We start from the raw sequence: 288,358 nt of genomic DNA, 5'->3' as shown, positions 1-288,358 counted from the left end.
AATCCATGTGATGTTGTCCAAAGTCTATTTTATTATATTGTACTCTCTGTATGCCACCTCGGAACTTGAATATAATACCTTGAATGGTAGGTATGATGGATGAAAGTAGACTCTAAGGGTGTCCATGTCTAAATATTTTAGAGTTCAGAAATGTATGAAGTGCCATGATTCATAACTTTGAAGTCCTCAATGTAAGACTTTTATTGTAAGGCATAATGGTTAAGAATACAAACTTGAGCCTTGACTCAGGCTGCCTTGGTTTGAATCCCACTCTGGTTCTAACCAGCTGTGTAACTAGGGCAAATTCCTTAATCCCTCTGTGCCTCAGTTTCTTTCTCTGTAAAATGGGGAAAATGCCATATTTCATCAAATTTATTGTATAATGCATCGTTAGGTTATTTCCACTTGAATAAAACCCCCCCGCAGCCAATTAAACAACGATGCCATTGATTATAAGTATCCAATTGGGCAGCTTAAAATTGAGGAAATACGTAAGTAGCGCATAACTCCTAGGGTTCTTTTGACGATTAGATAAGTTAATATAAATAATACATTAATTAATAATATAAATGAATAGTTAAAAATCATTGCAGAATCACTACATTCTGTTTTATTTTGGCTACTAAATATTCCAGTATTGTTTACAAAGTTAGCTAAAGTCTTTAATGCATTTATACTTAAAATTACAAGTCAATTGTCAGTTACTAAATTATACATTTTAAATTGGAATCACAAGGCTAATCAGACAAATACCCTAAGTTGTTAAATTTTCAAACATTACGAGTATTTAAATACCAATCAGATACAGATTATTTCAATGATCACAAAATTTATTCCTGAATGAGTTGAGTTTGGATCCAAATTCTTCAAGGTCAGATTCCAACTCTAATACTAACTAGATGTTTCTTCATCTATGAAATATGGATAGTAACACTCTTTCATCAAAATTCAAAGCAACACCTATTTTAAGATAAACCATTACTTTATGTACTATGAAAAAAGAAAAAAAAAGATACTGCTTATTAAGTGACATGTCATCAATAACAAGATTTATCCAGACTTAAGAAATGATAATATGTGAATAAAGCACAAAATTATTAACCTGGCTTATTTAATTATTTCTACACACAATCCTAAATATTTCTATAATTTCAAAATATCATGAGTGAACTGAGATTATTTTTTGAAGTTACATTAACATCTAGGTGCAATAAGGTTGCTTATCACCAGAGATTTTTAACGTGGATGTGAAACCTATTCACTAAATGGGCAAGTTTTAGAATTCGAGTCCCCTCCTTAGGGGATCTAGGGGATCTGCATACAGATCTCTGACTTGAATTTCCAGTCCTCTTTCCCAGGTCATATCACCACTTAATTATAATCAACTAATTTATTTACTGCTTAAAATGATCTGAATTTTTTCTGATTCTTTCTACTTTGTCTGAAGTCCATAGAGTTTTAAGTGACATTTGATTAAGTTCTGCATGTCTCTCATAGGTTTTGTTGTGTAAAAAAAAAAAAAAAGAAATTCCTGCTTTGGTTTTGTGAGCTTTCTTCTTAGATGATTTTTCATTTTTTTCAAGCAGTGAGAAATTAGGGCCACAGTAAGGCTACTTGTAGTGAGCCTTCAGTTAAAGGTGACTTCTATTATTGTACAAATAAAATTAAAAGACTTAAGAAAATCAGAAAAGTGGGGGCCCTGGGTGGCTCAGTTGGCTAAGCCTCTGCCTTCAGGTCTGGTCATGGTCCCAGGGTCCTGGGAAGAGTCCCACATCCGGCTCCCAGTTCAATGTGGAGTCTGCTTCTCCCACTGCCCCTCCCCCTGCTCGTGCGCTCTCTCTCTCTCTCTCAAATAAATAAAATCTATTTTAAAAAATAAAGGAAATTGATATCCAATTATAATCTTCCTATTTCATTTTAATTTTTCTACTTCTCTCTTCATCAGTCTAAATAAACTTATAATGTTTATCTAATTATATCCATGTCAGAAATTGATTTTGAAATCCGACATTTTCATATAATATTATTAGCTCATTTCTTTTACCTTCAGAACTTTATTTTTGATGACCGTGGTGGACTAGATGCATTTTATTTAACCATTCACCTTCATTCACTCCACAGTGTTAGTATATATCCCACTGTAATGAATATCCTTGTGTTTGATATTGTCCTCCATTTGAATTGTATCTTTGGGTAAGTTAAACTGCTTGGTCAAAGGGTCTGGATATTTTTATAATTCCTTATAACAATTAATAATAAATTTGCAACAGTTTTCTTGGTGAGGGATATCTTTGTATGCTAATGTAATTAATTTGTCTTATTGAATAAATGGTCTATCTAATGAGTACCCACTGTGAAAAATGTGTCTCTAGTCACTGTAAAGGAGTGTGTGAGGTAGAAACTATAGTCCCTGATTTCACTTGGTTTAGGGAAAAGCAGCAAAAATATGAGGATAATCAAGTGAAGAGATAGGTAAGTCCCAATGATAGTAAAACTAAAGATAATCAACATTTTCAGAGCGTAGGCCATGTGAGGAGCCCTGTCTTAAATGCTTTATTTGTTTAGCAATCTTTTGTTTTATCCTCCCAGCAATGCTGAGCGCATGTTATTATCCCCATCTTAGATATAAATTGAGATACAGGTAAAATAAAATAACTTACCTAAAGTCACGCAGCTAAAAGTAATTGGTGCTATAAATAGATAAACCCAGGCAATCTGATTTCACAGTTATGTGCTCTTAACCTCACAAAGAGATGGGTACAAATGGGGACTGAATTTAGGGGCCAAATAAAAATTTACAGGAAGTTCAAAAGTTGTGGGTAAATAAAAAATTCTTTAACGGATCAAACAGTGGGACAGTTTACTGAAGGAATATGTAGTGACTCCATTAAAAAAAAGAAAAAAAAGAAAAGAAAAAATCAATCCCCATAAGGCGTTCGAAAAGTTTTTATATAAGTTTCTATTTTACAAGTCAAGTCTATGGTGAAAGCAGGAATATCCATTATTTATATTTTAAGACAAATTGCAATCCTGCTTATCTTTCAGAGAATTAATTCTGAGGTACTTAGAAGGTATTAAAAAGTTAGCCTATTACTCTGTGGGAACAATGTTTAGATTTATTTTCCACAGAAGTTGTTCCTGGACTCTCACCTCCTTTATGAATGTTTAAGCTTTGAATAAGCAACTCATTTATCTGTACCACTGGAGAATAGAACAAAATAAAACCATATATAATCACAGATAAAGTCATCTGTACTTGCTTCTGATATCTGGCAGAAGCAAACATCTACCCTAGCACATTTATTGATGTTCTCAGCATTCCCAGATCTTTTTAAGGCTGTGCTATGGGCCTAAGAAGGCCACCTGAGGAGCTATATTATATACTCAAAAAAGACTCATGAATTTAATAGTGAAAAAGCAGACTTAAGAAGTTGTTTCAAGATATGAGCAACACCTCACTGACATGATTAATGTGTTTTCTTTTACCTACTGTTTTAACTCTTATCATGTCTCTCATCCAAATTGGAATGTTGAATATCTTAAATTATATTCCCATTAATCAGAGTTAGCCTGTTTTTAGCTTCATTCCTCACTTACATGCTCCTTTCTTCTGTCATATTTTTACTAGAAAAAATGTTGTGTGTCAGGGGACTCTAGAACTTTCAAAAATTTTATGCTGACTCTTTGTAAAAATATTTCCAAACTGCTATAGGCTTGGACTTTCCTATTTGCCATTTTCCTCAATGTTTTGATTTTAAATTATTTTGATCACTACCTAAGTATCAGAGAATCCTTTTGATACTTGTCATTTTACTTTAAATTTCCAGATTTAAATCCCAATTTTAAAAAGTGTCAAATATGTTTTTGGCCAAATTCAGTTTCCCTCATTCCCTTAGCTAATATTCTTAGACCCCTAAATGAGTCTTTTTAATCCTGTGGTCTACTCCATTTGAAGTCTCTGCTTTCCCCCAAATATATTTATTGATATTGCATGTACAGAATAAGTCTGTGTTATAACGTTTTGTATTATAGTAGTTTACAAGTTAAGATTTGCATATATAGCTATTTTTTTCATTAAAGAGCTAAAGATACAATTTTCATCTTAATGGAAGAATGTGTGCAGCTGTTAAGATGACAAATGTGGAGATATCATTGCTCTGTGGTTTCTTTATTAGCTTTAGTATGTTATATAAGAATATAAACTTAGGAGGAATTAATCGATATTTTTTTCTTACAGAGTACTTACATGATAAACTAGAAGAATATATAAAACAATTTTCTATAGTAAAAATAGTCAGACAAAGAGAGAGAAAAGGTCTGATCACTGCAAGGTTGCTCGGAGCAACAGTTGCAACAGCTGAAACGCTCACATTTTTAGATGCTCACTGTAAGTATACATGTATAGACATAGTTGTAACATTTTCCCTCTGCTTCCCTCTAATTTAAAAAGTGAAGAAACCTTTTCTTTAAATGACTAATTGTATTTTCTTTAACATCATTTTCAACTGGTGATTATAGCAATGACAGCCGAAGCAGATTACAGCTTTGGGTAGGAACTTCCTTTAACTTATATGGAGTTCTTACCTTCTCTGTGTTTTAGGCTCCTCAGCTCCAGTATCCTTCAGTGACCAACTTCCCCAGCAAGTTATCCTTGCCTGGGCTTTTTTTCAGATGCTCTTTCTGTCAAAAAAAAAAAAGTGTTTTTCCTTATTATTGTTGATTCTTACAGTTTAAAATGAGTCAAAGCTTTAAGTGCAATCAATTCTATCTTTAAACTTTGTCCTGGTCCTGATACTTTCAATTTTTGTATTTGAGTTCTTTTTTCAAAGATTTGCACACTGTTCTTGTGGTACCCCCTTCCAATTTTTTCTGGCATTTTTTTCTATGAATATTGTCAATTTTTGTTTGTTTTATTGCTACTTTTTTCCCCCTTTCATTTGTAATGGTTTTGTTCTCCAGTGTCAATGATTTTAAATAAAGTGTGTAGCATAGAACATTTAGCATTTTTAGAGTCCGTGTTTAAAGGGCATGTTAAGGATTACTAAAATGTCGCTTAGTCCGTCAGCTGTAAATTTGGTGGGTTATACTCTTTGTATGAGTATTTAGTTTTGAATTGAATTGGCTGGCCCTTAGATTATGCTTAACCTGGCAAATGGTTTTGGTTATACACGTGTTGTTACAGAGGGCTTTTGGATTTGCTTGAGTCTCTTTAGAGCTATCATATCTAGTGCTCTCTTTATACCTGGCTCTTAAATGAAGAGAGGTCTGAAGGTAATCCAAGAGAGGTGTTTTAAACAGGAAATGGTTCATTCTCCAATATTTCCTCTCCTGGTCCAAAATTACAATTATGTAAGAATGGGCATTCTTCCTCTCAGGCGAATATATCCGATGGATCTCCTTGATGCCAAGTGGTCCTCCTAATAACTGCCAAACTCTGCCTGATGGGGAGACCTGGGTAGGACTGAATCTCCCGAATTCTGTGTGTTAGGTGAGCCTGGCCAGGCCCAGACTTTTTTATCGCATTCCTTTGCCCCCACTTTCCAGTAGGGCTGGGGCAGTTGTTCTCCAACTGCTGAAATCAAAATATTCTGATTCCTTGACTTACTTTCTTCTAAGACGCAGTCAGAGAAATGAGGATTTTGATTACTACACCTTATTCAGGGAGACAAGTTTAAGGAAATCAGAACACTTCTGGGGTTAGGTGTCATGGATCAGCAAAAAGTTACCTTTGGGGGGTGCCTGGGTGGCTCAGTCTGTCGAGCGTCTGCCTTCGGCTCGGGTCATGATCCCAGAGTCCTGGGATCGAGTCCTGCATCGGGCTCCCTGCTCAGCAGGGAGTCTGCTTCTCCCTCTGCCCCTCACCCTGCTCATGTTCTCTCTCTCTCTCACTCTCTCTGCCTTTCTCTCAAATAAATAAATTTTAAAAAAAAGTTACCTTTGACTCATAGCCTGTTTCAGAGGGAAACATATCATCTGAAAGTTAAATACTCCAGTGTCATTTTACTTCCTCACTAAGGTTAAAAAAAAAATCATCTTCTGTCAATAAACTTTCCTAACTATGCTGAATCTTGCCTTACCCTTCACTCTACCCTCATCTCCCCATAAGAAACCTTGAAGAAATCTCCTCAATGTTAAATATTCAAAACACAGTTGACTCTTACTCATTTCTCTAAACTGTCTCCAAAAAACAAAAGAGAAAGCCCTCAGTGTTTTCATTGGATTGATTAGAATTATGTTCCTTCTAGGTGAGTGTTTCTATGGCTGGTTAGAGCCTTTGTTGGCCAGAATAGCTGAGAACTACACGGCCGTGGTGAGTCCGGATATTGCATCCATAGATCTAAACACGTTTGAATTCAACAAACCTTCTCCTTATGGAAGTAATCACAACCGTGGAAACTTTGACTGGAGTCTTTCATTCGGCTGGGAATCACTGCCTGATCATGAGAGGCAAAGAAGGAAAGATGAAACCTACCCAATTAAGTAAGATGATTGCTCTCAAAGTCTTACATACAGTTCAGTTATTTAAATACATACACACTCTTTGCTTTTTACAGTTTTTGCCTCCAAGGTAATTCTCACTCATGAAATAAAGAACACACACATTCTCTGTAGGGAAAGGAAAGCCATTTATGTATATACTTACTTACGCATGATAGTACCGAGTCGGAGGTAGAAGTGAGGTTTTTTTGTCTTCCTCGTAATCATTACTTCAGAGTCTTCAGGCTTGGTTAGAAGACACTTCATAATTTCGTTCTGCTGGGACAGGGTATTTAAACTACTTCCCTTTGCCCCTGCGAAACTTGACTCTGAAGGTAACATTCTTAGTTTTTATTAATCTATGTAAAACCTTTGAAATTGTGATCTCCTTTAATTTGTTTGGGGATTTGATTCAGTTGCTCTTTAAATAAGTTCTTTTTTCTTATTTAATTTTTATAACAAAGTTTGACGATGGATTATTTTTCAGAACACCCACTTTTGCAGGAGGCCTTTTTTCCATATCAAAAGAATATTTTGAATATATTGGAACTTATGATGAAGAGATGGAAATCTGGGGAGGTGAAAATATAGAAATGTCTTTCAGAGTAAGTTTATAAATATAGTACATATTAAACAGTAAAATACACATTTTATTCTAATTGATACAGGTTATCATAGATGTATGCAGTCTTTACTTTTTGTGCTTTCTAAAATTTAATTGCTAGAAATTTTAGAATAAAGGTATTTCTTTTAAAATGTAACTTAATATATTTACTCTTGCTGCCAATGTAACAAGAGGAACTAGTTAAACGTTTGCCTGTGTCCCGCCAATAGCACCAATTAATGCACTTGTAGCTACTGAATTCCAGCCAAGATAAATATAATTCAATCTAGTGCTTCAGGAAATGAGTTGATTATCAAGGGAGTCAGAATGGAAAAACATTTATGTATAATTTTAAAAAGACATTAACTCTTTGCATTAAATGAGCTTTTTTTTCTTATGCGTATTAGAAGTTAATATGAGAAACAAAGCAAAAACTTTGGATGATCTCCACATATACTTATTTGATTTCATGAGTTCATTTTCTGCAATGACTCTGTCATTCACTTTTCATCTTTTAGACTGGAATGTAGTGGGAAAAGAACTGAACGAGGAGTTAGAAGATTTAAGTTTTAGCTCTGGCTCCATCACATAATGGCAGTGATGATCTTAGCCAAATTTGAACTGCTCAAGGGAGGGGTCTTTTTTTATTCATTGAAGTATTCCCAACCCCGAACACATGTTAGATATCAGGCACAATCTGTTGAATTAAAAATACCACTGAGTTTTCTCATTTGTTTAAAAAAAAAGAGAGACTATGACCTCTTGCCCTAATACTAGCACAGACTATTACACATGTCTTCATTTTAGATTTTTTGCTTAGTGACTATTTATGGCAGAACTGATTGCCAAGATGTTTAAGTGAGTAGGTATTGATTTAATAATTTTCCATTTTATTTAGAGTTAATGCAAATTAGTTTTTTGACCCTCTATCTCTAAATAGGTATGAGGTTTTTTTTTATAGTGACCAACTACTTCACGAGATTATACTTGGGTATTATCTGGAATTGTTTTCTTAATTACAAAATTGAATATACAGGGGGTAAATAGAGTCTGTCTTACTCCAAGACTGCTAGTTCCTGCCATAGAAGAGAGAATCTTTGGTTCAAGTGAAGTGGCCATGTAACTTGTATGGGAAGATAGAAGTCAAATGCGAAGGAGCCTTTGGTCTTTGGTGTATATTAGAGAGCTTGCATAATTGTTTGCAAAAAAAAGAAATGTGGGGCTTTGTTTTTATGAAAGATCTGAAATCACTATTTTATTAAATTACTTTCTGAAAATATGCCTTTGTTCTTTAGTTTTTATAGTATTCCATTAAATTGTTTTTTATATTTAAGAATTTAAGTTGAACTGACAGGGGACAGAGACTATTTGTGGTTATAATAAATTTCTTTTCTATATTTTGTTTTTATTAGTATCTTAAAGATGAACTTAAAAGCAACACTTTGATTTTTTAAATATACTGTAAATTAAACAAATATCATTAATTATCAGGTATGGCAATGTGGTGGGCAGTTGGAGATTATGCCTTGCTCTGTTGTTGGACATGTTTTTCGCAGCAAAAGCCCTCATACCTTTCCAAAAGGCACTCAGGTGATTGCTCGCAACCAAGTTCGCCTTGCAGAAGTCTGGATGGATGAATACAAGGAAATATTTTATAGGAGAAACACAGATGCAGCAAAAATTGTTAAACAAGTAAGTTAGAGCTAAATAGTTAAATTACGATAAGAATCCACACCAAATTCGCATATTCTTTTACTTATTTGAGTCAGTTCAAGGACAAAAAATTGTAAAAAATAATTTTTGAAGTTGGTTTTTTTAACTCAAAATATATAATTTATTGATGCCAGTTTTTCCTCTTTTTAAGGAAAAATCAAATCTAGTTTTTTAAAAAAATTAGGCATTCCACTTGATGTTACTCTTTAAATACGGAAGATGTTTAGTTTTTGTAACTGCCTTGGTTCAGGATTTTCCTCAAAGTAAGATTAAGTGGAACCATTTTTAACTGGTTTTGGGTGATACAATTAACACCTAAAGAGAGGTGCTAAGTGGCATTTTGAACTGGGGATGGAGACAGTGTCAGAATGTGGCAGGAAAATAAACCAGGAATATCAAGTCTTTTTTTTTTTAATTTTTTAAAAAATATTTTATTTATTTATTTGAGAGACAGAGAAAGAGCATGAGCAAAGGGGAGAGGCAGAGGGAGAAGCAGACTCCCCGCTGAGCAGGGAGCCTGATGCAGGGCTTGCATCCGGATCCCTGAGATCATGACCTGAGCCAAAGGCAGACACTTAACCATCTGAGCCACCCAGGCGCCCCAAGGCTTTTTTTTATCTCAGGTTCTGGTTCCATTCCTTGCTGGACGGGTTACCTTGGCAAAGCCCCTTTGAGACTGTAGAATGGGATGACACTTCATAGGGTAGTTGAGAGGTTGGCCCAATGTGGGGTGTGTGTTCAGCCAACCTTCTCCCTGCTTCCTGGGCTTGAGAGGTGAAATACTTGCCTATCTCCCAGAGTAGTTATGAAATAAAGAAGTACGGGGGCTCCTGGATGGCTCAGTCGTTAAGCGTTTGCCTTTGGCTCAGGTCATGATCCCAGGGTCCTGGGATCAAGCCCTGCATCAGGCTCCCTGCTAGGCAGGAACCCTGCTTCTCCCTCTCCCTCTGCTCCTGCTTGTGTTCCCTCCCTCGTTTGCTGTCTTTCTCTCTGTCAAATAAATAAATAAAAATCTTAAAAAAAAAAAAAAGTACGTGTTCACAAATGTATGGCACTGTTGTTACTGACCTGTCACAGATAAAAGCTCTTTCGAATTGTGACACTTAATACATTGGCCATGAGGTCCAACAGGTTCAATATTGTTTGTGCTGAATGAACTAGATATTCTAGGAGTAGGCTTCAGTGAATGGCACCTAACTCTTTGTAAGAAACAGTGCTGATTTGCAGGGGGTATATATTGAGATTAAAGGGCATCAACGTTCTGACTGTTAAAACAAAAGGTCTGGTTACCTCTTTCCAGCATTTCTTTGGTCTCCAGTGTCTCCCTGTAACATGTTAGTAAGATGCAAAGTCAGAGCGGTACTGGATTCGATCGCTCTCTTTTTATCTTAGGTCACCAGGACAAATTGGGCAGACTGTGTCCTGCACATGGGGACTTGGCTAAGCAGGCAGGGGGCTGCTAACTGCAGCTTCTGCTCCCTTGTCACCCACAAAGGGGCAAGCGAGCCAGTAAACCCTTCTTTTTACCACAGGGCCAACAGATCTTAGGATAAAATGCATAAGTTAGCCAGAAGTCCTTTAGAGCTTTTCACTTTTTGCTAAAACCCCTGGATTCAAGACAGTGATGTTGGCAGAGAAAATATTTACCTTAATTGAAATGGTAAGCTTGGGGCGCCTGGGTGACACAGCGGTTAAGCGTCTGCCTTCGGCTCAGGGCGTGATCCCGGCGTTATGGGATCGAGCCCCAACATCAGGCTCCTCCGCTATGAGCCTGCTTCTTCCTCTCCCACTCCCCCTGCTTGTGTTCCCTCTCTCGCTGGCTGTCGCTATCTCTGTCAAATAAATAAATAAATAAAATCTTTAAAAAAAAAAATGAAATGGTAAGCTTGAGTGTTTAAACTTTTTATTTATCTAGGTACCAAATATAATTTTTCTTTAAAATTTTGCCTATAGACCAAATACCTTTTCAGTTTAATAGTGTTCTTCAAAAAAGTTTTTCTTTGTCTTTTTAAAATAAAGGGAAATAAAATGCAATTGATTAAAAACTTGCCTTTTCCTACTAATACATTGTTTTTGTTAAGGAGTAAGTAACACCCTTAAAACTAGAAAAAAAAAAATACGCCTGATTGTGTTGTCTTTTGTAGTCTTGACTAGAGAAGAGATATAAATTACATTGTATTAGCAACTCTTTATTTTCTTTCTTTCTTTCTTTAATTTTTTTGAAAAAGAGAGAGAGTGCGGGGGGGGGAGCGAGAGGGAGAGGGAGAATATATATAAAATATATAGAAAGTTTAAATACTTATGCTTATCATTTCAGTTAAGGTAAATATTTTCTCTGCCAGCTTCAATCAGTGCAGAGCCCAAGGTGGAGCTTGATCCCGCGACCCTGAGATAACGTGAGCTAAAATCAAGAGTCATGCTTAACTGTCTGAGCCACCCAGGTGCCCCGGCAACTGTTTATACCTGCTTCCTCACACCTCACTTCACAGATCATTTTTGGGTGTAAAATTAGGATCAATTTTGGATTCTCCCACTACCGTTTCTCTAGAGATCTTTGCCCCAGTAAGGGAGGTTTGGTAGCACAAAGAAAGAATAAAATAGCAATATGTCCGCATCCACAGTGGTAACTTGATTCTCTTTCAAGGCAGAAACAAGCAGGGGGGCGTACTTGTTGCCAGAATAAAAGGTGAATGCAGTTAAATTGCATCTTGCGTTTTGGCCCAGAATTCTTTTTAAGACCCAAATATAAATACAAATCATAGCATTTGAATTCCTTTATCAGTGCTGTTTTGATTAAGCATTCTTTCTACTTCTCATCTTTCTCCAGAAATCATTTGGTGATCTTTCAAAAAGATTCGAAATAAAGCACCGCCTTCAATGTAAAAATTTTACATGGTATCTGAACACTATTTATCCAGAAGCATATGTGCCAGACCTTAATCCTGTTATATCTGGATATGTGAGTATTTTTCTGTTCCTTTTTACTTGGTATATGTCTCGCCACAAACATTTACGTGGTTCGGGGAAAATTGCTGGAATACTTTCTGGTTTATGGCTTTTGAGATTTTACATTACTACTTATTAATACTGCTTCCTGTAGTTAATTGAAAAAAAATATCAACCACATAGATTAAATTTTTTTTTTATAACTTGACAATTTTCCTTTAGATTAAAAGCGTTGGTCAGCCTCTGTGTCTGGATGTTGGAGAAAATAATCAAGGAGGCAAACCGTTAATTTTGTACACGTGTCATGGACTCGGGGGAAACCAGGTGAGCCCTGCATTAAAAGTCCTCTCTTCTGGACTGACACAAACACAAGTAGGTTGTCAGAAGTCCCAGACCAGCTTTGTATTCAAGTAAAACGGCTGTTTAAAATGTTTTAGGTTAAGTTTGGCAATTAATATTAAAGTTGCTGAGTACTTGATATTGACTCTCATTCTGGCTCTGAAGACCCTTTGAAGTGGCTCACCCACTCAATAGAAAGGCAAATGAGAAAATAATAGAATAAAGCCGTTTGAAATTAAAAAACGGGACCTTCTATGTGGATCTTTGATGGTGGAGGACTACTGGCAAGGTGATTTTGCAAAATTATACATAAAGGCTGTACTTACTTAACTGCATTCAATAGCAAATTATATTAAGTGTTAATACCAAAAGAGCAGTATTAGGAGTTATCTTTGCGGGTCACAGTATTTTTTCAATATGTTGTTCTTGATTATCCTTCACTGATGATGTATCTGCTTGTTACCACTCTTTGACTGTTTCAAACAATCAAGACTCAAATGTTAATGTCACTATTTGGCCTACTATGGGTACAGAGCTTATGAAAATATCATTTCTAGTATTTAGCTTCCTTGCCTTGCCTTTTACAAGTTAAGAACTCCTGGGAAGGTTGGACTCTCTCATTTGTTCGTTCAACAAATTTACTGAGTGACCCCTGCATGCCAGATGGATTTTCTGCTGGGTTCAAGCAATTTAGATCCCAACTCCTTCAGGAAATCTACATTTCAAAGCCAGTGGTTACAGTCAGCAAGACGGGGTCTGGGATAAAGCATTCAAAGTGCCTCAAGATAGGGTCTGGGATAAAGCATTCAGAGTGCTTCAAGAGTATGAAGGAGGGCATCTGCATGAATTAGACTGAGTGCCCATACATTTTCCTTGGAAAGAGGTCATTTGAAAACATTTTCTGGAAAGTGCACAGGAGTCAAGTGAGGTGGCTGGTGGGAATGAGAACAGGATGAGAAGAGTATGAAGAGGGGGGTACAAAGGAGAAGAGCCGATATGTCTACTTTCTGTGAATTGCAGGTATTTTAATAGAGAATCCAAGGTGTATGTGGAGGATTTTTGCACTATTAAATGTGATGTTCCTATTTTAACAGGATGGAACTTTGGTGATGTCAGTTTTAAGAAGAAAGAGTCTCCTCTTTCTATCTCCTGGTCTGTCCTCTTCCATGTTTCTTCCTAGTCATTAGCCTCAGCTTAATCTAGTTCCAATCCCTGCTCATCCAAATGAACCCATCTACTGAGGATAGGTGACGCAGATACCCAGAAGCCATAGCTAGTGAACAGGGTCCCTCACTGGAGGATTAAGGTATAATTCTGAAATGGGATGGAGACACACACACACACAGGTATATACACATGCATATATGGCTATATACCTAGATACATATATATCTACATATATGCATGTGTGTGTGTGTATACACAGACATACATATTTTAAAATTTCCTTCCTTCTATATATTAGAAAAAAATAATTATATAAATAATCACATTCTTTTGGAAATAACACTGGACTATGCTAGTTAAAATTAAGTTTTTGGGCAATGAGAAATTTTTTGTCACTTGTTAAAATCTTATCCCTAAATATAAATATTTACAGATTTTTCTCAGGCTTCCACTAGCATGACATTTATTTTATCATAACAGTTGAAAATATCTTATATGTCGTTTCATATGTTTTTCTCTAGTCATTGCCATAAAGATGTTTTTATAGTCTTGTCTCTAAAATAATTTGTAAATTATAAATACACTATAGCTGTCTTTTAAAATTCCCTTGGGAATGAAGAAGTAGTTCACATTCTTTCAATAAATATTTGTTTGGAGCCTATAATGTCGCTTGCACTGTGACAGTAGTGAAAAAGGCAAAATCTCTACCTTGTGGAGCTTGTGTTCTTGAAGGAGAAGGAAAAAAAATATGTAATTTTGGGCATAAAGAAAAATGAAGCAGGGTAGGTGGATAATATGAACATGGAGAGCGGGAGAGAGGTTTGTGTTCGGAGGTTCAGGAAGACCTCTTTGAGAAGGCGACCTTGGAGCAGAGGCCTAAAGGAGTTGGAGAGGAATGGTGTTCCAGGAGAGGAGCATCCTGGCAGAGGGGTGCAAGGATAGAGGCCAGTGGCAGGTCAGTGGAGCAGTCAGAAAGCCAGTGTGGCTGCAGCAGAGTGCTCTAGGAAGACAAGGCGGGAGACAAGATCAGAGACATCGGTAAGAGGCCAGGTCATAGAAGGCTTTGCAGGCCTCCCCTAGGAACTTGGATTTAATTCTCAGTGTGATAGACACCATCTGAGGGTTTTGAGCAGGAGAATAGTATTTCCTAGTTTATATTTTAAGAAAATGACTCTGATTTCTAGCACTGTAATACAGCCATCGATTTAGTTTTGGTTTATTTCCTTTAAATTTTTTTCAGTCAAGCACTGCATTTAAATTGCTTTGCAAATTTTAGTTCCTTGAGTACTAAACGTTTTTGAGATATCATACAACTTGACCATTTCTTTATTGCTCCCTTGTACTGTTTTGACCAGATAATATTTGTGCAACATAAAACTCCATTGTAACAGTATTTGTATATGCCAAGTAAAAGTAATGTTTTGATAATGTGATTATATTGACCGATATACTGGTGCAGTGCAGTGTGAGTCATTATGGCTTTGCAACACTTAATGCTTTGCTTCTCTGCCTTCCTATTCCAGAGTATTTGTCCTGGTTCTAGGTTACGTCTCTCTGTTGTTCCCAGCTAGCTAATTATATATTCTTTTTGGTTGCCTAAGTATCTTCAACTATTTCATATTCCTTATAACTTGCCTTTTAATGATTTTTTTAAAAAAAATAATGTGGGTGAAGTAAAATACTGGACAGACTTTCCTACAAAATGCTGTTTTCATGATCTACGCTCATTTTCATTCAATGTCTCCATCTGAAGAACTATGAGTGATATAAATGATGGATATATTTGTGGAAGGAGCTAAATTAAGCATGAGGCCAAGACCAGGGAAACTCAAGATTAATTCAGCCAATGTTTGTGGAGTGCCTACTCTAATACACACAAAGGGTTTAGAACAGCCCCTGCTTAGCACATAATAAGGGCTCAATAAATATTAGTGCTAAGACTAATTATTTCATTATTGAAAATCCATTATGTTCACTTATTTTATCTTTGGAATGTCAACATTATGGAATATTTGATTTGTAATGGATGTTATTACTAGATACGCTGCCTGACTTTGGTCTATGGGGAAGCCAGCTAGCTACACACACAATTCCAATAGAGTGCTATAAAAGTTATTTCTGATGTACTATAGGAACCCTGAAAAGGTGTAATTTTGTTCAGTAGGACAAGCTCAGGGAAACTAAAGAAGCAAAGTAACATTTGAATTGGCTTTTCAAGGATAAAAAGGAATTAGCTAGGTGGAGAAGGATCCAGAAGGATATTTCAGGCAGAGCACAGTAAAGGAGTCTTAGACTTGTGGATGCATGTATTCTACATTGGTTAAATTGTGTGGAAAGAGCATGGTGTACAGTTCAGGCAGGGGGCGATGTAAGATTGAAAAAGGAAGAGTTCATGTACTAGTTAAGGGGTGTGAGTGTCCTAGTAATAACACCTAAGATGAATTAACAGCTTATCATGTACCAGTTATTGTTCTGAGTCTTTTATATCTATTAGCCCTTTTATCCTCATAACCCTCTGGGGTAAGAAAACGATTAAATTACCCATTTTACAGGCAGGGAAACTGAGACATGGAGATTACCTCATTTACGATTCCTAGTGTGAACAAAAATGCCACGAATCGAGATAAATAAGAGAGAAGGAACACTTGTGGAGAGGAAGAGGCAGTTACTGTGCCTCTTGCTAGAAGTTTCCAGGTCCTTTTCTGTGGCGTACATGTCCTAGCTAACTTCCATTCCACCTGATAACTTTCCATTTCTGAATGGGAGGAAGACAGTACCTTCTTACATAACTACCTGCTGCTGACAGGCTGGAAGAGAGTTACAGCATCTTCTGTCATAAAAGCTCAGCTTATATTTCTAATACCTATTTTTATTGTATTATTTTGTTGAGTGACTTCATTATTCAGTGAATTGCTGATTTTTAAAATTATAATTATTGGACCATTATTTTGCAGCTGAGGATACAGGGTGAGGATACAGGTCAGTAATAGCATTCTTCTTTTCACAGTATTTTGAATACTCGGCTCAACATGAAATTCGGCATAACATCCAGAGGGAATTATGTCTTCATGCTGCTCAAGGTCTTGTTCAGCTGAGAGCGTGTGCCTACAAAGGTCACAGGACAGTGGCCAGTGGAGAACAGATATGGGAGATCCAGAAGGTACCTCAGTGCAATTAATTCACCCCTTTCTGTAATTATTTTGATTAGCTCTAATTGCTTATCTGGGAGAATGCATGAAACATAGCATCTTATTGTTATCCATCAGAATTTCTCTGTCTTTGCTAACTTTGTTCTTGTGTACATCTACCGATTTGATGAGATAATGTATCTATGAATTAAATACTCTTAGAAACTAGTTGCTTAATGAAAGCCTGATTTATATAGATCAACACTTTTGTGAATTATTAATAATAGTTGCTCATATTTGTCTTTTTAGAGTTTCTTACAGTGCTTCTGGCAAGAGTCACATTTTTTTTTTATCATGGTAGGGAGAAAAAAAATCATTACCTTTTTCTCACCTACAGTGATTCATTTCTCCTGTTTTAGTACTTTTTTTAAATGAATTTAGGATTGAGAGAATACATAAAAGACCTTTTCTGTTTTTAAATATACGTGTTAAGGCTTCGCTGGAACATAGCAATTCTTACCTAAAAAATGTTTTGTGCCCTACTGGAACAGTAGAGGACTGATTTTTATTACTTATACTTTTTTAAAGAGTTTGTCACTTATGAATATACCAATGGAATGGTTCTTATTTGAAAACTTGATTCAGACCTTACTCTTTATACATCTCTTTATTTATATAATACCTCCGTGAATTAAACAGTAGTGGCATAAATGGTATTGTTTACACCAGAAACCAACAAGATTTTATCAGACAAGTTTGATCTGAGAAAGACTGAAAGATAAGAACTGTGTACATTTGGTGTGTGAGTCCCCTTTAGCTTTGATGAGACCATAATGTAGTTTTCCCGATATCAGTTAACCATGAGCCTTGAAATTTAATTTCTGTTGTGTTTCCTTTTATTCTAGGATCAACTTCTATATAATCCATTCTTAAAAATGTGCCTTTCAGCAAATGGAGAGCATCCAAGCTTGGTGTCATGCAATCCATCAGATCCACTCCAAAAATGGATTTTTAGCCAAAATGATTAAGTGTTCCTTAAAATTAAGGAGTTGAAAAAGGAGATATTCTTTCTCATAAAACTGTGACTAGGCATACACTGTAGTTTTTGAAAATTATGCAAAAGCAGCTAATTGTAACTTATTCCAAGTGCATTTTTCTTATTTATATCTTGAAATATCTATGTAGCCCTGCTACAGAAATCTTTTAAGTTTCCGTTTCAAAGCACAAAAACTAATAATACCAAAGACTATTTGAAATGTCCAGATGTAGGGGAAGAGATGTTTACAGTATGATGAAAATAATTTTCTAAGTAAAGTGATATTTGTGTGTTTTGTACACTTAAAGATATGCATAGCTACATTCACACACTCACAATTTAAAATATTTCTTCTAGTTTTTTGGGGGGAGGGAGAAAGATTTGATACCATATTTTTTAAATTACATAGAAATGGATCAATGAAGGTCAAGCATTGGCCTTTGTGTACAAACCAGGAAATTTTTATAGATCTAGAATTTATTATATAAAAATACAAGTAAACTTTTTTGCCTTTTATTTACTTATCTGTCATACATTTCCTTAAACATGAAATTAAATGAATAAGAATATTTTTAACACTTCAATATCTTGGCAAATTTTAAAGTATTTTTTAGTCTGAAGCCCACTTGACTTAAAGCACTTAAATCTTGCTTAAAAGATAGTTCTTAAGTAACTATACTGTGTGTTTTCCCAAAGCAATTAAAAAAACAAACTATAAAGTACTGTCTGTTGAAAAGGTGTTTTTTTCCTTTCTGCTAGTCCTTTCTTCTTACCAAAATTCACTAATCTTGAATGTTTGAGAAATTGAATTTCAAACGCAGAATACATGACTCACTTAAAAGCTAGATTTTATTTGTTACTGATTCAATTTAGATTGTCTTTGTAAAGAATTTTTTTCATCAAAAAAACCTATGTGGAAAACACAATAAAATGAATCCTTATCACTGTTGTAATTATTTGATTTAAATTTCTCTCCTCTTTTGGATAAAATATATAATTCATATTGGATGTGGGGAGCATGAATCTGTATACTTGGCTTAAGTACCTATTGTAGAGCCATCAGATACTTAAGGAATACTCAAGTATTTCGTGGTAATGGCATAAAAGATGGGGAATGGAGAAGATTCTATGTTAGATATTTTGAAAATTTTGTACTAATTTCTGATATTCTTTGAGCATCTGATAGAGTAATTTTTTAAAAATGTGATGCCTACATAGATTTAACACTTTTTGGTCCATTTTATATAGAGATCTCTTGTATTCTTATTTAAGAATTGAAGTATGATTGGCTTCATATTTTAAATGTTGCTGAGCCTCAGTTGTACAAAGGAAAATATTTTTAAATTATTGGTCCCATCACCTCATTGTTTGTAACTTTGAATTTGCATTAAAAGACCCGCATTCTTGGGGACTTGGGGCGCCTGGGTGGCTTAGTCTGTTACGCGACTGACTCGGTTTCTGCTCGGGTCCTGCTCTTGGGGTTGTGATCTCCGGTTGTGAGGTTGAGCCCAGCGTTGAGCTCCAGTGTCAGGCTCTGCACTCAGTGCAGAGTCTGCTGCAGATTCTTTCCCCTCCTTCTCTCTTCCCCTCCGCTCCTCCCCAGCTCACATGCATGCCCTCTTTCTCTCAAATGAATAAATGAAAATCTTAAAAAAAAAAAAGACCTGCATTCTTTAATTTATTACAATGCCAACATTTATTTCAATTCAACTAACATTTATTGTATGTCTAACTTGTGCCCAAAGTTATGGCAAGCAGAATGAGTTTTATATTGCCTTTGAGCTTAGATCTTATGGAGCAGAAAGACAAATAATTTTGAAATAATAGGGGCGCCTGAGTGGCTCAGTCAGCTAAGCATCTGCCTTTGGCTCAGGTCATGATCCCAAGGGACTGGGAACCAGCCCCAGGTCGGGCTCCCTGCTAAATGGGGAGTCTACTTCTTCCTCTCCCTCTGTCCCTCCCCCACACTTGTGCTCTCTCTTTCTCGCAAATAAATCTCTAAAAAACATTTTTTTGAAATAGCATAGTAATATTATGATTTCTATGTCATGATATGACAGCTTATTATTCATATTTGATATTTCTTTAATAAGTAAAGATATTTTTATTACTATAGCTAAATATTAATATGTACTGTGAAATATACACTGATTCCCACTCACATGCACAATTTCTGTTTCTCCCGCTGTTACTGTAGAGTAAACATCCAGGAGCAAATACTTCTCTTAGAGTTCATTATATCTCACAACAAATCCTCAAAGATGTTTTGTAAATGAAAATGTATAAAGCATATTTAAAAAAAAAATTCAAGTGCCCTCTGTGTATTAGGCATGTGTTCTCATGTCAAGACTCAACCAAAATCTATAGAGATGAGTTGGTTTTCTTATGGCTGTATTAAATGTATTAATTGCAAAGGTAGAGTCCTTCTTACCTGATTTGGGAGCCTCAGGCTGTTGTTCAAGTGTCATACAACTCATTTCATTAGGGATTTACCCTTCCAGATAGAGGCAGTATCTTTTAAGTCTGAGTTTTGAAACAATGCTAACAGGAATCTATCTATGGAGTCTGGTTGCCATCTACATGAGAGATTTGAATACACATAAGTGTGAAATTGTGGATCTCTTGCCCAATTTCAAGTGACCATGGCAAATGGTCTAATTGCTTCACAAGACCTGGCATGTTGCCTTCATTGCAGAGGACTAAGCCCTGAGAACTCTAGATTGGTAAGCTACACTGCCAAACCTGCTAGGGTTGACCTGATGGGTGGGTTCACGTAGAACCAGATGTGACTAGCCACAAGAGAAAATACACAATATACTACAATTACAACCAGTAATGACAAACTTTTAAGTCCCTATATTGCCAGGTAAGTGGCCTCATCATTAGACAACTTAATTAAATACTGTGTAAGCCATCAAAATATAATGTAGAGGGAGCTGTTATTTTTGAGAAAACAAAGTTGAATGCCTTGGGATAACAAAAAAAGTCATTTTTCTAAAAATGCTAAGTTATATGTGGATGAGAACTATACAAGAAAAAACATAGAAGATTCTGCACTCGAATTGCTTCCAATTTACTTTTAAAACAAAGGATCTTCAGACAATGCATTTTTAGTGTGGTTTGTGCAGGAAAGATGTTGCGTAATTCTCATAAACCAATTCATACTCAAAAGGCCTTGGCCTTTCAATGGAATGTTTGTGAAGAAATTAATATACATACAAGTGTAGGAATGAATGTGTGTGTTTTAAAAGTATTGGGAACATATCTTCCTTTTATGGCTTTCTATTTTAACTACATTTTTCAAATTAGCCACTTATCAGTCCAGCTGCATTGGAGAAGAGCTTTTTCTGCACACACGTGTAGTCACTATTGCTCTTCAATATTCAACAATATTTGGGAAATGTCGTTTGTGTTTTTGTGATTGTAGTAGGCATCAGGGACTAATGATACACAAAGTCCTTCAAGGAATTTACGGTCTAGTAATGATTGACAATGATACTTTGGAAAGAAATAGTGCATGATGAGTCAACACGTCCAGCCTGCATGAGTCCATAGCCAGGAACGAGAAGAGAAAAAACAGTGCCTTGTGTTTTAGAGGTAAATAGCTGGAGCAATACTTCTTAAACTTTATTGTGAACACTGGCTCTTATTAAAATGCAGATTCGGATTCATTACATCTGGATAGAGCCTAGGATTTTGTATTTTTTTTTTAATTCTGTATTTCTAATAAGCTCTTAGATGAGGCCAAGGCTGCTGGTCCTGAAACTATACTTTGAGTGGAAAGGCTACTCATGGAACCAATGCCTAGGATTCTTTGAGATTATCACAGTGACTTCCATTATGCTTTACATCCCTGATTACTTCAGGCATCACCATAAAACAGTGCCCTCTGTGATCCTCTGTTGCCATTGTTCTCTGGCAATCCCCACATCTTGGCAATTCCCTAGCTCCGTCAATTCTCCCACCTTGTCCATCGCCTTCTACTCTGCCACTTCCACTCCCATTGTTTGATCAAAAAACTCCCTTGTGTCAACAACCTGATCTCTGAAAGTTCTTTTGTCTGTCTTGCCTTAACTTAAGCTGGACATCTATGGATACTTCTTATTCCTATCTAAGCATTGTTGTTTTTTGTTTTCTAACATTCTTGTGCTTCAAACTGAGGATTTGAAGTAGGTGTGTCCTTTCTACAAAAATGCCCCATGAAGACCATGCCATGTGGATATATTATCCTCCACCTTTTCTAGCTGTCGTCAGCTACACATCTATAGGTCATTCTCTTGATTCATTCCCTCCACTCATTAAATACTTCAGTTCTTGTTTAACTTTCCTTCCCCCTACTTCTTTCATGCTCATGGGTAACTTCAATGTCCATGCAAATGACTCCAGCATCTGTGCTCTAATTCCTTGATTGCCATATTTCCTTTCCTCAGCCACACCCTCTCTTGGCATCACTAGTAACCATTTCTTCACTGACAGATTGATCATTCATAAACTCTCTGACACCTCCTGTCCTAGCTCATTCATACAAGTTCTTCCTTTTAAAAAACTTTTCCCTACCTCCAAACCATTGATCTTGTTTTTCACTATCAACTACTCTAGTCCACACCTAGCTGCTGCTGCAGAATGGTTTCAGTTTTTCATCATCATAATAATTCTCTACCACTCTCAATTCACATGTTCTGTCTCCATCATTATTACTTGAAAAATTCCCGATCCTGGATAAATCCAAGTATTTACAAAATATTTGCATCCTCTACCCCTGTATCCTAACAGTTGGCATCCTGGGATGACACCTTCACCATCATCATTCTGGAAATAGTCCCCCCCCCACTTCTCTCTCTCTCTCATGTTAGTCTCCAGTCTCTGGATTCTATGCCATGTGGTAACTTTCTGGGGAAGGGTTCAGGATGCATACTTTTTTTTGAGAACTTTATATCTGAAAATACCCTTATTCTACCCTCACATTTAATAGGTTGCCTGAGTATAGATTTCTTGGTTGGAAATCATTTCTTTAATTGATATTTTGAAGGTATTGCTCCATTTTCTTCTAAATTCCCACATTGAAAAATCAATGAATTTTTTATTTTTGATCCTTTGTTAGTGATCTTATTTTTTTCTCTCTGAAAACTTACAAGTCTTCTATTTGCCCTAATGTTCTGGAACTTCATATTGAGAGTTAACATTGCTTTACATTTTCTCCTTAAATACTCATGCCTTTCAATTCTGAGAAATTTTCTAAATATTTCTTAATTTTATCTTTTTTTTTCTTAGTTTCTTTCTGGAAATCTTATTATATCAGACCTCTAATATATTGATCTTCTAATATATTTGGAAGGGAATTTTGCTCACTTTATCCCATGTCTTTGCCTATTCTATTTCCTAGGAGGTATTCTTTTTTTTTTTTTTAAAGATTTTATTTATTTATCTGACAGAGAGAGAGATAGCCAGCGAGAGAGGGAACACAAGCAAGGGGANTCTAGGAGGTATTCTTTTTTTTTTTTTAAAGATTTTATTTATTTATCTGACACAGAGAGAGATAGCCAGCGAGAGAGGGAACACAAGCAAGGGGAGTGGGAGAGGAAGAAGCAGGCTCCCAGTGCGGAGCATGGAGCCTGATGTGGGGCTTGATCCCAGGACCCTGAGATCACGCCCTGAGACGAAGGCAGACGCTTAACAATTGAGACACCCAGGCGCCCCACTCTAAGAGGTATTCTTGATGTATTATTCTAAGCCGCCTATTAAGTTTTTAAATTTCTATAATTTGTAATTCCCACGAGCACATTCTTATTCTCTGAATGCTTCTTGCATAAGATTTCGTTATACTATATGAATGCAATTTTTTNGGAGCATGGAGCCTGATGTGGGGCTTGATCCCAGGACCCTGAGATCACGCCCTGAGACGAAGGCAGACGCTTAACAATTGAGACACCCAGGCGCCCCACTCTAAGAGGTATTCTTGATGTATTATTCTAAGCCTTCTATTAAGTTTTTAAATTTCTATAATTTGTAATTCCCACGAGCACATTCTTATTCTCTGAATGCTTCTTGCATAAGATTTCGTTATACTATATGAATGCAATTTTTTCCTTATCTTTGTAGGAATATTAATGATAGATTTTTTTTTATTTTAAAGTTTTCATCTATTGGCATGGACTGTTTCCTTTGACCTGCAGTATTTTTCCTATTTGTTTTACTCTCTGCATTTCATAATAGATACTTTCCTCAAATGTCTGGTGATTCTTGCGTGTTTATCTTTAGCAGAGGAGTTTTGAATGCTTATTGGAAATTTCTGTAGCGTGGGGAGGACTTGTTGACTGTGGTCTGTCTTGTAGGGTGACTTGATGGGGCCCTTTTACTGGGAAACAAAATGACTAGTCAGATTCACAGAGAAGACTCTTCCAATCACTTTTCTGGAGGATGTAAACCTAACTGCCACTGGGAGAAGAAGGCTTTCAATATAAGACTCCTGTCCTCAACTGCGCTTGATGTTGCCTGTCTAGAGGCCCTCTTGTTGTTCACTCTCCAGTGAGTGACTCTCTAGGTTTCTTCTTGGGTATCAGAGAGGATCTAGGGATCAGACTGGTGAAGTTGTGCTAGTTCTCCTCTCCCAACTCCATTTTCTCCCTCACTTCCACAGGCACCTGGTACCACCAGGTCTTGGTCCTTTTAGTGGTCTCGCAGTACAAAATGGATGCGTTACTGCCTTGCTTGCTTCACTACTAGCTTTGGATGAACCTTTCTTCATTCTCTTGGCATTCACTACTAACTGATTTGTTTTCAAATTCCAAAATTTTTTCTTTGAACCTCCCCTGCTCTTTCTTCCTATGGATTTGTGAATTTTTGTTTCATCTCTATTGTCATTTTCATGGAATTTTGGAAGGGAACAGAAGAAAATGAGGGTCGAATCTGGCATTCTGAATAAAAAACAAAAACAAAATCAAAACCCTCCATTTATTCTTCAATGACCTCCAATGTATCTTCTGTCACTAACAACTTCCAAGTTGCCAAATCCAATATTTCTTTTTCTGTCCTCGAATAGCTAAGCTCTGCAGCATCTGAAATGATTGACTACAGCCTCATTTCTGGAATTTTGGAAACTGTCTCCTCTCTGGGCTTCTGTGGCACCACAAGCTTCCATCTCCTGTCCTATTGCTTCAAACCGTCATATCTCACATGGACCAACATGGTCTTTTAACTAATTTCCCTGCTTTTTTCTCATTCCATTAGCTGATTTTTTTTTCCACAGCGACTAAAGTTTGCTCATTAAATAAAAAACACATTGCCCTCTTGCCATTGTAATCTTCCAAGGGCTTCTAGTTTTCTTAGACTAAAAATCGTGCTCCTGGCTTCAGCCTACAAGACCCTAGATGACGCACTTCTTGCCTATTTCTCCTGCCTCGTCTATGACCGCTTTTCTCTGGCTCATTGTGCTCCAGACACAGCAGTTGTCTCTTCTATTTGTCTTATACGTCAAGTTTGTTCTTGCTTCAGAGCCTATGTCTTCTTTGTTTGGATGCTCTTCATCACAGCACTTTAATGTTTCAGGTTTCAGCTCAATGACATTCTTAGAAGAGCCCACCCTTTATAAGTAACTCAGTCACTACAGCACTACCCTGTGTTTTTCCTTGATTAAATTTACCAATACCTGAAATTATTGTCTTATTTTATGTGTGAACTTGTCTTTTGTCTCCACTAAAATGGAATCTTCGTGAAGGCAAGGTAAGGAACAATGAGATTCATGTCATATTAAAATTTAGGTAATTCGGTATACTTGTACATGAAACAACTCTGTATTTTTCAAGAATACTCATATTAAATTCAGAATGTGTAGCAATGGGAAAAGCTATGAGCATAGGAATGAAAGATGAACAGTAAAAATGGGGAAAAAAGAGAACAACATAAAAAAGGGATTTTGCTTGGACTGATGAAGATAGATCCAAGTTAAAAAACATTAATGGAAAAAATTCTCTGAGTTTATGTATTATTTCTTCCAAGGGTGTTTTACAGAGTCATAGATTTATTTATAAAATCCTGTAGTGTAAGAATAATGGAACCAGAACATAAAAATACTAATTCATGTAGCAAAAAGTAAATCCACAAAACTCTTTACCTAAAGAGTTTATGTAGCTGGAAATTTTGAGTAGATATAAAGTAGACTTAGTAAATTCATGGCTGATAAATTCACGATTGATAAGGAAAGGTAGGATGCTTAGCATGTCTCGAAGCTCTTAGTGAGACACAGAAGAAAACAGCATCTTCCTAAACATATCTCTTGAGTGCTTCTGCACAGACAGAAAACTCCCTTGAATGTTAGCCAAGTGAGTATTTGTTTCTACTTCACAATTTTTTTTAACTTTAAGGTTTTCCTTTAGAATCTCAGTCATCCACTGTGTAAATTATTATGGGAGAAGTCTAATTTTTTGCCAGTGGATATTTTGAAAGTGTCTCCTCTTTTAAAACATAACATTAATTGTGAAAAATACTTTGGAAGTATGAATTGAACTCAGGATGTTGAATTATTGAAAGTAATTTTAAAAATTGTTTTAAAAGACCAAGTAATTTCTACTTATTTGTAAAATCTCTGGTAACTGGAAGGAGCATCATTCCTGCTGTTATTCTGTATTAGAGTGTTTCTATTATTTTATTTTTCCAACAGGGTCCTATTGCCGGCAATAAAAATTAACTGGATGATTTCGGTGAAAAAGGAATTTTTTGAAAGGGTATTGAGTGGCTTATAGAATCATTTGGAACACTGGAGAAAAGGCTAGAAAAATGGGCAGGAGGAAGCAGAGCACATAGCTTTAAAGTGAATATTAAGCGGTAGAACTCATCTGGTGAGGACCCTGCTCCCGCTGTCACCAAACACCAGATGAATGGTTTCCACCTTATTTCCCCTGGCGGTGGCATTGCCCACCACTGACACTGGCTAATGGATGCCCCCCTGCTGCCGGAGCTGTGACTGTGTCCTCGAAGCTGCTGCCGCTGCTGCTGCCAGAATGAATCCCCGCAGCCGGCTGCTTTGCTCAGCAGCTCCCACATCAACTCCAGCTGGATGCAGATGGACCGTGCCTGTGTCTGGCTTTGGGGCATCTGCAGAGAGGGAAGACATTTCACAGATGTAGGAAAGGAGTTCAGATGCCAGGAGGCTAAAAAAAACGCAAATTACTTTAGTACAAATCCTAGGATTTGTAAACTATAACATGATTTGCATTCTTTCCTTACTATCTTTTCCTTTAAAGTGTAAAGCAAATGCCTTTAAATGGCTCTGCATATAGTATATATGAAGGTGCTTCCACTTAAACCATCATTTTGTGAATGTTCTCACTGGTTTTTGCTTCTCAGGTCAAAATGTTTTTAATTTCTGTACTACACAGAGTTAGATACCATATTCATGTTTTCTTACAGCAACAAGTTTTAGTTTACGCTAGAAAATTAACTGTTTATCAAGATGTAATTTATATACAATAAATTGCACAAATCTTAAGGGCTTGGTTTGATGAGTTTTGACTTACAGATATCCTTGTAATCACCACTCAAAACTAGATATGGAATCTTTCCATCACACCAGAAAGTGCCCTTGTGTTTCCTTCCACTCAAACTTTCAACCCAGGAAATGACCACTTTCTGATTTCCATCTGCATGAATTCATTTTGATTTTTTTCCACTTTATATAAATAGGATCATACCTTGTATATCCTTTTGTATCTGTTTCTTGTTCATCATAGTATTTTTGAGATCCATCCATGAAGTTTTGTGTGTCTGTTCATTGCTGAGTAATATTCCATGTATGGATACACCACAATTTGTTTAGTCATTGTTTACTGATGGAGATTTGAGTTCCAAATTTTGGGCTCCTTTGAATGTGAGTGCTATAAACACTCAAGAATAAGGCTTTCTGTAAAGGTATGGTTTTACTTCTCTTAAATAGACACCTAGGAATGGATTTATAGAATTGATGAGTGTTTAAAAGATACTGCCCGATGAGTTTTTTTTTTTAATCGTTGTAGTATTTTATATTTCCCCCAGCAGCACATGAGAGTTCCCAATGGCCCTGCATCCTCACCAACATTTGGGGTTTTCAGTCTCAGATTTTAGGCATTCTAGTGTGTGTTGAACGGTATCTTATGGTGGTTTTTATTCCTATTTCTCTGATGAGTAATGAACATCTTTTCATGTCCATATTGGACAGTCATACATCTTTTTTGTAAAGGGTTTTAACTTTCTGTGCATTTTATTGGGTAAATTATTACTGATTTGTAAAAGATCTTTACATATTATGAATACAAGCCCTTTGTTAGACATGTACAACTATTTTCTTACAGTCTGAAGTTTATTTTCTTAATGATGCGTTTTAAGGTATAGAACTCTTTATTTTTGATGAAGTGTAATTTATCACATTTTATTTTATGTTTAATGCTTTTTACGTACTGAGAAATCTTTGCCTGTTCAAAGGATGTGAAGCTATATTTCTATATTTCTCCTAAACACTTCACTCTTCTAGATTTTGTTTTGGGTGAATCTTGAAATAATTCTTATCTTGATATTATTTTTGGAGTGACATGGAGGTCAAGGTTTATTTAATTTTCCATAAAGACATCTAGTTGTTCCAATGCCATTTGTGATCTTTCTTTCCTAAAAGAATTGCACCGGTGTCCTTGTTGAAAATGAATGGATGCTGTGTATGTGTCTCTTTCTAGACTCTATTTTATTTGTCCACATGTCTTTTTTGGCAATACAACACAGTCTTGATTATTGTAGTTCTACAGCAGGTTTTGAAATCCTGTGGAATAAGTTGTTCAACTTTATTATTCTTTTTCAAGATTGTTTGACTATTCTAGATTCTTTGCATTTGATCTTGTATCCTGTATTTGCATTTGCATTTCCCTTATATCCTGCACACTTGCTGGACTTGTTTATTAGTTCTATTTTGAAAGACTTAGCTAGCCAATATTGTGTTAGGGATTTTGTATCTGTGTTCAGGGAAGATATTGGTTTGGAATTTTCTTATAATGGCTTTGTCAGGTTTCATTTTCTGGAAGTTGTTTCGTGCTAGTCTCATGAAACTGGGAAGTTGTTTTCTCCTTCTTTATTTTCTGAAAGACATATTAAGGACCCAACCCAGGATCATCCATTGCATTTAGTTCTCATATTTCTTTAGTTTCCTTTAGATTGAAGCACTTCCCCGGTCTTTCCCTGGCTTTCATGTAGTTCACAGTTTTAGAGTATAAAGAATGTCAATCAACCTAAGGCCTTGTGATATTTCCAAATGGCCAGACTCAGGCCATTCATTCTTATCAGGAAAAGCACAGAGATGATGTTGTTCTTACAGTATTCATCAAGAGTTCTCCAGTGTTGATCCGTCCTACCACTGGAGATGTTAACCTTGATAACCCATTGAAGTTAGTAACTGCCAGATGCCTAAACCATAAGGTCATCATTTTCCCCTTTGTGGGTGGGCTTTGTTGAGAGATGCTCCAAGACTATGCAAACATATAATTCTTCATGAAGCTACTACTCACTGGCTTTAGCACCCACTGATGACTCCACTGTGACATGTGTCAGCATTCCTTCTCTGTGCGTTTGTTGGCATTATACTAAAAGTAAAAGCTTCCCTTTCTTATTCCTTCATTCTGGTCTGATGGATTTTTGCTTCATTCAATAAGTTATAATCTGATTACTATCATTATTCTGATGCTCTGATTGTCCCGAATTTGGCCACTGAAGCCCCTTCAAGCTAACTCCTGTGATGTTTTTTTTAACATGTTCCCATCATTCTTTGAGCACTTCTGTGCTTTCTGACTCATTTTGTGCTTTCTCTGTCCCAGCCTTGGAGTCGGCCATTTCTCTGTGGAACTTGGTTCCTTTTTGTGGAGGCATGTAGAAATCAGTATCTGGGCGCTCAGTGTGCTCATTACTGGTAGGGTATTATCACTTCTTACCCTTTTGGCAGACAGAGGTATGTTTACATATCTATGTTATTTAATTATATATCTGTACACACATCTTTGTCTATTACCGTATATCTATCTCTCAACTGCTGTCCAATACCTTAGCCTTCTCTATTTCCATTTTTATAAATCCCTCTACAACCGTGAGAAACCTGGCTCCCGTTACCTTCAATGTACGTACTTATTAGCTCAATCTCCCTGCAGGTGAGCAGCCTCCTGACGATGCCATCATGCTTCTCGGCCGCCGTTCCCACCATCATCTCCTCAGCCCCTAGCAATGCCCTTTCCTCCTTGTCCTTCTAACCTCCTCAGCCCCCAGCCACCTCCATGAGAAGGGAAAGGAAAAGAGAGGAGGAAAACAAGAGGAAACAATTTTGCTTTTTATAAACACTTCTCAAAACCGAAAAAAATACATATTTGAAGCCAAACTAGACCACTTGTGTTTTTGATCAAATTTTCTGTTTCACTGTAGTTGAGAATAGAAGAAATATAGTGAATACATTTTTAAAAGCACAGTTTGATAGCTTTGTAAAGATTCTGTATATAAAAAATTGGGAAAACATTTGCAACGTGGGTATCCGTTTCCTATTGCTGCTGTAACAGATTATCACACACCTGGTGGTTTAAAGCAACACAGATTCATTACCTTCAAGAGATCAGAAATCTGAAATGGGTCTCACCGGGCCAAAGTCAAACTGTTGGCAGGGCTATGTTCCTTCTGGAGGCTCTGGGAAAGAATCTATTTACTTGCCTTTTTCAGCCTCTAGAGGCCACCCACATTCTTTGGTTCCAGCTCCATTCCATCATCAAAAGCAGCAATGCAGCATCTTCAAATCTCTCTCTTGCTCTGGTCCTGCCTTTGTCTCCTTTTTCCACTTTTACAGCCTCTTATGATTACATTATGAGGCCACTGGATAATCCGGGATGATCTCCCTGTTTTAAGGGCAGTTGATTAGCAGACTTAGTTCCACCCACAACCTTAATTCCTTTTTTGACATATAACACAACATATTCAGAGGTTCTAGGCTAGTAGGAGGTGAACATTTTGGGGAGGCTATTATTCTTCCTACCACAATATAAGATGCACAAAAGGTTGACATCTTTATATAAGTAACTTTTAGAAATCAGTAAGAATAATGATGTTATACCGGAAAAATTAGCAAAAAATATTCACAGGAAATTAAGAAAGGAAAAAGTAGAAATGACTCAAAACTTATCAAATGTTTGGTTATACTAGTAATTAAAGAAATTCAAATTAGAGAAAATATAGAAGACAAGTTTTCACTAATCAAACTGGTAGAGATTTTGTTTTTTTCGTAATTATGGTCAGCGTCGGTGAGGACAGAGAGAAGGACACTCCCGCATTGCTGGCGAGGATTCAAATTAGCAAAACCTTTCTGGATGGCAGTTCAGCAATATGTATGAATGACCTTCAAATTATGCAAACCATTTGACTCAGCAATTTTATTTCTAGAAATTTGTTCTAGGGGATAACTATAAAGGTATTTGTAATATGTTTTAGGGCAAGAATATTTATCAGTTTTGTTTAGTAAAAGATTGGAAAAATATAAATACTTACTGGAAGGAGTTTGCTTCAATTAATTTTGATGTATCTCTATTATAAAATAGTCTGCTTGTGTATAAGTTTTATAAATAATATATATGGAAAAAATAATGAAAAATATTTATATCTTTAAAATCATGGCTAGAATCTTCTCAAATCTAATCCCCTTTCAATAAAAACACCCCCTTTTCTGAATTTTGTATTTATTTTCCCTTGTCTTTAATTACGATTTTATTACACATGTATAGATTCATACACAGACATTAAACATTACTGCTTTAGAAGTGCATTTATTGAGATGGAAAGAAGCCCATGGTATACTGAATTTAAAAAATCAGGTTGAAGAAATAGGATATTCAGGATGATATAAGTTTTTTTGTGAAAAAAAGATACATTAAACCTGGAAGGATAGATAGCAATGTAACATGGTTAATTCTGGGTGATAGGCAATACTTGATAATCTGGAGAAATTCTTTTTCCTAATTTTTATAGCTTAGTTAATACAGTAAAAGTGCTTATCATCATAGAAAACTATAGTTAGAAAAGATTATTTAAAAGGTAGTAGCATTCTTAATATTTTGTTCATCTACTGTTCACCTCTTAATTATGAAGTAAAACAACTTCCAGCTGTGCTATAAAAAGTAGAAGGAGTTGAGAAAATCATATTTTAATTTATTTAGTACTCAGTTACATATGTGTTTGGTTTTAAGGATAACTGAAGGTGAAAAATATTTTTTACCATCTTATTTCACATGCATCACTGTGGAACGGTCTCGTTACCTGTGCAAATGATGCAGTCACTGAAGTATCTGCCTGAGAGAGGGGACACGCCCAAAGCCAGGAGAAGGCAACTAGAATTCACAGTGGGGACTCAGGGAAGCTATAGTGGAAGACATGATTGTGAGCTGCACTTGAAAGGACAACTTAGACATGGCCGGGTTGACTGCCCTACAGCTTCCCACGGGTAATCTGGAGTTTATTCCTTGGATGCGGTAAAAGAGGGGGATTTTTCACCTCCTCTCAAGAGCAGGGAGTGGGTCACAGTGAACAGAGCAGCAGAGAAAATGGAGCTGCCCTCTGTCCGGGCCTATCACCCACAGACCTCCAACTCCAGGCTCACCCCCCAGATGCCCTAACTTTGGCAGTCCCACTTTTCTGGTCTATTTCTGTCTGCTTCCCTATTAGTGACTCTTGTAAACTCCCAGGGAAGCCGAAGCCATGCTAGGATGGAGGGCCCTTTGTCAGCTTATTTATTTCCAGGAGAGGTCTTCTATCAGTGACAATATTGATTTTTTTTTCTTAGGCATATGGGCTTGTGATTGCCGCTGAGTGTTTTAAAACTAAATGATATATTGTTAGAGAGAAAAAATAGCAAAAGTCCGGATTAATGTACAAGTCGGTGATTAACACAAAAGTTCGGATAGTGGTTACCTTGGAATGTGGAAGGACAGGGGGGTGGTTGGGAAGGGACGCATGAGTAATGTCTAAGGCACATCCCGTTTCTCAAGGAGGGTGCACAGGTGTTCATCTTATTATTATTATTATTTTTTAAAGATTTTATTTTTATTTATGTGACAGAGAGACAGCCANTGACAGAGAGACAGCCAGCGAGAGAGGGGACACAAGCAGGGGGAGTGGGAGAGGAAGAAGCAGGCTCCCAGCAGAGAAGCCTGATGTGGGACTCGATCCCGGAACACTGGGATCACGNGAACACAGCAGGGGAGTGGGAGAGGAAGAAGCAGGCTCATAGCGGAGGAGCCTGATGTGGGACTCGATCCCGCAACGCTGGGACGCTGGGATCACACCCTGAGCCGAAGGCAGACGCTTAACGACTGTGCTACCCAGGCGCCCCCATCTTATTATTATTCTTGAAAATGAAGATTTGTATTTTATATGGTCTTAGGTGTATATGAAGCATTTCATAATTAAAAGAAAAAATGATGAAAAAAGCAGGGGCTTGAAGATGGTGAAGAGGTAAGGGGGCTGTGGAAGGAGGCNCTCAAGGAGGGTGCACAGGTGTTCATCTTATTATTATTATTATTTTTTAAAGATTTTATTTTTATTTATGTGACAGAGAGACAGCCAGTGAGAGAGGGAACACAGCAGGGGAGTGGGAGAGGAAGAAGCAGGCTCATAGCGGAGGAGCCTGATGTGGGACTCGATCCCGCAACGCTGGGACGCTGGGATCACACCCTGAGCCGAAGGCAGACGCTTAACGACTGTGCTACCCAGGCGCCCCCATCTTATTATTATTCTTGAAAATGAAGATTTGTATTTTATATGGTCTTAGGTGTATATGAAGCATTTCATAATTAAAAGAAAAAATGATGAAAAAAGCAGGGGCTTGAAGATGGTGAAGAGGTAAGGGGGGTGTGGAAGGAGGCAAACACATCACTCACAGGGATGGTTTGCTTTGCTGACCATTATTTTATCCTTATTTTCTCTAAAAGGGCCTTGTCTCTTATTTTCTCTAAAAGGGCCTCGTCTCACCGAGCATGAATTATAAATACTTGTGTATTATAAATATTTGTGTAGCAGAGGTTTTCCTAAGTAAAATGCTTTATGAATTAGATGTGGCACTTGGAATATTTTAGAAACACGACGGCTGAAAAGCCAAAGCAACGAGCACTGAACAAATGCAGCATAAAAGGATTTGCATCGTGGTGCAAGCAGAGAGCAAACGCGCTTACTGAGGTTACAAGCGAGCCACGGGAATTGTGTGTTTATAGAGTTCAAAGGGAGTGGTCGCCGGGTCAGTGAGGACAGGGTTTGGCGGAGGGGGCAGGATGGCGGGAGCCATCTGATAGAAGCAGGAGAGCTTGAACTGGAGAGAGGAAAATGTTTCGGGCTTTGAATTATTTGTGGTCCTGTTGCTATTCGGACTCTTACGGAGCCGGAGCCGTCGGCGTGCTGTCGCCCCCGGCCTGCGGTGCCCGGTCCCGCAATGCCCCGCGTGGCCGCCACCTCCTCGCTGGCTGTCCTTTCCCCAAACCACAAAACCCAAATGAATGTGTGTTTCTTCTAAACGGGCATGGCTTTGACTATGAAACCACAATTTCTGGTTTGAGAAGAGTCAACGTTTCGATGGCATTTATATTTCTGGTCTGTATTTTTCAAGCCTGGCAGCGAAGCCAAACTGCCCTCCATCTCTGCTGACATCTTTTTATAGTTCGCTGAAAAGTGGACACCGCAGCGCGCACCATGTTTGTCACCCATTCGTGTCTGCCTGTTGCTTATTTTTAGATCTGTGTCTCTCAACAATGGACACCTGCCTGGCCCTGGCATTCCAATTCACCTGGATAGGAGGAGAGAAGAAGGTAGGGAAGGCCTCATGAGTCAAGGTCCGGGAAAATGACGTCAGCATCGTCTCCCCCGCTCTGTCTTCTGCTTCCTCGTCTAGGCTCTTGTCTCCTTTCATTGTCCTTCCTCCCCCAGGGCCCAGGCTCCTCGTGTTCTTCCTCCCTCACTCTAGCAAAAGGTTCCACATTTGGAAAGACTCTGATAAGTTCCTCACTCCCACCCTGTTACTTATTACAGAACCATTTTGCCTGCACCATCCACAAGGTTGAAGGACGTAATTATAAAGAGAAGTTTAAACCATTGTTTAAAATTGGCCACAAGAAAGGAGTCAACTTATTTATTTATTAAAGCTTTAGTTTATTTAATTTGTCAGAGAGCGCGCACAAGCAGGGGGAGCCGCAGGCAGAGGGAGAAGCCCACTCCAGCCTGATGCAGGACTGGATTCCAGGACCCCGGGATCATGACCTGAGCGGAAGGCCGACTCTTAACCAACTGAGCCACTCAGGCATCCCTCAATTCATTTATTTTTTATAGGTACTTTATCCAATCATGGTAAAGGTAAGAGGGAATTATTATTTTTTTAAACATTTTGTTTATTTATTTATTTATTTATTTGAGAGAGAGAGAGAGACAGTATGGGTCGGGGGGAAGGAGCAAAGCGGGGGAGGGCCAGAGGGAAGGGTAAAGAATCTTAAGCAGTCTCCCCACCGAGTGCGGAGCCCAGCGCAGGGCTCCACCTCCCAACCCTGAGATCATGACCTGAGCCCAAACTAAGAGTCAGCCACCCGGGCACACCAAGAGGGAATTATTTTTATATTCTCCGTGTAGAAAATGGCATTACAAAGTCATAGGAAGAGAGCATGCAGCCAAAAAATGCAGGAAGAGAATTACAAAGGCGAGTTCATGAACAAATCTAGTAGCTATTTTTATTGACTTTGTGATATTTATGCTACTTGTCAGCTCCTCAAAATTTACTTATTTGTTGAGGTTTAAATTCTCTTTATAGATATATTTACCTTGGGACTCTAGGCTCAAAATTCTGAATTTATTTTCATAACAAGGAACCCCTAAATCGTAAAAGCGTCAGCACCCACAACACGTAGATCTGAGCCTGGCGCTCAGGAAGAAGAGCAATTGCGAGCGTGAAAGACCAGCAGCAAGTGAAAAGACGATGTCCGTGTCAGCACAGGAAGACGTGCAGCTTCTGATGTTTCCGGTTCTGCTTTACTAAGTATCTTTTTCTATTTCCTGCCATTGTGTAGAGCCATTTTTTCCAATAGTCAAGTGCATGTTACACTTACTCTTCTCGGAGCATCAGCCACTCTCCTAATTCAGAACTGTGCTTTTTGATTTACTGGAAACCTGCCCAGTGGGCATTGCCCTTGTGTACCCATTTGATATAGTGCTTCCACGGACCGATGTTCAGTAAATATTTAATAGGGTGTGTTCAGCTGAATTAGGTCAGCAGCTAAGGTGGGAAGGGAACAGTGTTTTTTTAAAATACTGGTGCAGCTTCGGATGTCAAAAAGCTTTAGAAAGCAGGGGCCCTGGCAGGAAAGACAATAGTTACTGCCCTCTTTTTCTCAAGAGACTCCAGAAGCCGCTCCAAATTTCCTGAGGAGATGTTCCAGTCAGTAGAAGCTTGGATCTAATGGTGTCTGAAAGTCTTGGGAGAGAATGTTGATCTGAAAGTCTTAGAAGAGAGGCATTATAACCCCCCAGCTGTGTGCCTCTGAGGGTTGGGAGACTGGCCCAGCAAGCAGAGCGGGTCCAAATCACTATAAAACATTGAAGGATTTAGTGGTGAAGGGACATCATTTCTGCAATTTACAGTCAAACTTTTGGGGAGCACGGGGTATGGAATGTCTGAGATATATAGCAAAGACAGTAAAATTTAACATTTGGGGGATCTGAATAAAAGGAATATGGAAATTTTTTGTAACACTCTTGAAACTTTTCTATACATGAGAAATTATGTAACAATTTAAAGTTCAAAGAAAACTATTACAACGTCCTAAAAAGAGAACACAATGAAAAAATAACAGTGAATGTCCATTTTGACTCTACTTTTCTTCTTAGCATGATGAAAACATTGTGACACAAAGAATTTAAGCAAAAGATTATCTCCATGTCTCTCTACCCGGTGTATTATGGAAAGCTGGCTGGGGTGCCTGGGTGGCGCAGTTGGTTAAGGGATAAGCATCTGACTCTTGGTTTCTGCTCAGGTCTGTGATCTCTGGGTTGTGATCTTGGGGTCCTGGGATGGAGCCCCACATGGGCTCCGTGCTCAAGGGGAGTCTGCTTGAGATTCTCTCCCTCTGCCTTTCCCCTTCTCGCTCATGTTCTCTCTCAAATAAATAAATAATATATATATTTATATATATAAAGAAAAGCTGAGTGTTACTGAGGTTTTGGTAACTTAAATTATTTTAAGTGTTGTCTGTTTAAGAGAATTGGGACTATCTGTGAAGGAAAGAAATTTGAGTCTTTTAAGACTCCATAGACAATTTCAGATTTCCAACAGCATAAATACCACAAGGCAGTGGTATCCCTCAAGTTTTTTTGAAAACTGGGTTAAAACTAGAGGCCTTTGCATTCCTGCCGGTAGCCTAACTTCATTGTTATTATTATTGTTCCTTACTGTTTTGTGTTGCCTAATATTCCATAAGTTGTATGTATTATATATATATCTTGGACGACAGCCTCCAGCAAACACTGTAGGTTCCATGGAGATGGTAAAAGGATTACGTATGAGATCAAGATTGGATTCCTGCTGAACTGAGCAGGGACTTTTGCACATACTGGAGGAACTGGGCGTGTGTTTGCTAAGTAGAGGAGAACCTTGACGGGGTTAGGGTTGGCCTTCCTGTGGTATAACTCTGAGGGCACTGCAGACCAGTGGAGGGGGCGGTGCAAAAACGTCAATGAATGAGGAAAAAACATTGTCCTTATGGTAAACTCCACATTCAGACAAGAAGAGGAAACACACTTTCCCTTTGTTTCCCCTTCTCTCACCACTTTGTGTTTGCTGCATTCTCTCCATGGCCCTCTATTTCCAGACCTTAAGATAGGTCTATTTGAACTGGTCTTCTGCTATGTTATTTCAAATAGATACTTAATATGCCGCAAAAATCTAAAAGTATATTAACCATTTGCACCAATTACTATAGCTCTTAAAAGATATTTATGTGGTTCTAAGCAACTGATTTAGAGCTAACTTTGGGAACAAAGACTGTAAACTAAGAAATGTGTTATGCATTTTTACTTTTGAATTAAAACAACTTTCATTTTTGCACATACTCAATTAGGTGCAGCTACAGAAGAGGAAAACTGATCTTGGCTGGGAATTGGGAGTTTTGAGTCTCATGTATCCTTGGCAACAGCATTTGACTGAGTGTGTTCCCAGCAAGTCTTTGCCTTCCCTGTGCTTGATACGATAGGTCTAAGCAGCCTGTTCTTCCAGTCCTGACAAAGGCTCCTATTAAATTATTAGGCATCATTTCTATCCCAGTAGTTAAACCTACTTCATTCCGGCTATCTTTAATGTTCAACTTTGAGCTTTATTAGTTTTTCTGGGAAAGAAATAAAAGGTATAGCATCGATTTTCTATTTTTTTAAAGATTTAGTTATTATTTGAGAGAGAGAGAGAGAGGGCACATGCATGAGGTGGGGGCAGAGGGAGAAGGAGAGAATCTAAAGCAGACTCCTCACTGAGCGTGGAGCCCAAGTCGGGGCTGGGGACCCTCAGGTCATGACCTGGGCTGAAACCAAGAGTTGGATGCTTAACCAACTGTGCCACTCAGGTGCCCCCAATTTTCTATCTTAGCCAATCATGAGGATCCTTAAGAAGCTTGTTAAGACACAGCTCAGCGGCTTCCTACCTGAAGGTCTGGAGTGGACTTTCATTAGCTGGTATCCAAATATGTGATGAGCCTTAATTTGTTTTCCCTAATGTCTTTTCTTTTGGTAATCTTTTACCTAAGTTCTCTCCCTCCCACCCACCATAACAAAGTTGTAAATGAAACAAACATTAGAGGAAAGCAGCTAATATTTACTGATCACCTATTGTAACAAAAGCAATACTAGATACAATATTGTTTTCAATCCTCAAAACTCTTCTATAAGATTGTATGATTATCCCCATTTTCCCAAAAATGGGAGAGGGACTCAAGTAAGTTCATCATTTTGCTAGAGTTCTACTGATGGTGAGTGGCAGAGCTAGGATTTGAATTTAGATGCATGTGACTACTTATAAGTGTTGCTAAAATGCCATTTTCTGGGGAGCAATGTACATTCAGACCGTCTTTTCTCTCTGTGGTAGCAACAAAATAAACACATAAGACAAGCTTGAAATTATGCAAGAACTGAGCATAAAATATTCACTATGCTTTATTTACCAGGGCAGGAAGAACGAAGACATCAAACTTTTTTTTTTTTCCTGATTAACCTTAAACTGGTTTACCACATTCATTGAGTTAAATTAGTTTCTAGAGTGTGGAATTACTTCTGATAATTACAATTGAATTTGAGTACACTTATGGCTTGCCAGATTTTCTTAAAAACAGAAAAAAGAATAAAGAGGCTATCCAGGGGCTCTGATACTGGATGACCTAAGAATCCCCCTAGTAGTTCTTTTCATATTTTACAAAATATATGAAACAAAGTAATGTAACTAGAAAGTGAGTGCCATGGATTGGGTGGTCAAAGACTCTCAGAGATCTGAGTGGCAAGAAAGAAGAAGCCATTCAACCACCCCTCCAAACTTCTTTGGAGCTGGGAAGGTGGTTTCTCCACTTATTTCTTGGTCCTAAGTTCGATTGCTGTGAGGGAGGGGCTGCTGTAATGGGACTGGTGACCTGAAATACACAAATGATTCTATAAAAAGGAGAAAGGTGCTGTCCAATACCTTGGAGGTGTACTCCAAATTCTGAACTCTTACATGAATCTAAGAGACTGTGATTTCTATGATAAAAAAGACAAATAACCCAACTAAAAATAGGCAAAAATTTGAATAGACATTTCTTTAAAGATATACAAATGGTCAATAAAACACAAGAGCTCAGCATCATTATCTATTAGGGAAATGTAAATCTAAACCACAATGAGATACCACTGCATACCCACTAGAGGCTATAATTAAAATAAAAAAGGAAAATAACAAGTGTTGGCAAAGATGTGGAGAAATTGGAATCCTTACATATTGCTGGTGGGAATGTAAAATGGCATAGTCACCAAAACAATGGGAAAAAGTTTGATAATACCTCAGAAAGTTACATATAGGTTTTCATATGCTGTAACAATTCTACTCCTTGGCATATACCAAATAGAATTGAAGACATATTTTCACACACCAAAAAAAACCCCCCCAAAACTGGTACACAAACGTTTATAGCAACATTATTCATATTACCTAATAAGTGGAAACTATCCAAATATCTGTCAACTGATGAATGGATTAAAAAATGTGGTATATCCATACAGGAGTATATTATTCAATCATAACAAGAAATGAGATTCTGATATATTTATGGATGAACCTTAAAGACATTAAGCTTAGTAAAACAAGCCAGCCACAAAGACCTCTTATTGAATGATTTAATTTACATGGAACAGACAAGTCCATAGAGAGATAAAATTGATTAGTGGTTGTCAGGGGCTGGGGCAGGGCTAGAAGCAGGGAGAAGAGGGAGGGTCTATTAACGGTTCAAGGATTTTTTGGGGGGGGGTAGTGAAAATGTCCTGGAATTAGTGGTGATGGTTGTACAACTATATAAATGTATTAAAAATAACTTTAAAATGGTGAATTTTATGGTTTGTGAATTATGTCTCAATAAGGAATATGTTTTAAAAAGTCTGTGTTACTCAGCTGAGATGTAAATATCGAGGTTGCCACCTATAAATCAAGTAACTGAGATTTTTTGTTTTTTGTATTTTTTGCCCAGGGGAGTTTATTGTTGTTGTTGTTTTTGTTTTGAGAGAGGAAGAGAGAGTGTGGAGGGGCAGAGGGAGAAGAAGAAAGAGAATCCCAAGCAGGCTCTGTGCAGAGCCCGACCTGGGGCTTGATCTCATATCTGAGATCACGGCCGGAGCTGAAACCAAGACTCAGATGCTTAACCAACTGAGCCCCCCAGGGACCCCCAGAATGTAATTGTTGAACAAGGAAGGTATCTATTTACACTAGCAACACGAGTAATTCAAATTTATTATTTGAAAGTTGTTAAAATAAGTTAAAGATAATTCATAAAGATATAGAACTTAAAAATCAAGGCATTTGACTTGGATTAAAGTTCCTCAGTCATCCATTCCTGCCTCACTGTTACTTTAGGGAATATCGGCAAGCTCAGAACTAATCAGATCATCACACTGAGGAATAAATAGATCCACTGGGGAGTCTTCATCCTGATCTCTAAAGAGCAGTTGTACCAACACCAAAGAGGTCAGAGGTCAGTGCTCCTCTGAAGCTGGCTGGCTCAGGGAGAGGCAGGACTGACCCTGAATGAACCTCATCATTCAAGAATACAAGGACTTGAGGAGGGAAGTATATATACCAAGGTGGTGAAATGCAATTTATGTGGCTTATTGGGGGGGGGGTTGTCTCCTAGCTTGGTTTGTCCGTGGGAGTAAGGATAGAGGAAGAAGAGGAACATGGGGGAGAGGCTGCGCTAGAGAGAGAAGGACTCCTTGAATGCCAGGATGGAGTGGAAACGAACTAAGAGAATGCCACTTTTATCCTGGACTTTCCCCCAGTCTGGGTGGAGTGGGATAATTTACATCACTCTTTCTGTTCTAGGTTCCTGTTCTTTATAGCAAAAAAGGCATTGAAGTTGATTTCTATACCAAGTGTCTTATTTGGTTTGTATTTCACGGATCACTGTACTGGTTCCCTATTACTGCTGTAACAAATGACCACAAATTCAGTGGCTTAAGGCAATATGAATTTATTATTTTACAGTTCTAGAGATCAGAAGTCTAAAATCAAGAGGCTTGATTTCTAGAGGCTTCAGGAGACAATCTGAGAATCTGTTTCCTTGCCTTTTTCAGCTTCTGGAGACTGTACATATTCTTTGGCTCATGGCTCCTTTCTCCATCGTCAAAGCATGTCCCTGCAACCACTGGTCCCGATGTGACATCACCCTTTTTTGACTTTGACTCTCCTGCCCCCCTCTGATTAGGGCCCTTGGGATGACACCGGGCCCACAGAGATCACAGAGGTAATCTTCCCATCTCGAGATCCTTAACCTCATCACATCTGCGAAGATTCTTTTGTCATTTAAGGCAATTTATTCACAGGCTCTGAAGGTTACAATTGGAACATCACTAGAGGACCATTATTAAGCCTACCACAAGCACCTGTCAGTTTGTGGGAATCCCTAAAACACAGATTTCGAATGAGTCCCTTTCTAGACCTCCAGGAGTGGGGTCCAGGAATATGCATTTTAAACAAGACTCTCCAAGCTTGTGAATTGCTGCTGTTGAGAAAGGCTTGTCACTTAAGACTTTTGAGGTTGAGTAGAGGAGTGAAATGAGTAAAACAGTATTTTAACGTAAACGTTGAGCTCTTTAAAATCATGTGAGTTACGTTGTGTTGAGGGCTACTGAATGTTGGTGTACAATTGCTTTTTTTTTTTTTTTTTTTTTTTTTTTTTTTGGTAACAGAAAATTCTGCTTAGAACTTGGATCCAATTAAAACAAAAGGCAGTTAGTTGGATTAAGTGTGAGAGCGTGGGCAAGCCTTCTTTTCTAGTCTATGAACCACCTTAGTTACTAAACTCTTTTGCTCTTTGGAAGAATCCTGCTTCAGATCACTCGCATTCCTGGCGTTGCTTGCCGGCCGGGGAGCCTTTAAACCCCGTAGGGAGCTGAACGTAGACGCGCATCGCGGCAGCTCCCACACACATGGCACCGAATCAGAACCAAGCCGGCATGCTCTTCCTTCCCGTCAGATCATTACTCTTTTTGCACTACTTTCCTTCCAGTTTCTCATGTGACAGAGGCTTTGGAGCCTTGAGGCTTCGAGTGAAAAATTCCCCATTTCATGGTTAGACAGTGGACGGAAGGAGTTTGCTTGTGCGAGATGGCTTTCCTGTCTTAACTCGATAGCTTCCTCCAGCATGAGTCCACGGGATGAAACATACTGACCAAGATACCTGGGGGCAGATCCACGAAGCCCTAGCAGGTGGCTCGGGAGAGCCGGGTTTCTGCCCCTCCGCATCCCATACATCAGTTCTCAGCCCCGCCCGTACATTGGAATCACTTGAGGGTCTTTATTATTATTATTATTATTATTATTTAAAGATCTTATTTATTTATTTATTTATTTATTTATTTATTTATTTATTTATTTATTTCATCGAGAGTGCAAGCACGGCGGGGGGGGGGCGTGGGTGGTGGCAGAGGCAGGGGGAGAAGCAGACTCCCTGCTGAGCAGCGAGCCCGATGTGGGGCTTGATTCCAGGACCCTGGGGTCATGCATGATCCGAACCTAAGGCAGATGCTTAACCGACTGAGCCGCCCAGGCGCCCCTCACCTGAGGGTCTTAAAACAAATTATTCTTGGGACCTATTCCTCCTGGAGATTCTGATTTTATTGGTTTGAGAAAGATTCTTGGTGGTAGTATTTTTAAAAACTCTCCAAATAATTCTAACGTGAAGCCAGGGTTCAAAACCACCAAATTAGGGCACCGTACATGGGTCCAGGTGAGGAAGTCGCTAATAGGTAGAGTCATTATTGTGTTTTTAAAAATGGAGTACAGTCAAGAATTCTACATTTAGTTGTATGCAAAGTTCATTCACTATGTTAAGTACATGGCACTCACGTGAGTTCAGTGATAAGAACTACGAGTACCACCGGTAGACCTATTCTGAGGAGATTCCTAGGCAGAGCCTGGGCTTTGGAGACAGACTCAAGGTTGAATGACTTTTGGTTCTTCCAATTACTACTAGGAAGTGTTGACCCCTTACCCTCCTAAGTGTCAATTTCCTCCTCTGTGGAATGTACATAATAATCCCTACATTACGAATTTGTTAAAAGGAATAAATAAGACTTAAATAAAGCCTCTGTCATATTAGTAAACACATGGTGAATATTATCGTCTCCCTTTTCATATGGAAAAGGATTTTGGGGCCAAAAAACCCCTCTGCTGTGTGTTTTTTCTAAGTAACACAGTTAACTAGCATGCAATCTGGGACTAGAACTGATGACTTCTAGTTAGGATCTGGTTCTTTTGCAGAATCACTGTAATGTGGCTAATATATTATGTAGAAACAGTTACATCTTTCCCCTTAAGAGTTGCTTCTAGATGATTATTACCTGTAATGGCCCAAATCATCACGTCTCCTTCCCCTCCTCTTTCTTTAGCTGCATAATTAAATTTACAAGAGGTGGCTAGTGCAGGCCAAAGCACACCTTATGTGGCAATAACAATAGTATGCTTTAGAGCAGATAATAAATACGGTACTTCAAAGAGAGGACGCTGCTGAGGGTCGTTCCTCCCTGACCAGCCATAGGCGGCACAACTCACCGGGCTTAAATATGATTCCAGAACTGTGCTGTTCAGTACAGTAGTCCTAGTCTAATGAACATGTAGCTATTTCAATTAAAATTAAAAGGAGTTAAATTAAAGAAATTTAAAAATTTACTCAGTTGTACTGTCTACGCTTTAAGTGCTCAGTAGCCGTATGTGACCAGTGGCAGCTGCATTGAAGGGTACAGATTTGGAACATTTCCATCGTCACAGAAAGTTCTGTCGGTGCTGTGTGAGAGGCCCTACTCATTTCTTTGGATTTGCCATTGTATTTAAATTTGTGAATTGCTCTATTAATAACTGTTACTTACATAACAATAACATGAGAGAAAAAGATGGGTGTGATACGAAAGTAAGCTGAGAGGAAGAGGACAGGAAGAGAAAATAGTTTGTCTTTCTAAATTGACATCTGGCAAGTGACAGTTCAAGCAAGAATAAACTGTCCCCTAGGCTTGTAAGCAGAAACACCCTGGCTAAAGAGTTCATTATGCTGATTCAGAAAGGCTGGGGATAGTTCAGGGTTGGATATAAAGGTCTGGCCGCCAGTGTGCCTACTGGGCTCCCAGTGGGTTCCCGCTGCAACTGTCACCATGGCAACACTCAAGCTAAAGGTGGGAGCCCTGACCGCAGCTGCTCTCACGCGGTTGCCCCGCGCCTCCCAGCCATCCTGAGTGGCCCTACCCGCAGTCTCATTAATCACTGTGAAATCCCCAGAGAGCTCTATTTAAGCGCGACTTATTGCAGAAAAAAGTAGGACTCGGAAAGAAATTCAGATGTTAAAACTAATCGGCAAATACAATGTTAGGCCTCTTGCTGTTAACAAAAAAGAAAATCAAAGTATAAATTTTAAATTTTACTCTATCATGTTGCTGTATTTGATTGTCAGCTAGGAAGTACTGTCCCCTCTTTCTGTGTTGAGATCAAGTTCCTCAGTTGTGAATGCTATCGGTAGTTAGTGGGGCCGGTCACCAGTTTCCGTTCTTCCAAGCACGTAGTAGGAGGCATCACCCATCCCTTCCCCTTTCTTAATCATTAAAGTACCTTTGTTGGGATCAGGTAAGACGATAGAAAGTAAAATGCAATCCCCTTCTCGTCTGTATGATTTATTTTGACCAGTGCAATGGCAGGGGAAGTGGGATGTGTTACTTCCAGCTAGAAACCTTAGAGAAGCAGCGCGTGACTAGCCACACTCCCTCCCGGAGGCCGCTGGTGCAGAGCGCGGAGACTTCCCCAGTCTCAGTACCCAGGGATGGCAGCCTAGCGCGGAGCGCCTCACCCAGTTCACATGGACCTGACGTGAGACCAGGAGACCATAGAGACCATAGAGATTTAGAGGCTTGTTTGCCTCTAAACATAGCATACTTTCGAGAGTCTTTTAACTAATACAGTGGATATGCTAAAATAAAAGTAAATAAAAATAAAACGGAAAGAGTGGGAATGTGTTAATTTCAAGAATATCCTGTCTATTGTAGGATCAGCTTAAATAAAATAATCAGTTTAAGGGTTTGGGTTCCCCCCCCATGCCAGTATTTTTTTGTCTTGCAAGCAAGCTTTGTTAGTCTTGGCTTAGATCAAAGCAAAAAATTAGCCCTGTACTAGTGACTGAATTAGTCTTCTTAGACTTCTTCTTCTTTTCTTTTTTTTTTCTTTTTTAAGATTTTACCTATTTATTTGTCAGAGAGAGAGACAGAGAGCACACAAGCAGGGGGAGCAACAGGCAGAGGGAGAAGCAAGCTCCCTGCTGAACAAGGAGCTCCATCCCAGGATGCTGGGTTAGGCTGATGCCTAACCAACTGAGCCACCCAGGTGTCCCAGTCTTCTTAGACTTCTTGATGACAAAATGCACATAAAAACATCTGATGATACCTATATATAAAATTGTTTTTAAAAATTTTAATAAATATACCAGTTCTTATATTCAAATAAATAGCCACATACAAATATACCAGTTCTTATATTCAAATAAATAGCCACATACAAAAACTATGGGAAAGGTAGCTGATAGATACTTAGTACCATTATCTGACATTTTTAATATCATTTTGGGGGGAATCCTGGGGAACAATTTGGAAGACATACATTTTATTCTTATTATTTTATTTTATTTAAGTAGGTTTCACACCCAGCATGGAGCCTATTGCGGGGCTTGATCTCCAACCCTGAGATCAAGATATGAGCTGAAATCAAGAGTCAGATGCTTAACCGGCTGAGCCACCCAGGACCCCTATTTTAATTATTCTAGATAAATGGTTTAACTCTACTAGTTCATCAGAGTTTCAACTTAATTGTTTCTGAATGATGTGGATTTAAAAAAACGCCAAATAGATTTCTAAAGTATTAAGATTTGTCACAATTAAAGCTGTATTCCAATTTTTTAAAATGAAATTCAAGATAGCTTTGAACAATGGCAGCCTCCCTACCGTGTCTCCTCAAAAGAGGCAGCTTATTTAGAAATATCAATCCTGACGTGTGTCTGCGTGTGTGTTCACTGTGTATCTCATCTATTTCCTCAAATAGATGTGATATAAAAGTTAAAAAAATTAAAAGGTTGAAAGCAGTCATATTATTTTATAATCACAAATCCTAACACCGAACCCTTTAAACATCCACTAAAGACAAATAACGAGAAAAATCAGAAAATAATTCTGCTGGATTTTATAAATTCCGTGGCTGAGATTTTCCTTCGTTTACCTGATACTCAGAAAAGAAAGTCTGCTTTAGCAACTTTTTTTTTCTTTTTTAAGCGCAGGCAACTTAGAAGTTAAGTAGGATGCCTCCGTGGTATGCCTTCCCACTCGCTCAGGATCTAAGACGTTCTGCCAGTCGGCCAGTAAGGGGAGCCATCACAAAGTAATTACAGACACATGCCAACCTTTTCTCCTAGAATTCAAGTTTGTGAGGGGTTTTCTAATGTGTATCTTGTTCTTCAGTGAATTTTCTAGGTCATCGCTGACCGTGCTGTTGAAACGGCAGGCCACCAGATAGTAAAGGCTGCAGAAAAGCTCAGATGCTGTGCTGTTTCTTTGGAATCTCTCTTTCCCCATGTCCCATGCTGTTAGAAAAAGCTTCTATTACATAGGAGCTGGGCCAAAGGCTGTGATCTGAGTCCTGCTGCTGCTCTAATGTCTGCCCCTCCTCAGGTCTCTTTATTAACTCCTCTTGCCCCTCCAATAATAAATGGAAATTACATGTTTCTTTCAAGTCCACCTACCCACGCCTTTCAGGAAAAGCCATTTGTTCCCATGCACCTGCAGCTAATTCTCACTTCCTGCATCTTATCCACTGAGCCCACCTCCTGCCCGCCGCCTCCTCCCAGACTCCCCCTAGATGCCATTTTACCGCTTCTGGAGGTCTGAGCTGGTGTGCTTCGGGGCTTGCCCAAGATGAAAGACTTCAAGCTTTGAGTTTTTCCAGGTATGGTGGTTACTGTGTATTGTTTCACGAGGGCAAGCATTTGAGCGTGGCACCTAGCCAAGCATAGTTGTTTCAAGAAAAGTCAATAATGCATATTACAAACATGTTTTGGTGACCAAACACAGCCTCCCAGCTATAGGTCTCCCCTAGAAAAGTGAGGCAATTATCTCAATCAGTCAAGTGAAAAGGTCTATTTATGCTTCAATTCTCTGGCTAATTCAGGCAAAAGTAAAATTTTCATCTGAATGATCTCAGTAATTGGCTTGCTGCTTTGCTTTACCAGTGAAAACTTGACAAAGAAGCAAAGGCTGTTCCATACTGACAGCGCGGTGGTAATCATATAGGGAGCTGGCGCGTGGAAAACATTGATGAGAAAGTACCTTAGTGGAGACGTTGTTGAGAGATTCCAACAAAGAGAGCTCCTAACCATGGTACTGGTAAATATACGTGTTCACTTTTTTCGATCTAAGTTCACAACTTTATGTTGATCTCTTAACTGTTACATGACTTCACTTCTTCTTTTGATGTGACGGATATGGAGATGTACCACCCAAATTTGTAGCAGGGCAACCTCGTCTCTAGTCCAGGAATGGCCTCAGCCGCAGAGACATATCTTGCTCAAAAGCATGACCTACCTGGGCTATTCACACCCAATGACTGCGCATGGTGGAGACATAAAGACCTGACATTTTCAGCTTTCTAGGGGACGGCTCCAGCGGGCCATATCGGCTCTGGAGCTCCCTGTGAGTTGGCCTGAGGCCTTGTCAGACTTGCAGCACAGTTCAACTTATCCCTCTGTCCAATTGCTTTTTCTCCTTGCTTCCACAGATGTTGACACCTAAATAAATATCCTACATGTCCATCTCCATTTTAGTGTCGGCGTCTAGAAAACCCAGTCTGATGTTTGGTACTGGGAATGGTCCAAACAATCAGTTAGTAAGAAGTTTTGGAGCTGCACTTACCACTTGGCTAGTAATGTGGATTCTCTTACTGATGGCATATGGAGCATGGACCTTTCCTGACCTAAAGTAGTAGGCCAATGGTGATGGTAGAACTCTAAAACAATAGAGGACAGGCGATGACACATGAGTACTAAAACAAGGAGAATGCAAATATAATAAGCAGCAAAGTTAGAGTGGCAGCCAAAGGGATCCTGACCCACGGTGAGTTATGGAAACAGCTAGTAGAGAATGATATAACTAGAGACAAAGTCAATGGACAGCCAACATGGGTACTTCTCAGTTTATACCAAGGCATACTTTCTTCATGGGGCGAAAGCAGTAGTAGACCCATTTAACATGATCTGCTGGGGAAATCTGTGCTTCCTACCCCACTACTCTGAAGGATCCACCAGATTAAATGTCCTAGTTCTCAGGACACACTTCTATTGGGGGCTAAAGATTCCAATAGAACTTAAGCGCCTGCTGCTGCCTGGGAAATGTGGGCAGGGAGGAGTCAGTATCCTGGCAGAGGCAATTGACCTCGATCATCAGTAAGAGATGGGGCTGATGTTACACGCTGGGAGCAGGAAGAACAACCACTTAGATGCCTCCTGGGTCTGGGTCATACCACCGGTCATACCACCAAGACAGATGTGGTTGCTGAAGCAGAAGAGAATGTAGAATTTATAGTGAAAGAGGGCGATGATGGGTATCAGTTGTGGTTCATGACCGGTAGAGGGCCAGGGGCTGGAGTTTACTCAGCAAACCCTTCCAAGTTTTCCAGAATTCTAAAAGGCCTGCTCCCTGAAATTTAAGTGAAGCAGTGGATCTGAGGGATGGAATGGGACACACAGAGCTATGCCACCTTCAAGGGTTTTTCTTCAAGGAAGGATTCTCCCAGCTTCCGAGAGGGCTCCTCTACTCTGGAGTGCCATGTTTCCCCAGAGCACCCCCTTCCCGGGGTGGACTACACACGAAGACTGGTCGTGGCTGGCTATAAAGGCCCAGCTGTCTCCAGCCCACCAAGGTCAGAGGAGCCATTTTTACTCCGGAGCACCCCCGGGGTGGGGGGGGCGCTGGTTGGGGCTCTGTGAGGTCTGCATCAGAGCTTGATTTCTCCCTCTTCCTGATCTGCTTCCTCCCGTTGGCTTCCATGGGTATTGAGCCCAAATAAAAAACTAGCTAAGCTGCATCTCAGCCTCCTCTGCTGGAGAACAGCCCGCACCACCGGCCTCTCAAATGCTCAGTCCCCTCCATTCTACTCCTCATTTTCTCCTCAAATAACTGATCTTTTCTTTGCCAGAATCACCCAGACTCCTATCCTCACTGGTCTGGAGGGACCCTGCCTGTCTTGTGCATCACTGCGCCCTCATTCTCTAGCACCGAGCTCTGAACAGAGCAAGCCCTCAGCAATTATTATTATTATTATTATTTGAAAGAATAGCGACTGCAACGGCTACAGAGAAGATTTTTACTCTGGCATTCTCATCTTCCCAAACCGTCTCTGTACTGCAACTACTCTGATTCGTGATGTCTTGGGGATCTCCCTCTTTCCCTAAGGATACAAGACAGATTCTTTGGACTAGCTCTCAGAGCTTTGCAGCATCTGAATTGATTCTCATCTGATTGCTCATTTGTTCCGAGGGTAAATCATCTGCTCTTAGCAACGTCCCTCTGCTCTGCATGACTTGGTCCTGCCTCAGGCTCTCCTCGAGTTGATCCATAAAGTGGAATATGGAATGTCCCCTACCAGCTGAAACTCTCCCTCCCCTTGAATCTGAATTCTCCTTCCTTTCAGGCAGCCATCTGTCCCTCATCTGACTTCCTGTAAGTGCACCCTTCGTTATCTCACTGCAAATGTATCAGCAAGCATCTTATGAGTCTACTATGTTCTAGGCTCTAAGCTGGATGCTGAGGCTGTGGAGAGTAGAGACACATTTTCTGTTCTCAGGGAGTCCTGTAGAGGGAGTAGGTACATAAACAAGTGAGTGCAGCAGAAAGTAAAGGGAAATGTCCTCCCTGGCTATGAAATAGCGGGTAATCCAGTTTCAGGAGAATCAGAAAGGCAACATAAAGGAAGAGACATTTTTCTCTTGAAAAACAAGCAGATGGTTATTAGAATTGTGCTGTCAGGACAGGGTTGTGGGGTGTGTGTTCTGGACAAGAGGGGCCTGCTGAACAGAGGCAGTGAAAAACGGAGCAGTGGACAAGGTCTAAGCAGTCTGTCTCGTGGGCAAAGGAGGAGGTGCGAAGCAAAGAGAGAGCTTGATGAGTGAAAAGGATGGAAATGTTTGTTGTGCCCAGATCTTGGGTGATCTCGTGGGACACCCCAAAGAGTTTGGATTTTATCTTGTTGGCAGTGAGGAAGGACTATCAGAGAAGGTATTTTAAGTGAGTGAGCAACATGACCGAATTTGAGTTATAGGTTGTTCACACAATCACGTATTATGATTGCACTTTCCAAAATATAAATCTAGTGTCCAAGAGTAAGAAAACCCATTGTTTGAGGACAGTGACTTGCATATAATAGGAGATGAGGAAGGATCCATTTTCTCTTTGCCAACAAAAGGTCACTTAATTCAGCATTACCAAACAGGTAAGCATTTATATGCACTATGTGTACACAAATATTCTAAACACCAAATCACACAGAGTCTGCTCTAAGCAAAGCAAAACAAAAATACTACCAATCAGGTGTTTTACAGGATACTACTAACAAGAGATTGGATTTGTCTTTATCAAAATATCTTCCCAAATTTCATTTGCATAGGGAATTCCTCTCTGGCCCTCACATTTGTTCACACGTCATTGCTTGATGAAGGAGTTGAATAGTTGAAGAAAAATGTTAGCAGCGTCTCCACTTAGGGATCAATCATAACAAAGTTAACACCTCTTTGAGATGATAATGTAATAAGGCATTCACAGGAACTGGTTTCACACAACGTTTCAAAACTCTGTCTGTCACACAGAGGGAGGTATTCCTGTGTGTTTTGGTGTTTTGCGACAGCTCAGTATGTAAGAACAAAGGATTTACACAAAACGCGAAAGAATGCAACAGTAGATACAACTTAGAAACCGGTTTTACTCTGCTGCAAACAAATGGACAAGATATTGTACAATATATAATAAAAAGTACAGCATAATACAAGTGCCACTAATAAAAGAAACTTAAGGATAAGACTTAAAAATGCTTATTTGTGATTTATATATATACACACTGCAATAAAAAGCCACAATAAATACACGAATTTCCATGTCATTCATAATAAATACTGAAAATATAAATACAGAAGACTACATCTAATATGAATAAATTATTACAACATAAGATCCAGGTTAAGTTCTGTTGACTATTATTGTAGCTTATTTTATATACCCTTTGGCATCTTTGATGTTATAACTTATACACAAGAGAAATCAATCTAGAAACTGTGTGACACACGATATGATGTTTTAGTGTAAAGCGACTGTATGTATGAACTGTTGTTTGACTTTCTTCCCTTTCAACCTTTCTGAGCGATTAAATTGAACATAAAAGTAAGAAAATGTCTACTGAAATACTGTTGAAATTGAGTAAAAGTAATAGCAGAAATCAACTAAGAGATAAAACCGATCACAATGTCAAAAAACGTGACAGTGAGTTTATCTCACTGAGTTTTTAAATTACTTTTTTTGTCAGCAAAAAACAAACAAAAAACCCAAACCAAACCAAAACAAAAAAAACACTCTCAAAAGACTTCCCTTGTGTAAAGACCATTCCCAATGTCCGAATGGTTCAACATAGACTGAAGGATAACACTCAAGTCCTTTGGATTCTTTGATCTACCATTACATTCAGCTCACTCGATTTCACCAGAATTTGCAAATGTTCCGAATTCTATGGCAGCTGGAAAGTGGAGACACAGTTGACATCTAAGACTATGATCAAGATAAAGATACTGCAAAAGGTGCCATTTGTCTATGCAACCAATTATACATCTATATTCTAAATGGGGAAAATGCATTTTTGACCAATGTCAAATGACCTTTTCCTATCAAATTGATATACCCTGTGACATTGAGGGAAACACATTGAAATAACAAAGTGCCATTTTCTGCATTAACAGGCATTAACCAATACATATGTATTAATAGTTCTATCTTAAGAGGCTATTACAGCAGAAATGCAATAAACTAAAATGAAAGCAGATCAACTTTACTAAGACACAATAAAGGCTGAGGTTCTTAGGAACAGACTTGTAATCTACAGGTTTTTCGTTTTTTAAACTATGTCTGTACTGTAAATGTCTAGCATTTATTTTACATCAAACACTTTTGAAACATGTTTCACAAACTACGCCTCAGACTTATTTCCATAGAGGTGTCTAGAGTCAATTAAAACATGGGCCAAATTATTCAACATTCTTTACATAAACATTCTATACCTTTCTTTTTTTTTTTTTAAAGCAAAAAGGGTTATTTCCCCTAGTGTTATTTGTGGGGAACAACCACACCGATGTGGCTGTCATTTCACAAGAGCATCCGAGTTGGGGAGATAAGCAGCTGTATCTAGATTGGGAAAAAATCCCATGGAGAAAGGAAATCTTGATTTCAGGAGTGCTCCTCATCTTCTGGTTGGTTCTGACTCTGAGTTGGAAGCAACTCTGAGCAAACAGAAAATGCTCTGAAAGCTGCAGGGGGTGCTTGGGTCAAGTGATGTAATCAGGAAAAAAAAAAAATCACCATCCTCCCAGACTCCTCCCTTTGATTTCAGGCCTTGTCAAGATGACAAATTTTTAAATCATTCTGCTGATCCCTGAGAAGGCAGGCAGCCATTGTTTAAATAACACGGGGACAAAGGCTGGGATCAAATGGTGGCTGAGTAATTCTCCGGAGTCATTTAATTCCACAGCAGACTCTCCAAAACTAGTCACATCTTCCCCCAGAAGGAGTGGAAAAGCTTGAGATTCTCATTTGTCATTTTAGGGTAAAGAAAGATTCACGAGAAAGTACTTATTTAGAAGCAAGAAGGTAGAAAATGCTCACTTGATGTCATTGCAACTTCTCAGAAAATTGAGCAAGTCGTCACTTGATCCTAACTCTGATGTCTGTCACTGGGGATCTGAAACAGTCACCTTTCTTGACATTACCTCCTGACATTACAGCATTGGTGAACACAAATGAAAAAGAAAAAAAAACAAAACTACTGTCATATTTGTTGAAAGCAGGTTATGTTATTGAACGTGGTCTCAATACTCACATCTTTATTTTTTAAAAATCTGATTTCTTAGGAGACGTATGGAGTCATCAAATACAATAATCATCAAAGTAAGGGGAAACCCAATGTCCTTCGAGTCTGTCAGGACAATGGCCCAAATCACCACAACTGTTGCCAGGTGCCTAGCCCACAAAGACTGGCCAAGATATTTTCTTATTGTGAGAAAAACCTAACAGAACTGGATTGTGTTGCCAAGGAAACAGCTTTCCCTAGAGATGTTAAGAATAGATGGGTATCTATCCTGTTGGGCATGCCTGAATGACAGTCTTCCCCGGAGAGAGATGGATGAGGCGGATGACCTCTGGAGATCTCTAGTCTCGGGACTATAAAATTTGAAGAATACACAAGAATCTCAAACTTTTCATTATTCACACACAGTTGGCCATTGTGAGTATCCGTGAAAAGATTAAACTAGTCTAAGATACTCGTTTGGCATGACTAGCGCCTAATGAATCACGATTCAGAGCGTAACCTTTGGCAGGGGACCCTATTTAATTATGGTACAAAGGAAATGACTGTGCCAACTACTAAAATTTAAAGTCTATCAAGTTCAGATATTATTTGGGTATCATTAAAGCATCCAAGGATCAACACTTAATTAAAAAAACAATAACCTCTGGCAATTTATTTCTTAGGCTTAGATATTTAGGTTTTTCCACCTTAGGGGAATTCAGATTTTGATTTTATTTACTTCCTTCCTTTCTTTTATATTTAAATAAAATTTCAAAAAATAAATAAGTAAAATTTCAAATTCCTTTGAATTTGTTTTAGAGATGGGGGGCTTTCTTTATGGCTAAGGGGAAAAGCTTGCTGACCAACATAAAAAGGAGAAGCAAAATAAAACTGGATAAATTATGTTACAAAGTTTAAAATTCTTATGTAATTTTTAATAGGTTTCTTATGTAGAGAAAACAGCAAAACCATATTTGGAAGACACATCCCTGATGAGGGGGTTTCTGGTCTTACATAGCGTGGCCATAAGACTTGATAAAGATCTCTGGTGATAGAAGTGCCTAGATACTTTTTAAAGAGATATTTTCTAAGTCAATGTCCTTCCAAATATTCATCGATAAATAACTTTTAAGATACCCCCAAGCCAGATAAAAATATTAGAAGAAAGCAAAAGTAGAAAGAAAGGCATATCTAACAAAACAGTTATTCCAAAATTACCACTGAAACCATTCAATCAGGCCACATAAATTCACGTAGACAAAGGCAAGGCTAATTTCTACCATAAATTTCTTTTTCTAAATCCGTCGAATCAACATACATTATCTTAAAATATTGAAATGGCCTCATACATGTCACTAAAATGAGAGTTACTGAACTGATTTGATTATCACCATGGTAATGAGTAATGTGAAGAAAGGAATGTCATCATCAGCACATTAAATGCAAATATTGTCCAAAATAAATTCTATCATATTTCTTGAAACTTGAGCTCTGCCGGAAACTTACGAGATGAAATAAAATGACACACTTGAATTGACTTTTCTTGAATTATAAGCAAGTGTAAAGTAGCAACTAAGAAGCAATTACCCTGTATAGTGATATATTTATCACAAGTGAAAGAAAGTAGTCAACAATATGACTTAAACCTTTGAAATTACTTCATTTTCCATGAATGTAACACATACCTGTATTTACTAAAATTCCAGGCTGTGTATTAATTAGATTACAATAATTGCATATAGAGAATGAACTGGTGTAGGCTTTGAATTTGGTTGTATTCACCTTCCTGCTTCCAATAATTCTGTCTGAATTACTACTGTCAGACAGCAAAACCCAAGGTATTCCATTTACTCTCCAGACAGCCCAAAGTTAGACTAAACACAGGACCACTCACCAGGTACAACCCAGGTCATATCAAGCTTTGAGTTTGAATTTCTAAGAAAGAAAATAAACAAAAAACCCCACCTGCATTGATTGGTTGGAAGTGGGTCGCATGGTCAAGTTTGAAAGCTGAGAGGAGTTGAAGTAAAACTTAGAAGTGACTATATTAAAAAGTCACATTAAATATGCAGATTTGACAGGTAAAATATTAAAGAGCTCTTTTATTTCTGTATTCATCACTTTTGACAATAGTCTGTCAGTCACTTTAATATAAAATATGTCTAAATCTTAAAAATAGTTTCTTTAGCATGTTGGAGCTCCGTGTTTTTTTATTTTTTAAAGCCAAGCATCAGATGATTTTTAGAGAGGAAGACATAATCGATGTGCATGGTGGGCAGCAGATGTGAACACCAACTGGGCTCCAAGTTTCGACATTGTCACTGCCCCTTCTAGGTTTCGGGCTGCCATTTGTGAATCTAGTTTTTCCGGTGAAAATTCTAGTTGTTCAGCTCTGCTGAAACGTTACGGTTCCCAGGAGACACTACCACTTATTACGCTTAGATTCCGTCCTCACCCCACCCTGTCACCTCCATAATTTTAGTGGGCTTTTTCAATTGCTGATATTCAGTTAAATTAAGTCAATTAAATTCTTTAATGCGACAGAAAACATCTGTTGGACTGTGCTATTTGTGTGAAGCTGTGGCATGTGGCTTAGGCATTTAAGTTACTTGAGCACAAGTTAGCAGATCTCAGAATAATATAATCAGAAGTTGCAAATTTGTATTAGAACGGAGAGCGATTAAGGCTTTAAACTTCCCGTGTTGGTTGTGGTAAGGATATACAGATAGTTCTGGTTTACACTCCAATCTTGCCTTTGAAAGAAAGTACTTCCCGCTTAAATTTGGTATTTTGTACACTGGCTACAGTAATAACACTCCAAACTTTCTGCGAGGGATTAAGGAGCAGATGCCATTTTTAAAGAGGAAGGTGAAGTCGTATTTGGAGAAGTGGAAGGCTTTGTGGCACCTTTTACAAAAGCAGTCTCTATCTGACTTCTGAGAATGTCCATTTTCCACTTGCTCGTTTGATGGTTTTATAACCCCAGCGAAAAGTGAGGTGGCCCGAATGACTTCTGTTTTCTACAGGCTACAAGGCAATGCCTTTGGAACTTGGAACTATGGTTTTGCTAAATTTCTAGGCTGTTTGTTTATAAATAGATGTAAGAGTGATTATGTTCCACATCATTGTTTCAAAGTTTTCCTGAAATGTTTCCTGGTTTATATGAGTCAACCAGCTTTGGAAACTATCTGGTAGGAGTTTGCTAGTATAAATTTAGCATCACTTGTATAGATCTAACACTGAAGAAGCAATTAGCCAAAAATCTTTTTCATTCGATTCAGTTCCCCTAGCTGAGTCTAGATTTAATTCAGAAATTTTGGATAGGGGGTAGAGGAAAAAAAGAGCATCCAGTGAATTCCGTTAATTTAGGGAAAAGAAGTATCCTTTGAGTTACAGTTTGCATGTAATGAGACAAGAATTGATGTCGCTTTTTCTAAAATCATAATATAAAATCACCAGTTAAAAGAATTAACAGTGAGTCTTGATTATTTCATGCTGCTCCTCCCTTAGAATCCCTTATAATTCCTTAGAGAGTGTAGTGTTTTATGTCCTCTTTTTACCACTTAGAAAACCTCCTCTAACAGAGTAGGTGCTCTATAAATATTTGTTGATAGAGCTGATACTTAGTAAATTCTAAATATCAAGACCAAAGAATTATAAACTTGTACAATATCAGAAGTTTAGTCAGAGGGGCGCCTGGGTGGCACAGCGGTTAAGCGTCTGCCTTCGGCTCAGGGCGTGATCCCGGCGCTATGGGATCGAGCCCCACATCAGGCTCCTCCGCTAGGAGCCTGCTTCTTCCTCTCCCACTCCCCCTGCTTGTGTTCCCTCTCTCGCTGGCTGTCTCTATCTCTGTCAAATAAATAAAAATAAAAAAAATCTTAAAAAAATAAGTTTAGTCAGAGAACCAATGATCTATCAATTTATAGGAAATAAATCATGATCTATTTCCCTGTTTAATGATATACCAAACCAGAATTTTGCCGAAACGTCATCTGTTTGAGTGTAAAAATATAAAGGACATAATCACTTATAATCTCTTTGCTTCTTGATTATTTTGTGGCCAGTGTTTCTATAATTCATAGTGGTTTGTTTTTGTTTTTGTTTTGCGGGGGCTGGGGGTTACTGCTGGACTATAGATGATTATGATTTTATGACTCGAATAATATTAATTTCACATTTTATATGTGGCTGGTACACTGGGAAAATATAGTTTCATCACAAAGATTGACTTTTAAAAAGTAACTATATTATTCAGCTAACAAAAGACATGAGTCGAACAAGTTTTACCTATGTCTTAATAATCAATGATTAAACAATGGGGGGGATAACTTAAGTAAATCTCTTTCGTTGACTTCTTTCTCCCAAAGGAAACCTAGAATGACAAAGGAAGGGCAAGCTGCTCCAGCCACTTGACTTGCAAATCAATCTGGTCTGGATTATAACTGGGAATTAAGTCCCAATAAAAAGTATAGGGCCGGTGCTAAAACAACAGGGACCAAAGCACGAAGCTTTGCCATTGGCAGTGAATGACTAAAAAGCCCTGTGTCAGAAAAAGACAATAATTTGGTTAGATAAACTATGGGGGCAATACAACAGCTGCAGGTCCGGCGTCACTCTGTCTCAATATAAAGATCTTAAGTATCCCAACTGGCTGCATCTCGCTTGATCCCCATTTTAAAAAGCTTAGAAAAACTGTAGCTCTCTCCTGGCATGTGGGCAGTTTTTGTTGAATAGAAGGGCTATTAACGGAAAAAAAGTCAGATGGAACACTGTGCTCTCTCAGTGTTTTTGGGAAAAGAAATAACAATGAAATGAATCCATCATTAATATTATTTGCAACTTTGACCCAACATTTTCAAACTATAGCTTTACACATTAACCCCTTTTCTAGACTTTCTTTTTTGATCATAAAACCCCATCAAATCCTAGGGTGGGGAAAAATACAGTATTTTTTATTGGCCATTGCCTAAAATCTGTCATTCTCCAGGGTGTGGTATACAGTGTGTGTGTGTGTGTGTGTGTGTGTGTGTGTGATGGGAGTGTTTTAATAGGTAAGTTGTGTATGTAGTTTATGGGAGACGTTTAGGAGTTAGGTTATATACATGAAAATTTGGAATGGAATTTATGCTTGGAAGGTTAATCCTTCTGTGCACAGTGACTTTCAACCCCAATTGGACAGATAGGGGAAAAGGCTCTGATTTTTTTGTTTGCCTGTTTCTAGGCTAAGCATCCTTTTGGAAATGAAGCTACAAAACAGAGACCTAGCTGAACAAACAAGTAGGCTTCAACCTTCTTATGAATATAAAGCTGGACCAAATTAAATATCTATCCTTTCAGAAACTGGACTGACATTCTACCCTTCAACTTTGCCCCAGCCAGAGTCGCTTCTGCCCCCCTCTGCCACAGTCTGGCTTCCAAGAATTATGCTGACTGCTTCACGAGTAAATACTTCAAGGGCTTGTAGTGGTCCAGCAAATAGGGCACATGTGATTTTTTTCACATGTCTAAATGAAGGAACAGTAGCCTCTTGTCATTTTTCTTTGGGCCTGTGCTCTTTCGATTGTATTGGTAAGGGAAACAATTTTGAAAATCAAGCACTAGAAAGTGTAGCTTTGTAGACAACGGGAGATATACTACAGAGATTTGAGCAAAACCCCTATCTGATTAACCCAAAGGGCTTATCCTTCAAGAGTCACATCCCTGCCCTCATCACTGCTACTTCCATAAGGACAAACCCAAAGCTCCTTTAATATTAACATTAATGGTTATAAATTTGGCCCCCTGGAGGGGTAGAGATAGGGCAGGAACCAACTGCCAAGTAAACATGTGTTCCCCAAATCAAGTTTGAGTAGAGACTTTTCCACTGGAGGACTTTCTCGAGATCAAACATTTTTAAGTTCACTGAAATAAAATAGTATATTTTTTTTAAGGAACTGAGATCTACAATATATTTATATCCATATTTCTAAACACCTAAGTCTAAAAGACATAAAAATTAGCGATGCAGTCACTGAATAGCAAGGCATGTCCACATTTCAAAGAGGCATAAAATGTGAAATGATAGAACAACGGAAGGTCAAAAATATGAAACAGACTTAGCATAGTCATATTGCATTGGGGGAAAAAAGGTGGAACACACTAGTTAGGTACCTAAATTAATGTACAGGAAAACGGGATCTTAGAAGTCCTCCGACGAACCAAGTGCAGATAACCTAAAGGTGGGGAGTGCATGTTTTAATTTCTATCTGTCCCCTTTAATAAGAGAACGTGAGGTAATTAGAAAGTATTCAATGCATTCTGGACTGTTCTGCTAATTGTCCCAGGCAAGAGAAATCAAAACGCTTCAGAAAAGTAAGGCCTAGTTGAGTATTTGGGTAGAGGCCCCCCCTTCAATCAGCTAGTCACTAAAAGGAAATCTCCTTATATACTCATTTTGTCGAGATGGATTGATCACGCTGTAGAAAAGGCTGGTTGCTGAGGATGTGTTTCTTCCGGTTTCCTCTGCCTCCTCTGCTTTTACCGAGTTAGGTCTTCAGAGTGGCGAAGGAAAATAGGTCATTTTTCCTTCATAAAGTATCATTGGATGATTCCTCTATATTAATTATATGAACCTTATAATAGTTGCAGATTAAAAAAAATTTTTTTTTTAAATTTTTCATCTCAGAGAGTTCTCAGTGCCCACCCCTCACAAGGTACCATGAAGGGGCACTAAAGTGCATTTGGATGTAGGGGAGTAGAGTTTAAAGGTGCTGTCCAAGCTAAGAACCAAGATGATGCTGTTTAAAAAAGAAAGGCAATTCCTTCTACCTCCATCTCTGGAGTCAACTGAGGGAGGGCAATGACTAGACCCTCACCAGAGGATTGTCCTAACTCTTAACTTTAGAGAAAACTGTGTAAGGACCTGCACATATAGACTCATTTATTTGTCCAAAATAGCAAAAATAGGCCTATTTCACCCTTAAGAAAGTATTTGCAAATCTGATCAGTCATGATCATAAAAACGTGAGTGGATTCCAGATGCGATCCGTGTGGGCATGCTCGGTGGTGCTAACTATGCATCTTCAGCTTAAAGGAACATGCTGCTGTTCGTTTTCATCAAAACATGACTTCTAACTACCATAAATAAAATACACATGGAGCGATTAAATCTTTTCTTACAATAATTACTTTTACATTAAAAAGTCACCATCATCTTCAGATTTATTGAAAATTAGGACTCTAAATCTTATTATTTCCCAGTCTTAGCTAACAATCTTGCACAGGCCCGATAATCCAAAACTTGGAGCTCTGATCTACACAGCTTGGCAGGTTTCACACAGTTTGACAGGTAGGCAACTGTGAGATAGGCTTTTTTTAAAATTAGCATTTTTCTATCAAAACAGTCTGAAATCTTTTAAAATCCTCATAGAGACTGTATTTGTGCAATGCCACAGTCACGTAGCTAGAAAGGAGAAAACAAAATACAGTCTGGAAGATTCACCACAGTCTGGGGTTGCTTGGTCCTCAGTTTAAACCACCATGGGCCCAGGAAATCCAATTAAAGACAGTGCTTTAAATACGAGAACAGTTGGTCCTAGAAGAACTTCAGCTACTAAACGGGGACGGTCTCAACCACGGGTGATTTGATGCACTCTTCGTGCAATCTGCTCTTTTCTGCCAGACTCAAAGAATCTTCCGCCGGGTGCTCTGAAATGTGACTGTCACCATTCAACGTGGAGACAAACCCTTCCTGGGAGGGGCCTTTCAAGTATGAGTGGAATTCCACTTGGGGATGATTGGACCTGTGTTCGGAGTATAAGCTGTTGCAGGGCACACCGCTGTCATTTTCCGCAGAGGAGCAGCAGACGATGACAGAGGGGTTGGCAGCTGGGTAGTGGGAGGCGCCGTAGGCCTCTTCGGCTTGGCGGGCATAGTCAACGAACTGCTCCGGGGTCATGGTGTAAGGCACCAGCGAGAGGGTACCGTTCTTCACAGGATCTCGTTCGGAATAGCTCTCAGAGATCTGGGTAGGCGTTCCTGGAATGTGGCTGTCGATTTGGTAATACAGAGTTGAAGAGTTGGCGTAAAAAGAAGCGTTTTTCGCGTGGCTCTCGTGGACGGCCGAGCCGTCGGAGTAACAGAGGACGGAAGGGAGAGGGACGACTTCTGCATGGGTCCCCAACCCTTCCACGAAGCTGTCCCCTTTCTCGTCCTCGTCGTCGTCGTCCTCCTCCTCCTCTTCCTCCTCCTCCTCCTCTTCCTCCTCCTCATCTGACTCACTAGGCGCCAGGCTCTGCGTGCTGGAATCCGTGACTCCACTGCAGAAGCTGCTGCCGTCCTCCTCCTCCTCCTCCTCGTCTCCTTGGCAGTCTAGTTCCTCGGCCGACTGCAGGTGCAGCACGGCGGCCTGCGGCTCGGTCTCAATCTCGAAATTGTCTGCGATGGAATACTCCACGGAGTGCGCCACGGGGCCCATGGAGCTACTGTGAGCGCTTATCTCCCCGTGGCAGCCGTTCAGCGTGGGGATTTGCTGCTCTCGGTTTTTCTCCAGTTCAAGTTTCATTATTGTGTGCAAAAAGTGAGTCCGAACACGGATCGGATTAAATTCGATTCTACCTGCTGTGTTACTACAGCCTTCTTTAGTGCAGCCACATGGGAAAGACATTCGATCCACCTTGGAAGGAAGAACACAGATTAGCCCCGTGGAACTCTTACAGACCAAAGAAAAATCCAGCACCTCTCCGCAACCCCTTTGAATCTGGGATCACTTCATCCCACTTTCGCCAGAACAAATGACAAGCACACTGCGAAGAAATGAAGAGGGGGAAGTGAAGACTTCAAACGTTAAGAGTCAAACCTGGGTTTAAAACCTGTATTCAAAATAAAAATGAGTCACAGCTGTAAGTGTGGCATTTTAGTTCATTGACCCCTCCCCATGCTTTCTTCTTTCTCCATTCTCCCTTCCCTGCCCCCCTCTCTCTGGCCTATTACTTTCGCACCCATCTTTTCAAAGCCGCTCCTTTCCCCAGGCTCCCTGCACTTCCACTGCAAGCAAGCTCACATGCCCAATTTTAAATGACACAAACTTACTGCTGCTATCCTTACCTGCTATTTTTAATCTGAATTAGATGACATTTTCCATACTAGCCATCCCCCTCTTCTTGGCTTATTATAAAATGAACTTTTCTGTCTGACATGGCCAGATTGACAGCATTTAGTCTCATGCAGCCTGATAGTTCGTTCTTGTTGGTTTTTCTTCTCATTTGTTTGGGTCCCTGGTCTATGGTGCATGTATGTGTCCTGCAGGGCTGGGACAGTTGTGAGCATTTATGACTCTGGGTGGGGGACCCATGCATTTAGATCCTGGCTCTCCCCTGCCCCTCCTCACTCCAGGAGACTATAAGCTTCTTGAGGGAAAGGGACGTTCATGTCATCAATACCCCAGAATTAGAGCGATTGGGCTCTAGGGTGTTTGGGTTCATCAAGCGTCATGGGACTCACCTCGTCACTCAGGTGATAATAGGAGGAATTCTCGGCAATCCAAGGGCACTCCTAAGACATTTGCTAATTGCTACCAATTAACCTGTATGCAGAGCAGAGCACGGGCACCAGGAAAGAACTTACCCTGCTTGCCACCTTATCCAGGTGCAGGGCGTTTTCTCTGCCACAGAGGAGAAGCAGACTCCAGCAGTCATCCTGCTTTCAGTAAAACGCAGTGGCAGAGGGCAGAGCCAGATCTATCACTCTTTTCTTACTCATGGATCCCTTCTCTATTAATCCACTTAAGCAACTGTTTAGCAGATGAGAACTATCTTCTTTTGGCCTGCCTGAGTGGCTGTCCTTATTAAAAAAGGCAAGTTTTCTCATAAAATAATAACACCCTACTAATCATGGAGCATAAATCATACAGATGTATGGGGACTTGAGGATCATCTAGCCCCGAGGTTGGTAAACTCTTCCTTTCTTTCCTTTTCCTTTCTTTTTTTTTTTTTTTTTGGTAAAGGGCCAAAGAAGAAATATTTTAGGCTCTGTGGGCCCTACGGCGTTTCTGGCAAATACTCATTGCTGCTGTAAAAGCATGACAGCAGTCATAGACGACACGAAAACAGACAAACAGAGAGACGCAGAATGTCTGGGCTTTGCTAAAATGTTATTTACAGAAACAGGTGGCAGGCCAGATTTGTCCCTCGAACCACAGTTTGCCAACTGCCGATCCAGTCCAGCCCTTTCATTTTTGAGATAAGGAAACTGAGCCCAGAAAGCTTACCTGACTTGCCAATTTCACACAGCTGGCAGAAAGCAGAGCCAGGAGTAGAACTCCATTTTCTTAAGTTCCAGTCTTGTCATTTTCCCACCAGTGTGTGCCACCTCTAGCCTATCATCATTTTGTAACCCGTAGATGGATCAGAAAACACAAACTCCTATGTCAGAGATGTCACGATCTCTCTGAGTGCTTGTAAAAACCCACAATAAGCTGGTACAATAAATGGATCCAAGAGGAAATAATTCTGATGGACTAAGCTACAGCTAGGGTTGCCTCTCACATAATATTTTATATGTAACAGCCTATTAGGTATACCCAGACATGTCCTGGACTTCATATTTCTCTTTTCTTGAACCATAGGTCTTGCCTTACTGTAAAGTTTCTTCCTGTGTGGGAGAAACTTCTTTCTCTGTCACATGTGGGGTGATATATGAGGTCTCCTCTTTGGAGTCCTTGAAATCCAGGTCCTTACCTGACACTTAATGCCTGCCAGGCTGCAGGTACACGTTTCTGGATCACAGAACACTCGGCAGTCGCAGCCACAGTCCTCTCTCGACAGGCGGATGGCGCGGAGCTCGTGCTTTTCTTCCACATCAATCTTTTTCACCCCGGACGCCCGCAGCAGTGCTCTTCTTTTTTTTGTCGGCAGGGGTTGTAGAAAGAAGTACTCGTCTACCTCTGTGTTGTCTAAATCAATATCATCATCGGAAATGTCATCCACGGTGAGAGTGCTAGCTTCCTCAGATTCTACTGTGCCATTCTTCGTCATCTAGAAACACAAAGCAGCAAACAGACTTAGCATTGGCAGGGTCTCCAATCCCTACTTTTACACTTGGTAGAATAAAACTATTACAAAAACATCATGTCCCCATAATCCAGAGTGTTTGTGGGTCATATTGTTTCCTTTCATTCTTCTCTTTAGAGAAGTCACAGGAAAGAAAAAGGAAGGCATCCAAATGATAGGCTTTCAAATGTACTGGTAACAGAAGACTTAATTGGAACTCTTAACCTCCTAATGTAAGGAGTTAGAGTTTTTAGCTCGTGTGATGTGAAAAAGGCCAAAGGTTACAGATGCCCATCAGTGAAAGCTATCTTTAGACTCAGTTCGTGATGGGCAGCTCTGATGGTGGAATAACTGTGTCCTTGTTCAGAGGTGATAGCATCTTAGTGGAAACCACTGCCACCTAAATCAGCAAACATGTCCTTGAAATCACCACTCTGTCTTTTGTGGCGCTAGCAAAACCATGAACTAGGAAATAACATCGTGCTGCACTGTGCTATTGGGATTACAAACATGGTTACCCTACGGAACATTCCAAGAATGAGGGCTGGATATGAAGTAATCAGTCAGGTCAGTGTGCTCTCAGGAAGACAAGGAGCGGAGGGCAGTGCCGGCAGGCTCTGGCCAACAGACAACCGGAACAATAAACTCAGCCCTCGAAGGACTTCACGCGAACCCATGCCCAAAGCAATAGCTGCTGCGTCATAGCTCATGTGGACAGCGATGTCTCATCCACTCATAACCATTCTGCTTCTATTTATATTTCTGTTCTAAATTAATTTCATCCATCAGTAAACCCTGAATCAGTATTTCACTTCTTACTGTTATACCAGCGCGTAGTATGTTTCCTTCATAAAAAAGCACTTAGAGACATTTTCTCTGACTATGAGTGAGAAACGTATCCTGAGAAGCAGGACAGGAATAAATGTAGAAACTCCATAAGGGCTTACACTAAATATAGAAGCTATTTTGATTCTTTAATTTTTAAATTTGTGACTTCATAAACTTCATTAATTGTAATTATTATCATGCTATTTTAAAAATTTATTTATTTGAAAGAGAGAGTGGAAGCGGGAGGAGGCAGAGGCAGAGGGAGAAGCAGACTCCCCACCGAGCAGGGAGCCCCCACATGGGGCTCGATCCCAGGACCATGAGATTATGACCTGAGATGAAGGCAGACGCTTAACCGACTGAGCCACCCGGGTGCCCCCATGCTATTTTTTATCTGTTTTTTTTTTTTTTTAAGATTTATTTATTTGACAGAGAGAGAGCCAGCGAGAGAGGGAGCACAAGCAGGGGGAGGGAGAAGCAGGCTTCCTGCTGAGCAGGGAGACAGATGCGGGGCTCTATCCCAGAATGCTGGGATCATGACCTGAGCCGAAGGCAGACGCTTAAGACTGAGCCACCCAGGCGCTGCTGTTTTTTTATCTTAACAACAGTTCAGTTATTCCACAGCTAAAATACTCAGACATCAGACATCATTGTTTGATCTTTGTAGGAGAAAGTCCAACATTTAGACAAAAATATTTATTATTGACCAAAAACTGCAAACTGGAAAACTCTGAATACATCAGATAACAAATGGAAGACTGGTTGTCTTTACCCTCAAGAAGAGGAAACAATACAGTAGCAAGTGTATATTAAAATACATTACAGAAAGCCTCTGAACTGCATTTTCAAAAGCCACTAAATTATATTTTTTGAATATTTCAGAGCTTAAATCTGTGTTCTTGCAACAATGGGCCTCCCCCATGATGGGGTTTTGCTTCTCAGTGGGATCTGCACTGCATTTCCTTTGTTGGAATTTCTTTATGCCATATTGGCTAAGCTGTTTCCACATTTTTGTGATGTCCACAACTAGGATGGTACTTTGATTGATTGCTTTTATCATTTTTGTTAATTCTTATTTGCTAATAGAAGCATAAGCATCTTTCTATCTGTGAAGATCTGATTTCCTAGGAAATTCAAGTGTGTAATAGTCTGCACATACTCAATCCTCTGTGACCAGTAAAGCTGCATTAACAAATAGGAAGCATTACCCTTCCCATCTTGTCACCTCTGTGGCATTTAGATTTGTCCTTAATTCTTGGCCTGTCTGTGTGAGCTGTGTGAAGGTCTGACTCCACAGCTCACGCAGAACACCCAGGACTTGGTGAGCACGATTCATTTTACTATTTCTTTCCTACTTAATCTCTGTGTTCTATATTTATCCCTCGTGCAACTGGTAACATCACAAAACAATGAAAAACCCTCCATTTTATATCAACAGGGCCTGATTTTTAAAAAATAAGAATTGTTAGGGGAATATGAATTACCAGTTGGCATCTAAAAAATTTTTAAAAAGTTATCTCAAATAAAGTAGAGATGATGCTTATTCCAAATATAAGTGCTCTTAGAAATACATTCTGTGACTCTTACTCGCATATATTTAAATTACAATAAACAATTTCATTTCAAGATAAAAGTTCAGTTAAGAATCTAAAAACTCTTCACACAGAGCTACATACTGTTTTCACTCTTGTTTAGGACCCCGCAGGGGCCCTAATCTAGATTTCAAAATCTCACGTTAACATTGAGGTGATCTGTCAAGGTTTTCTCCTCACCTTCCCACTATCATCTTTGCCATTTCCTTTTTTTTTTAAGCTTTATTTATTTATTTTATTTCAGAGAGAGAGAGAGAGGGAGAGCACAAGCAGGGGGAGGGGCAGAGGGAGAGAGAGAATCCCAAACAGATGCCCTGCTGAGCGCAGTGCCCCATGTGGGGCTGGATCTCAGGACGCTGAGATCATGACTTGAGCCAAAATCAAGAGTAAGATGCTTAACTGACCAAGCTACCTAGGCACCCCTCATCTCTGCCATTTCTAATGAAGATTGGAAATATCAGAGTTCATCCTAGTCAGTTGCCTTTTCTCCCCTTCCTCACAGTTTCTGGTGTGGTAGCCATTGAGAGATACTCTCTACCTTCCCAGCCCCTCCTGCAGTCTGTGCCCATTGGCTCCTTTAAAACCCAGGCCAAACCTACTATGTTTAAATGCTCTTTAAAATCGGTGTTATCCATAGATTATTTTCAAGAGCATCTTCTCATATTACAGCAATAGGGAAAAAAGTCGGTGAGCTCCCTGTTTTGGGGCATAACTCAAGTCCATCATGCTCTCAAGATCTGGTGCAAAGAAACCAGACAGTCTTCAAGATTGCCTCACCTATTTTCCCTGACTTCTTTACTACCCATCTTCACAAGAATATTCATTTTGTACATTTCTTTCTCTTCCACCCCCCTCGTTTTATTGAAACACAATTGACATATGAGATTGTGTAAGCTTCAAGTGCACTTATATATTGCACAGTGATTACCACCGTAGCATTAGCTGATATTGCCATCACATCGCATAATTACCACGGCTTTTTTGTGATGGGACCATTTCAGATGTACTCTCTGGGCAACTCTCAACTGTGTACCACAGCTTGTGAGCCACAATCACCATGCTGTACCTGAGATCTCCAGAACATATTCGTCTTACAACTGGAAGTTTATAGCCCTTGACCAACATCTCCCTATTTCCCTTACTTTCCAGCTCCTGGCAACAACTATTCTACTCTCTATTTCTATGAGTTCTGCTTTTTTAGGTTCCACATATAAGTGCTATTATACCGCATTTGTCTTTCTCTGTCTGAGTTACTCCACTTAGCACAATGACCTCAAGGTCCATCCATTTATTGCAAATGGCAGGATTTCTCATGGCTGGGTAAGATTCCATTGCATATATATAGCATTTCTTTCTGTCAACAAGAGTGCTAACTTTAAATGTCTTTACTCTATCTCAAAATAGATTCATTGAATTTTCAGGCTTTAGTTCATCAGACGCAGCCTCCTTATTTTATGCAGTAATGAGGCCCAGATTAATTGTGATCTCTCCAAAACATGCGTATAGTACCTAATTCCCTGACCCCCTATTTAATAAGCTTTCCCCTGTACCTCAAGGTTCCAGGTCTCTGATGGTAGACAATGCAGTGCTGGAATTCTTACATGGAATTAAACACAATACATCTAAAAACCTATTCTGTTTATTAAAACAATGTATACAGAGAAATGAGCACACTCAAAGGAATGCTCCTTTTTGACACAGATACCTTAGAAGACAGTCTGGGATGTGGACCATCTAGTTCAGTGCTCTTTCCCCAAAGTAACGCTGCCTTCCCAAGAGGTGAAAAAAAACCTTTCCAACATGTGGTTTAATTACACTGTGGTTAACTACCAAATAATGCTGGCCCTCAAGCCTGCTTTGTTTCTGTGTACAAGCATGTGCAAAAAGAGACAGAGAGTGGGAAGGTGAAGATGAAAGGGAGGTGGGAGAGAGATGAGATGAGATTAACAATATTAATAAGAGCAGTTATGGACTCTGCATGCCTGGCGCTGCTCTAAGCACTTCACCTGCATTTAGTGCCAAAAAAATCTCATTAGGTAGATATATCATTATACCCATTTAATTGATGAGGAAACTGAGGCATGGTGGGGTGCTAAATAACTTGTCCAAGATCACAAGCAGTAAGGGTGGGCACCAAGTCACCATCTTAGATATCTGACTCCACAGCTGTGCTCTTAATTGCCATGATATTACATATACACACTATTTTTATGTATTAAGGTATATTGAATAGTCTTTGTGCTTACTTTGTATTTAAGCATTAGGTATGTCAGCGCACAAGATACAGGTATTGATCTCAATGGATTGGAGTAAAGAGATGAGGAATCTAGTAATTTTAATCCAGCTCATAGGGATTTTCTAGCTGAGAGTGAACACAGGCCACCCAGAGGGGGCTGGTCGTGGGGTGAGGAGGGAAGACTTCTACATCTAAGCTTAACTCTGAAGACGGAGTAGCAGTGAGATGAACCCGTGGGGGCAGAAGGTGTTCCGCACTCAGCAACAATATAGTTTCAAAGGTCTGTGAAGGAACAGAGTGTGGTGGTTTTATTGGCCTACAAATTATTCAGATGACTGGACTTGCACAAATCACTTCCTGTCTTGGTCCATAGGCAAAGAACAAAGAGTAAATAAATTGCAGGCCTCTAGAGAGTAGCTCCAATGTTCTTCTGCCTTAGTCACCTTAGAGGTGACAAGTAATGACCTAACTCATGATTTGATTAAATGATCTTTATCTTTAGATTTATCCCACGTGCGTGTGCATTTATTTATATAATATTGGAAGGATATCAAGATCAAAAACTCGTGTGTGTGTGTGTGTGTGTGTGTGTGTGTGTGTGTGTATACGTTTGCTTGCTTTGTTCCAGGAATGATAATTAAGATGAGACTTAGTTTTTGAGTCACTGTGTAAACTTGTCCAGACACATTCTACAATTGAAAGGACTATACCTTTCTTTAAATAGAATTCAAACATCTTAATTTTGCAAATCTGTCTGATTTGTACAGATAACTATGAAGAAATAGTTCACAAGCCCAACAGAGTAAAACCTTTGCCCATTTAAAATACACTTGAAGGATGGGATATATTACTGTCAGGATCAGTGGAATGATTCTCAAACTGCTTCAGGTCAAGTACAGGGCAAGAAGGGCTCAAATAAAAGTCAGCATTCAATCCCCTGCCTTTTCTTTCTTTCTTTTTTTTTTAAACCATGTCATGTGAGGATGAACTCCAACATAAATTCCAATGAGATGAAATTTTGGATGAATTAAGTACCTGAAAGAACTATTACAATACAAAGTGGTAATGTGAAGGAAACACTACTGAGAATGTGGATTGACTAAAATGCTAAAAGCAAGAACAAAACCCACAAAAAACACTCCCTTTCAGCAGTTAAAAGGTATTCTTAGTAATAAGGTCTCTTGGTTATTACAAAGCTATTAACACATGTAAAAATGATAGTGGAAAAAAATGAGAATGTGAAAATAATTCAATTCCACAAACACTGATTACTGTCTATTATAATGATGATAATGCTGTTGAGAATGACCCAAGCTGCCATATATTGAAAACCAGTCACTGGGCTCCATACTTTATATAAATTATCTCATCCAATTTGTACAACAATCTTATGAAATATTTTTTTAATAGTTGAGAAAATTAAAATTGAGCCTTGAGAAGATAATTTGCCAAAGTCTAGCTAGTGACTGTACTGAGAATCAAACTCAGGTCTATTTGACCTCAAAACTAAAGCCAGGCTCTTGAGATCAGTTTAGAGTAAGAATTCTTAGGGGAATAATAGAACCCTATACAGAAGGGGGAAAAAGGACATAGTTGCAGCTACAATCCAAGAGCTGATCCCAGTGCTACGGGGTAGCAGACAAAAGAGCAGTACAAGCTTCCTTAGACTTAGCTCATTCAGATATGAGAAATTTGATTCCGACACAGAGAAGTAGAGCTCAGAAGAAAACAGGAAGTAAGCTGAAGATAAATGACATTTCTTTGGGCACCTATTTTGTGAGCATGTGGTGGCGGACTTTCTAATGGATATGGCAGCAGAAGAAACTGGTCCAAGTGATGGCTACCACTGCTGAACTTTCTCAGCCGACTTCTAACTCATTTACCCTGGCCTGCATTTAAGTAGCACAGTACACTGCCTAGTTTTGTAATAATATATTATTTTTGGTAATTAGCTTTATGTATATCTCCCCCAACATAATGTGCACACATTGAGAACAGAGACGAAGTCTTTCTTGTTCACTACTGTACCTCCAGCACTTTGTTAATTGCAGTCTGATAGTCATTGATTAATAAATATTTTTGAATAAATGAATGAGTGAGTGAATGAATGAATGAATGAATGCTTAATCCCTATGCTCTACCGCCAGACATTGTACTAGGTGTCAGGATTTACAGATGTATGACAGTTCTGCCATCTAAAGAACTTCCGGCCCAGTGGAGAGATGACCATGCAATAAATATGATATAGAGCAATAAGGGCAACAAATTATATGTACAAGTTATAGAAGCAGCAGGGAGGAGGAAATGATAGACAAGTGAAATGAAAGTGTAGAGACAAGGACGCAAAGAAGAATTATTTAGTTCCTATTCCTATTGGTCTCTATCGAGGAGAAAAACCCTCAAACCAGAAAGGGAAGAACAGATATGTTAGTAAGGATTTACATATAAAAAAGAGGTGGGGAGACAGTGAGAGAGTACTCAGCTGTTTTATGTAAGAATCCCCAGGTCCAGGCCATTCACTCTCTTGAGCAATGAAAAAGCTTGAAGCTATGGTTGCTCAGTCTAATATGTGTGAAGGTCTATGGAGAAAGGAATCAAAAGATGATCAAAATGGGAGTGAATTGTTCAAAAAAACCCCAGCTAATTCTAGGTAATATTCTAGAAAGGGTTATTTAAATGGATGGTCTCTGTACATTTGAAGAAAGAGAGCAGTGACTACTGGAGTTAACGCTGAGTTCACTAAAAGAGAGAATGTCCATTTGTCAAATTAAACTCCATGCAGAACGGGCCGCCTGGGTGGTGCAGTCATTAAGCGTCTGCCTTCGGCTCAGGGCGTGATCCCGGTGCTCTGGGATCGAGCCCCACATCAGGCTCCTCCAGCTAGGGGCCTGCTTCTTCCTCTCCCACTCCCCCTGCTTGTGTTCCCTCTCTCGCTGGCTGTCTCTCTCTGTCAAATAAATAAATAAAATCTTAAAAAAAAAAAAAAAGAAAACTCCGTGCAGAACGTCAAGCTGTAAAATAGATAAAAGCGGGAGTAAGGTACAGAGGCCCAACCTCAGGAAATACAACTAGAAAACCACTGATCTAGTCAGGAGATTCTCAGACAAAATTTTTTATATTCTTCACATAGAAGGGCAAAATGCAAACTCATTAATAAGAGTATGATTGGATACATGAATTTTTAGTTATTTGAACAGTTGAGAATGTCTCTAACAACAGTGACGCTCAGCTCTTTCGCATCAGTGGTGAGGCTGGGAAGCGGTGTGGCACATACACCAACAAGTCTCAGTGGAGGTCAGGGTGGGACCGTGAAAGGGAAAGTCCTCCTTTCCCCTTGAGGATCACTACTCTGAGAGGATATCCTGAACTTGACCCTGTCTTGTTAAATATAATTTTTAAATCATATCTTGGATGAAGACTAAGGGGTGGGCTCATCACATTTGAGGATGACAAGATCAGTTTTATTCAAATTAAAGAACAAACTTTATTTATCACTTTCTGTATGTCATGTCCGGCACTAAGGAGGATTCTTGCCTGGAGATGGATAAAGTTTTAATTTATATGATGATGCTGACCTGATGTACCCGGGCTTTGTTTTGTTTGCTTGTTTTTGTTGTTGCTCTTTTTTTTTTTTTTAAAGATTTTATTTATTTATTCGACAGAGATAGAGACAGCCAGCAAGAGAGGGAACACAAGCAGGGGGAGTGGGAGAGGAAGAAGCAGGCTCCTAGCAGAGGAGCCTGATGTGGGGCTCGATCCCACAATGCCAAGATCACGCCCTGAGCCGAAGGCAGATGCTTAACCGCTGTGCCACCCAGGTGTCCCTCTTGTTGCTCTTTTACTTACTTACTTAATATGAACAAACAAATCGATCGAGGTCCAAAAAACTACTGTACCTTTAGTGTATATTCAGGGATACAGAATCCACCACTTGGGAGGGAAAAATGTAACACATTCCTATATACTGGAAAGATCCCATCTGGAGTACAATGTCCAGACCAAACATCATATTTTGAGGTAGACATTAAGAAACAGCATTATATCCAGGGGAATCTAACCAGAGTGAAAAGTGCCTTAGGAGGGTTAATTGGAAGAACTAAGGATGTGTAATCCTACAGAAAGAAACACATGGAGACCGTTTAACCCACTTGTCAAATATTGGCATATCCATCACCATTGCTTTCAAACACTTGGGAGTTTGGAGAACAGAGGCAGGATTTATTCTGTGTGCCTAGAGCACAGAATTAGGGTCAAAAGATAGAATTAAATGGCAGCATTCTGGTCAACGTAAAGAACTTTCTAACAATTACAGCTGCATAAATAGCATTGGCTCTCTCCAAAAGCAATGTGCTCTGGGTCATCAAAGATGTGCAGCAAGGTTTTGTACTGGACATGATTTTGTGCTATGAGTTGGGTAGACAATCCAGTCACAAATTCTCTCGCAAACAAAAGAAAAATATTCATATCCTTTTGATATGCAGTCAAATCTTATAGTCTAACTCTTCTGTTCATTAGTTGTTAATTGCAGGTGGCAAATTGGAACCAATTTAATTATACCCTCAAAGAACCAGGAAGATTTGCTTGTTTTGTCAGCCTTTAAGAATTTCAACAACCTGAATTTATAATATATCTGTTGCTTCTGTACCACCACCAAAATCACCAGAAAGGATGATAATATCAACATATAAGAAGTATAAACTTCCATATGTTCTGTTATCCTCCCTCTGATTTAGACCAACATTGCTTCTTTTAATGGTGGCTATTAAGCCAAATGAATCCAACAGCATGCTGATAAATACTTAACAATGGTGTCTCTGAAAAAAAAAAAAAGAAGTTCTAATATGTTGTGTTTCTCAAGTTCCACGGTGTGAATAATCTCATCATGGCTGATTTCAAGCTACCATTGGGAAGATGGCCCAATACATTTTAATGAGCAACCTTTGTGAGCTGGCTCTAGCATAGCACTGGCTGCACTCCATAGTTAATCAGGAAAATCAGTTCGATTGACTTCTCTTGAACCAGAGGATCAATGTATATTATACAGGAGGAATGTAAATATTTAATTACATATGTTTAATTGTTCCACTAAAATTAAAATACCAGCAATATTTTGAAAGAACATATATTTCAATGCATTGCCTTTGCCCAGGGCTAAAGCCCGGTCTCTCAGTCTCCATCACTATGGTTAGGTGTATTTTTTCTGTACTTGTCAAAATAGGTTGTGCAGATGACATGACAGGTATTTGGCAAATATCAAAGCTTTTCATTTGGTGTTGGAGCCGACCTCCATTTAGGGATACATTCTGGAAGCTCTGGCATTAACTATGCTCTTGAGCAATCTCTCCAGAGTCCAACAGAGAAGTTCTGCAGGGATAAATGGAGTGAAAAAATGCCATGACCAGCAGTCTCTGACCCATCTAATAAAGAACTATACAGTATGATGAAATAGTTAAAGACAAATCCAAAAATTTGGAAACTATAGATTTGAGATAATAACTTTTGTCAACCATCTCTCACAAACCCCCAATCCTTTATATCTTCTTGAGCATTTGGGATATTTACCTAGAGGTTAGTAAATCACAAGACTGTTGAAGGGATATAAGGAACAGGGCTGGAGGGGAAGGTGGAGAATTATGTCGCATGAGTGAGTTTAAGTGAATAAAGCACGACCATGAACATAAAATTTCAAGTGAAGAAAAATTAAACAGAGATTTTTAAAACANCACAAGACTGTTGAAGGGATATAAGGAACAGGGCTGGAGGGGAAGGTGGAGAATTATGTCGCATGAGTGAGTCATTAAGTGAATAAAGCACGACCATGAACATAAAATTTCAAGTGAAGAAAAATTAAACAGAGATTTTTAAAACGTTGATCATTAAAGGAAGAGTTACCACCTGACAACTCTTGTTTTATGAAGAAAGAGAGCAAACAAGCAACCATCACTCAAGGAATACATACATGACTGAAAAACTGGGAAAACTATATAACTCTGGGAAGTAATTTGAAATGGTACAAGAGTGGAGACAGACTCTTGATTTCAGAAAGGAGAAAAAGAACAATCAAGGTTGAAAAAACATTGAGAAAGAGAGCCAGTCAAAGCTGTGAAGGCTAAATTAAATTTCCTAGAACAAGGTAGTAGAATCCAGTAAGATATGACCCAGAAGCAATTGGAATGCCAAGGCTCTTTGGAACATAAATGGCTGCCTAATGCATTTTACAGATACATGTGAAATGGGAATAAAGGCTAATGTAATTGTTCAACAATGTGGTGCTGATGATGAAATCTAAGCACTTAATTTGGAAAAGAGTATAGTATTAAGACGACTGCCTTGATTACTGTGAAGAGTATGACATGTTTGAACGGGCTTGACAGGGAAAACGGACTATTCTCTGTAATTCAGAAATCTAAAGCTAGTTATTTCTTCTAGGAACAAGCATTTATTCATTCAGCTTTCTCTGCTGATTGTTTTTTGACAACGTTTGGAACACCAGCACCACTAACAAAAAAGACACTTGAATCCCCAAATGGAATTGGATTTGTTCTACACATCTAATTGCATATATTATTTCCCAATGTGTCTAACTCATAATTTGATTAAGAGATGGATTACTCAATAAGAAGCCATTTTACAATGAGAAACTCAATTCCTATCCTTATTTTGTTTCCAAAATATTTATTATAAGGGAACATCAAGAAGTGGGTAGTGTATGTTTCTGTTTATAAGCTTTCACTAGGAAGGCCCCATCAGAAGGGATGCCATTGCATAAGTGGGTTCTCTATTTGGAACCTAGAGAAACACCCTTCAAAGACTTGGAGGCACAGTGGAAAGAGAAACTTCTCCTTATTGTTCTAGGCTGTTGGTTCTCAAATAAGTAAAAGGAAACCACTCAGTTCCGTGTCCAGTGAGTTTTCTGTAGTGTTGTATCTGGTCTCCGTGGGGAGGGCTTTGGAAGGTGTTTGTCTTGTCAGATGTTGCCTTCTCTCTCCTTACTCAATAGATAGTTCACTGCCACTCACAGAGGACCACCTCCAGTCAAAGCCAAAGTGGAGAAGTTTGTAACACTCCTTGCTTTCCTCTTTTGACCCCTCTCTCTGCCAGAGACACTCCTGCTGCCCCAGTCAAAATAATGGAATCAATTTAGCTATGTTTATTTTATTCCTTATTCTAGAGGTATTAATATTTCAAGACAAATGTTACATTAAAAGTGAAATTTCAATTATCCAAGTGATTATTTTTGGATAGCTAATGTTTTTGGATAGCTAAGTTTAGATTTTGGATAGCTAAACCTTAGACAAGTATAGTCAATGATATTTTAAAAATCATAAAAGTTAATATAGTAGAGGAATTGTAATTAAAATATACAACTCTTTCTTCATTCGGCCTTCTTGGATTTTTTTTTTTTAGCAAACTGGTCCACATTGCTGTGATCTTTTATTAAGTTTGTGTGATATCTTTCTAAGTTTCTAAATATTTTCAGTACAGCGAGGCTAAGATCAGATCGCCTTAGAATCCCATTCTTTTTGCTTGGTATTCATTTGAAAGGAGCAATGATATCCAAATGTCTTCTGTTTATATCTTCACCAAAAGGGAAAGTTGCATGTTTTCACTTATCAGTGACAAACCAAGCCATGACACCCACTCGAATGACTGCCTTTCCAACTTCCAACACTAAGCACAATAAAAAAAAAAAAAAGATGAATCAATAGGAGAATGCTTTTTTGGGCTCTTTTTCTCTTCTTCAGCTTATTAAAGAAAAAGCAAAAGAAGCTGAATACAAATTATAGTATCGTAATATATTACTGCCTGATATGGAGAGTTCCTATAGGTGTGTGGCTCTTCCTAACATTCATCACATGTATAATGTGCCTCAAAGTTCACCACAATAAATCTTTTGGTTCTCAGATAGAATTAGTTTCCCAGCTGTTAAAAACCACTGCACACAGTACCAAACCCCAAAAGGTATGACTCCCTATAGGTACAGAGATTGTCTTTCCCAATGCCTAGGGGGGATAATCAATTAATTTTAGAATAGGAAGTAACAGGATAATATAACCAGTTTTCTGTTGAGTGAGTCAGTGTTTAACATCATTGTGCTTCTTTTTCTTCAGCACACATGGTCTCATAATTTACCTATCCCACTGGGTCTTTGTTAAGATTAAATTGAATAAAGTTTACAGAACGCCTGGCAAATAAAAAATCACTTAATGAATGGCAGCCATTCCTATTGTTCTGCCAATATTTGAATTTGGAGAATGACTTTATTCTTTGAGTAGGGCGCAGAGCTGGTTTGAGTGGGTTAGAAAGGCAGAGGGTATATGTCGGAAGCAAATCTAAGAATAATTATTAAGTTAAGCTATATGCAAAGCAATCATGAAAAACAACAATAAGAGTGGATTGCTACCAAAAAAATTTTAAGAGACTTCCAATGACATTTGTCAAAAATACACCAAAAGAAATAGAAGACATGCTCTAGGCTAGGTTGTGCCTAGCTTAATTTAAGCAACTGCCTTCTTATATGGTCGGGAACAAGGCAGATACATAAATTGCAAGATACATAAAAACAAGGATTTTTAAACACACAGCACACCTCTGCTGCCTGACTTTATACTGGGAACTAAATTTACAGGTAACATGGGTGTGTTTACTGGGGCTTTAGCTATTTAGTAAGAGGCTCTTTATGTTAAGTATCCTGAATTACCTAAAAAACATTTCCTTTTTCAGTAGATAATGATGGGAGAGCATTTCCTATATATTAAGAGGCTGATGGATCAGTACAGATTTAAAGACTGTCTTTGGATGACGAAAAACGTTTTCTGAGCTGTGTTTCTCTCCACTTCATCTCTCATGTGGCCTGGACACCTCCTTGACATCTCTATAGTAACTCAAAAGGCTCTCCAAAATCAGTTATGTTCAAAAATAATCTCATTGTCTATCCCTTCCCTTCCAATCCCAGCCCTAACCTGCTCCTTTTCCTGAATTCCTTGCCATAGCCTCCTCAGAGATAAAGGTACCATTACCCACAACCTGTTCAGGGTTATAAGCCAGAAGTTTAGGAGTCATTGTTGGCCATACCTCTCCTTTCCTTTCAAATCCAGCCTGTCATCAGGAACTGTTGATTTTACTTCCTGAACTTGTCCCTCTGTCCATTTCTCTTCATCCCTCCCCACCATCATCTATCTAACTTCCCATCACCTCTCTCCTGGATTACTGTGGTAGCTTCTTAACTGGTCTAACACTGTATGCTCCCCTACCAGCATGGCGGCTCTTACCCCCAAATTATTCTCACATCATAGCATGAACCCGATTATATTATTCCACCCCATGCTCAAACTCCGGGATGACTTTTGAGGTTCTTAGGAGGAAGAGAAAAAAAATGCCTTAACATGATCTACAAACCCCATCCTGCCTTCTTCACATATAATCTACTTCATGAATCACCTATTCTTTTTGTCTCTGCTCCAGCCACACTAGCCCTTGTGTGCTCACTGTGCTTCCCCTAGCGCAAGGCAGTTCTGGCTCTTCCCACTACCTGAACCACTCCTGCCAACCCTTTGGCTTAGTTATCTGTTCAAATTTCAGTTCAGTCGTCATTTCCTTGAGGAAACCTTCCTTGACCTCTGGACCATACCAGTTCTCTGTTTCATACTTTCGTAGACCTTTGCAACTCTCCTTTATAGCACTTAATGAAGATATGATTTGATTTTGTCTACATGACTGATATTTTTCTTTCCTATTACTAAGAAAGTTCCAGGAGACAAGGGACCACATCTATTTTTGATACCAGTTGGCCCAACGCAAGCATAGGGTCTATGACGTGGAAGTACTCAATAACAAATATTTACTGAATGAATAAATAAATGATGTCAGGTAAGTTTTTCACATTGCTTTCAGTGAAGACAGTTTACTGTTCTTGCTTAAAAGAAAAAAAAAAGCCTTAGCAGGCAGTCCGTTGTGTAAAATGTACAGTTTGGTCAAATGTGAAAATGGTTAATTCAACCAAATCAAAGTAAGGATATGAAGTTTTGCAAAAAGTAAGTTCCTAATGCTTTTTTTACCTTTAGCTTTAAAGAGTTCAGCTTTTCCTCCCTGAGGTGTTCTCTCAACATCTCCCGGTGGAGCCGCTCTTGTTCTCTTGCAAATTCACCAAGAGTGTACTGGCGCACGCTGTTATGGCGGCTGGACATGCCCAAGGTGCTGCCCCCTTGACTGGGCACGCTCGTGAAGCCTTGCCTCCTGGTGAAGTAGTACACGGTGACACAACTGAAATGCACATTCTTTGTCCTTAGCCGCTTCTCTCTTTTGAGGATGGAGGAAGCTGAGAGAGAAAGGAACAATTCAGTGAACACCCAGGGCAGCAGTTTTCAGATGAGGTGAAGAATTAGAAAGTGCCATTTGATGATATTGAATCTACGGTCAACCCTTTTTGGCTAGGAGACACAAAAAATGTTATATCTGAGAGCTGGCGCAGATTTCTATTTCCTTTCTTAAATTTTCTTCTAGCTGTAGTGGAGTAGACTTTTAAGTCCTCTATAATTGCAGTCTAAGCAAACATATAGGAAAGTTGCCAATAGTCTATGAGTCAGTGGCAGGGTTTAATTTTATTTCCCCTAACGTCTTAAGTTTTGGCTTTATGCTTTTCACATGAGTTGCATCATACTCTAATCAGAAAAGACACACTACAGACTCTTATATTCTGGATCTTATTTTGATATCGAGGGCATTTGGCATAGAAAAATGTCTATTTACAAATTTTAGAAATTTTCAAAAAGCAATAAAAACTCACAAAAAAGGCTCAGTGGCACTGTTTAGATATTTTTACAACCTAAATATAACAAAGCTTTCATCTGATAAGAACCACACTTAAATAGCGTTACAGACAGTGGGATTTTAATATAAGGACACACTGAGACAATTGAAGATGGTCATGAAATACGTCAGAACCTTTATTATTAGTTACAGGGACACCAAGATGCATTGAACATCCTGGAGGTTTGAAATACACACTATAGTTGAGGAAAAGAGAGCCACACATTATAAACATGAAATTTTTGGAGTTGGAAGACATGCTAGACATCATCTAACCCAGTTCTTCTATTTTATAAAGTAGTCCAGACTTGCAGGATTTGAGTGGTTTTTTTCAATGCAGGTAGCTAGTGGCAAAGCTAAACTTAAACCTAAGAGCCCCCAGTCTGATGCCGTATTATAGGACGCTTCTCCATTAGGGAAGGTAAAGTACCCCGAATTGAGGAGAAAAATATAGAGTCATGCTCTTATGGGTCATTTTTCCCACAACTGCCACCAGTATGTTGAAGTTCGAACCCTCAATACCCCAGGATGTAACCTTATTAGGGAACAAGGTCTTTATACAAATGATTAGTTGAGATGAGGTTGTTAGGGTGGGTCCTAATCCAGTACAACTGGTGTCCATATAAAAAGGGAAAATTTAAACACACGTGCATAGAAGGATGATGTAAAGAGACAAAGGGAGAAGTCCATGTGAAGACAGAAACAGATTGGGAGTGTGCTGCAGAAAGCTATGAGATGCCTAGGGCTACCAGAACCTGGAAATGCAAGGAAACTACAGCTTTCCAAGAGAGCACGGTTCTGCTAACGTGTTGATTACAATCTAGTCTCCAGAACTGTGGGATAAGAAATTTCTGTCGTGCTAAGCCACTGAGTTAGTGGTACTTTGTTTCTAAACTAACATGCATGTTCAAGTAGAAAAATAGAAACAAGAAATAGAGGAAAAATCCTTGGATAGCAACAAGTAATATAAGCTAACATTTATGGACAGCTTCCCAAGTGCTGTACCATGTAAAGAATTTTACACGAATCATCTCATTTTATCCTTACATTTCCTTGGGTTGGTATTACCCATGTCTCCATTTAAGGAAACCAAGTCAATCAAAGGTTAAATAACATTGTCAAAGTCACGTAACCAGTAGTGAAGCTGGAATTCATTATTCCAGGATCCAGGCTCTTAGAGAGAGCTGAAGCCCCCCAAGAGAGTTGAACAAGGCTAAGACTTGGTGTTATACTCCTTCTGGTAGATGTCAACTGCTGCTGCCATCAAAGAGGATTTTGATTTAGAGGGCTATATAAGCAATGAGAGAAAAGAGACTATAATATCACTTTGAATTTGTANGAGAGAAAAGAGACTATAATATCACTTTGAATTTAAGAATCTTCTTCCAAGTTCCTTTGTCTCATATCCCCCCACCTCACAAAGCATTCCAAAAAAACAGAGAGGCTATTATGATTCATCTCATTTCATGAATTGGTTTATTCAATAACTATAAACCAAGGACCTACTATGTGCCAGGAACTTTCTAGATGATTGGATATATTGATGAAAAAAAACAGATGGTGATTCCTGCCCACATGCAGCTTCCATTTCCAGTGATGAGAAACTCAGAATGAACAGACTCAGAAGTTTACAGAGTTAAGAGAAATATGACATTTGGGCAAGAATTTCATTTTCCCAACTTCTTCTCTTCTCTACTGTTTTACTTCTCCAGAGGAGATTGCCAGAAAGTAAAGCCTTTCAAACATGTACACAATTTTCACATTTTATTTATGTATATGTTCACTGCACATACTTGTACTCCTGGCAGCAGAGACAATTTTCAACTTTGATTTAAAAGCTCTGATCTGCTTCATAACAATATGTTTAAATCATCTCAAAACAGGGAAGAATTTGTCAAAATGTAAAAGATTACCATAGAAAGAAAAATTCAACAACCTGCCTAGTAATCTGCCACCCTATCAGACAACCTCATCTGTCACCACCTTATAGCAGGCAAGAGCCTCTGGTTTTGGGGTGATAAGCTTCAACCTTTTTCACTCTTGATATCATAGAATGATGCCCTTAAGACATTACCTTTCAAGGCCATGACTTTACAGATTAAAAAAAAAAGATTTTAATGATCTCATTTAAAATAATTATAAAAACCTCTCATGATTTTATTACTTATTTTTTAGACAATTCATAGTAGTCTAGACAAATTTTCTTTTTAACATTTATTTAGATTTGTACCTGTACTTTTAGATTATAAGAATTCTTCAATCTTCTGGATGAACCTATTGTGATATGAATCTACTATTTCCTAAAAGGTCAGATTACCTTTTCCCAAAAGACAGAGTTTAGAGAAAATTTTCTAAGGCTTTGAGGATAACGATAGTGGCATACTGTCGAGTCCCTTCCCCTGGGCTCTTGGCATTGCTAACATGGTCAAAGTGTGTTAGGATTGGATTGGTGTCAGTTCCTATCCACGAGGGTTTATAATTCAAACCTGTGCTTATCCTTGTCCTAGAATTTGCATATTATAAATAGCACCATAAAAACAATGACTGAAATGCCTATGGAATATATTTAAAAGGAAAGCTTTGAAATACTATAAGATTATCCTTGTGAGAGATATTTTAAATGTGGCTTTCCTGAATATAGGAGCCACCCACGTCTCTCTTCTGATGATTGAGTCGGAGCACCAGAATGGGCCTTTATGGGCTATCTCCTGCCTCCAGGCCCCAATTTGACTAACATCACAAAACGAAGTCATAAAAAAGAGTCTGTGTTCTTCAAGCCTGGGAAAAGCAGGCCAAATTCACTCAGCACATCTGCCTTAGGGGATCTGAAACCTCTCTCATATGCCTACCTGGTAATCTGTGCCATTTGCAGAGGGATTGAACCCTACTTTGTGTCTCCATAGAGTTCAGAATTTACTTTACCACTGTGAGGTCAAAGAGCAAGTAGNCATAAAAAAGAGTCTGTGTTCTTCAAGCCTGGGAAAAGCAGGCCAAATTCACTCAGCACATCTGCCTTAGGGAATCTGAAACCTCTCTCATATGCCTACCTGGTAATCTGTGCCATTTGCAGAGGGATTGAACTCTACTTTGTGTCTCCATAGAGTTCAGAATTTACTTTACCACTGTGAGGTCAAAGAGCAAGTAGAAAAGGGTGAAGGTGTCTTTCACTACTTCTTTGAAAAAATTAGTCTATTTTCATACATGATACTAATTTTTCATGTCTTTCATTCCAATTTCTTTTATCCCATTCACAGTTACCACTCTGAAGTGGAAGTGTCTAAATGCAACAGTACTACGTATACTGCTCAGGACACAGTTCCTGAGAACACCATTGTGGTTCCCATGGTTCCCATCAGGGTCCACTGGTGTTACTGTAAAATGATCGCATATTATGGAGATAATATCGAACTTGGTAAACTAAAGGCCTAAAGAGTACAGAGTGACTGATGTTGGTTATATGCAGAATACAGCCTTCCTAAAATAATGCTTTAGAAGTGAATGGAGAAGAGAATTGAGAAATTGCCTAATTCACAATGCCAGGATAAGAATGTAAGTAGATAAAATAATCTGTGCCATAAATTATATAAAGAGTTCACGAGCAGAGTGGATTAGAAATGGAAGCCAAAACCAAAAGTTGGACATGTGTTTCCAAGACCATCCAGAGAAGTCACTGCTTTGATGAGACAAATATTCTGAATATTCTGATCCAATAGAGGAGATGAATATATCAAGGTATCATAGCTGAATCAAATTAAGCTCTAAGAAAATTCATCTGACTTTGCTCCACTTTTACCCTCATAAACCAACCTCTTCATACAACTTGGAATACATTTTCATATCAACAAAACTCTCTAGTTGACTCATTAATTTTATCTCTTGCTGAAAATAATCAAATTTGTTTCAGATGTGTAAGTCAGTCATTTCTGAATGTGGTTAGTACGTGTCATTCCGTCTGAGATTGTGTTCTCAGCATGCAAGAGACCATCCTGTGTCTGGGCCTGTAAAACTGAAGCCCAGATCTCAGACCACGGATGCCACCATAGTGCAGTACTCTGGAGCAGCAAGCCAGTTACCCTCTCAAGGCACTTGTTCTTTTTAGTGTCAACAACTATCAGCAAGGCACTGGCATAGCCAGAAAGGCAGAGAGTGGTAAACAGAGCTATGTTTTTTGGCACTAAATTTGGTACACGGAATTTGAAAGTTTGTGGTCCAGTCTGATGTTGGACAAGGGACAAATTATGGAAAATATGAATTCTACCATGTGGGTCTCAAGTCAATAATATACTTCTCTCTCCTATGCACCATGCTTAAAAGGAAAATGTCAGATGATTTGTAAGTCTATATTTTGAGTTTATTTTTCATTTATTTGGGGGAAATTTAGCCTAAGCAAAATGAGATTACTGAAATTAACTTGTTTATCTAGTAAATCTTGGGCAATAAAAACTCTTGTTTTCTAAAACATACACACCAAATTAATCAGGGGCTCTGGAAGTGTGCATGTGGCTTCTACCTTTTGAAGAACAAATCAGGATCAAATCTGTTATGAAGTCATGAAGCCTAGTTTACAAACAGAAAATCCAGTTTCACCAGAAAGTATTTTGTATAAAAATTAACCTAGTAGCTCAGATATTACATCAATTTCCAAAGGTTAAAGTTATTAAGATTAAAACAAAGTATGTCCCTAATCTTTACAAGTGACTTCTGCAAATGGCCAGTGATCATATTCTCATGTCTTCTCCAGCTTGACATGATTGTCCAGGTTGACCCCTCTTGAGTAGGTGTCAACCACATGGTCTCAAATCCTAACCACAAGAGTGAAAACGGATGCAGCAACCAAGAAATACAGGAGTAGTTTCTTTGAAAATGAAGCCTAGTTTGCTATTAAAAGCAATCCTTCCTTGTTCCAATTCACCCCTTTTATTCTTTTACGTTATATCCTCAAGTTTCCTGAATATACTTGCCCCAGTCACATCTTTCATTATTTTGCCCAAGTAAGGTATTTAGGGCAGTAGTAAATCATTCAAGTGGGAGAAATTCCACAGGATTGATAAAAAGGAAATATCTTGGGGCATGAGTGAATGAGAGGCAAGACAAAAATAAAGACTAATTGGGGATATTTTTTTTCTGACCACAAACAAAATCCAAATTACCTTAAGTATGGAATGTAAAGCGATCTATTATCTATGACTAAATTGTTATTGTGTACTCAGTATGTTATTTTATACTCAGTTATGAAGGGTAAAAAACGCATACACACAGTCACAAACAAAAGAAAGAGAAACTCCCAAACAACTAGACAGGCAATACTGGGGTCTACCTAATATTTTAGAATTGAAGTGCTTTGTATTTCCAAAAAAGTAATCAGAATTGAGACAGAATCAATAAATGTAAGAAAATGTCAGAATCCTCCAAATAGATGGCAAATCAGGGTTCCCTCCCCCCTTGTATTACTGTCCTTTTACTCTGAAATAGCATTCAAAAACAAAAATCAAGGAGAAATAGCTCCCACTTACAGGGATGCTCGTGATGTCAAATCCAAGTTTGTATTTGGCTCCCTACAGTGTGAATGATAGCTCCAAATGCTTTTAAAATCGTAGCACATCTCTCTCCTGAGGCTCTAAATGTCACTCTTCCCCATCTCAAACCAACCAAACAACTCGTGTGCTAGTAAAGGGGCAAACAGACTTGCACCATATAAAATATGATAAGAACCAGTCATCATTCTGGTTTCAGTCCTTCTGTAGAGGAGGAATAGTTTTATAATTCTTAGGCAAGATTAGGTCATTTAATCATTTAGCTACATGTATTTTCCATTTTAATATTAAGTTGAAAATATTCACAATGGATTGCCCTCAAGACTGATCAAGTCTATTGTGAATTGCAGCTTCTAAGTGAAAAAATTCAAGATGACACCCTTTTGTTTAAGTCACCAGTTTGCAAAAACAAAATAAAACCCTTCTCATCTAAGACTGTGTGCAGTAAGTATTCTATCAAGATACGTCCAAATACTGCACATGCAATTAAACAAAACAAAATCAGCAAAAATAGAAATAATATAAAAAGATGACCCTTGCGTCTGGATGACTAAAGCTTTGTTTTGGGTCATGAACATGCACGTCACGTCGTCATCCATTCACTCTGTCGGCTACATCCACACAAGCAAGCGAGAGAAATGCACACAGGGGACGAACTCTCTCCTGAGCCTCTCCAGACAGCTCCAGCCCATGCAGCTCAGACGCTGCAAGCTGGATTTGACATTATAGAGGTGCTTTAATAGCATAATCATCTATTTGCATTCTCAGCTTAGAAAGAAAGAGAAGATTTACAACCCAAGGTTTTGATGTGAATTCAGAAAGCTGCATGCAAAAAATTAGTCTAAGTATAAACTTTGACCTCTCAGCTTTGATGTCATAAATAATTAAAATGATTAACCCCCAAAGAATGATCATTTTTCAGAACTAGCTATTTTTCATGCACACATTTCTATTTTATTAAAGATGTCCCCTGCACTTTCCCCTTAATTCTTGGGAATAAAAAAAAAAAGGAGGGGGGAAGGAATCATTTGTTCTCATATGTATTAAGATAGAAGGACTAAATACTGTATTTTAAAGTTATAAAATTGAAATTGAAAAATTGAAGGGTCAAAAAAAATTTTTTTGAAGAGTTTTTATTTATTTATTTGACAGAGAGACAGCCAGTGAGAGAGGGAACACAGCAGGGGGAGCGGGAGAGGAAGCAGCAGGCTCCCAGCGGAGGAGCCCGATGCAGGGCTTGATCCCAGGACCCTGGGATCAGGCCCTGAGCCCAAGGCAGACGCTTAACGACTGAGACACACAGGCGCCCCGAAGGGTCAAAAATTTTAAAAAGAAATCATGTTCTTTTTTTTATAAAAAAACCTTAATATATAATTGACGTAACATTGACCCTCATCCCACTTGCATTAATTTGGCGTTCTACTGCAAATGTGTTATGACCGCAGAGTGCCCTAGCCATCACCAGAAAATGTGACTGATATTGGGGATGGTGGATTGCCAAACTAAAACAAATTTAGATCAAACAATAGATGAAATAAGACCACTAACGGAATGATTTACTGATTTTCATTCTAATTTTCCTTTTTTGTCAAATCATCCGTGAATTTACAGTGACTAGTATCATAAATTTTGTGGTTTTGATGTGCAGTCTTCCTTCTGGTTCCATTTTGTCTTTATGTAAGGCATCATTTAAATAAAATTTATAAGTTCAAATCCTTCTATATAATATTTGAAACAAAATGTAATATGATAAGGTTTTGTTAAATCTAGGCCCTGCGTTCCGCTCACTTTTGCCCAGAGCAGACTGGAAATGGGGACGTTTTCTCCTGTGGTCCACATATTCATCTAGCCATCAGACACTGTTACTGGTTAGAGCTTTTTTTAAAGAATTTTGGCCAGATCAATTCTTTTCTCTTTTCACATTAGGTACATTTCTCTTTTCACATTATGTACATTTCCTTAGATAATATTAACGTTTTCCAAGGAACCTTGAAGATCTCTGCAGAGTCAATGTTAAAATTTGCATGTGAAACATATGGAACATACATTGTTATGGAGGTATTTATTTGTCTTCACATTTTTAAAGGATATTTCTTGATCGTAAGCATGTCATATTGCTCATGAATTAGAGAAAACATTATCCTGTCCTGGAACATGGAAAATAATAAATTGTTAAGTAATGTAATCAATTAAAAATCTGAATGCTAATAATTGCTAAGATCCATTGTACAGATTACATCCATGAGCATCTGCATTTCTCAGTTCCTCCATTAATATTTTCAGAATTATGTTTATCTACCTCCTACAAATATTACCAGGGATAATTACCTTTGTAAAAAGCCTTAAGAATCACAGACGGAAAACATTACTTATGCAGAGTACTACCTTGGTGATGCCATTAAACCAAATAAAAAGAGTATTCCTTTATTATCAGTGAGAAAATAAGGACCACCTACTTCCCAGATTGTTTCCTTAATTTCTCATATGTGCAATTAAATCCTAAAACTTCATGCTTAAGAAACCCATTTCACTACTACTGAAGCAGGAGCCATTTCCAAAATATATATACTTATACTCTCATTTTATTAAAATCTCAACATGGATACTATCTTAAGACCGTACTGTTTCTTATTGGGGAAAAAGGCAGTCGTCACTACACATAAATAATCGTAGCTCTGGCTGCAGTCCAAGATGTAAGCACTTTCCTCTGCTGTCTCAGCAATTCTCCTGATGTCAAAGACACATTAAAATAAATGGGAACCATATGGCTCCGCAGCAGAATACCCGTACTCTTACAACCGAGAGGGCAATGCAATTCATTACCACCATCGGAGAAATATTTGGGGGACATGGAATATCTCAATGCAAAATAAAGCTGCATGAGGCAGGCCATTTGATTAAAATTCGCACACAATGACAGAGGAGACATTTGCTGTTCCTCGGCCGCTTTTTACATTTTCTCAATACCAAGAGCCTCTCCTGTTAGAGGAATTACACAGCACTTTCCACCTGCTCAATGACTTTCCCACACAGTATCTCATCTGGTCCAACAATACAGCCCCATCAAGCCTAATATATCATGATAATCCAGGTCAGAACATCACCTAACAATAATGAAAAGCAAAATAAAACCAAACCTTCAAAAACAAGAGCAACAAATCTTTTCTAACATCCAGTCATTCAGGAAAGCAACACTGAGTCAAAGGTTATACGTTGAACTTTGACCTTTGCCAGGAAAGATGAAATCTGGAAGCATTTTTTTTTTAATATGTTAGACTAAAAAGCCTTTACTATTTTTATCCCAAGTAGAAATCCAAACCATCGAGAAACATAAAAGGAAGAAATTCATCAATGCTGTATTACCGGCTCCATATGTCAGAAATCTAAGTTTAAAAAAAGAGATGCAGGCCTGCAAAGTTGGGATGAAAGATGAGGTTGGGAATGCAGCGGGAGGGGGCAGCGGGGTGTTTCCTGACTGTCAATGAGTGATTTGGGAGGGCTGTAAACATTAAAAACAAAAAGAGAAATTTTTAACTATGATTTTTTTTCTATAAATGTACCTATTTTTTGATTGACCATATGCTTCAGGTTTTTAATATTGCCCTTGTTGTATGTTTTAATATTTTTTAAAACTATGAATTGCTTTAGCATAATGTCTGGCATAGAACTATCAGCCAATATCTACTAGAAAAATAAAATTAAGACTCATCTCAAATGTCAACTCCAGAAAGCCTTTCACAGACCCTCTAAGAACGAGGTGAGTGCTCCTTCTACACATTTCCAGATCATCCCTGCCTTGGTACTGGTAGTATAAGTGTGTGTTTCTACTCTACTACCAGCTTTGGCTGTAGAGTACAAGGACTATATCTCACTCCCTGGGGGAACTGTCAGCATACAACGCACCAACACACTGCTGGGCGCCTAGGACTTCCTCGATTAGTGTTTGTTTAGCTAAATTAGATGAATGAATAACTGAACTCTGGGCTAAGAACATATTTACATTTCCTAAATATGATTTCCTTAATTTTAAATGGTAAGGTGACATTTAACAGCTTTCCCCTGAAGCTCCAGGGTCAACACATCTTCCTTCATTCCTTACTTCTAGTCACTTCATTTTCCTGGGCTACTTTTCAGTGAAAAAATGTATGTATTGGAGAGAGGACATATTGCTCTCATGGCTTGAGGGTACACATAACTTTTGTGTGAGAAACCATTTGAAATACACTATATTTTACATATCAGAAGATCTAACATAACAAACCAACTCTAGCATCATAATAAACCTCTAAACAATCTATCAATTAATGAGCTTGTAAATTCAACTCTAAAAAAGCACAAGTAGTTGGTAGGGGGAAGAGTTACCTGAGTATTATAAAATGATTTTGAAAGAGAAATCCTGCTGATAAAATATCAGTAATTAATACTGACCTCCAGCAAAAACATGACTGAAATTCCTGCCTGTAGCAGTCCCTTAGTGATAGATCTACAAAATGATTCTCTCTTAGTATTTAAATTGTCATCTTTGCCTCAGAGAAGTGACTGTCCTGTAAAAATAAAATCATATTGCTAAAGATTTATTAATTTCCTATGAAATTTTATAATATATAGTCATATTGTAAGACAGATAATTTTTCTTTTTGGTGGTAGTGGAGATGAGACATAAGTAAAAGAGGCCCAGATGACTTCCTGAGACAAGGAGCAGAAATAAGCAAGGAGAATTCTAAATTTCTATTAAAATATAAAAGCAAGACAGAACTGAAACAATATGGGCTAGAATAGAAGTGGAATGAAGGCAGAAATCTGCCTTGTGTGGGACTGATTTTACACTAAAGCTAGAAAGTTTTCCTGTTGATGTTCATGGATGGGGGCAAAAGACAAGAGACTCCTGGGTCCAAAACAAAGTTTACTGTTCATAGCACAGCAAACAGCATGAGCATCATGTTTCTGTTGGTATTCCTTGTCCCCAAAATTGTCCAGAGGCAATATGGAGCGACCAGAGAAATGCTACACATGGGAGGTCTGCATTAATACCAAAGGCGTAATGAGCTTGAGAACCCACTGGTTTTTAGCATGCAATAATCAATCCTGTTCTTTGTCCCAGGAGGAGACATAACCTCATCCTTCAAGGTTGCTTCCTACAAACCCAACACTGAGAAATGGCCCTGGGAAAGGGGGTCAGGGCAGTGCATCCCTGACATCCTCAGAAAGACACATAAGAATGCAAAAACCTTTGGAGGAGTGTTTCCCAACAGAATTTTTATTTATTTTGTTCATTCATATATCCTAAGCACCTGGAATAGGGTTTGGCATACAGTAGATATTCAGTACATAGCTGTTGAATGAATGAGTGGGATTTATTGATAGGCTTCTATTCTTATTAAACACTGTAATTCTTGTGAAATGATCACTTCACAGGCATGCATGTTGTAAATACCACTTAGTATGCAAAAGCAATATTCACAACACGCGAAGAAACAATCTTTCCTGCAAAGTGTCTATGAACTAAAGAGTTCCTTGAAGAATGTTTAGTGAGGTATTTTTATTCCTATGAAGTAGGGCATTTTCCCCCTAGGTCTCTTCATAGCTCACGCATACTTCCTTTTGTAAATATCTTGTCAAAGGAGAGAATCAATCCAAAGATCTTTAGAACAATTTTGGCAGCTCCCAGGAGTGGTATCAGCTACAAAATTACTATCACATCTATGTGGCATGTAGGGATATGGATATATATATATATATATATATCCCCCCTTAGGTATTCTTAGGTATCTCCTGTGTGCATAGCAATCCCAAAGGATCCATATTTGCCCTTTTCTATGCTACTCTTATGACATGTGGGTTATTTGTTACAAGAAATATATTTTGTTTTTCCAAAGCCAAATGTAATCTCAGGTTTGGACTGTATAAGGAAGGAGGGAAAGAATAAAGAGGTTCCTTTTCCTTCTACATTTTAAGAGTTTATATTTCTTGGGATGGAAATAAAAACTGAGCAGAGTAATGAGCATACCATATTTTATAAAAGCAGGATTTGACCTCTTCTACCTTTAAAGAGCATCACTTCTCAAAGACTTCTGTTTTGTCATCTGGAGCAAACTCAAATTACAAAACCTGGTTCTCAGCATTCTCCACTGACCAGTCCCTCTGACTTTGTTCTCAAATACATAGTCTTCAGTGTATCTGCGTCCAATTTTTTTTTAATTAAAGATTTTATTTTTATTTGACAGAGAGAGAGACAGCCAGCAAGAGAGGGAACACAAGCAGGGGGAGTGGGAGAGGAAGAAGCAGGCTTCCCTGCATAGGAGTTTGATGTGGGGCTGGATCCTAGGACTCCGGGATCACGCCCTGAGCCGAAGGCAGATGCTTAATGACTGAGCCACCCAGGCGCCCCTCTGTGTCCAATTTTTAAGTGACTTACACCAGCAAAATATTCATCATTGACCCCGCCAGAGACCATGGCACTCACCAAAGGGGCTCTTGGAGTTTTGAGTTGGAGAAGAAAAAAGTGAGAAGCAGAATCAATTTAGGACCGACCCTGTCTTGGCCCCCAGACTTCTGGCCTTTGGTAAAGGATTTAGTAAGGATAACATGGGATGTTTTTTGAGTGTGTGAATAATCTTGGGAGAATTGAGGGACTACTATTATTCCCAGATGGTAGCGGATATAATTACTTTCCTTCAACAGTTACTCCTTTTTCTTTAGTAAGTCATTGGAATTGAGACAGACTGGAGGAGGCCAGAGGTAGCTCTGAACAAAGAATTCTCTGGGGAAGGGAGGTGCAACAATCCAGGGGTGCCCCAGGGCAGCTTGGGGGTATTGGGGAAAGATGAAAGAGGACTCGGTGAACCTGTGGTCTAGTTTAAAACTGCATGAAATCCATTACTACAGCAATATAATTTCCATAATTTATACATAAAATAAGGATATTGGTATACATGCCAATTGTGCTGACAGAGGTGTGTGACCACAAAAATTTGGAAAACTACTAGTACCCAAGACGCTAGACTGAGTAAAAGACAAACTTGACTACTTTGAAGGTATTGCATCTATCAGTGAAAGTTTATTTGTATGTTTACCATGTGCCAAAGACATTTCTCATTGCTTCATAGGTATTAATTCATTGAATCCCCCAAATCAATGCAATCATGGTTTGAATGGGTAGAGCTGTATTAATTTTATAAAGAAAGGTAAGGTCCAGAGAGGTTAAGTAATTGACCAAATTCACAGCTGGTAGCAGAGCAGCCTGATTGGAATGCAAACAGTGTCAGTCCTTAGCTCAAGCTGTTAATCATGACAGTATACTGCCTCCCTTTCTTAGTTCTAGAATGGGCTAATACTCTTTCTTACATTCCATGAACACCTGCTCCCAGGACACTCAAACTCCAGAATTATGGCAACGATACCCTAACTGCATTATGAAGAAAACAGGAAGAGAGAAAGCAAGTTGTATGTGCCTTACAAGCAGTTAGAAGCAGCATTAGTAGTAACCCATTGTGAACCTCTGTTGTTTTACTACCAGACCACTAGTGGCCTGGAGCCATAAATCCTAAAGACACAGGCTTTGGAATCAGACACACCAGTAGGTTCACTGCCACCTTGGGTCAGTGGCTTAACCCGTTTCCTTGCCTGGAATCTCCCAGGCCTATCGTGAAGAAGCAGAGCTTATAAACATGAACACTGCAGCCAAAGCACTTAGTTCAAACCCTGGGTCTGCCATTTACTTGCTGTGTGACCTTGGGCAAGTTACTTACTCTCTCTACACCTCCTGTTATAAAAAGGTGTTCATAATAATACCTACTGCATAGCGTTATTATAAGAATTATAAATTAATATTTATAAAGTGTTAATGTTTGGTGCATAGTGCTATATAAGTGTTTGTTAAATAAAAATAATCAATAAATCATTCATATAATTTGGGTCCACATAAATCATTTATATAAAGCAGTAGAGTGTCTGAAATAGAATGATAAATATGTGTAAACTATTTATGGGCGGGGACTGGTCCCACATGACTAGGACTTTACAAGAAAAATGTTTTATTCTGTACTTTAAAGGTACAACATTCTGTACTTTAAAAAAACTTTTTTAGGGAGGTTTTTGTATCCATTTTGGTACATTTTGGGCATTGAGTATCTGACAGATAATTTATATGCGTGTGTGTACTGCAAATATATATATATATAAATTTTGCAAAATCCTGGGGTTGTAACTGTGAATAAGGGATAAAATGTATCCTTAAGAGACATTTAGTCTAAGGAGGATATGTTAATATTGATTTTATGGAGTAGAAAATGGAGGGTCCGAGCGGTTCTCACCAAGGTCGCAAGCTGGGAAATGAGGCTCACATTCATCTCTGTCTGCCTTCACGTGGGAGCCCTTCGCCTTTCCCTGTGGGCTGATTCTCTCCAGGTGTCAGCATATTGACTTTGCCAGTCTAAGTTTTGCACTTTCCTTGCTGTAGGTATGGCAATTCCTGACTATATTTCAAAATTATAGGACTTAAAGGACACTTCCTTTTACTCATTCCCTTTTAAATGAATTGATGTGTATTCATCTGTCCATTCACTCGTTTCTTTACTCACCCATATGTCTCACCATTCGCCTGTGGGCCAGACTGCTAAGAAATGAAGAGACACTCAATCTTCATTATTCATGGATTCTGCATTTGTAAATTTGCCTACTCACTAAGACTTATTTGTAACCCCCAAATCAGTATTTGTGGCACTTTCATGGTCATTCATGGACAGGCCCAGAGCAGTGAAAAACTGAACTAGTCTCCCATTCCCAGCTGAGGCCGAACAAGGTGACCGCCCACCTTCTTGTTTTAGCTCTCCTAGTGTAGAAAGCATCCTTTAGGTGGTATGTTTAGTACCATATTATTTGCACTTTTGGGCCTTTTATTGGTCATTCTGCTGTTTAAAATGGCCCCACAGCGTGGTGTTGAAGTGAATGCTGCCTCATGTTCCCAAGCGTGAGAAGGCTGTGATATGTCTTCTTGAGAAAATAGATGTGTTAGATAAGCTTTGTTCAACCATGAGTCACAGTGCTGTTGGCCACAAGTATAATGTTAATCAATCAACAATATATATTAAATAAGGTGTCTTCAAGACAGAAATATACTCAACAAGGTATGTATTGATCAGTGGGTGAAAACATTATGACCAGAAGCTCCCAGAAACCAAACCCTATATTTCCCCTAGGAGTAGTGGTTCAGTATTTGCTAATTTAGTGTTCACTGTAACTTTATAGAACATAACCACTAGGATAATGAGAATCAGTTGTATGTACTCTTCCTCTTCGTGGGCCATTTTTCTAACGATTGATTGACGAGTGACATTAATAAATTGAAAGGTGACATAAAATGATATTCAAGTGTTTAAAACATATAAAGTGTTCAACCTCACTGATAAATAAATAAAAACCAAAACAATAATAAAATTCAAGCTTCTCCCATCTACTTAGTAAATAATACAGAATTATAATAATCTTAAATTATGGCAATAGTACAAAGAGATGAGTACTTTTCTATATTACTCTACAACATTTTCTGAAAGCAGTTTCTCAATATATGCCAAGAACCTTCAAAAATCTTCACCTTTTTTGAATAAAAACAATTCTGAATCTAGGAATAAACCTTAAGGATATAATCAGAGCTTTAGAAAATTATTTATATCCAAGCATGTCCATTGTTAAGTTATGCATAATGACAAATCGAAAACCAACTAAATGCTCAACACTGTAGAAGTGGTTAAGATGAGGTTCTATCTATATGAAGAAATATTTTTATAGCAATATAATAAATAAGATTTTACAGATACTTTTTTTTTAATAAGACTAGATAATGCCTGCTATAGTGTCCAGGGGAAAAAAAAGCAGATTAAAAAAAAAAACTGCTGAACAATATGTAGCAACTATCTAATACACAAAGGAAATATTAGGACAGTACACTAAAATGCTAATATTGGTTGTTTCAGAGTGATAGGATTATATATGTATTTTTAAATCTGCTTCTTTACAGTGTTTTGAATTTCACAACTTTTATACAATTAACATCACAAAAAGTCAAAAGTTTTCAGACTTAAAGCTCTCCATTTTGTATTTTAAGAAACATTTCTATAGGGGCGCCTGGGTGGCTCAGTCGTTAAGCATCTGTCTTTGGCCCAGGGCATGATCCGAGGGTTCTGGGATCGAGCCCCACATCGGGCTCCATGCTCTGCTGGGAGCCTGCTTCTTCCTCTCCCACTCCCCCTGCTTGTGTACCCTCTCTCGCTGGCTGTCTCTCTCTCTCTGTCAAATAAATACATAAAATCTTAAAAAAAAAAAGAAAAGAAAAAGAAACATTTCTATAGCTCTCTGAACATAAGACAATAAAATTGTTTAATACATTCGTCAAGTGGTATTACTATAAATACTATAAATACTATAAATAGTCATCTTATACCTTAACACTTATGACCATATGTCTCCCATTTTCAAAATTCCATTAAACATGGGTATGAGCACTGATATATAGAATTCCATCAAGTATGTTCAAGAGCCTAAACCACTCCATAATGGCTATTATGAATGTGTCATTCCTTGCCTGTCCTATCATGACCAACTGTAAGTACTAATTCTGAGCCAACGAGAATGAGCCTGGAAATATATTAATAGCTCCATCTCCATTACCATGCCAGGTACACAATTAGCTGTTCTTTTTCTCACAGCATACTCACATCCACTGGATAGTAGCATTTCTGCTAAATCTGTATATAAAGACCCAGACAGTTTGAAGAGAGTAAGAGCACTAGTCTCTTTTACCCCTCTCGTCCTACACAGGACTTGGTCTTGTTCCTTAATTCCAAGCTATTTTATGAGTTCCTGCTATAGCTTTGTTGAATCATCCTAAAATCACAGCTTTGTGACTTATTTCTTTCATCCAGCCATACTTCCTGCCATACTTCTCTTCACCATATCATTTTACCTAAAAAAACAAAACAAAACAAAAACAACAACAACAACAAAAAACCCCTAGAAAATTGGCCTTGATCAGAACCCACAATGCCATAACACCTGTGGCATTGTGAATAGGACTGCTGGTTGTTTTCCGTGGGGTAAACCCAGTAACTGTCCTCAGTCCCAATCCACCCAAATTTCTGTATGCTCTGTTCCAGCACTGATAAAACCCCCAAAGCATTTTAATCTAATGAGCAGCTAATGCTTAATACTCTAATCTTTAAAAAACTAAGGGAAAAAAATGTAACAGTATTATTAGCATGATGGAATTTTGGAATGGGTGGGAAAATATCCACAAGATCTAAGTTTTCTAAAATTTAAATATGTATGTGGCTTATATATACAGGTATCACATATTTATGTTTTACAGTCGTACACCCATTTATGATAAGTATATCTGCTTGATGTGCTAATTTGGTTCTTGTGACACCAAAGTTATATATGGTGATAGCGGTCACCTGCCTGTCTTGCACATCAATGGTATTAGTTATGAGAACTTAATGGGAGAGAGGTATCTGAATAACACAAAAACATCAACGTTACTGGGAAAACATCACAAGACGTCTTATTGATGAAATTAGAAAAATTGTCCTCATACACAGATCTCTAAAAACACACAGATTATCTTCCTATGTTATTCATCACTCTTTTAAAGAGCTCTTCACCTACACACTCCTAATTTATGCATTCAATTATGAATGCATGCATTCATATTTATTCATTCACTGAATAAATGCTATTAAGCACCTATAATCCAAGCAATTTCTAAGTGGCTTCTGCATATAAATTTGTCAATCTGCTTACATGAGTTTGTCACTGGCCATAGCTGATAAGAACAAGAAAGTTCATTTGACCCAACAGAAGACATTGTTGCTCTTAATGTTAATAGGAATTCTATTAGAACAATGTCATATGTTTACATAGATTCAGGAAACAGAGTAACAACAAAAACCAGAGTTTTTTTTACCCCAAGTCCGCTACTCCCCATGTTGTATTTGGATATGTGATTTCGGGAGCAGAAGCTGGAGGGAGCAAGAGGGCTTTGAATAATGGAAGGAAGTAACTTGCAGCTCTCAGGGCAGCAATTCAGGAGGGAAAAGAGAACGGCTATGAGCGAGAAAGAGTGTAGTCACAGAGATAGGAGAAGTTTGCATGTTATATCGTGCAATGATTACCCATAACTCTGAAATCAATTTTCAATTCTACAGAATCACGTAATTCTGGTTTGCAATCCTGGTGAGCTGCACTGGGCCATGACCACAACATCTAGATGGCTACTATCATCTAACACACGATCTAGACCAGCCTAGACTAGTCGTACTATTAGGTAAACAAAACAGTACTGTCTCATATGTAAATAATATATGAATACGATTAGGGATTTAAAATAGGTATTTGTCCTGTGTGTATGAACATTCTATGATGCTATGTTCTTACCTGAGCACAAATCACTCACTTGCCCTTTCTCACTTACTCTCTTTCTTTTTGCCTCACCAAACACCAGCCCTCTTATTAAAGCAGCTGATTATCCCCGAGAGTCAAGTCTCAAATGTGCCTCTGAGAATGCATTTCTGAAGACTTTGGAATTTAAAATTTCCACTTAAAATTCCCTCTTTTCCTGGGAGGAAAACAGTAGCAGGCTTTTGTCGACCAAGATGAATTAAAATGTCCTGTGTGACACTGGGGTCCACTTTTGATGTCTATGGAGAGAAAAGAATGAGTTTCTCCAGGTTCTGCCCACTCATCTCCACTGTGATCACAGTAAGCTTTTCAAGCAGAGGAGGATGACCTCATGGGCACCCCGGGGGCCCCGCCTGGCTGCACTGCTTTGGCAGCTCTCCCACTGATCAGATGTGCTGCCACCGGGCTTCTCAGTGTGTACAGTAATTCACAGGGGGAGAGCATTCAGCTCCTTCGGCTGAGAACACCAAGACAGGAGGTCCAGGCGGCTCCTCCCCCAGCTCCAGCTTAAGTCCTGGGACGGCCCTCCTCAGGAGGTAGGGCCTGAATCCAACAGCCTGCTGGGCCTAGAACACATGGGGACCGTAAGCACTCCAGGGCATACCAAGATTGAGCAGCACATGGCTCTGGACAAGATTACAATAAAGAACACAGAAGCGCATAAAATAGCAAGGCCACCATAACAGCGTTAGAACAGCTTTCCTCCACAGGTTGGGTTAGCGTTCTTTCCACACCCTAGAGTGCAATCATTGTCACCTAACAGGTAGGTCTCTTCACGACGTTGTGAGCAAGGAACACGCTTCACTGGTCTCTATATTCTTGGCACCTTACACAAGACCTAGCTACTTCTTCGTGAAATCAGTGTTTTTACTCACAGAGCCATCGCTAACCTCCCTGTGGGGGAGAACCACCTGCCCGTCCTTTCCTCCATTCCTTCCACCCATCTATTCCTTTCCCTCTTCTATTTTTTGTCAGAGTCCATATTCCTGCTTGATATTATGTATCAGTCTATTACCTGTCTTGACCATCAATATATATGCTTTGTAAGAACAGGGCCCTTGTCAATCTTACCACTGTATCTTCGGTGAATGCTTGCAGAGGACGATCTGTTTATACTTCACTTACTAGTTCAATTAACAGATATTTACTGAGCCCCTACTATGTGTCAGGCACTATTCTCGGCACTGAGGAAATGAGCAAAGACATAAGACCTGATATTCAACAGGAAATAGGTGAACGGGCTAGTTTTAAGGGTTTTAGGTTTAAATCTTGCAACCCGGAGACTAGATTTTATTCTGTACTCAGTGGGGAGTCTTGGGAAACTAGTGAGCTGGGAGGATTGGAGTTATTGTGTGGAAAACAAAGAAAGGCATTAGAATGTTGAATAAAGCAAGACCGAGGAAGCTGCAAATCTCCGAAAGGATTGCTTTCTTTTTTTAATTAAAAAAGAATATCTGAACATTTCCCATGCAGGTTCATAAGAACTCCTGGAAAAATAACAAGATCAAAATATTATTAATGGCAGAGTTTGAGGCTTTGTGATAGGCCATAACATTCTTTCTTAAAGACAGAGACTCAAAACCTGCTGGCGGCTGGACGTTAACGCTCCTATTCCAACACGGTTATGGGTGATTTAAATGATAAAAAGAAACAATAAAGGACAGTCCTGACTGCCTTGCTTTGAACAATATTATTGCATTATCAGTCCTTTGGAGTAGGGCATCCCTAAGTTTAAATCGCTTGATGGTATTATCTGGTAAGGAGTGGGATGAATGCTTTAAGAGACATTAAACAAGCTTAACCACATAATCAATGTCAGGCTCACTCAGGTAGTACTTTTCCTAAGTTTAAGGTGATAGGGGCATTTGCATTAAATATGACATAAAATCATTCAAATATTACAGAATATATCAAAAAAGGGAAGGAAACTAACACGTTTCACATATCTACCACAGTGCAAAGCGTTTTTCGAGTTTTGTTTCATTAATTCTTGCCACAGCCCTACAAATAAGATAAAGGATTTCTATTCTGCAGATGCGAAGTGGAAACTGACAGCTGGTAAGTCGCTTAGTTTAGTTGTTGTTCAACCAATCTTGAGAGTGCAAAGTTCTGATAAAAACAGGAGCAAAACAAAGATGTGGGTGAACCACGGAGTAGGCCATAATTATACTTGTTAATATCTCATGAAAGAATATTCATTTAATCCAAGGTTTTTCTTTATGAATCAAAATGAGATATTCTGATGAAGAACTTACAAAAATATAAATGATTCAGATTTGTTGATCTTTTGATATAGATTTTAAAAATGTAGATGTAAGGCTGTAAGTTCCCATTGCAGGGATAGACTATTAATGAAGAGAGAGACAACATTTGATTTATTTCACTTTTTTTTCTTAAACGGATGACAGCTTTGCAGCATTGATAAGGAAATAAAAAATAACATTTCCTCACTGAATTTGGAATTAACACCTAGGTTGTATTCTAAGCACTCCTGAGATGTTTAATGGTTTTCTGTCATCATTAGTGTATGATGGTGGCATTTCATTTTGTCTCTAGGCCTGGCCACACAGCACAGAAATTGTGAAAGTACCACAAGCAAGCCTTGAGGTGATGCTTTAAATGCCAACAGTATTTGAACCCAGCCCTTTGAAACAGGTTCATACATATTTTATTGCAGGGGTCAACAAACTTTGTCTATAAAGGGCCAGATGGTAAGCATTTTGGTTGTGTGGGCCATTCGGTCTCTTGCAACTATTCGCTCGGCCATTCTAGTGCAAGAGCAGCCACCGACCATATGTGTGATATGTAAATGAGTAAGAGTAGTTGCATTCTAATAAAACTTTACTTACAAAACAGGATGACAGGATGGGTTTGGCCTGCAAGGGTTGTTGTTCTGCTGAAAGCTATAAAATGGATTATTGCTATAAAAATAGAATCCAAACACCATGACATATTCTGGTTGTCTAATTACTGATTTGTGTAGTTTATCTGTTTCCTCGTCTGCTAGCTAGCTGGAGCTCTTTTGGGCCATGGAGGGCATCTTGCTTTTTTTTCATGCCTCCAATCCAATAAGAGCAGGCAAGCTGGGCAGTGGCAAAGGGCTTCGATAGGGGCATCCACCATGGGTTACAGAAATATCACTGGAATAAATAAAAGATATGTGCCAGTAAACCTGGATTTCCCCAGAAAACTGGCAACTTATAAATTGGCCTTGTTCCCACCAAAGTTAACAGCTCCCATGAGTGAGAATATAAAAAGACTTCCCTGGCATCACTCATCTCTGTTGTGGATACACATGGCGGCGGGCACAGCACGCTGCTCCTTGCCGCGCCGGGCAGAAGCACCGCATTTCTGCACAGATGCTGCCCCCAGTCCGAGTCCGCTGCCTCAAGTCGCAGTCGCTGGGAGCTGAAATTCTCATCGTGCACGACACATGGTGTAACTGCTGTTTATGGGGAACATGTGATTTATTTTATCATTTAAATTTAAAACCCTCTTCTATGCCTCCTCAGAAGTTATCTGGTACAGAAAACGGCAATAGCAAGGCAATTACAATTAAGTTATAATGTAACCTAATGTTTAGTGCAGGCAATAAATCTCTCATTTTGAACGTAATGAAAAAGGTACACAAATAATTGAAAACCCTGGCCCTAATAAGAACGTTGAACAAATAATTAGCCTCCCTGGGGCATTCACATGTCCTGGTATGTCCCTGGGTAGGCTTTTAATAAATGTTTGTTGAGTGAATGAGGGCAGTGGGCCTTTGCTCCACCAGCTCCAAAGAACTGAAGGGCTGATTTAGAACATGTTGAGTATAAGCAGTTTTATGATAGGAGAATTTCTGTTAAAATTCCCACAAGGAGAGCTATACAAGGTCAGTCTTTCCTCAAGTGGTGTAAAGGTTTACAACAGTGAGAGAGATATTCATGTACAGAGTAAACATAAAGTGTCTATTTTTTATCTGGGAGAGGAGACACAGTGAGAGACCCTGGACCCCCAGGCCAAAGAGCTGTTGGTGTGCAGCTGAAGGGCCAAAGCTCCAGGACAGGCTGCTATGCGTACCCAAAACGTATCCGCTGCTCACTGGAGTTCATGCCCTGCGGAGGTCAGAGGGGTAGGGGACAGACAGGAGAAAATACGGTGGACTTCAAAGTGATTAAGGAGAAGGCAGGAAAGTCAATGAAGCCGGGTGAATAAACAGTTGGAGGAAGGGAGTCAGATTTAGGTGTAGAAGAAACAAGAATCACAATTATAAATGCTGTCTTAGAAAAATGAAAAGACCAATTCAAAATACACATGCATGCTTTTAGGATTAATACATTGTTCACTAAGAATAATAGAATTTAATTTTTCAGGCAAAAGAGGAGACAAAAAGGAGCTTTTTTATTTCTTCAAAAATCAAAGAACAGGCACCCTTGGGTGGTGTGCCCTAGGTCTTATTTTAGTCTACATACAGAAACGATGATTAAGCTTTTGTAGAGTCTGTTGAGATTCTTTGAAAGCAAGCTTGTTTTAAACAATCAAATTCACCTGACTACAAAAGGAATAGCTGCAACCTTTCTTTTAAGTGGTTGAGAACAGAACCACAGGAAATCAGCTTGGGGTCCTCTAGATCTGAGAGAAGGAATCGTTTGCTGAATGCTGCAGGCAGGGCATCCAGGGATAAAAGAGGAAATCAATGAGAGGTAGAATGCAAAATGAAGATAAATAAAGAGGAAAACTTTTAAAGGAAAGAAAAGAGGGTGATCGAATAGGATTAATGCAGGGCCACTGCTTCAGGTTTCCATAAACAGTAATTCGATGGTCCTGGAGTTTATGTTTACTAATCAGAGACGAACATGTCACTTGGTTGAATATTTCATGAGAGATGCCGAAGGGAGAAGACGACACTCTGCCTCGGATTCTGCCCTCTCTCATGACTTGACAAGTAACCGAACGACCCTGGACAAGTCACATATCTGCGGTGTTTCAGCAGCTTCACAGAGATAGGGAGAGCATATGTGCCCTCCGGAATGCATAGCATTTTTTTAAAAGATTTTATTTATTTATTTGACAGAGAGAGAGAGACAGCCAGCGAGAGAGGGAACACAGGCAGGGGGAGTGGGATAGGAAGAAGCAGGCTCCCAGCAGAGGAGCCTGATGTGGGGCTCAACCCCAGGACCCTGGGATCACACCCTGAGCCGAAGGCAGACGCTTAACGACTGAGCCACCAGAATTCATAGCATTTTAAAGGAAAATCCCAGGAGCTTTCGTTATCTGTGTGAATGAGGTGCATGAACCAGGAGCTNTGGGGCTCAATCCCAGGACCCTGGGATCACACCCTGAGCCGAAGGCAGACGCTTAACGACTGAGCCACCCAGAATTCATAGCATTTTGAAGGAAAATCCCAGGAGCTTTCGTTATCTGTGTGAATGAGGTGCATGAACCAGGAGCAGTAAGTACAGAGAGAAATTGGTAAGTGGTGGCACATGGTAAACCAAGAGGACAAGAGAAGAAGAGGGGGTAAAGGGAATAAAATGTGTCGCGAGAATAAAGTAGATCAGAAAGAGTAGTATGTTTGTGGTCGGGGGATAGGGACATATCAGGAGCACATGCCCCAGGGCTGAATGGTAATGCAAGTCTACTAAACAAGAATAGGAGTCACCCCCTGGAAATCTAATTAAATGATGCCAGAGTAGCAGAAAACATTTTGAGGCTATTCTATGGAATAGGCTGAGGCTAGCAGGCATTCAACAACGGCTCCTAGAGAATCTGTTAGATCGTTAGCTGGTTTCAGCAAGCATTGTAAGGCATCAACAGCTCCAGTGCAATTTGCTGGGGCAAGTGTAATAGGGCGCTGGAGAGGGAGGGTCTATAGAAGACAGGGTCCAAGTGGCAGCTGTTTATTGACTGTGCACTTGGGTTGGGGGGGGGTGTGGAATTGCACCACCTCTCAGATCATAGTTTTTCATCCATGGATGAACAAGTGTCACACCCTGATCATGTCCCTGGGTGGTGAGGATAAATAAAGATATTTATTCAATTGTATTTACTCTTGGGTGGGGCAATATTTTTGAAAACTAAGTAAGGTCATATGACAGGAGGAAGAAAGTGTTACTTACTGGAAAGTTTTCTTTTAGGTAGAAAGTGCTTCTAAAGGAGGGCACCAAAAGCATAGTTTGTGTGTGGTTCAAGTAATCAGTGCAATGTGAAGGGAAAAGTGGGGTTTCAAAGGAGAGAGAATATCAGTGCATTCTTTTTCAAAAGAGGCAGAGAAAGCTGTTTCAAATGACCGGCACAAAGCACTTCTCAGTAAAGCTGGGCTATACCTACTTCAAGCGTCCAGAGTGAAAGAGAACAGAACTCAGGAGAAGAGGGTGGTGAGAAGTGGTGGCACATTGATAGGTGTGGCTTGTGGCTATAATGGAAAAGGCAGCTAGAGCAAAAGGGCTTGCAGGGGAAATGGCAAACTATTTCAGGTGGTGGGAAGCCAAACAAACTAGTTCACTAGACACAATGGGGAAATCAAGAAAATGAAAGGAAAATTATTACACCCTGCCGAAGAGAGGTGATTGGTGGGCTTGTGTCACAGGTAAAGGTCTTCTCGGCCCTGGAGTGGAAGGAGAATATCCAGGGGGAACATCAAATCCAGTTCAATGGTTCCCACAAGATCTCAGGGTGGTCAAATACTGGACGGGAAGAAGACTCATTAATAGAAGAGCCGGGGTAACCAGCAGGGGCCAGAAGAGAACAGTGAGATGGGAGGCGAAGGGGTTCAGAGGAAGCCCTGAAGGAATAACCTTTTCTAAAGTGCAGGAAAGCATAAAGCCACAAAAACACCCATGTATCACATGGGGAAGGGGGAAGCTGGCGACAGGCCTGCATGATGGTGAAGGAAGTATGGCTAGAGAAGGGAAAAAGAATCTGTTCATTGTGTTCATGGGGGAATGGGATGTAATTGAGGGCACGGAGTGGGCATTTTCTCTGGCATGAGGCTAATGTAAATAACTCTGTTAAAAAGCATGGAAGGAGGGGCGCCTAGGTGGCACAGCGGTTAAGCGTCTGCCTTCGGCTCAGGGCGTGATCCCGGCGTTATGGGATCGAGCCCCACGTCAGGCTCCTCTGCTGTGAGCCTGCTTCTTCCTCTCCCTCTACCCCCTTGTGTTCCCTCTCTAGCTGGCTGTCTCTATCTCTGTCGAATAAATAAATAAAATCTTCAAAAAAAAAAAAAAAAGCATGGAAGGAGCAATTGCTTTCACCTGCGGGAGAGATTGGTTCACACTGCGGCGAAGCCACTTGGTCACTCGGTACAAAGAGAGAGCAGCAGGATGGAAGGTGGCAGAACGTGAGCGGCAGCAGCAGGCCCTCTGGGCTGACCTGTTTGGAAGCTGGTTACAGACCCTGCGTGTCAGAGCAATGAGGCAAAACAGTAGGTTTTTAAATGTGTTCAGCTCTCAAATTTGCTTCGGACAAGGAATATTAAGTGTTAGCAATCCATGGAAACTTTGAAGGGACAAAGACATTAATGTGCCTGAAATATACCAATTTATATATACTGTAAAGATTAACTTAATTGTCAACAAACTTTTGAGTTAGTTACTATTAAATTCAGCCTTTAGGTTTTTGCACTTTTCCTTTTGCCTACAATATTCTTATCTCCGATATCCATGTGGCTCCCCCCTTACTTACTTTGCATTGCTGCCTAAGTTTCACCTTCCTGGAAAAGCCTTTTCTTACCCTTTCTTTTCATGTCTTATTTTTCTTTAGAACACTTAACAACTACACGATATGTATTCTTACTCTATGTCTTCCCACTAACACCTCGGTTCTTTGAGAACAGAATAGCAGTGGTCTTATTCACTGCCATACTCTAAATGCCCAGAACAGGGGCTGGCAAAAAAGAGGGGCTCAGTGAAGATTTATTGAACAAAAGAATGGATCACTGGCCCCATTTTGCAGGTGAGGAAATGAACTCAGAAGTGTAGTTATTTGCCTAGGATACAACCAAAATGATGGAATCAGGATTCGAAATTGGATCTTTCACACGGTTGCATTGTTTCAATTATTCTGCATGACCTCTCTGAAAACATGACATGACAAATGTGTCCGAAGGGCAGTGTGACATAGTGTTGGCTCCAGGGTCACAATGGGATTTCCATCCTGGCTCAGCCACTATTTAGTTTCTCACCTTCTTGAGACTTCATAACCTCCCTGTGCCTGTTTCCTCTTTGTAAAATGAGACTATCTCCCCCACCGGGTTGTGGAGATTAACAAGTATAACATCTGGCACCTAAGAGAATCCTAGTGAATGGTAGGTGACGCCACTGGAGTGGACAGAATAAATAAAGGAATGAGGTGTTAGGAAAAAGGAGGAAATATGGAGAGGCAGGGGAAGGAAAGGTGAGAACTTTGGCTTTTCAAAGTATATTTGGCTTTCCTTGAAGGCTGTGGGACGAACAGAAGGAGTCTTAGTTAAGAGAAGAAAACCCAGGCAGCTTTTGTGAAGAGAAAGGAGCTCTAAGAGGAAATTTATGAGGCGCCTGTTTAACAATGGATAAGAGCAGCTGGCCCGCAAGGGACTGTGCAGGTACCATGGTACCTCAAAATGGACGAACCCTTAAAAGTTGTGGTTACACAGAATGAATGAGTCTAGGCAGCTAACGTACAGCATGATGACTCTAACAATGCTGTAACACTACTAATAATACTGTATCACAAACTGGAAATTTACTGAGAGAGTAGATTTCAGGTGCTGTCACTACCACCCCCCAATACACACACATACAGACACACACACACACAACAAACGGTAACGATGTGGAGATGGGTGTTAATTAGCTTGACTGTAGTAATCATTATATAACTTAAATGTATACATTTTTGTTAAAAAATAATAATGAAACATGTATCTTGATCCTTCATGGTAAATGAAGAAAATCAAGGTTAATTTTTAAAAATTTATTCTTAGAAATATATATATATACATAGAAAATTGTACATTTTTGAAATGTTGATTTTATGTGAATTTCACCTCAAAGAAAAAAATTCAAGGAGAAAAAAATGGTTGAAACCACAGAACATTTGTAGTAATTTAAATCCCTGAAAGTGAGGAAATTGTAAGCTTACATCAAAGGAAAAAAAAAAAAAAAGACTGACTTTGGAGAAGGTTTTAGGAAGAAAAAAGGACCAGCCTGATGGAAGCTCTCTGTGGTGATTCTATACAGCAGGTCCTGGAGCCTTTGTTCCTTCCCCCGGGAGGCCCCACAGAACCAGGGTAGGGCGTACATGTATTCAGAATCCAAACCTGGGCTTGTGTTTTGATAAAGATTATCTTACCCTTTAGCTTCTGAATATATATGGAAAAGCTTAAAATAAATAAAAATAATAAAATTCCTTTATTAAAAATTCAAAATTATGTAAATTAAGGGCTAATTTCCTTCTTTCCCCCCAAAATTGCAGGATAGTTTTCCTGAATCTTCTTTACGGTCCAGGATGAAAGAAGACCACAAGGTAACTGAGCAGGACTGATAGGACAGGGTAGCTGGGACTCTTGTTACTATGTGTAGGGATTGCGGGAGGCAGGGGACAATCCAGAGAAGAACAGAAAAATGAAGCTGACAGACCTCCCGTGCTGCTGGGACAAGAAGAGCCAGAGGAAGCCAGACAAGGAGACAGCTGTCTTTGTGGAGAGAAGGAGACGCGCAAGAGTCACCCTACTTGAGGTTGCTTGAAAAGGGAAGAGAAGAGCATTAGAGAAAGCAGTGGCAGGGGACAAAAAAAGCTTAGACAACAGCCACCTAGAAGTAGAATCCAAGTCTCAGTAGTGGAAATTCAGGAGGAAGGGAAAGAGCCCATTTGTGACTGCATGTCCTCAGGATATTGGAGGGCTGAAGTCTCTGCTGCATGGGGACATCAAAGAACCAATAAATGCAGTACAAAAGCCTATTGTATCAGAAGGCATAGAGACTCTTCAGAGGCAGAGTACCAATAGATTTAAAGACCGGAGGTTTGAGTTGGAAAGGAAAGTAGAATGTATGAGTGTACATTGGCATAGACACTGGTAGTTCTTTCCCCAACATTTTGACTTCTCTAGTCATACCATTTTAAGCTAGTCACCCAGCTTTGCTGGCACTTAAGTGGGGTCATGAAGTGACTAGATTCTGACCAGTATGTACAAGTAAAAAATAGTGCGTGCAATTTTGGATCTTGTTTTTAAAGGTAGTGTCTTTCCCCCATCTTTTTTCTTACCCTCTCCTCACTGGCAGGAATGTGAATAATGGTGGGGAGGCACCCTATAGCAATCCTAAACACAACATGGAAACTGTGCATTAAGCATGGTGGATCAAGAGGACAGAAGTAACATGAGTTCCTCAAACCAGGGAGCCGCCATATGGCAGTGGGCTGTTTCTGAGTAGACTCTTATGTTTAGAGAGAAGTAAAACTTCCATGTTGGTTAAGCTACATAAGCTTAAGCATAAGATCTATTTTAGAACTTAGCTAAAACTACTATTATTTTGTTACAGCAACCAAACTAATACATAGATACCAAAGAAAAAGTGATTTAAATATATGCCTTTCTTTAATACATTATGTTTTTAAAGTACTTATTTTGACTCTTACAGAAAAGTACAGACCCAGAACTAATCCGTCAAGCGATCTATAAAGCCAAATGAGAATTAGGGAGGCTTTGCTGGATGGTAACATGGTGGAAAAAGACACATACGAAGGAAGGGAAATGGGCTGGTAGAACTTAAAATACTCATTGGCAAGCAAGAAGAATTTTTTAAATTCAATTTGAGAACTTCTCTTTTCTGACTGCCACCATAACTTCAGAAATCATTTTTTAATGTGGAAAATACAGCAGAAATATAGCAAGAGATGTATTAGAAAGGAGACATTTCAAAGTAGAATTGAAAGAGCAGCACAAAGAGGGAAGTTCTGCCTGCCTTTGAGAGTTGGTACGAGTAGGGGGACGTGTTAAATGACCTGAAGAAAATTCTCTAAGTAGTAAAGCCGAAGGCTCTGAAGGACAAACTAAGCATTCTCATCTGTAGAAACGTTCAATATCACACACAGGTAGAAATATCAAGTGGGAAGGCAAAATGTCAAGTGGGAAGTCAAGGAACAAATGAGGCGAAAATAGTGGAAGCAAGACAAAGTGTGTGTGAGGTGTCTGTTAGACGCACACATACAGGTAAGAAGACAAAATGTGGAAAGACTGTTTAAAACAGATTGATATTTTTTCAATGATATAAATTGTATTAAGACCAAGAAAAGACAGAGAGGGGCAATGACGAGACCTTCACTCTAAGTTCACTCTAACACAGAAACGACATGATTTGCCATTAAAGAACACAAAAAAGTTCAAACATCCCCTCATCTGTAAGATTTTCTCAGTCTGCATCCCTTTCGAACAGTAACACACTCTGCTTCTGTGCTGTTTCAGATTTTCTCTTGTTCTTACTGACTCATTTTCTGCTCTGCTGAAAACTGTTTGCTTCTTCTTTTCCCATCAGTAAAACGGGGAGTTCCTGAAGGGCTGGGCCATATTTTATTTCTTTGTGTCTTCCATTCTTAGCATATCAAATGGAAGAATACTTGAGGAAAATCGTGCCTGCTGGAAGGAAAGTGAGATGAAAAGCCAGGGAAGAAAGCCGGAGTTGGCGTCAATGGTATTTCAAAAAAAGGACCGAAGGAGGCGAGCAGAACACAAATAATAATATTTTGGTAGGACGCCTGCAGTCAGAGCTGCCAAGAACAGCTGTGGTCCGACAAGACTCAGCATAACACCCAGGACTACAATGATCCAAGACTGCTTACCAAGAACTGCTATTTCTTTAGTTTGCATTCTGGTTTCCAGCCTAAAATGTATCATACTGTGACCGTACCTTTACGTTCTTTTACAATGAGGAAAGAAATTAAAATAAGGACCAGTATGTACAAGTGTATTTACAAAGTGTAAATATGAAGAAAAGCAGAGTAGAAAGAGGTCAGTTAAAGAACTGACATNAGCCTAAAATGTATCATACTGTGACCGTACCTTTACGTTCTTTTACAATGAGGAAAGAAATTAAAATAAGGAAAGAAAGTGAGGTTACGATGTGGTGGTCATTTCTCTTACAAAGTGTAAATATGAAGAAAAGCAGAGTAGAAAGAGGTCAGTTAAAGAACTGATCATTATATATATACACATAAATATAATATGTTTATATTATGCATATTTATCATAATAAATAATATGCATTTATTATCATATGTAATCATATCTCATGTACACACATGTGAAAGGATGAAATTGGGGGATGGTAAACAAAATTTGAGGCCATTTAATCCATAGGCAACATTGACATTTTGGTTGTAGAAAGAAATTATAATGTAATATCCTTCAGGTAAGTTCTTCTATGAATATATGTGAGCATCCATTGAATGAGGAGGCACCTTATAAAAACCAAATGTAAGATTTCAGCCACTGCAATTATAGGATACCAATACTAACAGTACCCACTATGGGCTAACATTACAGAATATTACGGGAAAGCAGTCACAATTTATCAAGGGCATGCTTACAATATTTCACAAATTCTATGGTAATATTTAAAAACTTTTCTGCTTTATTAACCTACACAATTCTTAAAATAACATTTATGTAGTGTTAATTTGATCAAAGTAATCTTCTAGGAAGTAACAGAGACATCTATGACAAACTAGTAAGTGCTCAATGGTCTACCTTATGAACCCCACTGGACATATCCTTATTTCTGATTAAATTGTATTTTAATATCCAGAGCAATGGTTTTTCATTTCCAAACTTAGACTTCCTTTTACAATCAAAATTACCATTCTCCCACATTATCTTTTATTTTTATTTTTTATTTTTTTAAAGATTTTATTTATTTATTTGTCAGAGAGAGAAAGAACACAAGCAGGGGGAGTAGCAGGCAGAGGGAGAAGCAGGCTCCCCAATGAGCAGAGAGCCTGATGTGGGACTTGATCCCAGGACCCTGGGATCATGACCTGAGCTAAAGGCAGACACTTAACTGACTGAGCCACCCAGGTGTCCCCCACATTATCTTTTAATTGAAACATACATGAAAAGAAAAGCCACTTTGGACTTGTCATTATTTTAACTGAATATGTCTTATTTAACTACATATAACAGCATCTGTATAGATTTCCAAAAAAACTAGAAAATTAAAAATATTTATTCACTTTCTAGATAAAGTTTCATTTTTTTTCCTTTTTTTTGAACAGAAGATGATCAGATACCTTAGATAATTTTTGGAAGTCTTATATAGGCACAACTCTGGCTCAATCAAATTGATCAAAAAGAAAAACTGTAAAACTTTGAATTGCTTATATGGTTTATTCTGTAACATTTATAGAAAACCATATTACCAGTAATTATTAACTCCAAAGCTGCCTCTAATTCAACTTTTAAAAAAATTTTTGCAATAAAATATTTTTGCTCATGTGATTTACAGTTGACCTTTAAACAACGTAGTTGTTTTGAACTACACACATCTACTTATGCATGGATTTTTCTTATAAATACAGTACAGTTCTGCAAATGTATTTCCTCTTCCTTATGATTTTAATAACTTCTTTTCTCTATTTTATTGTAACAATACAGTATATAATACATATGACATACAAAATACGTGCTAATCAACTGTATGCTATCAGTAAAGCTTCTGGTCAACAGTAGGCTATTAGTAATTAAGTTTTTGGGGAGTCAACAGTTACATGTGGGGTTTCAACTGACAGAGGGTCAGCACCCCTAACCTTCATATTGTTCAAAGGTCCACTATATAAAATCCGCAGAAATAAGAGAAAAAAGAGTGCATTTCCTTTGGGTGCCCCCTTCAAATATAGGTCCTTCATTTGAGAATTTTTCTTTGATTTCCAATCCTTACTCTTAGGAAGAGGCTATTCTTCCAACCAGAGTAATAAGTTTAGCTTAATTAATAATTAAATGAATGACTTCACTATTAAGTTTTAAAGAAGTCTTTAAACTCTTTATCCTTAGAATTTCTAAGTCCTCCTGACTTTGGTGGTTACATAGCAATCCAGCATCTTCATCAGATTGATCTAGTAGGGAAAAACCTTAGGTCAAAATGACCTTGGTAGGATCTGCCAGCAAATAAATTCTAGGATACAAGGCAAGAATTTCTGAGCCTCCAACTCTTTTCTTTTTGATAATGCTTTCCACATTGTGTATGCAGAACTTCATAATTGATTTAAAAAGACATGCTCTCTCAGGGGGCGCCTGGGTGGCACAGCGGTTAAGCGTCTGCCTTCGGCTCAGGGCGTGATCCCGGCGTTATGGGATCGAGCCCCACATCAGGCTCCTCTGCTGTGAGCCTGCTTCTTCCTTTCCCACTCCCCCTGCTTGTGTTCCCTCTCTCACTGGCTGTCTCTATCTCTGTCAAATAAATAAATAAAATCTTTAAAAAAAAAAAAAAAGACATGTTCTCTCTTGATATTTCTGCCACTTTCTCAATTTTGCCAGCAGCTATGACGTACAATATGGGTGCATGGGTGGGGGCGGTCACACGTGGCTGACAACAACCTAACTCACCACAAAGCACTGTTGCTCCCTAGGCTCCCTACGAATGTAATGAAATTATTGTGGTAGTAAAAAGAGCCCATGTGATTCCATACTTGTAATCTACAGATTACGATTTGAGTCAAAAAAAAGTTTTAGATAGGAAGACAAAAATATCGTGTCATTTTTAATTTCACAATTCAACAAATAGAAAATCAGGATATAGAAGAGGGGATTTTCCTATAATAAATCTCTCTCTACTCTGTATTCTCCTAGGAACAATTTTGGGTAAAATTATAAATTAGATGAGATTTGACTTTAGTTCTCTTTTCTTGTTCTTTTTCTTGATTTTATTGTAGTTCTATTACCTACACAGAGCACTACTGGGACCCCATACACCTTCTGTTAGAAATAGTTACTCACTACCTTGGCTGTGCCTGATAGTTTTGTGACTGTAAAGTGCTAATATTAACCATCTCAAGAGAAAGAATGAAAAAAGAGGGTCTAAATAAAAAGGAATGTGTTCTTAACATGTTTTAACATTTTTGGATAGCCTCCCAAACACACAGCATATAAATAATAACATTCATAAGGACGTTCTAGCTTAATCTCGCTATACACTTCTTTTCCTAATTTCTAATACATTACCACATCATTCTTGAAGTCCAACTCAAAATTTGGTTCTCCTAATAAACCCTTTATAAAAAAAAAAAAACCTCAGAGGATTTCCCAGCCCTGTGACGGCTCTTATTCCAGCACTCTATAATCCTTCCACGTATATAATTTACTCTGTATGGGTTGTGGACGGGAGGAAGAGGTGAATGAATAGCAAAGATTTCCTAATGCCAGCTACACAATTATATAAATAGTATAATCTGTGTATATGGCAATTTGTTTCGTTCTTAGTTCATACTGTCTTCTTGCTTTGATTGCTCCCAAACAGCAAGGGTGCCTAACTTTGTGAATTTCATAGAGTCCAATTAAATGACAGTACCATTTGGGTGTGAATGTTAGCTAATGTTGATGACAATGACAGCTTTGTTAATAAGATAATACACTTCAATTTCCAAGAGGGGGGAAAAAAGACACTCATAGCTTTTCAAGCAACTGCCTGAAGGCAACATAGCAAAAAGACCCGCCACAACTGTATTGAAAAGTCACAGATGGAATATTTTTGTTGATCTTTTGGGACTATGCATCTGTATACAAAAATCATCCAGCACACACATTTTGAATTGTGTTTTTCTGTTACTGTGTTTTCATTTACTTATTTATCTTCTAGCCAGTTTCTACAGTATTGAAGAATAGACATTGTAGCTATCTGATCAGAATTAGGGTTAACCTGTACCAGTGGAAGAATCAGATAGTCAGGGATTGAGCTTGATACTAACATTCAAATTCTAACTAACTGAGTTAATTGACCACAAATCAGACAAAACCTTGCTGCAGAAGAGGACCGGAAACAGTTGAGAAACATAAAAACAAAGCTGGATTTTTTTTTTTAAATACTTAAATGCAAAATATCTACAAATTATCACCCGAATTATTTTTTCATTTCATTGTGATGAATGGCATTTAATTCATTTCCCCTCCAAATTCTTATAGTTTAAAGAATTTGTAATGAGTTAATATTTACAAAAGTTGACAAAATATTTTGTCAGTTAGAAAACACTAAAATTTTATACCCAGGACATTCAAAACAATGAAAGTGCAGAAAAATTTAAAAACACACAAAAAACTGGTGATTTCAAATAAAATCATATAGCAAGCATTCTGGAATATGTTTAAACAACTGGCTACCCCTAAAAATGCATATATTTATTATAAATTTTACTCATATAAAGAATGCATAGCCCATGGTTTATAAATAATAATAAAATATAAATACTTTTGATTGTAATTCCATTTAATTAATTGGTTCTCATGGATTTAACTGTCAATTGATTTTTTTCTTAATTTATGTATCTATCACCAACCTCTGGTTGCAATTGACAGATAAGGGTAGCTTAGTTATAAATATTAGTTGACATTTGCATTTAAGTAAATGAGTAAAGGAAAATGAAGCATTGAAGACATGTTGAGACAGCTCATTCATCCATGACATGAATGACTCCTTTGCTAGGTAGGATAATTTTTGACTATTAGAAGACTATTTCTTTCATCTTTTACACTATGTACAATGCAAAAGCTAGAGAAATGACATAATTTTAATTTGTATTCACATTTTATCTCATTGCTTTCTTAAGTCTACACAACCTACAAAACAATAAATTGATCATTCTGATGTGTGGTGTCCGCCAATTTCTCTGGTGCAAATACCTACACCATGGCTGAAAAATTAAGTTAATATAATTTTATGTTAATGTAATTTTTATGGGAATGATTCCAAGTACAAAATAAGCCTGAAAACAAAGCAAAAGAGCTATTCGATATATGTAAAACAACCTTTTTGGAATTTCACTGTTTTGATGGTTATAACTGATATTTTCACCAATATATCCTTAAACATTTGAAAAAATGAATGCAAGTCATATAGTACTCTCACTCTTCTTTAGATATGCATAGTTCTATTATTCAGCAACTCTAAGGTAATTAATTTTGATACTCTATACAAAATATGACTTTGAAAATTGGAGAACAAATTGATTTTCTTTTCCCCTTCAAATTCTTATAGTTTTAAGAATTTGTAATGAGTTAATATTTACGAAAGTTGACAAAATATTTTGTCAGTTAAAAAACACTAGAATTTTATACCCAGGGCATTCAAAACAACCAAGAAAAACAAAAAAATAATGCTTTCAAGAAGTGCAAATAACATTTAACACTTTGGCAAGCATCTTGTGGTTTTATAAATATTTCCTAGACAATATGAAGGTGATCGTTATAAAAAAGAGTTAAAGGCAAGAGCAAATACGTACATTATAGATTTTTTTTTTACTTTTTTCAGCAATACAAATCAAAGCTGTACGACAAAGACTTTTTAAATGAAATANGACAATATGAAGGTGATCGTTATAAAAAAGAGTTAAAGGCAAGAGCAAATACGTACATTATAGATTTTTTTTAACTTTTTTCAGCAATACAAATCAAAGCTGTACGACAAAGACTTTTTAAATGAAATAATTTGACAATGATTTTATTTTCTACTTAGAAAATTAAATCACACTTCTACAGATTTCTACAAAGCCTAGATTAAGCCTAGATTAAGAACTGCATATCAGAGATGAAGAGAAGTTTCCATAAGAAGGTGTATGTATAAGACGTCAAGCCCCAGAATGAGGCTGGCCAGGGTTGGAATCTGGTTCCACCCCTTACTAACAGGAGGACTCTGGAAAAGTCACTAACCTTCTCTGAACTCCCATTTTACCATCTGTATAATTAGGATTAAAAGTGATAGGCATTTCCTAGGATTGCTGTAACACTTCAGTGCATTAATGCACGTAAAGTGTAGTAGTAAATATTTTTTTAAAACCTCACATTTCTTTTACCATTTCAAAAAAAGCCCACCCTTCTTAGGAGGTAGCAGTAGATTTTGTCTCTTACCTGGAAACTTTGAGAGATGCTAACTGGAACAGTAATGACTGGTATTATAATGCGTATGTTTATTTACCACCCAAGTGCTTGCTATCTGTGCTGTGTGCTTGAGCAAGCGCTGCCCTCCATCCTGCAATGGTTTTCCCATTATTACCCCTTCCCTTCCCTAATCCCATGTTCTGAGTATGTAAGTATACATCTTCAGTCCAATCGACTGCATTATCTTCTCTCCCCCTCTTTGTCTCCCTCCCTCCTTTCTTCCCTCTGCTTGACTTTTAAGTCTCAAGTTACTATCCATTTCTTCTAGTAAATTGTCCTTGATAACTGCTATAAAAAAAATTCCAGAAAGACTTGTGCCAACGCTTATTTCTCTGTCCCGATATTTACACAAAAGTCATGCTTTATTGATGTTCTGATGGTGCCTAGAGTTTAGGAGAATAAGTCCAAAAGACATCGAACACTTGCTGTGACTATTTCCCATAAATTCTATCTTGGAGTACACTCATAAAAGCTCTCACATGTTTCCATTAAGATGGTCTATAGAAGAGCTCCGCAAATGGCTGATGCTAATGAACCCATGGATGTTTTTAAAGCCTGATGTGGTCAATCAAAGGGGAGGCAGCTGCCAAGACGCCCCCCCCCAAGCTGTGAAGCACTTCCCATAGGGAAGTTGGGACTGGCTGGGAGGTGCCACAATGCCCAGTCTTACCCCCTCAGTCATAATAATGTCAGCATCTCTTTCTCCCTCACCACTCGGAAAGACACTAAGTGATTCAGCTTCAGAAAAATCGAAGCAGCAGCAAAGTTCTAATGACCATGGCATTTGAATACAAAGGTTTATGATACCAGTGCAAAAAGCTGTATGCATGCAAGAATTAGTAAGCAAATCGAGCTTATTCTCTTTGAACCCAACCCATACACTATTTATTGAACTTCTCTCATTTCAAATGGAATCTCTGTGTGTTTGAGTAATTACCAGTAGACCTTACAATATTTTGGGAATTGGATGCAAACTGTCAGGAGATGTCTTCAGAAGTCTGGAAAGTGATGCTAGCGTGAGACAGACTGATAATGCTGTTTTCAACATTAATTACAGGAAACAATAGTATAAAGTACAGGATTCAGAGTCAGAATGATGCAGAGATCACAAGCTTATTAGCTTTGTAATTCTGGGCACCTGCTTAAAATCAGCATCAGATGCTTCATAAGTTGTGCTAATGAAGTAAGAGAACGCACATAAAATGTGAGTGCAGTTCCTACCACTAACGTTTAATGAAAGTTCAATAAATGCCAGCTATTACTGCTAGGATTATTATTCTGAATCCTTACAATTTTTTAGGACTAATGCTAGCAAGAATGGTGAGTATACACTGGAAATTCTTCCTTCTGCAGCAGCTTGTGATTGAATCTCATGATGTCCCCTGAATAATGTTCCACCACCTAGACCAGGGGTAGCAAACTCGTAGATGGTAAACTGAAAATAGCTTGAAGAAGAATTTCACTGGATTACATAGATTTCTTCTTCTTATCATTAAATAAAAAAAGCCTTTTAGGAAGGTATATTCTAGCTCCACCATGCCCTCTTGTCATATATNTAGCAAACTCGTAGATGGTAAACTGAAAATAGCTTGAAGAAGAATTTCACTGGATTACATAGATTTCTTCTTATTATTATTAAATAAAAAGCCTTTTAGGAAGGTATATTCTAGCTCCACCATGCCCTCTTGTCATATATCTGGCTTCCTTCTCATAGTTACATGACTTGCTTGGATCTGAAGACCCAGGATTTACATCTGCAATCTAGATCTTTCCAGGCGTCTCTCACTCTATCAAAAACATAACCGAAATATGTCTCTTTACTCTGGAGACCCTACTGTCTTTATAGGTAGTTTTCCACAATAACTATTAATAAAATTTTTGTTGGGGTGCCTGGCTCAGGGTGCCTGGTGTGGCTCAGTTGGTTAAGCATCTGCCCTCGGCTCAGCTCATGATCCCAGGGTCCTGGGATTGAGTCCCACATCTGGCTCTCTGATCCGTGTGGAGCCTGCTTCTCCCTCTGCTGCTCTGTCTGCTTGTGCTCTCTCTCTCTCTAATAAATAAAATTTTTAAAAACAAAAAATAAATAAAATTTGTGTTGTCCCTCACTGGAATCATCATTAGCATAGCTAATACTGCTTGGGCATTTACTAAATATCAAGTACAGTATAAAGCAATATTCACTCATTTTAGCCACCATCAAACTTACAATGTAGGTAGTATTGTTTTCTTTTTTTTTTTTTTAAGATTTTATTTATTTATTTGACAGAGATAGAGACAGCCAGCGAGAGAGGGAACACAAGCAGGGGGAGTGGGAGAGGAAGACCCAGGCTCACAGCGGAGGAGCCTGATGTGGGGCTCGATCCCAGAATGCCGGGATCACGCCCTGAGCTGAAGGCAGATGCCTAACTGCTGTGCCACCCAGGCGCCCCAGTAGTATTGTTTTCTATCAGTGTTTATAGATGAGGAAGCCAAATATCAGAGATATTATATTATTTGCTTCTGAGTAGAGAATCTTGGATGAGAATCTAGGAAATTTCAGTCCAGACAACACATTTTAAACAACTAGATAGGCCATGTATATGTAGATTTTAATATCGTCACCCCAAAGGGATTACATTCATGATGAAATTTTCAGTCACATGGTAGAAGATATTTTAGGACAGAAATGCCTCTTAAAATATACTGTCTAAACACCTGCACAATCTGTTCACAGTCAGGGTTGACCTCACCAGTATTAAAACACAATTAGCACATAAATGAGACAAATGTGGATATTCAGTTATAAATAACATTTCATGATATCAAATGACTATGCGTTTTAAAAATGTTCCAGATAAATCATTTCTGCTAATCCTTCATCCTTTTGTGACTTTCTTTAGAAATTTTCAGTTAGAATATTCCTTTGTGGTAATGAGATGTTCCAAAGTGTTCACTTACACATTTCAGCCAAGGACAGCTTTGAAAATAATTTTTAAAAATCATTAAGCACATGAATATTCTATTTATTTCTCCAATATTTCTCTGCCAACAGACCAACATATAAAACTCCTTACTCTAAATATCATTATTTATTTTTACTCAGTCCTATATTATTAAACTGTCTTTTTTATGGTTCTAATATACTCTGCTTTGAGCATATTATCTACTCAATCAAGACATCCCAAAACAAATCAATTAAAATAATTTACATGATTTTCACTTTTTTATGTGGAAACTACAAGCTAAAATCACCAAATTGGGGGCGCCTGGGTGGCTTAGTCATTAAGCACCTGCCTTCGGCCCAGGGTGTGATTCCAGGGTCCCAGAATCGAGTCCCACATCAGGCTCCCTGCTCCACTGGGAGCCCACTTCTTCCTCTCCCACTCCCCCTGCTTGTGTTCCCTCTCTCGCTGGCTGTCTCTTTCTCTGTCAAATAAATAAATAAAATCTTTTTAAAAAATAAAATAAAATAAAATAAAATCACCAAATGGAATATTCTATTGGACTTGTATGTAGGTATTCCAATGGTACACAGCATAAACATTGAAAACACAAAGATATCCTTAAATATGATACAAATAACTCAAGCATAAAGGATTATCAGTAGCATATTATATTCAGAGGGAAGGAGGATTACCTGAAACTTATGCAAATTTCCATACTTTGAAAATGAACCTATTCTCACATTTTCCAAATGAAAAGACAGGTTAAATGATTTAACTATAGTCGGAGCTACTTGTAACAGAACTAAAACTAGATTGAGGATCTCGTGGCTCCTTGGTTGTGGATTTTCCAATTATAACAAACGAGGAATTTCCAAGAGTCCCATTTTCACAAATTTAACTGATGCACTAGGGAAAGAAAAATCACAGCAAACCTAAATATTTTCCTCTCAATGGCTCCCAAACACAAGCAACTACTTCATGGATGATCAGCTAAAGAAACAATATTCTACCTTAACACCACGGAGGGGGAAAGGTCATGGGGACTTACTGCATATATAGTGCAACAGTGCATAGTGTATTTTATAAGCACAAGAAGCAATTTTAAATGGGAATTTTTCTAAATGTCACTGTGCATTCTAGAGCCTAACACCTAGGGAAGATATGGCTCCCTACATTTTAGGACTCAGGCAGTGAATTATGTGAAGGGATTTCAGGGAAATATTTGGCAATATCACTTGGCTATCACTGTGGACAAGATGAAGACTCTCAATGAATATATTAAATTTAGTTCTACTTAATGGCCTAATTTGGCCTGGAAGTTTCTAATGTCTTAGAGGGCTCTTCTGCCTTTTCCTAATAGGAATACAATGTTAAACAAAACAGGTACACAAATATAAACAAATGTAAAAATACACAAGTATAAACAAATAAACTGGGGCACCTGGCTGGCTTAGTTGGTTAAACATCCGACTTGATTTCGGCTAAGGTCATGATCTCAGGGTTGCAAGACTGGGCTTCATGCTGGACATGGAGCCTGCTTGGGATTCTTTGTCTTCCTTTGCCCTTCCCCCCACTGGCACTTGTGCGCTCATGCTCTCTCTCTCTCTCTCCCCTGCAACCAAACCAAAACAAATACACTATAAAATAGTTGCAAATTGTGATATGTACTGTGAAGGAAAAAAAGGGGAGCTGAGAAAGAAAATGATGGGAAAGAGAATGGTGGGGTAATCCATAGACTTTAATCTCTAGTGAAAGGTATGTAGAACTTACTAAAAATTATAAAAGAATCCAAACTTCCAGAAATAATATGTACTTACTATCCATATTTAATGAATGTTAATATTATACCATATCTACTTCAGATTGCTACTTTTAAGATATGGACAAAAGCGAGAAAGTACAGATAAGGACCTACCACCCATTTTTATACTTTTCATCTCTACAGGTACCATTTCTCACATTGCTGTGTACCATTGTTTCCTATGCATACTTTTACTTCTATAAAATATAGTGTTGCTCTGTGCATTTTCATTATGTNTATGCATACTTTTACTTCTATAAAATATAGTGTTGCTCTGTGTATTTTCATTATGTAAGTGTATCATATAGAGTTTTGCAGCTTGGGTATGTCACTCAACAATACATACATGTAAACTTGACTGTTCAGTTCAATGTTATCCAATTTATCATCATATGAGCCAACTACAATTATCCAATCCTATACTGAAGCTCCGTTAATCTTTCTTTTAACTTTCACTACGGGGTTTTCCAAGTAATTGAACCATCTGATACTCACAGTGGCATTATGAGAGTTCCTTCTTCAGCACATGTTTGTCAATACATGATATTGTTAAACTTTAAAATGTTGCCAATCTAATGTTATGATACAGGTGATATGGTGTCTTCTTTCAATTTTAATTTCCCTAATTATTAACAGAACTGAACATTTCTTCATGATTATATTAGCTTTTTTCTGTGTATTATCTGTTCATATTCTATAACTATTTTTTTTATTGCATTGGCCCTTTATTTTTGTAGGCGTTCCTTTTATATTCAAATACTAATTTCTTGTCAGTTAATGAATTGCAGATTTTTTTCCCAGTCTGTAGCTCATCTTTTTACTTTCTTGATGGCATAATTGATCATATAAAGAAGTTTAATGTATTCAAATATATTTTCTTATGCTTTGTCTTTTTTGCATCATATCTGACATAAAGATATTTTCCTATTTTTTTCTACAAGTTTTATAAGTTTTCATTTATTTTTTTACATTTAGGTATTTAGTCTATTGGGAATTAATAATTAATTAATTAATCATGTATGGTATGAGGTAGAGATCTAATTTTATTTTGTTTTTTTAGAGAGAGTGAACACGTGTGTACGTGAGCTGGGGGGGAGAAGGGACAGAGGGAGGAGGAGAGAAAGAATCTTAAGTAGGCTGAGCACAGAGCCTGAAGAGGGGCTGGATCTCATGACTCTGAGATCATGATCTGAGTCAAAATCAAGAGTTGATGCTCAACCCACTGAGCCACCCAGGCACCCCACTAATTTTATCTTTTTTAATGTGACTGGCCAGTTGTTTGTGTTTTTTTTAAAGATTTTATTTATTTGACAGAGATAGAGAGATAGAGACAGCCAGCGAGAGAGGGAACACAAGCAGGGGGAGTGGGAGAGGAAGAAGCAGGCTTCCAGTGGAGGTGCCTGGTATGGGGCTCGATCCCAGAATGCCGGGATCACGCCCTGAGCCGAAGGCAGATGCTTAACGACTGAGCCACCCAGGCGCCCCTTGGCCAGTTGTTAAAAGGTCATTTATTAGAGCAGTCCCTTCTTTCCTAACTCATCTGCAGTGTCCTCTCTCACATACCAAGTTACCATTTCAACGTGGGTCTGTTTCTAAGCTCTCTATTTATTCCATGTGCAGTCTGCTGAGCTAATTTTATGTGTTTTAACTATTTTAGCATTTGAAATATTGAAATATGTAAGGGTCAGTATGCTTTCCCTTTTCCTTATTTTTTTTTCAAAATTTTACTTGGTCATTTTTTAGCCTTTGACTCTTTCACAGTAATTTTAGGATAAGTTGGATCTACATATTTTTAAAATGTATTATGTAAAGTGTTAATTATATAAAAAAAAGAGTAATATATATATTTTTTCAATCTCATTTTCTCTCTCTCACTCTCTTTTTTTCCCCCTGGGTTATTTGAAAGTAACTCCAAGATATCTATCATTTTTTCCTGTAAAACTTCCATATACTAAGAGATGAGGACTTTGGACCTGCCTACTTTGGATGGGTAATCAGGGACAGCTCTAGGAAAGAGCTGAGATTTAAGCTGAACCTGAAATATAAAGGGTTAGTCATGCGAAGACTGTTCCAGGCAGGATCTTAGGGCAAGAAATGTTTGTTACATTATACCTGAAACGAATATTACACTGTATGCTAGCTAACTGGAATTTAAATAAAAACATAAAAAGAAAACCTGAGTCAAGATCAGTGTGACCGAATTTTGGAGATGGAGGGAAGGGGGAGGAGGGAGGTTGGGAAGGAGAGCAAAGGCTCAATCATGGGGCTGTACAGTGAGGCCACAGTAATGAGTACATCTGAAAGCAACTTAAGGATTTGAGTAGGAAAGTGATGAGAGCCAATGGACTCCTGCATAGAGATAAGACTGGGGTTCCCACACAAGAGGAAGCAGAAAACAGCTGGAAGGCTCCTGTAGGAGTTCAGGCGAGAGAGGAAAATCAGATATGCTTGGGTGGCAATACGAATGGAGGGAAGTGGAAAGATTTGAGACCTATTTATAAAACACATGGCTGGGGGAGGAAAAGCAAATAAGGAAACAATAACAGAATTTTTGATCAGCTGGAATAAAGAGCTAAATCTAGTGTTACCGTTTATTAAGGCTAAATCTGAGGTCCTGCTGCTGAATTTAAACCAAATCAAACAACAACTAAACGAACTGTATTTATATAATGTTAGTGATCTGACTTGGTAATGCCTTTTTTTTTTTTTTCTGAGCTGATGCAAAGGATGGTGAAGGTGAAAACAACTTGGATTCCCTCAAGTGTGTTATACAGCTACTGCATAAAGAGCTGCACAGCATCCAATTAAACAGTGATGTTTCTGCCTGGGAAAGCTATATATAAACAAATGAAACCAGAAAGGTACATGTTAGGAATGCATAATTACAGCAGGGCCCTATTTAAAACACAGTTCACCAATACATGTATTTGGATATAATAACTGTTAAATCAGGATCCTGATATATCACAATGACACCCATCAAAATCATAAATTACAGAGTTAGCTTGTAAATTGGTATTTATTCCCATTGATGTCCATGTCCTTATAAAGTCCTACAATAAATGCATTCTTTTTTTTTTCTTTGTACGGTTTAGTTGTACTAAAAAAAGACCACCCTTTACAAAGCTAACCGTTATTTATCAAGTATTTAACAGTAATTGAACTTGCACCAGTCTAAGTCCTGAGTAGAACACAAACGGAAGCTCTGTAAATCTCCAGAAAAGATAAGGTGGATGCACTAATAACTGCAATGGGAAACAGAATTCGGCAGCGCTGGAGATGTGCTTCAGTGTGATTAGACTGCGTGTCCACAGAAGCTGAATCACGCCTCATGTGCTTTTAGAGTTCTAGCTCCTACTGCTTGTGCAGTGAATGGCAAACAGCACAAGCTTAATAAGCGTCCATTCCTTCATCCATTTACGCAAATGTTCTTTCAGTGCTTACTAGAAGCTGGGCATACCAAGACCTAGTTCCTGCCTTTGATGAGCTTATACCCATTCCTTCAAAACTCATTTTGAGTGCCCTGCTTGAAGGGAGAAGGGCAAATATTGAAGGCAGGGTCCACCATGATGAGAAGAAAGGTCCGCTGCGTATGAGGTAGGAGGTGGAGTGAGGCGAGTCTGATGTGCTCTGTGCTGTGAGATGGGAGAGAAAGCCAGACGGGGGGGAGGGGGTGGTTAGCAGGAGGGCAGCGTGGCAACCATGAGTGCTGAGTCTGAAAACACAGTTTTTGCTATTTTCTTTAAAACTTCTTTCAAGTTTTCAGATATTTGAGTAAAAAGGGAATATGGAGTGAAGAATACAGGAGGAAAATGGTGAAGAGTTCTGGCCTCCAAATTAAAAAACCAAAAACCAAAAAAACCCAGAAATAATGGAGCAAATGGTCAAGGGCAGAAAGATATATAAAAACAAGAGGTGGGTGCTATATTGGGGAAAACAAGAGGATGAAGTAAAAAAAGTGGTTGGGGAGGAAGGACATGGAAGGAAAAGGGGTTGTTCTCTGAGTTTGGAACACTGAAATTTGATTTTTTTGGTGGTAGGGCTATTCTAGTTTGTAACAATATTCTGGGTGAGGCTGTGGACATAAGCAGCTGAATGGAATGGAGGGAAACGACAGAACTAGGATAGAAATAAACACTTCAGAATAGAGGTGGACAAGGAAACATGAAATCAATAGTTCAATGAACCCTCACATGGCTACTGACATCATGGTTTGTGGGGAGATACTGGGATGGAAAGAAGACACAAAACCACAGCCAAGGTTTTTGAATGTTGGTGAAATACCAGAAAATTCAGGTAAAGAGCAGAGTAAAATGACAGACTTGTAAATTCATGTTGAAAGAAATATTTGATGTGAACCTTAAAGCAGGTATCAAACTTCATAGAGACTGGGAGACAGAGAAGACATTTTAGCCTGAAGGATGGTCTAGGGAAGTCCAGAGGAGGCAGCAATGGAGGCACCATCTCCAACTCATCATACTGGATCTCTCAGATCTCTCAGATGAGATGATCTGAAAACAATTCATTGCATTGGAATTGGACTTTACAGTGGATTCAAATGAGTATTTTCTAAATGGACCACTAACTCATATCTTCCTCCACTCCAAATTATATCCCATGTCCCCATATCTCCAACCAACTGAATACCTAATGATGCAACTGGTCCATGTCTGGTGTTCAGATAGGGACACTGACCTGGTATAAGTATATCTGCAACTGGTTCTAGGCCTGCCCTGACAAGGGCCATGCTAATTGGCGTTCTTTAACATAAGGGGATGCAGAGGGTCTGGAGATCTCTTAATTTAGTAGTAGCTTTTCTTGACTTACACAGCTTACCTTTTCTTACTTGGACTCAGCTCTAACTTGAGATGCTATGTTTGATCCTTGTTCTTAGAACCATATTATCACAGAGTAGAAAGGAGATTTTGAGGGTCATGTGATCCTACCTCCTGCTTAATCAAAGACTTCCCCTAAAACTCCTGTGTTAGGTTTCCGCCCGATCACTCCTCCATTGTTTGAAAAATCAAAGGTTCAGAGGTAGATTGCTACATTTATCTTTGGCACAGTAAGTTCTCAAAGTAAACCACAGTGCTGGGTAGACATGATCTACCTCTGTATTTCTAAGTTGTATTTACTACTTGTAGTCTATCATTCTGTCATGTTTGAAAGCATCTACCCCAGAGCCTGGAACATAAGACACACTCTATCTGTCGGAACTGAATCTAAATCTTCAATGCATTTTAACTGCTTGGGTAAGAGAATAGGTATGTTTTAGTCATACTTCCAGAACAAAGTTTCATGGCAAAATTTGTTTTCTGTGAATTCTATATCTCTAATCCCATTAAGAAATGTGCAGTCAGTGGGACGGAAATGACATTGGAGAAGCAGTCTATTTGGGTGCACATGGTAGTGTACTTATGCCGTGTGGGTTCAGGGAGAAAGGGGAGGGAAATAAGAAAGAAAAGAGGGAGGGAGGGAAACATTATAATCTTAGCTCTTGGGTAAATTAGGGATACATCTCCGAATGGTAATTTCTACTTTTATAAAATGGTTACAATAATAACTTCTAATCACACAACAATTTGGGGATATCAAATGAACTCAAGAATGTGAAAGTGTTTACTCAATTAGAAAATAGTATCCCTATGTGAGACATTGACTACCTGCTTTCACGCGCAGTTTAGATCTATCCTTTTACCTCTCGATATTTTCACTTCCTAAATACTGTACATTTATTTGTAAAACACTCTGTTTCAGGAAAAATAATGTGTTCCTTTTGGGAGGATGTTTCATTACACAGCTTCTCATTACTCGTGTGAAGTGCCAAGAACCTTGAGAGGGCAGGAAAAAAAAATCCCTCCTCTCTAGCTTCTTGCAGCTTTCCTTTTGACAATGCTCGAGTACAGGCTGATTGGCTGTAGAGCCACAGGGATTTGATGAAACAAAGCATTCTACAGCAATACAGAATCCAGATGCTTCTATCTCAAGGGAAGTACAAGATATGACCTTGGTTGATCGCTGGTAAGCATTCTGGTTGCCTAGCAAAACTCAGAAATCCATGGAAAAAGGCATAATTCCCTTATTGATTTATATTTTGAAGCTTTTATTATCATAACGTGATGTGCTGCAAATTGAGTATCTTTACAGAAAGCTTAGAATAGCATGGAATTTTTTACTACCATAGCTGCTGACACGTACCAAACAATCTTATCAATGCCTGTATCTGTGATGACAACAAAATGTTATGTTACACAATATGTTAATGCCTATAAAGCACTGAGTACATGGGATATTTTTAATTTGAAAGATGAGCTCATGATGGGTGAGATTTAAATAACCACATTTTAAAAAACTCTCAATGTGAAACTAAATTTGGTTTCCTAATGCTACACAAATTTGATAGTCATCAAAAATCCTTCTCTACTCTAAGACAGGTTTTTATGGAAAGTAGAGATACATATTAAAGAAACAGGATTCACCAACGATAACGTTCCTAAAAGTTTACATCCATAGATTCACATGCAGGTAAGACCACTGCCACTAAGTACATACTTTAATGGAGATGGAAAAAAAATTTTTTTTCTAAAAACTTGTACGTGAACTTTTGGACAAGTGAATAATCTGAAATACATTTTTAGAAACAAGAAAGCCTTTCAACTACACCTCTTACATTTGTTAACATGCCCAGGTCTTTCATACAATAAATATTCTAGGTAGAATTTTTATCTCTTGATTCTGTGCTTTTTCTTCCCACTTTTTCCTCCCTTCTCTATAGTATGAATATGGTGAACTAAGCAGACTATTTAATGAAAAGGGCACTTTTCAATTAATCATTTCGTTATCTTTAAAAATTAATACAGTTAAATCAGCAACTTAGTAAACTAACATATTACCAATTACCACTGATAATAAATGATGAGCTTAAACATTTTAACCACTTCTTTTTTTAAATATGTATTTTAATTTTTTTAAGATTTTACTTTTAAGTAATCTCTACACCTGATGTGCAGCTCAAACTCACAACCCTGAGATCATGCTTTGCATGCTTTACTGACTGAGCCAGCCTGGCGCCCCCATTTTGATGACTTGTTGGACATCATAAAATAGGTCTATTTTCTTTGATAGGAAAAATCATTTCTGTTAGACATAACTTATAAAAGCTCTTACTAGTTAACCACTGTATTGCATTATTTAGCTGATCATGCCATTGCTATCTGGTGTCCACATACATGCACACAATTTGAACTACAGTCATCATTTTAGTTTAAATTTAAAACTTATTTGTCGTGGGAGACAAAAAAATATCAACAGAAATGAAAATTAATAAGTATGAAATTCATCCATCTTTTTAATGCCTCAAAAAATCAAATCATTTTCAGTGTTTAGGGTGCCATACCATTCCTTGCATTTATGCATATATAGATTTTCCCTGACAGTATAGATAAGATTTTGTCTTTGGTTTTTCTTAACATTATCTCATGAGCATTTTACATAATTGTCCTAAGGTCTTCATAACTATTGTGAAAACAAATTGTGTAAATCCCCATAACTTAAGGGAGCATTTCCCTGCTCTGAGACATGTTATCTTTCTCTTCCCCACCTCCACCCCATTTTTTTTAGCCCCCATTTTTTGGTACTACCACTAACTACCAACATTTTCACTGACGCAGTTTTCCCCTTGTTTTTGATGTTGCTCCCCTTCAGGTAAATTATCTGAAGTACAGACTTATAGATATGAATATTATTATGGCTCTTATATTAACCAAGTGCTTTCTAAATTTCACTGCCATCAGTCACAATGTATGTACCTATGATTTACACTGTGACTTCACCAGCACTTATGTATCAGTAGTTTTTATTGGAAAGAAGAGTGCTAATTTCACAGAGATGAAATTTCTGTGATTTCATACTAATGGAATCTCATTAGTATTATTTTAATCTGCATTGTTATTATTACTGTTAAATGCTTTCAAATGTTTGCTAATCATAGTTCCTATTGTGTGGATTGCCTTTGGGGGTTATCTGAAAAATTTACATGTGTTTTTTATTAAATTAAATATAATAAATAATATATTTATTATAAGTATTTTGCAATGTGACTTTTTTTGTTACTTCAAAGCTCAGGTAATGATCCTACCAAATGTCTGATAAATAAGCGATATTCCCATAATTTGATTTTTAAAAATTATCTATTTAATCCATCTGGAATGTATTTTAGCATATCTTGTGAGATGTGTATCTAAATTACTTCTTTTTCAAACTCCAACACCACGTTTATTAAATACTTCTTCCTTTTGCCATTACTCTGTAATGCCCTATTCTTACACATTAAACTCTTCTATATAACATGTTGAGATTTTTCTATACTTTCCTAGATCTAGCAGAGTATCAAGAAAGATAAATCATATAATTTTCTATTATGATTTGAGATCTGGACTAGATTTTCAACATTTATAGTTTCTTTTAAAAAATATACCTTTATTCACATTAGCTTATTTTTCCAAATAGATTTTTAGCATTCTATTGCCTTCTGAGAAAATGGACTTAAGGATTTTGTTGACATTATACTCATGTATAAATTAATGTGGAAAGCTTTGATAACTTTATCTTTATATCCAGAAACATAACTTATCTCTTTACTAATTCACCTAATTCTTTTATAATTCACAATGAACAACATTTTAAAGATATTCCCAATATTATACAATTAAGAGGCAGCATGAGGTAATGGAAAAAGTGAAAACTATGGAATGAGACACACACATACACCTATGTACTTAAGCTCAAATGGTGTGTGATCTTGGGCAAGATACTTAGCCTCTGAGCCTCGGGTATTTCCTCTTAAACTGAAGGTAGTGGTACTTCCAGAATTGATGAAAAGAGTAGGGCTAATGTATATAAAGCTATTAGAGCAATTATGTATCCAAGAAATGTTAGCTATTATCATAATTTCCAATATAAATGTGCTTAGTACTTAAACATTTTACCAAGTTGTTTCATGTATATTGTCTCACTTGTTCTGCTGATCTTCACGAAACTCATTGGATGATCATATTTTGCTAATATCACTATTAATATTAAGACCAAATAGGGACACGTGTATCTTCTTTTAAATCAAAAACACAAGCTCACCTCATATCATCATGACATATGTAAATGTATTTGTAGATCTCCTACATTACACAATAACCTTGTCCCTGAATATTTTATGGTTTTTTTTATCTGCTATGATCATTGTAATTGCCCTTTCATTACGTTTTCTATTAGTTTTGCCTGTTTAAAGCAATGCTTTTGATTTTAGTATGTTTGTNAACCTTGTCCCTGAATATTTTATGGTTTTTTTTATCTGCTATGATCATTGTAATTGCCCTTTCATTACGTTTCTATTAGTTTTGCCTGTTTAAAGCAATGCTTTTGATTTTAGTATGTTTGCTTCATACTCAACAGTTTTATTAAGATCCTTATCACCCCTTTAAAACTATTGTTAATTCTTTTGGTCTTCCAGGTTGTCACATTTCCAAAATAAATTCTATGTTCTAGAATCACAAATTAATAAAATTAGCCACTTAATTGAAAAATGGAAAAACTAAGACTAGTTATCTACCATGGTATCATGATAGAATAAAATCTTCCTGTTGGAAACATAAATTTAAGAAGATCTTTTAGCTATTATTAATCAGTTTCTTTTAGCTTGTAGATTGTATTACTTTAAGAATTTTTTCTAATCAGTCCTGCAATCTTCACAATACCCTTCATTATAGGAAGGGCTAACGTTACAGTGTAGCAGAAAAAGGAATCAATGAGAAAGGCATACATCTCTTTTTTTCTTTGTGGGCTTTACATATTATTCTTGGGATGAAGGTTAAAACAATGGGTAGAAAGAAGTATAAACTGCATGCATTTGCCCACTTGGGAGAGTTTTGCAGCTTTCTCGTCTCTTCATGCATGGCTGGCAAGCTCTTTCTCATCATAACCTAGACCTTCCACACCTAAACGCATCCATTTTCTCCCCCCAGAATATCATTTCAGCTGTGGGACTTGTCTTTCCCCATCTACTCTCAGTAGGGTGCTTCCTTAAAATTAATAGTAATAAAAAACGATTGTTTTCATTGAGTCAGTTGATTAACAATATCAAATAACCCAGTGCCAAAAGCAATCCAAATAGAAGGATCTACTGCTACCTCAAAGAGATTTCATTTTTACTTAATCCTGTCTTGTTTTTAGATCAATTACAAAAACAAAACTAGTACTAAGGGTTTAAAAAAAATGACCAAGATGATGCAATTATTTCCACTGCAGAACCAGACAACCAGCTTCAGGTATGGTTTCTGTACTCACGGGGAAAATGATTAGAAGTGGATGGATTGACACTGTCCCCACTGTCAGCACTTTCGCTGCTGGAAACTTCATCGTCTGATTCCCGCACAGAGGAACAGGGTGAGGAGCCGTCAACTTCTTCAAACTTCCTCTTTAAAATTCCACTCATAGCTGCAGCACTGTCACATGTACCTGTAACAGGAACGGGAGCAACGAAGCATTGAAATATTTGACCGCTAGATGTGTAGCCAAGGTCTCCAGAGTCATTTTTATGTGGTTTTTTAAAACATGAGCTGAGCCTTTCCTTGAAAGGATCACTAAGCAGTTTTATTAATTTTTTAAATATTTTCAAATTAACAAAATTAAATTAAATATGAGCAACTGACCGTTTGGTTACCAAAATGTATCATTTTGTTAAAGATACAGTTCATGTTAATGTAATATCTCTATTCCTTTTTTGTTGGCAAACTGAGAANAAATTAAATTAAATATGAGCAACTGACCGTTTGGTTACCAAAATGTATCATTTTGTTAAAGATACAGTTCATTTTAATGTAATATCTCTATTCCTTTTTTGTTGGCAAACTGAGAAAATCCACCTGAGTCCATGAAGTTCTGTAATGAAAAAATGCCAACGTCCCCCAGAGTCCTAAATGATTCCTGCCTTATACAAAATTCATCTGGAAGAGACACAGATACGTATGTGAAAACTTCAGAGTCAAGTTTTAAAATGCAAGAACCTAATTAGCTGAACACAAGAAGACTATGAAATCAGTTCTAAATTTTAGGTAGTTTCCATCTCAATACCGCAATAAGATGTGTTGCCAGGACGCCTGGTTACTGAAGCCCTTGTCACTGTTTCAGAAACTTCCTAAGGCTATTTACCTGAGAGACAGCGCTGAGTGGGAAGGGGAAAGGGTGGCAGTGGTTTCTCCTAAATGCTTTCTCTACGATGAATGGTCTTTCTTCTCTCCTTGGGCTGCCCTTTCTCCACGTTCCCAATTTACCTTGACGTATGCACAGTCAGCTAAAGAACATAAACTTTCCTTGCAGTGTAAGGATATTTCGGGGAATAACCTATATATAAATTAGCTTAGCTATATATGTACATGGTCTTACATTGCTAAATTAGGTTAACTTCGCTCAAAGTATTACTACATGGATTCCATGGATTCCTTCTTCCATCTCATTTATGTCAGCTGATTTTAACTCTCATTTTAGTTCGTGAAACCATTCTCTCCTTTTCCTGCCAGAGTGTAGCCATCAGTCCTATTGATCAAGAGGAAGCAAGACTTAAACTATTCCAGATACTGCCCTCAGACACGTCTGAAATCACCCCTTCGCTGTGCAGATCACACAGCAAGCAACCTGTCCGAGTCCCTTCCAGCTGAGCCAGCTCTTCAAGGTCTCATTCTGTAGTTTTTTCAGTGGGCTTCTTGGATTAGCCTCATCAGCATCACCTGGGAGGGAAATTGTGAGAAACGCAAATTCTAGGGCCCCACTTCAGATCTACTGGATCAGAAACTCCCAGGAGGCACTGCCTAGCACTCTGCATACTCAAATTGGAGGACCACTTGTCTGATTTCTAGTCTGCTCTCCAGCAGCTCCCTTCCTGGGTTCTTCCTTCTCCTTGGGGGTGTCCGCATACCAGCCCTAGAGTGACATAACCCAGGACTCAAAACCTACTCAAAATCTCTTCTTTCGCCATCCCTTGTGTGATTTCTAGTAAAACTAAATATAGTACTAGTTGTCTCATAAGTATTTATCATTTACCTCAGTTTACTCATCTAACTACATGTTGAGTAATTGGCACGTATAAGCTTGATTCCTCGGGTGGAGTAGGTGATAGAAAAAGGAGTAGAACACGTTACCTGCCCTTAAGGAGCAAACACCCACTATGCTGGCTCCATCCAACTGAGAGTACTCCCACATTCATATTCTACTGCCTTGTTTCACTAACCCATGTTTTTTGCACAACTTACATTAACAATGGAGATATCCGATAGCCATAAGAAGATATTGCACTGTCCACTCTCTGAGAATAAAATCTCTGACTCTGATTTTATCACTATTCAAATTAGCATATTATTTTCTCTATCTTAAAGTGTGTGAAATGCATAAAATGTTCATGCATATCTGAGCAGGGCAAGAGAAAAAAAGATATTTTAAGTAAAGTTCTTGAAATAAAAGTAGGACAGGATATAAATTTTAAAATGGTTCACTTCAAACAAGATGCAAAGTAATTCATGAGGGAGAGACTCCAAGACACAAAGTAATACAAGATGGAAACCCATGTTAAAAAGTACATTTTTATAATAAGGTACTGCAATGGGAACAGTTACAAACCATATCCTTAAGCTCCATTTCCCTGTCCCATCTCTCCCAGCTTCCTTAGGAAAGGCAGATTTCTCAAGAACCAAGGACATTCAATTGAACCACAGGGAACCATGTGCCAATATGGTAAAAAGTGGTACTTGGTACTCTTCTCCCCAGGAATGAGAGGGGAAATTTTTGGAGGGATGATAAGGATATTGAAAAGTCTCTCTTTCTTTCTGCTATTATATTTGGGACTGGCAAGCAACAGAGTTGAAGGTTAGATACAATTTTTGTCTACATCTTTGAGACGGAAAGAGCGTGAGCTAGACACAGCTCAAAGGAAAGAAGAAATNACTTGGTACTCTTCTCCCCAGGAATGAGAGGGGAAATTTTTGGAGGGATGATAAGGATATTGAAAAGTCTCTTTCTTTCTGCTATTATATTTGGGACTGGCAAGCAACAGAGTTAGATACAATTTTTGTCTACATCTTTGAGACGGAAAGAGCCTGAGCTAGACACAGCTCAAAGGAAAGAAGAAACGTCTGACCACTAGTTTGGGATTAATATGTAAGCTGGAAATTAAAAATTCAAATAATTACAGAGGGCTATAACTTTAACATATACCCATGATGCTGGTTAGGTGCTGAACTTAACCAGTATTGTTAAGTGCAGCAAGCAAGCATACCACTTGTTTAGTTGCATTGCCTTTAAAAAATACTACGTGAGTGTAAGAAGATGTCACATGAAATTAGGAGGTTCAAATGACCCCTTGCTCACAGGAATGTAACCCCTTATCTAAACCCAATGGTAGGGTGCTAAAAAGAGCCTGTGGTTTTCTCCTATATCATTTACACTATCTCACTAGGGAGGAAAAGAATACGAGAATTTAGGGGGAAGGCTCTGTTAATAAAAGAGTTGTGTATACCTGGTTTGCTTGTACCCTGTGCTGGTTCTCTCAGAATTCGAGGATGATAATACATGGCTAGTTAGGTACAGATGCAAGTGAGTAGAATGAACGCCTGTCTTATGGCTGCCACGGCTCCTTAAATATCCACTTATCATATTTTTGTTCCTAAAGATGAGGCATAATTAAACTTCATGGATGTGAAGCCAATGAAAAAGTGGTCAACATTTCAAATTGGCTTTATATAGCATCAAAGCCCAAAGAACAGAAGATAAATCTGGACAGGCATTAATTTGTTCTAAATATGAGAAGCTGAAAGTCTAAGCCATAATAACAGCCATTTTAACACAGCTACTGTTTTCCAATTCATGAAACATATGCTAGTCAAGAGCATCACCATTTCTCATTTGGACTAGGACAAGAGCTTCCTAATTACTCTCTCCCATCCACTACTGTTTGTTTTCGATGTGTTTTCCAGGTTGCAGGCAGAATGATAAATCTAAAATGCAAATCTGATCATGTCAGACTATAGCTTAAAACTCTTAAGTGGCTTTGGATTGTCTTAGGATGAGTCCAAAATCCTCAAAATGGCTTATAAAGTCTTTAGCAATCTACTTTGGCTAACCTCTTCATCTTCATTTTGAGCCACTATCTTGTTGTCACTATTTTAGCTCTAATAATCTTTCAGTTTCTCCAACCTGCCATTTCCCTCTGGCCTCCAGGCCTTTTGATATACTGTTCCTTCCAAACTCCTTTTTAATTTCTTTTCCCATAGCACTTACCGCCTTCTAAATCCATGTTATTTATTTATGTATTTCGATGTCTATTGCTTACTGTGTTCATCCCCTGCTGAGAGATACAAGGACAGGGATCTTTGTCTTCTTTACCTATGTACCCAAGGTCTAGAACAGTGCCTTATAGATTATAAGTGCTTTATAAATAGGTGCTTAATAAATGTCTGTTGATGAATGAATAAAACCCTTCCATTTCTATACTTTAATTACTTTATCAGTGATGTTTTCTCTGCTAGACTGAAAACTCCATGAAACACAATCATGTTCATCTCATTCACCACTCTATCCCTCCTGACTAACAAAATATCTGGCATTTTTGATTGAGAATCAAAATGAAAGATGAAATTGACCTCAAAACATCATAATTTTTTTTTTTTTTTTGCTTGCAAGCAACCCAAAAGCAAATTCTAGCTAACTTAAGCACACAGACATCTGTTGGAAAAATACTGAACTAGTTCATGCAATCTAAGATCGAGCTGAAATCCAAAATTAAAGGAATGCAAGAATAAGGACATCTTCTAGGATTAGGACTGTAGAAATTCCTTGATCTTTCCTCTAGAGCACCACCATTACCAGGTTTAAGCCCAGCAACTTCTCTCAATGTCTCACAGTTCAAGTTTAATGTTCCAAAAAGTAAGTAACCTTTTAGCCCATCTTGAGTCAGAGGTCAGCCCTTTGATCATTCAACTGCATGGCCAGAAGGCAAGAGGACTCAATTAGGTACTGCTCCAGAGAATCTCACTCAGAGGCCTCAATAAGTTCAACTGCATTTCAAAGCCAATGTTTTCCCTTGTCTAACACTGATTTTTCTTATTTTTTCATTTATTAATATAGTCTACAAATTCACCATTTGGACAGCTTCCCCTCTCTCTGCACCCTCATGCCCTTTCTAGTTTAATTAATCTTCACTTTGTTATAAAACTCTAATAAGCATCTTGTGGTCTTGGATGTCCACTATTCTTGACTAACATGTACTATTGCTCTCGAATTTTTATTAGATGTAATCACTGCTCAGAAGCCTCTGAGCACATTTAATGAAAAAGTAGTAAAGAAGTATAAATGTTTTCAAATCTCTCCATAAAAGAAAAAAAAAATGCCGATGAACTACATACACTAGATGTTCTATGGTTATAAGTGCAATTCTTTTGTTTAATGTATTGCTGGAAAAAATATCAGAAGCCAGAAGGATGCAGACTGAAGTAACTGGGAGAGTTTTGTTAAGAATGCCAAATCAAGAAGCTGGATAGAAATGTACATTTTAATGCATTTGGAAGAATGACTGAAGCTAACTTTGGGTATTGGAATCTTGTTCATATCACTCTCTTCTGACAGCGTAATAATTTCATAGCTTTCATAGGTAGCTCATCGAGTTCTTACTATTCCACTTGTATTCATCTAATGTTTAATCCCGTTTTCTCCTTTTATTCTGTCCTGATTTCATAATGCTTTGCTATGTATTGTAAGGAAATTACCACAGAAAATATGCCTTAAGAATATCATCGGTTCCCAAATTCCTAGGAGTGGGCGATCTGATTTGCAGAACCACTTCAGGCTTGCCAGGTTTACAAATAAAAATATAGGACACCCACTTACATTTTGAATTTTAGATTAAAAAAAAATCACCTCCAAGATATATTTGTACTTAAATATTGTTGTTCATCTGAAATTCAAATGTAACTGGGCATCCTGCGTTTCTGCTGACAACCCTAAGGGGTGCTCTTAGCTCTTGAGGAGAAAGAAGAATGACTATGAAATGAACAAAAACATCTAAATAAGAAATGCCATCCACCAACTGGAGCTGCCATACGTGAATATTTCTTTATCAATTTGATGAAACTCCGTTAAGTAAAACTTGAAAGGTCATTAGTGGAAATCATGAGTTTATCAAACAATTGAAGAAAGGTGAGGAGATGGGTGGTGGTTAAAAGGTTAAGGGCAGGCCTGGCCTATCACTGGTACAGGAAGAAATGAATTTAAAAGGAAGTAATTTTGGCATGGCAAGAATTTCCTTCTATGAGAATGAGGAGGTCTTTTTAGTGAGATGCTGTCTCTTCCCTGGCCTGATGGGGGAAAAAAAAAAAAAGAGTGGTGAGCTGTGAGTTCCCAGCTCATCTGACCTGGTAGGTCCTTACTGCATGGAGACTGCTGAGACCAGAAGCCTTATGTGGTACTCTCTTAGGAAAAAAGGGATGCACCTGGTACCCCTCTGTTCACTTTTTCCTGGGGTCCTGGGTTTATCCTTCGCATTGCTTCCTTGCTAGTTTTGTAGTTACCCGAAGTAAGGCACATCTTTAACTGCAAAGGTCATTCACAAGGACACTTGGTGTCTTGGTGATGTGGCATACAACAAGGGGCAAGTTACCGTGCATTACAACACGACAGGGAGGACATTTCTTCCTGTTTTATCAAAGAACAAAATCATCTCTTTTACAATCTCATCCAATTCTTTCTAAGCACAAAAAGCTAAGAAACTATGATAAAATTCTACCCCAGACTTTGGTAAGGTGAGGCTGCTGGCTTCCATCAGGGATGGGCCTGGGGCCCAGGAAGCACCAGTGTGAGGATTAAGCTGCATAGAAAAAGCTTACTTTCCTTTACTTTCTCTCAGAGTGGAAAGCAGTTTTGATGTTTCCTCTGGTTGCTTCACCAAATTAAAGATGAGCTGAGCAGCATTGCAAACAGGTTGACGAAAATACTGGTGTGTGGCTCATCTGTGATAGCAGGTGGGAAAAGCCTCTTTGGCAAAAGCAAGATTATTCACAATGTCGCACTTCATCAGCCAGACTGTTACTGGGCCAGATAGAGGATGAAGAGGACAGTTGCTCAATTAATGGTGTATAGGTTTTATTCCAATATTTAAGAAAGCAGAGCTTAGCTAAGAAAAATCATACTGTGTTATTTTGAATTCTTTGGTGGGCTATCTTTATTTATCTAAATGTGTTCCTAACTATCAGGATATGATTTTAAATCAAGTTAATTTGCATCAAATCCTTTTCATCCCCAATTTTTTTCACTGTAATCTGTGACGTTCTGCCCTAACACTGACATTATTACTGCCCTGACACTATTCTGTTAATCAAATGCTGATTATGGACTAAAGTCTCTGCTGAATAAGAAAATCATTGTTTTAAGAAGTTGGCATCAGATGTTACGCCTTGAACACTTACCACTCCATAGGTTCTGAGAACTATGCATTTCTCTTATTAAACAAAAAAAAGGGGGGGGATATCTTCTTCCACAATACTAGGACCATTTCTGCTTTAACCCATTTGGCAAGAAATGAACTTATCTGCCGCCAAGAGGATAGGGATTTGGCAACAATTTCACAAGGTAAAATCCTGCAAGGTGTTTCCATGGGGCACCACCAATGTGAAAAATGCTGCTGGTGGCTTGCCAATGTGGGAAGCGCAAGTTGGCCAAATACACCTCTCTTGCCCAGGTGCCTGCTTAAGCCAAGAACCCTGGGGGCACTCCTGTCTAATGAATATTTTTGTTGGAGAAATGATTGCAGGGTTTCCCAATTATGTATGAATTCCTTGTGCCAGAGTTGCCTGTGACCTTGAGTTAAAGGTCTGAGTTATTTTATGTGCTTTGGATCTCAAAACGTTTGCAGCCTGCTGATTTGCAGCTTGAGAATTTGATGAAAGAAATGAATGTTTTCTCCAAAAAAAAAGTGCACATGAGCACAATTGCACGCCATCTATCCATGGACTCCGTGGTTAAGAATCTCTGTGCTGCTGATTGATACCATTTCTCCAGCTTTGGTGGATATCCAGAACCTGGAGAAATTATTCATTGTGAAGACATTAGCTCCAAGTATGAAAGAAGTTTGAGAATCTGTTGCCTCTTCCTTTTCCCACCAGGGTCCTCCACTCCCGAGGGCAGAGGTCCTTCCAGGTCTCTCAGTTCCTTCTGCCATCTGTGCCAAGGGGCCTACTGAATCTCAAGGGGACATTCCATATCAATTTTAGGGGTTCCTTTCTTCACTGTTCTCTCGTCTGCCACCTACCACTCTAAAACAACCAACCCAAACTGACCTCCTCTGGTACTTTGTGGCTTGGTGTATGGGTTTAGGTTGCAGGACAATTTCCCCAAAACAGCGTCTGTCTTTCCTAAAAGGTAGTTTGATTGCCTTGGTCCATTTATAATACCAGTCAGCTTTTAATGTGCACCTACTATGGGCTAACCCTTTGTACCTATTCTCTCTATGCAATTGTCCTCCCAATCCTGCAAGGTAATTTTAAAGAAGGAAACAGATTTCAGAAATCTAGATCATTTGCCCAAGAGGTCTGATTCAAACTTACTCTGAAAAGAATGCCATGACCAGCAGCACGCTGTAGGTTAAGTGACCTCTCCATAGTCACAGCTCTTGGTGCCTATCAAAGTGTATCATAATTGGTGGCTTACCTGCCATTTTCCCACACTTGACTGTAAGGTTCCTCATGCACTGAATATGTACTCCAGAGCTTGCTCAGTAAATGAATGGTCATCAATTTGGAGTCTAATCCTGGATCAGCTACTAACAAGTGGCCTAATTTTAAGTAAGAGGATTACCCCCTTGGGTCTCAATTTCCACTTTGGTCAAAATAAGGGACAGACACAACTGGTAAGAACAGGCTCTGATGTAATGCATTCCCCACTGCCTGGCAGTAAATGATAAGAGCCATGGCCTCCATCAAAGGGGGGGTGCCTCCTAATTGTCCATAACCGCTTTCTTCACTGTATGCAAATGCCAAGGGCTAAATTGACTTAGCTTTGCTGATAAAGGCCGTGCTGATGAATGGCTCCTCCACCATTACTAATGGTAATGACTCTATCTGGCTGGGGGGACCCCAAGAAGCTTTCCACATTACCAACCTTAAGATTAGTACCAATATAAGAAAGACAGAACTTGGTTTTTAATACCTCTTAACCCTAAACATTGATCACTAGTTGGTATTTTGCAAGATGGCGTACTAGAATACATGTGAATTAGAAGTCCAAGTCCTTCCCTAAAGTTAACTTCCAGGTTAACTCTTTTACTTAGCAAGAGCAAAGAAAACTAACCAAGAACACGATAAGGCTTTTAAAACTGTTGAAAATTGATCAAGTCCCCATTGTAAGCTTATTTTTCCTACTCTAAGAAAAGTGCCAATGAAAAATTTATTTTATGTGCTTGCTATTAAGACTAAAGAACAGTACTTAGCCTAATTCCTTGGGCGAATAGCAAGACTTACTGCATTAAGGGGGAAAAAAAGACCTCACCTACGTGGAAGAATTTAGAATTATGACTGCAACACTAAAGACAACATTTTTTTTTTCTCCTTAGCACTTAGGAAGTTTCTCTTTAGTCTTTTAGAAAGCCTCTGATTAAATAATAGAGTAGACTAGCCAGCATAGATCAAAGGGTATTTAAGGGATATGATATCCTTTCCCTTCAGAAGAATCATCAGAATAGTCCAAAGGGAAAGGAACCTTGAACACATTTTCCTCATCAAGTACTCTGAAGTGGACATCAGAGTAATATACGGCCACGCTTTACGACCATACCCGTCCAAGTACTGTGATCCTGCCAAAGATACTGTGCAAAAAATACAGGAGATTTTACAAATTGGAATAAGTAGAAAAAAGTACTTTGGAACTTCTTTAAAATAAATCGTCACCTTAGACAAGATCTAGATTTTTACTGCCTAAGGCACAGAACAAGGTTGAATACAACCTGCAGCTAACATTACATTAAGGAGCAATTAGTAAAAATAACATAGAGTGTAAGATTAAATACCTGGGTTTTCAAGTCTCAGTGAAGATTCAACCTGCACAGATTAAAACTGGTTCACAAGAGAAGTCACATCAAACTCATACAATCTCCTAAAAGCTGGAAACTCCCTATTTAGAGTTCCACCATTCAACCAAGTTTTACAAAAGCAAGACTCATGATCCTCCTCCCCACCGATTTATCTAACATTTATTATCCATGTATATTTATCAAAAAGCCCTTCTAGGAATGCTACCAAATTTCTTTTGAAAAACCTTATGATTACATCAATTGATACAATATTTCTAAACATCCTTCTGGTCTAGCGGAACTTTAAAACAGCAAACCTGTGACAGATTGTTTCATGATTCAGAGAAATTAGCCCTTATAACTCATTAGTTAGAATCAGACTCTTTATGCTGCTTTATAGCATTGGATCAACAAACATTTCTTGGGCATCTACTATGTGCCAGGCACTCTCTATAATTGAGAAGTTCATAGTCTGTGGATGAGACAGAACTCTGGATGGAGCAGAGATGAATGACTAACACCTTAGTTGTAGTCAACATAGAAATGGAAAAAAAAGTAGAGCAAAGGCACGTAGATGAAGATTTTTAAAGCAATAAAGGATATAAAATGAGAGCTCATGAAAGTACATATTGCCACAACATATGTGAGGATTTTTGTGGAGATTGTGCTTCCAGTTGGCAAGATTCAAGGAATCTATGAAGCCACATATAGTTTGAACTTTGATGACTGTGGTGACTGCCTTCTCTACTTGCCGCATCTGAATAGAAGATGGTACTAGGGAGGTATGACTTCCAATAAACTGCTCATGAGTTTCTATTTTTGGAAAACAGGTCTTTTCTTCATCTGCTGAAATCTAAGATGTTTCATCAAGAGTCTCTGTAACTACAGGCTTAAGCTGAACTTGCCTTATCAGCACCAGAGAATCAACCCCTACAGGTGGAAAAATAGCAATATTAGCTATCATTGATAAGATTTTTATTATGTGCTGGGCACACATCATGCCTTATGACTTTTCATTTTATAAAAACCATAGAGATGATGTACCCCACTGTGCAGATGAAGATGAGGCTTACAGATTTCAAGGATCATGTTCAAGGCCACATGGATTCTAAATGGCAGACCATGTCTTGGAAGTGACGCAGGGTTGGAACATAAACCTTAGCTCCTAACCACTCTCCTACTCAGCTTCTTCACACTCTTCTTCATACTTTGGCCTCACATATCCAAGACACTACATAGTAAAAGCATTTACCTAACAAGAAAACAACATAATATTTTGCTAGTTGTTTGGTTGTTCAGGAATTGCCCTAAGTTTATAAGGCACTATTGTACTAAACAAAATTACCTAGGTTTGTTGAGGTAGTTCTTGGGCTCTTTAAAATGCAAACAGGCAAAAGAAGACCATAATAGGAAGCTTTTCCCCCGAATACTCTGAACTAGCTTTCATTCTTACAGAGTATCTTTTGACACTAAGTTCATGGAACCAACATTCCTTCACATCTTCAAAGCTCTTCAGAGTGTATAAGACCACCTATTGACCTAATGGAAATGGGAAGGATGACAGTAACTCCAAAGTCTCTGAGAACAGTTAACACTCAAAACCAAAAAAACAAAAAAACAAAAACAAAACTTGCTTCACATGCACCAAAAGATGTACCATATAAAAATACAAAGCCTTTTGTCATCAACAGCTGTGACCACTTTAGAATGAACCAATGCATGGCGTGCTGAAGCGACACTGTGGTCAAGAAACCAGTTTCTGGCAGAGCGCTATTTGTAGTTACGTTTGCTTTCTCTGAGAGACTGCAGATAATAAGATGTAAACACTTAACACCTCGTGAATGCACTTTAACTTCCATTTAGCTATAGCTTTACTCAGCATGACCATAGATAAAGATGGAAGTAAACAATTATTGGGGCTTAATGAACATTTAAAAAAATAAGTACCGAGGCCTCCCCTCTACTTGTGAGTTTTGAAATCATTGTTTATTTTCAGGGATACCATTTAACTTAATTGTATGATTTTTCTGCACTCAGTTTATTTCCCTTCTCAAATCTCAGCCTCATGTTGTTCTTTGTTATTGTCAGAACCTGGTGAGTTGTTTTGAATAGAACAGTTTTCCGCCTCCTGTAGGGTGATGTTACTGCATAAGAACGCTGCAGTGTTTTTTATAATAAACTTGTGAACTAAGAACCCTGGCCTGTTAGGAATGGCATTAGCTACCTTGTATTATCTACCTTGTATATCTTAACACATACATTGTATTAGTGACTTTTCAAAGAAATGAAGATTGATGGCTTAGCTGTCTTACTTTTTTTGTATGTGATTAGGGAAAATGCACACACACACACACACACACACACGCACACACGACTAAATACATTTCTGCATCAAAATGTGTATTTATAAACTTGCATGGAGACAAAAGATTATTCAAGCAACAGCTCTTCCTAACTAGCATGGTGGTAGGAGGTAGTGAATCTCAGAGCCCCAGGATTTGAGAATGAAATAGACCACAACCTCCGAAGTTGGTAAGAATAGGTATATGACACCAATGTTTAGTCAAATGCCATTAAAAAAATTGGTCTGTATGTTTTCTTTGGTATTTCTGTTAGAGATTCCTCATTTCCCTATTAGACGAAGCAGTTTCAAGTTCCTGTTGATGGTATAATATGCCAGATTCTCATTGTAGTAACAAGAACTAGAGTTCAAACATGGTTTTCAATATCCTGAACATAAGAAAAACTAAGATAAATTTTATTTTTTATGTCCCTGTGCTTACAATACTGTGTATGTGCATATACCAGAAGTTCAGTACATAGAAAAAGTATGGAAGGATGTTTATCTCTCTCCCTTTGCCACCAAAACCTAAAAGATTTAGAATTTAATGTAAAACAGAGTGCATAAACTTGATATTTAAATTGTTCTCAAAGAGCAATGATTAACTGTATTAAAAAATAATAAGTAGTAACATGAGAAAAGAGTAAAATTATAAAAAGCATATAACACATATAAAAAGCATATACAAGTGTATGCCAAAAACATATAATAGCAACACCATTTGGTGTTGGGGAACAGCTGGGGAGCAGTTTCCTCTTTTCTAATAAGTCCAGTGTAATGGTGGGAATAATGATTCTCATGCCATGAAAAGCCTAAACTGATTTCTACTTGCTCAACAAAGCAGAATGATAGGTTCTATATTTTGCTTCCCTGAAAGCAATTAGTATTTTAAAACACTGGCCATTAAAGGTATAAACTTCACCTATTTGGAAAATTGGTTTATTTAGTGCAGATTATTTCCCAACTGTTCTAGACAAAGTATTACTATAGCATTGCCATGCACTAATAATATGGAATAAAAGTAAGTCTTTAAAACTCACTTTACAATCTTATTATACTTTTCAATAAAATGAATATAATTCTATTTACATTCCAGAATAGGTGACTAAAAATGCAATCATTTATTTTGCTTGTTTCCTAAAAATGCCAGGTTAAAAGGAAGAAAGAAATGTGATTGTTTTGAATACTCAATTATTTTGAGCTTTTTCTTTTCATATATTATAAGCCATTTTGCTCTTATTTCTATTTAATAGGCACTGGAAGTTCAGGAGAAGGACATATACAGTGATAATACAACCTAAAACCTACACATGTGATTTTAAGATGACAACAGTTATTTGTAGATTTTAGACTATGTTCCATACTGCTAGACTGAGTAAAACATATTTGCCCTAAAATCTTTTCCAAGCTTACAATATGGTCTCTGGTTTTGAGTGATGACAAAGACAGACTGGTAATCAGAAAGCAGGAAATTAATTTTTGAAAAATCATTAAAGATTCCTTTGAAATCTGATATAACACCATTTCTTCAAGTACACTAACTGCATATTCTTCAATTATTTGTTTTTATATTACTCCATTTACTCTTCTACGTTACAATTTTGATTTGGCTGTATTGACACAAACACATTTTTTCTATATACAGTTAAATATTCAGTCCATGAACCTACTATGTCCATGCTGCTGAGATTTGTATGGAAGTCATGTGCTCAAACTAATGCAAAAAGACTTCAAAGTTTTGACTGAATTTGCATAGAGACATAAATTATCCAGGATATTCAAAACCATAAATTTGCTGCAGGACATATATAGCTCTCTTGTGGCTTACGGAAGCACAATTCTCTTTATTTCACATTTGTCTATTACGAGGTTTTCTCCAAGAACCTTCACAGGGTCTCTTCTTTGGCCCATACTCTTTTTATTTCTATATTCAGAATATGCTAACTGGTACTGGTTGCGTTTAAAAGTTAACAGTACTGTACTGCCTAAATGAAATGTAAGCTGGGCTCTTTCCTCCTCCCTGTGCTCTGCCTAGAACACACACAGAGGTTAGTAGACCCAAACTATGCGCATGACCTGAGGCAAAAGTAAAATAAAAATTTTTGTGTTTCAAAATTGTTCGATTAAATATGGTTGACCATAAGAAAGATTTTATTTGGCTGTGTATGTATATAAATATATATCATATATATTGTAATATACAATGTCTATAAAATGTATCATACATATTTATTTCATGATATATCATTAACACACACACACATTTATTTATATATACGTAAAACAAAAGTCTACAAATATTTTGTTTGGGCCAGAGGACAGCATATTCCATTCAACATAAGAAGGAAATTATTTAAAATATACCCCTTTAGCTGCAGTCATTACTGAAAGTTTCAAAAGAGAAAGAGTTTAGAAGAAAATGGCAGTTTTTGCATTTTTAAAAAACTCACACAAAACATGAATTCCTTTTCCTAAATTAATCTCAGGATTCATGATAAATGTCATAATGTCCCCACAAAGTGATAAAGGGTAAGAATCTGGCCCTAAATGACTACCACAAAGGGATTTCATAAATATTTGAAATAACTGTCCTTCACTGTTTTAAACAGCTATCCTCCTGTTTTGGTCCACCCTCTATCCACCCCACTCCCCATTTTTAAATAAAAGATGTTGTTGCCAAACTACTAAGCCTTAATCATTATAATAAAATTAACGCCCTCTTTTCAGTGCAAAGAAAGTAATTAAGTTTATCTAAATATGTATTAGCTGTTTGTATGTAAGCTTCATAGAATTCATTTTAAAATCTTATGCAAATAAAAAAGCATAAAGCAGTAATTTCATGACTAAACATTATTTTGTCTCTTCCTCTTTCCAACATAAATTTTCATACACATACAACCTGTAATATAGACAGATGCACACTTGATGCAAATTAGATAACATTTTTCCCCATCAACATTTTAACTGCTGAATTGATATATTTAAAAATTTTAATGATATGGATAAACGCAGTCTGATCACGCTGCTTTAATTAAGTTTATTTAAAAATACGTTTTGGAAATAAAAAAGCAATATGAACAATAAAAGTGAGTACACATTTGTTTGGTACAGGTCAGACTTTACTATGATGTAATCACACATTTTACCAAAGTGTGATATTTAGTGCATGGAAAAAGAAGACTTTTGTCCTGCTTGTGACATTTATGAGAATCACTTTACAATACAGACTTAACTGAAAGGAAAAGTCATAGGAAGTTGAACATGTTGAGTTCAAAATGGCATTGTCTAAAAAGTCCCAAAGAAAATTAGTAACAACTAGAAAAATTAAAGAAGCATTTTAAAAATATAACCCCCAAATAAGAAATTCTTCCTTTGATGCAGTGCTTAGCAATAAAATATAGAATGAACACCATCAAAACCGAAACCCTCTCTTAAAATGAAATGAAAATACAACTTATTAAAACTGTCCTTATGATGTCTTGTGGGATATGAACAAAAGAATTCCATTATTTAATTCCAGATATCTCACAAGAATCTTAGACTATGAAACCAGGTCTAATTTAAAATACATTTTTTTAAATGTAAAAATCCCATAAAAGTTGTAAGTCTTGATATTTATTTGTCTAGATGTCTCAACCCAGACATCTCTCTGCCATCAAAAACTTTCCAAAAAAAAAGAATTATTTAGAAGCCCAAATTCAGTGTTTTCCTCACATGAAATTATTCCATTGGAACAAAACATCCATGTTTCAAATTGAAAAAAAAATTAGAAAGATTTAATAAACTAGTTAAGGGAAGCTGAAAACTGAGAACACCCTGCCAATTTCCACAATGAATTAAAATAACCAGTCGTCATCAGTGTCTTTTATAGAAATAAAATTAGGCGCATCACGAAATCTGTCACCGTACCTGCGTGCACTTTAAACGACTACGGCACACACGCTGTAAAATCTTCACTCTGAGAAATAAAGCACACTTCATTTAACTGCTGCAAAACAGTGCTGCAGAGAAGCCCAGTGCCTTTTTTTCTAGGCAACTGATCCAGCCTTCCACCAGCCCTGTGACCTTTGAACTCCCTTCTGCCCCCCCTCGCTTCTGCAGTCAAAGCCTCAGAGCTGGTCTCATTTGCATAAGGCTCAGGCCGCCCTCCAGCAGCTGAAACGGAATGCTGGGTAAGGGAAGTGTGGAACCGCAGTTGTGCCTGAATACCTGAATCACCGGAGGGATGGAACAGGCGACGGGGAGTGGGCACGGACTTCTCTGGGCTGCCAGCATCACAGACCCCGTTTCTATTAATGGATAAGTGTTTTTAACTCTTTGTTTTAGAGTCCTGCTTTTCCGCCCTCCTCCCCACCAAAAGAAGCTGTCAGCAGCAACTATGGTAACCAAGGAAACCCAAATAGTCAAATACTTCATTTAAATACATGTGGAAAACCAATTTAAAAATTTCATTAACTTCTCTTGTTTTTGAAACACAGCTATTTTCTTACCCATTGGCATACACATTGCCTGCATAATCAGGGACATAGGGTATTTTGTGTTGTGGTGGTGGTGGTGGTTTAAACAGCATTTTACAAGCATAAATATCTTTTAGTTACTATACAAATATGTGAAGTCACTACAGTAATTCTGTAAAATGTTAAATGTGCCCTAGTGTCTTAAAAACAAGCATCCTAAATGGAGTCCAAGAAATTAATTGTTAAGAATTTATCTCCCAAGATGCCTTTCAAACCATACAGCAGTAAAAATGTAGAGCAAAGTTAAACTATGTATTGAAATTTAAAGATTCATGTAGCAGTAATGCGTGTCAGTCTTTGGCAAAGATGTTCGGTGTTGTGCTATAATTTGCTAGAGTTATTTCTTCCCTTGTCTTCCTACACACAGCAATCTCTCTATTTAAAACATAAACTTCTCTATTGCTCATAAACCTAAGAAGTGGTTATTTTCTAGATACATTAGGTCATGTGTGTACATATTTTTATAAATATACATGAAGGCACACATTCTTCTCTAAATGGTGAGTCAATGGAAATATGCATCATCACAAAATTAATCCATTCTTCTTTTAAAAATTAAGCTAATTTGTTTTTCTCCATTAGTGAGTGAATGGTATCTATAAAATAAAAGGTTTTATGAAGTATTTTCCACCTATCAAAAGATACATAAAATGAAAAATAAAAGGCACACAACCAATTAATATAGATATATATTACTGTAGTTAAATATAAAATGCATTGTTCTAATAGGAGCATTATTAACGTTTCAAAATTTTCTTATTTAAGAATTTTTCATTTAAATAATTAAATATGCCAAACCTTCCTCTTGCAGTGTACAGAAAGACATCAATAAAATCTGAATGATATATCATTAATTTATAAGACATGTAAACTATTGCAATACAGGATTTTTTAACACTGGAGAAATAAATTTGAAGCTTTTTTATTTGAGCTATTTATTAGTAGTATTCTGATTAACATTATTTCTGCCTATACAGAAAATTAGAAATCATTGGATGCATTTTTTCTTACCCATAAATTTTTAAATAGGATAAATAACTTTTCAGTTTACTATAATCATATAAACATTTCTCTATCACATCTGACTACGGCAACAATTTAATCACATTGGGTCAATTCAAGTGCATCCTTCATATTACACACTGCAAATATCCTGCAAAGTTTTTGTTTAAGGGAAAACACACATTAGCCCATCCTAATTTAAATCCAATCAAACACAAGGAAGTGTTGGAGTAATTTATAAAATCACTGACCTGTTCAAATAGCTGTAGTCTTAGTCCTTGTACTCTTTATTCATTAGAATCCAAAATAAATTGATTATCATTTTATAATATGTGTCAGCATCACCGAAGGCACTGTTCTTCCTGGTTCAGCGGAATCTTCTTAAATTTGCCAGCCCTGTGTTTTATTGCTGGTACCGTATGCTTTATTGTTCAGCGACAAGAGCTTCACTCTGCACAAAGACTCATTACCTACTGCTTGCTGCACGGCATCAGACTCACTGAGGCTGCCTATATGTGATCACATGGGAGTTTTGTCTGAGAAAGCCAGGCATGCCACTGACTTCACTGTGTCTATGGATATTTTTATCAGCTGAGGTCTGCTAGGAGGAAGGAATAACAGATTATGAAGCTGCTCTAAGTCATTAATGCAGCCCGACTTATGGAAATCCTTTCACAAGATTTTTTTTATTATTATTATGGAAAACGTTTGAGCAGGCATTCAAAAGAAGTTAACTAGATTTTATTTTAATAAGGGGCTGAATAATAATTTAAGGAAAGGGAACTAGCAAAAAGCGGTTTTCTACCTTCTGCTTTCTGAAAGTACTTTTGTATAAATGTTATTAAAGAGCCTTGCTCAACTGAATGATTTGACATTATGTTTTAACCTTTAGATTGCTGGGGTTTCTTTTTCTTGGAGGAGGTTATTTTCTAAAAGGATAAGTGGCTGTTTCCCTCAAAATCTCCTCAATGAAAAATCTCAATCACTAATAGATACTATAGATGAATAAAAATAGAGTTATTCTAATTACTTTTGATAAAGTAGATAAGAGGGTGAGTCTCTTATTGATGTATATAAATGAGGTAGGTGATTAATTTATCTTCTCAAAAGATGACACATTCCTAGAACAGCTGACTTAAAAGAACAATGAAGATTTCAATTTAAAGATCTAAAGGACATGTGGTTCACATTAATTCTTAAAATCGCAGTAACTTATTCTAGACAGCTAACCTCAATAAAGCATATGGTTTACCTTATCTGATTTCAGTGTTAACAAGTAGCTTCAGAGCTGACTATTTAACATTTACAGGAATTTTCTGCTCTATAGATATTAAGTTAATATCCATACACACACGTGTGTGTACATACGTGTCTATGTATGTACAAACATATATCATCAGATTATCATTCTAAAAATGATTTTGATAATTAAATAATTGCCTAAAATTATTTCTTCACATTTGAAAATGGATTGTGGATTTCCAAATGAAAAAGCTATTTAGTTATTGGATCTTGATGAAAAAAATCGATTCTTATCTCTTTAATAATCTGTCTACACTGAATTGGTAATTGAGAGCTTGTTGCTTTTTAATCTCAATTGAAATTTTATGACAAATACATGCAAAGTGCAACAAAGAGCGCAGAAGGAAAAGACAGAAGCACCATAAATGAAGACCAGAAAATAAATTTTCTGTATAGACATACAGTACATTTTAATGGTGTTTGTAAATAATTCAGTGATCTGAAAAATAGTAAACAGATATACTTGCTTAAGCCTTCCATTAATAAGAAATTATCTTCTGGAAACAACTACAACTTAAAATTTTTGGTGCCAATTGAAATTTTTTAAAAAATAATTTTAAGCCATACTAGGCAAGTGTAGCTAAATAGCCCAGTCCCTAAACACAACAATGACTAACATCGTTCTTTACAATATTTTTTTGTTGGGTTAAAATTGATTTAAAATGCTTTATGACTTAAATAATGCCTTTTGGTGGGCTTTTCTTAACACTGAAAACTATTCAGATATGTTTTAAATGCCACCTTTTAATGCATTTGTTCCAAAATGCTCATGTTCATTTTTTTACTCTGCACACAAGAGCTACGCTAAAGCTACAAAACCTTGGGGCATTAAAAGTAAAAGGGAAACAAAGTGCTCATGAATTATAGGGTGCCTCTAGGTTTTTAAAGATATGTACATTCTAGCTAATATCTTTGATGATGTCATCATGTTAATGTACAAGGAAATAAACAAAAGGCAGCCATTTTTCTTTTACTGCATCACTTCAAAAACAGTGAAATAAAATGGTTGCCAAATGGAAGGAAAGCATCAGCAGAAAACCAAATTACTTCCAAATTCTTGGGAGAGGGAGGGCAAGGGGTGTGAAAAGGGAAATAAAACTACATGTATGTGAAGTCTGAATGAATGCATGTAAAGAAATAATTTACAATAGGGAAAATAAATAAAATAGATGCAAGGAATATAGAAATAGCTAGCAATTAAAACAAATACCAGTAAAATAAAGAGTTCCCATGGAAAAACTATAGTCTATAAACTTAATATATTAAATGTAAAAGCCTACTAAGTCCATTAATATTTTTGAAAAAAAAGGTATTTAAAGGTGGACAACAGAGCTAGAAAGATCTAGAAAAGGACAGAATGATCACGAAATAGTAATAATCTTTCCAGGTCTGCTATTGTCTTAAATGACCTTGGTCATTTGGTGAATTACTCTAGCATCTAATGTTTTAGTTTTTAAGTCTGCAAAACAGGAACAGCAAAGTCTTTGGAAAGCATGTCATGGAAATATATAGCAATATTCTTATAGTTCTCTAAATTGGCTTTAACCAAGCATTGTCGACTAATATTAATAAAATAAGAAAAGGTGATATAAAGTCCTAATGATTGTTTAAGAGCATTTTTAAACATGTTATCCTAATAGCTGGGACAAACAGGACTTTTGGAAGCAAGAGGTGATTTTTTTTTCTAATACATGCAGAAAAAAATAGAAATAAATTTAGTAACTAATTTGAAACAACACTCATAAAATTGTCTCAGGATTAAGGCAAATTACAAAATATACCCATCTTTCCAATCAAAATTCTGGAACTCTCTGGCAGTGACATGACAGGAGAATTGCAGCAGAGCATCTGATTCTCACATTACACAATGAACAATGGTGCCTCTGCTTATATAACAGTTTCATCAGCCAAGAATTCTTAAAATTTGAAATTAACGGAGAAACACAAGATCACAACTTAAAGGAGCAAATTCCACCCAAGATTAAAAGGATGTCTTAATTTACTTTGTTACACTAAAAACTGTGAATTGAAAAAAGATATTTGTTTCTTACTATTGACTCTTATTAGCTGGGTTTTTCTCTAATGAGAAAGACTCATCATGGAATCATTTCATCTTCTCCCCCCTTTTCTACAAAATAACCAGAGCTTATCAGAAGTAACCCAAAATGTGTGCTATCCAGCTCATGCAGTAATTTGGGCAGACACATGCTAAATGGATGATCCTTTGAACATTCTACTGCATGAAGGAAGATGGAGGAGAGTTACTTATACCATCACCCGTGTTTCCTGGAACTGTGTTAATTGGCATGAATACCAGCACCTCCTGTTGAATTTACCCTTGATCAGGTGGGATTTTCTTGCTACATTTCATCCTCCTTTACAACACATTCAGAGAAGTCAATAAGTTGCCCATGTCAGCCTCAAAATCCAAAACTAATTCAATTTAATTCAACAAAACTTTATTGAGAGGTTACCGTGAACCAAGCTCTGAAACAGTTGCTAGGGATATAAAAAATGAAATATACACTGTTTCTAAGAAGATTATAGTCTCTCTAGCTAAAAAATAAATAAATAATTAATTAGATAAATAAATAAGAAGAAATAAATTGCTGAGCATGTTATGGGAGGGTAAGTAAAGCATGGACATGTTTTTCAAAGTCTGAATATTTTATTGACTTAACATGCATTTTATGTACAATCAATATAATTTCTACGTTTTTGATATTGTTTCCTAAAATAAGAAAATCATTACTGTAATTAAAAATCGTTTATCAAATACACACACACACATACATACACGATGGCTGCGAATTCTATGCTATACTTCTAATCAAGAGGCTGAATCTAATTTCACTCACCTTTATTCTAAGCTAGTCTTAATGATTTGCTTAACCAGGAGAGGCTGTAAAATTGATGTTTTGGAAATTCCAAAGCTAGGTGCTAAGAAATGTTGCCATTTCCACATGAACCTCTTGAACATCCTTTCCAGGAGCCTTGACTTCCACGTAAGAGGACTGACTACCGTAAGACTGCCAGGGTGAAGCCGCATATAGGCTCTCTGGTCAACACTTTCAACTGAGCCCACAATTTTAGCCATACCTGATGCCTGACACATGTATAAAGTGCTATCTTGGACCCTTCAAACCTACTCAGCCACCAAATGGATACCAAAAAATGATCCTGGTATTTGTGGAAAAGAATGACTTAGCAGAGCTTTTCTCAAATTTTTGTCCTGTGGAATTCATGAGATATAATAAAATGGTTGCTGCTTTAAGCCACTAAGTGTTGTGGTATTTACTTGGCAATTACTAACTAGAACATATTGACACGTATGACAGAAACAATACAATAAATCTGAAATACATGAGACTACAATCTGATACACATATTCAATGAAAGCAAGGGATTTCATTCAATAAAATGAATGGACCAAATGGGTGTATTAAAAGGAAATACAACTTGGGAGGGAGAAAAAAGAGAAGCATAAACATTCAAGGAATGTTCAAAGCAAAGGACTGAGTTATCTATGAAGATTGTTCTGCAGGAACAGGCTTTCTGAATGAATAGGAAAGAAACTGCACAACTAACAGAAAGAAAAGGAATTCCCATTTGCAAAATGGTACTTGGGGAAAAGCCCAGAAACCAGAGCAAGAGCTTAACTAACTATGAGAGGAACTTTGAGGAATTTGGACGACAGGCAAGTGATGGGAGGTTGCAAGAGAAAAGGGCAGTCTAATGATCTTTCCGGGAGTGCTCTGAAGCTTGAGATGAGGAGATCTTTGCAACATTGATGCTAAGAAGTGACCAAGGCGTAAGAAAAGAGATGTGGTCAAAGTGGCAAAGAAGGCAACTCTGACAGTCGGGAAGTGGCTAGACCATGGGGCGTGGAGGCAGCAGCAGGAAGGCTGATGAAGAGGAGATGGGAAGAAATGATGAACATCTGAACTAAAGGTACTGAGTGAGGGATGAGAAGAAAGGAATTCGTCATGAAGAAAGAAGGAATTTAAAATTGGTTGGACGAGCCAATCTCTGATCTTTTGTAGCTTAAAAGTCAATGGTTCTATGAATCAGTTACCAATTATATACGACAAGTAGAGAACATTAAACTGGTTTTGTTAGACAGATTTAGTAATTTCACAGGTATTTCCATTTGTATTGGCCCAGTTTGTCAACCTTCAGATATTGTGAAAAATTGTTCCTATCAAATATTGTTAATGTTCTATTTGGGAGGCTGCAAAAGACTGAAACAGGACCTTCACTAAATAAAGTACGCAGAAGACAGCACTTATGTTTCTTCCTGTTGTCTGATTCCTAAGTTAGGAAAACACTGTAGGGAAAAGACAAATATGCCCTAGTTCTATAAAGATAAAAAAAATACAAACAGTAATTTTGGAGAATGCAAACTAAAACAACACATACACACACCTTCACTTACCAAAGTAAACAAGCCTGTTGGAAGTCTTATCCTTTTTAATCTTCATCCTATCTGGATATTAGGCTACCAAAGTAGCAGATGTTAAGTGGCCAGTGAATGGCCACTCAGAATGATGCAGGTTAAATAGTAGGAATAACCCTATAATTGCTGCTACTGCATATACAATATGTATATAAATCAGGGAACATGGCTGTAAAGAAGTCTTTATGCGAAGTGACCCAGAGAAGAAAGTACCAGATTTCCCCAGTTTCTTTATCACCGCAAAGGCATTAAAAAACAGCATTTATCAAGAGAAAAGAGTAAATGAAGCAAACCTCCTCCCTGAAACACAAAGAATACATTTATTTCTTAGTAACCATCAAAGTTAATTACAATGATTTCTTCTTATGCTGAATTAGATGCCTAACCTGGGACAAAAAATATAGAGTCAAACAGCATATGCAAAAATCAAACATGAACTGAGCGGGTAAAAAAAGACAAAAGAATAATTTAATAGGACCGGTGGCTTTTCCTTGTCAATGAGAAGGTTGCACCACAACTAAAAGGGCTGCGTTGGGGATAAGGCACACAAAAAAGTTTCCTCTATTTTATTTCATCCATGGAATTGGCTGATAGACTGAATCTACTTCGACTTCGATAACAGAGTCAGATAGAAACAGCTTTGGCATATTATTTACCTGAGTTTGTTCATTCATTCATTCATTCATTCATACAGTTTTTCATTTCACACTCACTGAGTACTATATGCTCAGAACCTGGTTCAGTGGATAAAGAGATGAGTAAGTCACCATCTACAAATTAAGCACCTCTCCATCTAGAGGAGAAACAGATATAAAAAGTTATGGCATACTGGGAAAAGTTCTATAATTGAAGAATATGTAACAACATCAAGACAGGAGTGAATGATACTGTATAAAAATAGCTAAAAGTTATCAAGCACTTACTAATTGAAAGTGCTTTACTGAACATGTATTAATTAACTCATATGGCCATTGCAAAAGCCTATGAAATAGCTACTTTTACCATCTCTACTTCATGGATGATACAGTTGAGGCCCAGACTGGTTAAATGACTTGCCAATGTGACAATCAGTATCCAAACCCAGGGAGTGTGGCTTTAATGTAGTGTGGTTCTGGGAGCATGGATCCTAAGGCAGTCGTGGTGGTCTTCACAGAAGGGGAGACATGGGAAATAAATCTTAAGGGATGAGTAGAAGTTCTTTTGTGGAAAAAGAGAAGCGTACTCTAGGCAGAAGTGCTGGAATATATAGCTTCTGAGGCATGACTAATGCATGTATGAAGGAAACTACAAATTTCACCATGAGAATGATAAGGTTATCTGACCTTCATGGGATTGTGCATTTGGGATGCTGGGATGTTTGGAACTCACCCGGGCATCAGTTTGTACTCACAGGGGATATTTAAGTGGCTTGCTTGTGATTTATTAGGTAACTTTGGAGAACGAATTGGAGAGAAGACCTAGAAGAAGGGAGACCAAACGAGGCTGTTTACTATCCCAGAAAACAGTTACAAAGCTATGAATGAAGACAGTGGCACCCCTGGGAACTGAGAGGAAACATATTGAGAAAGTAAATCAACAGATATTTAGGCTGGAAATGAGGGAGAACCCTGAATCCAGGAATTTTAATTTGGGAGACAGCATGGATGAGGACACCACTAGCCATAGTTAGAAATAGCAAAAGAAGCGTAGATGTGAAGCCATCCAGTAGTAAACACGGAAGGCCTAGTGCACCAGGCAAGAGTATAAAGTTTTAAGGATATAAAGATGCCATTTTGGCTCCTGCGTGCTCAATGCCTGCCAGAGGTGCTCACAGACAAAACCCATTACCCAAATGCACAATTCCCTCCATCACAGATAACTTGTGAGAGTATAGAATTTCTCTTAGTGGCCTGATTAAAGGTTAAAAAAGAACAAAGACTGACTTTTCCACAAGAAAACTTCAAATCTGGAATACCATCAACTGAACTTAATTTTGGTGGTCATATATATACAAAAAAAAAAAACTATATAAAAGTGTTTGTGCAAATTAAAATCATGATCCAGATCACAAAATCCACCTCCATGCTTTCTATTAATCATACAACATGAAGAAATAAATTAGATTTCTCCTTGGCAAATGTTTTAATGAGCTTAATCCTGTGGCTTGCTATTAATGCTAGTGACTGGCTTCTTTGAAATGGGGCATGCATTTTCTTTCTTGTTCATATAGTCAGCTTCCTATTTAGTATTCATTATTCATGTCTATTTTTATCAAAGAGCACGATTACATGAAACCATGATCCAAGCATGTTTGGCTCTAATTTTTATCTGTGGAGGGAAGAAAATTATACACCCTTACTATACTGGAATATGATTGCTATGTATATATGTGATCATAGTATATACATGTCCCTTCATATTAGAAGGTGGTGCTACTTAATTTGGGTGGTCAGGCTAAAGGACAGATATTCTTTTCACACCTGTTTTCACTTAGAAGACCAACATGGCATTGGGGGGAAAAAGCCATCAGCTTGTAAATAAACTCGTAAAAACAAGTTTTGATCATAGTCTCAAGAAACTCTCTCTAGATATTCTAAGAATTTCTTATTCAATAGCAAACTGTGTGGGATTAAGAATAGAGAGAAGTGTAGACACATTTTATTTGAATATTATGATCCGTAATAACTTTAGTTGACAACCATGGATACTGCAGCAACTTCTACTCTTAGGAGGCCATAGCATGACTGGGATATTTGCCTCTTTAATTACTGATGCTTATCTATGGAACATGCAATTATGATGACTGAGAAAATAATTGAGCATCATATGGCTACTGTTTTCCAGCCATTCACAATGAAGTAACTTTAACCTTGTCTGTATATGTTTGTTACATTGTATTTATATAGTGTTTCTCTGACCTAGGAAGCTGATGGGGACATTAGTCCACTTCCAACTTACTCTAATTTACTATGTTCTGTGGCCACAATGGAGCCAAGTAGTAGCAATAAATTTATGGTTTAATGGACTACAGAGAAAATAAGGCTTTTAAAGACAACGATATTTCAAGATAGCACACTTAGAATAATTAAAGCTTGAAATCATCTAAATATACTTAATATAGGTTTAGTAATGTGGTGGAATTTGAGACAGCCATTAAAATCAGAATCATATGACTATATAAAAACAATAAAAATGTGTACAAAATTAGTGAAAAAATTTACCAGAAATACTACTGTGACTAAGATGTATGGAAAAAGACTGGAGAGGAACTAAAGGTCTTAAGGGAGTATGTGTGACTATAAAGCAATATGCACACTTTTGATCTCAATATTTTAAATATATTTAAGCATAAAGTAATTGGAAAAATAGAATCAAAATCATAAAAATAGTTATCTCTTGGACATTGAGTAATAGGTGATTTTGATTTTTGAATTTGGCTTTTTAAATATTTCATGAATGTTCTTTTTTCTGTTACTAATAATATAATGTAAAATTTAATAATTTTAGAATTGTTATATTGAATCTAATTATGGTAGAATTAGTTTAATAATAAGAAAAGCGTTTAAAAATAAGAATATTATTCAAATGATTTCAACTGCTGTACGTTTAAGCTTTTAGATAGCAGGAAAATTGAACTCTGTCTCCATATTCTACCCTCAGGCTGGATTTAGTGCTTGATGCCATCCTGTCTATGAGGCTCCCTTAAGACATGATTGTTTTTGATTGATGAACAGATATCTTTCCAACACTTTCTTCAAGCAACCACACACTGTGTTTTCTTTTCTAAATTTATTTTTGAGGCACTGCAAGGAGGTTCACATATCTACTCCCGCCCTCTGTCTAAGTGGCAATGGACCCAAAGGGGTGATTGCAGGTGGCACAATGAGGTGTCAGTGAGTAACCTTACTTCTGACCCAGCTGCTGAGCCCTACATTGTGGTGAATTATTTTACTTGCCTGGAGGAAGAGATTATATTATAACAAAACTAGTTAGGGCACTAGAAGGACCTGATACATGTTTAAAATGGAGCACTGGGTGTTATACGCAAACAATGAATCAGGGAACACTACACCAAAAACTAATGATGTACCGTATGGTGACTAACATAACATAATAAAAAATTGGAAAAAAAGAAATAAAAGTAAATAAATAAAATGGAGAAAGAGCTTGAGAATTAAGAGAAAAAAAAAATCTGTAGCTGGGCATTATGTCGTTCAGTAGAAATTTAACAACAGAAAAAGTGGAAGGCCTGGAGTGAAACACTGAATTGGGAAAATATTAGAGTCTTCATACTAAGTCTTGACTTTGAGAGTGCCTGCAATACCAAAGTCCAGCAACTGAACTCTTGCTTTCTTGCTCTCACGGAGAGACATGACACTCAGACATCTGAGCCCAAACGCACTGTCTGTGAATCCGGATACAGTTATTAACTGCGTATTGGCAAGAATCAACCATAACAGCGTCTGAGAGTGTTTTCCAGGCAACAATGTGAGGGGCAACTTTTAATATCTTTGGCTGTAAATGGGAGAATTTGGAATAGAAGCCCATTCACAGTCCACAGCGCAGTATTAATTGTAAGATGGACTCTGATTTCTTACACTCTCTTTCTCCCTTCATCAGCTGAACTCTGAGTTCCTCTTAAAAGACTCAGTTCAAAGTGCCACCCTAAAGCCTATCTCCATATCCTTTGCATGCGGGGGAGAAAGAAGTCATTCCTTTCTCTCTCTTCCATGTTTATTAGTCTACTACACGTTATATAACATCATACTGTATCAAGGTGTGTGCATTCTAGAAAGATACCAATAAACTGGGATCTCAAAGATAAAGGTTCTGTCTTATTCATATTTATATCCTTACAGCCTGCTGCAAGCCTTTTACATTAGAGATGCTCAGTGCTGTTGAACAAATTCTTGTGAATGTGTTTTTAGAATATAAGTGTACACAGGCCTTTAGAAAGCTGTCTTTAGAATGTCTGATAATGCTGGTAACATGCAGGCTGTTATTCAGAGAACAGAATTATTGTTTAACACTAGTTTCCAGTTTGTGTTTTTGGAGTTTGTCTAAAATTTAAAAAAAAAAAAGATGAAAAGCTGGAGATCTTGCACAATCTGCACCCCCCACCACAAACAGTTAAGAAAATTGGATCAGAGAGGGTATCTGTCTGATTTATCTCCTCTTTTAGCCATTCCACAGCTGGTAACACATTTTCAACTTTGTTAAAAAATTTCTCCTACTGATAAAACTTCTTGAGCCTTTTTCTCAAATATCAATCATCATTACTATTCCTCTTGCCAATAGTTTTTCTCTCTTCCCTTCTTTTCCTTCAAATACAGAAAAGATGTGCTTCGCACTTACTTTGCACACACTTATTTACCCAACACAGTCTCTTTCAAGTCATAGGTAGATTTCTTTTAGAGTACAGACACGTGCACAGCAAGAAGTATTAAGGCTTTGCTAATGAGCCTTCGCAATCATTTTCATATTTTGGATCAACACATCTGCCAATATGTAAGACATTTTAAGAATACTATTTCTGTCCACAGAGGCTTCTGTCGATTCATGACATGTGTTAAATAAAACTATGTAAGGTAGACTAAAATGTCCATGTGTTAATATTACATATAGAAGAAGTTTTCATTTGTATTCATTCAGCATTAATTTCACTGGACCTCAATAGTCATTAACATAAGAAATACTTGTTCAGACATTGATTGATAATGAGAAGCCCCTCTCCCCCATCAAACCTACAACAGATGGACCAGAAAGAAAAAGGGTTTACGAAGTAGAAATTCCTTCCTAAGTTTTTGTCTATCACAACTGTCTATCCTTTCCTCTTCAGGCAAGGGACATACTGTGCTGTGGAAAATAGTAAGATTTCAATTTAGCTGTGGAGAACTTCACAGGACAAAAGAGATTTTAATGTGACCTATATTGCACCAATTTTATAAACATTGGCATTAAATTCATAGAAGAGAGAGTAAATGTAATTTTATAATATTTGCAGAGAAAATAAAATCCAAACGAGCAGTCCATTTTTGGATTCTGTGACTATATTGCCAAAATTGAAATGACTTTTTGTAGAGTATCGAGAACACAGAACAAACAGGAGAATTATTACTGAATTGGAAAAGTAAGAAATTATTCTTGGAGAGGAAGAAAAAAGATCTCAACCATTCTCTCTTTATAAGTCGAATTTCATATGGCCTTTTAGGGGGTTTGTGCTACTTTGAATTTGTTCAACCTTTGGAAGGACTTGAATTTTCTCCTGAGATGTTTTAAACGTTTTTTTTTTCATCATTAAGTCACCACGCGCAAGTAGAAAGATCACTTGTAACTTTATCCCGCTTTACCGAGAGAAAAAGTAAGGCATAAATATTTCAAGTGGCCATTTTCTTAGCTTAGAGAAATGTTTTTTTCACTCAAGTACTCTAGCTTTTCATTATTTAACTGCAGGAATGTACTTGACAAGTGATAGTCCTTAGTAACTAATATAAGGAATTAAAGTATTTCCTTTTATATGTTAGATGAATAGACAGTGTTTAAAGGGATGTTTCTTGGCCTTAAACACACGGTGCCCAAGTCGACAGTTAAATATAAAAATAATAGCATTTTTTGGTCTCTTGAATGTTTTAGCTTCAGTGAACCAAACCACATCATGAACTCTAGTGAAACAAATAGCTTAGAGATTAAAGACAGATCACTCAAAAACTAGATCTACAAGCCAAGTCCATAAAGGGACAATCTGGTTCACCATATGGACCTGCGTTTCTTATCTGGTCGAATAGTTCACCAAATTATACATAAATATTTTGAGCTTTGTTTTTAGATAGTACTTTATCACCTGATTACTGTATTGCTTTCCTTATCATGAAAAACAGAATGACTTGAGTAACTAAAGCTCAGTTTAGTAGCAAATGCTACAATATGGCAGTCAGACTTCTGGTGGTTTGGTGGCTGCTCCGAGGAGATGGGAAAGCTGTGGAGCAGTCAGAATCATTCATCAAGAACCCCGAGGGAAAAGGTAGCGTACACCTTGGGTTGGCTGTAGAGTAACATGAAAGAAGAGGATACAGGAAAAGAGATAAGTCGATAAGCATTGTTCGCAGATGGTTATGAAAAGTGTGGTTGAGGGGAGTTGTAACTTACGAGGAGTTGTAACTATCTGGTACTCTTACTACACAGTTCAGGATCATGGGTCATTTTCAAAATGGCTTTACAGAAGTCACTGAACAATGTCTTCTGCCTCTAGAAGGAGTACATCTAAACTATTTACATTTGATATTCCTATTCAAAAAATATCGTTAGGAAAAAATTCCATTCCCTCCACCATTTAACAAGGGGGATATTTCCAGGTGAAATGATAAAAGGGTTTGTGAGCTTCTCAACTATAACCTTTAGTCCTTGGATTAAGGATAAATAAAAAATGGTCCATTCATTTTTTAAAAGTATGACATAAAGAGTAATTCCATAATACAGGACAAATAGGACAATATAAAGATGACTTAAAAACACAAATTTAATATTTTTCCCATTAGTTCTTACAGATCTCTTAATTTAGTTATATTCCCTTAAATTCTAATGTGCCAAAGCTAAATGGTGGCAATAGAACCTGATTTTTCTCATTAGTACAACGATTAGTTCTATTTTATATCCCTTTTCTTTACTCATGGATGACTCTGGGACATCTTCCAAAGAATAGTCTGCTAATAAATTATGTTCAGTTCATTTTTTTAAAAAAGTCAGCTTTCCAACATTTATCTTGGTCTAATGCATTTAAATGTTGCTCAGTTAGAAAGCCTAAAATAAGATATTTAGTAAAAAGCATGTACAACTGGTGACCACATCCTGTTTTTCCTAGCCTTTATTTATGAAGAGTTTAATACCATTTAGAACAAGTGATCTTTGTGGTACACCTCTATCAGTAGAAATCAACAGTTGACAGACTATATTTTTATTGCTGTTTTCTCCCACCTTCATAGATCTCTCACAAACACTGTTTTTTTCTGGTACCAGAGTGATATATTGAAGAAAGTGGCAAAGAAACAAAATTTTGTATATGTTGAAAATAATGCAATCAGGAAGAAGAAAATAACACTCCTTATATTCCAATTCCCATATGAATTAACAGGCAACATATTTTGCTTTCTTTTTCTTTACACAGTTTCCTCATTCTCTCTCTCTTAACAGCTTCTCACACATCACTTTCCTGTAAGTTGGTGCTGTACTATAGATGAGCTAGTCTGTAGATCAGAGACTGTGGTATGGGAGTATGGAAATGTGCTTGTTACTATTAGGTTGCTTGTATAGATACATTCTCTGTCTTTGAGCACTACAGTGCTATCATCAGTCACTTTGGAGTATTCCTTTCAGCAATCTATGCCTTACTAGAAGATTAATGATAAGAATGATCATGGCAAGATGAATAACATTATAGGTCATCACATGTATAACTCCCCTTGGAGATGCAAAGATTTATTGAAGGGACTAAAGAATATTAGATAACAGAGTGCTTGAAAAATTAATTTTTCCATTCATAATAGATGAATGGGAAAAACCACTGAGATTCTTAAATATTTTTTTAATTTGATGCTTATTAATTTATTGAGTTGTAATTAACATATAACACTGTATAAGGTGTACAACTATGTTGGTTTGATACATTTATCTATTGTGATATGATTACCACTGTCATGCTATTACTTTTTAAGTAAACAAGAGTGATCTGGTGATATGGGTGACTGGGGTGAAATACGTATATTCATGTGAACACATACGTATATGTGTGTGCGCGTACATTTATGTCATAATAAAACTAAACTCAAGCTGGTCATCTGGACTGTTCTTGTGCTTTCAAATAACTCTTCATTAGCAAATTTAAGTACTTCTCAGGTCCAGACTGGCAATATATTTGTATGAGCAGGTGTGAGGCTGTGAATTGTGAATGAGTAGTGTATAGCCAAGGGTGTTAAAATTCAAACTCTTAAAACCCCGAATGCTGGCTAAATAAAATAACTAAGGGTTGCCATATATTGTACTCTGTAATAATTTTCCCCCTTAACTTTTTCAACTCTCCTGTGGTTCTTTTTTGTTGTTGTTTGTTTGTTTGTTTTTTTATGTTAGTAGCTTAATAAATACTATTTTTATTGTTTTAGTCTCAAAGCCCCTTAGTGATACATGGAACTATTCAGGCTGAAAAAAAAAGGGGGAAACAGGCCAAATTTAATAAGAATATTAACTCTCTGACTATATTGCCTCCATTTAGCGAACTGGAAATTAACTAAGAAGCCAGCTTCCATGCTCTTCACACCTCTAAACATAACATCAACTTTAATAAATGTGGGCCCAGATAGTAAGAGAATTAAATGCAAGGCCCTAAGGGCAGAGGTTTCTAGGAATGCGCTTATAATAGAGTTTCACCTGGGATTCAATTAAATATTTAGTGAGCGCGGCTGAAAGGAAAGCGCTGTGCCGAACGCTGTGGGGGAGACAGATGAACACGACATAGTTTTTGTCCTCCAGAATGTCATGGTCAATGGCAGCCAACACACTTAACTTAGAGTGTGGGGTGGATGTGGTGTGCTCCCTCCTCTCTCTCCTCTTGCTACAAACCTGTTTGTATTTGCACAGTCCTCTCACCCTTTCCCCACTTCACAGGATCAAGTATCCTTTTTCCTGTTTGAGGCCAATACCACTCTGTGTGCCTTGATCCCATCTTCCTTTCTCTTCTTGAAAATACTATAAATCAGTAGTCAACAAGTCTTCTCTGTAATAGACCAGATAGTAAATGTTTTAGGCTTTTGCAAGACATATGGCGGCTGTCACAACTACTCAACTCTGTTGCTATAATGCAAAAGCAGATGTAGACAGTATGTAAACACATGGATGTGTCCATGTTCCAATAAAACTTTATATATGGACACCAAAATTTGAATTCCATGAAATTGTTATGTGTTATGAAATGTTCTTATTTTTGTTGTTTCAATCACTTAGGAGCCCTTCTTTGAGGGCCATATAAAAAGAGGTAGTGGCCGAATTTAGTCCACAGCCTTAGTCTGCTGACTTCTGCTGTAAAAGATTGCCATTCCTTTTTTCTGTTTTCCTGCCCTTAGCCTATAATCGAGGGAATATTAAAAATATTTAGCAAGAACTATAGGCATTGACTAATGACTCTGGGTTCTGACCATTCAGAATAGAGAAACCAGCCAACCAGATCTGGCACCAGCCATAAAAACTAGTGGGTAGAGGTGCCTGGGTGGCACAGTGGGTTAAGCATCCAACTCTTCGTTTTGGTTCAGGTCGTGATCTCAGGCTCGTGAGACTGAACCCCACATCGGGCTCCATGCTCAGCACACAGAGTCTGCTTGGATTCTCTCTCCCTCAACCTCTGCTCCTCCCTGCTCCCCATATGCTCGTGCTCTCTCTCTCACTCCCTCTCTCTCTCAAAAAAATAAATAAATCTTTAAGAAGAAAATTAGTGGGTAAACTTGGTGTAAACATCAGCCCAGATCATAGGTTTCTTATCTCATTCAAAGAACAAAACTCTTCTTGCATTGCCGTCTTGATATTGCCCCCCTTCTCTCCTCTTTATAGCCAGTATTTTTGAAAATTATTCTAATTTAAAATCTCTCAATCCTTTCTTTAATAAGGTATGTGCTCCCACCATCCCTTTAAAATAGACCTTTCCAGAAGAAACTCCCCCTTATCTTTTCTCCTTTTGAAAATATTCTACTTTTGTCACTTGCATTAAATTCCCCTAGTTACCTTCTACCTTCTGACTTTTGATTCTTGACTGCCATGGCAGCTCCCCCCATCCAGCCCTCTTTCCTGCAACCCTTCCCAAGTGGTATTTCCCTAGCATTCCCAACCCACTGCTTCCTGTACCCTGTTCTTGCCTTGCCAGCCTGACCTATTTTCAGGATGTGATTTTTCACTTTTATACAGGTGACCTTCATGTCTATGTATCCGATCTTGACATCTCACTAGATAGTCAGACTCATTTCACCACTTGGATTTCCCTGAGGCATCTCAAAGTCAGTGTTTCCAACAATGAACCTGTACTATTACCACCAGACATCTTTCTCTTACCTCCTGTGTCTTAGTCCAGGAATACCACCGCTGCTGCTGAAGTCAAGAAACCTGGATCACCCTCAATGCTTTCCTGCCATCACTCCTAGTTTTACTTAATTAGGTATTAAGAATAACTGGCTTTCCTTCCAAATATTTCTTTCTTCTGCCTCTTCAGCGGCATCCCTACTGCTGCTGTCCGAGGCCAGTGCTTCTTTGCTTAACTGGACTACTGCTCTAGTCTAGTTTCTGGTTCCCCCCACCCCCTTCACACTGCCACCAGGTGGGCAATCTAAAACAAATGTCATCAAGAAACTCCCCTAAGGAACTCCTGAGTGACTCGCTGTCACGGTACTTAGCATGGCACCAAGACTCTTCACCACTTGGACTCTTCTTTCTGCTTCAGGCTTATCTTCTATCACATCCTCTGTGTGTGTGTGTGTGTGTGTGTGTGTGTGTGTGTGTGTGTGTGAATTATTATTATCCCCTAGGAATAGAAAACTGAACATAAAATGCAACTACGTATCTTGTGTCTTTGTACATGCTATTCCTATCACCTAGAATATTTCTTTTCTTCATCTAGCTAATGCTTACTCATTTATTAAGATTCAGCCTCTGAATTTGCAAGAGCCTTTCTTCACTCCTTCTATTTGATTTACCAAATTGTATTGAGGATACAACTTCTCTCCTTTGTAACTGTCTCAGCTTCATCATTATTGAGTAAACAAGGTAGGGTTTGTCATTGCCACTCCAGCTTCTCCTCCAGTATGTGGTAATCAGGTCAAAGTGAAGAACACTTGGCAAGCCACGGGAGTCAGACTGCCTGGGTTCCAATCCCAGCAGCAAGCATACTTGCTTTATGGTTTTGAGCTTACATTTCCTAAGCCTCATCTTTAAACTGGAAATTAAATTCATTCTTGAGAAAATACTTATTAAACATATACTATGTTCCAGGCATTCTTCTAGACACAAATTTTTTTTCACCTTCTAGGAACATTCATTCTAGTGGAAGTAGGTGATGAAAGAGACAAAATACGCGTGTAAAAAGAAAACAACTAAATAAAATATCCAATATGTTTTATGGTGGTAAGTGCACAAGGGATGGGGAGTAAAGTGAAACACAGGAAGTGGTTGGCAAATTTTAAATAGAGTGATTAGAGAAACCCTCACTCAGTGATATTTGAGCAAAGACCTGAAGGAAGCAAGGAAATAAGCCAGGAGAATAGGGTGAAGAAAATTCCAGAAAGAAATAGTAATGGCAAAGGCTTTGCCATGTTCCAGGACTAACATGGAAGCAAAACGTTGGAGCAAAGGAGGGAGGAAGAGGAGACAAGATCAGGGATTTGAGCAAGGTGGTGAGGGAGTAAGAAGGATAGGAGACAGTGCTATCATTTGTAGTCCATTCTAAGGAATTTGATTTTAATTCCACGTGAGATAAAGAGTAACTGGAGGGTCTTGAGCAGAGGAATGAATGATCTGATTAAGATTAAAGATGATTCTGGCTGCAGTGTTGAAAATACACTGTAGCAGAGCAAGGGTTGAAAGAAGGACAATTTAGGAGGCCATTACTGTAATCTGGATGAAGGATGATGGTGGCGTGGATCAGGTGAAGATGGTCAAACATGGTTTATTCTGAATATATTTTAGAGTCGAGTCAAAAGAATTTGCTGGATGTTGAGTGAGAGAAGAGGGAGGAGACAACTTGACTCCAGGGATTTTTGTTTGTGCAGTTTCAAGGAGGGCGTTAGCACTTTGTGCTGGGAAAGCCTGCACAAGTTTTCCAAAGGATGGGTAGGTTCAGGTTCAGTTGAATTAACTTTGAGATGTCTATTATCTATTGAAATGGAGAAGTCAAACAGCAGCTCTATTTATCTATATGAGATGAAGTTCATGGAAGCATTTGAAGCTAAATATAAAAATTTTCCATTGAACAAACATTTACAGCCTCTGGACTGTAAACAGAGAAGAGAGATAGTCTGAGGACTGAGCCCTATACACTTCAATGTGTAGTGACTAGGGAAATGAGGAAGAACCAGTAAAGGAAACTGAGAAGGGGCAGGAAAACTGGTAAGAGGAAACCAGGAAACTGTGGTTTCCTGCCAGCAAAGTAAAGAAGGTTTTAAAAAAGGTGGGGGGGAGGGGGACAATGTGCTGGAGGGTGTGATCACTTCCATCAAAAGCACTGATGGGTCAAGTAAGTGGAAGACTGAGAATTTGCAATTAGATTTGGAAACATGGAGGGCAATGTGACCCTGGCAAGCTGTTTTGATAAAGTGATAGGGGCAATGCCTGACCAGAAAGTGTCAACAGCTCCTTTAAGGAGTTTTGCTGAGTGAGTGGATAGAAATGAGGCAGCAGGTGGAAGGTAATGTGGGAGAAAAGATACTTTTCACTTTTAAAGAAAAAAGTGTACTCAGATGCTGGTAGAGACGATATAGTAGAGGGAGCTATTGATAATATAGATAGCAGAGAGGGGTATCTACTGGAGAAATATCTTTGAGTAAGCAACAAGGAATGAGATCTAGTACACGAGTTGAGTATCTGGTCTTGAATAGAAACTTAAACAGTTCATCCATAATGACAAATAGAAGGTAGAGATATGGGTGGGTGGGGAGAGAACCTATGAAAATTCTCTTCTGTTTCTATCTTTTCAGCGAAATAGGAAACAAGATCAAAAGCTGATCTTCAAAATGGTGAAGAAGGTGTTAAAGTTTTGTTGTAAGAAGAGAGAATCTGGATAGGAAGTAACTGGGTGGACCTGGAAAATAAGATAGGATTAGTGGCTACTGACAAGGCTCAGTTGAAATTAGTAGTTATTAATTTAAATATTTTAATAAATATTTGCATTTTTTTCCAGCCATGTTCAGCTAGAAACAGGTATGAAATAGGCAGAGTGTGAACTTGGGCTGGGGTCATGTCAGCAAAAGAGGTAGGCAAAAGGAGTTGAGGGTAAATTTAAGAAAGTAATTACAATGATGGACTATGGAATCTAGTTTATTTCAGGAAGAAAGGAAGGCGTGAATGGAAAGGTGGTGGGATCTATGCATGGTAGGTCCTAATGGGGCTGAAGAATTATAAGAATCAGATTACTAGAGGGAAGGAGCAAGAAAGATAGGATTTAGTGGTATGCCTCCTTGAGACTGAGATCACAGAAGGATTGCAGTAATTGGTTATAAAAAGTTGTATGGTTTGTACACATAGGAATAGTAAAAGATAACACTATTGGAGAAGGTAGTCATAAAGCTGCTACTGGATATCATCTACATGGGTTTTCATATAATCCAAGAATTATGAAGGCATGATGTTAGGGAGAGTAACTGAGATAAGTACTACAATCTTCAGGGAAGGAAGGAGTGATATGGAGCCTGTAGATAACTCTATATGAAGATAATGATAGTTTGCACCTTTCAGATTGCTGCAGATGAAAGGAGATATGAACATTAACTGATTAACAGAGTAACCAGTCCATGGCAACTCAATAAATACCAACTTTTATTATCCTACCTTGTCCGTAGCTGACAACTATGTTGCCAACACCAAAGCATGGCTCTCCTTAATACTGACTGACAAGATGAGCTTTGTTTTGTAACTGATGTTTGGTTTTCTATCCAGATTACTGATCAAGATGGCTGCAAGGGTCTGTAGTAAGGGTGGGCTTAAGAGCACCAAGAAATGGAATTCCTCTGATGGGACTATTTGAGTATACAATCTTATATTAACTAGGAATTCCACATAATTATGATTTACCTATTTACAAGCAAAGATATAGCTTTTTCCTCTTTTAATTAAACTTTCCTTGAGTGACCCTGCCCAAAATGCTTATAAACCAAAGATGTGGGGCAAGGGGCATGATCAGAAATTTTATGTGAGAATACTGGCTTTCCCAGTAAAGTGAATTTTCCATACTTTGGAGGATAATATTCTTTATAAAGTCTTCATAAACGAAGGATATAGGCTCTCTTACTGATTTATCATCATGTCATGAGAATTAATAGGCTAGACTCTTCATTGGAAATAAACATGATTGTTTTTTCACATTTTTCATATTTATTGAATTTTTGTGACTGTTCAAATACTCTTGAAGATTTCCCTCTATGTATCTGGCTCATTTGAAGATAGGTTGATGTTATAGCTTAAACTTTAAACTTGTAGGGGGTTCTGAGCTATTCTTTTTGGAATTATCTACATATTCCTGTTTTCTACCAGATGCAGAGTGGTAACCCAGTATTTTATGATATAGTCATAGTTTATAAACCAGCACTTTAGTAAGCATAATTTTTACTTTTTTATAAAGTGCTACCAGTTAGATTCCTCTGGAAATACAACTTTGTTCTGCTCCCAGGTTTCTATTTGAACAATGAACAGCTAGATTTAGAAAGAAATAGTTATTATCAAGATCTGCAGGGGCTTTTGAAACTGACTTCTGCCATTGCTGGATACACAAGAGAGTTTTTAATTCATAATTTCTCCATCTCCTCTTGTGATTTAGCACTTATGGACAACAGAGAAAAGAAAGATGAGGGGCAAACAGACAGACAGCAGGAGTTCCCTCTCTTCTCTTGGGTATTAGAGGAGAGTAAAAGATTTTGGGGGAAATAGATAAGGCATTATGGAAATAAGGTGTGAAGGGTACTTCATTTTCTCTTGGTAGGATCTTTCAAAATGTCTGTTTCAATATTCTTTTGTAGAGTTTGTATCGGGTGGGGACGACAGGTAACAGTATGTCTATTCTCGGGCTCTGAGTGGAGATGAACTGACTACGGGTATTAGCTTGATCTAGTAAGTGTGAAACAAGAGCTTTCACACTCCGTGTGGGAATGACCTTGGGATTACGTTTAAAGCTCAGGCAGATCTGGAATCAATGAGTGGTAGCACAGGAAGGAAGTGTAAAAGCTATCTAACTCTGAAAACAAATGATAGGGAAGGGTAAGAGAAGGTAGACCTGCAGGAGTGACGTTAGAGGTAAAGGGAAACAGGTCTTCAGGAGGTGAGGTAGAAAAAGCAAGATTGTGTGATAAAAGGAAAAATGCAGGAAAACTGTGTTTGAGGAAAAGCTTACCTCTGCTGCTTTATCAAACAGTTGTTTTGGTCAGAGCCCTGTACGCAGTGCAGAACAACTAATGAAAAAACATAATTTCCCTCAGAGTGATGGTGGCCTCCCAAGCCAGCCAGCCAGTGAACAAGGGCTGGAGATCGAGGGAGAAAGTAGGACAGGTAGGAATGGGGAAGATTCAGAATAGATTGGGCCGGATTTCTCTGGTGGAAATGTAGCTACATTAATCTAAATATAGAAATGTAAAAGAATTTGTGCCTTGACAGTGATCTAGAGAACAAGGATGGATGAATCTTCATTTCTCCTCAGTAAATGTAGCCTTTTTTGGCTTGTTCTGTTGTCAACAGGAACAATATAAGCACATTTTAGTTCACATTTATGTGAAACATAAAGCAAGTTAGAACAGCTAGAATTTATCTGTCCCAGGAAGACAATGACTCTTAGCTAATTCTAAACTGTTGGCACTTAATTGAGCTGTTAATACCATCCCCACTCTACTCAAAATAAATTGTCCATTCTGTTCCCCTTGATATGCTTTCTCCTACAGGACCATGTCATAATTCATCCACAAGCTCACAGATATATTAAATTGCTCTCTAAAATAAGGTGTTATTTTCAATAACATTCTACAATATCAGAGTAACATTTTGCCTTCTTTCAGTTGGCTTGCATTTCTTTTTTTCTCTTTTCTGTTTTTGTTCGTGCATTGCCAGTGACGTTTGAAAAATTTGGTGGGGGTTTTTTGTTGTTGTTAATGTCCTTGCTTTTGCCCTCAAATCATTAACAATGATCATCATAGTCTGGGAAAAATGTTTATCACTTTACTACATGTGGAATTCCTTGCTAAGGCTAAGATTATTTAGCCATATCTTGGAATACTCCCAGTCCTACACATGTAATAACAATTTTATTGCTAAAGATTTGATATGTTTCCCACTCTAAAATATTAGGATACTTCAGTGAGGAGCCACAGACTACAGGAAAACCATGGGCCAGGCTGAACTTTATTTTTCTTTTCTTTTTCCTCTACACATTTCCAAGGTCATTTTGATGATTATCTCTAGACGTCAATACAAATGTGAAAAGACACATCATCTGTACCATATGGACTACAGAAAAACTGAAAACTCCCTCAGGCGGCCATAACAATGAATCTTCATTATACTCTAGGGCCTACATGGCCTTGTAGGGGGTTTTAATGGGTAGAGAAAAAGGCGGTCCCTAGCTCCTTGTCATGCTAGATTGTGTCATATTCCCCACCCCTTTGATTCTTCCCAATTTGAGTGCTAGTGAAGAGATGCGTCTTTCAGCAATTTTGCAAAGATTTAAATGGAATAACATAGAAGCAAAATGTAACATCTCTTTAAGAACAATAATGTTATATGTGACTGAGAGCTACCACATTTAAGCTTAAATTAAGGTTGAGTAAGTAACTAGGGTATATTTCTCAAGTAAAGAATTGACTGAACCCCAGCACTATCTATGTTAGAGACGCCAAGTTCTCTATTAGCCTAGTTTCACAGGCAGACAATAGCTATTACCTTGGATCAGTGGACTACAGATGCAAACTTTCAAATTGGTCACATAAGTTTAAATTTACATTTATTACCCTGACTTTCAACCCTCCCAATTAAACGAGCAGATTTTAGTTTTGAGTCTTGGAAACACTATCATATCTTCACACTGAAAAAACTGATAATCATTTCTGGTCCTTACCCTACTTGTCGGGTTCCAAGATGGAGACTTCATAACAATGCTTTCTTGATTAGCACAGATTATAAATGGAAATATCTTCACAATAGGAAACACCAGCTCAAAATTATTCCTTCAAGGCCTTTCAGGCAATCTCAGTATAACTAAGAGTAGATTAAGTAGTCAAATTCAAAAAACCAAGAATGCAAAAGTAGTTTCCCTTAAGTAAGCTATAAAAGTCTTTACTACTTAAAAAAAAAAAAAATCATAGACATTACCTCAGTAAAACAACTTTTGAAAAGTTAAAAGGATAGAAAAGTAAGCAGTGGGAAAATATTTTTAAAAGCTAATTCCCCTTTTATTTAGACTGGAACAGAAATTCCTAACAGAGTAGTTCTGAAAAATGCCACGAATATGGATTATATTAATGGTCGACATCATTCTGGCTAAACCTTCTATTTAGAGACTATCCTGTCCACAATAGCTGCTTCACAGAAAGATTAAGATATCATGATTAAATATGTCACTTTCATGTCAATAGAAACAAGAACAACAACAACACCAGAGGCTACTTGTAGGTTTTATGTGCTTGTTCATATTTATTATCTCTTAATTTTGAGGACATCAGTGATTTCAAAACAGTTTAGACTTCCTTTGCTTGAAAATAATAAATGTTATGACCTAGTGAAGCTCTTAAGTTTTATGATACAATACTTAAAAACAAATCTTCTTTGCCATCTTTGGGATAAGACAGACTTTTGGTTATGAATAAAAGAGGTGAAAATAACATCATTTCCTGTATAAATCTAGTTAGAAGATAAATACAGTTAGAGTAGTTTGGATAATTCAAAGTCAGATCAAATTTATTGGGTACTTCCTCATATGTCAAGCAGTATTGTCATTTAATTCACAGAGTATCCTGGAGAGGTATGTGTTACTAATCTCATTTTACAACTGAGGAGGAATGAAGCCATTTTTAATGCTGTAAATGGCAGAAATGGGACTCCAATCATGTCTTCAAACCCCAAGGCTGTGTATTATCCATGAAACTTCAGGAAAAGCAAAATTCTGGATTAGTTATTGTCAGTGCATATTTTGAGGGAATTTGTACCTACTCTTGTTTAAGCAGGCTTTCTATATGAGTCTGAATGCCAAAATAATAAGGCAGGTTTTAAGGAAGCAATTTAGCAAACCAAAAAATCACCAAAGGCAGGGTACAGCAGAAACTGTTGAGTTTCACATCATTTCTATGTATTTGCATGCTTCACCACGACTGTGCATTATTTTCACAATAAAAACACAATAAATTTAAATTTAAAATAATCCTTCAGATTTCGAAGTGATATGTGTAATATTTTGTTACTTTTGTAAAATGGTGTATTACAAAACCGTGTTAAGCATAGGTAGATGTTAACCCAAACATTACTAGCGGCTTCCCTTGTTGTTATTTTAAGTGGTTTTAACATTTATCTTAACGGTATTCTTAATAGTTTTTTAAATTTTCTGCACACCTGGATCTTTTTTTTCTTACCATTATCATAATTTACTTTTATAGTCAAGAAAAGATTCCACAAAAAGAAATACTTTCTGTTTCGAAAATAATGACCGGGACATAAATACTATCATTTTCTGGGTGAAATTCAGATACCTTCTAGAATATTTCAGTAAAAACTAAAAGAAGATCACTGAGAAGCTGGGCATATCTGAATTCTATTCAGGTACTTCATAAAGAAGAGAAATACCAACTTCCAATACATATATGAAAGGACGTTCAACCTCTCCAATGATCAGAAAAATGCAAATTAAAGCCCAGACACCCAAAACAACAACAGACCTCAGACACCAATAACTCACTCACACCAGATTGGCAGGTTTTAAGACTGATAATATCCAGTGTTGGCAAAGGGCTCTGATAGCAGGCTTCTGCCTACATTGTTGAGGACACAGTTCTTTTGTTCAGTAATTTGGCATTATTTGTCAAAATTTTCAAATGCCCCAAACTTTCAATTAGTAATTTTAGATCTAGGAACATATTCTTTGGATAGACATAGGTGCTTGTGGTAGCACTATTTATAATAGTGAAATTCTGAAAAGACTCTCAAATGTCCTTCCATATAGAAATAATTTAATGAGTAATGACACATTCACGATATGATGTAGTCTGCAGGTGTTAACATGACTGTGGTTCATCGGGATGTTCCAAAGAAGTGAACACTAAGGTATTGGATTTTTTTTTAACTGTATACAGAAAAAAGCTTAAGAGGACACACGGTCCGCGTGGACTGGGCTTACCAATTAGGAGGGGAGTAAATCAGAGGGAGATATGGAGGAACCATTCATTTTTTGCTTAATATTTTTAATGTTATTTGAAAAGATCTTTACAATGCTTATGAATATACCTCAAATTTTTTAAAAAATCAGAACATAGCAAAAATTGACTTAAGTTCTGTACTTTTTTCTCAGTGAGCTGGAATTCCACTTTTGAAAAAAGCACAGGTAATTCATTTTCTGCATTGTAGTTTTCCAGGGTCCCAAATTATGGATGGATTTCAATACTACAAGCTGCTTCTCTTTCCCCACCTCCCCTTGGGTGATAAAGATAGGTACCTACCATAAAACATAATCTGGCCGTACATTATGTTACTTGAGGACAATGCTCTGAACTCATTCAAATGTGCTTCTGCGTCTCGTAAAAGGCTAATAATTTAAAATAGTCCTTAAGCCAGGATAAAACAGCCAGTTCCTAGCTTTGGTGGTGAAGAAACTGCCTAGAATGAGGCTGATTTGAAGAAAACATCGCATTAGGCATTTGGGTAATATTTTTATGAAGGGTACCATCATTGCAATAAACAGATTTGTGAAGTAAGGGATTGAGTGAAAAGAGCAGGGAGTCAGGCAGACCCAGAATGAGTCCGGTCTTCAATTCACATTGTGATGTCAGGCAAGTTACTTAACATCTGTGAGCCTCAGTTCCCTCATCTGTAAAATGGAGCTGATTATAATATTTTACTACATAAATGTAAACCCCTACCACATTATTGGCATCCAATGCATATTACTTAATTCTGGCTCACAATTATACAGTATTTAGCAAATCGTCTAAGGTAGACAATTTTTCAAATATTACACTTCACTTGAAATCATCAATCATAGATTCCTGGATCCATTGATCTGTTTAAGACTAATAATGCTCATTCTTTCATTTAAAAAGTAATAAATGTTAGGTTAATTTTAAGAAATACAGGAAAAAGAGAAGAAAAGAAAATATCTCCTTCATCTAATGAGTCAATTGGAAAATATTTATTAAGTACCTATTTAATGTGCCAGGACCCATGCTAGGCACCAGACACACAGAGTAGATCAAAAGATTTGGTCACTATCCTCATGGCCACTGTTTAAGAGCTAAAAAATTGGATTATTTTCATTTAAGTATGCTGTTATCTTTTTGATTAAAAAATAACAACTTTCTCCTGACACCATCTCCCCTCCAGTTACTGTCACTTTCTTTGCTCCCTTTTGTGGCACAATTCCTTGAAATAATTATCTATGCACACACTAAATCTTCTCTACCCATTCTCTCTTAAGCCCTCCTAAATCGGGCTTTAATCCCACCAGCACACTAAAACTACTCTCATCAAGGCCATCAGTAGTCTCCATGATGTTGAACGCAACGGCCAATTCTTAATCTGCCTTTTACTTGACCCGTCAGAAGCAATTAACAGAACCAATCACTTCTTTCTCATTGATGCACATTCTTCACTTGTGACCCATGGAGCCACATCTTTTGGATTTCAATCCTACTTCACTGATTGGTCTTTCTCAGTTTCCTCTGGTGGTACTGCTCTTCTCTCCCACATCTTAATTAAATTCGAGAGGGTCAGATCTGAAATGCTGGCTCTTGTTTTAATTTATATTTACTGCCTTTGTGATCTCATGCTTCCTCAGGGTTTTACATGTCGTCTATAGTCTGAAGATTCCCAAGCCCATATATTGTGTCCAAACTGTTCTGAACTCCATGCCCTGATATCTAGCTTCCCCTCTCAATATCTTCACTTGAATATATAACAGATTTATTTATTTATTTGTTGGTTGGTTGGTTTATAGAGGGATAGAGAGAAAGAGAGGAGTAGGAGGGGCAGAGGGAGAGGGAGAGAGAAAATCCCAAGCAGACTCCATACCTAGCGCAGAGCCCAAAGGAGGTTCCATCTCACGACCCTGAAGTCATGACCTGAGCCAAAAATCAAGATTTTGATGTTTAACTGACTAAACTGTCCAGGCGCCCCTAACAGATATTTTAAATTCACTATATCCTCACCTGAACTTCTGATTTTCTGCTCAGTCTTGTTATCTGTGACCTTCTCTATGCCTACTGATCATATTTTACTCCCAGTTGCTCCATTATCTTGGTCTCTTCTCTTTTTCTAGCACATGCAAACTGTCAATAAATCCCATTGGAACTGCCTTCAAATCATATCCAAAATTAGACCCCTTTTTCGCCTCCACTGCTAGCACCCAGTCTAAAACGCCTAAAAGGGCTCCATGTTCTGCCCTTCTTCTCTTGTACAGGAAAATTTTAACATAGCAGCCTGGAGGATCCTTTTAAATCTCTAAGTCAGACAATGCCACCCTCTTCTCCAAACCCTTCATGGGCTCCTACATTTACTCCGAGTAGTAAAGTCTTTCATTAGCCAAAAGGGCCTACATGTAAACAAAGCCCTTCCACTGCTCTGACTCTACCGCCTTCAACTCTTCCCTTAGTCATTCTTCATCACCTCAGCCACTCAAACCCTCCCTGCTGTACTGTGGTCATGGAGCTTCCTCCCCCCGAGTGCCTCCGTTCTGGCGGGCCCCTCTGCCTAGAACATCAATGCCTCAGGTAACCCTGGCCTACCTCCTCTTCTTTCCATTTTTCCCTTTCAGGAAAGCCTAAACTATCTATTTTATTTAATACTACAATCTGCTCCCTATTCGGTAGTTCAGACCCCATTTCCCCAGTTCTATTTTTCTTTGTCCATATCACTTCCTAACATATTATATGCTTTTATAGAGTATGTATACATGATATGTATATATAATTTAGAAACATAACATAATATTACATTAGTTGCTAATTGTGTGTCTTCTTTCACTAGAAAATAAGCTCCTAGAAGGCAGGTATTTCAATCTCTTTTATTCACTGATGTGTTCAAGGTCCTAGAATAATACCTTGCACAAAGTAAGTAGAAGCTTCATCAATATTTATTCAATGAATGATTTAAAATTACTGATGTTACTGCAAATTTAAAATAGGCTAAGTCCTACTATTTTGATCAACTTCTACCTTCATTAGAAGAATCATTAGAAGAATCAACACAATCCTGAATAGAATGAAAATAATTGAATTCAATGACTGAGAAGTCTCTGTCCCTCCTCCAGGTAAATCAGCTTTTTTTTTATTTTTTAATAAACAGAAAGTAATATATTTGATCTTTTTAACCTATAACTAAATGATATTAAAAATGTGGTAATAATTGCACATGCAAGGGCGCCTGGCTAGCTCAGTTGGTAGGGCATGTGACTCTTGATCTCGGGGTCATGAGTTCAAGCCCCATGTTGGATGTAGAGTTTACTTAAAAAAAAAAAAATAACTGCACATCCAGTTTCAAATTCTGATTAAAATATAATTTAAATGATCACAAGATCTTAAGAAAATCATTTCAACCAATTTTTATATCTATCTTTACTAGCTAAGTATAATTTAATTTGTATGCCTTTTGTGACAAGCATTTTATTTTATTAATTCAAAAAAGCTAACCAATTAGATAAATATTTCATTAACAAAAGGTTAACAAATATATTTGTTATATATAAGGCATAGATGACCTAATTCATCTTTGTATGTCACGGGGTGTGTCAGTTGGGCTGGATGCCCCACAGTGCTCCAGATGTGTAAGAAGAACCTGTGCTATAAAATGGACAGAAAACTTTGGTGGGAGGTACCACCCATTATGTGGTAGGCAGACCACCAATTTTAAGAATATTCTTATTCTTAATATAAGAATATAACAAATATAAGAAGTTGATAATACACTGACAACGGAAAAAAGTAGCTAATGTTATGTTATTAATTGTTTGAGTCTTTTGGTGTAAGTATTAGATGTTCATATACATATATCTTTTATACATAAACATATCTATTGTGTATCACTATATATATTTTACAACATGTATCATATATATATATTTTCACAAATGCTAACAGGATCAACACCAAATGGTAATCATGAGCTTTAAGAGATGCATGAGTCCTAGAAAATTATATACAAAAATTTGTGGGTATGGGTTTGTGTGTGTGTGTGTTTTAAAGAAAGCTCATCTAATTCTCAAAGGCCTGGTATTCAATACTTCTAGTTTTTTCATGCCATTCATTCACACAGAACAATCCATCAGGGATACTCTGAAATTGGCAAACTAATTTTTCCAAAAGAGGGAGTAAAATGTCAGAAGTGTTAGGGTCAAGTATCAAAAGTTCTGGAAGGGAAGGGGAATTTGAAAAATAGTCTTTGACAACTTCAATCACTGCTCCAAGGCTGTGATAGCTGTATTTCAAAACTGCCTGCAAGAACACTACAGTAGTAAACAGATTTCCAAGTTCTAGACCTACCCAAGACTTTGGACAAATCACCTGACCACGCAAAGTCTGTTTCCTCAGTGGTAAGAAGGCAGTTTTGCCCTCTACCTACGTGATGTTGATTTTTTTCTTTTTTTTTTTTTAATGATTTTTAATTATATTATGTTAGTCACCATACAGTACATCCCCGTTTTCCGATGTAAAGTTCGATGCTTCATTAGTTGCGTATAACACCCAGTGCACCATGCAATACATGCCCTCCTTACTAACCCATCACCGGTCTATCCCAATCCCCCACCCCCTCCCCTCTGAGGCCCTCAGTTTGTTTCTCAGAGTCCATAGTCTCTCATGTTTCATTCCCCCTTCTGATTACCCCCCCCTTTCTTTATCCCTTTCTTCCCCTACCGATCATCCTAGTTCTTATGTTCCATAGATGAGAGAAATCATATGATAGTTGTCTTTCTCTGCTTGACTTATTTCACTTAGCATTATCTCCTCCAGTGCCGTCCATGTTGCAGCAAATGTTGAGAATTCGTTCTTTCTGATAGCTGAGTAATATTCCATTGTATATATGGACCACAGCTTCTTAATCCAGTCATCTGTTGAAGGGCATCTCGGCTCCTTCCATGATTTGGCTATTGTGGACAATGCAGCTATGAACATTGGGGTGCATATGGCCCTTCTCTTTACTACGTCTGTATCTTTGGGGTAAACACCCAGTAGTGCAATGGCTGGGTCATAGGGTAGTTCAATTTTTAACTTTTTAAGGGACCTCCACACTGTTTTCCAGAGTGGCTGTACCAACTTGCATTCCTACCAACAATGCAGGAGGGATCCTCTTTCTCCACATCCTCTCCAACAATTGTTGTTTCTTCCTTGTCTTATCTTTGCCATTCTAACTGGCGTAAGGTGGTATCTCAGTGTGGTTTTGATTTGAATTTCCCTGATGGCTAATGATTTTGAACATTTTTTCATGTGTCTGTTAGCCATTTGTATGTCTTCATTGGAAAAGTGTCTGTTCATATCTTCTGCCCATTTTATGATTTGTTTATTTGTTTCTCGTGTATTGAGTTTGAGAAGTTCTTTGTAGATCTTGGATACCAGTCCTTTATCTGTGGTGTCCTTTGCAAATATATTCTCCCATTCCGTGGGCTGCCTCTTAGTTTTTTTTGACTGTTTCCTTGGCTGTGCAGAAGCTCTTTATCCTGATAAAGTCCCATAAGTTCATTTTATCTTTTATTTCTCTTGCCTTTGGAGATGTGTCGTGAAAAAGGTTGCTCTGGCCGATGTCATAGAAGTTGTTGCCTATGTTCTCCTCTAGAATTTTGATGGATTCCTGTCTCACATTGAGGTCTTTCATCCATTTGGAGTTTATTTTTGTGTATGGTGTGAGAGAGTGGTCGTTTCATTCTTTTGCATGTAGCTGTCCAATTTTCCCAGCACCATTTATTGAAGAGACTGTATTTTTTCCACCGGATGTTTTTTCTGATATTATATAAACATCTTGAAAAATAAAATAAAATCTGTGGAAGGCAAAAATTGACTGTCTACCCCACTAGCTTGGCAAATGTGAGCATTTACCCTAAACCTGGGGTTTGTGGAGACTTGTGCCTTCATGGAGTGTACGATGGAGGGATGGAAACAACAGCTTAGGTTATGACCCATGTGCATCGAGTAGAAAGAGCTGCTGAGGGGCATGACATCTGTCATGGCCATATGTGAGCTCAGCAGCTATTGTGTCAATATCCATGGCTTCTGTAGGCATAGATGACCTAATTCATCTTTGTATCTCACGGGGTGTGTCAGTTGGGCTGGATGCCCCACAGTGCTCCAGATGTGTAAGAAGAACCTGTGCTATAAAATGGGCAGAAAGCTTTGGTGAGAGGTACCACCCATTATGTGGTAGGCAGACCACCAATTTTAAGGTCATCCTGAAATAGCTAAAGACAAAGGAGAGAGACCTTAGGACAATCTCTATAATGCTCACGAGTCACTGAAAGCTCAAATTCTAGAAGCTATGTGAAAAGCCTTCAGGTAGAGAATAAGGCAAAAGGACTTCTGCTTTATAAACTATAATCTCCAATATATGAGTTACACAATAAGTAAAAGAACCTGACAATCCTTCCTCACGGTCTAAAACACTCCATGGGGTAGAAATCACGTGATTACCTACCAGGCAATGAGGTAGAGAGAGGCCAGAAGTTCCAGATAGGGATTGAGGTAGAATTTGAACTCTGAACAGCAACTGACCCTTCAGATGGATATTTAAGCAAAAGAAGTTGATTATTTGATGGAATATGAAATACTCCAAATTCAAGCAGTCCGGGCAATATATATGTTATTATTTGACATTTTCTTTGGAAAGGCAGAGAAAACCCTGCCATATAAAATTATTTGGCTTTTTAAGATATATGCAAAATGTTCCTGGGATGCTATTTCTAGATGCACAAATTACACTAATATCCAGAAACTATGTTAAAGATAACTACAGAAGGACTGTCAAACTACCAAGCACAGAAAATGGACTGTCTCTTCTAGGCAGGACCAGGCAGCTAAATTCTCCCTCTGAATTACAGAATCCAGAGTTCAGGTTTAGAGGTTTAGACTAATTAGGTAATTCAGAATACAGCAAGAATCCTGTAGGGACAAGCCAGCAGGGATTGCTGTGGAAAGCAAAGAACTGGTGTGATAAAACTGGAAAGATCAATGAGGTGTCTTGTGGAATAGAGGGGGAAGTCTGTATGTCTCCAGAGCTTAGTGAGCAAAGAATGGTAGGGAGAAACTGACTTTGCCATTAAGCATTCAAAGGAGATAAGGAAGAGAATGCCTTGCCTAGCAGCAGAACAGAGGACAAGGTTATAGGTATTAATTATTGTTCCCATAAAATTAAGATACTTTTTAATGCAAAAAAATAAAGACTTTCTGGGTATCAAGTAAAAGACTTCCAAATAGAGGACCAGATAAAATTTATAAGCTTCTGTCTCAGACAGAATATCAACTCATCCAATATTGTTTACACTGGTGGAAACGTTAAACACTAGGCTACAAACTAAAATTAAAACACTACCAGTACACTGAATTTAACAACAAAGACAGGGAGTAATTTGCCAAGGCAAGCCAGTGAAGCAAATAATATAAACAAGTTCAACAGCCTATTCAATGCATTTTCGAGCAAAAAAGAGAGGGAGCACTGGTTGCCTGCCGACACCTTGCCTCGGTGAAACAATGCACTCTTCTCTCCAGGAATAGTAATAGGTTAGAGGTTTGGACTGGAGAGGATTGTAATTTCATGTTGTTTTATTAGGGATGGGCTACAGGTCAATTACTTCTGGCATTTCATCCTTTGGGTTTTTTGGCATATTACCAGCAACTCTGGATATCTCTCAAGTTCAAGGATTAGGCTTCACCAGCAGATTTATTCTGATTTCTAGCACCTCTGGTTTTAAGATAAAAAAAAGATCTTTACAACTTGTCCCAACATAGTCACTAAAAAACATCCTCAGCCAAGAACTAGTCTCAAATAAAAATAAATTCTCTTACATATGAAATTAATTTTTAAAATTTATGCCATTTTGATATCAACAATTACTGTTGATATTGCCTACTTCTTTCTTATTGTTAACCATGTCTCTGGCAGGGAACCACTTGGAGTGCAACAGAAATCTACGTTAGTTCAAGCAACAAGATTATATAAAGGAAGCTGTGTAAAATAAATTTAAAAATCATCATCAAAATGCATTTATTAAACATCTTGTTATACATTAGCTGTGCAAGTCACGCTGTAAATTACAGGAAAGAAAAAAGCATTTGTCCTCTTGGAGTTCTTAATCAAAGACACCTAGAAGGAGCTATGTAAAAATGCTCAATATATATAAGCATCAGGAAAAATAATTAAATATTGGACAAACAGGTGAGGCTTTTATATAATGTCAGGTGAAATGTCAGCTTATTTAAGAGTGAGGGGAAAAGTGGGGGTATACATGACTAGGAAGAAAAATAAAGTAGGTTAGCTATGAAAATTCTATCCTAGTTGAGCAGGGTGAAAGAAAAAGCAAATTCTTGTCTTTTCCTGCTTACCAGGGGAGGCAAGTTGGACTTAACATGAAACCACAGAGTAAAAACAGTGCATATTGATCTGATGGTTTTACCGAAAACACTTTGGAGAAAATGCTTTGAGTAATCAAGTCATCATATTGTTTTATAATCAATGTAAATATGTCATGGAGTTGAATGCAAAGAGTTGCATGAATTCTAAAGAAAAAGGACAAGACTCAAAGAAAACTTAAGCCTGACATGGTTGCTAAAATAGCATTTTACTTTCTCAACCTCTACCCCACAATAGCTCATGTTTGCTATAGTCCATCATTAAGAAAAGTTCTTTTAACAAATGTGGGGAAAACCCCAAATATATTTGGGGTGATTTTAAAGTAAGAAGTGGCAGAAATGTTATACATAGCAGTTCCTGCTATTTGAGAATTTGCTAAGGCAGGTACCTAGCAATGGTGACAGATGCTAGATCCTTCATAAATGAGGGGTATGTCCCTAAAATAGTATTCACAAATGTATTGTCACATTCCAGAAAATATGTCAAGACTCAGTGTAAAGAGAAGCCGTTTCATTATTCTTTAATTAAGGGGAAGGGGACACTTCAACTGAAGCAAAGAAATAGAATATCTGTTTCTATTCCTGGAGACTATTATGAAAAACATGGAAGAAATGTCAAGGCAAGATACTAGGGAAGAATGCCGTTGAAAATAGCAATGATCCATCTCAAAAGCAATTCCAGAAGATGGTTCTTAAAGCTACACAGAAATAATGAAAGACTGGACATGGTCCTCCTTCCTAAGAGTTACAGAGGAACAGGGGGTTCTGGGTGGCTCAGTCAGTTAAGCATCTGCCTTCGGCTCAGGTCATGATCCCAGCCTCCTGGGATGGAGCCCCACATCGGGCTCCCTGCTCAGTGGGGAGCCTGTTTCTTCTCCCTCTGCCTCTCCCCCTGCTTGTGCTCTCTCTCTCTCAAACGAATAAATAAAATCTTTAAAAACGAGTCATAGAGGAACAGAGAGAAGGGAGGTGTGGGCTGTGGTAAGTCGTAGAGAACACAAGGATAATTACTTTATGAAGAGTATGGGAAAGTAGAGGCAGCATACATGATCTTCAAAGGAGACAGAATGCTAGTGAGAGGGATGAAAGTATCACTGGAAATTAGAATCCCAGAGTCTCAAAATGGCCTGCCCCACTTTTCTCCTACTGGTTTGGGGGAAATAGCACAATTAGAGGCAGAATGCTATGTAATGATAATAATAATAAAAGAAATTAAACAATGCACCATGGGAATCCCAAATAGGGAGAGCTTAATTAACTAGATTTCTCTCAGGGGTATTTGTATTTATAGACATTGTTATAGCATCAAATGGAAGCTTTTGCCCCTTTAAGGAACTGTGGCCACAGCTGAACTACTGCGGTTACTGCAAGAGTAGCGGTCCTTGCTAAGAATGCTAAAGATGAAGGCTGACTCTGTCCTCTTCCTTTACCCTCAAGCATTCCAGTTTTGCTTTTCTTACCCCTCCTTAGGAGCCGAAGGGGAAAAAGTCCCTAGTTTCCTCAAAGCAGAAGCTATTTCTTCTTCACTTAACGATGCTCAGTGCTTACATGCAGGGTAGATAATAAATGTTTTCTGAATTGGACAAATCAAAAAGAAAAATGGAAGGTGAGCAGTAGTTCTAAGTCATACATGTAATTAAGGTAGAGGGAAGGAAACTCCAAGATCAATAAGAAGAGAAGAAAATGGAAAGAGGAATGTGGTGAAAAGGAAAAGCAAGAGGAAGAAGTAAGGAAATACCAAGAGGGTACAGAAAAGGGAGTACAATGATGCTCCTTTGAGGGACCATAAATGAGATTAAAAAAATCCATGAGCTCGTTGAGAGGAGGAGTTAGGTTCTGTGTAATAGGTAATAATTCATAAGAAATGAGTCTAAAGTTTACGCTTATAATACTGACAGAAAACATTAATTGGTGATGGTAAAAACTATTTCTTTCAGCTACTCATAATACAACACTGATGTAATAGAGAAGATAAACATGATCCAGAGATATTCTTTTTTGGGAAATTCAAGGTAAAGTTTCTGGCATTAAGGGCCTTTGGGTCCTCTGTTGTTCGGTGTCTGAATATCTTTACTGTATGGCCAACAGGTCCCTAAAGCTCAGTCTTCACCAAGTCAGAAACTGTAAACGGCCGGCACTCAGTATGTGGTGACTTTCCCCCTTGCTTTGTCCCTTTGCCACAAATACAAAAAAGCAGCATGGAGTTGAATGTGTCAGTAGCAGTCAAGTTTGTTATCCACTGTCCTTCTTTCCTTACATTTGAAGAAGTTGATTTATCTTTGGTCCCGGACACACAGAGTGATGTGAAAAATAGATGTACGAGCTGCAGTGGAGAGTTCTCTGAGACAGAGGAAAGGGAAGGCAGAGTTTCCTCTTTGATTGTTCACATTAAGTATCCTGTTTTCAGTCTCCCTTTGGGGACTACCATCCATCTGATACAATATGGAAACAATAGCTGTACCAGTGCAACGACATATAGTCTTAGAGCAGATCTTAATTAGTACATATTAATTAATATGAATGCATATTATTTATTCATCTGTTTAATTGAAAACATAATTTAAGATCTTGTTCTCCTAGGATATAACATTGAATGTGTCCAATAACTAACAGACATGAGAGAATTACATGTAGTGGATCAGGATTAAATACCACTTTTGGAAGGATGAGCACATTCTGCCAGAATCTGGTTTGTATCAGCATCTTTGTGGCAAGTCAGAGCTCAAACAATCTTACATACTTTTCTGTTCACGATCTTGATATGAAGGGCTTGACACATGTTTAACATTGTATACTCCAGAAATTCTAAGACTAATTTCATTAAGGTGAGGTCAATAAACACCTAGAAAAAGATCTAAGTCTTGAAGACAGTTATTATCTATTTGTCACCTGACAAGAACCAATACTTTCAATGAAAAAGTATAGTTTTCATGTGGTCATTGGATATTGGCATGTTCATTGATGGGTAAAATCACGTAAAAAGTATACTCAGCTTTAATTTATGGCAGCACTGTAGAAACTTTAGTAATCGACTCTTAGGAAAGGAGTAAAAGGCATATCCAGATGCACTCTGAAGCAACCTATTTCAGCATGATTAATAATAAATAGATAAGAGTTATTTGAGGCCATATGAATCTGCATTTTAAAACTTTAGGCTGCCTCTCCTGAACTAACATCATTAAAGCAACAACACTACCATTTGATAAGCAACTAGAATATATGACATTTTCTGTTTAAACTGCCAAATGCTCAGAAAGGTTGTGTTGACATGTTTGGTTAATATTTAATTAAAATAAATTTTGGAAGCTTATTATTGGCACACAAATGTGCATACACCCTGGTGCTCAAATCCAGGTTGTTTTTTCCTTCCTAGTGTTAATCTAAGAAGCTCATTTTAAAGTAAAACCAGGGATCTGTGGAGGAATGAACCTCCGATATTATATGCAAACTTTTGTGTGCATTTTTCTGAGAGGAGACATGATATCATGGGAGACAGCAATGTTCAAATGTTACCAATTCTGATGATGTCTAGAATAACTAATACACTATTAAATCAACTGTGTAAATATATATCATTCTGTCAGCTTCCCGTGTGGGTTTTATCACATAAGGCACAGCACACTTAATTCGATACCTTTCATCTGGTCGGTTCTCGGTATATGTTTGCTATTGATAATGGTGACAATAGTCCAAGCTGTGATCTCATTTTCCAGACTGTGATCCCCTCTTTATTTTCAAGTTCCTCTCTAGGCCAGCAAGGTTTTAATTCTCTCTCATCATGGCAATAAACCTGTCATTGAGATCAGGTCAGACATAAAATTTTCCAAGGCTAGCACACAAATTCCTTCTCCTGCATGCAAGCTTGCCTCACTCTTGATCCTATCCTTGATGACAGGAAGGTCATATGGTATATCATCTGTCTATTTGTAGACCAAATGGTTTACAAGGACAGGGCATCTAAATTTTGCCCAGTTTATTTTGTAACTTACTGCCTAGTTCACGATTAAGTCAGAGATGACAAATTTTTCTTCTCAACAGTAGGAGGATTACACCTTTTCTTTCCGTCCAAAACAGGTTATTAAGAATTTTAAAGTTGTGAGTCAGAAGAAGAGATTTCTAAAGCATTTGGAATCGATCTGGTCCCCAGCATAACACTTTTCATGATGCTCCAAACATGTTTCTCTTCTTATGTCTAGGAAAAAGATGTCCCTAAATATTTAAGTGTTTTTCTTCTTCTTAAGGAGTTAAAATTAAACAATTTTCTTATAACTCTAAAAATGCATTTTATTCGTTTAGATAAGAAGACAAAAAGTAACAAAAGGCTAGCAAACATAACCCAAGAATTGTTTAAAATTTGAACCGTATTATATACCATTATTCTTACTGTATGAATAGCTAAGCTCTGCCACAGGTTTAAATATAAGAAAATGATTTTTTACCCAATAATTTTCCTATTGAAAGTTTCAGTGTTTTGGTTTTTATAGTTTAGATTTTTATTATGTATTATGTATGCTAGTTCTACTAATTTAAATATTACAGGAATATGGGTTTAGAATACAAGAAATCTGTCATAATCCCACCCAACCCATCAAAGATAGCTACTGTTACCAGTTTGGTATATACTAATGTATTATTGTTTTAATGACATAATTTTTCATAGAAACATGAAAATATTTTGCCACTTTCTTTTTTACTTAATATTACTTGGTATCTTTTCGTGTCAATGTATATTAGAATTACCTCATTCTTTTATTAAAGAGCCATATAATATTTCATTATACAGAGTTACTAGAATTTATTGAATTAATACCTTACTGACAGGTATTTGGAAGGTTTCCGACTTTTAATTTCATCAGTGTATCAGTGAACAACTTTTATGCACTATATGAGTGTTCCTATAGAGTAACTTCAGAGAGGTATAAGAATCGAAGGAATTAATGTTTTGCTCAATATTGCCAAATACCTTCAAAGGCATCGTAAAAAACTGACATGTCCACCGACAATATATAAGAGAATCTGTTCTACACACTTGTCCATGTTTTGGAAAACATGCAATAACTTTTTAAAGCTGAGGTTTCAAATTCAGATGACCTCAGGGTCAGACAGATAACAAAATATGTGAAATAGCACAGAGTCAGAAAAGGGGAAGTAGCGGAAATTCAGCAGATTTGACTGGCAGGGTGTCGGGGTGGGGGGAGGGACTATGATGGCCAAACAAAATACTGCTTTAGTTCTCAGGTTGTCAGCTTTTCAGCCCTTACCTTAGTGGAATACACCTCACTTTGATTCTCGAATTTTAAAGCAAGATCGTCCTTTACTAGAGAAAGTAGCATAGTCTTTGATGAGATAATTAATTTCACTACACACATCTTATTTAACCTAATTTTCTTTCTTTATATTTTTTCTCAAGTTTTACAGTTATGAGAATTCATTCTCCCCTAGATTTAGGATTTATTATATGTTGTATTGATTTTATCAACACAAACTTTTTATGATACATTGAAAATCATAAAAAATATTATCTTTTATTTGGCTCGTGCATAAACAAAATTTTCTAACTTTTGTCAAGTTGATGTAAAAACCTTTAAATTTAAATATAAGGTTATTTTAATACTCATATTATTCACATATCAGTAATAGAGGAAAAGAAATGGAAATACACTACTTGTTCCAAATTTAAGCAATATCCTGCAAAGACTGATATTTAATCTAGTAAAACATCCTTGAGAAGAAAAAATAAATCCCATTATTCTAGCTTGACAAAAAACAGAAGAGGAAAATTCTAGTTCTCTTTTGATAACAGTGGTTATCTTGTGGTTTGTGAGAAAGGGTGAAGGCCATAGAGAAAATTGGTTCTGTTCTCATTTTTCTAGTCCCACTGCATCAATAAACCTCTGGAAGTTTCAACACAGAGCACACAATGTGAGCACGAGGCAGCTTGGCCTCCTTTAGCACTTTGTTATGCCCTTTACCCTTATGAGATTGTCAAGCAGAGAGAGCCAAGTAAAGGATTCCCATTGCTACAGGATGCATCAAAAAATAGATTTCAAAGCAGAATAGTTCCTCAATCAGTCTGAGATGAGGGTGATGATGATTAAAGAGAGTTTGGGAATGAGTCAGTATGTAATTCTAATTGTACTTTTGTATTTTGGACTGTTATTCATGCCATATTTCTTTCTTTAGACCTGAAAATAATATACCTAGAGATAAAATAAAGCATAGAATTACAGCCATTTTTCAACACTTCCAATTTATATTTAAGAAAAAGATAAAGCTGCCACTTCTGTTGGGTGTAAAAGAAATAGTTATATGATATTGACAACTGGAAATCAAACCTGTGTTGAAAACAATTCCTTAACTGATTGTGCTCAAAATATATCATGTTATTCTGTTTTGAAAAATCATTTTGGAAAATAAAAGAACTTTTATACCAAGGTATTTTTTTAGGTGTTCTTAAATAGGTTCCATCTGTTACTTCTATCTTTTTCTAATATATAAGGCCATATGAGAACTATCTCATACCATGTATTCATTTCTTTTGATTCTTAAAGGTAATCATGAGTGGGATAAGAATAGCATTGTTTCAGAAAATGTGTGCTTTAGAATAGAACAGAATTTTCAAAGAGTAGCCCAAGTTTTAGATGCTTATTTTGGGCTTGATGTTAAAAACCTAAAAACAATTAAATTAGAATCAGCTCTGGTTAAAATAAAGGAGGGGGCCAGGAAAACACAGAGCCACAATATTGTATAGGAAAAAAAAAATCCAAGAGGGTCTCCAAATTCATCATGTTCATAAAATGTCTCTTAAAAACTAATCAGAGGCAAAAATTCCTTTCCAATATCTGATGTCATATTTAGATGTATACTTTCAACTTTACCCTGAAAACAATACTGAAACACAGCTTATAAATATCTTATTCATTCATTTGTATCCATTTGTTCTTCTACAAACCAAAAGTTGACTTTTCTTTACATTTTTCCTACACTCCTTGCCTGGAATTATACATACCTGGAACTATAATTTTATTAAAATTAAGAGAGTCATTCACTGTAAGATAATTAAACTTATTTGAATGGAATGCTCTGTGGTTTAGACTTCTGGGTCTTCTATCAGATTAGTATTGGAATTGATTGGCAGACATCCCCATGCATTTGCACATACTGTATAAATTGGGCACTCCTTGAAAAGGATTTTAGAGGACTTGCGAGTTCTGAGCTTGTAGAGTTGGGGTCAAAACACATACTCTATCCTCAAAATTTCATTTGCTTCAAAAATGTATACTCCCTTTTATAAATCCCCACAGATCTTCTAGTCTATAACACTGTTGTATTTTAGCTACCTTTGAAATATTATAAGCATGCATCTGTTAAAACTCTATATTCTTCACCATTTAAAAATATTTGCAATCATGAAAGTTACTTTAGTATGGACTTTTCCTCTGTTGCTTTCTATTTTTCTCTTTTAAGCTCTCTCTAACTCTCATACACATCAGGTTAGTAAATGAGAGAATTTTCTACCTTAATCTAAATTTTTAATTACTTCACTACTAACTGCATAAATGTGGACAGGAGTTTGCTAAAATTTTAATTTCAGTGAAGTTCACAGAAAGTCTGCACTGCCCAACACTTTGCTATATGCTCTAAATGTATTCTTTGCTCTTTAGAATGTTCAGAGCAATGGTCTTCATGCATTTTATTTTTTTTTTAAAGATTTTTAAAATTTATTTATTTGACAGAAAGAGAGTGAGAGTGAGAGAGCACGAACAGGGTAAGGGGCAGAGAGAAGCAGACTCCCTACTAAGCAGGGAGCCAGACGAGCAGGGAGCCTGATCCGATGTGGGGCTCAATCCAACGCAGGGCTCAATTCCAGGACTTCGGAATCATGACCCAAGCCAAAGGCAGTTGGTTAACTGAGTCAGCCACCCAGGTGCCCCATCTTCATATATTTAAAATCATATATCCCCACCAATTAAAAAAAAAAGGTTTCTGCATGTACTTCATCTATATATATATATATAAAATTTATGCACATATGTAGTAAATGTACATATATGCATATGTATATGCATATATATCTATTTACATGTAATGTAATATATTACTACAAATATATTATCTAAATTATATGAACATTTAGGGGTGCCTGGGTGGCACAGCGGTTGAGCATCTGCCTTCGGCTCAGGGCGTGATCCCGGCGTTGTGGGATCGAGCCCCACGTCAGGCTCCTCCGCTATGAGCCTGCTTCTTCCTCTCCCACTCCCCCTGCTTGTGTTCCCTCTCTTGCTGGCTGTCTCTCTGTCAAATAAATACATAGAATCTTTTAAAATAAATAAATAAATAAATTATATGAACATTTAAACATAGAAGTTAGAAATGATAAAGAATCATAAATACAGGTACTAATATTTTTTCAATCAATTTGGTTAACTATTTTATTTTTTCAACAATTTTTTATTATAATATTCATGTGAAAAATAAAAATAATAGGAATAACAAAGTTAAATACAACTAATTTTTTTTCAAATTTTTATTTAAATTCTAGATAGATACGAATATTTTTACTTTGCTTCTCAAAAGACCTTTTTGCGTTTTTTTTTTTAATATAGATCTTATTTATTTATTTGACAGAGAGAGACAGCCAGCGAGAGAAGGAACATAAGCAGGGGAAGTGGGAGAGGAAGAAGCAGGCTCCCGGCAGAGTAGGGAGCCCGATGCGGGGCTCAATCCTAGGACCCTGGGATCACGCCCTGAGCCGAAAGTAGATGCTTAACGACTGAGCCACCCAGGTATCCCTTCTCAAAAGATCTTGCTCACCCGATAGCTTATATGCATCAGACTTTGGAGCTCACTGGTCTTGAGGGGTGGATAACATGTAAATAGATAATTTGAAAAAAGTGGCCAATTATCTGATAGACATAAACACAAGGTGCTAAAATACAGAAAGACGTCTTGGAAGAATTACTAGATCTAAGCCTCTCTGTGTAAAGAGGAGATCGTGATGGGGCACCTGGCTAGTTCAGTGGTAGAGCCTGGATCTTACCAATGTATAGGAAATCTTTGAAGAAATTTACAAGGGTGACTGAAGGTCATGGTCAGATATTTGTTTCAGATTGAGCCTCTGGGCAGCTATATCCAGAATGGATGTGAAGAGACAAAAATGGAATCTGTGATACTCATCAGTGGGCTATCCCATTATCTGGGTGAGAGATGAAAAGCAACAGAATTAAAGCAGTGACAATGCAACTCTCAGGAGGGGATGAAAAGTAGCATGAGGAAGAAACTCCATAGAATTCGGTCATGATTTTCTGGAAGTGGCTGGTGAGTAAGAAGTAATAATCTTAGTTACTTTGTAGCTTCCTGACTTAGATGTCTGGTTACTTTTTTTTTTTTTTAAGATTTTACTTATTTATTTGAGAGAGAAAGCAAGAGAGAGACAGCATGCAAGCCGGAGAGAGAGTGAGAGAGAATCTGAAGTAGACTCTGCACTGAGCACAGAACCCGACATGGGGCCCGATCTCAAGACCCTGAGCCAAAACCAAGAGTCGGTCATTTAACCGACTGAGCCACCCAGGCATCATGATGACTGCCTACTTATAACTAAGATGGTGAACATAGTAGCAGAAGAAGATTTGGGCCAGGGAGGAGATAAGCAGATTCTTTTTTAAGTTAAGATTTATATAAAAATTGTAAACATTTAAAAATGAATAAAAAAAGAACAAATCACTTATTATTCTACTTTTGAAAGGAAAATTTTGTATTTCAGACACTATTTATAATATTTACATTATTACAAAATATTGGTAAATCATTTGATTTAATTTCTTCCTGTCCTTTATTTACTTTAATGGTCTTTTGTGTATATATAATTTATATTGTCTCCACTTTTTCATGTCTATTTTTCTCATCTAACATATTCTAATAAATGTCATATTTAATGACATTTCACATCATTGAAATTTCCCATAAATGAAATTTTTGTAGTTGTGTAATGTTATATCTTCTGGATGTACCACAATTTTTAAAACAATTCTCCTAATATAGAATATGTATGCTATTTTCAATATTTCAAACAATTATATGTAATGCTATGATATATTTCCTCTTGTCTGGAAATCTACTGCTTATTTAAGTTAAGAAAGCATAAGCATATGAAAGTTTCTTGACATATTTTGCCACTAACATATTTCCATTAAGAATAAAGGACAGTGAAATAGATATACAATAAAAAATCGTGCTCATTTGATAGGCATAAAATTACAACATTTTATTCCCATTTCTTTGAGTACTTTTGAAGATGAACTTTTTATATGTTAATTAGCTATTTTTATTTCTTTTTTTAATGAAAGTTTTTCTTTCATTTCTTTTACCCCATTTTTTTAATGGAGTCTTATTTATGTTATTGATGTTCTTATTAATTCGTGGATGTCCTTAAAAAGTAAGGATAATCACCCTTCACTGTCACCTATGAAATAATGTTAAGTAGTTGGCTATTTATCTTTTTATAGTTTATAGTTGTTTATGATTTTCTATCCTTTCATATTTCATATTTTAAGTTATATTTTCTTATAATAATAAGATATATTATGTGGAAATTTGGAAACTACTGAAAAACACCAAGAAGACAATAAATTAAATCTTAACCACCCAGATATAACAAGTTTTATTATGTGTGTATATGTGCATGCACATATACACGTATGCATTTATGCAATTATCCTTTCTTCCATGCATTATATATCATTTGAAAGCATTAATGGCATCATACTGTGAGTGCTGTTTTAAAGTCCCTTTTTCCCTTGTTAGTATATTTCAGATAGGTCTCCAATAATAAAATATGTTGTGGAAAAACTTTTAACTACCTCAGAATATTGCTTTGAGTGGCTATCTAATAGTTTATTTAATTCATTCATTATTTCCAGACATGCAGAGGTTTCTCATTTTCATTAATTTAAATATTATCTCAGTAAATATCTTTGTATACATATCTCTGTGTTCATAATTGATTATTTCATTAAGGCTTTTAAAAATTTGGAATCCCTAGGTCAAAGAATATACAGAAAGTAAGGTCATTTATACATAATAACAAATTGTTTTCTAGAAAAGTTGAACCAATTTACCTGTCCATCCCTATAGTGTGACATGGTTCATTTCTCCACATCTTCACCAATATTAAATATATTTATGGTAATAGTACACATTTGTGTATTTACAATGTGCCAGGTTCTATGTCTACTCTAATGGTAACCTGTCTGAACATGAGAAAGTTTAAAGTTTGCCTAAGTCCAGGAGCACCTGGGTGGCTCAGTCAGTTATGCTTCTGACTCTTGATTTAAGCTCAGGTCATGATCTCAAGGTTGTAGAATCGAGCCCTGCATCAGGGTCCACACTCAGCACAGAGTCTGCTTTGCATTTTCTCTCCTCTTCCTCTGCCCCTCCTCCTGCTCATGCACTCGCTCTCTCTCTTTCTCTCTCTCAAATAAATAAAATCTTTAAAAAGAATAGTTTGCCTAAAACCTCACAGATAAGTGGAAAATGAACTCAAAGTTCAGGCTGACCTTAAAAATAATGCTCTCTGTCAGTATGCTATGCTACATTATTTCCCAAAGTTTTATATGTTTATGTGAGCATTATTTATCAAGTGTCTTTGATTACTAGTTATGTTGAACATTTTCTTTTTCAAGTTTAGAGGTCACCAGAACTTCTTTGTAAAAAGTTCCTCAAGGCCTTGCCAATTACCCTAACGAAGTTTATATTTCCTCAGTGATATCTAACAACTCTCTATATTTTAATAATATTGACCATTTGTACTTACATATGCTGTGAATATTTTTTTAAGTGTCTTTTCTTATGTAAGTTGCATTTGGAGCATTTTCTTTTTTTTTTTTTTTTAAGATTTTATTTATTTATTCGACAGAGACAGAGACAGCCAGCAAGAGAGGGAACACAAAGCAGGGGGAGTGGGAGAGGAAGAAGCAGGCTCATAGCGGAGGAGCCTGATGTGGAGCTCGATCCCATAACGCCGGGATCACACCCTGAGCCGAAGGCAGACGCTTAGCTGCTATGCCACCCCGGCTCCCCTGGAGCATTTTCTAATACATCAATGAATTTTTCAATCACAATCCCAGCAGGATTTTTTGCAGATATCAACAAGCTGATTCTAAAATTTATAGGTCAAGGCAAAGGAGTTAGAATACCAAAGCAATTCTGAAAAAGAAGAGGATGCACACTATCTGATCTGAAGATTTACTATAAAGCTACAGTAATCAAGACAATGTGATAATGGGAAAACATATAAATACATACATCAGTGAGAAAGAGTAGAGAGACCAGAAATAGACCTAAACAAATATAACTGATTTTTGACTAAGTGACAGAGGCAATTTCATGGGGAAAAGATAGTATTTTTCTAAAATGGTGATAGAACAGTTGGATGTCTGTATGCAAAATATTGAACCTCAATTTTTTACATTATACAAAAATGTTCTCAAAATTAATCATATACCTAAATGTAAAACATGAAATTATAAAATATTTAGAAGAACAGGTAGAAATCCTTGTGACCTTAGGTTAGGCAAAGAATTTATTGATACAAAACCAAAACCATAACCCATAAAAGAAAAAATTTGATAGATAAGACTTCATAAAAGTCAAAAACCCCTACTCTATGAAAAACAGTAAAAGAATACAAAAAACAAGCCACAGAAAGGGAAAAATTAACAAGTTCCACATTTTCCTAAAGATTTTTATCCAAAATATTTACAAAGAGATCTCAAAACTCAACAATAGAAAGCAACTCGATAAAAAATAAAGCAATATAAAATATACAAAGAATTCTTAAAACTTAAAAGAAGCAAAGCATTTAAAAAATGGCCAAAGACCTGCACAGATACCTCACCAAAAAAGATATACAGATGACAAATGAGCATATGAAAAGATGTTCCCTATCATACGTCATCCGGGAAATACAAATTAAAACAAAGTATTATTAATACCTATTAGATGGCCAAAATCCAAAACACTGCCAATACTAAATGCTAGAGAGGATGAGAAACAAGAAGAATTCTCATTCATTGTTGGGAATGCAAAATGGTATAGGCCCTTCAGGTGATATTTTGGTGGGTTCTTTTTTTCAAGCAGACTCCCCGCTGAGCATGGAGCCCCACTTGGGGCTCAATCCTACAACCCTGAAATCATGACCTGTGCCAAAATCAAGAGTCGAAGGCTAACTGACTGAGACACCCAGGGGCCCTAGTTTGGTGGGTTCTTATAAAACTAAACCTACTGTTACCATATGACTTAGCAAATGTGCTCCTTGGTATTTACCCAAAGGAGTTGAAACTTATGTCCAAGCAAAAGTTCTGCCCATGAATGTTTCCAGAAGTTTCAGTCATAATTGCCAAAACTTAGAGGCAACCAAGATGTCCTTAGGTAGGTGAATGGATAGATAAAGTGTGATACATCCAGGCAATGGAATATTTTTTAGTGCTAAAAAGAAATGGATTATCAAGCCACAAAAAAGACATGGAGAAAACTTAAATGCATATTACTAAGTGAAAAAAGCCAATCTTAGAAGTCTACATACTATATGATTCCAACAATACAACATTCTGAAAAGGGCAAAACTACGGAGACAGTAAAAAAAATTAGTGATTGCCAGGGGATTGTAGGGGTGGGGAAGAAAGATAAATAGATGGAGCCCAAAAGACTTTTAGGTTAGTGAAAACACTCTATATGACACTACAATAATGGCATTACACATTTGTCCAGACCCTTTGAATACACAACACCAAGAATGAAACCTAATGTGAACTGTGAACTTTGAGTGATTATAATGTGTCAAAGGAGGTTCATCAATTATGACAAATGTCTCACTCTGGTAGGAGCTGTTAATAATGGGGGAGACTGTGCACATGTGGGGGTAGGGAATATAGCTGAAATTTCTATACCTGCCTCTCAATTTTGCTATGAATCTAAATAAAACTGCTCTAAAAAATAGTCTTTTTGAAAAGTTGGACAAAATATTTCAAAATACTTGAACAAACACTTCATAAAGGTATAGGTGGTGAATAAGCACAAGGAAAATTGCTCAATATTATTATTCCTTAAGGACCTGAAAATTAAAAACCACCATGACAATTAGAAGGGCTGAAATAAAATAAAAACTGGTAACACCAAATGTTGGTGAAGGTGTGGAGCAAAGTGAATGTTCATACATTGTTGGTGAAAATGCAAGGTGGTATAAGCCATTCTGGAAAACAGTTTTATGGTATCTTAGAAAGTTGAACATATCTTAACATGTGATCAACAATCTCACCAGGGTATTTACCCATGATAAATGAAAACATAGTTTCTCACAAAAATTTCTACATGGGTGCTTATTGCAGTTCTGTTCAAAACATCAAGAACCAAACAACCCAAGTATCCTTCAATGGGAAAATGGGTGAAGAAACCGGTACATAAAGACAACGGAATACTACTTAGCAACAACAGGGAACACACTATCGATACACATAACAGCATGAATGAACATCAAATGCATGACAATAACTGAAAAAGGCCAGATGCGAAAGATTGCATTCTGTATGTTTCTACTGATATGATATTCTGGAAAAGGCAAAACTATAGTGACACAGAGCAGATCAGTTGCCAGGGATTTCAGGGAGAGCGTGGAGTTGACAAGGGGCAGTTCAAGGTTATTTGGGGGGTGATAGAACTGTTCTGTAGCTTGATTGTGGTAAAGATTACAGGACTCTGTGCAATTATCAAATCTCATGAAACTATAACCAAGAAGAGTGAATTTTACTGTTTATAAATAGAAAGCTGAATAAATGATTTCTCATTTTTCTTTGCTTCTTTGCAGTATTTAAATGCTTTCCTAAACCAAAGGTACATAAATACCTGAAAGCTATTGAATTTATTTAATGTTTAATAATATTTAAAATGTTGAAATATATATAATTTAAAATTTTTTAAGATAATAACTTAAATCTTTATCTACATTTTACTTTAATATTATATGATATGTAGATCACACCTTATTTTTCCCCAAGTTAGTTAAACTGTTCCAGCACCTTTTATTCAGTAAGCGCTTGTCCTTCTCTGCTTCATTCCCCTCCCCCATTTGAAACGCCCTCTTTAGCAGACACTAATTAATTATGTGTACTTGAGGCCCCTCTCCATTGACTTATGATTATTTCTTTGTTGCATTTTATGATTGCATGTATATGGTGTCAATTTTTGGACTTTCTATGCCATTTCATTGCTCTGATGATTTGTTTGTGTGTGTGTCCTTGTTAGGCACTGCTATCCTATAGACGTGTGTGTAATATGCAATTCTGTCACCTAATCAAAGAAAAAAGGTTGGAGTCATTGCCATCTATGTAATTAATAAACTGTAGTGTGGTTTGGCTTGATCAGGGACAACAGGGAGGATAGATGAACAATAAGCTGAGGGTGGCTCTCTGGGGAGCACTGTGAGTTAAGCAAGAGTCAAATTTCAAGAACTTTCGTGGGCCTGTTATTGGATCTCTACATTGTTTATTGTTTTAAATTAGTTGACTTCACTCATTATATTACCTATGGCCACCTATCAGTATTTGAGTTTGTGTTTCAAGTCTTTGTGAGAGAACAGAGAACACAGAACCTGCCAAAGGGACCTTTACGAAAGAGTCTACAAGGTGTGAGGCAAACCAAGAGGGAGGGGTGTCACAACAGTCCAGGAGGTGGAAGAAGCAAAATGAAGTTAACAGTGTCAAATACCCCTGAGAGAGGCAGTCAAGATACGGGCTGCCAGGTCATCTGTGCCTTTAGAGAGAGTGTGCTCTGCTAAATGCGGTTAGAAATCAGATGGCACTGTGCTGAGGAGTGACTGGATCTTAGAATCCAGAGATAATGAATGTAGACTGCTGTATGGAGAGTTTGAATGGACTGGGGAAGAGAGAAATTGGATAGTACTGCCCATGAAACCTAGTGAAGAGAGAGGTCAGTTTGTTTTTGTTTGCTGACTTACTTTTTTGGATAGAAGTTTAAAGAATGTATACAGGTTGAAGGAAAAGGGTGAGCAAGGGGAAAAAAGTTGAAGATAAAGGACAAAAAGGAAATAACTAATGGCCAAAGCCTCAGCATCAGTGAAAGGGAGTATAATCAAACACAGACTTTGCCTTGAATAGAAAGGATTCCTGATCATTTAAGATTGGAGGAAAGAAAGTAAGAATGTTGATAGATGTAGCTGTTTGATGCTGGAGGGAATTGCAAGGAGGCACAAGTAGTTTCCACACAAGACCTCAATTTTCTTGTTAAAATAGCAGGTGCACTGAGAATCAAGGGGAGAGACTGTATGCCTGGAGTGGGGTGATAAACTTTTGAAATAGTGGCTGACCATGGTCAGACTGAAGGATTAGTGGCTGCTATTGGGGAGCTAACTCGGATTAGAAAACCATAAATCTGCAGAGTGGATCATTTGCTTCTGTACCACTCTTTCGCCTGGGTGTAAGAAAAGAGAAGTTCCACCCTACTTTGGATTGAAGATTGCAGGTACTGTGTGAGAAAATAACAGATTGTAGAAATGTAGACAGTAAGCTGCTGGTGTCCATGCTAAGTTTCAAGCAAGACTTGGAGAACATGGAAAGATCCAAGTCTCACTGAATTCAAAGAAAAAGAAGTGAAAAGAAAGGGGTTTATGTCATTTCTAACCTAGCATCACTCCTGACTTAATCTTGTTTTTACCTCATTTTTCCCTTTCCCTAATTTCCCTCACTTGTTTTATATCCACTCATTATTTTGTAAGACACATTTTAGGTACAAGGCCAGGCATAAGCAAATGAAAGGAAACTAAAACCACACAGATGGTCAGACAGAGATGAGTTTCACTTTGACAAGAGAAACTGTCAAGTGTCTCGGTTGAGGTTTAACTGAAAACAAGATGCTGAAGGTGGTTAGGAGGCTTTGTGGTTGATATGGAGTGGACATTCATTGAGGTTGTGGAGGTTAGGGTTTGATCAGTGGTTCTCATCTTGGGAAAATTTTGTCCCAAGGGGACACTACGCACTGTCATTTTTGGTTTTCCTAATGGGAGACGTAGTACTCCTGGTGTCTTGTGCCAGGAATGCTACTAAACATCCCACAACACACAAAATTGCTCCCACAACAAAGAATTATCTGATCAAAATGTTGATATTGATGAGGTTGAGAAACCTAGATTAGTTAAGCTATTTATAAGACCGACGGAAGAATGAGAATGGTAGGAAATCATCTGGAGAACCACTGAAGAAAGGTGGAGAAGGAGGACCCACCCAGGGCATGGACATGCCAGGTAACATAAGATTCAAAGATGCATATTTCTGGGTGGTGCTTTGTGAGAGGATGGAAGAGTCAGTCAATGGGGGAACTGGATTTGTGGTACAAATTTGTGAATGATTCCTGGGTTTAACTTTTATAAAGCAAATATAGGGAAGATGAAAGCAAGGGAATTTAAATTTTCCACTTGCTTTTGAAAAGTCACGTTTCAGTTACCTTTAAACAAAAGAGTTTCTAGCTCTCTCATTTGAAGTTTCCAGGTGAATGCAACAAAGATTAATATTGGTTTGGAAAGAATTTATCTCCGACACAGTGACATTACATGAGAAGTCCTTGTTATATACAAATGATGAATCACTAAAATTCTACCCCTGAAACTAATAGTACACTATATGTTAACTAGATTTAATTTAAATAAAAAATTTAAAAACTAAGAATATTAAAAAATATATTTTAGAAAAAAAAGAAGAAGAAGATGATGTCCTTATTTTCTCCATAACCTTCCACCAGTCCTCTGCATCTCTCATGTTTTCTTTTCTTTTGTTTTTTCCAAAGCAGATAGTACCTAGTTGCCTCTTTCGGTCAAACTCATAGAGCTGACTGTCTGTTCCGTTCACACTACACGTAATAAGTATTCTCTGCTTTGGCTTAATTAAAATAGACCTTCTAAACAATTGTGAACTTCACTGCATCATTCTTGTAATACTCCAATACTGGACATTTATTTCCTTTAGATGATATGCTGTTTACAATACCTGCCTTTTGGAATATTGAAGGAATTATGATATTTATTAGCTTTTGAGACCTTCTAATCCAATTTTTGTTTATTTGGATGGTTAGATATTCCTTTCACATTGACTGATTAACACTGAAAAAGAACTGATTTAATTTCTTTTTCTGCATAGTAAGTTAGCTAAACCTTTCAATTCTATCCAGTAAAGTCAATACTGAATAGCTTTTAAGATAATATCAATTTATGTGATGCATTCATCTATAGTTTAGATGGGTTGCAAAAAATGCACAGGTCATCTGGGCCATACACACCTCCAGATTCCTGTGCTCTGTACTTTGTTTCTTAATGTTTCACAGAAAAATTCCAACCAGATTACCATCAAAAGAACTTGATGACTCATTTGCTGATGATCACAAATAGATTAATTTATTTTAATTCCCAAATCTCCATATATCTTCTACTAAATGTACAAAGGAAGACATGAGTCCTTTAAAAAATTAGTACTATGGGAATGAGATGGTATTTAAATAAGTCCCTTCTGTCTGTAGTCCCACTACTTAGAGCTTTCCTAAAATGATAATAAGACTGATGATAAAACAAAAGAAACACAATTATATAGAGCTTTTTAACACCATGTGTCATCTATATGTATTGCCATAGATATCTGTATTTACTTTAGGTTTGTAATATTTATTCAATTCAAAAAACTGGATTAATTTTCTCCCCTACACAGACAAATAGTTATAGCCTTTACCCCTTTCATAAGTGATTGGACTAATCCATGTTCAATTGTACCTTTCCTTAATGCAAACATTTTGACCACATTTTATGTACATGTAGTAAGTGTATTATCATCTTAAAAATACATCTTTTCCTTCTGGTGAAATTAAGGAAGACACATACTAGTTATTTTATACACATTAACAACGTTTACTTTAACAAATGGTGATTTAGAAAACTTACCAGTAGGCATTGTATTTTTCATCACATTCATTTTCAGTTGGCACTATTTGGGCAAAGGTAGCATCTATCTCTTTTGTGTAAATTATGCAGTACTAGGTCATCAGGCTTATTTTTAAAATTCCATCCTTCTACATTCTATATTCCCTTTCCTGTTTTCTTTTTCTTCATAGCACTCTAACCACCTAACATAATATATAATTAATTTTTTTATTGCTTATATATTTTTACCCTCTAGAATGTAATTTCCATGGAAGCAAGGATATTGGTGTATTTTATTCACTGCTGCCACTCCCATGCACATAGTTGGCACATGATAGATAAATATTTGTTGAATGATTGTGGTTGTTATGTAAATTAGCCTAACCACTTGTCTAATGGCACAATTAAGCAAGAGATGTCTTCACTGACTTTTCAAAAAAACAATTTTACTATTTTTAAGGACTTGATCTGTTTTAACTTCTTCAGATATCACCTTCTTAGAAGCTTTTTGTGAGAAGCATAGTGCTGTGCAATGCTATTTCAAGCAGTCTGGACTCCCACACCACTGCAAATTCTTTACTCACCCAGCTACTATTTGCATGGGGATCCCTTAGAGGTTTATAGCGTTCAATCCTTTTCAAACCTACACACATGCCTTTCTAGGTTGTTGGGGAAATTATTTAATTCTCTGGTGAGCTTAATAAAGAAGTCAAATATACTGGAAAAAAAAAGAAAAGAAAAGAACACCAAGTAGGCAATGCTCACCTTTCTTCTTTTCATAGGTGTTTACATACGACTTTCTACAACATTAAATTTGCAGTTGTGGCAAAAAAGAAGCTTGTTTTAAAATCTCATATTACATTTTGAAGAGCTACTTTATAAAACAACAATCAGGTGTGGTTTGTAATAGAGTAACAACATTCCCATTGGTATAAACTTTCACTATGCTAGGTTAATAAAAGCCATAATGTGAAAATATGAATAACCCCCAAATAATTCTCATTGCTTTTTAAAATTCATTACATGCCCTTTTAAATCTGGCTCATCTTTTTAATTATCTGTTGCTTGTGTTAATAATAAAATCAATTTCTGAGTAACATATTGGTTGGGCGATTCTTGAGAACAGGAACCATATCTTATTCATTTTGAAACAACCAAAGCACTTAGCCCATTGCTGTGCATATGGTAAATCCTAAATAAATTTTGAATGAATATATCCTTGGATGAGTGAGGAAAAGACGTAGAAGATGTAGAAGACAAACCTGACCAAGGCAATCAAAAGAAAAGATCATCAGTACTTTTTCATTTTAAGTTATAAATATTTGATATTGGGTCCTACAAAATGAAGAAGGCAGAAATCACCCACTCTCTCAAGCTATCCCATGAGAATAAACTATTTCAACTTACACTGTAATTCAAACTTCCAAATGAATATTTTACATGAGGTTATTATTACAATAAGATGTTTAATTAGCTGTTTTACTTTGCTTTGCTTTTTCAGATTAGGACTCTAAACAACATAGGAAAGGTCCTCAACTATCCTTCTGCTCATTCATATGAACTATCATTTTATTAAGACCACATTTTCCAACAAAAGCATAATTTATTTCATTGTACTTCGGGAAAGTCAGGGAGTGGGATTCAAAGGACTATAGAAGGATTGACGATCAGCTACCCTTCTAAACTATTTGTGTACATGTGTATAGGCTGCAGCCTAAGATATAAAATAAACGAAAAATTTGCAAAGTAGGTGTACATTTCTTAACAAATCAGAAATAAAATTTTATAAGGATGCCTAATATTTATTTATTTCTATTTTAACAGTGTTACTCTTTATAAAAAGCAAAGCTAATTTTAATAACCAATGGTTTTCTACTGAAACAATATTTTCTTTTAACCATCCCCAATTGAACTAAACATTGTATTTCTGGTATAAATGAATTTTTAAAAATTGTGAAGAGATCTTGTCAAAATATGTATTTTAAGTAAACATGTGTCCTTAGTATCCAATTAAACATTAGAGGCACTACTTGGAACAGTTTACATCTCAGATCTGTAAAAGCATGAAAATAATAACTTGTGAACTGCTAACCTTGAGATCTCATGAACTCTGGTATCTTCTTGAAGACTCTATGCTTCTGAAAACATCTTTTCAGTCTGTTGATAGCTCCTTATTTTCTCCTTAAAAAAGAAAACATGTCTCAATATGTCACATAAAGTTATATTTGCAAAAAGTAAAGCTAACTACGTGGTGTAAATATAATGTGACACACGAAAATCAATAGGAATCTTGGAACATAAACAAGACATCAAATATAGAACTAAACAATCACACTGTATATAATTTAGCAGAAAGAATATCCATCCTAGAAGAATGTAGCAAATTTCTAATCAATAAACAAACATTACTATGCACAAGAAGTTGAAGACATTCCATCTTATTAATCTGCATTGCGCTAGATTTCAATAACTTTCCGGCTTCCAGGAGATTCATATCTTCAAGACACAAAAATCCAGGAAAATCAACCAACATGTCAGAGCTAAGTAGTTGGTAGCATTCACAAGGACTATTTAGTACGTTTTTTGATTTGCTTAAAGGAAATTATGTAATAATAAAATTAACTCCAACATTTATATGCCCTGGTTTTAACATACCTTAGGCTTTAAGAAAATAATTTAGACAAATCATTCCTTAAAATAAACATGCTTTAAGAAAAATCTTATTTTGAATATTACAGTGCCATACTTCAAAATGATTAGTGCAATAATTTAAAATGTAATGAAATCCTCACAATAATTATACACTCGTTATTTTTCTCAAACTAAAATGGACATAATCACTTTCTCTAAAGAATTAATGAACTTTCCCTTCTAACATGTTGAAGTAAATCATTATTTCATAGACAAATGTAAAAGTTTTCCTTAAGATGGGGTAGGAAAGTTTGTGAGGGGTGGTTTACTTATTATTTCCAAAATAGCCAGAAATGAACCATCACAGACCATGGCCAATGACTACAGGTAGCATAGAAATACTATACATGAGTCACTTGTGTGAAGAAATAGCCTGAGCAAACAACGTGGGCTGATGTTGTTCAGACAAGCTTAAAACATCAAAATCTTTAAGGAAAAAAAAGGTCTCAGGAACATTGTGTCTCTGGGAGCCTCTTTCTTCCTCTAACTTTATGTACATCTACATGTATACATGGATTTAGAACAGACTAGAATATCCATGGTACTCACTCACAAGTGTTACCAAATTATGGTTAGAATTATAGAGCTAACTACAGGTTATTGAGTCCAGTTTGGTTCTGAGGAAGTCCAGATTCAGCAGAGAAACTTGAGAAATTTGGAAAGATTGTTTCAAAGTTCAGTTTTAAGTAAAATTTTAAATACCTTAAACTCTGTTGAGAATATTATACCCTCAAATGATGACATACTAAAGACCACTGAAACAATTACTTGTATCACCTGTTAGCACCCATTTTGAGGAATATTTCAGAATATAACTTTTTCAGTCTTCTCTGTTAATGACATATACATAACCTAAGATTGCAGCTTAAGCAATTAAAAACCAATAACCAAGTATATTAACAGATCTCTCTACCTGCTTGTAATATGTCCATTGAATAAAGACTTTATAAATTATTTGCAATTATAACAAAATACCAAAAATAAGTTAGATGCTGAGTTGAATGTCTATAAATGTCATTCATAATCTCAACTCAAATTTTCTTGTTAATGAAAATGAATTCCATATTATTTAAATGTCATTTTTACCTACTGAGGTATTGTTTAAGGTATTATCCTAAAAATAGAAAGGTTTGCTATTATTTAAAAAATGGGGAAACTGCTATCTAGTTCAGTCTCCCTATTTTATAAATATGAAAACTGCCATATATTTGACATGTAGCTGAATCTGAAGCAAGAGATGAAGTATTTTTTGACCACTGATTGTTAAAATTGGAATTGAAAACATAATCGTATTTTAAAACCAAATAAATAAAAGACTTTTTACAGGCATTTAAAGTAGTCTATTGAGAAAAGCAAAAGTATCTAAATTTACATACCTGCAATTACCCTGTAATTTAGACAAAGGCCAAAGGACCCTTGGTAATGGAAAAAAGGAACCCAAACTCTGACCTGTTTGAAAGTCAAATATATAAACATATACTCGATGGACAGGATTGACCCGAACTGAGGCCAGTTGAGCCCCTGGGAGGAGCCCAGGAATCCATCACAAAGGAAAAATAATTCTGGAAGAAGACGTAATTTTCAATGCAAATTTCCAAGATTGGGCATCTGAGGATCAGGGCTAGTTCTGGGCACAATGTGCAGTAGTTACGGCTGGAAAACAACCCAACTCAGTACCCTGGTTTTCTGGATGTGACTTGGGGACATGGGCTGTATGAGACTATGTGAGGAAGTGTGTGTGCACTTTCGTGAGAGAGAGAATTTGAAGAGTTGAGCTAAGACCCATGGATCAATAGCGCTCACTCTGAGACCCAGGCAACTTTGTAAAGGAATAATCACTAGGTAATGTATCTCAGAAAGATCTAGGGGCTGTTAGTCTTCCTCTGCAAGCCTTCTGGGCTCATCACTGCTTATGTACACAGGATTGGTGGGGACTGCCATTTTCTTGGAATTCTATGTCTATGAAGTAATCACGACCTAAGGTGGATACCCCCAGCATAGCCTGTTAAAGTCGTACTTGAATGGATCCCAGTCCTATGGATGGCCTTAGAAGTGGCAAATGACATCTGGGACTGATTTGTGAATAAATACAACCATCCCAGGCACTAAGTAAAATATTCAAGGACAGTGAAATTTATGGAAGACTAGGAACATGTACACTAATGTAAATGCAACATCATTTGTCTTCATAAATTTTTTTGGTGTCCATGTAAAGAATCCTGGTTTATGATTATGAGTTCTATGAAAAATAATATTGAGATAAAACCTATGTTATCATTTAGGAATGTTCACCTAACATGCATGGTTTATATCTGGTCTTTTCTAATATCTGGGATCCGATTAAGAAATTCCCTGAGACCCAGTTTTTCACTTTAAGAAATTTCTGCAATCTTGTGGAGCTAGAGGGAATGGTGACTACCACCTCTCCTGTGTCAGGTTCCTTGGTTTCCTGGTTGCCCATGGACATTACTACAAACCATCCTACAAATCCCAGCAGCCGTTTGTAGTGGCAAAGGTAAAGGCACTCTCCCCTGTTTGTCAACATTTTCTCTAAATGGCACCTTTAGTAGGTCCGTGAGGCACAAAGCTCTTGTTGGCATGTTTTAATCGATAGTCATGCTAGACTTCACTGAGGTTACTGAAGGTCACATCTCAGTGGTAGCCTTGACTCAGGTATCAGATCAGCTTGTATTATTTTTAGTGGATGATTCATTGATTAACTATAAGAAAATATAACTTGCTTCAGACACTCTTATCTTGTTTCTGTCTTTTTAAAAAAAATCTCTTGCAAATGTCAAGTTTTTGAGAATAAACTTGCTCCTCTTGGGGTCACAGAATTTGAGACCCCCAAGCTGACCATTTCTGCATGTCTGGAAGCCTGCTTCATATCAGTTTCAGTATGTCAAAAGGAAATGTCCTTTGTGAACTGAAGTGAAAAAATGCAAATTTTCTGTTCACTATTTCTAAGGTGACAATAAGACTTATAAGTTCAGTGCAATAGTTTAATTGCATTTGCAACTGCGTCTTAAAATATAGTAGTGCATAACTAATATGCCTGCAACCAGCAAAAGCATCATTCTCTCTGAAGGACAGCTTCCTGACAGAAACAAAGGGCCTATGGCAAAAGAATTTAGCAGGAAAGACCAATCTGCCATGTAAAGTTTGACACTATCTTTCTAAAAGAATAAAACCCCACTGACAGTCACATTGATTCTATTTAGAATCCTTTCTTAAGTAATAAGATCACTCTGATTTCGTACCTTCACACATGCTGAAGTGCAGTTATCAAAATACATGCAGCATCTACTAATTTACCAAACAACAAAAAATGAATTTCCGTGTCTAACATGTGTTGAACTATAATATAGTATCACATGACCAAAAAGTTTCCTAAAATGATAGCAGTTAGTCATTCCATTTCAGTAAAGTGCACAAGAGTTATCGAAACAAATTAAATCAGTCTTAATTAGGCTATTTATGTATCAGGTAGTCAGTCACCATGGGATTCTTCCACTCAATCAGCTGTGCTCAAAAGTTTACATACATTTCTGTAGAATGGTTCAGGTGTATCTCTATTTTAACACGTGAGAAAAGATAACAATAATTATGGGAAATTTGCAAGAAATATAAGAAAATCTGGTGAAAATTTAGGTAAAATTTTTAAAACCTAAAGGATTATATAATTTTCTAGAAAATTTCCAGTTAGTGAGATTGACTCAAGAAGAGGAACAAACTTGATAAAACAGATTAAAAGAGATTAAAAAAGTGTTTCAGGCTCTACCATCACAAGGGCAGTTAGGATCAGCAGGTTACAGGGAAGCCTTAACAAACCTTTATAACAAAAGGTTGCAAATTGTTTAGAGTATCCACTTCACCACCAAAGATGTTTCTCAACCTTTACACGTTTTTCACTCCTCCCGCTCATGTTCACACTTCCCACTCACCCAGTTTAGGGTCTGTTATTCAACATGGTAGACTATCCTTGCATATAGACTCACCTCCAGGAGTTTTCTCTCTCCTCTTCAGATCAGCATGATTAAAAAAAAAAATCACTTGGTTAAATTCAACTCTCTTTCTACTATGAAACTACCTGTAGTCGCTGAACTGATGATTTTAACCAGAGAAAATGTAAGATACTGCATCACTGGCATAACTATTGATATAGGACCACATACTTCAACCCTATGACACCACTAAAGGAAGTACCTTTGCTTCTTTGCAACTCTCCAACATTTCTTCCCATCTCCCCTCTCTCAGTTTATGATACTGCTTCTAAGAAATTTGGAAGAATGATTCGATTTCCTCTTCTTATCTATATCCTGTATACTCTTGATATTTACACCCAGATAGTCAGCCTTCAATCCTGTTATAATGGAGAAACTTCTCTCTCCCACCTAAGATCAATCCCTTTTGGATTCTATTTCCTCTCACCAATTTTAGGTCTTTGTTACTTCAATTATTCCCTCTTGCTCCTGCATCATTATTCCCCCTTCTCCCCATTTCACCGGATTATTCCCATCTGTCTGCAAATATGTTGTAATTTCTCCCAACTTAAAAAAAAAATCCCTTTTATTCAACAAAGTAATGGAAGTCCTAGCTGCAGCAATCAGACAACGAAAAGAAATAAAAGGTATCCAAATTGGCAAGGAAGAAGTAAAACTTTCGCTATTTGCAGATGACATGATACTGTATATAGAAAACCCAAGAGACTCTACCAAAAAACTACCAGAACAGATAAATGAATTCTGTAAAGTTGTAGGAAATCTGTTCCAGAAATCTGTTCCATTTCTATACACTAATAATGAAGCAGCAGAAAAATAAATTAAGAAAACAATCCCATTTACAGTTGTACCAATAATAAGAAAATACCTAGGAATAAACTTAACCAAACAGGTGAAAGACCTGTACTCTGAAAACTATAAAACACTGATGAAAGAAATTGAAGATGACACAAAGAAATGGAAAGACATTCCATGCACCCCANGTGAAAGACCTGTACTCTGAAAACTATAAAACATTGATGAAAGAAATTGAAGATGACACAAAGAAATGGAAAGACATTCCATGCACCCCGATATTTATTGCAGCATTATTTACAATGACCAAATTATAGAAGCAGCCCAAGTGTCCATCAATAAATGAATGGACAAAGAAGATGTGGTGTATATATACACAGTAGAATATGATTCAACCATAAAAAGGAATGAAATCTTGCTGTTTACAGCATGGATGGAGTTAGAGAGTATTATGCTAAGTGAAATAAGTCAGTCAGAGAAAGACAAATATCGTATGTTTCACTCATATGTGGAATTGAAGAAACAAAACAAACGAGCAAAGGAAAAGATAGAGAGAGAAACCAAGAAACAGACTCTTGACTATAGAGAACAGATGGTTACCAGAGGGAAGGTGGGTAGGGAGATGAGTGAAATAGGTGGAGGGGATTAAAAGCACACTTATCTTGATGAGCACAGAGTAATGTATAGAATTGTTGAATCACTATATTGTACATCTGAAACTAATATTACATTGTATGTTACCTATTCTGGAATTAAAATTTAAAACTTAATTAGAAAATCCCTTTACATCAGTTCCCCATTTCATCACCTTATTCCTCAACTCCATTTTATAGCAACTTCCCCAGAGAGGGCATTCTCCATTCCTCAAATGCAATTCTATATTGAACTCCTCCAAATTGGGCTCCATTTTTACAACTCCACTGAAGTAGTACTTCCAAGGTCAGCAGTGAACTTGGAGATTGACAAACCAAATGGTAAATTTTCTCTCAAGAGAGTCTGACTCAGATAATCACTTTTCTTTTCTCTTCTTTTCTTTTTTGTTTTTGTTTTTTTTGTTGTTGTTGTTACTTGGCTTCTAGGATACCATGCACGAAGTAGGCTTATCTCCTACCTCATTTGCTGCCATTTCTTAACCTCTGCCTAATTTCTACTAATCTTCCTGATGTCTAAATCCTTTAGTAAATTGAGGTCTGATATTTCTTCTCTAGCTGACTCTTTCTTACAAAAGCAGATTCAGTCCTATGTCTTTAAATACCACCATTTATTTATGAATCCTCACTTTAGCTCTTTAGCTTGAACCTCTTCTCTGGTTGTAGGTTCTTATATCCACAGCCTATTCCACAGCTCCTCTTGAATGGCTAATATGCTTTTGAAAGTTAACGTGTTAATATAATAATAATAATAGTAATAATAATAATAATAATATGAAAGAAAGGAAGGAAGAAACAAAGGAAAGAAGGAAGAAAGGAAGGAAGGAAGGAAAGAAGGAAGGAAGGAAGGAAAATGGGAGAAAGAAAGAAAATAACATACTCCAGGCTTCCTCCTCTTACTCCAGTCTTTNAGTAATAATAATAATAATAATATGAAAGAAAGGAAGGAAGAAACAAAGGAAAGAAGGAAGAAAGGAAGGAAGGAAGGAAAGAAGGAAGGAAGGAAGGAAAATGGGAGAAAGAAAGAAAATAACATACTCCAGGCTTCCTCCTCTTACTCGAGTCTTTTCCAGTGCAGTAAATGACATCAGTGTTTACCCAGTGACTCATAATAAAAATGTAGCTCCTCGAGAAATGGCTGATTCTAGGATTGGGTCAGGGAAAACACAAAATGAACTTGAAGCATCTTACGGTGATGAAAGAAAGGAAAAGAAAGAAAAAAAGAATAGGCACAAGCATGTCAAAAGGATACAAGAACCAACCTGAAAGAACTCTCCATGATCAAAGTTGGAATAATTTCAGCAAATAATAATAATAATAATAATGACAGTATTAGATTATAACCCAAAGAATAAAATGAATACCTATGAGTCTATACACGTGTAAACAAATGACAATAAATAAACAGGGGAGAAAGAACAAATCTTTCTTACAAGTATTCCAAAAAATATATGTAGATACTTCTCCCCTTCAGGAAGTGGAGCTTGGTCCCCACCCCCCACCTTGAGTGCGAGCTATATTTAAGTAAGTTGTTTCTAAAGAATAGAATATGGAAAAAGGGAAAAAAATAATGATAAATTGGAGAAACCTGGCAGATACCATCTTAACTAAATGACTAACATTAATATCAGCTGATATGGCATGCTGGTATCATCTGGTTCCTCATATATTTGGACAAGAAGAGCGCTTCGTTTTCTGTGGCTTTCTTCTTCCAGATCCACAACCCCACGTAATCATGAGAAAACACCAGAGAAAACGAAAATTGAGGATCATTCTAACTATGCTCTTCAAAAAAATAATGGTCTTAAAAAAACAAGGGAAGACTGAGAAAACAGGATAATAAGGAGACACAATAACTAAATTCGACATGGTATCCTTGAGTAGGTCTTATTAGAATAGAAAAAGGATATCCGTGAATACTTCTGAGAAGAGTCTGTAGTTTAGTTAATATAAAAATAAATGATAACAATGTTAATTTCTTAGTCTGGACAACTGTACCGTGGTTATGTAAGATGTTAACACTGGGGGAAGCTGAGCAAAGGGTTTAGCTAATTCTGTGCTATTTTTGCAATTTTGTCATGAATCTAAAATTATTCCAAAATATAAAGTTTAGTTAAAAAAGCCTAAGAATTATTTATCTCTTTTTCTCAAACCTCACATTTAAACATCAGTGTTTCCCACCAGCTCTACCTTTAAGATTTATCATGAATCTGAGCACTTCTCACCAAGTCCCACATCTCTCACTTCTACCCATACCTCTCATTTCTACCACTCCCACCTGGTCTATGTCTTCTCCATTGATTCCCCATTACCCATCCACACAAGTGTCAAGCTCTTTTCTGACGTCCTGCATTTGCTCTTCGTTCCCTCTAGAAGTCTCCTCCCACTCCGGATATTACATGGCCCACTCTCTTACTCCATTAAACCTCTATCAAAATAGCAAAGCTTTTTATGACCCACTTATTTAAAATAGCCATCCCTATTTTCTATATGCCAAACTTGCTTTATTTTTCTTCGCAATACATTTGTGTCATCATCATATTATTCACTTATTAGTTTTCTTGACTACTAATGTAAATAAACATCATAAGATCAAGGACTTCATCTTTCTGAATAAATAAATAAACACTTTCCGCTTGGGACTTATGAAGAAAAGTATAATCATATCCAAAGCTGGTAGAAGCACATGTTTTGCTGTCTTTTGAAAAAGCAATATGCTAAATCCATTAAGTCAGTGCTCCTACTATTAAGAATCTATCCTCCAAAAAGTAAAGCCCCAGGGGCACCTGGGTGGTACAGTCGGTCAGGCCTCCGACTCTTGGTTTCAGCTCAGGTCATGATCTCGGGTGGTATGATTGAGCCCCACCTCGGGCTCCATGCTTAGCATGGAGTCTGCTTGGGACTCTTTCCTCCTCCCTCTCTCTCAAATAAATAAATTAATTAAAAAAAAAAAAGTAAAGCATCAGGGCATCTGGGTGGCTCAGTCAGTTAAGCATCCAACTCTTGATTTCAGCTCAGGTCATTTATTTCAGGGTTGTGAGATAGAGCCCCATGATGGCTCAAGATTCTCTCTCCCACCCCTCCCTCTCTCTTTCCCTCCTCTAAAAAAGGAGGAAAAAAAGGTAAAGCACCAGTTATAAGGACTTTTTCAAAAGAACACACATTATAGCCTTGCTTATAGTAGCATAAAAACTAAGCTAGAACAAATGAACACTCATAGGGGAAAGATTGATAAAACCGGGATATACCCAATATTTTGCAATCATCAAAAAGAATAAAATGGAGCTATGACAAATATGTTGGGGAATTTTCATAAGGTATTGTTTAATGAAAAAAATCGAGATGAAGAAAAATGTATATAAGATGATCCACTTTTGACAAAAAAATCTCTTGTGACAATATGTTTATTTATGAGTATTTGGTATTGAAAAAAAATGACAGGATATAAACTAGGACAATAAGAGTTACTTACAGAGCAAGAGATGTAGATGAAGAACACAGGGGAAGAAAAGGGAAAAACCAAGCAAAATAAAAAGAAAGGAAAAAAAAGAGGGAGAGAGGGAAGGAAGTAGGAATAAGAAAAAAAAGGGAGGGAGCTCAAAATAAGATTATATTTTAATTAAATTATTTGTGGATTATCTTGAAACCAGGAAATATCATGAAAATAATTTAACAGTAATTGACAGAACAATGTAGAAAATTGAACATATACTATGTACATGAATATTTAGAGCAGCATAGGTTTTCATATAAAAAAAGTGAGAACAACTTTAAAAAACAACTGGCAGGAGAATGGGTGACTATATTGGGGGTAAATTTATGCTGTGGAATTCTACGAAGAAAGAAAGAGAAAAAGAGGAAGAAGGAAGGAAGGGAAGAAGGAAGGAAGGAAGGAAGGAAGGAAGGAAGGAAGGAAGGAAGGAAGGAAGGAAGGAAGGGAGGGAGGGAGAGAGGGAGGTAATTAAATAAATTTTGTGAAACAATACTTATGACTTCACATAAAAATGCATGTGTGTCTGCCTGAAAGAGAATTATTCAGAAAATCAATTTTGAAGCACAGAATGGTCTCTGGACATTGGGCCTCCAATTTTTTCAAGCAGAAACCAACTTTTAAATATAAAATTAATTGCAGGGCTCCTCAATCTCAGAGAGAAAATAGAGGATGGCTGCTAGAATTGATCAGATTCCCAGGAAATGCATAAATTCTTACAGATGGTCCTAGGAACACAGCTAAATTGCAGCCTATGTTAGTCAGTGTACTTTCAGTGTACTGCAGAAAATAGAAATCAAACCTAAAAAAAGAAAAAGCAATATCCACGGACAGGAAAAAAAGAGGAAGAACTTGACAGAATTTGTTCACTCAACTTTTAGGTGTCGAAGCAGCCTTGTGGTATCCACCTTCATTGTTATGGTGGACATGTTCCCTCCTGGAAACCACACCATTACTATCCCACAGGGTAGGAACACCCAAACAAGCTTGAATGGTTGCTGGGGCTGCCCTGACAACTTGCATTCCCTTAAAGAATAATGAGGAACAAATCAGAGACGTTGTGTTATAGAGTATGTTCTCATCTTCTCTGCCACATTAAGACGTAGGGAGCCTCACAAATGTGCCCCTATAGGAAGTGGCCAGCACCTACTATTTCATAAATGTTCATGTACTTTCTTCATATCTCAGAAACATTGCATGTTGTGGCAGGCAGAAGTGGAGTGTGTACAATCATGTAACTAACTAGGTCACAAATTGGTCTGCTTATAACACCATATTGTTACACATCGTGCCAATGCTGAGTACGAAGTGTGGACCAAGGCAAGAGGGATTCATTCTGGGTATTCTATGAGGGAATTCCGTGACAGAAATCCATTGATAGACTTTATGACAGATGACTGTATAATAAAGTGATTTTACCAGAAAGTGAATAGGAATGAACCCTGAGTGAGGATTTTATTTTTTTAAATATGAGTAGGGAAATGCTGATTAAATACAGTTCAAGGGAGAAATATTAGTGGCATAATAATGTAATATAATGTGCTTAGGCTCTGAGTATCAAAAACACAGACATTAACATCTTGCTAATATTTTCATCTTAGCTTGTGACTTTGGGCAATTAACATCAGTTTCTTCATCTGTTTAATGGGCATATAAACTCTGATTTATGTATTTTTCAGAAAGGATAAATAAGGCATTTAAAACAACACATGACTCATAGCTGATCTTTAATATACTAGTTCTCTTTATTATCAGAAAAAGGGTAACCTAACATCACTTCTTAATATTGCTTTTATCTTGCTTTGCTTTCCCCTAATTTTCTCATTTATTTTATATTTATTCTTATTATTTTATAAGCAAAAAGGGCAGAATTTTGATAGAGTATTTATAAATTTAAAAAGCAATTGACACGAGACATTTCTACTATTTATGATTTATTTGTGTAGTGCTGTTTTTAAAAAATCGATTTAGATCTTCATGTTTATTAACTATGGTATCAAAATGAATTACTAATATGATAGCCATTATTATTGGTGGCCCAACATATTTTTCTTTCTTCTATTTTTTTCTGGTAACACACTCCACATCTCCTTTCTTATTATCGCAAGAGTGGGTAAACGAACAAGATGTAGCCAATCAATGAACCTAATTTCTTGTCCACAGTGATTGGTTCAGTGAAGGTCATGTGACCCAGGCTAAGGTTAGCAGGCAGGGTCCAGTTCAGGAAAGAGAGGCAATGTTAGATAGTCCAATGGAAGGAATTTCATATGGTGAACTGGTCATAATGATTCTCTAAGAGCTGAGATGCCAAACAAAACAGAAGATAAAGAAACTCGGAGTATAGTAATAAGAAGAAGCTCACACTCTTTCAGCTGGATGCACAATGGAAGGATGGATGTCACCAGAACTCAAAACCTGGTGCTACCTCCTGAGAGCTACATAGGGGAAAAGGCTGCTCCACGGAGCCTGTGACCACAGTAGCAGGGTCATTACAGCAAAGGCCAGAATTATGCTGGAAATGCAGTGGCCACTGGAAGTATCACCTGAAGCATGAATGAATGCGTGGCATTACTTTGGTTTATCCCTTCATCCTGCCCTCTACTGTCCCACCAGTGCCTCTCATTCACTGAATCCATCTGGAAATCAGTGGGGAAAGTGCAATTTTCAGAGGAAGGGCAGACTAGATCTGAGCACAAATGGGCACAGAGTTGACACACTAAGATAATTCCCCAAAGACAAGCTATTTCATCATCTAAGTTGTTGGTGCCAGGAGTAGAAAAGATTGTTCCTTGCGTTCAAGAACATAGTGCTAGGAAGACGTGTGTGTCTATGTGCAGGCAGATATCCTCCACAGATTATGGAAACCCATAATCCCATATGTAGTAAGAGAAAATGAGGCCTTTTCATAAGAAGAAAACCAAGTCATAGGGGGCGGAGAGAGCATTGAGGTTGCCACTTGAACCCCAGATCCATTTTGCCTGATACGATCTCACCCCCGTCTTTCTTGATTACATGAACTAAGAGGTCTCTTTTTGGTTTAAAGTAGATTATGTGGGGCTTTTTTCCCTTGCAATAAAAAGTCTTGACTAACATAACCATGACCATTAACTGAATATTTTAAAGAGGTTTGAGGACAAATGCTGGATATTACCAGTAAAAAAAAATGAAATTAAAGAATGGATATAGTTATGTGTTATCAGTAAAAGAAATTAAATGAACATGGTTATGTTGACAAGTCTTGGTTGACATAATATTGAATGAGTTCTCTCTCTCTTTTATCTTAAATAAGGAACTTAAATACAAAAAGAAGGGGGGGGGAATCTAAAAAGGTAATTTCCCCCAGCCTCTTAAGACAGAAGAGCCGGTTGATTTCTTTGATTCATGCCTGGTAATCAGACTACAAAAGGAATGCAGATCAATGCCAGATGGAGGCTATCAAAACAAAAACTGGCCACAAAGAAACAAAAATGTATTTAAAGTTAATCTGCAGCTATAATATGTGGGATGCTAAACAGATCAGTTTCATCTTCTTTTATCCTACTTCAACAATTCAAGAGAGAATTTTTTTAATAATATAAGTGAATGATTTATCCTTTAACCCATTTGGAGAAAAGGTAAAGGAGGCCCAGGCAAATACCGTATCTGTTTACTTGTGCTGAACACTCTTGTTTCTAGCTTTTCCATTTGCATATCAATCAATATCTGTGCTTTATCTTTTTACTACCCCTCAATTAAGTGGAAAATAGAAATTAATGGACTTCGCTTTATAGAACAGAAATCCTTGGAATCCTAAAGGTGGTTAGCAGTTTGTTTGCTTTGACTACCTAGAACTAAGAGTCAGACCTCACTTGCCAATAAGTATTTTAATTTGAGGAATGAACTTAAAACAACCCCCACTTCCCCCAAAACGTTTTTCCATTCAATGATGACCTCTTCTAGGTCAAAGTTTCCTGGAGATCCGAGTTGATTTTTCTCCATTTTACATAATTTGCCAGATAAAAATGATATCTCTCAGTATGGTTTCATGTCTATTAGTCTGGACTACTCGTCTAGTGAGAATATTCCCTGGGACAGGAGCACGCTTTCACTCTGCCTGTACTCTGTAGTACATCACCAGTATAGTCCTCTACACACAGTGTTCTCCCTTAATTGTCTTAGGAATAGAATCTTAATAGACTTTGGATATACGGGAAGAATTTCTACCCCTTTAGTCATGGAGGCACTAGGGGCAGGAACACCAGAGTTTCGGCATTTGATGAAATTAATTTCAGTGGCAATCAGCATAGATGGGTTAAACTTAATCAGAATCTATATTTCTATCATTCCCAGTGGCATTTCATTTTGTTCTCACTAGTATTAATGTAAAGGACGACTGAAGAAGCACTCGTCTTTAATGTAAAAAGTTCTTCAAAAATTAAGGACTTTGAAACATAATATCTGTTACATGGCATGGAAATAGAATGATTATTTTTATTTTCTTATGGATTTTAGAACATACACCAGAGTGTAGTGGTTAACAATGCTGGCTCCGGCATTTGAGTTGGTTTTAATTCCAGCACCAACATGTACAAACTGTGTGAATTTAGGCATGTTTATCCTATCATCTTCTCAGTTTCCTCATTTTACAGATGAAGGAATAATCCCACCAAGACCACAACCTTCACTCATCTCATAGGTTGTCTTTTGAGGATTAAGTGAGATAATGATTCAAAGGCATTCACAATTAAAATGAAATTTTTGTGAATGGTGTATGATAGGGATCCAGTTTTGTTCCTTTGTATGTGAATATCCAGTTTTTAAAACACCATTTACTGAAGAGACTAACCTTTCTCTATAGCATATTTTGGCTCCCTTGTGAATCATTAGTTGGCCAGATATGCATGAGTTTATTTCGGGGTCTCTATTCTGTTTCATTGATCTGTGTATCTGTTTTTATGTCAGTACCATATTGCTTTAATTACTATAGTTTTATAATATAGTTTGAAATCAGGAAGAGCATTGCCTTTAGCTTTGTTCTCTCTTAATGAAACACATTTAAAAATGGATTTTAAATTAACTTTGAACATTTCTAAGGGCCCTTTAATGCACATACATTGCCAGACTAAATTTGATCCTCATGTGAGATTAAAGATTTTATTTATTTTTATTTTTGCGAGAGAGAGAGAGAGAGAGAGAGAGAGAGTATGCACACACACGGGCGGGGGAAAGAGGCAGAGGGAGAAGGAGACGCTTAATCTACTGAGCCACCCAGATGTCCCTTCCTCATGTGAGATTAAATTACTTTATGATGTAATAGAGTCAAAGGCAATAATAGTTTTACATTTGGAAAAATATTTTTCAGTTCATAATATTAACAGGTCATAGAAAAAATAGGATTGTTTTGATACATACTAATGAAGAATTTGATGTAACTTTATAGTGATTATTAATTAAAAACTGTCAGTGGAAGGATACCTCCTTCATGTAGGATAAAGAATAACCTATGGCCAAATAAAGACGTAATCCTGGGAACATTTCCATTAAAAAAAGAAAAACAATGTCTCTTTAGTACCAAAAATAATCTGTTACAACATATATTAAAAAGTCTCATTCATAATAGGGACAAAAATATTTTAAAAACTTAGGGACTCAGCAAGGAAAATGCACGGCAAGAAGAAAAGCACAAAACTCTACTGTGGGCAAAATAACAGTTAAATATGAAAGGGTATCTGGCATTCCTAAAATGGAAAAGCAATATAGCAAAGATGTTAACCTTCCTTGTGAACCAAATTAACCTATAAATTTAATGTAATTCCCATGACATAGCAATGGTTTGTTGGGTAACTTGACAGTATTCTTTCAAAATTCAAATAATGATCATATGAAATGGCTTTAAAGAGTATGGTAGTGTGTGGTGTTTCTGTTCCAGTTAAGGAAAATTGGGAACTCTTATGTGAGATAGTAAAATTTACTATAGAGTCATAGTATAACACTATTGTTGGTTTTGGAATAACGATCCCAATCATGAAACAGAAAGGATACCACAGACCCTGGTCCTATTTTATGTAAGAATTTGGTTCAAGAAAAGAATACAATTTCAGATTAATAGAAAATATTTTATTCAGTATATGATTTTAGAAAAACTGGAAAGTTATCTTCCTATTTCACACAATATGCCAACATAATTTTCAACTGGTCTTAAGATTTAAATATAAAATAGAAAGTTATGAAAGTTTTAGAAGAAATTATTTGTGCACAATTAATGTTGGGAGCAAAGAAGTTCTGCCTAAGCATTCCTTAAAAGCCAAATCCACCATATACTTGACCACATAAACATATTTCTATGGCAAACCTAAACAGAGTTAAAAGACAAATGGCAAAATAGGGAAGACATTATTACATCTGTGTTAATCAAATAATCCTTAATATTATAAAACAATGAAAGAAAAACCATCATCATAATAAAAAAGAACCGAAATAGACCATTTATACACAGAAAAAAGGCAAATAAAGATATAAATAGTTGGCTTCCTAGTATTCAGAGAAATTCAAGTTAAAACACCAGTGGAATCAGTTTTTACCAACCAAACTGGCCAAGGGGTGGGGGGGCAATTGGCAAGATGTTGGGGCAATAGGCACTCAGTTACTTAAAGTAGACATATAAATTGGTAAAGCTTTCTGGAGGGCAATTAAAATGATACCCTTTGAACTATGATCTCCTTTTTTAAGGATTTATTCTAAGATTTATCTACAATTATGTCATAACAGCAGTAATTATATTAGTGAAAAATCTAGAAAGCTATGATAGTGAGTGAACACAAGTCTTATTAGGCTAAAAATATATGAAAATAAATTGAGAAAATTTATAGATATTGTGAAAATTGAGAAATATATAAATAACAAAACTTACTATCCATAATTTTACTGTCCAGAGAAAATGTCTCTTAAAGTTTTCTATATTTCTATGGAAAATACGTTTCTCTTTTTACCTCTAGATCTTATCTTATATATACCTCATACATATATGATTTTACAAATGGGATGAAAATGTAATACAATTTTGCAAACTTCTTTATTAATATGAATATGTTTTTATGTCAATAGATACATTTGTTTAACTGCTTTTATTGGCCACGTCGTAATTGACTGTATGGGTTTTCCATAGATTATTTAACTAATTGTGTGGTATATAGGTTCTTACGATTTTTCACCATAAGAAAAAATACTGCAAAAATCATCCTTAAAGCTAAAATTTTTATACATTCAGCTTTTGAAAGTAATAAGTAGATGTTAAATATATCGATTCAAAATATTTCAATGTTCTAATCTTAGAATATTCTGACTTAATGAATAAACTTAAAGGTTGGTAAAGCTATGTAGAGGGGTTGGAGAGTGATAGAACTTACACTGGCAAAATTGTGTGCATAAATTGGAAATTTCATGAATATTTGATATAAAAACATTTTTTCCTATGAGTCTGCACCTGTTGAAGGTCACCCCAATTGTATCCAAAAATCTTAAATTCTCTACAATAAGCCTATTTCAGCTGACTCATGTCATGTTTAAAATGACAAATCATTTACTCAATTAAGCATTTCCTTTTTCAAGAAAAGACATGAACATGGCAATCAAAAATAAATTTATTTAAGACCTAGCATCAGAATGAAATGATTTGTTTAAAGCATCTGGCACAATGCCTGGCAAATTATATATGTTCAATAAAGCTTGTTGTGATTATTACCATTAAGTAATGTGGGGCGACTATAGGATGCAGCTCTTACCATCAAGGACCTTAAAATAATTACAATGATAAATTTCAACCATTTTCCATTTTCTGGCTATAAAGCTAGTGAACACCAAAAAAAAAGTTATTTGAAATATAACAATATTTATTTAGGCTGCATTTATCTTTTTTGGATTCCATTCATTTTTAAATTTTTCATCAAAACTTTTATTTACATCATATTGAGGGGAATTTCTAAGTATATATGCTTCTTTATTAGTGTCCATACATTACTTAAGTCAAGTTTACTTCTTAGATTTTCTTTTGTAGCCTCTCTAGCTTTCTGCATATTTTTTTAAAAATCTAGGACAAATGTAAGATATATATGTCCTACTGTAGCCATGATCTTAGCATAACATTTAATTGTAATATTGATTAATGACCATAATTGCCAGCCTAATCAATTATTTGGTAAGTAAAAAATTCTTAAAACGTGTGTGTGTGTGTGTGTGTATCTGAAAATGTATATATATTTAAAATAGGTACTATCTCTCCAAGTTAAAATGACAGTTGTCATAGAAACAGCAAACAGCAGAAAGTCAGATCTGACATAACAAGAAAATAGTGGACAACATCTTTGGAGAAATTGTGAAATAGGATGGCTATATTAGAAAAATTAACCATTTTAAAAATTAATAGTCATTATTTCTTCCAAACCAAGTTTCTCAGGGATGGAATTAAGTACCACAAGCCCTGGCATTGTTAAGATTTAAAGTATATACATTTTTTAAAATGTAGAAGTTGTAAGCATTAGAGCAATTTTAAGATGAAATGTACTAAATATTCTTTAATTGTGAATATCTAAAAGTAATTTTATTAAGATGATATAATACTAAATATGTACATTTTTCATCTTATAATATATCCATTACCATGATCATCCAATCGTAGCATAAAAATATGTAGCTTTACATGCATTTCAGGTCTTCACAATATCACAACTAATGGGACTCACTATTGCATTTCAGCCAGAAATATCTAGTGCTTTTAGCACTCTGTCTAGCAATCTTCCCTGGCTTTCATGTTGCTTTGTAAATTGTTTTAATAGAGTTTGCTTTTTTGGTCACGCTAATTAAGACCACTGCAGCTATCCATTAAGGATCTTAAAGTGATTTAATTGTTCATTATGTAAATCAAGTTTCATAACATTTCATTCAAAGTCCTAGAATTCTAAATTACATAAATCAATCTTTATTACTATTCTATTATTATATATGTGAGATAAGATAAAACCAAATGCAACAAACTGAGCATCCATTTCAACTTTAATACACTATACTTTCCTACTTGAACATTAAATATCATTTTTAAAAATGTCTTTCTAGTTTTTATGTGCTGACCTTTGATTGAAAATCAAATATTTGTCTTTTGTTACATTTATTATGATTGCTCATTCTTCATTACATGTAAAAACTATACTTTTAACCTTAATCCCACTGTCAAATGAATTCAATAAACTTGAGATATTTAACAATTCTTGTTCATGCCAGATCACTGTAGCTGAACATATAAGACATATGCTACAACAATTCTGTGGCCCTAAAACATTCCCAGTTTACTCCCAAATTCCTCAGACAAAAAAGGGAACATTTTCAGAGTACAAACATGTACTTTCCAGAGTGAAATGGTTAAATATCGCAGCCAATTCAGAAATAGCACCAACTGGCTCTTTTTTTTTTTTTAAGCATGGCCAGATTTAATTCTTTTCTGCATTCACATGCACACAAATATACTTCCCTCGAGCTGTCAGAAAGCATCAGATTGCCTAATCTGCATGATGAATTTTAAAATCTTTTGAGAAACACAAGGACATTTGCTTCAGGCACTATGATTTCATCGTCACATCATAAACAAGTATAAAGCCAGTCAACCTCTGGTATTCAAACCAAAGCCAAAAGATTATGGGGCTCTGAAAATGGTTAGTAGAATTTTAATCACCTCAATTTCATTTGGATCCATTTTTGAAGTCACGATAATTTGCATTTGGGCAATCATCTACTTATTGCCTGTGACTATTCCTAGGTGACCCCAAAATAAGGATGTGATTCTTATCAAGAGGTTTATAAAACATGCAAATACTCTATGAAATATTTGTAAAGAAATTACATCGTCAGATGGAAATACTCTGATCACTAATGTGAAGATAGTGTCTTTAATATTTAACAGCAACTCTAATTCTTGTACTCTTATGAAATACAGCTACCCTATCAATTCCACCTAAAAACATCCTGAGTAAATAATAGATGTGGGAAATTGGAAGATTTGCTATGATATATTTTGGATTCCATCCTACTAGGGCTTTATCACTTGTATACTGTGAGAAATAGTAATATTAACCCCCCCCCTAGGAACTACCTTTACATTCAGTTCTTTATGGTTGCTAACTGAAAGTTAAAACCACAAGCAATGTTGTTTTTCTAGATTCACTATGACAGTGATATATAAAAATTTATTTGAAATTCAGACCAATTGTGCTTTTAAGTTTAAAACCAAATTAAAGTTTTTCAGGGCTTAAAACAAACAAGCAAATATAAAAGCCAATTCTGTACCTAGGCAGCAAAATGGAATATAATTACTGCATTCAGCCAGAAGCTGTGACTAAGTGAGTCTAATCGAAATGCAAGGTAAGTGGGTTTTTGAAGTCTTGAATTATTGAACATGTAATGTAGGGTCCTGGAGTTCGAGGGACGGAAAGATATCATTATCTCTTTTTTTTTTTTCCTAGGGAGTCCAGGATGCCCATTCACCCCTCTGGCAAAAGTGGAATGTACAAAAGCTTTTACTTTTAAAGTAAATGAAATAACCCTCTATTTGTTAGTTGCTGTTAAAAATGCACACTGCATACTTCATCTCATCTTCTTTTCATTGTAACATTTTCACATTATCACAAGGAGCATTATGTCACCAAGACAAACCAATTTCCTTCATGGAAACGTAAAACAACATGTTTGCTGTAAGATATTTCCATCAATGTCAGTGACATACAAGGGAAGTCTCAACAGTCTGTCCTGTCACTTACTTACAGAAAGGGGAAGGAAAGGTGTTCATTCATACTCAAATTGAATTCTCTGTCCACTATTTCTTTATTGAATTTATTCATTGAATTTATTCATAAACTCATCACTGGCACTATGTTACATCCAAGAGATACTAGCACTTTCACTAGAAACCAACTGAAAAAAAAAAAAAAAAAGACAAGAGATGAAATGCCAATTGCCCTTTCACCAAAAGATAGACTCATTCCATTTCTAAGAGGAGCTGGCACAAAAGACACAGCCAGTATCTCTCTCTCGATGATCTGGGTCCTCCTTAGTAGTCAGTGATATAACAGACCCATCAGAGAGCAGCAGCATCAGTCTGGAAGGAAGGTAGATTCTAAGGATCTACAATAAAGTCCTCTGCCAATAGCTGACATTTGGATCCCTCTCTAGTTACTCTCACTGCGCCTCGGTCTCCACATCTGTAAAATAAGAAGCAGTCTAGATGTTCTCAAAGGCCCTACTAGTCCTAAGATTCTCTGAATTCAAAATAAGGGTTGACTCTCTACTATTGTTTTTGTCTTATTCTGCTACATAGTGTTGAGTTCTCTCAAAAGAAACTAAAATGGGTTTTCTTCCTCCCTTTGCCCAACTTTATGAAATAATCAGTCAAGTGTATATTGGTGATTAAGCCAAGAATACCTCACAATAACAGGAAACCATCCATAAGTCACATTTTCCATCCATTCTTCCCTACCCTCCTCCCCACTGTTTACCTCAAATCATGGTTCTGATCACACAGTCAATTACAAGTTGTTCAATGGTGCATACTATTTCCTTACAGAGTCGCATCAGCAAACATTTCCCTCAAAACCCTTGAAAATTCACTAAGAAAAGTACATTAACAACAGTGCTGGAAGACAGCTAATGACACTTCGAAGCTACTTGCTTTATCAGCCTGACTTCCTGTGCACCCTGGAGCCTCCTCTTCCGCGGACCCTCACGGTGGGGATGAAACCTAAAACTTGTGAACAGATGTCCCAAGAGTTATCAAATAGTGTATTTTATCCAAATAAAACCACTCTCCACTCAAACTTTTACCTTTCCAGGGTGCTCAGATGCTCATAACAAGTGCCTGACCTATAATTTTTCAAACTCCTCTAAGCCACCAGAACATCACTTTCACCTGGAAAGCATCTTGAGCCGCAATTGTAAGACCTGATGGCGTTTAAATGAACATTATAGGTACTCTGTGAACTCACAAGCTATAGAAATCAATAGATATCTTGCATAGAGAGTCCTACAATTGATTTTTCCAGGAGAGAGTCAATTTGTAACTTTAGGAGAGACATAGACACCAGGGAGGCTGAAAACATGCTGAAGGTTTAAAAAAAACAACATAGGCATGTGGAAATTGCTGCACTGGTGAGGTGGTATCTCAAAGAAATACAGTCTAGATTGAATGATGTTTTTCAGGAGTGGCTAAAGGGAAAAAGTCGAAAAATTCTTCGCAGCTCCTGCAGTGTTCCAGGGCTTGGAGAAGGAGAACTCTCCAAAGTACACAGGCAAGGTATTCAACAGTGTCCTCGAGGGTCTCGAATTTAAATATACACCATGGATAAACACAGCCAGTAGAGTCATTCTCTCTGGCTTTTAAAAACTGTCTGAAATTATAAAAATAATGTACTGCCTACTTGAAATTTGCTAAGACAGTAGATCTCAAGTGTTCTCACCACCATCAACAATAAAAACTACATGAGGTGACAGAAATACTAATTAGCTTGATTGTGCTGATCATTTCACAATGCATACATGTATCACAACATCATACTGTACACCTTAAATATGTACAATATTTATGGTCAAAGAAGATAATTAGTATAAAAAAGAAAAAAAGAATTATCTAAATTTAATCCAATCACTCAATAAAGAAGTCTAAGCATCATTCAATGCTCAGTACTCTTCAGCACTGTGGGTGAGAGCAAGGTGTATGCCTTCCACAGGGCAATAGTCGCTTAGAGGAAGAAGTGGAAGGCTACAGATAAATCTCAAACAAACCTAGCCCCCCAAACCCACTGACTGACAATAACTTTCTAGGTAACTAGAGAATCCCATTCCCAAAACAGCTGTCGCTTTCTCCCTTCTCCTAAGTGTTCCTTTATCTCCTCCTTACTTTTTATACTCCCCACAAGTTCATAAAGTTAGTTCTACTTTAGTCAAGAGATAAATGATACAAAGGCTAAACAGTCTTATAAAATTATATCTAGTTTTATTTTAAATGCTTCTAACAGAGATGAGGGAGAATTCATGAATATCAAACAAACTTTCAAATTCTTGGGAGTGGAGGAAAGAGTATTAAAAATGGAATTTCAGGGGCCATAGAGCCACACTGCATGAACATTAGTGTGAATTTGACAAGGTTGTTTTGGTAAGTTTGGTAAAAATCCCCAAACATAAACGCTCAGAAGAATAATATAGAAGAAAATATTATGGAAAAAAAACCCCACAAAACCTCTCTTTTGTGTTGGGTAATTTATATCTCTACTTCTGGAATGAAGCTTTAAAAAGGAAGTTGACATCCATCATCCTCTGGGACTTTATTTGACCTTGTTCAGTTTTGCTTTGGATGATTAACTTCCAAAACTAATTTAGAGATCCCTCTTTCCCTAATGATTGGGACTGAATGGACACAGAGATGATAGATGTTACATGTGCATCATTTAGAAGGGAGGCAGTTTAGAGTGGCTACAATTTTAAGTTGGAACCTACTGCACTAAGGCAAATGACGTTGTTCACAATAACTGCTTAGGAAAGGCATATGCGTGCAGAAAGTGGCACTTACTATTGGGCACGAACCTGGCCTCAAGTGTGAGGTTTACCAGTGATCAAATAATGATAGAAGCTGAGGGCTTTCAAGGCTTTGATTTCAGAGCAGAATTCTTCTAAAAACAAACATCATTTTCTCACCTAGGAAATAAGTGTGTTATACTGAGGGCTGCTAATTCCATAACTCATTGACCAGTATGATTAGAAGTTCAAAAAAGCTCAACTGATCAGATTTCCAAAAGGTGGATTTCAGAAAGATGAAGGCACAGAGGAAGTTATTTTCAATTGCTTACCTTCAATTGGACTCATTTCTGCCTCTCAGACTCACTCCATAGAGAGGAACAGAAGAATGCTACTGAGATTTAATGAACCAAAATGAAAGCACATTTTACAAATAAGTCTGATGTGACGAAAAACTTGGAGCAGATATAAGGTAGTGGATAAAGAGAGAAACTCCAGGAATCTACTGTCCAACACAATTTAGAGTACAGCCTGAAATATAGCTTCAGATACTCACCAGTGAAAAGATTACAAGTGGACGGATTGACACTGTCAACACTGTCAGCACCGTCACAGCTAAAAACTTCATCATCCGATTCCTGCACAGAGGAGCAGGGTAAGGAGCCGTCAACTTCTTCAAACTTCCCCTTTAAAATTCCACTCATAGCTGCAGCGCTGTCACATGTACCTGTAACAGGAACGGGAACAACAGGGCACTGAAACGTCTGACCACACCACAGTCCAAGTCTCCAAATCGTTTTCTGAGGCTGTAATTTTTTGAACCACATCTACCACATGCAGAAATTATTCTTCTATAATGTTTGAGAGCACTGAAAACAATTCTACCCTGATTTATTGTTATTTGCATTCTCATTTCTGACAACGGCATTTTATAAGAAAAAGCCCAAATTAAGAATGGGGAATTAGAGCACTGCAGAAGGAAATATGGTTCACTGTTTTGAAACGTCAAAACAAGAGTCCATTACATTTATTTGATTTGTTCTAGTAAATCGTGCCCTGTCATTGACAGAGCTAGAGTTCAGAACAAAATAGATCACTCACTTGCATGCTGTCATACCCAGAGCATACTGATTAGGGCATGTCTATCTTGCTTGGGATTTCTTTTTTCTCGGGTACAAAGCATCTACTTTCCTGGGGCTCTTTGTCCGTCAAAAATCAAATTGGTTGCTAGGAATGGCTGGCTATACCTGCAGAATTTAGATGCCTTATCATGTTTCTAGTCAATTCAGCAGAGCTACGGGGAATACTTGAGTCCTATGCCAAGGAGGCTCATTGAATAGATTTTATGCAGCGTAAACCACAGTCCCTAAATCTTTTACTGAATAAAATATTAATTTGAGACTCCTCACTCTCTGTATCAACATGGTCAGTGAAAACCAGTCAGAGGTAGCCTGATGTATTTTAAAAATTTGTTAATGTCAATTTAGATGAGTCATTAAACCTCTGAGAGTCATAATTTCTTAATAGCTACAGAGTAACTGTTAGGATGATCAGCAGTTCCTCCAGTGGCAGGCAACCTCAATGAGTAAAGAGGGTCAGATATAATAAAATCACGAAGTCATCTCAGTCTTCTTTTTTGTCTACTGCTATTTGTAACAAAGGTATCAAGAAATACTCCTCTATCCTACTGGGACAGGAAAATTAAAGGGAAATCATGAAAAACTGCTTTTTTTGGTCCTTTTCCCACTTCTATTCTTATTAGAACCTACACCTCCATGTTACACATGCCTTACAGAACAGATAAGGTATGTACTCCTTGTAAAGGTCAAAGAGTTCATGACTTCTTTTGAATCTTCCAGCACAGTAGATAACATCTAAGGAGCCACCCCTCCAAGACCACTGACTCACCAAGACTCCTGGCTCCAGGGCATAAGCGACTCATGGAGGACACCTAAACACTGGTCTTTGCTCCTGGATGCCCGAGAATACATGTGCGCCAGACCACCACCTTCAATAAAAACCCCAGACCCCAAGCAAAGATGAGACTCACTCTTCTTTCCTTTCCAAGTCTTCCGATGCTCTGCCTGTATCTGCACTCTCTCTCCATAAACTCTGCTCTCCCTTCCTCTCGGCGCATGTTTGATCTCTATCCTTGTGCAAAGCCAAGGACCCTCTTGGCTGGTCCTGTGGGACCCCTCTGGGTCCTCAAACCCCACCAGCCTGCATCACTGATAGCATAGGCACAATAATAAATGGTCTCACAACCAAGGAGATAGCCGGTAGTAAGTAGCATGAACTGTGGTGAAGTAGAAATGTACAGCCAGGCCAAAGGTGGAAGCTGCTACTCAGGTCCAGGTCATTCTAGCGCCATGCTTTCCCCGCTGAAGCTGCTCTAACACTTGGCCAGTGTCCCACTCACATTCAGAAGCAGTCCTTTGCACTGTTACTTTTACATTCCCCATTCCCCTCTTCCTTATTCATCTTGTTTATAAAATTAAAGGAGCAATTTTTAGATTACATTGTAATTTAAAGCCCAACTTGGACTGGCTCTACAAGAATGACAAAGAATGGTTCAGATAGGTGACACAGAAGGGCTCACAGACTAAGAAATCAAAACCTTCTCTTCTCCAGTCACCCAGTGTGATACCTGAAATGCCTCTGCTAGAAAATATCAGCGGAGGAACAAACTGATTTTACAGAAGACATTGCACGATATATGCTACCAAGGAAAGGTAACATCTGAAGCCATTATATCTCAGCATGGCAGGCCTATCTATGCCTTTTGGTAACACGGAACAAGTCTAACTAGAGTGACTTTCGTAAAAATATGGTAACCGTGGGACTGGCTACCCTCCTTGGGCCTCTCATTGACCTCACAGTCTCCTGTTGCAGTAGCTACATTTCCTTGGGATATACTTGTTCCAAGTTTTTCTGCTGACTGGCTTCCTGTTTCTGTGTTTTCCGATTCCTTATACCCCCAGCAGGTGCATGGCTTTGGCTTTTGACAGATCTGCCTCGACTTCATTGTATCTTGCAAGTTTGAACTCTGAACACTAGTTGACTCATTCTTTCCATACACCTCAGTTCAAATTATTGAGAAAGGGAATCTGAGGGTCTTCATTTAGTTATTTATGCCATTCTATAGAAATGAGATTTGTTTGTTTTTTGCCCTTAATTTAGAGGTTATTATTTATTTAGTAAACATCTCAATAGATGCTTCTATCAGGAACTAGTGACTATCTTATCATTAAATGATAAAATAAGAACACAGGGAAAAAATTCCTTTCTCCAATGGTACTTATTTACTAGCTACAGATAAGTCAAATAAATAAAAATAAAAAATCAAATAAATAAATAATAATAAACAGATAACTAAATTAAATATGTAATATGTCCTATGGAGATCAGTGTTATGGAGAAAAATAAGCAGTTAAATGGTATAGTGACTACAAGTTTGGCTGATAGAGAACATCTCATTTTCAATTGATTGGAGAGCTAATGTCACAGTGAGGAAGGATATCATGAAGATATGGAGGAGGTAAGGGGGCCAGCAATTTTGACATCTAGGGGAAAAGAATTCCAGGCCAAAAAAAAAAAAAAGGTGTGTGCCAAAGTCTTGGGCTGGGCATAGTGGGCAATTAGGGTGGACGAGAGTGGAGGCTAGATTGTGTAGCACCTGGGAGGACTTCGGCCATTACTCCACATGAGATGGAAGCCACCACAGGCCTTAAGTCATGGAGTAACAAGATCTGACTTATATTTTTAAAGGTGTACCCATTAGCCTGTTATTTCACAAGAAAAAACAGGGCTGAAGGTAAAGGGACAACAGATTTAATGGGAAAAGGGAAAGGTCTGGAATTAAGGAACATACTTAGAGAGGACTTAGTGACTCCGAAGAGCAGTTAAAGTCAGAAAACCTGACTAGTCAGAGGACTGGAGAGGTCATAGTTTCTTTTGAGGAGGAGGAACTTAAAAAGAGTTTGGAAGGGGAAAGGAACCAAACTATTTCTCAAAGCAATATGATTACTTAATTTTACCTAGAACCAACTCTGTCTCTAGATTTACCAATTATTTTATGGCAGTGAAGGCTATCTTATCTGCTAGGTTTCAAATAGGACCAATTCAGATACATTGGTACCACTTTGTAATGTTGTTTTGGTGAATAAAATTAATAAGAGAGTAAGCTTTCCTTTATCACTCTAAAGGAATATTTCTTTTAGTTCGGCAGAAAAGAGAGAATAAATGGATGTTGGCCATTATCCATGGGAAAATAGAGGTAAAGAGTTAATAAATATTTTATTCCCAGCCTTTCTAAAGTTACTTATTCAAGATTTTTAAAAAGTCAAATATACAACCACCACCTGCTACTGCAGGGATTATAGGACTCTGGATCTGTTTAAAAGTCAGACAGTCTCCAGCTTAAAAAGTCATGGAGGAACCTAATATAACTGTTCATTATTTGGTTGAAGTGACTCTCTTATCTTCAGGTGACTTACAGAGGTTTTAGAAGAATTACAGAAAAGCTCCTAAAGACTGAAAGCTGTTGATAGATTTTTTTTAAATGTTGGTAAAACTTAAGTTTGTTAGTTATAGGAAACTTTTTGGAAATTTTTCTTTAGCTGATATAAAATCAACATAAATAATTTATGTGGATTTGCTCATATTTACGCTTTTAGGTCCTGGTGGCCCTGAAGAATCTTGGACAAAGTCATTGAAGAGAGATGGGACTGTAGAACTCAACAGTGGAGGAAACACAAAGAAAGGAAGGATAGGGGGGAAAATGTCCCAAAGGATAACAGACACTTGTTGAAAGAGAAAAATTCCATCCTACAGATTGTGTTTGCCAATCTGATCCCACTGGAGTGTGCTCTGGATTGTAGGACTAATATTGCAATACTACAATTATTTCCATGGCAACAGACATGAGATCATTCAGGAGAAGCTAAATTGGAGATTAAGATGCTCCCCCATCAGATTTCTGCAGTAAGAAGTGGGAAGGAAGACCAAAGAAAAGTTATGAATGTTGAGTTTTTCCCAACCACATAGTCAAGTGGAAGCAATCCCAAACAATATTAAGTCACCCTAGGACACAGAATACCACTTTGAGAGTATGTGGCTGGAAGAAAAGGTTAGCAAACAGGAAAGAGGTATGTGGCTTAATTTAAATTTGCAAGCATCAAAAAGAGTATGCTAACTTGTATGTATTTGTTAGAAGTCAATAGTTTCATAATTCTACTTCAGGGCCCCCAAAAAGGTCTTGTGTTTCCTAGGTCCAAAAAAGGAAATTTTTCTTAGGATCTAGTAATTACTTTTAAGGAGAATATAAAATATAATTTTCTTAATACTGCTTCTAATATGAAAGTAGTTACAATTTATACATCCATCAAATAGAATAGCCAGATTTTGAATTAAAATATTTCAAACAACAGTTTAATACTTTAATACAAACCCAGGCCCTCAAAAAGCAAGAGATTATCAGTATTTAAGAGAAGAAAATTTTACGCTCTTAATTTTTATGTTCAACTGATAATGTAATGAGAAGTAACTGAGTCAAGACAGATTGCTAAAAGAATGCAACGGTAAAAATATAATTTGCCATTTTGAGGTCAGAGCTACTATGAATGTTGGCATTGACCTTTCTACAAATGGAATTTTTTTTTTGTAAATAATAGTTTAGAATTTCTATAGATCTTCCCTACGAACTTGAATATTCATTATTAGGCAAGTTTTACAGAACAAAATACCCAATGGTTGATTTTTTTATTAGATAACTCTAATACCAGAGAGCCCAAATATCTAAATAGTAAAGTTCCACAACCACATAAATATATTTTTATGTTCTTTTTATTTCCTCTGTAATAAGGACACTTCCTATAGAGCTAAATACAACTGTAGGACTGGGTTGATTACTGAGGTTAATTGGCAAAAACTAGAACAAGAGTGGGACAGATTGATGGAGCTAGAGATAGAGGCAGAATAAAGCTGAGTAAAAATATGGATGGTCCTGGGGATATGGAGGGAAGCGGGGCAAGGGAGAAGTCTGAGAAGGGAGAGGGAGATCCCCAAAGAAGAAATGGACAATTAAGCGACTTGAGAGATCCGGGCATTGATTTTTATCAAGGAATTACTTGCAGAGAGCAAGAGGTATTAGAACCCACCCTGGGCTGTAGAATCTGGAGAAATGCTAGTTCCGAAGATCATGAAACCTTTGGGTTGAGAGGGAACTGGGAAGGATTTCTTTAATCTGAATTTGTGGTGATAATCTTGATCCCCAATTAAAAACACAACTGTTACTTTGAAATTAAAGATCTGAGAGGCTGGAACTGAAAAATCTTAGGAGAAAAAAGCAATCTGTGTTGTTACTGTCACCACTAATTGGCCTTCAGGTACAGGGAAGCAGTGATACATACCGCAGAGGATTTAAACTGGGCTCATCGTTAACATTTCCAGAGGGTGTCTTTAAAAATATAGAGTCCCAGGAACCATTAGGAATCATGGCATGATGAAAAGAGGGAAGCCAGTTGCTTAAAAATTTGGTTTCATCATTTTCTAAATAGGAGTTTTACAGCAAGTTACTTAATTTCTCTGAGCCAAAGTGTTCTCATCCGTGAAGCAGGGCTAACAGCTATGGTATAGTGCTAGAACAGGCCCTGCAGTGCTTTCCTCATAATTGTTCAGTTCTACCTCCTCCACTGGTATATGTATTGCAGATATCTTGTATTATAGCTGAAACAAACCAAAAACCATTCTCTAAAATCCTGACTCAGAGTGTCATTTAGCCACTTTAATATAAAGCAGGGCTATACATTAGGAATGAGCGACCGGACCACACCATTTGCATTTTGAGGCATTGAATGAAAGTCAACAGCACACCCGCAAACACACACACAAACACACACACACACACACACACACACACACACACACAAAATGAGGAGAGATGATGCAAATTCTTCTTCTGAGGATGCTTATGTTGTTCTGATTGATGGACGTGGCCAAACAGACGTGTGAGTATGTTCTTCTCATCAAGTGACCCTGTCTAGCCAAAAGCCTACCTCAAACTTTAGGAAGGATGCTGAGACTCCCTAAGAAGTCTCTGGAAACCTAGTCATACCTACAGCCATCTGAGGAGACTTGTCAGGATCTGTTCCCTTCCTTGTCAAGTGAGCGTTTTGCTAAAAGGCCACCTAAGATTCTAGGAAAAAACGTGAGTTGATTAGCATCGCATATGCAATTTTGTAACCTATAATTTCTCCACTTCTATCAAGAAGATCCTTCTCATTCAATATTTTTCAAAAACTATGTGTTTTTGTTTTATTTGATTCTTAGTTTTGTGCTTAAGGCTACATAGCATTTCATTGAATAGCTATGCCATAACATTTAACTAAAACTCTAAAGGGAGATGCTTAGTTTCTCTTTAAGTGTTTATTATTATAAATCAAGTATAATTAACTTTTCTTTTGCATACCTTTGTGTATATCTCTGATTATATGTTTAGGATAAAACCCTAGAGGTGGAATTACTGAGCTTTCAATACACATTGTCAAATTACCTGGCAGAAAGTTTCTACCAATTTGTTTCTTTAATGGTGCACTGGGACATCATTTTACCATACCCTTGCCATGACTGTGGCATTGCAATTTTTTAAAAATATCTATGAGTTTTAGGGCACCTGGTGGCTCAGTCAGTTAAGTGTCTGACTCTTGGTTTCAACTCAGGTCCTTATCTCATGGGTCACGGGATCAAGCCCCATGTCAGGCTCTGCACTCAGCGGGAATCTGCTGGGATATTCTCTCCCTCTGCCCCTTCCCCTACTCTCTCTCTCTTTCTCTCTAATAAATAAATAAATGTTTAAAAAATAAAATAAAATATCTGTGAGTTTTTCAGATACTCTGTAAGAATAAGAGCTACACACATATAGTATTTACTATATGCCAGACACTGTTCTAGCACCTCACATATATATTAGAGTAGATTCTAAAATGGCATCCCTATCCCCTAGTGTGCATGCCTTGTAAACCCCCAGGATCTAAAATATGGTGAGATATCACTCCTGTGACTATGTTCACATCACAGGGCAAAGGGATTTTGTGTTATGTACTTAAGGTCCCCATATCAGTGACCTGATAAGAGATTATCTAGGTGAGCCTGACCTAATCACATGAACCCTTTAAATCTTGAGGTGAGAAATTAAAGGTGAGAAGAATTCAAAGTAAAGAAGATGGAAGGAGTCCTGTGACAGTGGATGTGTGCAGCCTCTAGGAGCTCTGAGAGCAGCTCCAGCCACAGCAAGCAGGAAACACGGACCCCAGTCCTATAACAACAAGGAGCTGAATTCTGCCAAAAAGGATAGCTGGGAGGTAGATTCCACCTGGCCCCCTCTCCCACAGAATTACCAGACAAGAACTCGGCCAAACTGATACCTTGGTTTCCACCTTGTGAGATCCTAAGCAAAGAACTTAGCCACACAGTGCAGGATTTCTGAACTACATGCTAATAAATGGGCATTGTTTAAAGTTGCTAAATTTGCAGTAATTCGTTACACAGTAATAAAAAACTCACCATCTTATTTAATCCTCATTGCACATATATGAAGTAGACATTATTAATAGCATTTTCCAAAGAAAAAACAAAGCATAGAGAAAGGAGGTGACTAGGCGAAGATCATCAAGTTAATTAGAGGCGGTGTGCGAACCCAAGCATTTTGGTATGTGGAATCATACTTTTAATCACCATACTGTTTCTTGACTTTTGATGGTATCTTACTGCTTGAAATTGGTTTTCTCTGAATATTTGAGAGTCAGAACTATTTTTTGTCTTATGCTTTCTTTCCATTTTTACTGGGTTTCTGTGTGTATTGTGTGCATTTGTTTAAGTTCCTTAACATCTTTTTTCCCAATAAAGTATACATCAAGCTTGTGTTTAAAGACATTTTGTTCTAGCTATAACGAGCACACTCTGGTTTGTGATTTTTGTCATTTTTACATTACCTTTACAGAGAAATAGGTCATGAACCCTTTTTACATCCAAGTGCCTTCCTAGAATTTAAATCAGAATTCCTTGGGATTCCTTCATACTGTCCATTATGTTCTATTTTTTCTTAATTAATAAATTGCTTTTCTTTTAAATAAATGGATCATAATAATGTTGCTGAGTCCTTAATTGGTGCCAGAAACTAAATTCTGTGAATGTGCTATCTCATTTGCGCTTATAATGACTCTGAAATGAATATTATTGTTTCCTTGTTATCATTGAACTACATGAAGCTTAGAATGTATGTTACTCATGTATTTTGGACATAAGACTCCTTTGTGACAGCAAATATTTTGAAACATAAGTGCACATGCCACTTTGTAGAAATTTAAAAACAAACCATAGGGGGAAGAAAAGAGAATATAAAATTTGAATATATTACTTTTATGAAGAATATGCAATTCATGGAGTAATTTTGGAAATGTTTTTATATTGGAAACATGGGAACTTTTTTCATATTGAAAAAATTATTAAAACATGTTTTAACCTTGGAGTTAGAGATTCTTCAGGAGATTATAGATATACACCTGTCTTAAAAATGATTAATGTAGCATATACAAAACTTGATCCACAAAATTTTAATGGATGAAGCTTTGTGTTGGAAAGGGAGTCTATGATCAAATAAGTCTTGAAAATCCTTAATACTATATACCCTTTTTGAAGAATCTCACTGAGCATAATAAAGGCTATACAGAAATTGATATTGTTTAAATTTTGTCCAGATTCTTGCAAATTTATTTAAGCACAGAATATTTTTTTCATGGAATATTCAATAACATTTCTCAGAACTTTGAAAAATGTTTTACTGGTTTGATATTTTGAAAGTCCTACCACTGTTATCCATTAATGATTCTAGGATTCGTTTTCACCATTAAGAAAACATGGAAAAATACCATCTCATACGATACTAACTTAACTAGTTGATGTTCAATGATCTAATTGCAGTTTATGTGGAAGAGGAGAAAAACTTGCCAATCAAGAGGAATTTTATGGTTTTTTTTTTTAAGATTTTATTTATTTATTCGACAGAGATAGAGACAGCCAGCGAGAGAGGGAACAGAAGCAGGGGGAGTGGGAGAGGAAGAAGCAGGCTCATAGCAGAGGAGCCTGATGCGGGGCTCGATCCCATAACGCCGGGATCACGCCCTGAGCCGAAGGCAGACGCTTAATCGCTGTGCCACCTAGGCGCATGGTTTTTTAATACCTTAATGAAGAATTATACTTAGAAGGCCATTAAAAACCCTGGGTATTGTTTGGCTCCATTCTTCCATTCTTAGTTTCCAATTCTTAGCTTATAAACAGAAAAGGATGACTAGCAATAACAAGGAAAATTCCACACAATTCCAAAGTATGTTCCAAATTCTGTGGTGAAAAGTGTTCAACATATATCTATCAATCTTTACAATATCACCCAAGTTGATCACTGAATTTTACAGAACGGGAAACAGAGGCTCAGATACCTTAAGTCACTTGTCCAAATTTACAGAGGCAGTAAGATGGTATGCCTAAGAGCTGAATGACAGTCTGCCTGATGGCAAAGTCCATTATGCATCCCATCAATTCTTACGCTGTACTACCTAAAAAACTAACAGGCCTGCCAAAGTTAAAATACCCTATTAGCTCAAAGTATGCATTTCTAGAAATAAGCATGCTGACTGGCTGACTAAATCATTCATTTAAGGGGTATATATGTATACCACAGTACAGTCCACACATAAATGAGCCCAGTAATGGTATATTAGGAATCACTCTTTCTCTATAAACTCCCAGAAATCACATCAGGGCATAACATTCTTTTTTTTTTTTCTTTTTGGTCAGTTCTACCTGGCTGTGGTAGACTGTGGGACTTCCACTGGTGTTATATTATATGCCTACCTTTACCTCGAGACATATTAAATCCCAGTAAAATGGATATATAAACTCTCAGCATGCAACCTTGATTTCTTTGTAGCTGATTCTACATTGTCACTTGCCAGACATTACGGCTTAGACTTGTTCACCAGAACAAAATATAAATGTCAGAAAGAGGGCCCAGAGAAGAAGAAAAATATTGCTGATCAATTCTAATTTTAGTCAAATGTTGCTGAACAACTTAACTCAAGAGAGTAAAGAATAACTGAATAAGAATATATGTATGAGAACGTTCAGAGATTGGTAAAATACATATTACTACATCTTATACAAACATGATTTAATGTTTATTACATATTAATACAAAAATTATAATTAACTATGTTAATTTACAATTAATCCATTCACTTAATACATGATGATGATGGTGTGTGTGTGTGTGTGTGTCAAAAACAGAGTAATAGATAAGGAAACAGCACAGAGCAGGGAGTCATGAGATGTGGCACGTATGCAGATGAAATCCCCTGTTAGAGTAGGTGAGCTCAAATGGAGTTTGCACAATAAAATGTCTGCAATATGTAATTTTTCATGGCTTAACAACATGACATGGATGTTGTTATATTGAAAAGCCTTAACAGAGAAGCCTATGGAAGGAGGGTACTATCTCAGAACGGAATGGGTGTCTGTCATTGGGAGGGTACAAGACAAGAGTAAGATGACTACCTGACAAGACTATTCCCTTAGTCGATCAGCAAAACAATTTGGGGCACATAGTATTATCAGGCATTATATTAGATGTCATTGATAGAGACAAAGGATACCCCTGCCACCAAAAATTATAGTTAAGACAGCTGAATAAAAATTTATGGAGAGGTCAAAAAAGTAGCTGTCATGACCTCACCAAGAAGCCATGGCAGGAAGTGCGGGACAAGCCCGAGGTAGTTCTGGGTTGTTTTCACTGACTCTGCGCAGAAGTTGTGTGGAGATCTCTGCATATAGAAGCTGAAAAGGGGAATCCCCAGGCTCAGTTTCCCATCTGACGCTGAGCTCTAGAGAACTTTATTGTGTAACATGGGAGAGTCTACTCGGGGCCCTTACTGATTTAGCTATAACAGTTAGCAAACAATCTCAAACTTTAAGGATGAGTCTTATGAGCTACCAGAAAGGAATTTTGAGAAAGCAAAACAAGGATTTTTAAAATAATGTTCAAAAGACTTTTCTAGACTCTTTCTGACTTAATATGCTGACAGCATCACAACCAGTATTACCTGGGTAATGACTGATGACAGATATTGATTTTTCTGTGGCTAGCCCAAACTGGGAGAGAAAAGGAAATCTTTGTAAATGCATTCAGGAGTCCTGTTTGGGAAATTATTTCTTTCATTTATTAAATATATTGTGATAGATCCACAACATGACAGCAGCTAACTGTATCAACGCTTACTAGAAAAGAAAACTAAAATGCATTTTTTACCATGACAGCAAGCTCACAAAAAGTCAAGGGGACTGTGACAGTAAGTCAAAGAGATCAGTGAAAGGATACCAGGAGCAGGTCTGCAGTGGAGAGTTCTGTGCAATTCTAAAATTCCTGTGCTCTTATGCTTTGTGGACCATCTGGCCACACCATGCTTTTTCGCCTTCTTCCAAAGTCCTCCTAAACTGGATGCTTTTCTTGCATCCAGTATTTAATGCATTATATCCAATATTTAATACAAACACATAGTGTTTGACTGTTGTTATTTTGCATAAGCAAATGCTCAGTTTCTTACTAAAAAAAATCACTGGGAATCCTCTCTGTGCCTTTCCTTCTTCATAGGTAAAACGAGCAATTCAGGAAGAAACTATCTCTACAGGCCAGTCCCATGTTTCTAGGGTAACAGAAGACTAAAATATTCACAGGGAATACATGAAAATAAAATGAGTATTTGCCAAAGGATTTTATAGTCAATATTCTTTAAAGATACAAAAATTCACATAAGAACTACTTTTGCCTGATGGTTGATGGTTTTTGTACAAATGTGCAATGTGAGTCAGGAGAAATATTGAAATGTGTATACCACCTTTTGTTGTTGTATTGGAAGTTACTGTGTTAAGCTCTTTTTTTTTAAGATTTTATTTTACTTACTTGAGAGAGAGAGAGAGCATGCACAAGCAGGGGGAGCGGCAGAGGGAGAGGGAGAGGCAGGCTCCCCGCTGAGCAGGGAGCCCGATGTAGGGCTCGATCCCAGGACACTGGGATCATGACCTGAGCCAAAGGCAGATGCTTAACCTACTGAGCCACCCAGGCACCCCGTGTTAAGCTCTTATCTACCTAAAGTAGAAAGTCTTTGCAAATAAATCACATAGATTCTATTCACCTCTTAACCATAAGATTAAAAGGAAAGGCAAAGTTGAGCTCCTGTCAAGTGGTTTTCTTGCCAGAGTATTATTCTTAGAATTGGCATTGACATTTATCAAGGTCATCATAATCTTGAATTAAATGCTTAAAAATTATGTTGAGTCTGTATTCTCAGAGTATGCACATTCAGCAGTTTTCAGGTCAAACTATTTAGTGTATTATAACAACTGAGATCTGAATAATTGATTGACAAATCAAATGATCCGTCCAACTGATTCACTGAGTATGTGAAACATCCAAATGTGATCATTAGCTTGATAATCAAATCCAGTTCTTGCTTTTTGATGTACAAAGTGGTAATTAAAGAGTGATGATGCTGCTTTGGACCAACCCCCCCTTCTACACCTAGATAGGCCCTATCTTATATTTTATCAGGTATTAAATATATACTAAGTCAAAACTAACTTCCGATCAATGATATGTTTGAATTATGGCCTATCATGGTACAAAGGTTAAACCAATTTTTCATCTCCTTTGAATTACCTGAGTACCTAGTACAATTTGAACATTGGGAAACCAGACGCAAGCTTTCTTACCCTGGTGTAACTTCCATTTCTTTTAGATCCCACCCTTCCATTCCCAGCAATGTGGGGTTATGTGCCAAACTAGCATGTTTCCATGACAGATATAAAGTTGTCTACCTGCATTATAGGGGCAGCTATTTGTATTTCATTTTCCTGAATACATTTTGTGAGACTTAAGAGACCCATGTAAACTTACCTACGAATCTAGCAAGCTACTTGCAGCAAATAAAGAACCATGGAACAGTAAAGAGATGCTACTAACAAACTGTATTTTAAAATCATCTGTAGGTGAGCATGAGCCAATGCAATGCGTTATTTTCAGGAAATTGAAATGCTCTTCATAACTTTGATCATGCCTGCAATAAGGGTTATCCTCACAGGTTGCACGACCCATCTCCTCGTCCATCTGCTTTGTTGTCAGTGTGCTTTTTAAAGTCATCTGTCTTTATGCTGAACGTGTTGCCCCTGAAGGGCTTTGCTCATGTTAATTGATGAAAACTAAACACCGCCCATCACCCTAACGCGTTGTGAAAAATAATGTTCTGCCATACCAAATTAATTTAAGTAATGTGTTGGCTAGATATTAAATATATTAAAATATAGTTTAAGCATGTGATATTTTATTTGCTGCATTACTAACAGTAAATCAAATAGACTAAGGTTAATCTTATGAAAATAGAGTATTCTATGTCAAAAACATTGAAGTGAGAGGTAAAAGAGAAAATAGGAATCTTACGTGGATTATAATAAAATAATAGGAAAGATATAACTTTCCCTCTCAACAATGAGCTGAGAGAAAAAATATTTATAATGAAAATGTTTTAATTTAGGAAATTGCTTAGGGTAAAATATGATGATAATTGTGATTTTTACTTCTTATTTTAAAAAGCCACATACAATGAAATTATATTCCAAGTAAAGCAAAAGGCTTCAAATAAAACAAAAAGAATATATGTGTATATATAACAATTCCTGTTAAATTTCAAATACAATATGTTAATAATATTAAAACAGTTTTTAGGTTGTTATGATGTATAATTTTTTATATATTAGATTACAAAGGTAAGGAAATGACTGCATTATAGAAACAGTGTGGACATCAAGTTTAAAAAAGTCTTCATTAGTCAAAATATGAATTTGTTCTTCTTCATTATCCACTGCCTGAACATAGACCTCAAGCTTTTCTTTCTATGATTAAAATGACTGATGCACTGAAATATGTACCATAATTTTATTGTCTCGTTCAGTATACTACTAACCACTACAAACAAAAAGAAAAAGGAAAGTATTATGCAAAAGGAAAATACGTAACATATAAGCACATAACATATAAAAACCTATATCTGAATCTTAAAAATGCTCTAAAGGAAAAAACAAATGGTATTGCGTTTGCCATCTCTCACAGAACAGCCTTACATGGTTTTCATTTGCCTTGTTTCATCCTTCACTTGGACAGGAAGCTCTTAACTGTTTTCTTTCATGCTTTTTTTTTTCTCTCTTGCCTCCACACTAGCACGCGCGTGTGCGCGCGCGCGCTACCCCTCCATACACCCGCCCCCCACCCCAACACACACTCTCTTTTTTCCTGTAGTCTCTGCAGTAAAAGCTACCATAGTTATCTCATGGAGACGTCTCATGCAGACGCCTCATGCAGACGTCTGCCAGTGGATGATAGGAAATGCTGATTGAGAAAGGGTTTATCTACTTTTCATCCAAAATATGTGAACCATTAAGGAAATTATAAAAAGCAGCAACAATATACTCTGGTTTTATTCAGAACCTTTCCCTTAGCGATTATTAAAAGGATGATATTTTTAGCCAAAGAAAGCAAAATGCATCTGCAGCAGCTGGTTTCCAAGGAAACAGAATAATTTAAAACCATGTGGAACTCTGCTCTCTAATTTTCATCAATTCCCCTTCATTCCTGGAGGTAGCTTTACTCGGAATTTATAATTTTCAAAAAACATAACTGCCTTGATTTATTTTTTTCTAACACATTTTAGGAGGTGACAACTATCTGGTCTTATATATCACCTTTAATTCCAATCTAGGGGTAGATGAATTTCTACCATCATTTTGTTTTAAAAACCAAGATCAGAAGAGTCCATCAATAATTAGGAACATAGCAACATTGCAGTATCGTATAATGATTTTTGAAATCCAGAAATAGTTCAAAACAAACCATGCAAGTGTATCTGCTTGGGTCAATAGGGCATAAGCATGTAAACATATTATTAGCTATATTTAGTATATTTAGGAAATTTAAGATAGTTCTCCATTCATTTAGATGATCTTTCCCAATATTCAGTAGTTTTTCTCCCCCTCTTCTTTTAATTTTTTAAGAACTGTTTTGCTTTTGTCTGTCATTTAAAAACAAAATGCATTTCTCAAACAAAAACAAAACGCAAAGACGATCAAAAAACTTCTTAGATATGGTACATATTCATTCCTGTTAGTTTGTGATTCATTCAAAGGAAGTATTTTAAAAATACTTGAACACGTGATTTATATCAGTGAAAGACTTTTATTTTATTAAAATCAACAAATCTTAATTGATGGCCAATGTGCCCAAGTCAGTAGCAATATTTTTTAAAAGAAGCTTGATTTTAATGAGATCTCCCCTTAACTGCCCCATGTTCATGAATTAAAATAACTAGAAAATTAAATGACTTGTAGTAAAATTATTTTTCTTCTTTTTACTGTAAGTGTGTCATTTAGTCTATACATTTAGAACTCTTGCCTATTTTCCCTAAGGGAAAATCAAAGACAGTATTAAGAGATACAAGCAACTGGTAAAGTAAAATCTTAACTTCCAAGCTGTTAAAAAAGAAAATTATTGCCCTAGAGATATTACCAACAATATCAATGCTGGGAAGGAACCCTTATTTAGATATATGTGATTGATAAATGAAACTGCCAATGAAATTTGCCTATTAAACTGTTATTTTTTACAGCAATATTTAATCCTTCACAAACAGGTTTCTGAGCTTTTAAAATGAAAAGCATGCTGCTAAAAATAGAGTTGTTTTATCATCACATAAGCTTACAATTTACTAAATAAAATACCACTACTCAATAGCATGAGATTTATCAAGAGGAGAAAGTGAAATAAAAAGCGTAAACGCACACAAATCATTCATTCTAATGCAGCACTTAACGAGTCTACAACCTGAAAAATTATTTTCCTAGACCATTTACTGTATTGTAAATATTAAAAGGCATCACATGAAATTTTATGTCGTATTTTCAGAGAAAGCTCCATTTTCTCCGAACCTGTGGAATTTACCGGGCTTTCCTCATCTTTCCTTTCACTCCCAATCACATAAACTTCAGTAGAAACAAAAAAGACGCATGGTGACTCATAGTATCTATTAATTTTGCTTCAAGAACACTTTCCTAGAAAGTTAAACAGGGTAAGACATGCCTCTGGTGTTTTTTTGTTTTGTTTTGTTTTGTTTTTTATCAGCTAATGGTTTGGCAGGGAGGAAAAACCGCTCACTGCAACGCTTCCTTCAGCAATGAATTGGACACACTTTCGGGAAATGTCTTCAGAATAATTTTCGTATCATAAAATTGTCTCCATAAGGCATTGAGAAGCATTCTGTGTTGAAGAAAAAGATTTTTTTTTTTTTTTCTTTTTTGCTCTTACCTGTAAATATGGTTTCTGTACTTCGGCTCCGTCAGAACAGACTGAAGAGTTCACTCCTCCCTCGTCTATCCATCAGGCAGCAGCCAACCAATAACAAAGCCGGATGCCGGCGTTCTCCGGCTCACGCTCCCGGCTCGGCTGCCATCCCTGGTCTCCTCCCACCCCCACTCTCTTAGAGGGCAAATCCTTGCCGCCGGGAGAGAGGAAGGGAGTGGAGAACAGGCATATGAAGGGGAAAGGAATAAAGAGATGAAAGATATGTCAAAGAATAGCTCCAAACTAGGGGGGGAAAAAAAAATCTGCAGGTGAACGCAGCTGAAGTAAAATGCCTTGCTTTGGATTTAGGAAAATAGGGTTAATCAGTGTCTCAACCACCTGAAACTGAGGCAAACACTCATGATAAAACCTAGGTAAATTGCCTGTCTTTTCAGCTCCCCCTGATTTTTCTCAGGGGGAAAAAATGATCTCTCCGTTGTACGTTATGATATGGAGATAGAGGGGGTGAGACTGAACATCAAGATAACATCATGCATATGGTTGCATGAGTTTGCAAAGAGGTAAAATTAAAATGAATCAAGACCCTTTTTGTTGATGTAAATGTAATGTATTTGCATTTCAACCTCTGTTTGGCACTGTTTCCATTGAAAACCAGTTTCAGAGTCTAATCAGTATGAAAAAGCTATTTCTTCCCGAGAATTAGAATATTTAAATATTTCAAAGCTATGTGGTTTGCGTTACCTCGGATTCCTTAAAAGCTGGCATCAATTTGCCTTTGTGAATGATGGAGCTTGTTAAAGATTAAAAAGGGATCTGCCACTTAGTTGCCACGTCTCAAAGTGACTAATTGAACTCCAATTTTATTCTAATAACCTTGGGCAAAATCATTTCACTTTTGAACTAATTATATAACATGTATAAAAGGACAACTGAGGAAAGCATTCAGTTAGAATTCTTTAAGGCAACAAAGCAAATTCATCCACAGCTTTAAGGAGGTTAGGCTGGGACTAACAAAGTAAACTATACACAGATTGTATTCTTAATTTTAAAAATAGAATACAAACCATGACTCTTTAAGATAAAAAGTGTTAGTAATTGAACTTCTGCTAGTGGAGGTGGTCTGAAAAAGTTTCCTTGGGGAGATATAAATTAAACAGAAGATATTTTCTCCCCCTTACTGGTATGTATTGTCTAACTGAGATATAGCTTTTGGTATTCAATTTCTTAAATCGGTATTGTATCCTCATGGAAATAAGACCACAGGGAGGAAGAAAGAAGTGGCAAGAAAGTATTCCTTATCTCAAGAGTAGCATGGAAGAAAATCGTTGGTGGTCCAGAAATAACTGTACGGTAAGGGTTTAGGGATATCAATCTTGTTAGTGGGGAGTGGCTAGTAACTTGACCTGAGACTGACTTTAGATAGAAGTGCACCGATTTCCCTTAGTGTGTGCAGTGATTTGGAGTAGTTTGGGGAGACTCTACTAGAGATAAGGGGAAGGTTAGACTATTCTTTATTCCCACCCAACCTCTCTACTGTGGAAAATGCTTTCAAAGCCTCTGTGGTCCTGTTGCTAGGACTTGCTGGAGGAATCCTTAGGACAGCATTTTTTAAAGTGGGGGCTGGGGGCTATTTGTATCAGAATTATTGCTGGAAGCCTTGTTTAAAAGTCGGATCCGTGGGCCTCACTCCAGATGTTAGGAATCGGCATTTGAGGAGTTTGCAACTCAGCTTTTTTAGCAAATCCTCCCAGGTGATTTTTATGCCAACTGTGCTGTAGGTAGCAATCCCCAGTAGACAAGGATTCCTTGGACACAATCTCTAACCAGATTTCATCATTATTTCAGAAGAAGAAAAATACGTTGGGTGGCGGAGGGAGGTTAACAAATTCAGCTTGGTTTGAATTTTTTGAATATCCGGATTGAAATACTAAGTAATCAGCTGATATGATGGATAGGTCCCTAGTGTAGGTGTGATTTGGAATCATCTAGAGCATTGAAAGTAGATGAGTGCCCTTAGGTCAGTGCTTCTCAAAAGTGTGGCCCAAGAAACTCCTTTAACAGAATTAAAAACGCAGACTAACAGACTCTACCCCAAAACTCCTGATTCAGAATCTCTGAAGTGAAGTTCAGAAAGCTCCATTTCTACTGTTTCCCAGCCAACTCCCTTTGTACACCGAAGTTTGAGAACCATCGCTCTCGAAAGGGGAGTAGACTGAGAATGAATCTCTGGGGTGTATTTACATTTCAGAACAAACAGAAGAAGTGGAATGAAGAAAAGATTATGGGAGGAACAATTAGCCAGGAGGAGGAGAACCAAGAGAGTGGTCTAGCAAAACCCAAAGGAGAAGAAAATTTTGGAAAGATGCCCCATCAAAGGCTCTGTCAGGGTCTAGTGCCTTGCTGTAAAAAGTGCAATTCACTGCAGTCAGTTGAGGCCTCACCTGGAGTTTAATGCAGAATCATGAGCCCCATCCCAGTAAACTAAATCACAATCTGCATTTTAATAAGATCTTCAGGTGAGTTGTATGCACAATTTAGTGTTATTTTTTATTCATCCATTTTTTTCATTGAAATATATTTGACATATAATATGGTGTAAATTTAAGGTGCGCAACGTGTTAATCTGATGCATTTGTATTTTGTAATGTGATTGTCATCGTAGTGATAATTGTTACCTCTATCACAATACATAATCATCCTTTCTTTTTAGTAGCTGGAATAATTAAGTTCTAGTCTCTTAGCAAGTTTGGTGATTATCATACATATTGTTGTCTGTATTCACTGTACTGTACATTGTATCTCTGGGGCTTATTTACTACGTATTGTAAGTCTGTAATCTTTTTTTTTTTTAAGATTTTATTTATTTATTCAACAGAGATAAAGACAGCCAGCGAGAGAGGGAACACAAGCAGGGGGACTAGGAGAGGAAGAAGCAGGCTCATAGCGGAAGAGCCTGATGTGGGTCTCAATCCCATAACGCCAGGATCATGCCCTGAGCCGAAGGCAGACGCTTAACCGCTGTGCCACCCAGGCACCCCTGTAAGTCTGTAATCTTAAACAACATCTGTCCTGTTCCTCAACCCCATCCCCTGGTAACCACCATTTTCTCTGTTTTTACAAGTTTGGCTTTTTAAAAACTTCCACATATAAGTGATATTGTACAGTACTTGTCTTTCTCTGACTTGAGTTTTAGAAACACTGTGGCCACCCATTGAATTTGACATTTAATTCTTGGTGAACTGAAAGTAAGTGGTTTCTGTGGAGTGGTTGGGGCAAGAGGCAGATTGAAGTGGTTGTAAGGGCGAATAGGAAATAAACGAAGACGAGCTCAGTGTTTACATACACCTAGAACAAGGATCTTCTAGCACCTTGATCACCAGGCTGTCTCAGTTCAAAGGAGCTGAATATGAACAGGGGCGTAAAGTGGCCTAGTTTGCTGAGGCAGGTCTCTGCCTTGTCGCCTCCTCTGACAGAAGTTATAAGAGTAGCAGCGGCTGACAGTGAGAGAGGAATGATGACAGTTGGACTCTTGATCACCACAGGAGCTCAGCCACAGATTGCCACGAGCAAAGGTAACAGACCTTCTAAGAATAGTCTGAGCGACTTGAAAAATCCTTCATGACAAGGCAATATTACAAAAATCTCTAAAGCTTAAATACCATTATTACATAATTTACAAATTCTTAAAAACCTGGAAAATAAAGATAACCCAAAAGAATAAAAGAATTGCCAGTCTTTAAGGAAGTGTTAGAATTAGAACTGGTTGTCATAGGAAGGGACTTCAATATTTTATGCATTAACTGGGTGAGGCTTCCTCCAGTCGAGCTGTTTCAGGATAATACAAATGACCAACTAAGGAAACAGATGAGGTTTGGCACTCCAAATGATTAAATAAAAATTATTCATCCTTAATAGGCTAAAGAGATTATCTTAATAAAACCTATATTTTTGAAAGTCAAGGACTTGTTAAGTGAATGGAATTGGGACCATCTTGAGGAGTGGGAGTCCAGGTGTACCCAAAATTATGCAGTTCAGAAGCAAGAAGACCTTTGCAAGGAACCAAACTGTCAAAGTTAAAAGACCTTCAAATATATTAATGCAAGATGAAGGATCAATGAACTATTTCATGTCTCTGGTCTCATAAGCATATCGAGGGTTAAAAATATAGAGAGAATTTTTTTATTCCAACTTCACTGAAGAAGTCAATAAAGGATTCTTAATTGCTTTTTGAAATTGGGATTCAGAATTACCAAATCAAAAGGTGTTAAAGAATGTTATGAATCAAAAAAAAAATGTACTAAGACTTCAGTAAACAGACCAGCACAACTTGTTGGCAACCCCCAAATATTTGTAAGAATTCAAGGATAAAATTTGGTGCAACAGGCCAAAGTATTTTGCATGTCACTTTAAGTTGCCTGGGTTCCAGGAGCCTAGTAGACCATCAATTAGTGTGGCTTCTACCCGTGTGAGAAAATCATGATAACCATTGGACAGTAAGAGATGCTTGATGATATTTAATAAAATTACTTAGGGTTCAATGCAGCTTAATAAGAATCTATTCATTAGTGGCTTGTAGGAAATTCACAATGTACTTCCAAAAGTATAAATTCACAAAGATGTATTAAGCATTTTATGTGAAAGTTATAGACCTGGGTATTAAAATACTACAGTAAACAAAAGTGAGTCCCTGATTTTATGGAGTTTCCATTCTAATGGAGGCAAATTATATCTTACATATACATATATGATCTATGCTATTGAAGTGGAGTGCTGAATCAAGCAATGTGTAGAGACCCAACGTAAACAGCAGATGCACTTCCTACTCTCCAGACGCTCCCCAGTAGAATGCATAACAAAAAGGATTTTGGACTACAGCAATAACTGGAATAACTACAGGAGCAAAGGTGACAATGCATTTTTGTAAGAAAAAAATGTGCCTTATGATCCCTTGGTTAAAGAGGTTTAAGAGTACAAATTTTTACATGGGCAAGGGTAATTTTTAAAAATTGCTTCCAACACTACTGTCAAATATGGCACTTCTGTTAGAAGAGGATTGTGGAAAACTGTATCAAAAATAAAGAATATTCTTAGCGATGAGATGCTCTGGATAAAAATAAAATTGACAACATAGTTTCCTCAGGGATTCATACTGAAAACAGCTGCAAATAGGGTTGTTAATCTTGCAACAATTAAGCAGTATTAATAAAATGTTCTTGAGGAACAGCAAAATAGCCAAGTGTTCTGATTCTACTTATATTTCCTGGAGAGTGCCATAAGAAATACATGAGAATACGCTATAGAGAACTTTAGAGATCAGCATGAATGAACAATAAAGTAGTAGGTGGTTTTAACTAGGGGTAGATATAAAGTGATAACTTAAGGACAAGTAGTTTAAATTTCAAAATATGATGATGTTTGAACATCATTTGTAACTCAGGAGAAGATTATCACTTTGGTGCCTTTGGAAAAAGACATTATTTCTTGCCATCTACACTTGAAACACCATCGTGATTACCAGTGATCACATTTCAAGAAAGACATAGAATAACTAGAAAGTATCTGGAGAAAGGCAAAACAAGGGATAATTGGAGTTAAGGGGTTTCAAATGAGTTTGGCCATGAGATTTGGATAACTCGAAAGTAGTACAAAAATGGAAAAAAGACATAATCCAAGTCTTTAAATTACTGATGAGTGTAGATAATGTAAACAGAAATTTCTTTACCAATTTATAGGCAGTGTGAGCACTTGGAAGGGAGATCATTTCATGATCAATAAAAACAAGTAATTGCTTCCACTTCCTATCCTTCCACATACCCCACATCTGAATTACACCACATGGATGGGAAATGCAGTGATTTAGACTGGAATGCTTTCAAAATAATTTAAGGTTTATCTTTAAGATTTTTAAAGCATGGAAGAATTGTATTTAATATTTAAATAACCAGTGCAGAGCCCAGGGAGTGGCAAATAATAAGTGTTCAATAAGTGTGGAAAGATAAAAATCCACAGCAAGAGTGAGAGTGGAGTTGGGAGAAAATGTAGAGGAAAAAAAAAGGAAACAGGAATGAAAGAGAGAGAGAGAGAGCACGTGCAAGCACAGATCAGAACCGTATGGATAAATTGATCTTGTCTTAACTTTGGCTACCCTTTAGAATTATATAGAAAAAGAATTTCAAACTCTGAGCAATGCCAACTTCTGGAACAAGGAGGTGAGATACAGATCCTAGAAATAAACAAGAAGTAACAGCCTTGTGAACCAGACTGAAACTGCTACTCTCCTTGGGTATTCATCTAGCTAATGATTCTCTGTCCAGAATATTCTGAGATGAATAAAAGGAGAGGATAGCAAGAGAGTGCCAAACTCCTTAATAGGAAACAATTTGGCAGGTGACAGTGAGAGAGAGCCCAACTAACACGGAAACATGCAAAGCATCTCTAAGACGCCTGCTGATTTTTGGTTAGGTATCAGAGCCAAGAAGTTGAAAGGAAGCTTGCATTTACGGCTGGTGAAGACTACAGAGAAAGCCTTTACTAAAGTGTGAGTTGGCTTTCCCCCAAACATTACATTACCCTTGAATGGAAAATTGATCGGATGACATATGGTGATAACATCTGCCACCCATGGATAAAGCCGTAGTGCCATGTGGGTGGTAATGGAAGCTGTAATAGTGAGGGTGGAGAATTTAATGACAGTATGTAACACCGAGGAAAGTAACAGCAATCTGAAAGAAAGGAACAATTTGTGTAAATCTTTACGATGGGTACTTCAGGACTATACATCCTGTTCTGTAGTCATCTCGGAGGGAATGATAGAAATGAAAGATGCTTTGTCATTTTATTCCCTCCAAGTTGATCTCAGCCATAACCCTCAGGGAGGCATTTCTCCTTAGTGTTGTGCAGAGGCACTCTTTCCTTATCAGTAAATAGATATTTATTACAAATCTCAGCAAGACATCATAGCAATTCAGGGCTGTTCACATTAAAGATAAAAATGAGGGCAAACGCATTACTTCCTGGAATTTCTAAAAAAAAATTTAAATATGAATTTTCAATAAGTAAAAGAAAACAAGTAGCAACATAATAACGTTTGATAAATGAAATATTTAAGTCCATTTGTTTTGTCCTGCTCATACAGGAAGAAAATAAATGGTATCCTCAGCTGCACTCTACAAACATTAGAGTTTTATTTGCAAGACAGCAAAAAGAACAAGGTCAGTCTTGCCACAGCCATACAATAAGGTGAGGTTTGGCCAAAGTTTCCTGTGGAATTCAAAATTTTGGAATGGCAGCAGGCATCCTGATAGACATGGGCAGTAAAAATTTTTCAGGTGAATTTTCTTTTTCTCAAAATGTCCTTCAAAACTGAGAATCCTAATACAATTTTTCAAAGTGTTCTTGATTAGTTCAAAGGTAGTTCTTGGTTTCTGTAAATTTCAAAGAATAACTTTTGGTTTTCTTCTCTCCCAAAGTAAAAGAAAGCAGCAGCTGATCGACTCTGACACTCAGAAGACCCTAAACTGACTTCTTAAAGCAATCCATAGAGGGTAATTGGCCAGGGCCAATTTTTTCACCCAGCTTAAATTTTTTGATCCAGTTTAAACTAACACAGTCTAAATCACTGCATTCCCTTGCCACTCTCACACATACATACAATTCTGAAGTCTTTTCATCCTCCCAGTTTTTCTTCCTATCTCCATTTGCAAGAACAAAAATGACATCGAGATTTTAAGTTCTGATCTCCCCAAACAGATGCTGTGAAGTGATTATTGTTATTATTGATAAATACCACTTTGCGGTCGTGAACTCTTTTAAAGCAAGGGATTAAGAATAAACTCTTAAGCTTACGAAAGGATAAAAATGAATACGGTATGTTTTGTGATCTTTTTCTCACCTAAGTTTCTGAAGTGAATAGCAATTGATTGATGAGAAGCATATACAATAAAATGTCTCGCAACCTACCTTTGTCTTGTGGGTTTCAGCAGAATTTCTTCTGGACTAAGGCTTATACACTTTCTTCAAGAGGAATAAGAAGTGTGTTTGAAGATCTGTTATATAAAGGAACCGTACTAGAGAAATAGCAAGAAAAACAGGAATAAAGATTAACTGTTGTCTAGTTGTGAAAATAAAAACACACCTAAAAATCACAGCAGATCTACATGCCAAGTACTATTTTATAATTCACGGGCTCCAGAGACACAAAAGTATATATTTTTGATAACCTACATGATAAACATTTGGGACCTGAACTAGAAAACAAATTCCTGTTTCTCATCTCAGATTTGCAGAATCAAAATCATGGAGTCTTTGGCCCAAGAAATCTATTATTTTCACAAGGTAATATACATTATTCTTTAGTGTCTTATTAAAGATAATTTCAAAAAGATACAAAATTAAGAAGAATAGGTGAAATAACTCCAATGTATCCATCACCCAGCTTCACCAATAATCAGCTCACGACTGTACTGTGTCAGCCACGTACCTATCTTCCTCTGCAGGAAACGCTTACCATAGCGAGCTATAGGCAGCAGGTCTGTTGAGGGTTTGGGCTGGGCCGTATTTATGGGCAAGGAGTGCAAAGAGGGGACTGTCCAGTCCAAGTAGGAAGTTCATTGCTTGAGGATTCAGAGGGGTTCTTAGTGGATGTTCTTGGTCTTCTGTGAATCAAGTGTTTGTGGGAAATCAGGCTCTCAGTTCTTAAACTTGTCTCTTCTGAGGGCACATGCATGAGATTTTCCATTTCACATCCTCTGGTTCCATTTTAGATTTCAATCCTTTCACAGTCCTGTAGAGTAGGGGAGGAAAAATAATTTTTCATCTACCCTCTGCGTTCTTGGCTGAGACCCCTGTAAAAACAGACAGATTAACAAAAGAAAAAATGAGCAGGAGTTTATTAACGTGTACACCTCGTGTATACAGGAGATACCCACATTAAATGAGTAACACCCAAGGTGGCCTAAAGACCACCTTCAGCTAAAGATGAAGGAAAGGTATGGGAAGGCCGGTCATAGGGAGGTCCCCAGGAAAAAGCACAGGAAACAACAGTGTGGTTTCCTATACATGTTTAAAGTGATGCCTTCTCCAGAGACGAGAGTTTCTTGTGGTTTAGTCATCCACTCTTCCTGGTACAAAAAGAGAGATACTTTTACAAATGGAGATTTCCTTTTTAAATTTCCTTACAAGAGAGTAACCTCTGCTGTTTTCAGAGTTTCTTCTGTGTCTTCTGGTTCTCAAAATAACCAGCCCAAGATAATCCTGGTGCCAAAGAGTCACATTTTGGGGTGGCATCCTCTGCTTCCCTTCATTCTCTACATTTGAAACTTCCTCAAGAAGTTTCACAGTCTAGAAGCCAGGTTAGTAGACATCTCGCTAAACCAGTCTCTTGGTCCTGAGAAGATCTCAGTTCAGTTAAATAGTGTCTCGTTTCAGGAAACAGTGATGGCGGGTGGGCTCCCAAAGTTGGGCTTATGTGGTGGGAACAATCGGCTACTTCATAGGAGGCATTAACATGGAAGCAAAAGAAAAACAAAAGCTAACGATTGGAGTCGACTATAAACCTAGTTTGAGTCTGGAGGGCGGTCTGTTGAGGTGTCAGCATGTCAAGCTTGAAGCATCTTGTGCAGTTTGAATGTCTCTGATGATGTCATCAGGTACTCTGGTGAACTTTCTGAGTGGCCCACACAGCAACAGGCTGGAAGCTTGTCCACACATGAACTGTTGTGGTGATTTCTCTTACGCTTGTAGGGAGTCGTCCAACTTCAGCTGGCAGGGCTTTGGGAAAAGGATTATTTTTGTTCCTAGTTATTCTGGGTCAGAAGAGTGGGAGACAATTGGAAATGTTAGTTCGGAGAGTCGTAGCCAGATATATGAGGAAACTGGAAGAGTTTGGGATCCAGTCCAGCTTAGAGATGGGATAACAAAACCTTTTCAAAGACAATGCACAGGACTGATATCCTCGAGGGTGTGTGATAGTTTTCCACTGAAATATAATTTTTCTATCTACAGTCACCCCCGTTTCTATCAAAGATAATCACAGTAAGACTAATTTGTTTGCAAAAGAAATCCAGTCGCATTAAACTTGGCCCGATTGCTTACACAAGGGCAGCAAGAGCAGTGATGACCATAATAAGCTCTTCTGAAGTCCGCTTTGCTGCAACTCTTCATAAGAAATCTCAGACTGGACTCTAAAAATCTCTCATAGCCTTGGAGCCAAGCCAAGGACTTGCCATTAAGACTTTATGTACAATATCTATACATTTGGGTGAATTCCTCTCTTCTCAAGGTCCCCAAATACCTTGAGGTTCCTGAACCTGTCAGGGAGCAACCTTCCTCACTTGCATCAAAGGTGCCAGAAACCCTGAAAGCAAGAGACCAGGAGGCTTTTTAGAAGGGGGCTTTATTGTCTTGACCTTGGTTCCTTAAAACTGGTCATGTCTGATTCTATGCCCATCATGCTCAAATAGGATTCTGTCAAAACCTTGGTAACATAACTAACTTTTCCAATTGTGTCTTGTTACAAGGAAAGCAGACTCTTGGTGAACTTTTGCAAATAACTATACTGTCATGAAAACAAGACAACTCGATTAGTTTCCGGTTGTGCTGATTGCATCTCCGTAGTGTTGTTTATGCTCCTGTTGTATTGGATCACTTTCAGGCTTTTACTTCCTAGGCTGTATATGTACTTCTATTGGTATAAGTGTGATTTGGGTTTGTTTTGTTTGTTTTCGATATTAGGTATTCATAATTATAAATTAGACCCATTGTTTGATTGGAAGCTGAAAATTAATGACAATCAAATGCTATCATTCCTTGTACATTTAATAACTTCAATTTTTATTCTGCCTTAAAGGTTCACATATACGGGGCAAAGTAAATCGATTTTTCCCCTTCATTTATCATCTTTCAAAATAATAATAAAATACAACAGGTTAAAGATTATATATGTGTGTAATTTTGATAGAATTTAACAAATTCCTTTTTTAAAGGAGGTTCTGCCATTCTGTATAACCATCAGGGTCATGCCAAGTGTTGGTGTTTATTTTGCCAGAGCTCACCAAATGAGTATTTTGTAAAGCTTTTGAATTTTTGTCAGATTAGCGATAAGTGAAATATAGGTTTTTGAATACAGAATTTACAATACATGATTAGATCTTGTATATCCTGGGTATTTTCCTGAAAGAGGCGAGTTGTGTGCTTTTTAAGTAGAACAGGGCGGACGATGCTTTTGTTTCTGCAGTAGAGTTTGGGAGATTTGTTCAAAGGCAGAAATTAGAAGAAGCTAATTGTAAGAAGTGACAAGAAACAGGCTTAGCAAACTCTAGAGAACGAAATCCATTTCCTTTAAGAAAACTGAGTTCTTTTTTTTTTTCTTTTTTCCTTAAAGGAGTATCATTCTCCTGAGAAAGAAGAAATGGAAAGGAGTAGATCTTGGGTTTGGGGGTTAAAGAGAATTTTTTCGAGGCTATAGAAATACGGGAGCAGAAGTGAAGGGATTCAAGAGAGTTTCTGAACAACGGAAGGTGTGTGGCTCCTGTTCGGACTGAGCCACATGACTGGTGTGGCAACTGGCAAGTGGGTATAAATAAACCAAGTTCCGGTCATTATCAATCTCTTGGACCTCTATCTGATAGAGATCTCAGACCAACCTCTTGATCCTCTTTGCTTTTGACATACTCACTTGGCTCAAATCACGGCAAAAGAAACCTTTACCCTGCTTCTAACGTTTAGGTCTTTCTTTAAGTTTACCCAAATGGTCATGTTGAGCATGGGCATTTTAGGAGATCCTTGGTTCTAGATCCCTTCCTTTTACCATTCCCTTCACTTCCACTAGGAGGGACTGGATACAACAAATCTTCCTAGAGTTATATTAGAGACAACACTTCTCATTTCTCTTTCTTAATGTTTCTATCTGTGCACTCTCTTCCAACCAAAACAGGATCTTGGATTGGAAATTCTGAGAGTTCCTCTGGAAAACCTGATTACAAAATCTTTTCTTCAGCCTGCCAAGGCACACATTTCATGAGCTTCCTAGATAATTGGGCCTGAGAAGTAACTTTTTGGCAAAGAGTAAATTGGTCTCGGGCCAATACTGGGTCTCTAGGAAAGATTGCTTAAAAAGGAAATTCCAAGATAGTTATGATGTGGGAGTGGTCAGTGACCAAATAGACATGTTTCCCTTTTAAATGCCATTACTAACATAGAAAAATATGTATTTTTCCACAGATGAAAACATTATTATGTCATGGTTTACTCCTGTAGCTGGAGGCTCGAATTATGGAAGGAGGAAGAAAACCCCATTCCATTTTCATGAGATGTTGCCCAGTGTACTCCATCCTGTACTTTAAATTCTGATGTGTGAAACAAACATTCATAGCCAGATAGCTCCCTAGTTACCACGCAGGTGCAGCTGCCGAACACAGCGCTGTTGCAACTAGTTTTGACACCAGCCATTTGTGCTTGAAGAAATGTCTAATTTTTTGCTTCCCTCAGATGGTTTCACACTCCCGTAGCAAGCGGGGGCTTTTATTATAACATTCGTTTTGGGTCAGACTACACCCGTTTTTGGGAACCCACCAACACAAATGTTAATGATATGCAGATCTGGCCTTTCTTAAGATGGCATTACATCAGCCAAATTCCATTTCCTGGGGAGGTTGCTAAGACAATTCATAAATCTTGCCAAATTTCATTAATGTGCTGAGTAGACCCGATGTTATCATATGGGTGTTTACCAGGAGCCAAATCTCTGTACATACATATTGATCATCTCCTTTTTGTGTTTTTCCTGACTACTGATTTCCATAAAAAATAGGAGGTTTAAGGAGTCTCCACAATGTGCATTCCCTTTGAACAATATCTATCACAATATTTTTATGTGATTTCTCACATGAAAGTCAAATAACTTACCATTTTCAAGAGACTGTCTCATAGTTGAACAGAGACTCTGGCTCCTCTGTTGGTCATAGGTCTTCTGTTGTTATAGGTCATAAAATCTACTTCAGTGAAAAGTAGATTTATTTTCAAAAGTCGGCAAACTTGACACTTCTACCTGGATGTCTCATGAACTGCATACCTGTCAGGCCTTATCACGTGCCATGGCCTTGTTCACTTCCTGGAATTCTAAGTTCGTCATAATTTTGCGATTATACAATGCTCTCTCATTTCCATGCATTCATACATTTTATTTCCTCTGCTCTCCTCTGTTAAAAAACCTAGCAAATGCCACTTAGCCATAGAGCCTCAGACCAGACACTGCCTGGTCTGAAGCCCTTACTATTTCTTTCAGGAAGTCTTCTGGGGGTGGTGGTGGTGGTGGTAGTGGTGTCTCTTTGCTCTCTACCCCCGCTGTCCTTTGTCCCCCTCTCCATTACAGAAATGGCATCATTATGTGGTAATGGTTTGTTTCATGACGGACTCATGCAATGTGGGTACATACAGCTCTCAAATAGGTTTTGAATTTGGCCCACTGAAAATAAAGACTTTTGGTAAAACATATTCTACTTATGCCCCATATTCCAAAGCAGGAAAAAAAAAAAAACCTAATGATAACAATACAGTGCCTCCTTATAAGAAATTTTTGAGGGTGAAATTTTACATACATTTTCTATAGAAATGTGGATAGGCATCATCATATTTGTTATGGACTGAAAGTTTGTGCCCCCCCATTTGTATGTTGAACTTCTAATTTCCAATGTGATGGTATTAGGAAAGGGGGCCTTTGGGAGTTGACTGGGTCATGAGGGTAGAGATCTCATGAATGGGATTAATTCCCTTATAATAGAGACCCCAGGGAGCTCTCCTGTGCTATCACATAAGGACAGAGTGAGAAGATGGTCTTCTGTGAACCAGGAAGCAGGCTTTCACCAGATTCTGAATCTCCTTGTGCCTTTATCTGAGATTTCTCAGGCTTCTGTGAGAAAGAAATTTCTTTGGTTAAAAAAAAATTTTTTATTTTATTTATAAGCCATCCAATCTCTAGTATTCTGTTATAAGCTGTCTAAATGGACTAAGACAATATTTATACTATAACATACCTTAATTTAGAGGTAATATTTCAAAATTATAAACCAGGGATGCCTGGGTGGCTCAGTTGGTTAAGCATTGGCCTTCGGCTCAGGTCATAATCCCAGGGTCCTGGGATTGAGTCCTGTATCAGGCTCTCTGCTCAGCGGGGAGCCTGTTTGTCCCTCTGCCTGCTGCTCCCCCTGCTTGTGTGCCGGCTCTCCTCTCTCACAAATAAAGAAATACGATCTTAAAAAAATTATAAACTGAAAATATTGATTCAAACACATTCCAGGTAGATGGTGTTAGTCCAAAATTCTATAACCAGCTAAGTAGGTAATGAAGATAAGCTAAAAGTAATTAAAATTTTAAAGTAATAAATAACTTCAAATGAAGACCTCAGTAAACTCAAGACATACTTATAATGAAATGTTCTTGCCAAAAAAATGAAGAAATTGCTAATATGTCTTTGTGTTTATGTTTCTGCAGTAGGTTTGCAAAATTCCCAAGCGTTTTGAGGTAACTAGAACTTTTAGAAGCTTAAAGCCACCAAATGGATTAACAAAGCTCTTAGGAAAAGGACAAGCATTCCTAAAATTGCCTGGATCGTCCAGCACGGTCTGGCCTTGAATGCTTCACCGTTTCCATGCCATGCTCTCCGTCAGAGCTGTCTCAGCCACTTTGGATTTCCTTAATTGTACCATACTCCTCTGCTTTATGGCCTTGCCCTCTGTCTGTGGATGCTTTATCTCACCTCCGTTCCCTTTCCTATTATGTTCACCAACTTAATGCTTGCTTACACTTGAGAAAGCAACTCAAATCTAATTTTTTCAGGATGTTTTGTCTTGCCCTGTCAGATTCTATCATGTTCCCTGTTATAGTTTTAACATCCTGTATTTGCACTTTCAAGTACATGTTACTCTTTGTGCTTACATATCTGTGTGATGGTTTAGTTAGTATCTGTTTCCTTAACTAGACTCTAAGCTCCATGGGGTCAGGCAAGTGTTTGATTTGCTCACCATTCAGTCCCTAACATCTAGTACAATGGAATTAAGGCATGGGCCCAGATCCAGAGCCCTGATTCCAGTCCAGGTTCTGTCATGTAAACCTCTCTATGGCTTGGTTTCTTCTCCTGTGTCATTTGATCAGTAATAAAACCTTCTTTGTAGGGTTGTTTTTGTGCTTAAAGAGACAGTATTTATATTTATAACATATATATATTTAGTGCAATACATGTAACAATTATAAATAAATGTTAGATATTTTTAAAATAAATATTTGCTGAAAGAATAAATAATAAAATAGTAATATAGATTTTTCAGTACATATTAGTAGTGTACTGATTGCAGTAACTAATAAATACTAAATTTTAGGAACCTTTAGTAACTCAGTGTTGAGTTTGTAATTTAACCCTTAGGTGTGTATAAAAGGGAAAGCCCATGGAAGTTTCTGTCATCCTTCCATCAGATGGAGCAAAACAGCTCAGCCCATCACTTAACCCTGAAGTCTCTGTAAGGGCAGCAGCTTTATTCATCATTGAATCTCCACTGTTCAGCACTCTGCCAGATGTGTAAAAAGGTGTTGCAAAATATAACTGAATAAATAACACTACTCCATGTCAATTTACACTTGGGTTCAAGACCAAATATCTAGTTTTTGGGGGGAGTTTTTTTTTTTTAAGATTTATTTATTTATTTGAGAGGGGGAGGGACAGAGGGAGAGAGAATCTCTAAGCAGACTCTACGCTGAGCATGGAGTTCGACATGGGGTTTGATCCCAGGACCCTGAGATCACGACATGAGCTGAAACCAAGGGTAAGGTGCTTAACTGACTGTGCCACCCAGGAGCCCCCAAATATTTAGTTTTATTCCTGTTGGTTGATCTCGATTTATAGATACCTGGAAATTTGTTTAATGGGGGTAGGTACGTGACTCAATTATTCAATTGACTACTTAATAAACTTAGGATAAATCCTTCCTAAACTTTGAAATGATGGAACAGATTCTAAATGCTTCCATTCTTTTCTGTCAAAATTCAAAAAAAAAAAAAGGTAGAAACTAGTAAACCTCATAAATCAGACACAATCAGCAGCACATTAAATTTAAGTTGTATCTTGAATATAATACTACAGTCTGAATAAAAACTTTCTTTTTCTAGAAATGACAACACACCTAATAGGAAGAATTTAATAAAAGAATTGAACACTTAATAGCACAGGTAGTATCTGGTGCTTATGAAGCACTCCGTAAATACCCACCGAGTAAGGGAACAGGATGTGTTTACTTTGAGTTCTCTTTCAAATGTTAGGTCTCAATGTTACAGCAGTAGTGAACAGTAAAACAGCTGGAGTGAGGACAACCCTAACTAGTAAAACAGCTGGAGCCCCACTATCTGCAGAGTATCCAAGGTAAAAGCAGACATGTTCAGCACAGAAAGCCTAGATGAAAGTCCCCACTTACCAACTTCTTCTGGAAACATTCAGACAAGACCACCTTGGGGAAAAAAGGAAGGAAGGAAGGAAGGAAGGAAGGAAGGAAGGAAGGAAGGAAGGAAGGAAGGAAGGAAGGAAAAAAATGAAAATAATATTACAAGAACTAGGTCTACAATTAGGGATTAACAAATTTCCACCTCGCTGGGGGTTTTTTTCTTATTATTTTTATAGGCTGGAGAAATTTTAAGGAACAAAGAACTGGATTTTCTGTATTTAAAAACACGTACATGTACACACCTACACCAAGCACACACATTTGTTTCTATGCCAAGTCAAGATCAGCGGTGTTTTCTATTTAGGAATATGTCTGAGAAAGAAACCTTTTCTGATTATGATAATACAGAGGGTCAATACAGTATTCTATGAACATAATACCCTTTTGGGGAAACTGTTAAAAAATGTGTGTCCTAGTGAGAAAGGATAGAATTTTCCTTGCTTTTTTTTCCTTCAGTTTCTAGGTAGGTGCAAACAGAGGTATGAAGCTTGATCAGGCTAGACAATAAAAAGCTTTGTCAAATAAAAGCAACCTCTTTCCTATTGTTATTCAAGCTATTATGAAAAGAATGTGGAGGGGGGCTGTCAAGAATATCACCTCATTATTTTCTCTCAAAACCAAGTGTATTTCACAAGCACGTGGCAAATATCAACAGGAACTGAAATGATGTATTCATAACCCAACAGGATTTATTTCATGATGGTCTTAATGACTTCATTTGTTAGCCAGGTAGGAAAGGATTCAAAAGCGGGGTGTAAGAAACAAACATCAGAGGAAGACCAAAATTGTAAGGATGTATAGTGCTTAGAGTAAACAGATCAAAAGCATATTGATAAAAGCCACATGTATGTAACAGCAGCAAACATGGTTTACTCATAATTGTGCAGTTTGATAAAATGTGGTGAAGTACTGTACAGACTTACACATGTATTATTTACTCATATACTCAACTGATGTGAGAAGGCATGGATCATATTTCTGAAAAAAAGGAAAGATCCATTTAAATAAATAAAAAACAAACTCCTGGTGCTTTTATGAACCAGGAGCTTTAAAAGCCTGATCTTATTTAATTCCAATGACACTGAATGGTAGTTATCATGCCCTCTAATTTACAGGTAGGAAAATGAGATCAGAGAAATTAAATAAATTATCTGAATTAACTTAGTAAGGAATCTGAACACGGGAACATCTGACGCTCTGGAATATATCACTGACATCTTTCAAAAACTTTGCAATCTAGAGTATCTTGCCAGTAAAGGACATCCACACAATATTTTGGACATAAAACCTTCCACTGATTTCCCCCAACCCTTCCCATTGTGAGAGATGAAACCTGGGCCATATCAGGCTTCCTCAGAGTGAACACTCACATCAAACAAGCCATCATTTTCTTCCTCAGAATTGAAAACTGGTGGGGTTAACCTTAAAAAAAAAAAAAAAGCCAGTTATTTTTACCAGCGAAAATGGATTTATTTGGGAATAGCAGAGAATTGCAGTCCTGGACAACCAAACTACAACAAAAACCATAGACAAGCCTGCTGAACAAAGGAAAGGAGCACTCTTTTACAGAGGGAAGGGGGAAGCTGGGAGGACTGTCATAAGCAAAAAACTCCGTTGGAGTAAATTGGGAGTTCAAAGTATAGTGGTTTTTCATTGGCTGAGTTGTGACTGTCCTTCATTGGCTGGGCTGTTGCGGCGGGGGTGGGGGTGTGGGGGTGTGCTAAGGGATGGGGGTTGGTAGTAAAGTAGTATCCAAGCACGAGGTCCCTCTCTTCCTGTTGGATGTGCAATAAATGAGGAGTGGTAGGACATGAGAGCTTCCTGGCTGAACATCCTGACTTCGTTCTAGTGAGGTTTCCCTTTATTAATTTTCACAGTGGTAACACAGATTTTTATATTGAGCACTTGGATAAAGGTGGCTTACTCTCTGATTTTTTAAAGTCTAAAAAATTTCTTCAAAGAAAAATGTTAAAATGGTTTAAGTAAGATTTGGTGATGTCATAAATATTAATATAAAACATATTAGAAAAATACATTGAGGCTCACATCTTTTTTTTCAACGTATTAGGATCTCAAACATATAGTATCAATGTTTAATTATACAGAACTGATGAATAAATAATAAATGCTATTATGCCATTTAGGTGATATTGTATATTCACACTAAAAATGTATTTTTTGACATGGAAAAAATTCATAATAGGTACTTTATGAAGCAACTATTTAGTGTGTGTGTGTATAGAAAGAATTCTAGAAGAATGTATCAAAATGTTTATAATTTTATTTCTGGAGGTAAAGTCATGTCATGTAGGCATTTTTTCTTTGCTTTGCTCATTTGCATTTTCAAATTTCTATATAATAAATATGCACTATATAAAATTGCATAATAAGTTAGCATAGTACATCCCTGTTCAAATGTCAAGACTTCATGAACATCAAAAACTCTTTGGTAAAAACCAAAAGTTCCTTTTATGACTTCAAATAATTTTCAGCAGAAAGATATTCCACCAATTTAGGTTGGGGAGAAACAAAGAGTTCTTTTCCAAGGAACAGAAGGCCCCTTTCCTGCTAGTGTGTTCTGTTAGAAAAACATTAATCTTGACTCAAGTGTGGGGTGACATCTAGTGAACTGTTTCTGTAGATGATTGCAGGGTTATCTCCTCTATGGCTCCCTCTCCTGCCTCTTTGCTTTCAGTACATAGTCTTTCAGATCTGTCCTTTTTCAAAGCATGCATATGTCCCCAATATAGAGAAGGCAATATTTGAGTCATGTGTAGGCATAAATGAGATTTCTCATTTTGTACACCTTGGCAAGAGAGAGCTGTTCAGTTTGGCATGTAAATAACACATGTTCTTTTCTCTGAAAAACAACGACTTTGGACTTCAGGCTTTGGATTATGATTCACCTAGCTTTTCATCTGTTAGTGGTTAAAAAGATGACTCCGTATTTGCTAAGGCATAGGACAAGCTGAAAGTCAGTATCTATAGGTCACAGACCAACTCTTCCTTCACCAATAAGCTTGAGTTTTGGGGAACAGACAACTATCCCTATAGTTGTTTGCCAGTAGAGGCAAATTTAATCCTTGGGTTCAAGACAGATAAATTAGTTATGAGTACTGAAGTTCATGACCAAGGCTGGACTAGCAGGACCTGTAACATGCTAAACTATATATTACCGAGATGGAAACGACTATCTAAAGTCAGGATTGGTCCTAAAGAATAGACTTGACAGTGGCCAAGTGGCCTTGGCAATAGGGGAAAATACTGTAGGCAGAGTGTGACACATGAAGTAGACAAGCCTCTGTAATAATTTTATATAATATAGTTTAGTCCCTCTCCATATTAATTTAAAAATTATCAGGATCCCCTTTAAAGGTTGCCCATGAGTATAAATTATTGTTATAAGTTTGGGATCATGGCTTTTCTGAGTTTTAGGAGGAATTTTGACATCACAAACTCTTTTAGCTAACCATAAGCAGAGATTTTTCTTTTTTTCACATTGGAGATTGCTAGAACCGGACCATTATTTTGTTTTTGTTTTGTTGTTGTTGTTGTTGTTGTTTTTCATAAGCAGAGATTTAAGCAAGCACTGATATTTTGTAGTATCATTCCCGTATTAAAAAAAAATTGAGATCCATTAAGTTCAAGTTCAGAGGGTAAGACGGGGGAAGGGAAGTGGTGGGAAAACAAGGGATTGGAGTCATATGACAAAGCTTGCTAGTCATCCTACAGAAGTAGTTATTACATATTATCTATACTTTCCCTAAAACATGAGGTTGGCTAGAGATCCTATACCCTGGAAATCAGATTTTAGTCAATAAATATCAAAGGAGTAGAATAAACAGCTTACACACTTACACAAAAATAAAGGTAGTAAAGTGGCATACTCAAAATCCACAGTACTATGGATACTAAATAAAATTGGCTTGAGGCAGATTTAAGTTACCAGTATGTACCCATTAAACTAGCAAGAGCACTAAAAATCCATTGGTGAAAAGTTAAGGTATAAAGGTACGCTTATATATTTTAAGTGACGTTGTAAATTGGTTCAAATTTTCTGCGGAGCTATTTGTGACAAAAACTATATAATGGTTTCTTTCCTTTGACCTAGTAATTTCACTTTGGGGAATATACTCCTAGAAAATAATCTAAAAGCAAACAAATAATTTGTTCCAAGCTTTTCATACAAAGCTGTTAGGAAAGGCGAAATCTGAAAATAACTCAAATGTCTAACAGTAAATGATTATCCAAGGAAACTAGTGTTTAATACCCTGAAATACTAGCTGACCTGTTACGTTGTAGGGACTAGTTAATACAGGCCCATATTTAGGGTAAATAACTGAGTGAAGAAAAAAAGTAAGATCCATCTGTGAAACCTGATTAGAGTCATACAGATACATAGGCCTATGGATGAACTGGCCACCAGAAGAGACTCTGAAGTGAAGAAAGGGAGTGAATGCAGGTTTGTTGATATATTGAGGACCTCTGTGTCCCAATGTCTTTACATAACTTATCTTTTTTAATCTTAGATCAGTCTTGTGAGACTGGTACTATTTATCCAATTTCTACTCAAGATACCCAGTAGTTGCCAGTCGCATAGCTGGGCAAGGGACAAAGCTAGAATTTGAACCCTGTCTGGAATTCCAAAATCCATAAATTTCCAATTCATCGTATTGGGTATTTTCTTGAAGTTCTTTTTAAAAAACATTAGTCTCATTACCTGGTCCTCCAAAACAGATTGATCGGTTGAAAAATTTTGAAAATGTATTAAACTACATCTTTCTAATGTTAACTGGCAAAAACTTTCTAAATCTTAAAGTAAATAAGCCCATTTACATTTATTTAAGACAGCACTTCCGAATCCAGTAAATCCTGTTGGGGGGTGTGTTTACACCCCTCCGTAGGTATATATGGCAATGGTTAACAAACCATAAAACTCAAGATCTGCAGAACATAGTTTGGGAAATACCAATTTAAAGTTTTGTGCTCACTAGGTGTATTCTTCTGAGGTTAAGTATTAAAATTTCAAGTTTTAAAATTAAAACTTAAAAGTATTAAGATTAAAGTGTTGAAACGTGTAAAAGTAAGCTCTATTGCATAAACCTCTATCTGAAGGGACTCAGAGAATTAAATGTAAATTAAGGAATTGCTCAGGGCTTTAATGTGAATATATATGTATGGATAAAATAAGTATATATAAGATATATACATATATAAAATACATATAGGAATTATGATAAATATATTTTTTTCATCTTTTCTCTCTTCCTTAAAATAAGTGGCAACTCTTTAAATGTTGGCACAGAAAATCACCATGGGATCCCTGAGGATCATCTTTCCTGGAGGAACAACTTTATGGCAATTTGTCCTAATTATTGTATAGATAAGGATAATTAGAATTTTGATGTTCTTGGGTCAAAAATTTAGCTATCAGAGTGGCCACTGAAAAGGCCACTTCAGTGGAGGTAAAAGATGAGGATTCTGAGTCCATGAAGGGACACATCCTGGTGACAACACTGACACCAGCTCTCTGAGAGGTGATTGTGCTGGTGAGCTTAAATAAACGAACACAGGCAGCTGTACCCCTGGGGGGTCAAGGCTAGTCAGGAATGAAGACCTCACCACTGAGTTTGGTTCAGAGGACTAATGTTTTCCCAAAAGCATTTTCACTTCAAGACCTGTGGCACTGACCATCCTAGAGGATTTGGCCTCCCTCTCTGACGTAACCTTTGTGTTCAAGAATTGCTTTAACAATCAGCCAGTTCTTAGACCATCATAAGCATTATAATTAGATGGCTGGGGTATGTGGTTAACCTCATAACCTTCACCAACCTCTCATAACTCTGTAACTCCTTGTATTGCAAATACAATAGGGGGCCAAGACAGGTTTGTCACTCCTCTTTAGATCCTGATGCTCGATATACTGGGATTGGTGTAAGAAATTAGAGGAGAATTTATCCTACTTCTGGACCCATTACTATCTCTACCATGGGTTAGTCCCAATACGTGGAGACAGACTGGCATAAGATATATGTGTGCCCAGCTTCCAGATCAATTAAGTAAGAATCTATGGTTGGGCACTGATATTTTTTAAGTTTCTCAGGTGATCTGAGGAATCTGCTCTGAGAATCACTGATGTAGAAAGCCATCTTTGTTACAGATTTATTACAGTGTGCCTTGTAATGTATTTTGTGATTTAGGCCTTTCTTAATCTTTGCAGTCATATTCTCATCTTCAGATTTCAGCATTTCTGGTCTAGTTGATCTTGTATAGTTTGTGGAATAAGGAGCAATGCATGCTGGACCCCATTTGAATATAAAATCTCATCAGTGACTAAAATTTATCTAAGAAAATAGAAACCTTCTTATAAAAATGAATTGTTTGATACTACAAAAGATCTATAAGAAGTTTCTTGAGTATTTAGGGAAAGAACATTTTAAGGCAAAAACAAAATGCAATGTAATAATATAAATTCAGGGAAAGAGATCATTCTCGCAATTTTAGGAAATAATTTCTCTTTTTCTAAATTACAAATAATCCCTAAATCAAAATAATAATCTAGTAGAAGTAATATAGAATATACTGGTTTCCTTCCATTAGCAAACCTCTATCTGAAATTCAGAGATTGTTTGGTTTTATTGAACAAAAAGTGTTTGGGGTTACTAAAAAAAAGATGCAAATGAATACAAAGTAAACAATATTACCCTTTCTTCCCCTCAGATGTTGGACCACATCACCTACTCAAACAAAGCCTTGTTTCTACTTTCTGATCCGCAAGACAAATGCCTTCTTGTTTTCATGATCAAAGATATAAAATGGTTTCCAGATACTCCATTCCCACAGAGGATATGCTCACAAACTTCCTTCCTGACTTAAGGAAATATCTGCTCAAGTCACCAATATCTATGGTTGAAGAGCACTGGAGTTTTTTGTCTAAGATCTAGGATGGTCTTAGGCAAGTTTTACATCAGTCTGAGCTTAAGTTTGCTCATCTATGAAGTGAGGATGTAGTCTAACCACATGGGAAAACTGGCAGCTCATGGCCTAATTTTGACCTGAAGATATGTTTTATTTGACAAGCAGTACTTTTTTTTTTCATGCATGAATTAACTGCCAACATTTAAAAATTGGGATGTTTACATACAAATCCATTTTTATTTTTTTTAAATTGGTAGAGGGGGCTATATTCTCACTTAGCAATAATTACCTGGAGCTGTGTCTTCACTCCCCCCTTTAGATGGGGCTTGCTCTTGGAGATATCACAGTCCCAAGCCGACCTACTTCACACACTGTGGTACTATCTAGCTCCAGAAGCATTAGAGATTGTAATCTGTGACCTAAGAATCTCCTAGGTCCCTTGCAGGTCTGAAATCCTATGATTCTGCTTTTTCTTAAACACAAACACATGGAACAGGACAGGATGAGAGGTGGATGGAAAGGGTTAGAACAGGATGGGGAGAGAGGGGAACTCTCAGCTTCCTTTGAGTGTGGATGTATAATTTCTCTTCTAGACAGAACTACTCCCTTCAAAAATTTAATCTGCAATTTCAGAGGGGGTGAAGGGTGAGAGATACATATGAACACCGCAGTCATATTTACCAAGTGATGTGGCCCTGAGAGAATGTCAAGACAGAAAAGTAGCTACTGAATTTCCTTTCTGGAAAGGAACATACCCCTTACATACCCCTGATATAAGAAAAAAAGACCAAAATACAATACTTTCAAGGTCTGTAATTCAAAGAAACTTGACAACTAAAGAATATAAAGAATTTTACATCACCCAAGACAAAGAATACATTTTCAAATTTTCATTGAGTTACACCAAATAATGCAATTCAAAAAAAAGGAATTAACTCAAACAAAACAATTGTCCATCAGTGTGGTGCATGTACACGATTACACTTAATCAAAATTATTCCAAAACAAAAAATATTAAACTATTGCAAAAAAAAAAATCAGAGTGTAATATGAAGCCTGTCCCCAGTCACTGTGGTAGTACAAGAAATAGAGTTCAATTTCACAGTTACTGGATGAACATTACACTTTGACCCAGACTTCATGGGACCTAGCACTGAAAGTAATTACCATAACATAAAATACCTCTGTTTGAAAGATTTTCATTCTCATATAGTCATAAACCAAGCAGAACATGATTTCAGTATGTTATGAATAATACTTGAGAGAAAAATCACCGTGTCCAGACATATACTGGTAGAGAAAAAGAAAAAACTTTCTCTTGATTTAATTTTAAAATGATAATTGGTTCATTTTTCAAAGGGCCTTAATTCTGAAAATGTTTTGCCATAGCCTTTTTGTGTATGTAAAACCTAATGATACCCTAGATAACAAGCTCCCAGATGAAATTACAAACAATTAGATGCTGCATATATCGTGTTCAAGTCTACGATGTTATTGAATTATCATTGTTTTGCAAATTAATACTTGCTTTCATTTCTATAGTAAGTGACCAAGGGCAAAATAGGCTCAAAATGAATGTAAAACAGAAAATATGAATCACTAAAATTTGTGGCTACTTTCCTTACAATCATTTCCTCCTGCACGTAAAATATGGTTTATAATAATAACAAAACATTTCCCCCAGCTTTTCACGGTCTCAGAAACTGGTATGCTTACCACAGGATCTTTATTTGTCTAGAAAATTTAGTGGAAACAGCATACCGTCCACTGGATAAACCATGTACAATAAATGCGATCCTTCAAATTTACTGCTGATTTATCAAATGTACAGTTGTCAGCTAATCCATTTCTTTGATGGATCAACATTTCCATTACTAAGAGAAAATGTACACCTCTGAGCTGTATACTATTCTCTGCAGACCAAAAAATGTGGTTGTCATGGCAACTGGAAACCGTGGAAAGTCTGTCATGACCCAGTAGCTGTATAATGGAAAACATCTGCTGGGAAATCACGGACTGGCACAAGGTCTTTGGGAGGAAGTATTTGTGAGAATTTAACCTTAAAAGATTTCCTCGACCCTGATCGCAGACTCCCCCAATGCAAATATATAAAACGGTGCTTTCTTGCCAACATTTGCAGCACGCAACAGAAAGAGAAACACCGAGAGAAAACACGATGCTTCATTCATTGTCAATAATACAACTTCCAAGGAATTAAGTTATTTCTTCAATATCAAATTGCTTCTTATAAAGTTCCCCCCTCCACACACACACAAAACAAAAGCACAAGTAATTTTCATTACTTGACCTCAACCAGTGATCTCAAACTTAAATGAGAATTGGAACTGCATTCAGGGCTTGTTAAAACTTAGACAGCTGAGTCCCATGCCCTAAGTTTCTGATTCAGTAGGATGGGGTGGGGTCTGAGAATTTGTATCTCCAAAGTTCCCAGGTGATGCTGTTGCTTCTGACCTGAATCTGCATTTTGAGAACCACAGAACCTCAGAGAACTCTAAAAGCTTGCTAGTAAGAGAATTTTGAGAGGAATGAGAAAAATGTCAGTTCTAATTACAAAGCTCGCGTCAACGATATAAACTGCAGTGGTTTCTATACCTGGTCCTGAGTGAGAAATCACTTAAAAAATATAAAATTCCAGGTCTTACCCCTCGAGATTGGTTTTGGTTTGTCTTGGACAGAGGCCAGCGTCTAGGTATTTTTAACAAGCATCCCAAGTTGATTCTGATGTAAGCTGTTTCTCTACTTTGCTTGCTTTACTAATTGGAGGCAAGTCATCACTTTGTGGTATCTCACAATCACCTGTAAAGCTTGTGTAAAACTTTGTTGCCCCGGCTCCTCCGATCCAGTGGCTCCGGATGGAACCCAGGAATTGAAATCTGTCAACCACCACTAGGATTTGGTGGACTGACCACAAACACCAGTCTTCAAAAGGGCTTATTCAAAATATCTATTGAGGACGGGGTAAAAATACTAGAACTCTTGTTTTTTTTTTTAAGGTATTTTTTTCTGGGGGCACCTGGGTGGCTCAAATGGTTAAGTGTCTGCCTTTGGCTCAGGTCATGATCTCAGGGTCCTGGGATCGAGCCCCACATCAGGCTCCCTGCTCAGCTGGGAGTCCACTTCTCTCTCCCCACTCCTGCTCTCTGTCTCTCAAATAAATAAATAAAAATAAAAATTTTTTAAAAAATATTTTTATCTGAAAACTTAGAAAGACATTAAGCTTTACTCAGAACTCTGGCTCTCACAATGAGTCCCAGACAGTCATGAGTCACCTACTGCACGAGGGAAGACGGACTGTTATCGTGGAGGTGGGGGTGGGGGGGTGGCTTTGACAGAAATGCTTGGTCTGGTTCATGTATTATTACAACACAGAGCAGTTCATTGGGACTTATTTAGGTAGACTTGTGGATATATTTTCCCTAGTTTTCACTGACCTAAACCTTCAGAAAATGGGCTAGTGGCTTAAAAAGAATTGCAATTGATTGAAGACATTACAACTAATGCAACCACAGGTAGCCACCTGAAATGGCACAACTCACACCATTTCCTGCTCTTAGTGCAAGCTGTTTCCCAACCTAATTAAGAAGAATAATCTAAGATCCAAGAAGGTGATCAATGGAAAGAAAGTAAGTCTTTTCTGCAAGACATGTAGGCTATGGACGGAGCATATTTAAAATAAATGTTTCCATGATTATATAAGCTCATTGCTAAAAATTTGCACACTTAAAAACATGGAATCCAAATGTTCTACTTTGATTAAAAACCTTCAAAAAGGAGGAGCTTGTGGCTGGCTCAGTCAGTACAATATGCGACTCTTGGTCTCAGGGTTGTAAGTTCAAACTCCGCATTGGATGTAGAGATTACTTAAATAATACTTAAAAAAAAAAGGAGCTTACTTTAAAAAAATCTTCAAAAGGATTTCAGTACATTTGAACCATTGTTTAAAGATATAATTAACAAAACACAATTAAGATATAATTAACACTCGATTAGTTTACAAGAAAAACTGATGGATTTGGGGGAAATTAAAATTTGCTTGAATTTCAACAAAAATCTTTAGTGGACAACATAGAGAAATGAGTAGAAAGATTTGGTAAGCAAAATCGAAAAACAGACACGATTTTTCCATTTAGCTCTTCATCTTTTTTTTGTCAGCTAAGATGGACTTCTAAACCCAAATATCTAAGTAAACCAAAGTTAAACCCAGACCTACAAATTTATTATAAAGTGCTAGGCCAGAATGTTTTTATAAATAATGAGGCGTGTTAAATATTAAATTTATCCTCTGTAATGTAATGTGTATTTATTTTTAAAGAAAAAACGTTTTGTTCCTTTTTAAATTAAAATAGTTATTAAAATAATGTTTGTTATCCTCAATTCATTTTTTAAAAAATTCTATTGTATTCTTTTTTAAAAAGATTTATTTATTCAATTTAAAGAGAGAGAAAGAGAGGGCGTGAGTGGGGAGAGGGACAGAGGGAGAAAGAGAGACAAGCAGTCTCCCCACCAAGCAGGGAGCCAGATGCAGGGCTCTATCCCAGGACCCTGAGAGCATGACCTGAGCCAAAATCAAGAGCTGGACACTTAAACCAGCTGAGCCACCCAGGTGCCCCTAAAAAAATTCTACTGTATTCTCTATAATGTAAGGACTATGGGAATGTATTTCTTTGTAACATATAAATAAATAAATATACATGTACTGGGAATATGCCCTTGAAAATTTACTGATTTGTGTATGCAAATTAAAAGTTCGGAGATTCGGTTTTTGAAAAACTGGATTAGAGAAAATAGTTTTCCTTAGAGCTCTAGTCAATAAGTTAGAAATCCTTTTCTCATCTATGAATTTGTGACATGTACCAATTGAGGATAGTGATGTGGATGTTAATTATGTGAGTGTTATAAGCATTGTGTTAATGCTACCTGCTATACATGTTAAAAATTTTTATAATTACTAAATAATTATTGGGCTAAAAGTAACAGACACTTATCATTCCTTTTGTGAATAAATAGTGTCTAGAGTCAGAAAAGGTTATGGCATTATGGTTTGAAGCATGTTAACCCAGATCTTGAAATTGAAAGTCACAGAAATAAATATTTTCGCCAAATTATATTAACCATCTTTGGAGAATCAGTGAAAGATTCACCCATTTAAAACAATTTAATTTGCTTTTCTATCATACACTGTATAGACTTTGAGCAACATAGAGTATAAGCATTTTTTACATGGTCACAAAAAAATATAAAACATATACTCCCCTCGCATGGCCTGTACAATCTAGTTGGAGAGGTAAGACATAAAATTTTACCTATACATCTTTTTACTTGATGGGAAAGAATGTCACTCAACTCTGCCTTTGACCATTTCCTCCCCAGCCGATGGTGCTTACTGTGCGCAGTGAGGGAATTTCTCACCACTACCAACATAAACTAGCACTGGTGGTAAAGAAATGCTTTGTTGAGAGTTAATGTCATAATTAGCAGAACAGAACTTCAGCACCTCCTTTGTATGGGCCTATTAGTTTTTCATTGCTATGTAACAAATTACCACAGATTTAGCAGCTTAAAACAATATCCGTTTATTATCTCAGTTTTGGTAGGTCCCAAGCTCATTACTGTATTCTCTGTCCAGGGCCTGCAAAGCTGCAATCAAGGTGTCAGCCGGGCCGGAGTCTTATCTGAGCCCCATGAATCAAATCTCCTCTTTCATGCTAATGTGGTTTTTGGTAGAATGCATTTCCTTGCACTTACAGAGCTCGGAGTGGCTTTCTTGATGGCCAGCAGGAAAACAGCTCTCTTAGACTTCACCTCCCTTTTTTTTTTTCTTTTAAAGATTTATTTATTTGAGAGAGAGAGAAAGTGCGCAAACGGGAGGGGCAGAGGGAGAGGGAGAGAGAATCTCTAGCAGACTCCACACTGAGCGTGGAGCCTGATGCAGGGCTTGATTTCAGGACCCTGCGATCAGGATCTGAGCCAAAACCAAGAGTCGGTTACTTAACCAACTGTGCCAGTCAGGCACCCCAGACTTCACCTCATTTTAAAGGCCTCCCCTTGCTTAGATCAGATCCAGACATGATCACCTTCCTTTTTATTAACTCAGTGTCAGCTAATGAGTGCCCTAATGGCTGGAGGGCTAGCTCACCAGGTGGTCCTGTGCTTAAACCCTACAGTGGATTATTATTTTTGCACTAAACAGTTGAGTATCTTTTAAAGAACTTAAAAATGAGAAAATACATTTTCTTATTTACCCAGGTATTTACTGTTTCTGGTGCTTCTCATTTTTTGGTGAGGATTTGTATTTCCCTCTGATATAATTTTCCTCCTGCTTAACGAACTTTCCTCAACATTCCTTGTAGTGAAGGTTTACTGGGGATGAATTCTCTAAGCATTCGTGTGTTTAAGAAAGCTTTTATTTCATTTTTATTTTTGGACAACAGTTTTGCTGGATACAGCATTCTAGAATAAAAGGTTTTTTCTTCCTTTCTTCAAGTATTTAAAGACACTGCTCTATTGTGTTTAGGACCAGCCTGCCAGTCTTGTCTTGTCTTGTCTTTTCTTTACTTTTCTTTTTTTTCTTTTCTTTCTTTTCTTTCTTTTCTTTTCTTTTCTCTTTCTCTCTCTCTCTTTTTTTTTGTCCTTTGTAGTCAGTCTGCCTTTTTTCTCTGCCTATTTCAAGATTGTCTTTCTATCACTTTATTTTCAACAATTTGATTGTGAGATGCCTTGATATAGTTTTCTTTTACTCTGCTTGGGGTTATTAAGCTTCTTTGAGCTATTAATTTATCAATTTTATTAAACTTGTAAATTTTTGGCCGTTATCTCCTTAAATACTTCTTCTATTCCTCCCACCTTCCTTCTGGGACACCAATTACTCATAAATGTGGCCAGTTGATGTTGTCCTATGGGTCACTGATTCTCTGTTTATCTTTTTTCTTTTTTTCCAGTCTCTACGCTCTCTTTACCTGCGATCAGAGCTCCAGTCAGCCAGTCCTTGGCACCGTGTAAACTTTGGTAGCTTTGACTTGGCGGCTTCTGCCAACCATGTTGACAGAGTAGCAGATAAAACTTCTCTTCAGAAAAAATAATGATAAAATCTGTTCACAAAGAGAAATAGGACTGAGAGACAGAGAAAGCATGCTCTCTGAACTCTTGATTTTTTTCACGTCCTGGATTCAGTTCCATCTGAGGCTTTACAAATTCTTGTCTTTGGAGTAACAGGCTCAATTCTTGCCCACATTTTTGTTCTTGGTTTCTGAGAAATGCCCAGTTTCGTTATAATCATCTTTATTTTGCTTAAGCTAGCTGAAGTTGGTTTTCAACCACAATTGTAAGACAATTTTTCTCCATTTGTTTCAGTGTGGAAAACTTTGTTCAAAATGAATATAAATGGAACCCCAACATGTAAAGAAGCGAACACGGAAGTGCTCCGGATCTCTAGGTGTTGAAAGGCTCTGTGAAGATCCAAGTACTTGCATCCCGTCCCTCTGCCATGGCACCTACTTTACTCTACACAACTCTTGGGCTTCTGGAACACAGTGTGACAAGCGCTGTCTGACAGGATTATTCTTGCTACTTACATTTTCTGTGCATAATTTTTGTCTTCTCATGTCTGTGTTTTAGCCCATGCTGTTCCTTGGTTCTGGAGTGTTCTTTTCCTTAACCTTTTCTTTATCTATGCTTTGGCTATTCCTTGGGGTCTATGTTGCTTAAATGGCCAATCATTCTGAAAGCTTTCCTTAATTATTCTTATAAGGAGAGAAGTGAGGACAAGCCAGGATTTGGTGCTGTTTATATTGTCCCTTCTTTAATTTCTTTAGAAAAACGTTTGAAAAATACTTACCCAGTTCCTCAGAAATGAACCAAAATAAGCCAAGATAGATGAAACTTAATTTTTGTCATACTTTCTGGATGAAAGGAAACAATCCCATATTTATTTAAGTATTTGGAGGGAAAACTTAACAGAGAGCAATGTTAATTTTATATATTTACAAAGACTATGCAGGCATTGTCCTAAGATACTATCTGACTTTAAGCTCTGAAAATTTTGCCTGAAGTCCTTACGCCATCACATGGATAAGGGAAGAAGGATGGAAGCAATATCGAGTAAACACTGTATACCAGCCAATTCATTAGATTTAATTTTCCAAACTCTTTATGACGGCCAGCTTTTCAAATTTTTTCAGTAGTTACATTGTGAAGTCAGGATTCAATCGATTGTACTTACTCAATGAGACAAACAATAAGTAAGAATAATCCAGCATATTAGAACGTTTATGTTAATTTTTTCTTGGAATTCAAAGACTTTTTTATATTTACTAAATCTGCTATTTTTTAAAAAACAAAGGTGCCTCATGCTAGTGTTTATAGTAAGAAGGAATGAAACAAAGTCTTGATTTATAGTAAGAACTGCTTCTTCCTAAAGGATGTTTAATAAATCACACACACTACTATAAATCATTTCATATCAACACAGCTCTTCAAGTAAGAGTAGCTTGGAGGTGAGGACAGCTCTGCGGCTGTGAGGTCACATGTACCTAAGTTTCTATTGAGCCTCTTCCTTGCTTTTGTCAATCAGCTCTCAGAAATACTAACACGGATGGCCCAGTATTCTGTACGACGATGGTTAAGAGAGGGGGTCTCTGCAATCATGTACAAAGGTACATGATAAGGTAAAATAAAATATCTGCAGACTTAGCATAATACAGCATAACTGCCAAATGGTAAGCTATATTCAAATGGCAATCATAAATCAATATTAAATGTCCCATCTTTTATTAAAAAATATATTTAATAATGACCTTCGTATTGTGCTGCCCCGAACAGCAAACACTCAAGCATTCCAAACCCCTTGACACGTCAACTTTCCAACCTAGATGCAACTTTCAGACACACTTGTCAAATATTACAGATAGGAAGCAGTATTAGCAGTAGCAGTACCCGGTATGGAATCACGCCGTGCACTGGGAGAGAAATACACCAGATACAGTCCTTTCTCCAAGAATTTGTAACATAAATCCTTCAATTTGAGAAGACAAAGATAGGAGAAAAGGGCTGAGATCCAAGATAATTTCACCGTGACATTAACACAAACTTAAGGTAGTAGTAGTTTATTCAAAAGCTCAGCTTTTAAAAATAAGTTGTTTGCTTCTTACCATATTAAGTACTTAGGAAAAATCAATCTATAAATGGGCTTTAGGAAACCTATAAATAACTTGAGATTGCTTCCAAATTCTTTGGGGGAGAGAGGAAGTGTATACATTTTGCTGGAGAGAAGGTATATGGCTTTCATCAGACTCTCCACTAGTCTATAATCCCCAAAAGTTTTAAAGCTATTAATATAAAAGTTCTGTTTGATTATTATTTTGTTGTTAATGGGAATTATTGCTGTTTTTATATAATGTTGACATAACAAAAGTCTGCTGAAATCAAATTTAAGGATATGGATTTATGGGCACCTGTGTGGCGCAGTCGTTAAGCATCTGCCTTCCGCTCAGGGCGTGATCCCAGCATTCTGGGATCGAGCCCCACGTCAGGCTCCTCTGCTGGGAGCCTGCTTCTTCCTCTCCCACTCCCCCTTGCTTGTGTTCCCTCTCTCGCTGGCTGTCTCTGTCAAATAAAAAAAAAAAAAAATCTTAAGGATATGGATTTAGATGTAGCTCTCTGTTTAGGTTAATACTATTCAGAGTTCAGCAGATATCTTACAGTTATCTTCACCGATCTGATTAAAATCAGGAGGCACTTGCCCAACTGTCTTCAGGGGCCAGAAAGGTATTAAAAATATGTAAAATGAATGACACAAACATGTAGGACACTACGGAATAGTAGGAATGGTGTAAAACCAGAGTATTAGCCTCTCCTAAAGGTATTCAAACTCACTGTGTTTCTTTTAATACCATGGGGCTGAAGAAAACACCAGTTTGGAACCCCTGAATAAAGAATCACGACTGATGATAACTGTAAATGCACCATTGATGTCTGTGACACCACTACCTGCTTCGTATGGTTTTACTGATCATGCAGAGTGAATTCATCTCACATTGCCAAACTTTTATTAGATAAATAAGTGTATAATGGTTAAATCACACTAATTCTGCTCTGGGTGTGTCCACCGTTTTAATAGTAATTTAGACTGCTTCAAATGTGATAAAAGTAAGTTGTCAGCAAGCCAAAAAACTTTACCCTGTTATGTTTAGTGTTCGAAGGCCTCTCATTAAACTGACAAATGACAGATTAGTAAGGGAAAAAAAAACAGATTTAATTATATATGTACTTGGGAGTTCACAAAGAAAGGTGAGTCAGGGAGGTGGTTGAATTTGGGGCTTATCTCCCATCTTAATTGGGGATGGGGAAGGGGAGAGTGACACTTTGGGAGGAACAAATGACTTGTTAGAGAGGGATAAAGGGGCACTTATGGAAAAACAAGTGACTCTTAGAATGGGTCTTTAGGAAAATAGATGAAAAACATGGTAGTTCCATGGCAATGTCTACTTGGGTGTGTAGACTTCCAGTCTCCAAGAAGAGTTGATTAGAGTTGCCCCTGGGTGGGGGTGGGGAGGGGAATTATGATAGTTGGGTTCTCTTGGGCGGCTTTGCTTTTAGGCAGATAAGGGATTTCCGGAATTCAAATGTCTTTGGCTCAAAATAATTTTTATGCACACTGGCTTATTCTGGACCCTTTCAATATGAAGCAACATGCCATGAATACATGGAGAAAATAAAAGAAAAAAAAATTGCTTCCATTGTGAAAAGTCAGCATCTGAGCTTCTTAGATCATTTCTGCTGGACTTATAATGAAGTTCATATTTTTGCTAAGTGTAGTGAGTTAAAAACACAAAGTCACCAGCTTAAGAAATTTCAGAAGAAAAAAAAATTAAAAAAAAACACTTCTGAGTTGCTAAATTACAGACTACAAAACAAGTGAGCTGAAACAGAACAATTTTGGTAAATCAATGGTTTATCCTTTTACACTTAAAGATCAGAGACTTTTTCTGAACTCACATGACTTTATCACCAACAGCAATTTAGTAGTTTCATTTTAATTAGTACTACTGCTAAAAAGCTGAATCTGAGCAAATTAATCTGGATTCTAAGAGGTTAGGCAATTTTCTTCAAGAGCATACACTTAAAGAATAAAATTTGTTCTAGTTTACACTGACAATACAACAAACTTCCAGAGGTTCTAAGACCAACCCCTCACACCTTCTATATGCATCTTCCCACTGGGACTTTTATTCCTTCACATCCTTCCCAGGACCCCTACCCTCTTATTTGCCCTTCCTTTGTTTTCTTTTCCAGGGATTGTTTTCCTTCTCAGGAATTTTTCTGTTACCCAACGGCAGAGGTTTAGAGTTACAAAGCCCTCACAGATCTCTGCAGAGTTATCTCAGCTGCTGTGAAAGAACCCCAAAATGAGAGAAATGGATGGATGTGGTTTTTCAGAGGTGAGACCACTGCTTCTCAATCTTAATAAATGAGTTTACAAATCTCCTGGAGACTTTGTAAAAATGTCTATTTTGGGGGTGAGACCTGTGATTTTTGCATGTCTGACAAGCTCTCAGTGATGCTAATGTTGTTGGTCCATGGACCACTCTTTGTTTGGTGGCAAAGAGGCAGAGTGTTCTCTTTATGAAATCACTCCTTCCTTGAAGGTTCTGAAAAACACTCCAGAATTAAACTGCTTTTCATTATTTTTCTTGCTACTTTATTATTCTTTGCATTTATTCAAGGTTGCCAGCATTGATTGATTGATTGACTGACTGAGTGATTTTTAAGTAGGCTTCTTGACCAGCGTGGAGCCCAGCATGGGGCTTGAACTCATGACCCTACGATCAAGACTCGAGCGGAGATCAAGACTCGAGCGGAGATCAAGAATCATATGCTTAACTGACTAAGCCACCCAGGCACCCCAAGGTTGCCAGGATATACACAGCATTTGTGAAATCTACAGTTTCTCTCAGGCAATAATGTTGTCTAGGGCATGATTCATGATGTATCTGTATGATAATCAGAAGATGAAAAAACTTTGCCTGATCCTTGAAACAATATAACGGTGTTGCATTTTTAAAAACAACAACAATCCCAAAGACCATTTGTTAAACATTTACTCTGTTCCAGGCACTCTATCAGGTCCTGGGGATTCAAAGTTGAAAATTACATCATCCCTGCTGGTAAAGACCTAAAATTCATCGTGCTAAGTGCTACAGTAGGGTATGTATAAGTGACAAGAGAAACAGATGGAAAAATAACTTGCATCTGGGGAAGAGTGAAAGGCCGCTGGGAAGAGGTAACACTTGAGTTAAGGCTTGAATGATAGGTAAGGCTTACCTGTCAGGAAAGGGGGAGAGAACGTTCTCTGCAGAGAAAATGGCCGGCGCGAGGGCGTAAAGACACTTGCCACTGAAGCAGACTTCTGATGGTGGGAGTTACGCTCTTTACCTAACAAGTTCTCTACCCAACAAATACAATTAGCATCGCAGTAAGAAATAGTATTACGTTATTCATGGTGACAAATAATTGAAATAAGAAGCAGGTATTTGTTTTTTAAAAAGGACTTGAAAAGGCAAGTGGATGTTAAATTTTCTATAATTACTCTCTGCACTGCCTTTTAAATGAAGCTTTGTAAAAGAAAAGAACGTGTTCTGCACCTGTGCCCAGCTCACTGCTGAGGAAGCTGCTAGAGCAGGCGTTACAAGCAGCTGCTGTTGCTTTCAGGCACAAGACTAGTTTCCGTATGGAATTAGAGACAATCCTTTCAACTGCGATTTTAGGGTATCTCCACAGGCAGGGTAAGCCTTTAAGAAACCAGCTTTATATAGTCTGTCTTTTTATTTTGGTTTTTTCCTATCAGCCAAAGTAACCGATAGACATTAAGAAGGGGAACACCGAAGCAAAACAGTGCAGCGCAAGCTTCAAATACATCTAACATTAAATCCATTTGTTTTTTATGCATATATTTATTTTGCAGTATTTTATGCTGAGCACTTCTCTAGGCTTTGAAAGTAAAATGACAAAGCAGACGGGGGTGGGGTATCCCCCCGTCGCAAGAAGCCTACATTCTACTGGAAGCACCACCAAGCAATAGGGAACTCTATTTAATAAGTGGTTCTCAAAGTGTGGTCCATGGAACTTTGGGGTTCCCCAAGACCCTTGCAGCAGGTCCATGGGGTCAAATAAATTTTCATAATACCACTAAGACATTTGCTTCCCCCCTCACTTTGTTGACATTTGCATAGATGGTACAGAAGCAACGAAGGGTCAAACTCTGGGTGCATTAGCACAAATATCGACAGCGGTACCAAACATTCTGCCTTTCTAGTCATTGTGTTCTTAGGGCCACACACTTACAGGAGAAAAATGGAAAAGCCAGTTGCACTTAAGAATGTACTTAATGAAGCAGTAAAAATTACTTTTATTAAATCTTGATCCTTGAGTGAACATCTTTTGACTATTGGATGTAGGACTTCAGCAAGATGGCAGATCTTTCTTTTACCTTCCCATTAAAAAAGAAGAAGAAGGAAAGAAAAGAAAAAGAAAAAAATAAAATACAGTTAGTTATCCATGAATGAAAATAGCCCTAGGAGGTCTCAAGATTTAAATTCACCTTACAGAAACACAGTGGAGGAGAAAAAAAAAAAAAAATGGAGAGTAACCACACAGAAAGGATTGCTGGGTGATGGCAGAGCCGAAACATCCCGAGAAGGCTAGAAAGAAAGAAGAGCAGGGGCTTTCAGTACCGGTGTCAGGCTCAGTATCAGCCACGTCCAAGTCCCCAGGGGCACTATCACTGCTGCGGACCCCCAGGGAGGGAGACGCTGCTTTGGCCCCCCAGGGAAGGAGCTACTGTTGTGTGGCCCTGGGACCAGGGCTACAAGGTCCTTTACCCCCAATCCCCGTGGGCCTTGGACCCCAGAGCTTGGCTCGTAGGACCTTCCATACGGTCCCACGGGCCAGACCCTAACCTGCCGCTGCTTCGGGTGCACATGCAAGCGTTCCTAGCAGCCGAGCCACTGCCTCGGAGGGCTCGCCAGCACCTGACCGCCAGAGCCGCACTTTCCCGTGCACCAGCGCTCGGGCTGGCTGTCCTGCTGCTCCGCGGTCACCAGCACGCCGGACACCAGCGCTGCTGTGACTGCAGGGCGCCTGCGAGCCACACCTGGTGCTAAGAGGGATCCTGTCCGCCACGACACCCTCCACGGGCGAAGGGAGGTCAGGTGCCGCTGGAGAATCTAACAGCTCTCACCACTACTGCAGACACACACATCCGGGGCCCTTGAGAACTGCTGAAATCTTCCCCAACACTGGCCTCAGCTAGGGGAGACCCAGGAAAACTGCTCTGCTGAGCCTTTCCTGCGGAGGGAACCGCAGACTCCATACAGCGGATTCTCTCTACTCACCCACGGATAAGTGTCTTTCCCAAACAAAACCAGCTGGTAAAGTCTGGAACAGGTGAGCGCTGCATCAAACATGCAGATAACAATGGGAGATTACAAGAAACGTGACAAGAAACAAACCAATAATGAATATAATTATTAGACGTTGTATCAGTAATCAAAAATTCCCCAACGAAGGAAAGTCCAGGACCAGAAGACTTACTGATGAATTCTACTAAACATTTAAAGAAGAAGCAATATCAAGGCTTCTCAAACTCCCAAAAATTTGAAGAGAGGAAACACTTTCAAACCCATTTTAGGAGGCCAATGTTATCCTGATACCAGATATGGACGCTACAAGAAAACAAAACTACCCATCAATATCCCTGATGAACAAAGATGCAAAACTCCTCGCAAGCCAAATTCAACAGCACATTAAGAGGTTCATACACGACTATCAACTGGGGTCTATCCCTGGGATTCAAGGGTGTCTCAACATGCACGAGTCAATAAAGACGACAAACCACATTAGCATGCAAAGGATAAATATCATACGATCATCCCAATAGATGCAGAAAAAACATTTGACATAATTCAGCATTCTTTGATGATAGAAACTCTCAACAAATGAAGAAATGAACCTCAACATAATAAAGGCCATATTGACAAGTCCCCAGCGAAGATTGTACTCAACAATGAAAAACTGAAAGCTTTTCGTCTACGATCAGGAACAAGACAAGTATGTCCACTCCCACCGGTCTTATTCAGCATAGCGCTGGAAGTCCCAGCCAGAGAATTCGTTAAGAAAAAGAATTAAAAAGCATCCAAATCAGAAAGGAAGAAGTATGTTTCCTATGATTAAGAGTCTCTTATGGTTTGTCTCCCTCTCTGATTTCGTCTTGTTTTATTTTGAGGGTTGCTGGAGGGGACGGGGTTGGAGGATGTGGTGACTGGGTGATGGACATTAAGGAGCGCTACCCATAGTTGAGCCAAACTTCATGGGTCAAAGGCACAGCCCCCCACCTGACTGTGCTCACTTCAGATACCAGCTGTAAGTTAGAAGGTCCCCAGGCCACCTGTGCTTTTGACCAGCTGGCTACAATTCTGGGAAGTTCTCGCCACCTTTTCAAGTTCAACTATTCATTAGAACAACTCAGAACTCAGGAAGGTGCTATGTTTATGCTTGTAGATTTATTATAGCAAAAGGATGCAAATAGAACTAGCCAAAGGGAGAGACACCTAGGTGAGGTCTGGGAGGGCCCCAAATTCAAAGTTTCCACCCCTGCACACCCCCGGGGAATCAGGATGTCACTTTCTCAGCATGTTGATGTGTGACAGTACATAGAGTATTACCGACCAAGGAGCTTACTTAGGCTCCAGTGCCTAGAATTTTTATTGGTATTTCATTACGTAGGCATGATTGAATAAATCACTGGCCTCCACATGATTGAACTAAGCCTCCAGTTCCCTTCTCCCTGGATACTGGGCTTTTATCACCCTCTAATCACATGGTTGGTGCTGGGTCATCTCAGCAGAAAGATCTAGGGCCCCCCATGAGTCACCTCCTTAGTATAAACAGTCAGACCCCACTGTGAATGACAAAAACACTGCTATCACTTGGGACATTCCAAGGATTTAGAGGCTAGTTCAATTTTTTAGTTTACAACAGAGACCACAGGCACTGAAATATGGGCATGTCTTCCGTGACTAAGACTAAACACTGGATGTGGCTTAAGCCTAAGATATTTTGAAACATAAAGTGAATAACAAACCAGAAAAAGCAGTTTAGAGACATTTTATGAGGAATCTTTGAAAGTAGCCCGATGATCTTATCTTTTTAATAATAGAAAATCTCTTCCTATTACTGTATGTGTTTGTTTCCATCTCTGATCCTTACCTGAATGACTTCTATTCGGTGAGATGATGGCATTTCAAAAGATTTTAACAGAGAACTGGCCTCGATCATGTTTCTAAAAATCTACTTCATACTTAAAAATTGTTTTCAATGAGGCCAAGAAAAATTGACGGAGAGACCAGCAGATTAACAAAGATAAGAGCTGTCCTGATGCTTTCCTACGAGTCAGTATTTGACCGCCCAGGTCCGATTGCCTACTTAGCTTCATCCCTTGACACTAGACCTGCTTTTGGTCTCTGCTGGTTCCCATTTTGTCTCCTGATTCAATCTGTTTTTTTCTCTAGGATTCCAGATCTCTAGCTCCTCCCCAACATATTTTTGTGCGTCCTAACTTACCAATGCCTGTGTTAACCCTTAGCTTGCTATATGCTACCTCGGGCAAGGCCATCATAGCCAGATGCCTAATTCCACGTCCCTGTTATCCACGTGGCCATCCATGCCGGGACCAGAAACTACGAGCTCTTTTGCCTTGAATCGCTTTCCTGTGATGCTTGCATTCTTCTTGTATGAGTGCCCTTTCCAGTCCATTCCAGCTCCCGGCTCTCACTCACATGGGGCGATTTCTGCCCTTGCACACTGCTTAGCCATGGCACTGTGCATTGCACAGCATGGGCACCTGGCTCACCACAATGTCTCTTCAAGATCTCTACTGTTTCTGCAGAAGTAATTGATACTATAAATGATTTCTCCCTTTCTAAAAAACATGGATCTTTGCGATGGTGGTACACAATAAAAAAAAATTGTATCTGTTCTGGCTTACAAGAGATTCTCAACATGGTTAAATGTTCAGTGCTGGGGTGCCTGGGTGGCACAGCGGTTAAGCGTCTGCCTTCGGCTCAGGGCGTGATCCCAGCATTATGGGATCGAGCCCCACATCAGGCTCCTCCGCTATGAGCCTGCTTCTTCCTCTCCCACTCCCCCTGCTTCTGTTCCCTCTCTCGCTGTCTGTCTCTATCTCTGTCAAATAAATAAATAAAATCTTTAAAAAAAAATGTTCAGTGCTAAGTGACAGATGTGAACAAATGAAAGGACCTCTGACCTCATAAAACTAATAGTCAAGTGGGCAGGTTATAATTTTTTGGAATATAAACACTATTAGTTAATTTTTATTTTTTTATTTTATTTATTTTATTTTTATTTTTTATTTTTTTAAAGATTTTATTTATTTATTCGACAGAGATAGAGACAGCCAGCGAGAGAGGGAACACAAGCAGGGGGAATGGTAGAGGAGGAAGCAGGCTCATAGCAGAAGAGCCTGATGTGGGGCTCGATTCCATAACGCTGGGATCACGCCCTGAGCCAAAGGCAGATGCTTAACCGCTGTGCCACCCAGGCGCCCACTATTAGTTAATTTTTAAACATGTCCCTAATTATAGATATATATCTCCTTAATAATTACAAATTTATCAATGTGATAGTATGTTGTGCATGTTACAAAATATATATAAACTAGAAACTCAGAAGGATATATTGCACAATATTTTTGTAGACTTCTTGTTAACGTTTAATGTCTTTGGCCAACTTATGAGATGCAATTTTCTTATCAGATACATTTTTCATTGCTTTTACCTGATTACATGGCTGAAGGAGAGATCTAACTACTAATGGTGGAAGTGTCATTTTCTGGTTGTTAGGTGCATTTCACAATTCCTCACGGGGATCTTTCTAAGCTACCTAGTCAGAGAATCTAGAATATTTATCTCATTTTAACTTAAAATGCCTTTAACGGATTGGCCCCAACCTGTGGTTAGTAAGTTCTATACTACTTACTAAGTAAGTACCTAGTAAGCTACCTAGTCACAGAATCTAGAATATTTATCTCATTTTAACTTAAAATGCCTTTAACGGATTGGCCCCAACCTGTGGTTAGTAAGTTCTATATTCCTCATTCCTTTATGTGCACAGGTGGGTTCCTATGTCAAGACAACCATCCAAAGTGGGCATGATTCCTTCCAAGTGCGGGTATGTAGCCAGGCCATCCAGATTCCCTCTCTGGAATTTAAGGTTAGAAACAGAATCTGCAGGAGCAGACTATGTGGGAACAGAAGCTGAGAAGATATCCAGGATGCCATATTGTGGCAAAGGCCACAAGAGCCATGAGTGAGGTGAAGACAAGCTACAGATGAGATGAATGAGCTGGTTGGCAGCTGGCAGAAGCAGAGATAAGTCCCTGTATTGCCCTTGAATGCTGTTTCAGTAAAGGAACCCTAATACGGTGTAGATGATTCTACCTGACTGTGTTCCATTCCACCAAGCCTCAACCATTCGGCTGCTCCTGAGCTCCTTGCTTCCCCTACTGCCACAAGTTTTAGTTTTACTAAACTCCTGTAATGTGAAGTAGTCTAAATGAGCTTCTATTCCTGACCAACAGACAACACCGTGCCTACACCTGCAGGCAGTGTGTCTCCTCGCAATTACCCTTGCAGGAACCATCATCTCCGTCACTGCTCCTCTGGGCATGCTCCACAACGTGGCACCAGAGATGTCCTCATAGAACCAAAGTGGAATGCATATGCATTCGGGGATCATGTGGGCTCAAGATTCCTGGACGTCAGGAGGGCTGACTCATGGAGAGGCGTAAAGCTAGGTGGACACCTGATTGGTGTTTTAGGAAATGAGACAGCAGGAAGACCCCGAGAGGACATGACATCAGACCTAGAGTATTTAGGGAACAGTTTATTTCCCATTATGCTTTGCATTACCTAATTGGAAGAGCCACCCTCACCTATTCACAGCAGGAAGTCAAGCTTCCCCATGGAATTCTGCCTATTCGGCCTTTCAGCGGCTGAGTGAGCATCACTGCTGTACCCAGATGGTTACCCAGTGGTGATAAGATCTGACTCTGAAGTTTGGGCTCTTGCCCATTGATACATCCTGCCACCTCTCACCACTGAGTTTGGCATGAGAGATGATGACAACAGGATGTTCGAATCAATCTTCCGTTGAGCTAAAGTGTGGTCAGAAAAAGAGGTGGAGAGTGAGGCTGGCCACGAACCACAGGGCATGCTGCTACCAGTGAGGGTAAAGCAGGAAGTGAGGCAGACAGACCCATGGAGCCCATGGCAATGTGGCAGCCAGGGAGTGTGCACTTCTGTGATATCAGCAACTGCTATTCCAGTGACTACTAACTGCAGTAATAACTTCAAAATACTAATATATACAATTTTTAGTGTTTAATCATTCTCTGTAGCCTATTTGATCTTACATTTCTTAGCAAGGAAGAGTAAGAAACAACAATATATTATCAATCAAAATGTATGCACTCTAAAGCAGGTGAGTTTCATCAGAGGGTATAATTTATTTTTTATTTTTATTATTATTTTTTAAATATTTTATTATTTATTCGACAGAGATAGAGACAGCCAGTGAGAGAGGGAACACAAGCAGGGGGAGTGGGAGAGGAAGAAGCAGGCTCATAGCAGAGGAGCCTGACATGGGGCTTGATCCCATAACGCCGGGATCACGCCCTGAGCCGAAGGCAGACGCCCAACTGCTGTGCCGCCCAGGCGCCCCAGAGGGTATACTTTAAATACATGAATCTTATCAAATATTTTAAGCATATTGAAAAGTGTAATAAAAATATCCAAGAAAAAAGAAGTGAAGCAGCTTCAGATTTTAAAAAAGTTATAGAAATTTTAAAATAATGCTATTCATTAAGAAGTTTTATCTGTAATACTGTGTAACCCTTTGCTCTTCATGGTTTTCAGAAAAATCAACATAAGATATAAACTTACTTACATATTATTAAATCTATGTATATGTTCATTTAATACTACATGTATTTTGAAACAAACTAGAGTCAGACAATTTATAAACTCTGGCTTATAAATAGAAAATCTCTACCAAATGCTCAACAAACGTGTTCGATTCTACTGAATCGCTTCATGTTCTTTATTTTTTTTTTTTAAGATTTTATTTAGTTATTCGACAGAGATAGAGACAGCCAGCGAGAGAGGGAACACAAGCAGGGGGAGTGGGAGAGGAAGAAGCAGGCTCATAGCGGAAGAGCCTGATGTGGAGCTCGATCCCATAACGCCAGGATCACGCCCTGAGCCGAAGGCAGACGCTTAACCGCTGTGCCACCCAGGTGCCCCCGCTTCATGTTCTTTAAAGTGCATCTGTCACTTTCTTCATGTTAAACTATTTCTACTGAGAATTATAAATTTATAATCCTCTCTCTCTCCCTCCTCCCCTTTAAGCTGGGGAGCTGTTGTTGTTGATATAAAAACATTTTCCAGAAAATAAATTTGACA

General features: G+C 37.5%; 2 protein-coding genes across 6 annotated transcripts in view; one reads left to right on the top strand and one right to left on the bottom strand.

The window, feature by feature from the left end:
- The window catches only part of GALNT3 (polypeptide N-acetylgalactosaminyltransferase 3), a 65,117-nt gene extending 46,061 nt beyond the window's left edge, over window positions 1-19,056 (top strand). For both annotated transcript variants that reach the window (XM_002926929.4, XM_034654670.1), the window contains 8 exons: window positions 4,238-4,387; window positions 6,246-6,480; window positions 6,965-7,082; window positions 8,573-8,773; window positions 11,622-11,753; window positions 11,963-12,064; window positions 16,254-16,406; window positions 17,280-19,056. In XM_002926929.4, coding sequence (XP_002926975.2) covers window positions 4,238-4,387; window positions 6,246-6,480; window positions 6,965-7,082; window positions 8,573-8,773; window positions 11,622-11,753; window positions 11,963-12,064; window positions 16,254-16,406; window positions 17,280-17,402 — 1,214 coding nt within the window. In that variant the 3' untranslated portion in view covers window positions 17,403-19,056. The remainder of the gene's footprint in view (window positions 1-4,237; window positions 4,388-6,245; window positions 6,481-6,964; window positions 7,083-8,572; window positions 8,774-11,621; window positions 11,754-11,962; window positions 12,065-16,253; window positions 16,407-17,279) is intronic.
- Window positions 19,057-51,154: 32,098 nt separating this feature from the next.
- CSRNP3 (cysteine and serine rich nuclear protein 3) lies at window positions 51,155-244,537 on the bottom strand. Of its 4 annotated transcripts, XM_034654668.1 has the most exons (8): window positions 244,408-244,537; window positions 227,509-227,679; window positions 208,488-208,509; window positions 203,891-203,979; window positions 130,952-131,122; window positions 79,054-79,313; window positions 64,028-64,324; window positions 51,155-61,965 (listed from the first exon to the last, which is right to left on the bottom strand). In XM_034654668.1, the coding sequence occupies exons 4-8, from the start codon at window positions 203,901-203,903 to the stop codon at window positions 60,904-60,906; spliced, it is 1,803 nt and encodes a 600-aa protein (XP_034510559.1). In that variant the 5' UTR covers window positions 203,904-203,979; window positions 208,488-208,509; window positions 227,509-227,679; window positions 244,408-244,537; the 3' UTR covers window positions 51,155-60,903. The 4 variants fall into 4 exon arrangements, with proteins under 4 accessions (XP_034510559.1, XP_019663221.1, XP_019663222.1 ...); XM_019807662.2 differs by lacking the exon at window positions 208,488-208,509; XM_019807663.2 differs by lacking the exons at window positions 203,891-203,979; window positions 208,488-208,509; window positions 227,509-227,679; window positions 244,408-244,537 and adding exons at window positions 146,959-147,007; window positions 147,259-147,382.
- Between the last annotated feature and the right edge of the window lie 43,821 nt (window positions 244,538-288,358).

Source organism: Ailuropoda melanoleuca, chromosome 2 (assembly GCF_002007445.2).
Source record: "Ailuropoda melanoleuca isolate Jingjing chromosome 2, ASM200744v2, whole genome shotgun sequence".
NCBI lineage: Eukaryota > Metazoa > Chordata > Mammalia > Carnivora > Ursidae > Ailuropoda > Ailuropoda melanoleuca.
Note: the sequence above shows the minus strand (reverse complement) of the source record. Positions and strands in the feature narration are given on the sequence as shown.

Excerpts from the sequence above, each read along its gene's own strand:
- CSRNP3 (XM_034654668.1), bottom strand. Across the intron at positions 79,314-130,951 it reads CACTTCTAATCATTTTCCCC|CTTCCTCCATCCTCAAAAGA; the intron begins GTGAGTACAGAA and ends TTTCTCTCTCAG. Across the intron at positions 61,966-64,027 it reads TGGCAGGCATTAAGTGTCAG|GTGGATCGAATGTCTTTCCC; the intron begins GTAAGGACCTGG and ends CTTCCTTCCAAG.